Source organism: Amia ocellicauda, chromosome 13, assembly GCF_036373705.1.
Source record: "Amia ocellicauda isolate fAmiCal2 chromosome 13, fAmiCal2.hap1, whole genome shotgun sequence".
NCBI classification, from domain to species: Eukaryota; Metazoa; Chordata; class Actinopteri; order Amiiformes; family Amiidae; genus Amia; species Amia ocellicauda.
In genome coordinates this window covers 28,925,621-29,213,978 of record NC_089862.1, presented here as the reverse complement: position 1 = coordinate 29,213,978, position 288,358 = coordinate 28,925,621, and the positions used below count along the sequence as shown (strand labels likewise).

The following is a 288,358-nucleotide window of genomic DNA, read 5'->3' as shown; positions in this document are numbered from 1 at the left end:
GCAGACACTGAGTGTAAAACAAGACAGACATGAATTAACAGACTAAACCAAACTATAAAGAGGCTGCTGAAGCACCACAGATAAAAGTGGAATTTCTCTGGCGCGGAGCTGATGATGATACAACACACAGCTCCCAGAGACAACTGCGTCCGAGCAGGAATGACAGAGTGGACCTTACAATGCTGATCCGATGAGAGCACCTTGTGATCCTCTTTCTACACACTCTGTTGGTTGCCTGGTAAATAAGTACCACTTCAACTGGAACTGCTTAAGTAAAGACTGTTTCTTAACGCTAGGTTTGGATTAGTGCTGTGCAGAGGCAGCTACACACACACACACACACTGACAAACCAATAACACCCTTCACACACAACTCCCAGATAATACCCTGCCTTCAGGAAAAAAGCACTCACTAGTGCGGCCCTGTGCTCCCCAGTTGACAAACAATTCCAATTTCCACACCCAATAGGCAATCTTTAATTAAAAAGGGAAAGGACTCACAATTAACTTTGTCCTCCCCCTCGAAACAATAATATGAATCGGTAACAAATAAGCAGTTTTGCCATCTATTTCAAATGGCCAATAACAAGAGGGTCTTGTGTTCAGTGCTGCTGAATACACACGTTTTGCACGTCCCGCCCAATAAGGACAGACAAATTTGTTATGGCATGCGTTATTCTCCTCAATTGATCTGATATTGCCTCTTAATCCGAAATGAGAGAGTGACCCTGTAGATTCAAAATGAGGGTTGTGCAGAAATGAAACAGAATTGATTGAGAAAGCGAAAGAGACAGGCAGTGGACTATGGTGGGAAAAAAAGACAACAAACAAACTGATCAAACACTTTAATTAAACTTCTATAAATTACATCTGTATTGACAGGTAAAGTGGGTGTTTTACTTTGACTGTAATACCTACATTTTAATCCTAGATGTATTTGGAGATAGTGTCAAATATATTATAGTTATACATGGTTATTATTTATGGTGCTGGTAAACTGGGAGATCTACTCAACAATACAGATTTACATTCCCCCCCGGTTATTCTCCCTTTTAAAATATTATATTTTTCAGGCCTTTTCTTTAATTACCCCTTGCAAATTATGCTGATTAGCTGAATTACTAAAATATACAATTTGGTGAATTTAACAAGATGATTCCAGCTCCATTTGCAGCATACATATTACATTTTTACACTAATGTTTGGTCCATTTACATTCATTTTTCTAGTGCTGTATTCCTATCACCAGCTTTGTAATTTAGCCAAAAATGGGCACTGAATGCAGTGTTCAATCAGGTATCAGCTGGTTGAGTTTAATTTGCTCAACCTATATGAAATGTGGTCAGGGTTGAATTAAAGGTCTGACTGCACAGTGCATTTTTGTTCCTGGTGATTCAGGTGACGTTTTACCCTCATGCAGTTTTCTACAGCAGTACTTTGTGTCTACTTTGTGGATCTACTTGGCTTTGTGAGGAAGGTAGATCAACTACTTGGAGGAAAGACTGCATTGGAAAGCCCCTTTGGAGACAGCAGCCCAGGCACTAGTAGTGGAACACTGCAGTCCCACAACATACAAATCACATCCAGTGCAGAGTGACTCAATATAGTAGGTTGCCATCGTACAAAATGTCAAAAGTGGAAATTATGATTGTACTACCACTAAACACAAAATATACCTGTCTGGCTGTATAAATGTTTTATACAAGAAGCATGAAGTCTCTGCTGCTCTAACAACTCATTACATCTCCAAGATTTTTTTTCAAGCTACATTTTTAATCTATTAGATGCAAGCTAGCCACGTACACGAAACAATCAAAGCTGCTTTGAACTGGCCACCAGCTACCACACTACACAGAAGTGTCAGAGAAAAAGCGAACTTTTCATGGATCCTACATCTGCACCCTAAAACTGGTCAACCCCACAATGGTTGCTTTTAAATTTTTATGGTTTTCATATTGAACTGTAGTTATTTAATACTATTTAATATCCTGTAAGCATTCAACAATGAGATAAGTGCCAAAGGACAGTAAGCCAATATCTCTAGCTATGTTTGAAACACAACCCATCATGTCTTCTTGCTCACATATAACACTATATTCATAGTTCTTTCCTGCAGGATCTATCTCCGCTCCATAATCCAATTAAAGCTCATTACTGTGGTTCCTTACATAACTGCTTCTTACATTGAGACATCTCTACAGTATGTAACAACCTGGAGGACAGGGGAGGCTGACAAGGATGGAGGCATTACTTATCTAAAATAAACATGCTTTCACTGAACAAGGGATGAAAACAAACAAAAAAAGCACTATCGTTCAAATGACTGTCTGTTACAAACACTTGAGGCTTATATGCCTCCTATAATTAACAGAAGCACTGAAATGGCTTCAAATATCCAATGGTCATTATAATCTGTTCTGTTCTGATCTGGCAAAGAGGAAAGGATTGCCAGAGAAAGTTAATTCAAGTACACGTTTCATGAAATATATGCCTTTATTTTTTTATCCCAATGATAGTTCAACATAATTCATCACAAGCTTCAGGAAAGGCATTCTCTTGATTTAAGCTCCGGACACACACAAAAAAAGGAGGATCTGATAATGCATATTTAGCAAAACTGTCGTGGTTGTTGACAAAGTGTTAAGCTGCAGATGACCTTCTGCAAGGACTTTTGTCAAGAAGAACTACAGTCTGACCGTCAGTAAATGACCTTCATTTCTGCAGGAACCTGGCCACTCAATTACACACCGACGAGAAGCTGTCCACCTAGTTTACTTTTTTATTAAGGGGATATATGTAGAGCCTGTTTGGTCAGAGCCCCCACTCAGATCCAAACTACCATCCCAGTGCCACACCTCCCCACCAGCAAAGCAAAAAACCAACTACGCCAAAAGTGCAATCCCCTGATGCAGGGAGTTTGAACATCCCACCAAGTTCAACGAGGGATTACGTCACCATAATGAGCTCATACACTTTAAGCCCCATAACATATGCAGCTTGGCATCAGCCTCCACTCCGTTCTAGATACAAACTGTTTGTTTTACAAGACATATTGACTAAACACTCAAATGCCATCTTTGAGACTATGCCTCCAGTTTTACATAATAACTGATGTCACCATGACTACTCAGTTAAAGACGGGTCAGACTGTTGATGCACTGTCCATTTTGATGTGTGTGGATCTATCATTATGACAAAGTGGGTCTAGTGGCATTTTCTGTGTTTCTGGCTTTCACACGAAAAATAAATCATGAAAAATAATGCATTTGTGATCCCAGACGCTCCTGTAATGCATCACATTCTCCAGGGACGCAGCTGAAATGTAGCACTAACTTTACCCTGAGGCTGTGGACCAGTCCCTTTGAGAATGGCACTAACAAAACCTCCCTCTAATGTACAGAAGTGAGTATTACATCCAAGCAAGACTCTTGAAATAAGCAGGTTCTAGATGACATACAAACTGTACTTCTAGAGGTACAAATGAACATTTTGCAATAAAGCTGATGTGGAGTTTTATTTTTCAATCAGGTCTCCCCTTCATCATTTACCTCTTTCCTTTCCTCTGGGTTAATAACTCATGTCGCATGACAGGAATGAGCCCATGTCCTTTCCACTCCATCAAAGCCCTTACGGATCTCCTAAGAAGAGTGAATCATGGTATTTGACTTCCTCCAACATCAGAAGTCTATCTTAAATCAATAAAGCGCATCACTTTTATTGCTCAGTACCATGAAAGGCAAATTAATTTGCAGGAGCATGATAAGAGACCACACAAAAAGAGCATAAAAGAATCCTCCCCGCTTACAAAGAAGACCCATCCGCCTGTGGCTGCATAGCCAGCATATTAGAGAATTAAACTTTCATCGTCAGATCTCATTATTTCATCAATCTTTTATTCCAACAGGACTTTAAAATCAAATAGCACATCATGAATTCTGACTATTTCATCATCTGAAGGAGTTCTCATTGTATATCTAACCAATCTATATATATTTCAGACAACCCTCTATAGAAGTTTGTGGAAGAAGTAGTTATTGAAGTAATGGAGTTATTTTGTTTTTCACCCTCTTGGCTGAGTGAACGACAGCCTGGCCATGAGGACGATGCCATCAGACCACCTCCCCATGGTGGGAGGAGCCAAGGAGCCACTGTAAAGGTGGAGAGGGATTTTGTTCAAGGGAGTTTAAGCAAGAGGGAGTGTGGTGGTGGCGCTATGGGAATGAACTACTGATGCAGGGAAAGAGACTTGTCATGTGATATTTATGATAGTGTGTGTACGTGAGGGTGCATCTCAATGGTCCATTTTCCCATTACTGTGGGAGAGTTAGCTGCAACTTTTATCTACTCTGAGGAGTGTTGTCCTGGTCTAAAATATCTGTAGGATGCAGGTCAGGGGTGTGCCACTTTTAGTTTAGCAAAAGCCAATTAGCTGCACCATGAAAAAAAACACGAGCAACCTGGCAAGACGGCCTAAAAGAGACATTCATACAAATCGTCATGCTGTTCACCCATATGCAAAAGTGTCTTTTTCCATAGAAACTGGATTGTGAGGCCACTACAACCACTGTCACGATAAACAATGGAGGCAAGATTATCACCCCCAAATCAATGCAATGAAGCTATTTATTTTGTGCATTGACTTACTGATTTACTTATTTATCATCAAATAAGCCAAATAAACTCTGAAATGTGGATCTTGGCAAACAGAACTCCAGTGAAGATGAAAGGGATAATTCCTGTGCATTAGCTAGAATGGGAACATGACTGCTTATCGTTTCTGACACGCTAAAATATGCATATGAAATGTAGTCTACGATAAAAATAGCAGTCTTTGATCATACAACTGGAATTTTGTTTAAAAAATGGGAGATGAAAGCAACTTTTGACAATTCAAAACTGAAACATACAGACAAGGAACAAAGTGCTAAAAGAAGTATTAAAAGCATATGCATTAATGAACCAAATCCAGCATAATATGGAATGCAATAAGGATAAAGACAAACCGAGGGTAAATGGTGTTCATGAGTGCGAACACATTTGAAAGTGATCAAATTTAAACTTTGCAATTTACAAGCTAATAAGACCCTTAATACCCTCAATCAGCTTTAACATATACACCATTGTATATTATGACACAGTTAATGTTTAGAGGACTGATGTGAGCAAGCAATCTCAAATCAGAGAGACATCTTGTTTAACTAAAACGATGAAGTCTTTCAGAAAAAAAGAACTACAGTTTGCTGATTGGAAACAGGATGTTTTGTCAACTTGCCAGTGAACACTGAATCCTCCCATGAGCCCCTCTGATCCAGTAACTTGCCATCAGACACTTTTTAGACTCAGACTTCTTTATTTCTACCAGTGTGTGACTGTTTTGTTAACCTTAGCAATTTGAAGGACATGCTGTGATCCCACCTGAACTGAGCACTAATGCCACTATCTAACCTGGCACTGCAGAATACAGGAAACAGTCACTGAACACTGGCCCTCAGAAGAGGGAGTCAACAAGGAAAAACTCTGACAGAATGACTCAGACTTCCTCATTTTAACTGACAAACACACAATTGTAACTCACTACCAATTATGAACATCATTAGATCTGCAACAGCTACAGCACATCAGCCTTAAGCCTAGTTTTTGATACAGGAAGATGGAAAATAATAATGTGGTAGGCAATCAGAATCCAGTGTCCTCGTAGGAATATTTTGTACTTTTTTCATCCAACCCTGAATTACTCCATCAGATAGATTCCCACTTTTTAGACAGAAGGGTGGTCAATACTATGCTTAAATTAATATATCTATTTCATATATATATATATATATTTTGTTTACCTGGAACAGATGAAGTATAATTAAGGAGCACAACACTTTCAAATCATCATATATTAAATATATATAGCAAAGGTCTTTGGTGTTTCCTTCTTTATAATGGTCAGAACTTTCAGAACAACCTTTCAGAAAGAAAACAAACTGCAGAAACTGAAGAATGAATATGAACAAATAAATGTGAAGTGTTTCAGCTGCAAAACATCCACATTTATGTTAGGGACATCTACAGCATAAAATCACTTAAGATGATAAAACAATTTGTGCTCCACTGTAACAGAGGAAACTGAAGCACGTGTTGCAGGAAAGAAGGATTTGTGCTTCTGTAACCAAATTTAGAACAAATCACAGCTTTGCTTCTTCAGGGGAATACCATGGTCGGTGCACAATTCACGACAGACCAGCCTAATCTCGTGTAAATTACTGAACATGCAGGAAATTGTTAAAGGGAAATTGCTTTAAAAAATATACTAAACCATTAATTAGTTACAATCAAAACTGGACACCACCCAAAAGGAAATTTCAAAACGGACAATGGAGACAAACTCAATGTTAAAAACCCTGATATGATTCTGTTATGAAGGATGCTCACTTGGTCCCCAAACAGTGTCTAAATGGAAATGCCAGGTGATGTGAAGACTTTATTTTCTTCTTTCCCTCCCGCAGTGTTTGAATAGGCAGTGTTAGATTATTGTGGCCTGGGACTTGTATAGATTAGTGAATGTGTGATAGGAATACATTCTACAAAAGTCTTAAATAATACAGCCCTCCACACCACCTTGTCATGCCCCGGATTGAATTTATTTATTCTTAAAAAAAAGAAAAAAAAAACATTTTATTCTACACAATTAATTATTTAAACATTTAGCTGGACCATAACCACCCTTCTATCTCTAGGCAAAATGTGAGCATTGACATGTCTAGTTTTCCCCATTCTGCACAATGCTGCTGCCATAGTTCAGTGTGCAGGAATAGCCAATGAAGCGTTACTAGTCAAGGTGAAGTCTGGGGAAGGGTTATGTAATGTCAGCAAAGGGTAAATAAATAAATGTAAATATAGACCAATTAAAAAGATACTGGTAAGTGCTTGTGGAAATGAATCGCCAAGCATTAAAATAACCGAATACCTAATTCTACAGTAGTCAAATGCTGCCGAGGAAAACTAATAAAGCCCACTGCATTAGAACTTTGACATTACCTTCTTTGAGATGCAAAACATGAGCTTCTTTTTATTTTAAAATGTTTCCGTGAACACATTTCATGCACAGGATGCACAGGGGATAGGGTACCACTGTTGATAGCATACAGTTTGGTTGTAACACTTCTGAAAAGGGGGCTGTGTGCCTTGAACTTTAAAAGTAATCCAGTCAGGGCATACCGTGGAGAATGAATCCAACAGAGGAATCAGAAAGTAACTATTTTACGGCTCTCCGATCGTTTGTGTTCTGTGGCTTTGTTCTGTGGAAGCTGCCCAGTCGGAGGCATCCTGAACTCCGAATTGTGCACTGCACTGGTCTCCTGGGCGCCGTGTCTTACTGCTGTCTAACTCATTTAGCTTGGCTACATGAACAGCATAAAAGTCTCTGTCTGGAGATATCAAAACAGACACACTTCTTGCTATTTTTAATTCCCTTCTGAAGTGGCTGCTTCTGCCAGGTGATTTGTCACTTATACTTTAAAACACATCTCCGGCTTAGTCTTCCCTTCATAACTTTTCTTTTCATATTAAATTGTGTTTATTGCCTGCTCTCACAATTTATACTCGTATTATTACTCACTGTAGGAATGTGAGCTAGAAGGCAATGAACAGTCTTTCTTATGAAAAAACCTTTTTATTGTTTGCAATAATAAGAGGAAGAGGAAGACGACGAAGAGGAAAACATTTTGTTCTAATTCCAAATTGCTTTAAAAGGGACAAAAGAAACTAGCTATGGCTTATTTACAATGTAGCAATCAGATAAGTCACTGAAAAATTGCCTACTATTGTATTATTTGGAATCAAAATCCTAATTTTAATGGATGATCAACAGGAATTCAAGGATATATTAATTAACGATGTGCCTCAGCTCCCCTCTTTTCATAAAACCATACCATTTGAGTCATTTCCAAAACATTTAAAGGTTTTTGTTTTTTTTTCTTTTGGAAGCAATGTGAAAAGTTAGACATGAGGAAAGAGACCTTCATTGCATTAATTAGCTGAGCTGACTGACAGTTTCAGCAGCTACGAAAGGCAGTTTTTTAAATGCCAAGTCTAGCTCTGGATGCTGGACGCGGCTTCAGGGAGAGAAAGCACAGAACCTCTTCAGGACATCGCTTTAGCCAGTAACTAGATACCCAATTAGGGTTGCCACCTGGCCCCGTAAATCCTGCACAGTTTGAGACAGGAGAGGTGTTTAAAGTCTTTAAGTTGAGCGATAAAGCTTTCGTAAATTGGAAAGTTGCTCAATTACCTTTGAGGGAGAGTCACAGTAGAATACCATTACGAAACGCCAACTGGCCCCAGTTCCTATACTTTTAAGTAAATACTGTAAACCTGCATCTTAACCAATAACAAATTCTGAAGGACACAAACCCAATTAATGGTCTGGTTTGTCAACTTGTCAAGCAGGACTGCTTGTTCTGTTTAGACCAAAACAGATGAACGATTACCAACTTTTGGATTAAAGAGTACCTACCTCATACTACTGCAAACCATTAACAATAATATATGGATACCAAGCCCTCACTGACAGTACTGTTGAATCTCAAATAACAGTATTAAATGCTTGAGCACTTATTCAAAATTAACTTTCAGCAACCTTTTAAAGGGTGGTAGATTCTCGGTGAATCAATGAACATTTTAAAACCTATAAATGTGAAACCGAGTTCAAGACATCAGTGGGTTCTTACATAATTCAACAAAAATAACCAAATGTATTGCTTTACTTCAGTAATAAATAAATACATCATATTTTAATGGACAGGAATCCTCAAATGGTGACTGAGGGGGACTTATGAAAGCACGTACTAAGAGCCAGACTTTGTATGCTGTCTCGGGGGCAGGCAGGAATCAAGTGTCTGGCCCGGTCGTGCAGTGGTCGTGCAGTGGTACTTGACTGGCACGCTCATTAAGATGACCATGTGAAAAAAGCCTGATCTGGCTGGCTGTAAACAGAATCTGCAGACATACGCACTCGTATCAGTGAGGTTAGCCTTTGTCAAATGAACTTCTCATCACTTTGTGTGTATCCACATATTGCCTCATGTCTCTGAGGGAGTCTGAAGGATCTCACTGATGTAATGAGGAGAGGCACTTCCCATGTAGTGGCTGGGCATAAGGGACCCAGCCCGAAGGCTCTTCAGAGTCAATAATTTAGAACACCGCCTCCTCCTCTGTCTCCACAGTCAATATATTAATTTTGGTTTTTGTTTTGTATTGAAATTGTCAATAGCATGAATCAGGCAGGGGTGAGAGCATCTCCTGGAATCATTCGACAATGTAACTCCATCACGCAGATGCATAATATTAAGATCACATTAGCAACACCCCATGATCTGACAATGCCCTAAAAACTGCGACTTTTTTTCTTTTTCTTGCTCTCTCTTAAGATGAAAGCCTTTTTCTGTCCTCGCTTTAAATTTCATACACCGCCACCGCCACAAGCCAAGATGGAACGGCGGCTCCTTCTGAGAAAATGAAAATAAATCAACTGAACCAGTCCGCTGAAATAAACAAATGCTGATAAGTGCAAGAGATCAGAAAAAAAAAAAAAAAGCCAGATTCCCTTGGCGTGCAGATATGTTTCCCCGCTGTGCTTCTGTAAAAAAACATGAAAATCCCTTAACCCTTTTAACAAAAGCAAACAATGTACTAGCCATTACATTTCATTCACAACATCTGAGGATGCCAAAAGGAAAAGGAGGTTTAATGAACACAATCAATTCCTAACATGTGCTGCAACATTTATCATGTTTTTTTGCTGCTGTTTTTTCTTTTCCCCTTTTCTTTCGGCAGTATAACAGCATACTTCCTTTCAATTTATTTCGAATCCAAATTAAAGCAGAACAGCGGAAATTAACTAGAACTGGAATTTTACTCGTAATTATATCTACATAATTGCCTTGGGATAGCAACCTCTAATCTGCAGAACCTATTTAGCATATAAATACATACACACACATAATAAACGTGTGTCGGTCTCAGCATGGAAACAGAGTGTTCTGCATGACAATCGACGGAACACACTTTCGTCATGCCTGGAGAAAACCCCTCCTATGTCAGATTTCACACAGAAGGATGTTCGTTGAGAGATATAAGCACATTTATGAATCGGGAAAAGTCGTCTTCGAATTTCAAATCATTTTATGGCATGAAAAAGAACAGACATTTTGCAAAATATGGAACAGTAGAAACATTGCCAGGTTACAAGAATGAGTGAGTGCTCTTGAAAGAGTATTCCAAGCGCGTGTGTTCGCGCCCCAGCTCTCACCTGCCGTTGTCTCTCCCCACGCCCCACACCCGGATGCTGACGATGGGCTGGGAGTGGAGGATGCTGCGGTCCATAGGGTCCACCAGGTTCAGCATATTGTTTTCCAAGATCAGATACATGTCCTTGCCCTTCAAAGAACGCAAACAAAATGATTAATTAGGAAAGCCCTGCATCATCAGCCCACATCATAAGGTCATCCAGGTCAAGTTTAGGGTGAAAATAGGCCGCTAGAATGCTTAACACTCTCCACACTTTGATAAAGAGCTTGAACTGAGTGGCCAATCACTAATTCAAAACGTGTCACTTGACGGCAGGTTTCTTTTTCCACCTGCCTGTTGAACTTGCCAAAAACAAGGTCACCACCAAGTCATAGCTTTGGAATTTGCCACTGTCATGTGTATGTCAATGTTTTCACGGATTCTGGGCTTTCATTTCTGATCATTTACATTTCCTATCTGGTTTTGTTATTTTCCCAAGAAGAAAAAATGAAATGAAGTTTGTTTGCATTCCTCCTTCATGCATCCTGCCATGTTGTATTAGACACAGCCTTTCAGTTTCTATAAATGCTGGCTGGCACTGGCTGCATTGACATCTCCCATGTGATGCTGTTTCAGGCCATCTGGGTGATGACACTCCAACTCTCCTGTGCTCCCCCCCCGCATCAATGTAAACCTGCATTATCATATAGGTTAAGTACTACAGTTTTACCAAGTAAAAGGTAACATTCAAGGTGTTGTCAAGATAACCTGCTGCCAAATTACAATTGCACCACTGACGTCAGAACGGCTTAAATCAACATATCAAGATAAATTGGGTCAAGGCCCCCACTGTCATTTTTGCAGAGATGAGCGTCTACCCTGAGGACAAATTTATAGCAAGAAGATTGCAGCGGGCATCTAGAAGACTGTATTTAGGAGCACAAGCCGTCACATCTAAGATTGAGTAAAGGGCAAAATGACTACAAGATAATGATACCAGACCTGGCTCAGATTTTCCCATCCTCAACCTAAACGCTGCTTATCTGAGGAGCCCTAACCATGAAATGTGTCAGCCACATCAAATGGTTAGGAAAGCAGCAATCTATTCTTCCGTTTACTTCAATAGTATTACGGCTTCAGTGAACACACTAACAGTTTCGAACAAGTCAAAGACTGGGCTTGATTGGTACTCAAGGCTTGCCCTTTCCTCTGAATGTGTTCTGAAAAGAAAATACCTTCAACTTCACTCATTCAAACAATTATAAAATGACACAGTCAACAGAAACATAATTATTCACATATATTAATATTTTATGCACATGGAAATAGGAATGATCAAATTACACTCTGTCGTCATGAAATGTAGTTCCAAGGGATTACAAACTGTAGGCATACATAAGAGTTGACCAATAACATCCATCCCAAAAAACAAAGACAAAACAAAGATCCTAAAACAAACTACCAACGAACCATGGATGCATACACAGTACTACAGCAACAACAATAAAACCAACAATAACAATGTAACAATATGACAATATGACTAGCAGAGGCAGTGGAGGGAATTCATTTCGGTAAGCTCCAGTGCATACCTGCACATCCTGTGATTTACTACACTGCTGCTCTGTGCAAATGCCACTTCCCAAGATTTGTTCTAAAAAAGCCTGCATACTCCCCGACCAAGCCACTCAGTCAATCTGATCACGCATTAAAAAACATGCAGCCAGTACGGGTCTGTGCTTTCCTTAATCCTTCCTGGAGAGGAAACTGAGGGAGGAAAATCATCTTGTACCAGTAATGACAGAGACCCCACTGGGAATCATTGACAGAACAGCCCAGTCTGAAAAAGGTTATTGAACCTCATAGGCTGGTTGTTTTTTTTTTTTGCCACCCTCTTCTGCCTTTCGTATTCCCTTTTGTCTCGCTAAACTTTCTGTCTCTGACACTGTTCCTCTCACTGCCTGCGGTAACTCGAAGTAGAAGTAATATCTTCCGAAAGTGAAAGTGATTGGACTACAGGATATAACAGTATTAACATCTTCAACAAAGTCAGACAGAGGTGCTTTAAAAACAAAAAGGCATAATATATTTTCAGATTCTTAAAATAGTTGTGGCTTGTCAGAGGCATATAGCTGAACTGGGAATCCAGAAGATTAAAATGAAGAAAATAGCAACTAGGTTATTATTATTATTATTATTATTATTATTATTATTTTGTATTTTTTTTTTTTATCTTGACAATACATATCAGGGATAGCAGGGGTTTTGGTCTGTAAAGAGTGGAATCATTATTCAAATGGATTATTCACGCTGGGGTGCTTGAGAGATAACCTGCACAGAGGGGAAGCAGGTAACCGATTCCACAATCACCTGAGCGTTGTTGATGAGTGTTTGGCTTGAGTGTGTAATTAACAGCCCACCCACTAGGGGGCAGGGTTCAGAATGGATAATGAGAGTAAAGGTCCAGCACCGAGGACTACACGATTCCTCCAGTGTCGACTGGGAGCGAATACCGCTGTCAGACAGTCAGAGATACTGCTGTAATTACAACTGTAACTCGCTGCACCGCTGCGTCCTGTATTGCATCGTTTATCAAAGTTTGGGCAGCAATGCTTTTACCTCCTGGACAAATGCTTTGTATTATTCCGCGAGTGCAGCAAACGGAGCAATATTTAATTGGGTTATTATCCCCACTCGTTGTACACACTGACTAGTTGCATTAATGAGGGCCTGTGCTAATGGGAGGGCATGTGAACACCTAACTGAAGTAATCTGGGGGAGTGAATTATCGAAGCCAGTCTAATTTGATACCGTGCTTTAATAATAGAAAGAGGCTGCTCGTCTGAATGATGGGAGTTCTGGGGATGCAATATGAAAAAGGCTGCCATTTTTTTTTTTTTTTTTAAATAGGTCACCTGTTTTGCCAAAAGGAAGACACGCCGGGGCCTCAAATGTATTCTAAAGGGCCCTGCCAAATATTCTACATTACATTACTGATTTTCATCCAATTGGGCGAGCAATGCTGGAACCTCTCCCTGGTAACCAACAGACCAAGAGCTAAAAAAAAAAACTAAAAAAAAACATACATTTCCTTTTTGTCCATTTTGTTTTCTTTGTTCTTGGCATTTTCCTCTCCTTCATACTTAACAACGCTAAGTTTCACAAGATGCAATGTTTGCTGTCTGAACAGGAAAATTAGGCCAATTAGACTAACAGCCTCATTCATCAAGGTGTTTCTCTAATGCACCAGTCTCATTCTGAGCATCTATCCAAATGCCCATGAACATCAGAACACTAGTAACAAGAAGCAGCGCTCTAGTAAAAGAAGACATAAAATGTACTGCAAATTGGTGGATTTTAATGGGTGTTTATTCTTGCTTTCTATTCTTCCAAAAAATGCCTCATGACCCTTATAAAAGACTATACACAGGATGAAAGGTAGCTGTAGAACACCTGGGAAGTTATTGCATTGAAGCTCAACACAAACAACTATGCAACTTAAAAAAGGATAAAGACATCAAAAAAAAAATCTTATTTAGACTAGCATTCAACTATCTTCTGATCCTCCTCCTTCCTTCAGTCTGCTGAATTTGATGACTTTGACGGTCAACAGTACAGAGGTAGGTTAATTCACTCAGGCATTAAGCTTTTCACCTCCGGAGACCTGCAGGTGTATTAGGTCAGGAACAGAATTACTTCAATTTGAGCTCCACGGAAAATAAGTTAGCAATACGAAACCAGAACACACTGTGTGAGAAAATGTGTTAACCCTGCAGGGAGGTTTGGGTAAGAAGGGAAGAATTAATAGACAAGGAGACTGGCCTAATATTGCATCACTAACACAACTTATCTGCAGTAAATAGGAGTCCCGAGGAAAAAAAACACAATCTTTAATCCATGATAAAAATGTGTATAATCAATATTTCTAGTCAATATTCAGCATGATTCCATTGATTGAACGAATTGGATTTTGTTTCGAACGTGTTACCCAGCAGCAGTGTTTTTTATATGTCAATATTAATATTAAAGTCATATTGTGTTTTATATTAGTGTCAATATAGTCAGGGGTTTCCTTTTGATTGAGATGGTTTGTGAATCCGAGTTAGAATAAAATCGTACAGGTTTTGGATATGTAAACATAAGACATCATCACTCCGTGTCAACTAAAGAAAGAATATCGCCACGGTGTTGGGTCAGAATTGAACATAAGATATTGTTAATAAATACACAGTTAAGAAACAGATGGACCCCTTAAAAATGAATTAGGCAGCAGGATTTGTTTATATTGATCTAGTTATTTCAAGCAACCAAAACAGAATAAAGAGGACAGGGGTAAGAGGACCATGGGGGAATTGTGACCACAGCATGATAACCTTGAAGTTTTGTTTAAGAAGAGAGAGAAGAAAAAAACTACAGGTAGACTTCAAAGTAAAGCTTTACAATTTCACAGAACTACACTACGAAGGAATGAGGCAAAGCTGAAATCCAGCAGATTGGGGTCAAGTAAATATGGAACTAGGAGAAATCGGATGGTTAAATTTAAATATTATGTTGCTAGAGGCATGGAGCAAATTTATCCACATGGCTGACAAATCAAAGTCTAGGGAACACTGGCCTAAATAATTTGACTATTTAACTATTACTTAAGAATGACATTTTATGCTCACTATTCTCTCTCATTTATTTACGGACATCCGTGTGCAGAATTTCTGTGACCATACTCATATCAATGATTTAATTAATCAAATCAAATAGCAAAAGAGGGTTGAGAGCCAAAATCTTGCAACAGAGTGGATGGGAAGGTCAGATGCTGAATTATCGATTTCAATGTAGTTACCGACAATGCAAAACGCTAAATGCAGAAATCAGGAATGTACATTATAAATATGAAATGAGTGACAGTGAATTTCAAGAAATAAATACAATAAATATGGGAGATCAGCTGGGTCTGGAAGAAACTACACAACCGTGCAAGTGAAGCAGACTGTACAGGCTCCTTCAGCAAATGGTGCGGGATGACATTGCAGAACCAGATAAGAGATTAAAAAGAGGGGCAAAGCACTAAATATATCCCAAGTGTCATTACATTCTCAGTAGATATGGTTATATGCTTTGTAGATTTGTCATGGAATGACACGGTGACAGGAGATAACAAGGAGATACACTGAATGACCAGCAGGCCTCACAGTTTCTGGCTCTGGAGTTATCCACAGTATTCATGGCAAACAACTTCTCTAAAAGAGATATAAAATCGGCTGAAGACCTTCCAGGAACCTCATTATTCACAAAAGTCGGAGTGTCGAATTACATTTCTGGAGGGTAGTATGATCTTCCGTCTCTCTTTCACCCCAACTGTCAGTTCCTCAGTTGGGCCAATTATATAAATTACTGGACACAGGACATGTCTCCAGGCCTCAACAAGGCACACTACTTTGAATCATGTGTTAATTCTAAATCATGAGGAAAAAGACATTTATAAATGTCTCACATATCCCACTGGGTAAATAATTGAAGCAATTAAGTCATTAAGAAACTAAGGAGACATTTAGATCCTAAGGTGCTGGAACAAATGGATTTTGATCTCCCCTGCTATAGGAAGTGAAATACATATTATAAAAAAGCTGTTCTACTTCTCTACACTATGTGGTAATTGTTTGGTTATGAAGCAGAAAACCAGAGGGGAAGGAGCAGGTTAGACAACAGTAAAACAGATTGCAGGATTAAAAGAAAATCGGCGGACAGTGGCAGCCCTCACCTCTCCCCAGATCCCCACAGTGTCTCGGATGTCGTTCTTGCAGTAGGACAGCTGTCGGATGCAGTTATTCACGGCCACACTGCTCTTCCCAGGTGCAAGGTCCTCCTCAGCCATCTCTACCCAGCCCAGGGAGCGCACAGCGAAGCACTGGGAACACAGGAAGGGCACACAAGTTCTCTTAGTACAGTAATTCAATGACATGTTTCTTTAATAAGACCTTTCTAGCTTTACCATCCTGTCCCCGAATCGCACTGAGTTGGAGGCTAACGCTTTCCACCAAATCTTATACTTTCAGTCATGGCATATCAGAATGACCCTGCTCATCGTCAGAGAGGCATCAAATCCTTTGTTGGTTTTGTCATGAGTGGGTTACACACAGGTCACCACCAATATCTTTTCGGCAGTGTGGTAATTATAAAAGGGTTACCTTTGGATTTATTTAAATATAAGCAATCCATTTCCAAGCACAATCAAATTAAGCAAACACGATTCCAGTGTGAGGGATGATTCAACAATTTTCGCAGACACACTATCAGACAGATAGTGTGGATCCTCTTTGTTTTGTTACAGTACAACCAGGCTGCCAATAAATATCTTGACGATGGCGGCAGGACAATAAACATTCGTGCAGGCTGGAAAGGCATGTCAGTTAGGAGTATCAGTTTTGCAATGATCTGGACCTTGAGCTTGTGCTCTGTTTCAGCTGGTACAACACCTTCAGGAAAGCGTTCACAGAGCTGTGAGGGTGAAATCGCCCTTCCTGCTGTTGATCTCCTCGTTAAGACGACTACAGTCACAAATAAACTGTTTATGTTTTTATTTTTTTATGGAAACCGTCTCGGAAAATGGTGCCATGCAAGTGGATAGAGCAAAATGTAAGAGTTCTAGTAGCTTTCATATGAACCAGTTTTGGGTTCTGGGCACTGCAGTTCTAACAAATGAAAAGTTTATTTTTTCTTACGAGAGCATTTCTCCATGGAATATAACCACTACAGTCTGACATTTCAATAATTAAGCATTTATTATAAAACCATACTTTTCAGCCTGTGAAGATGCCTTAGCCGTGTGTGTCATCTGATAGAAGTGAACACAGCTCAACTGTAGTTTTGGTCAGCAGAGATCTACGGCTCTTTTCCAACTTCAAAAATCTAGATTAGCGAAATTTGGAATCTGTCCTCTCCACTGTGCATCCCCAATACATACATGAGGTCGTGCATGCAGAGCAGAAAGCTTGCTGGTTCGTTGCACAAGGTTCTCTACAACACTGCACACTCCCCCACGAGGAGACTGCTGTGGGGATTCATATCAGGCAGAAAATATAAGTTCCGGACACTAACTTAATGACCGCTTACAGGAGACTTGTCCTGAATGACCCTCCGCCTGACTCACTCTAATCTACTCACACAGTCCAATGCAAATCAACAGCTGATTGGTATGTTGGAAAGATGTTACAATTCCAAAGGAGATAAGTCCTCTGCGACTCCAGTTTCTTTTTTATACATTGAAGGGTTTTTCCTAGGAGTATTACACAGGCACTTAAAATACATTCACTCCCAGCAGGAAGCTATCAAAAGCAGATGTAAAGACATGTTCAAACAAAATCTCCTTTTCCTATATAATCAGACCAGCAACATCTTTGTCTTGTTATTACAGGAGCTGCAAAATTTTCAGGCACAGTACACACGAAATGACAGTTCTTTGCCAGAGTAGAGGGAACGAACAGGCTGTTCCAAGAAAAGATTACCTCCCTCAATATAATACATTTATAAACCCAGGATGATTTGTAATGTAGCACAAACTAAAAATTAATGATCTCTGCCATATTAAGCTTCCCTTTAGTGGTTACTCCTTTAAGAGCCTCAACAGACGCCAACTTCGCACATTGCTTTCAGGTTGAATAGCTGATTACCTACACTAAGGGTATATATTATAAATTCACTGCATGCACACACACATATAACTAGCTTGTGTATAAGACAAAATTGTTCAAGTAATACTAGTGATGATTCAAGTAAACTGAAAATAAGTTTAAAAAAGTGTGCATGAAATTGTACACTCTACTGGTCCTGTCACTGTTTCTTCACGGTTAACGCCTACTTAACCAGTCGATTATCTGATGGATTCAGTTATGGACGACAAGCCGAAGAATTTGATTTAGTTTCCCAAGAAAGAAACAAATACAAATTAAAGCACAGAAATCCAAGGCTGCCATTTCCTGACCTCATTTTCTTACATCGCATCATGCGCCAAGAGAGTTACATCAGCACACAGAACTTCACCTGCACCTTCGTTACAAATGACGTATCTCATGAAAAATCAACAAAGACCACCCTTCTTCACTGAGAGCCACAGTAACAGGCTGGAATCAAACGTGAGCAGCAGGCAAAACGCTGACGAATAACAGGTCATTCTTTTGCTGAAAGGGTATCGGAAGAAAATCACCCGAAACCAATTTAATTTTTCTTTCTTCTCCTTCCAGAGGAAAAAGCCGTTCTGATTAAATCTAAAGAAAGTGAAAGTGCCCCGGCATATTTTAACACAGAGAGCGTTATCAGGCACCGAGCACAGCCGAGCCCCGGAGTGCAGGCAGTGCTGGCTAAGTCTGCCCCCAAGTGGAGCGTTACCCAAGCAGCACACTGCAGCTCCGGCCCTACTTCTGCAGAAGCCTGGACCCACCATTAAAGACACCGGCCACCTTCTGTTTCAGCATATCAATTTGGTGACTGCAGCTCGGGTCTGCAACAGAAGGGACCAGGAGGCTGGCATTCACTGAATTGAAAGGACAGGAAAGGAGGTCTTGAGAGTTAAACATAGTTAAATGTATTTCTGATACAAACGAAAGCACAATAATTTGGACAGAGGTGTTTGTTTGTTTGTTTGTTTGTTTGTTTGTTTTTCCTCCCAGAGCAGTCTAACAATAAACGATAATGCATAATACATGGACTGAGACCTGTTAAAAGAGAGAGAAGATCGGCGGAGAGATTTCAATGTGGGTCAAAGCAAACCAACGGGCCAGTTTGCCAGGAATATTCAGTCCAGGTTATATAATACATTATAAAGACGAAAAAAAAAGGAAAACAAAACATTATAGGGCTCCCTTTTATCCAAATAACACATACAAAACAATATTATGGTTAGAAATCTAGCATTAACAACGTGTGGATACAGAAGGGTCATTGAACTGTGTGGCTCACCCACTCCGAGTGAGAGCTAGGCCTAAAGCGGGTGTTTACCTCATCACAGTGAGGTTCCCAATTACAGAGGACACTGGCGAGAGGGAGGATTGGTAACTGTGCTGAGGGTGGCTTTATTTGGCCTCAGGACTCCATTTCAATGTATTGTATTGCCTAAGAGTGCTCACTCTATACTAATGACATGTTGGAAGAAATTGCTTGGAAATTTCATAGAGGGCCCCTGGCAGTGAGCGTCTGTGTAAGTGGCCAGCATGGCACTGCGTCGTAATCGGCATCTCCTGCAGAGAATACCTAATGTGTTCCTACCCCAAGGATGAGCTGCGTCCCACAGAGACCCCTCCAACAGCTTCTCAATAACACCCCCACTGCACCAATAAGCAGGCAATAAAGTGCAACCATCCCCACATGAAACTCAGGAGCTGGCATGTGTCAGAAACCTGATGATTTCAGTATCCCAAAGGGGGCCAGGGTGGTATCCTGCCAAGTACATTTTAAATTACACTATATTGGATTTGGGCATGATAGTCTACAGGCACCCAGTCTGGGTCACATTAAGTCAGTCACATTAAATTGTTTCAGTTTAACAGCTAGTTCAATACAGAGATTTGTTGGGGGGGAGCATATCTTAGGCTTGCATCTAAATGAAGGAAGACACTGCTAAAATTTCACAGACGTATCCGTTGCTCTTCTGTTGTATAAATAGCTTGGACAGAAACACCTGGTTATCCACGTGTGGTTGTTCTGGGGGGACATAACACTGGCAAGCCAGAGACAGGGTTAATAGTTTGTGAAGGTAGCCTTGGGGGGCAACAACACACGTATACAATGCATGGCACCCAATCCTGGCACACACTTTGTGTTTGGTAACTTCACTGGAATGCTTCTGAGGGCTTGGTCAAGGACAGGCAACGTGTGATCGGCTAGACAACGGCTGCACTGTATCAGCCTGACTATCTCTGTGCGTTTCTGTCACATATAGTGTGAGCTGGGGCCCTGTCTTTCTTTACGAAAATGTAATCTTGCCTGTCTCTGTTCTGTCCAAACAGGGAAAGTGTCACAAAAAGCTCTGGTGTAATAAATAATGGGGATATGAATGCTTAACCTAATTTAGCAACCCTGAAAAATGTATACCTGTCTGTGTCTGTAATGTACAGGGGGAAGGATTACATTTTTAACCACAGATTGATAAGTCCACTAAATCAATGTATATATTTTGTATTTCTTGAACTGACTACGTACAGGCAAGGGAATACGAATGTGGAAAAACAAACTGTGTGAAGGCATCCAAAAAGCCAAGTAATTCTGACAGCACATTAAATATGCATAAAGTGCATAAACTACTGCACCTACTTTTAATCCATGTTCACAACAGCTGAAGCAGACAAGCTTTCAGCAATACTTCCACTTTCTTTTTCTTTGACGTAAAGGTGTATGGATTGCTAGGAGTTGGTTGGCTGCATGGTGTGTGTGCGGGGGTGGGGGGTGGGAGCTCGGAGCTCACTTGGCCTCAAAGGAGATGGAAAGGTTTGAGAGTGAACTACTTTTCACGGCTCCAAAATTACAGCAGCTTCACAAACATCCCCAAACACACAAGACGTAAAAAAAAGTATTTCTGAAACCCTATATAAGCGCAGCTTATGTCTAAGCAGTGTAGCAGAATAAATACAAAAATACAAAAACAAATCACTTCACTTAAAAATAAATAAATAAATAAAATCCCTCATATTGGCTTAACCATTATTTTAAAGCAGCGGTTCTCAATCCTGGTCCTGAAGGAACATTGACCCTGCTGGTTTTTGTTGCAACTGAACTCTCAATTACTTAAGGAACCAACTTTTGCGCAACCAGTAACACAATTTAAAGATTCAGATGTAATCAAATTAAGGGTTCGATTAGCAGGTCCTCTCTGGCACGTCACTTAACTACATAAATTTCCTGAGAAAGAAAGACCTTTATTCCTGTCTCTAAGACACAAAGCACAACTGTCTGACAGAAAGCGAACTTGTGTTTTGTTGATTGATGTCAGTGTAGATATTTCACATTCACATGCTTACGTGTTGCCTTCAGTGCATTGTGTGCAAATCTTGGATAAGTAAAGTTTACACAACAGTAACTAGTTACACGGAGGGTAATAGGCACTTAATGTTGAATGTCTGTTGTACCAAAGTGCTGGGCTCAGGCCAAACTTAAGTGAGTGAGAAATGTAATTAAAGTTCCACTATTCATGAGATGGGGCTTTTATCTTAAAACATATCTGCTAAGCTGAAAGTAGCCTCACGAAAGAGGTTTTAACTTTTAATGTACCTAAGATGAACGCAGATGATCACCCTAAGGCACAAAAATTTTCTGAAATTTGAAAGCAAACATTTTAAATGTACATTACAGATGTAGCTGGAACATAGGTGTATTGTAGTATTTACTGCTAAGTTGTTATTTGTTCATGCATTTATTCAATTTATTTGTTTAGTTTGTTATTCAGTATCATTCATGTGCCGCAACTGTAACTAAGCTCTACATTTCACATTTTGGTCTTCCTTTTTGTCAAAACACGCACAGACAGCACATTGCTTATTTAATGCTCCCAATGTTGACATGGCAAATCGTGAATAAAAGCATGCAGGATTCTGGGAAATTAACATGCATGTGACGGGAGAATACAATGAAACCGAAAACGATCTGATTGAGACTAACACCCTCTCGTGCTGTATTTTACCAGTGTTTTTTTGTTAATAGTTTTGTTTTTGAGCAACACATCTAAACAAATCTGACAGGAAACAGAACAAAAGAAAGTGCGACAACAATTATTAATAATACATTGTTTTAACCATCAGTTGCTTCAGTTATTTGACTTTCATTTTCTGTTACACAAAATTGTATGTATTCATAACAATTACTTTGTTAATGTTTAAACTGTAAACTATTAATAAACTATTAACAAGCCTGATGAAAATATTAATCAAAATGTGGGATACCAAACGTTGTGGTGGGCCACCATAGTTTACCTTTTTGCAGCCCATTGGACTACTACTCAGATTCGAGATTTGTCCACCCCCGTATATAGATTATATATAAATCAGTACAAAGCTCCATGATCCCTATAAAATAAATACATGATAATGACCCAGTTTTTAACTTCACTCTTCTGCTCTACATGTTAAAATCCTCTTAACATTGTATAATCTCAGATAATCATATCTGAGAACTAGTCCCGACTGAAAAGAATATTGAGAAGACGGTCTGTCAGTGATACTGTCAAAGCAGCACAATGACCTGGGGTAATTCACTGGAAGACAAATCTAAATCTGAAAGATGAGATAAATGAAAACAAATGACTCCCCAACCACGAAAACTCCTGGTGTTTTGCTCCTCTAGTATTGTTCATACAAATTACAGTATCTGCTAAGAAAGGGCAAATTCAAGATAGGAACGTTTTTAATTTTGCAACTTGTATTTTACAGACTGAAACTTTACAGACCATGTATCACTGGTGTCAAATAAAAGCACAGCAAATGGCTTCTGTTATGAATATACAATAATGTTTGGCACTTCCAGCCAATGATAACACACTTGCATATATCAGCAAGCCTTTAATCTATAAAATATTGTACCTAATCTGCTTAGACACAAGACTCAAACATTCACAGGTTTTCCTTTTTTAATGTTTTTAATACATATATATTTATACTTTTATTTGATGATGATGATGATTATAATTATTATAATACATTTCTTTTCAGATGCCCTTATCCAGGGCGACTTCAAAAACATTATATTTATCATTGTGAATTAAAAGTAATTCCAAATACAAAGAGTTCCCAACATTAGAAAATGTGTGTGATTATGTCACTTGGGAAAATAGGCCACTTTCTGCACATATGGCATAAAGAACAATTACGTTTTATTTAGTTTTTAATTGTCTTGATTCTACAAACACTCGGCTTGCGGATGAAACGCGGCTGCTGTCTGCCAACTGCATACATTTTTTATTGGTTCATAAAACATGACACGCTTTGGAAGAGGAATTTAGGTTTCAAATAAAAACCTTGGTAAGCACTTTCCACTACCCTTGTGAATTAAAGATGACAGCGATCGAATAAATAATTAGAACACAAATTACATCTCTGCAGGACTGAATCTAATGTGGTTTGATCTTGTTTTAGAACTTAAAAAGTTGGATGCAGAGTTAATGACTCTACTTGGAGGAAAAGAAGAAAAAATTATGAGCATCATTCACTGGGATATTTAACTCTGTACCACTGTGAAGAATAACATCGAACCAAGCTTCACGAGGAAAACTGACGATGTGGGCGATTCTGCAAATAAATATCGCCTGTAAATCACTTGGTATCTCAGACCAACAGGTATCTGATACCACACGTTTTAAAAATGAAAACAAAATGCTAAATGAAAACAAAGCCACCATTATTTTAGCCCCCTTTTTAAGATGTCCATTGCTGTTCCCTGTGTGACCTTTCTGCCAACACTGCACATTTCTCCAGAAACATAATACCTTGCACGTCTGTTTCATTTTGGTCTAATATCAGTTTAAGATTAAATTCATTCCATAGCTATTATTCATTTTTTAAATACTGCTTCATTTAAAGATGGTAAACCACATACTCACAGCTACTTTGTTCATCCACTGCACTTCCAGTACAAAGGGTTTTGGACTGATTCTCTCATTACAGATGAGAAATCCTCATTTTGGTAAGACAACTGACAACGTATGATTATATCAATGTTCGATTCACACTACATTAATACCAAACCACAATAGACGTATTGAGGAAGGCCCCAGGATGAAGCTAAAGATGATCGGGTTCCTGTATTCTCCCTTTGCAGAGTATGTGGCAAAACTAAGCGCTTTGGTGAAAGCTCAAACAGAAAGGGAACCTAGGAGACACAATTTCGACATAAAAAAGCCAGTCTTGTATAATTACAAATTCTCGTAGCACTTGCTCAGGAGGACTCCGAGATGCTGCTTCTCTATCTCTCTGTAATGGGCACTGCATTATTAATCTGCAGTCAGATCACAGTGGCACATGGCAGTCTGCCAAATCTGCCCCTGCACAACACCGTCTGCCCGCAGTGTTGAGCATAGCGCCACCCTCGGACCTCACCAGGCGAGTAAGGGCACGACCCCGAGTGTGGCACTGATACCACATCCTTCCTCAGAGGACACTTTGAATTCTTGAATTCCCAGGAGGCTCTTTATATAACCTCCACCAAACAAAAAGCACATTTAATGTTAATTACAACAGACAGTGCTTTTGATCCAAATGTTTACCATTGGAGTCAAACTCTCCACTGAAGAACATATTCACAGGAGGTGTGGTGGTACTATGCTTGTACAGATACAACAAAACAAATCCATGCAAATCAACATCTAACATGCTGACCACGATATATTATTAAATAATGACACATTTTGTAAAGGATTGGAAACGTTACCTAGTAAATAATCAGTTTAACTTGAGCAGTAATTTATTGTCCAAAAATACAATGGAGCAATGCGATTTTTCAGACTGTGAAACAAACTAATGCTTCAGTAAAACTCAAGAATTGTACTAATTTCTTTTTTAAATTACTCTTCTGATGAATGATGCTTTTAAAGAACTTGAGTTGTAACGATGTGGTCATTAACATTTGTGTTAACACAGACAGCTGTGTGCATACAGACAACTTACTAATTGTAAAAAGGCAAGTTTGTAATGACAATATTGAATGCTTCATTTCAGCATAGATACTCAGAAGCTTTATCCAAAAGTCAATCACATTTAATAATCATTAGCTAAAAGCATTCTCATGACAAGAGCAATTACAGACAGATATTCATCAGGGGAAAAAAACACAAAGGGATCAGATTGCATGACCAGAAAAAAGTACAGTTATATGTATTTATATGGCAGATCATTAAATCATTTAAATAAATTTCAATAATAAAGATAAAAAAAGTGCTTATTATGAAAAATACCACATGGTACTTTGTATTATGGCACTATAAAAATAAGGTTTAGAAAAAGAAAACAGCGCTCCATTTTTTCCTGTTGTGAAGAATCGGTTGGAGTGTCTGACACCAGACGTGTCTGGAAGGTTGCTGAGAGCCGTGACAATTAATTTATCTGCAGTCCACAGCAACTATGCACGTTGCAAATGCAATTATGTTCTCCTATCAGGAATACCTGCTGCGAGTTTTATTACTTGTAATAGAAATATGTTTTAAAAAAAGTTTGTTTTGGCAGATGTCGTTCCATTTAGGTTTTTGATTAACAAAATCTCAGCTTGTACATTTTTGATTATGCAAGGTTCAAAGATTATGAGGTTCCTAGCAATTCACATACTTTTGTGCTTAAAGGGTTATAGTGTAAAGGCCATTTTGTTTTATTTTGTAAGAGGATGATGAAAGACAGAAAGCAGAATTAGAAAAGTTTGAAAAAGAAGTAGTTTGAGGTTTTTTATTATTATTATTATTATTATTATTATTGTATATAGAAAGCATAGGCCTAGCCCTTTAAAAATCTTTGTTTGCTTCCTTAAAAACTAACACAAACAAAAAAAATATGAAACAATATTGTCTGCTCAGACTGTGTAGGTACCTCAAGCAAACTACATGGTTATTCAATTAAATAGCATTTGATGACCACATGCTACTCACTAAAAACAGTAACTAGAATCATTAGCTTTAAATTGCTTAAATGAATACCAATTGTTCCACTTTCCACTAAAGTTTCCTTTACTTTGGGCTGTACTTGGTGTTACCTAGGAAATCATGTTTGTAATTTTGTAATATCTGAATGTCTAAGCCAGATGCTCTCCTTCAGGAATTACAAGCCTCTACCAGTTGAATAGCAATCATACATATGTCATTATCAAGGTCAATTCACAAAAAAAGTGAAAAAACAACAAAAAAATCTTTAGACTTTTTATACTATCATACTATTTTGTATGTATTGTTTCTTCCACTCTATGGGAGATCTGAGATTGAAAAATTATGCATGTGAAGGAAACTGTGGCCTGCATAGACTCAAAATTGCCTGCATTGAAGAAAGAGGAAATAAGTGCATAGGACAGCGCAGGAAAATATATGCAAGTCTACAGTGAAGAGATAAGAAAATGTTTTATTATGTGAAAATGCCAAAAAAATACATTGTTGTTTTATTGGCTCAACTTGCTTTCTGAAGAAAAAGGAAAATGTACAGTAACATACTGTAGCAATGTGTAGTTGGGGATTCAATGTCCTCCAATAGTAACATAATACTAAATGTTCATCCTTGCTTATATTTTATATTGTATATGTAATAAGTACTTTTCATACACTGATTTCATATAATATATATAGATGTACCTATATTTTTATTAAATACATTTTGATGATTATTATTACTTGGTTGAGTTGTATTTATTTTTATCCAGGGTAACTTACAACAAGCAAACAAAAACACAAAGTTCAGTTGCGTAAACAGTGCAGTAAAGTAGTTCACATGGAAAACAACTCAAAGGACAGACAAACTTTTCCTTCACAACTCCAGGAGGTGGCAGTACTGACTATTGAACCGCAGTGCCCTGTTCTAGAATGTGCTTCTGCGTTGTGCTTCCAATAAAGTCCTGGGAACACTACACGCGCTCTGTTGACAGAGTCATCAGTCATGTGAATGGCCAACATGATTGGGTTATTGGGATACCTTAAGGCAACAGCACAAGAAAGTATTGTTATATATTCTGCAGTTTCAGCTGTTCCTTCTGAAAACCAATCGGGGCAGAACCTCAGCACACAATCTCAAATGGTCACCACTGTCACAATATCCTATTGACAATTCAAGATGCATGTGCTTTATATGTATAAATGTGTTAATTCACACACAAACAAAAACCTGTCATAGATATGAATTTAGATGTACATCTCCACAAGAAAGAGTTTTGCCTTCCCATTTGATGCTTCTTACTTTCAGCTACACAAATAGCTTACATAGATTGTAGCACAATGAGTTATTAAATGGCAACTTAAGACTGAAGGACAGAAGAGAAGGACAAGAGAAATGCTTTGACTGGAGGGCCAATCAGAGAAGTTAGACTGTGTAGCTGTAGAGTCTGGTGCAGTCCAGTAGAGAGCAGTAGAGGAAAAGCTATTGCAGACAGCTCTTATCTGAGAAGCTGTCCAAGAAGGATGTTTTGCAGAGAAAAATGTGGGGGAAGGTTTTAGGATTGAGTTACACAGCAGTGTTGTTTTGTTTATTCAACCATTAATTCTTAACATTAATGTCAGTCTTGTATGTCAATGAAGAAACATGAAACTTTTCCTATTCTATCAATCAAATGAATGCTACATAGTGCTTTCCGTGTAAAGGCATCCCAGAACACAAAATGCACATTCTAGCATTTTTGCGGTGCAGAAATGTAATCCCAAACCAAAATGTTCTCCGAGTCTCCCCAATCTAAGCGTAAGAAGATACTACTTCGGATTTTCACAAACTATGGCTTAAATAGCAACAGTTAACACTGAAGCACTGTCAGAAAAACTGGGTTGCATTTTAATCTTCAAAACCTCTTTTTTTTTTTTTTTCCTCTGATCAAAGTCTGCAAACACCCGTCCTCTGATTGTGGTCTAAAAAATTACTCTTCCATCTCTTTCGATTTGATGACACAGTTTGAACTGATTTGACTTGTGGGGAAAAAACATTAAAAGAGCAAAACATTTGTGTGACATCAGACAGCAGTCTTCAGTGTAACCACCGAGCTTCCACAAGCCATCAGGTACGTTTTGTCTGCAAGACTGCACCGCCAAAAATGGAAACATGGCCAGGCAGGCAGATTTCCAAGATACTGAAAGGGAGAACTTACCTTGGCTTCTGGGTCACTGTTAATGCTGCAGGTATCATCCTCGTCAGACTGTGGTGGGTGTCTAGAAATAAAGGGTCAGAATTAGAAAAAGTGGCCAAATTAGCAACAGAAGTTAAAAAAACAGTCACTGTGAGGCGTCTCACCGTAGTTTCAAAGAGGCATAGCGCAAGGTTGCTCCTTCAAATTCTTTAAGACTGGGGTCTGGGTTCACCGTTGCAGCCTGCAAATCCTAAAATGACAAGGAATCTAAATTAGAAAAGCCTTCTTCCTTCTCGGCACTGAAAACGAGCTACTTAAATAAAAATAAAAGCAGCAGACCGCAGTTAAAGGTGTTGGTGCATTGACATGCATAACAAGGAAACCAACACTTGTTTCAGTGAAGCATATTACGTGAGGCATACATGCCTAGCAAAACGTCTTCAGGTAGATTAGGAAAAAAAAACTAAATAACTTGTCAAAAAAAGTCACTTTATAAATAAGGTATTAGAAAATAAAAATCTCCAGTGCTTGCTCTCAGCCACTATAACAAAAAATATGAATACAAAACGAACAAACAAATGGTAAACCAAAAACACAGTGGCCGAGCAGAATTCAGTGTGGGTCGGATGCAGCCGGTGACATGCACAAGTCATTCCAAATCAGCTCAGACCGTCAGGGCGTATATATTATATACTTGCCTTCCAAATTTCACTATCAATCTTTCCCCCATTCAGCACAGCAAAATCACTCCATGGTTGTTTCTAGACATATAGTTATTCACATGGATGAAGGGAAACACCGATAAAAAGGGGAAAAAGACAAGACACGGCTGTTAGCACATCATTCAGAGATTGGGGTTAGTTTTACAACAGGCCAGTCTCTTTAGACATACTGTCGCTAGCCACGGGGTATTTTGAATGCCAATGATTGGACAAGGGAGGAGGAGGGGACGAAAACGACATCTAATGCCCAAGGGGGGGGAAAAGTGGCAAGCCAATTCACACCCAAGGAAGGAAAAAACTAAATGACAGTGTGCTTGAAATAGCTAGGCAACAAACAAGGTGAGATCACACACCTCCCTTACCTCCACTCTTCAGAACTGTTAGAAAAACTGGGCAAGTTAAAGTAAGTCTGAGGAAACCTGCAGATGCCTACCTTGTTCACTTCCTCCTCCGTGTATTCTGCATGATTTTCGTTTTCTGCCATGATCTGTAATGACGATGAGCGAGGCTACAAAAGGTGAGAAGCTCAGTACACAACATAAATCACCCTAAACACCCCCACCACCACCATCCCCTGATCATCATGCAGTCTTTACAAAAAAGGCCCTTCTGCGTGACATGGAAGATGATATGAGACACCACGAGGAGGCATTCACTCAGTTTCAGCTGATCCAAGTCACTGACATTTAATGAACTGCCATTTAATGGTGGAGTAAGTCACAGGAAGAAATACTTTCATCTTAATCGGTCAAAAGATGGGAAGCAATGACAATGTGGCTTCAGGAGCATAAGAATAGAGTTTCCTTTCAATAAATGGTTAATTTATTCCAGTATCTGTCTACGATGTAAGAAACATCTTTGAGGACAGATTGACATGTTCAAAAACAACTTCACAATTCCCAATGGTACAACGGTCTGTTTGCAATGCCGTTGATAATGCCAGTCATATAATGGAACAGGCATTTAGTTGCATTCATACAATGACACTTCAATGTCAGAATTGCTGGACAGCACCAATAATTTCACAAACATATTATAAGAACATTAATAACTAGATTTAATTTATAACCGGTTTGCTTTGGTTAATGTTTTTTTTTCCTCTCTCAACTCTTTGATGTCGTACCCGATTGCCTTGTTCCTTCTTGTAACATGGTACATTCCTTCCCAAACAAATGGCTTCTATGAAAAGACTGAAAGTTGAATGCTTGTTTTAAAGGCACATTATGCATGCAAAATATTTCACAAAACACCACAGATTAATCTTGGGGATGTGATGCGTGCCATTGGAGAAGCATGCCAAGTATCCCATATGATCACCTTCTTAAAGAATAAGCTGAACATAGAATTTGATTTGATTATTAAGAGCTTTGTGCTGAAAAACTGTTTACCCAGACGATGACTCATAGATTAATTCAAATGGTTTTCCCGATTTTCTTTTTTCTTTCTTTTTAATAAGACATATATATATTATTATAATTTTTTGCTATTCAGCTAAGTGCCAGATCAATCTGTAAACAATTCCTTCAGTACAAAAAAGACAATGAGCTTGGATCTCAGAAAAACATGTACAGAATGGAAGAACGAGAGAGTGGGCAAGGCAGAAAATACCAGACCACCAACAAATCGGTCTGTTTCTGACAGCAGAATTGAAAGTAGCAATATCTAAAGATTTCAATCACCAAAACAACAGTGTAAGATAGAGCCCCCAACAAAGCTGGTGAATTTAGACACAAAAGAGAATATAACTACTACTGACATCCTGAGAAAATATAATTCATTTATACCGATCAGTAAAACCTCACAGGCGATCTGCAGGGCTGAGGGGGGCAACATGTTGACTTTGATACAGCAACCCCGTTAGGAAAACCAAAAAGGGGGCAGACTTCACACCATTTCTTTGACTCGCCCTTTCTAGCGCTCCCCAGTCCCAAACAACAAGTGGATCCCACTTACGAAGTAGCAGCTGTTAACAAATCCACAGGAGGGCATGGAGGTGTCGGAGGAGGACGAGGCTGCGAGCGGCTCCACGGAGCACTCGGACGTGGTGCTGCCGGAGCGGATGGTCGGGGCAAAGAAGAGCTCATTGTGAGGGGCGGCCTGCTGTGGGGCACAGAGAGAGGGCAGCTTGAGGGACAGGCGAGAACAGGGACTCTGCTCCTCAAGGCACTGTTGCTCTCAGTTTGGTTGCTGCTGTTGTTGTTGTTGTTGTTGTTCAGACTATACCCTAAGATACTGTAACTGGACCAATCACTTGCTGAAATAAACGACATATCTGTGGTGTTGTTCGGTTTCTGGAGAACTACTGGCACATTTTAACTTCAAATCTGCAACTGTTTAAGAAACTGAAAAAGGACTTCTGAGGCTCCATGCTTGGTTTAGATATTTTCAGCATCCAACATTTAGGATTCCTCTGGTAATTACACCAAAGCTTTAGGCCAGAAAATCTACTTACTGTCAGATATGCTGTATAAGTATCCTAGGAATAGAGCACCCCTGGTTTCTAGCTGGTGCTCCAGCTGAGCTCTTAATTACTTAATTGACGCTTCAATTTGCTCAACTAGATCTTTTACAATTATTTTCTAGCTGAGAACAATTAGAAAGATGGCGTATAACACCTTATTACTTCATATAATCTGTCAATTAGGTTATTGAGAACTCGTCTGGAATACCACCAACAGAGTCAAACTTGAAAATCCATATGTTAGATAATTAAACAGAGAATTTAAGAAGTCTAAGGCAAATATAACAGCAGTGAATGTCTTACCAGTCCTCGTGAATGACTGCAAAAATTCCTCAGCTATTAAAAGAAACAGGCTAATGCCATGATTAATCTGAGCAGCTTTTGGTTGTGTCAGGGCATTAAGATATATTGTACTTTATTGGGAAACATGCCATTTTGACAGCTTATTCCCACCAAAGGGTTAAAAAGTTCAAAGTGTTACTCGAACTATACTCACAGTATTTTTTTTGCTTCTAAATGTATAACAATGTTCAATATCACACTCAGAAACCACGACACTGAGGTGAGAACAGTCCCTTTCCAAGCAAAAATAGATAAATCATAAATCTTAATATTGACTTCCTGTGAGACATTCATTAATGCACAGAACTCCAGCACACCTATGGCGTATCGCTTCTACACTGACCCTGAAATGACCTTTGATCATAGTGGATCTCAATCCCACAGATTTGCCCATTCAGCAAACCTCTGTACATCTGAGCAGCAAGGAACAGCAGTGGCAAAACCCTGAGCACTCAAGGCCAGGAACGATCTTTGGTCAGATTTTAAATAGTTCAGTTCCTAACTCACAAATTTTGCTGCTCGGAAATTAAGGCCTTAATCATCCACTCTGGACAAACATCGATAGAAGGTTCTGCCATAATCAAATCCATATCGACCTCGTTCATTACACATGTCTTCAACAGATTGTTATTTGGAGAACTGCGGGATTGTAGTTGGATGAGGATGTTTTTTTCCTCATAACTCTGCTGTCAGAAATAAGAGTCATATTTTTGTGCTTTGGAAGTAGTAGGAGGAAGATAAATAGATCTGCATTTCCCTAATGCCTGCAGCAATGTAGTTATGCACTTTACAGCTCTATATTGGTCAATGCAGTTCTCTATTGAGGTGGTTTAGTTACAGTTCTCTATGAAAAACCAAACCAAACCAAACAAAAACATCATGCTGCAAGATACTGTAATGGTTGTTTCAAGCAAAGCTCAGAGTAATGCCTGTTTTGATGTAAATGTCATGACATCATAAATTAGATTTTTCTGCGTTTGATTTTTCTGAGTGTACAGACGCTTACCTCATTCTCTGGTGTCGGCGAGGGGGTGACTGAGCTCAGCGAGCCCTTACATGATTCTGCGACCTCTGCGGACAGGGCGACCGGGCGCTCCCACTGAGTGGTTCCAGTGGGTATGTGCCAGTAATAGATCCCAGCGATGTCATTGATCTTCTTCCAGCCAGGAGGCAGGTCCGGGTCTGTCTGGAATGACTGATCACTCCATATATCTGCACAGGGGACGACAAAGAAGATAATTCAACGTTCAGAGAGGCCTTGGAAATACACTGAAGATTCTTTCAAGAAGGCATCAGAAAGAGTATTGGGGGAATGCTACTGAGGAAGGCAGCATCCTTTTTATGCCCCCAACACACATTTAATGGTTTCATGTTGAAAGTCCTTTAGCTAAAAGGAACATCTCAGAAGTATCCTTGGGAAAAAAAGTGAAATTTCCAGCATCTTAACTGGGAACAGCTCTCATGGTACTCCATAGAACATATAAGTAAAATATAATACTTATACATTCATTATGCACTGGGAACTAAACACTAAATTACTTGGCGGCACAACTGAAAGATTCCCTTTGGAATTGGAATTGCTATTTGATTGTGAGAGGTCTTGTTTTAAACTGTACGAGATGAAATCCAGAGATACAAAAATCACTTGAAAAGCAACTGTGTCTACATGTCTAAAAATAAAGAAAATATCTGCCATAGGAACAGCGGGGAAGAAACTGCCTCAAGGTAGACAAGGAAATTAAAATAATATAACTGCTTTCCCATGCGAACCACTAGGACAATTAGTCGAGTCCCTGAAAGAGAAAGCATAACTTTCACAGATTCAATGTTGAAAACGACTATATAATGAGTTCTGCACATTTAAGGTTGCGTGTCACTTTGTGGAGTAATAGGAGGAATCAATGTATTTTAATATATATCCCTCTATACAAATACAGTTGAAAAGAAATTTCCAACTAAACTCATTTTATAAACTCCAATACGTACTTCAAGGAACAGGAAGTTAGACCATGATATTGGAAAAACAGCTGAAATTGTTACATTCGAAGAAAAAACTAATCTAAATTAGAAGCAAAATACTTATTTGAGCTACTGTATTCTTTGCAAGCCCATGAAGCGTATCCAAGGTCTACCAGACTCTGCTTTAGGACAACAGTATTGACGTCTGGGTTGCTCCTGCATGACCCCCACCTCTCTGGCCAAGGCAAATTAGCTACACTATTACTCTCCTCTGAGCGGCTGTCGCTTCAGGATAGGGATGGAGTGAACATTCTTCTTCTTTTTTTCAATTACAGAATTCCTATAACAGTAATGTCTAGCCCTGCTACAATCTTCAGCCTTCATGTTTTTCTTCTTCTTCTTCTTCTTCTTCAGTGTCAAAGCTATGAAACACCAGTTGAGAGGAAGAGTGAAGCTCCTTAAGATCAAATTTAATGGCCTTTTCATTCCCCTCATGCACTTTGCTCTCTCTCAGGTGTCCTTTTGACCCCCATCCACCATAGCTGTTATATTGAGAAACAATATCATAATTAAAACCTGTCGAAACTCCATTCCTACACTGGCTGAACTAAGATCTATTTAGATATGCCATCTCAGTTCATGTAGGCTATTATAAATGGCCCACTTTATCATAGCCGCTCCAAACATGTAAAAAGTGTATGAGCAATTGACATTGAGGAAGGAAAACCTAAACTCATGCTGCTTATAACAACTAAAAAGAGACTCTACTGAAAGCATTAATTCCATTGTAGCGCAGTGCGATAAAGAGCCGGTAAAGTAACATGTTCTCTTCAACAGAAAACAATCCTTCTTCCGAAGACACTATTTTGGCTCAATGTGCAGGTTAAAGGACAATATGTTCATATGTAGAAAATAGCTGCATCGCTCACTGGTTCAAAATTATAAAGACACATAACCTCACAACCCCAACATCACAAAATCACAAACAGCTGACAAACGCCTGCTTTTTCCCATTGAAATGTAGCTGAGAGCAGTGACAGCACAACTCCTTAAATCATGACCATATGCCATTGTGCCTTGGCAGCGAGATTCAGCATTCTGGTCAGAGAACTCTATATAATGTAGGCCTCTATAATAACAAATAGGTCTGCAGCTAAAAAAACAATGTGTGCAACCCTGTAGGCAAAGAGATGCTTAATATGGCTAACTTGGGTAGGCAATTATTTCACAGTAAGAGGAGGACTGGTATTTCCCTCTACGAGTTTTCTGTTTACATGAACTTGGCGAGATAAACAACTAGAGGCCAAACTATCAGAATTCTTCTGAGGATTTAGCATGACGGTTGCGTGGAAGCAGACACTGTGCCACAGAGATAAAGATGAGCTTCAAGGTCTGCTCCTCAACTCCTGCTTTTGCCGTGTCTTTTGCTATTAAAAGAAAGTTATCAGTAGCTGTGAGAGGACACCCATCTGCTACCTTTTTAACACACCCAAGAAGCTACTCAATGATCATTGCCCTCTATATGTCATGTTAGGCCCAACAAAATGGTAGTATTAGGTAGATAACGGATTGGGTTTAGGCTTAGAATTAGTATTACAAAAGGTTTCCATTGTGAGATTAAGGTGGTAAGTGTGGTCTTCCATCTATTGGGTGAAATTAAATGTGAATTGTTCCCCTAGGCCTTGGCCCAAACCAAAGTCTAACCCTAGTCTGAATTCTACGTACCACCTATAAAGTGGTCAGTGAACAACTAAATAAAAGGATCAAATTAAAACATGAATCAATACATATTTAGATTCCTCCTCTGAATGATTTGTATCCTGGGTTGCTCCCAGCAATATTCTGAGAATTAAAAAAGGGCCCTTACAGGGGAAAAATTCAAGTGTTGCTCAAGCCCTGTTGCCTTCACCACTCTAACTGCTTACCCCTTTACAAATCTCTGCAGTCAGCTTTAAAAGGTGTTTTTGATAGCTGCTCTTGCTGGAAGATTAAGTAAGCATTGCAAGCACAGTCTGCAGGATCAGCCTCTGGGAATTAGTTGGAACTCAAAACTCGAGAGGGATAAAAACAACAGCAATGCACAATGAAGTGCGATGCGGTGACCTGATTTCTAGCTGTACCTTGTTTTGTCTTTTGACCCCAATACTTCCTTCTCTACAGTTTGGCACACAGTTTTGATTTGCCTCTAGAGGACTGTATGATTTAACGAAGCAATGTGAATGAACAGAACAGAATCATTACATTCCATGTTATTTGAAGAGCCATCTTCATCTTTTTCAGCCATCTGTATTCGTGGAAATACAATTAAATAGTCACAAAACATACACTTGTCAGTTATGGTATGTGTTCTTTGAAGAGTTTTACATTGGTAATAAGGCTTTATGCAAGTACTTTCACAATGAAAAGTATGAAGTGTTTTTAAAAAGCTTTTTAAGATGCTTGAGGCTTTGACGGATTTTGAGATTTTCCCTTTAAACAGGGGGTACAGACAGTAATATCTTCGGCAGGAAGCTCTTTTCAAAGTCTGCACTGACTTCCAGTCCAGTCCATAGCACTAATCAGACATAATATGACTTAATATCAGAGGCAACAGAAGAATAGGTACAACTCAGACCTTCTGACCAAAAAGGTTACGAACCAATCGGCTGATGACTTTGCAATTCATTATTTTTCCAAGGCTATTCTACCAAAACAAATCTGAAATGATGAAAACTGAATTCTTCCTGTGTGGACCTAGACTCAGATTCTACCTACCTACCTTCACTGGCTCTTAAAAATACCCTACAAACAAAAGGCTCAACAGAACAACCGATTTGTCTGTGTGGTTTATAAGATGACCTACATTAGAAATACTGCAATCTGGAATCCTTTCCTGTATCGACATGCATTCCAAGTCAGGGACAGTTTCTCTATCGCTGCCTCTCACTCTTGTACTCAGCTGTATTTCAGCTGTTTCATGTCCTTCATTATTACAGTACAGGCTATAATGACTAAACTCTGCTAAATTCATCATGATTGATGCACACTTGAGTTAATCAGATCCATAAAAAAAAACTCTTAACCAAGCAGCAAAGCAAAGGGTCAGTGGGAAGGCTGTTGATGACTGGATTGTGGTAGAGTATTAGTTTCAATTCATAGTAATGAATATTGTGTAATTTAATGCTCCACATCTTAATTTTGGTTACCACCACATGTACATGTATGTAGCACTTCTCTCATGCTCTTTTTCACTCTATCTTCCTGGTGTGGCCACTGCTTGAGAACTAGGAGACACTGATCCACATTGAGGACACAAAACACAAAATCAACTACATGGTTATTTCTAAATGCAAATTTTTGCTTTGTGACCCAGGGAAGGATATACATTAAAAGAAAACCAAAGAGAAGATCCCCATGCCATGACAAAGAGGCCAAAAGAGCAGAGATATCAAAGAGTGCTGATGAAAACATTAGGTTACTTATTTCTTAGGTTCTAACATTGGAAACATCCAAATGGAGATCATAGTTTTAGGTGAAACACAAACACAATATAGATGTTAAGAAGAGAATTCTACAGCCACAATATTCTCCTACATGACATTATGGGAATTTCAACCATTCAACAAATTTGCTGTAAAATGTGCAAGTATGCGTATATCATGTTAAAGCATCACAACAATGCTGAGTTTAAAGAAATTAAAGAGATCAAACAAAATGGCTTTTGAAGGTACAGGACTAAAAGCACAAATGCCCAAATCCAGAATTTCCATCACTGTGAAATGAACTCTGGTTCACTGAAATAATTGCTTGCAAAAGGAATGAGGTCAAAATCTCTCTCTGAGGGTAGTATGATATTTTTAGTCCACACAGCTTCAGTCATAATACAATCCCAGATACATTTCTTACGTTCCATGTCTTCAGAAATCAAGCATTCCCACAATTCAAAACCATCCACTTTTCATACCCTTCTGCCAGGAGGACTTATTTCAATTGGGGATCAACTGGCAACAAAAATAAATGCAGAGAGTAAAATAATCAAGACCGTTGCAAACAATGTGTCAATCAAACCCAGGTTTAAAGATGACAAGGATAAGTCATAATAATGTTTGCCAGTACAAAAAGAGTGAGTGTCTGATATTGGCATTGTGCACATGAACAATGATTCTGTAGAGCCGCCAAGTTCACACCCTGTCCGTGTCCTGTAGCTACTCATCTACACCCTGAGGACTGTGGCGGACACGGGTGACCCTTGCCTCAACTATGGAAGCCACAAGTCTTTTAGGCAACCATTACAGGACTGAACTTGTGCTGCAGAAGGATAACCAAGTTAGTGGGATAAAGTGAGTATAGCTTTAGGCCATGAAATCAGGATTCAGGCACATCTTTGATTTAGGGATAAGAAGAAAGTAATGAGACAAGAACATTACACAAGCAGCAAAGATCCTCAAACACACGGAATGGCCCGAAGCCTCTGACTACACACAGAAGTTAAACAGGCAGATGATTTAGTATCCGTCTGGTTTAAGGGTTTTGTTCCTTAAATCAAGATTATGTCTCCGTATTCACAATCAAATCAGGGGGGCACAACTGCTCATATCCCGCATCGATGCCTCAACCAGTTAAAGCCCCAGAATTACAATAAGTTTCAGCGCAGCATATAAAGGCACCACTTAAGCTGGGAAACGATATTTCACAGCTGTAAAACTGTCATCCTAATGAAATGCCCACAGTGTTCCTTTATTACAACACTACGACAGTCTGCCTGGTGTTGCTACTATGCATACAGAGCAAACTAACAATTTCCCCATTCATCCCGAATAATTTGATACAAACATTATTTACATGGACATTGGTTTAAGACTAAAGCCATACATACCCTCGTAATTCACAATTACAATGGCCAGCATGTAGTCTTTCCCCAGCATCATGGCAAAAATGTATTGTATTGGCATTAAAAAAATAAAAAAAAATACGCAGGAGGCTTTTTTTGTTGTTGTTTTTTCTTTTTTTTTTAAACTGCCGGCAAGCAGGAGAAATAATTACAAGCCAGACTTCCTGTCTGGGTCATGCAGAATCGTTCATCCTAGGGAAGTGTTAAAAGGCAAAGAAATTGGTCATTTGGAACAGTCCTTCTCTAAGTACATACTGTTGTCGTAGCAACCTGAAGATCATCTTTCCTGCAGTATCACTGAGCAAGAAGTCATGTGACCCCAGCCTCAGTGAGAGGCAATCCTGCAGCTTTTACAACCGAAAAGACAACACGCACACGCACACAAACACAACCAGAGACTACATCAACCTTGGATTCCAAGCAGGAGGTGCAGCCTCACACATACATTCTCACAGATGGTACGCTGCTAGCTGAGGACCGGCACGAAGGTGATGCATTCGGTTATACAGCATGGAAAAGACAAGGCGACAGCTCCTACGTGTTAAAGCTACAGTGCACCAAAAGAACTTAACTCACAGTACTGTCCAGTGTGTATTTATATCAAGAGTTCTTTATGCCAAGGGGTTGCAGAAAGCAAAACAGAACAAAATAAACAAAACCGAGCCCCTGAGCATTATATAATCCAGTGTCATAATACTGCTATTAAAGCACATTAAAAAAGTATGAGAAACGGCAGCTGGCATAGATTTCCACAGATGGGGAGCATAGCTAGCACCTAGATATTATTACTTTTTTTGCAATGCTAAAAACATATCTAAACATATAATTGCAAAACATTTCTGTATATCCAAGCAAATTCAATAGTTTAAAATGTTGCTAGATGCTGAATAAGCAAATGACAACACTGTCAATATTTACAGGTTGGGCTGCGTATAAAAGGGACATCCATTACATGTCCAGGCAAAATAAAACCTGATAAAATGATTTTTAGACTGCTGGATGCTGACCTAGGGATTGCAACCTGCATGTGTCATTACGCAATAGAAATTCAACAGAATTGCTGACATTGCCCACGTTGGCTTAATTATGAAAAAAAAAAAAGCAATCAATTAGTATCAGATTGAAAAATGTGTCACTCTTGGATTATATAAGAAACTACGTGCCTCAGCTCGCGCACAACCATTATGCATTTGTTAAATGTCACAGGGACTGAATTAAGGAACAGAGTACTTAACAAAGATGGAAATGTAATAATAAATATGCTAATCGAGGATGGGAAAAATCTTTGAACATCTACAAGTGCTTTATTCAGGACAATGTGATGTGATGTTTTAGGAGAACTGTTTAAGTGTGCAGTGAAACTATTTAAACAGTTTTGGGGAAGATGGAGGGAGGGGACAATCCAAGTACAGAACTCAGTGATTTTGCAAACTCAACAAAAAATTGCTATAGGCCGTCAATTGAAAACTCGGGGGGAACAATTGTGAAAGCTGACTCATCAATTGCTACAGTTTTGTAAGGATGACAAAAAAACAGATCTCCTGTCAAAAGAGCCATTCACAGATAATATATTATCTATAATATATAATATATTAGGAGTACAATAGAGGCTGTTCTGAATGTACAGCTGTTTTTAAAATACTGGCCTAAGCACCCATTAGATCTTGCAGCAATATGCATCACAAACAGCTGCAGTATTCTTCAGGGGAACCGACGTCCTCCACTGCAGTCCTCAGTCTCCAAACAAACTGGACTTACCGGGTGCTGCATAAGGTGGCACCACAAACATGCTACCAAAAGGGTGTTTTTTCAATAGGTTTCATTTTTTACATGCACTAGAGAAAGAAAACAAAACCGGGTCATAAACATAATTTAGCCTATAAAACCCAAATGAGAATACAGCATGGTAAAAGTTCTCTTTTTTTTTTTTTTTTTTTTTAGATGCGACCCCCTGTTGAGAATACCTGGCTATTTTTAATGGTGTCACGCTGTCATCTTGATCGACTCGTCCATTAACCTTGCACAAAACACCAGGAAACTAGCAAGCTGAACAAGTAACAAGCAAACTGAGAATGGAAAACCGCAGGGGCAATATCATTTTTTCTTCAATGGAAAGCAACAGTAACAAGCCTGCAGTTATCTTAACTACCTTGGGACTAAGTTTCTCACAGAACAAAAGCAACTTATTGAAGCAGAACTGTTTAATTTATATCATCACCAGACCTAAAGCAGTTTATGAACAATAGCACTGACCTACTTAGTAGTATTTGTATTTGGCAAGGCCACAAGTTAACAGTTGTTTAAGCACTATATAAAATGTAGGTTATGTTTATTTAATTAGTGCACAGAAACATGATCAACATAGTGTGGAGAGAGGGATGTAATACTATCCCGAGATGCACTATATTTTATGTTAACAACCCAGATGTGTTATGGATCTGGGTCTCTAATTCCATGGCATGAAGTTGTATGAATAGTCAATTACATTCTCATTCATGCTTGGAATTTGTCACAGAACATTTTGAGACAAAGTAAACATATACAGTGCACGCACAAACAGATGTTGCTGAAGCTATTTTAAATTAAATAATCTCTCTCCAGTTTTGGGTATCTACATCAAATGACAACTTTGAATATATGAATAACTAATACATTTAGCTAAGCATTTTGGGATAATGGACATTAAACCAAAAATCCAGTGTTGTACTATAGTGGCCATACTTTTGTTAAAATGCAATAACTAAAACAGGTTAATTAGAACCATAATACCTCCCGAAATAAATGTAAGCACAGCTCTCATCAATATCATATAAACACTATACTATAGAGACTAACCAAATTAAGCATTAAGTGCAGTTTGTATGCAACTTTTCGAGTAGTTTAAATTACTAGTACTGGTTAGATCATAGTGCGGAAGGGCTAATACTTTGTCAACTGTAGTTTAGTCATCGTCCAGCAGGAAATGTGAAATTCTGTATGCATTGTGCCAAACACAGGTCAATTTAAAGCTGACAGCTGCCTTCCGTATCCGACTATTAATACCAACATCCAGAGCCAAGCCATTAAAAGCTCAGAAACACATGACATGAGGTCATACAATCACATTGCAGTTTAAATGGTGAATTCAGAAATGTGTTTAAAAAAAAAAAAAATGTAACTGGTTACAAAATGTATTCTACAACTTCTTGGTACATTGAGCCTCACAACCATAGGATTCCTGTGTAACAGAGGAATTTGTGGATCAACACTGCATTCTCCTTCTGGAATACTAAAGAGGGAAACTACTTTCAGTTTCCCTACCAACCGTGTAACTGCAGATATGCATTCCTTGAAGTAAGTCTTAATAACCCTGTTCTTTGGTCTGCAGCACGAGCTCCTACCTCAGAACGCATAACTTTGATGTGGAAATGAAGCCAGAAGCAAAGAAGATATAGTTTAAAAAAAACAGAAAAGATAAAAAATGATTAAAAACAAAGTTGAAAATCTGAAGAGAGAAAGCATGAGTTACTCTGTGATTGCGAGGCATTTTTTTCTCAAACGGTCTCATCAAAGAACAACCCTTGTCAAAATGTATGTTATTGCAAACATGTTAAACACGAGGTGAGTGTGGAGTAATTTATACCACAGCCATCAAATACCATGTCACCCAGAGATAGAAACTGGTATACATGCAGTGTTCTGGGGGAATGCAAAGTAGTTCTAGAAGTTATCCACTATACAGGTAGATGCGATAATTCAGACACAGGTCAGCACAACAATGTCTGATTTTTCAGAGAACACAGATCTAGGATCTTTTAGCTGCCCTGAGGGATGTATGAATTCCCTTTGCTTCAACCAAGAACATATCTGCTATTTTTGTTGTGTATTCATTGTTTTGTTGATCATTAGTGTTTATTGTTATCCACATTCCTCCCTTCCTCACATATTGGAGTCACTGAGGTTATACACTCACCTAAAGGATTATTAGGAACACCTGTTCAATTTCTCATTAATGCAATTATCTAACCAACCAATCACATGGCAGTTGCTTCAATGCATTTAGGGGTGTGGTCCTGGTCAAGACAATCTCCTGAACTCCAAACTGAATGTCAGAATGGGAAAGAAAGGTGATTTAAGCAATTTTGAGCGTGGCATGGTTGTTGGTGCCAGACAGGCCGGTCTGAGTATTTCACAATCTGCTCAGTTACTGGGATTTTCACGCACAACCATTTCTAGGGTTTACAAAGAATGGTGTGAAAAGGGAAAAACATCCAGTATGCAGCAGTCCTGTGGGCGAAAATGCCTTGTTGATGCTAGAGATCAGAGGAGAATGGGCCGACTGATTCAAGCTGATAGAAGAGCAACTTTGACTGAAATAACCACTCGTTACAACCGAGGTATGCAGCAAAGCATTTGTGAAGCCACAACACGTACAACCTTGAGGCGGATGGGCTACAACAGCAGAAGACCCCACCGGGTACCACTCATCTCTACTACAAATAGGAAAAAGAGGCTACAATTTGCACAAGCTCACCAAAATTGGACAGTTGAAGACTGGAAAAATGTTGCCTGGTCTGATGAGTCTCGATTTCTGTTGAGACATTCAGATGGTAGAGTCAGAATTTGGCGTGAACAGAATGAGAACATGGATCCATCATGCCTTGTTACCACTGTGCAGGCTGGTGGTGGTGGTGTAATGGTGTGGGGGATGTTTTCTTGGCACACTTTAGGCCCCTTAGTGCCAATTGGGCATCGTTTAAATGCCACGGCCTACCTGAGCATTGTTTCTGACCATGTCCATCCCTTTATGACCACCATGTACCCATCCTCTGATGGCTACTTCCAGCAGGATAATGCACCATGTCACAAAGGTCGAATCATTTCAAATTGGTTTCTTGAACATGACAATGAGTTCACTGTACTAAACTGGCCCCCACAGTCACAAGATCTCAACCCAATAGAGCATCTTTGGGATGTGGTGGAACGGGAGCTTCGTGCCCTGGATGTGCATCCCACAAATCTCCATCAACTGCAAGATGCTATCCTATCAATATGGGCCAACATTTCTAAAGAATGCTTTCAGCACCTTGTTGAATCAATGCCACGTAGAATTAAGGCAGTTCTGAAGGCGAAAGGGGGTCAAACACAGTATTAGTATGGTGTTCCTAATAATCCTTTAGGTGAGTGTATTTCTGCCATGACTAGCTGTAAATAAATTGTACATGGAAGCAGTAAAATGTGGAAATACTACCATGTGTACACACACACATTACAGTGTCTGATGCACATGTCTATGCACAATAGTAACCAAAAATGAATTTTACTACATGAGACGGTAAGCCTTTCTACCAATTTAAAAACATTGGTTTATTTACTATCATTCAAAACAATGTGCATCAAAATGACCTTCAAGTGGCTACTCACCAGTGGATTGATCCTGCCAATACAAATCAAGCTCATTTGACCTAGGCAATGCTACTGCAGCTCTGATTTCTCAGGGATGTTTAATGAAATTACAAGATGAAGAAATCACTAATAAGTAATTCCTGGAGAAAAAAAAAAAATCCCTGCCCAGGACTGGCTAACTTATTTATTACAGTGATTCTTCTAATAAGACAAGTTTCCCCACTAGTGTTTATGGCTATTTAATTAGAGAAAGCTTTCAATTGCATACCAGTCTAAATGTGTAGACAACAGCACTTAATCAAAATGACCATTAGTGGACAGAGACCCAGGACCACAGACACAGCATGATGGACTTGTCTGGGTCTCGCTTGCTTATTAACAAAGGCTCATTCGATGTAGAGTACCTTCACAATAATATGCTATGGTGCTTAGACTGACAATATATCAGAAGTCTACAAATTCAGAAATGCAGTCAACAGATTTACAAGGATCCGAAAAATGTATTTTAGTTTAACAAAATTAATTACATTTGAGACAGTTGCGACTGGACCAGAAAAACAATGCTTAACTTGCAAACTAACCCCAGGCTGTCATATTACAGCGTGAGAAGCAAGCTAAAGTAATTCTGGCAACAAAATGTAAGATTTTCTTACTAGCGAGATATTTTAAATTGACTCCAATGAGAAATAATCATTATTGTAGATTGCTGGTTGAGTTCTGTTCATGAGGGAGTTCCCACATCACAGGCAACTGCAAGATAAATGATTCAAGGATGCAAAATTACATGTAGCACATGTAGTCGAGTCACGTGTGATCTATACACTGTCAAACGTCAATCTGCATTCTGTCAGGTCAGGTCAAATCCACAAAATTCCTGACACAGAAGCACTAACAATTTCACCAAGTTCAAAATGAGAAAATAAGCAACGGAGGAGAAGGAAATGTGCTCATGTGCTGCTCTGTTCCAACACTTGTATTAAAAGACAAACTAATGGCAGAAATGAACCCCTGGAATGGAGATAGGAGACAAGCCGATATCAGGAGCACTCATGCACATATGAAGTGCAGCTACAGTGGCCGAAGCTACAAAAATACTCACAATGCAGCTCTTCTCCTGGGCAGTCTAACATCAGATGTCCTGCTACCAGCATCATTCAGCCACAGAGAATCTGCACTCCAGCTACATCCCCGTAGCCCCTCACCATCTCGCCTCCGCTAAGAACGAGCTACAGCAGCAGACGTACTTGCAAGTCTGAGAGGACAGGAGGGCAACTGTGCTCAACGCAGGCATTACCTTAATTACCCGGAGCAGTGAAATTGACTTAGAAAAATATTACTCTGCCCCCACCCCCTTTCCCGCCTGCAGCCTTCCCAGCTGAAATAACGCACGTTGTATAAATAAATGAATGGTTATTCCAATAAGTCTGGCACAAGACAGCCATAAAGAAATTACAGCTCTGAGAATGTGTGCATGTCTGTGTGTGAGGAAGAGGTTTGTATGCACACAATGCACTTTGAGTCAAATTGATTCCAGCACGCACTGACTTTGATATATTTTAAGACAGGGTCCTGGTTACTACAAGAGCCTACAGAAGCGGCGGGTGCAGACAGACCCACACGCAGTTATTAATCAAGTTTTGCAACATACAATACAGTTAGGCTTATTAGCATTTCCACAGGATGAAACATGCTCCAGGAAATTAATACTTATTTGAACTACATTTCTGCCGGACACTGCTTTCACAATGTGCCTGGCTACGTCCCAGGCCCCCGCCATTTCCGTCTCCCCGCCAGTGCATTGTCGTAATCGAAGGAACTGATTTATATGAAGGCTTTCATTAAAGTACCCAGCCGTCCTCAGAGTCAGTTCTCCCACTTGACTGGAGATCAATAATCAACACAGAGGCGAGGCAGCCCAAGTCAGGATGCAGGCTTGGTAGGGTGTGTGTGCATTTCATTACTGCGAGCTATTGGAGAAACAGGGATCTATTTTTGGTGGTTGTTCTTTTAACATGTCTTTTATGAACCACACATACCCTACTGAAATTGCAATGCCAAGAAATGAGATTATATTTGGCCCATAGAGGTGTTGCTAAGGAAGCACCTGTTGAGAGAGACCAGAGCATTTGATCCATACTTCACTCTCCACAGGTACTTCCTGTTACAGCCTGGTGAGTTTAAATGTCAACCTTATTATTTAAGTCTCACATATACATGGATACATTATTTCCTTTTCTTTTCTTCCTTCAACCTGGCTATAGTGAGCACTCAAAGAGCCTCCCATCTCTACAGTCTTCTTTTAGCACAAAATTAAAATTGACATAAGTCAGAGAGGCCAGTTTCTACAAGACACCTCATCTTGATTTAAGCAACCACTCCTCATGCTTTAGGCAAGTATGGCTGAAAGCTTTATAATTAATGCAGAATATTTTGTAAGTTACCCTGGACAAGGGTGTCTGCCAATAAATAAATAAATAAATAAATAAAAAATAATCTGAAGAACAAACAAATACATCCCATTTAGAAACAACTGTCCAAAAGTATTCATTATTCACCATTCACTACTATAACACTAGCAATCATAATAGGATCGTTTACCAAAGCAGGCTTCCCACATACTCGAGTCCCTCTACATCAGCTTCACCTGATTATAATAATGTACAATCTATACCACATGGTGAGATGATTTCCTAGATGGAGAAATCCACTTTCACAGACCTTCAACTAGGTAGATGCAGCTACTTTATCTGATTGAAGGTATTGTATAAACATTCATAGCCAGTTTTCCCATTAGAGGTAAAGTATATGTTTGTCTTTTCAGAACCTCTGTAATCTTCCAAGATAAAACGAGATTAACAAAACTATTCGGTATAGACATGCGTTTTCTCACCGTCTACATGGGAAAGGTAAGGCTGATGTAACACTGGAAATAGAAAGGGATCAATAGACTTCAAACCGGCCACCAAATCATGGCTGTACATTTTTCTTTAAACAATCCACAATGAATTTGTGGATTATGCACTTCTAACTCTAAATACAATGGCTGTAGTTTTTAAATCCTGCCATGAAGCAGCCATTAAACTGTTCTACAGTCTGCATCCACTACTGGAATAAATTCTCTCTTTATTTCACTTGTTTCTATTTAAAACATGACAATCATATGTGACCTTAAAAAATACAAAAGTAATTCCTATGTGATGGGCCAGCAGACCAGTAATGTACTGTAAAGTTAGTAGGTAAGCACACCCACACACAATCACAAATTACTACCAGCAAATTCCTTTAGCTTATTTAAAGTACAGTAACTACTTGAAAATGTCTGGCACTATTTAGGCCTAAGGAAGTCTTAGTTACAAATGTATCGCTGAAACTTAGCTTGTTTTGTTCTCCATGTGCTTACCCACTTGTATTACACAAATCATCTTGGGTGGGTTTTATATTCTACTTTTGTTTTTTGTGGGGTTCTCTTCAGCTGCCTTCTTTGAATACTGTTTGGGTGTCCTTCCTGCGAGCAGAATAAATTGCACAAGAATACCTGTCTGCCATTAAAATAGTAAAGCCAAAACAAAAGGCACATCTCCACAAGCACCGTTCCCAGCTTGCCACCTTCCAGCAATAAAAAAATAAAAGCCCAAAAAATTAAAATCAACTGGAAACTCAAAACACAAAAAACACAAAAAAACACAAAGAACACCAAGGCAACTGTAAGAAAAAGCTACAGTACCGGCTTCCTCTGGAGAGCTGAGGGAGGCACTGTCCTGAGAGAGTGTGGTCCAGCTCGAGTCTTCGTCACTGGGGGCCAGGTTCTGGATCCGGTTGAGTGCGCAGTCCGTTTTGGCCCCCGTTTTGGGCTGATCTTTCTTGGTTTCAGGGCTGGAGGACACCACAGAGCTCTGACTTTCCTCTGGGCTAGCTGGCCCATTCGGCTGCTTCGGGGGCGGTGTGTCGTTTCCATTCAGGAGCAGCCCTGGGGTGGGGGGGTCCTTTGGCTGGTTGGAGTTGTGTTCCCTAAGTAGGGGCTGTCCTTCTGGAGTGGAGCCCTCCAGGTTCCCATAGTAGTTGAGGAAGCTCTTGGTTCTACGGGGCGGGGCTGCCTCCGAGGGGGGCGCCTCCTGGGCTTTGGTCTCCTTGCCCTCCAGTTTCTCGAAGATGATGTTACGGCCGTCGCCGCCAGTGGTGTTCTTGTTCAGGTCCTGCTCCGCTGCTTTGCGGAGCTGGTTCTCACCATTCTTGGCCAGTTTGGGGTTGGCGGAGGAGGATGAGGTGGTGGTGCTCCCAGGCGGAGGCTGGACTGAGGGCTCGCTCAGACCCATGGCGCTCTGGATGCTGGTCAGGGCATATTTCTTCCGACACTTAGGTGGAGTGGTGCCCTTGACCTCTGTGTGCTTGAAGTCGGAGTTGAGGAGCTCGTTGTGAGAGGAGCGCAGGCTAAGCGAGTTCGGGGGGGTGGCGGAACAGTTGCGGTTTACCACGTCTGTTGTACTCCCATTTGATGCCACACACACTGACATGTCCGTAGAGGAGTCAACTAGAAGCAGAAGGAAGAGAAAAAAGTGACCCCTGGTACCTTGGAGAATATTTTCATGACAATATTCTAACAACGTGTTTAAGGGAAGCATTGCTTAGAATATTACAAGCATTCACAGTATTAATAATGTTAATAAAGTTCAAGTTAAAAAATCTTCCCTAATAACATTTTATTTTGTATTTCTGAATTATTACAGGAGTCAATTAAAAGCCATTTTAATTGTCTTCCAATTAGGTTCATGATTTCATAGTAGAGACATTTGTTTCCAGTGGTATGAGCTGTGTGTGTTATGCTGCGCATCATCTCTGAAACTGACAAATGTGAACACACATCTTTTTAGTCTATACTGAAGGTGCAGATTCTTCTAGTTAAGAAAATATTGCCCCAACAGCCATGAGAGGCCAGAGTAAAAGAGGCTTTGTGACCACTGACATGGGCCTCAGCCCGACAAAGCTAAATTGGTTTGGGTAAGTCAGGAAGGAGACCCATAAGCTACTGCAAAGTGACTCCCTAAACTTACAGACAGTGTCTTGTGTAGAGCTGGGCCTAGTCCTGTCGCTGTCCTAAAACTAGGCTGTTTTCAGCTCAATCTCTGAGACAGGCAGCTGAACTGAGAGCTTGTCTCCACTAAATAGGTGAAGATTATTTAATAATAATAATAATAATAATAATAATAAATTTACATATTTAAATGTATTGAAAAAAAAGTCAACAATCTTGCACCCTGCACTTTGCTTGAGTCGAACGTTCACATTTAAAATCGATCGATTCAAGATCACTGGCAGACATAAATTAGATACAAGTTCTCTCCATCTCCTGTCTGCGAGAACCCATGTTCCCTTATGTCTGCTAACCCTGGGCCAATGTCTGAGCTCGGCATTTCTTTCCTTGATCATCATTCCCGGCGCTATACAGGAAATTTAATATGACACCTTTAAACTATTCATGAGAATTGAAATGTCTTCTGAAAAATGCATCTTGACGAGGCATTTGAAAGAATCACATCTGGCAGCAGAGAATAACTTGTTTTAAGAATGACAACATAATGTCAACACTTAAAAGTCATGGTGTCTCCTGGACTGCATTCCAAGTTAGCTCTCATTTACTTCATTAAAGCTTTAATGGAATGAATCAATCTCTGTATTTAAACCTTTTTAATCATTTTCAGAACTCAGAAAATCCAGAAATCTCAAACTACTTTAAAAATGTATAGGCAATGTAAGATCTCCATCTGTTTAAGAGCCTTAGAAGAATCATTATGAAGATGGATCTAATTTGGTAGATAATTAGTTTCAGCAAATAACCAAGAGCTCATTTGGAACAAAAATGAACAAAAAATTTAAAGACGTGTCCCTCATTGCTCAGTGTAAGCAGCCTAAATTAAAAGTATATTTTTATTTCTGATACAAGACTCATTGGCATATCTTGGCATTAATGTATACTGAGTGGACTGTATATAACCTCCCTTCCCAATCAAATCTGATTACTTTTCCTAAACACAACTACACAATGCAATGTTTTTTCATGTCACAAAAATGTATAGACAATGTAATAAATATCCAGCTATTGCCAATAAAAGCTGCATTGAAAGAGTAGGACATTAGTGGTTTGAAACAGATGAAAGGTTGGCTAACCTGGAAGCACTTCAGACATGAATCGAAGGGGGGGTGCTTCAACAATGGAGATATCTGGATATAGGTTATAATTTGATATCTGAAAAAAGGGATGATTTAAAGCAATTAAAAAACAAAACTATACAAAACAAAGGCCCAGAGTTAACAGGGTAAAATTGCACATTTTCTAAATCCCACTGAATGAGACTCCCAATTGAAATGAGATGAAAGAAGAGAAAATCTATTCAAATATATATGACATTTTCAATTATAGCTGTGCATAGGCCTTGATAAATCTGGGTTAAAAGAAACAACAATCATAAAAGCATCAACTGACACAAAGTATACAAACTGAAAGGGGAACATTTCAGGAATATTTAGAAACAAAACAAACAAAAACAAACTTGAAACAAACTAACAGAAACAGTAAAAATAGACATTAAATATCTGTTAACAAACCTATTTTGCATTGAGTATGCATCAGTTTGCATATTGGGCATTTTTAAATACCTGTTTTAATACAAACCAGTCAAAGCCCTTGAAAAGTAATATTTGCATTGAGATACAGTGAGGGAAAAAAGTTTTTTATCCCCTGCTGATTTTGTACGTTTGCCCACTGACAAAGAAATGATCAGTCTATCATTTTAATGGTGGGTGTATTTTAACAGTGATAGACAGAATAACAACAAAAAAATCCAGAAAAACGCATTTCAAAAAAGTTATAAATTGATTTGCATGTTAATGAGGGAAATAAGTATTTGATCCCCTATCAATCAGCAAGATTTCTGGCTCCCAGGTGTCTTTTATACAGGTAACGAGCTGAGACTCTCTTAAAGGGAGTGCTCCTAATCTCAGCTCGTTACCTGTATAAAAGACACCTGTCCACAGAAGCAATCAATCAATCAGATTCCAAACTCTCCACCATGGCCAAGACCAAAGAGCTGTCCAAGGATGTCAGGGACAAGATCGTAGACCTACACAAGGCTGGAATGGGCTACAAGACCATCGCCAAGCAGCTTGGTGAGAAGGTGACAACAGTTGGTGCGACTATTCGCAAATGGAAGAAATAAAAAATAACTGTCAGTCTCCCTCGGTCTGGGGCTCCATGCAAGATCTCACCTCGTGGAGTTTCAAAGATCATGAGAACGGTGAGGAATCAGCCCAGAACTACACGGGAGGATCTTGTTAATGATCTCAAGGCAGCTGGGACCATAGTCACCAAGAAAACAATTGGTAACACACTACGCCGTGAAGGACTGAAATCCTGCAGCGCCCGCAAGGTCCCCCTGCTCAAGAAAGCACATGTACAGGCCCGTCTGAAGTTTTCCAATGAACATCTGAATGATTCAGAGGAGAACTGGGTGAAAGTGTTGTGGTCAGATGAGCTCTTTGGCATCAACTCAACTCGCTGTGTTTGGAGGAGGAGGAATGACCCCAAGAACACCATCCCCACCATCAAACAATGAGGTGAAAACATTATGCTTTGGGGGTGTTTTTCTGCTAAGGGGACAGGACAACTGCACCGCATCAAAGGGACGATGGACGGGGCCATGTACTGTCAAATCTTGGGTGAGAACCTCCTTCCCTCAGCCAGGGCATTGAAAATGGGTCGTGGATGGGTATTCCAGCATGACAATGACCCAAAACACACAGCCAAGGCAACAAAGGAGTGGCTCAAGAAGAAGCACATTAAGGTCCTGGAGTGGCCTAGCCAGTCTCCAGACCTTAATCCCATAGAAAATCTGTGGAGGGAGCTGAAGGTTCAAGTTACCAAACGTCAGCCTCGAAACCTTAATGACTTGGAGAGGATCTGCAAAGAGGAGTGGGACAAAATCCCTCCTGAGATGTGTGTAAACCTGGTGGCCAACTACAAGAAACGTCTGACCTCTGTGATTGCCAACAAGGGTTTTGCTACCAAGTATTAAGTCGAAGGGGTCAAATACTTATTTCCCTCATTAACATGCAAATCAATTTATAACTTTTTTTTAAATGCGTTTTTCTGGATATTTTTGTCGTAATTCTGTCTCTCACTGATAAAATACACCTACCATTAAAATTATAGACTGATCATTTCTTTATCAGTGGGCAAACGTACAAAATCAGCAGGGGATCAAATACTTTTTTCCCTCACTGTATGCTTCAATTAACAAGATTCATAATCATCCTATACTGCCTCTTTGTGGTTTTCTTCTTAATCTGGGGTAATAAAAATTGATTCCTGATTTCATTGCACACTTCTAAATGAAAAAAAAAGCACAGTACTAGCTCTGCAGTAAGAGATTTATCAAGGACAGAAGAACAGAAATAAATCAGTCTTCGGCTCTTAACTCTCAGCACCCTCAGCCAGTGCTGCAGCAACGCACTGCACTCATTGCCCCATACACAACTTTCACAGTTACACAAAACAAACTGGCAAGTTCGGGGATCCTGCCCATATGCCCACATTTTTTTAACAAATTGATTGAAGGTGAAACATGTTTGGATATGACATGTAAATTACAATTCAAAATAAACAGTTTGGCCTTGTGCACAAAACAGACCTGTGAGTCAAGATGGAGTACTATATTGCTCTAGCCTATAGTGATGATGGAACTGTATCTGGCAAACATAACAATCTAAGATAATAAACCCAAGCAAGCTCCCAATAGATGCTGATCTGTGTTTTAAATTTCTAATTAGTTTAATGTAAGCTAAGTTTGGAAACAAAATGTATAACATTTCTGAAGTATATTAATAATTTGCTCAATATATGACATGGTGGTTTTGTCATAAATATACACACTACTGCATAGTGCTCTGTTCTAGCAGCTCAAGCACAAATTTCTCAACAGCTGCAGTTGTCAATTAATCAGACACAGTCAATTTTTATTGTGGATTTGAGTTACTTAACACTGATTTCTGAACTTGGAGTGGTCTCTTAAATTTTTCCAGAGCTGTAGATTAAGTCTCAGACAAAAAGCTAGTAATTATAGATAAATACAGAAGGGGCCTCATTGTTGCAAGGTGTCTTTGGTAAAGGCCACAATTCCACCCCCAATGCTTTACGTATCTAATGGCTCCCCCAGTAAGCATTTCATCGTTGCATTTGTTTGGAAAATACAAATAAAAATGTTTATCAAGTCAGGGATACTAAACATGTTGCTACAGCTAGATTTGAATTTCAGTGATGATAAAAATGATACCATAAGGACAAGTAACATTAGAGGAAAATGTTTTTCAAACTTCCCACTGCCCCCTCTGGAAGTATAAATGTCATTCTTGGCTGTAGTTGTTCGGTCTTGTTAAATAGTGAAGACCGGTAACGTCAGCCCAGAATGGCAGCTAAGTAAAGCAAGACCAGAAAATGACAGACTATGAACAACACAGGGCAATAGCTTTTAGACAGGCCTGCTGATAGGAATGAACAAGGAGTCCTCCATGACACTTTAAAAATGAATACTGCAAAAATCAAACAAAAGCCCATCTGAACCTAAAGATTACAGAACACACGATATCGATGGCTGTCAGCAAAAAAACGAGATTTAAGATGGAGAGATTAAGATACAGCTGATTAAACTATCGACAGCAACGCTTCGTTCTACCATCCATCAGCTATTTCAGCAAAGACAAAAGAACAACTGAGCTACCAATCATAACGAGCTTTCAAAACGTTATGGCCCTTCTTTGTTCCAGCTCTGGGGCTTTCAGATTGGCACGGACCCACATCAAACTATGACAGTTTCTCTCTAATTTTCTTCAAATATCAAAAGTGTTTCATGAATCACTTTGAAACCCTAGCCTGAGTGATAGCCCAGCTCTCCTGCGGTCAATCACCTCCATGCCAACAACAAAACCCTATGAAGTAAAACAGCGGGAACCTGCTTCCAGCTGGGTAACTCTTATTAACAAGAGCAGCGCTGGTGATCTGAATGTAATAAGCCGGGTGTCATGGTTTTCAGAGTACTGTCCTAGTCTAATATGTAACATTAACTAAAAAAAAAAAGGTTACACACCTTGTGCAGATAAACTGATTTAGATAGATGGATATTAGACACAGCCAGACAGATTTCCCCTACTTAATCAATCACATACAAGTAGAACTACTCAGAATAAAAATAACAAGCAGTGGACATCCACATCTAACACTTGGCTGTGGTGCATACACAACAGCCCGTCACTTGTTCAACTGGAAATGGTTCAAACAATGCAAAGCTAGAGATGTAATATCCTTCTCTGGAGAAAATGTAATATTTATTGCCAAGACGACAAAAACAAAACAAAGAACCTAAAATATTTATTTAGTTCTTACTTTGTCTTTATTCATTTGGAAATACAAATTGCTATTCTTTTCATATCCCCATTCAAACATCAAATGTCAACCAAACGTTTTAAAACCACAGGAGAAATGAAAATAATCTTAACATTTGCCATTAGACTGAGAAAGAGGAGAGATGAGGTTAAATTAAAGTCCACTAAGTTCAAAGGGGGCCACGGTACAGTCAGACCATCCCTTTCTGCTCCCCTCTGCAAGCTTTGACTTCAGAATGAGGACTGACACAGCCATCAAGTCCACCTAAGCCAACTAGCACTACATCACACCTCTTTGGTAAATCCAGGTCAGTCAATTTATGAAACTCTCAAACTCAAGGATGCAATATCTACGCTTTATGAACACCAGGTCTTTACAGACAGAGCCACTTTGGGCCACAACAATTGTGCATTTCTGATATATATATAAAAACAAAACCTTTTTCTCCAATAATCCATAAAGAGAATAGAGATGTGGGTGGTGTTGAATCATATTAACATCCTCCGCACACAAACATTCAAAGATGTTTTGTCACAAATAAGTAACTGCAAGACCTGAAAAATCACACATCTCCAAATGCAAAAACTCTAGAAACTATGTGAACTAAACTAAATGTCCAATTTCCTTTCTTCTGCAATGTAAAACCTGTCCAGTTTAATGCAATACTGTAATGCTATTCGGTTACTATTGCATAGGAGTATCTATGCTTGGGCTTTTACATCATTCTGGAAGAGTCGCACCTTTTCTGTATGGTACAAGAGCACATGGTGGGGGGGGGCGGCTGCAGTGGTTGTTCATTTGAAGGCATCAATGGATCAATGTCACTTTCAAAAGAGCACCTTGTAGAACTGATAGCTACAGGGCGTTCAGCCACTGCCGGTCCTCAGTCTATTCTCTCTCCCTTTTGATGTGCCATGGCTGATATTATCTGATATCTCATGACTGATGACTGACATCTTGCAGCAACCTGAGGCTATTGCTTACAATATATAACCATGAAATCAAACTGCAAAAAAAAACAAAAAAAAACGAATAAGTCAGGCATTCTATTATTTATTAATATGTTTTTATATTTTAAAAATAAATAAGTCCAAGTTGTGAGATTCAACATTGTATTGACCAGAGAGCGTGCACACAGCAGGAGAGCTTATTTTAATATAAAATGATGAGAAACAGTATTTCTGAAATCCGTGACATCACATAGGGTATCCCACTGTGTTACCTAGATATTGCAGTAGTTTGCAGAGGGCCAATTCAAGTGTACTTACACTGACATTAGGGGTCACGGGCCTGATCAGACTAGGCAAAGAGGCTTTTTTTGTTTTTTGAAGCTATTGATGATGAACAGTACATTATATGACAGGCAAGATAAATACATGAACAGCTAACAACTTGAGTAACAATCACAAGACCGTTACAGCTTCAAAATGTTATCATCTTCTTTTAAAAGGGATATTTATTTTGAAATGATTCATCAGTGCTGACTGTTTAGATCCGAACAAGACTATCACCAGGCTCTGAATTCAATATAAAAGTACAGGAAACACTGCACTGCTCATCTTTTCACCATCAAGAAAGAAGAATCTGTTACCGTTACACTAATCCATTGATCTGAGCGCTACACAGAGCATACAGGGCCTCTGGGTCTCAAAGTGAAGTCATATGATACCAAAAGTGCTACTGTGGTTTAACAGGAAAAAATATTACAGAGAAATGCAATCTGCTACATGGTTATTTTCTCACAGAGAAATAAAGCAATACAGTTTATATATAAAAAAAAAAAATACAACAGAAAAGTTTAAACTGGCATCTAAAATAAAATAATATAAAGACAGTAAGAGGACAGGTATTCCCAACTCATTCTTTCACTTCAGTTACCTGCAAGCTGGACACTTGTACCTCAGCATAAATAAGCATTGTGCTGCCACCATGACAGGTAAGGGAACCATGGGAAAGTGTTAACAAAACAGCATTAAAGCAAATCCCTGGTTTCCCCACTGGAAGTCCAGACACACAAGGTCAGAGCCTTAATTAACCATATTAAAATGTAGAAATCAATACTGTACATACACGAGTCGTTCGGTGGGTAGTAAGCTCCCGGATAGCGCCTTCCCATACTGGTGTGTCAGCACATTACAGCTGGATGGAAAAGCTGACAAAGGGATCTTCACCAAGGAATACAGCGTCTTTCTGCAAAGAAATAGAATATAAAACAAACAATTAAAAAAATATCTGAAGAGATTGACTATAACCATAGATTTGTAATAAAACTGAAAATCAGCCTTAATTATGTACACCGGTTTATTGAAATGTAATTGAAGATTTGCTTATCTGACCTTAATAATGCCCCCCCATTGACACACATTAAATGAAGACACAAGCTGACAAATTATGGGCTGATGTTAACAAGAAAACTTAATCTCGAACCTATAGTTGAGTGAGGAGAGAAAAATGTATTCTTAAGCATCGCCTTGTTGGGCTTCTTCTACATGAGCAGTTTTTCTTACCATCTTTGACCAAAACCTTTTCTCACTACCTGCACAAGAGCCAAAGGGTAATGCTGGCTATAAAATAACAAAGCACGACATTATGAATGAGGCACTGAGGTTGTCCAGGTCACATTACTGTAACTTGCATTTTAAAGTAGGGCATTTAAAAAAAGCTTAAAATAGAAAGAAAAAAAAGCTTTTCATTCTCGAATATACCAAGATTTTTTTCCACTTTCTCATTCTCCATAGTAATAGTAATAGGAATCCCTAGTTAGTATTCTACAACTGTTTACATAATACACTCACCTAAAGGATTATTAGGAACACCTGTTCAATTTCTCATTAATGCAATTTTCTAATCAACCAATCACATGGCAGTTGCTTCAATGCATTTAGGGGTGTGGTCCTGGTCAAGACAATCTCCTGAACTCCAAACTGAATGTCTGAATGGGAAAGAAAGGTGATTTAAGCAATTTTGAGCGTGGCATGGTTGTTGGTGCCAGACGGGCCGGTCTGAGTATTTCACAATCTGCTCAGTTACTGGGATTTTCACGCACAACCATTTCTAGGGTTTACAAAGAATGGTGTGAAAAGGGAAAAACATCCAGTATGCGGCTGTCCTGTGGGCGAAAATGCCTTGTTGATGCTAGAGGTCAGAGGAGAATGGGCCGACTGATTCAAGCTGATAGAAGAGCAACTTTGACTGAAATAACCACTCGTTACAACCGAGGTATGCAGCAAAGCATTTGTGAAGCCACAACACGTACAACCTTGAGGCGGATGGGCTACAACAGCAGAAGACCCCACCGGGTACCACTCATCTCCACTACAAATAGGAAAAAGAGGCTACAATTTGCACAAGCTCACCAAAATTGGACAGTTGAAGACTGGAAAAATGTTGCCTGGTCTGATGAGTCTCGATTTCTGTTGAGACATTCAGATGGTAGAGTCAGAATTTGGCGTAAACAGAATGAGAACATGGATCCATCATGCCTTGTTACCACTGTGCAGGCTGGTGGTGGTGGTGTAATGGTGTGGGGGATGTTTTCTTGGCACACTTTAGGCCCCTTAGTGCCAACTGAGCATCGTTTAAATGCCACGGCCTACCTGAGCATTGTTTCTGACCATGTCCATCCCTTTATGACCACCATGTACCCATCCTATGATGGCTACTTCCAGCAGGATAATGCACCATGTCACAAAGGTCAAATCATTTCAAATTGGTTTCTTGAACATGACAATGAGTTCACTGTACTAAACTGGCCCCCACAGTCACCAGATCTCAACCCAATAGAGCATCTTTGGGATGTGGTGGAACGGGAGCTTCGTGCCCTGGATGTGCATCCCACAAATCTCCATCAACTGCAAGATGCTATCCTATCAATATGGGCCAACATTTCTAAAGAATGCTTTCAGCACCTTGTTGAATCAATGCCACGTAGAATTAAGGCAGTTCTGAAGGCGAAAAGGGGTCAAACACAGTATTAGTATGGTGTTCCTAATAATCCTTTAGGTGAGTGTATATATTAATCAATATCATTCTATAATATTGTGGGAACTGTTCATTAATTAAAACTGAAATGCTCTGAAATGGGGAGGGACAAACACAACTATCGCTTCAACAAAAAATTACAGTACGGTGAAACTCTTCACAGTAGGAATGCGATCAACTAGTTTCACAGCCCAGGCTCCCCCAACCACAAGTGCTGAACTAATATTATTTCTATATAATTTGCTAAATAAGCTCAGCAACATTCAAGGCATCATTACATATAAAATCTGTATTTATTGTCAGCAGCAACACATTTCAACCATTGCTCCATAAGGGAGGTATATTATACATTTATACTTCAGATGTCCTGCTTTAAATACCACAGCATGAATGGCTTTTCATGAATAAGGTGAAAGAAAATAACTAATTTGAAAGCAGTAAAGTAGTAAAGCAGTAAATAAGGAGTTGCCTTCCATAAAAAAGATTTTAAATTAAATTGCAAGATGTTGGAAGAGCATCTTCCCTAGGTGTGTTTAGGTGGGTCATTCAAAACTTTGTTGGCACTCAGAATAGCAGGTCAGTACCATACATGCAAGTTTTTAATTACTTCCTGTTTACTGAACCCAAAACAGCCACTGCTACTTAGCCCATAAATTGTTTTGGCTGAGCTTGACTTCCTGTCACTGAAAACTGTTGGTACGGAGGAGGATATTTGTGTACAACATGATCTATACATCCACATTGTCCAAAAACATAACAAGATGTTAAAAAAAGCTTTAAATAATAAAATAAGAATTAAATAATAAGAATAAGAAATATGAACAGAAAATTATTGCATACCATACAAACCACTGACATACTGACATGGCTGCCAATGGAGTAAATCCTGTGTAAACTAAATAAAAATGGGTATCGTTTGTTTTTAACAGCTACAAGTATAAACCTTCAATTTGAATTATTTTAAAATTATAGTAAAACTGAATAAGAGTAAAGAGCAGACAACTGTGTTCATAAGTTAATTGGTACTGGTTTCATCCAGAAGTATGTGTGTGTTTAGGTTTGCATGCTAGCATGAAAGAGCATTATACAGCTTTAAATACCCTTAGCTTGTCCCTGTCAACTTCAGCTGAACAGAAGCAAAGCCAGACCAACGGAAATCTTTTCTGGCACGTTTCATCTGCAGTCAAACATCTGCATCTCTGAAATGGGCCTTCCAGATTGACAACAAATTAATTCCTGTTGACCCACATTTCTGGACATCCTGTGTGAAATCAGGAGGTAATTTACAACAATTTACAATTTCCCACTACACCTGTTTGCCACAGGTGTGTTCTAAGACAGCACTGGAAGGACAGCAAGAGATTGTGGGCAAAACTGACAGCTGCTGAAGGTTGTCTTGGGTAGCAGGAGACAGAAGGGGGTATTAACTATGGAACTGTGCTCATGTCATCAGAACAGTCTACACTTGATCAGAACGTCTATCTTCTGAACTCCATGCCACAATCCTTACATTTTCAATGGAATTAAAAGATCAATAAAATTATGAAAACCTGAAAACGAAGTCAGTTTTCAAAGATATATTTTGAATCATAATATGGTGCTGTATCTGTGTATCCCTGTTTATAGAAAGATTCTCAGTGATCATCAAATCTCATGGTTGTGTTTTATAATCTGGAATATACTATAGTTTGTTTTAAGGGTGCAACTTCCTGGAAAATATTAATAAAAACATTTATAGTTTAATATTTCAATACCCAAACATTAATATTTAAGCAGAGACAAAGCAGGTATCATTATACCCTGTGCACAGGAGTAGTGTACCAGTCATAAATACTGAATTTGTATCGTGACTAGTGTTTGAAAGGTTAGTCACTAGTGACTACAAAAAAGAAAGTGAGGAAACCCTGCCAGCAACGCAAGATCACTGTATGAATTGAGTATAAGCAGTAATCATTGAGTATTTTCATAATGTATTGTACAAAAACATGATAATTCTGTATAATGTGTTTTTGTAATAGAATATATTTCATTTTATTTTCATGAACTGCATGAATTATGCAAATTAACATTATGGAACCTTCTTAAGTCTTCAATAATTTGTTCTGAACCTTGGAAGGTGACAATTTACCCATCATTTCAGCCCTATAGCCTTATGTTCACCAGTGTCCAGGGTGATTATCTTCAATTAAAATGCTGATCGTTTGCTTTAACATCCATTGGACTAAGCTATCAATTAATTTTAGTTTTCACTGCAAAATCACCCTTTACATGTTCATTTATATTATGTACTTCATTTCATTAATTATCTCTACTTTTCTACTGCCAAATGACTGGGAACCAGCAAATAATCAATTGGCATCATCAGACTTATTACATCAAAATAGCATCTTTCAACGTTTTGCCTCTGGGATCAAGATCCCCTTATATCCCAGGGCAGCAGTGTGGGGTTTTGGTCAGGGCTCTAGAGCAGAGGGTCACAGGTTCAATCCCTGCTGTTCTACCCCTGAGCAAGATACTTTAACTAGATTGCACCAGTAAAGAACCAGCTGTATAAATGGGTAATTGTATGTAAAAATAATGGGAAATATTGTAACAATTAACCATGGATAAGGTTGACTGCTAAGAAATAATAATAATAATAATAATAATAATAATATTATAGTTGACCCTGGTTCATTTACTATCTTTATCAGTTCTCTTCATATAATAATAATAATAATAATAATAATAATAATAATAATAAATAATAATAATAATAATAATAATAATAATTATAATTATATGAAGGGAACTGATAAAGATGGTAAATGAACCAGGGTCAACTCTTCAGAGTCAAACATGAGTATAAAAATTATATGATTTGTTAGCTGAAATCAACTGAAGAGATCGGGTTGGTTCCCACACATGAACAAGTATTTTGAATACATCTTTGTAAAAATACATTAACAGGACACAGCAGATAATTATTGACACTATATCTACACTATACACTATATTAACATTCTATATCTGAACTGTTAAATTCCATAATTTAACTCACCACTTGCCTGTTGCCTAAAAACAATTATACTTTATAGCTTGTAACAGCTGGCGGGGAGACCGTATAAACGAAAAGACTACAATAAACAAATAGTAACATAAGCAAAACACCACTGGTGAATTAGTGATGAAATTCTGAACTTGTTAAGTGCAGCTTGGGGAATAATTGCACCAGGCATTATTCACTTACATAATGAACTAAATCACAGCTGGGTTAATGGAGAGCTATCAGATTTTTGGAACATGATTCACAAAGGCCTCTGCAATTAAAGGAAACCATGTGTAGAAACACATTTCAAATAACTGGTAAAAACAAGCATTCCAGAGTTTTTAGGGGAATCTACTCCAAGATTAGTATTGAAGGGAGCTCCAACTTCCAGCTGTTTTCCCAGAGATTTCTATAGAACGAACTGATGAGGAAGGTAATATGCGAGAGGTGTGAGTTTGTGCCTCAGACCATGAAGGGATAATACATGTAGCAAGGCTCAGTAAAACCAGTACTGTTGGTGGCAGATGGGCACAGGTTGGGGAATAATTTGTTCACAAAGCTCTGGGTCTCACCAGTTGATGGAACTTGCCACCAAGTTGAGTTTGGAGTCATGACTCCTATTTCACAGCCAACCAGTAATCAATATTCTAATGCATACACATTGTAGACAGTACAGACTGTAACCTCTTGCTGTTATTACTAAATATTGCTAAGCCATTTGAAGACAAGAGTGAGAATGTGAGAATGAAATGAATGAAAACTCCTCACTTAAGCCATTCAAGCTACTCTAACAATGGAGTTGTTTGGGGAAAGATACAGCTCTTGAAGCTGCAAAATAGCTACAAGAAACAGTATATGATTGCTTGTAGATTATTCACGAACGCCTCAAACCATAAAACCATACATTTTATTACAACACCCCACACACACACAAAACACAATATAACAAAATTCTAATCTCACCATAAAGATCAATGTGTTTTTTAAATGCTGAAAAAGTCATAAACATAGATCATACATGGCAATCAAATACTCAAAACGTTCATCTATCTCATCCACAGTAGATTTTCTGTGCACAAGGCTGTATACAGGAAGCCTTCTTTTGAACCAAACAAAAATACATGACTAAGCAGAAGGAAACAATCTTGAAACAATCATTCAATTCCACTCGGATACAGATACAGATAGGGTCAGAGTTCTGAGATTCAGTGGAAACGCCCATGTTGTCCAGTATTGATAATGTATTGAACATGGGCTGATCAATAATATAACCCTTCTAACTGGGGTCTAATAACCACAGCTTGAGACCGTCACATCCTGGATCTGCTTATCTCCATGCAGAAGGGACAATCCTGCACTCCTATTGTATAAGACTCATGGGATATGGCTTCCTTAATTTGTGAAAAGCTCCACATTGATTTCTTGTCTAAGTGAAAATTTAATTCCTGTTAAATATCCGCCATCACAGGCACTGTGGAGGGCACAGCAACATTTCTACAGAGGGTTGAATATGCCTGCATAGGCTCAAGTCAAATAAAACTCAACAGGATTTAGATGGGCTGGGGGGTGGGAAGGGAGGCTGCTGGAGTTACGGTAACAATTAATCACAAAAACAAAAGAAATTTAGATTTATTTTCCCTTCTACATCGATTTAGTTTTTACATGAAGGATAAGGAAACACAGAAAAAATACTAAACGCAGCAAGGGAAAAGTAATGCAAGAAAACTAAATGAGATGCCTAAAATGGAAAAAAGGGACAGTCAAGAATAAAAAATCCCATGCTATTGACATCTGTGTGAAGTTATTTTTTTCTTCCCTCTTGACTTCTTAATCAATGAGGATCTTGACACAATGTGAGGAGCTTCTGTCCACTTTAATCCTGAGCTCACAATTATCCACCTGTAGCCCAGTGAGAGATCAAAGCCATACGAGTACATTTCATTTTACTCAAAACTTTACTCAAGCAACTGTTTTTCGACTGGCACAACGAATACAACTTGGATTCTTGTAAACCCTCACAAATCCCACATAATGGTGAGCAGCATCAGACTACAGATTGCCAGGCCCTGGCTCTGCATCAGCACTCAGGACAAAACCGTAACAACGCACCGGCTGCCAGGAACTGTTCCCCCTTGATATTGCTTCAACAGCTGAAATCCTGAGCCTGCAAATCACAAAGTCACAAAGTTCGAAGCAGGGGAGTCATCAATTTCGGCTGCTTTATCCGATGGAAAATGCCACGACGGCCATCTCGAGCATCCATCTGCAGCATTGTTTTGTTCTCTCTCCTCCCACTCCCTCTATTCCCCACCCCTCCTCCCCTCGCCCAAATCTCAGCATTAGCACAACGAAAATTATCTCCATCATTCCATTCCACTCCTGGTTTTATTGCTTTCTCATGGTAGATGGGAAACATATTAAATTGCTTCTATTATCTTTTGAAATGAAGTCCACCTCCTGTTGTGCAGGCCTCTTGTTATATTAAAAACAAACTCTCTTGGACAAGAGTAGTTGCATTGCCTCATTTGCGGAGGCTTTAGATTTATTGCATTATATTACTTCAGGCTGTAAATGTCCAAAAGCTAGCACGTTAAATGGATTTTAATTCTGGACACATTAAATGTCCTCTTCCCCCATGAAGATATAATATGTGTGAGACATAAATCAAGCCTTCACTATCTTCTACCAACTACCACTATTAAAGGGGGGATAGGGATCCTTAACCAGGTTAAACAAGTACAAAATGTATGCAGATAGAATAATATGAAGGACAATTTGCATTTTTTTTTTTTTCAAATAAGAAAACCTAGATACTGTAGAACTTGCAGTAGATGTCAAATTGATAAACAGCACTGCATTAAAATAAGTTTTGCATGGCTTCTAAATATTACCAATAAATAATACCACTTGCAAGGACCTATTTTTTGTTCTCCTTCAAAAACAGCAATAGATCCTTGTATAAACATACCTCGTCCTTACTCATGCTCAGATAACAGCCAGCAGAAAGGCATACAGACACACAGGTAAGCACACACACTTTCAGTTAAATTCAAACAGCTGGAATGACTAGGCCCATGGAGAGGACTCTCAACTGAAGTGCAACCCAATGCTGCTTTAATTAACACTAACGCCTGTGACCTAAACTAGGCTCCTTTCTCATCAGAATGCTGCATAAAAAAGAAAAGAAGAGTAAAACATAAAAATTAATGTTGCTTCACGGGAAGAGCGCTGTGAGGCAGCTCAGCACAATAGTGGCAGTGTTTTTCTCCGTGCAGAGAAGAGGAGGCTCAGGCAGAGATCGCTATGGAACAGAACGAGAGAACAGTGCAGTCAGCTCACACTCACCTTCCCCTGCTGCAATCCTTCGCAAGCCAAGGAGGCAGGGCACATGTGACATAAATACCTGCGTCATAGCATCCAGGCGAGAGCAGGGGGGTGGGTGGGGGATGGAGGGACATTAAAAATGTATGAGCTCTAAGTCCTACCAGCATCCCGGTCCCAGGGAGACTCCGCCACTGCTGCAACTTCTCACGAACATCACCTCTTTGCCGAGGCTTATCTAGAGTTCTGACACTTTGTTTGTTTATTTCTACCACCTCCCCTAACCCCCCCAAAGCATATGACACTCACTAGAAGTGTGATATTACAGGAAGGGAGGGTTAGCCAGCCTTTGATTTCCCATGTGATACAGGTAAGTTGCATTAAGAGGCAGTTTTTAAGTAGTCTTCATCACTGTTCTCATGGGAAAAAAACAGGAGAGATTGAGAGCTTGAGATCACGTCTTATTGGTTGCTAGTGGCTGAACAAATGACATGTCTGTAGTTGGTACAAAGGGACTCAAGGTACCCCTCTTTGAGAGAGTGTTGGTAAGAGAGAGTACAAATCTAAACGTTTGTATGCACATCAATATCAATTGCAACTCAAAAAGATGATCACCATGCATGTTGCCTTCACTTTCATCCTACCTGATGTAAGAACAGCTTGGATGCATACTAATCTAGCAAGTTCCTTTTAAACAAGACAGCCCCCAAAATCAAAACACTGCTTGTATTTTGCAGTAATTTTCCAAATAGTCCAGAATTTTGTCTTCTGATGGCCAACTGGGAATAATGTAAATAGGGGAAAAAATTATAATAATAAAAATGACGCACAACAATAAACCGACATGGCATAACAGGCACCAAGGAAACTGCCACTGTGAGGATTGGATCTATAATTGGTCTTCTCATTCCCAAAGCTTGCAGGGCTCATATTGTCTAAGGGTTTACCGCTCCATAGCAACCTTGTCTGAGGAGGCCTTGCACAGGTGGGCGCAGGTGGAGCCGGCAAGGCCTGCGCTCACTGCTGCTACACGAAATCCCGTGCAAGTCTAAACTTTAATTAGATATGCCAGATAAAACCGAGACCCTGAGCCTCTGGAGAACGATGTACAGCAGTTTCATTCAGGTCACCAAAGCCTTAATAAGCATTTAATGAAGAATCGAGATTCAAGGCATCTGGGTCAAACTTGCAACATCCATTCTGCCATTCTACGCTAATCACCCTGGCAACACAGAGAACTGACCCAAAACGAAAGGAAGGGGAAATACAGCAGAAAAAAACATTGCCGCTAAAATATAATTATTTCAATTGTTTTATGTGAGGAGTGAATATACATGGTCACAAGTATAAAGCTGTTCATATATCTTTAACTTTTAAATAAAAGATCATGATGTATTCAAGGACATGAAGATATACGTAATCCTGGGATTATTAGAAAGATGTAGAGCCAACAATAACTTCCATCTCTACATTTGATGCTCACAAACATCTGACATCTGAAGTGTTTTTGAGCCTTGTAGCTAATTAAAGCAAAAACTGCAATTAAAATCCATTTCTCAAGAACAATCACACCCAGTGACTACTCACACATATTTAACAATAAAACACAGACTATGTCAAGTACTTACAAAAACGGGGGGAAAAAAGCCTTTTGAAGCCTTTTGGCAGTAAAACACTCACAAACATACTGAACCCAGCTGTCTGCCTATGTGCTTTGAGTTTTGAATCAGTTACCCTAACAAAACTCCAAAAAAGGCAAGTTATAATCACTGTGTTTCAGTGCTATCTTTGCTAGGCTTGATCAACAGCTTTCATTATGATTAATTTTGCTGTAATCGGGCATTCTTGGCACTTTCAAATAACACTATAAAGTGCTTTTTGAAACTAACACAAGGAAAAATAAAACCATAATTGTAAGCTGTGAAAAAGTCAAATAAAGATAACCACTGCATGTGGGTGATTTCTGCCAGCAACCCACTGTACCAGTGTGTTATAATTAAGTAGTTTGTATTGTTGTGGGAGTAGTGTTCATATAGCTGCCAACTACTCTATATTTTAAGGTTTACCTAACATTTTATGTGGTAATTGGCCATGGAGCCCACATTACCACCTAATACCACAGTTTGAACACAAGTAGAGTACAGAAATTAAAATGCTATTGAGAAAAGTAATGACAGACCACTGACTAACTTCATCTACATAAAGGCATACAGCTTCGGAAATTAGCACACTTTTCACTTTTATAACTGCATTGTAGAGTTCTTCATGTATCTTCAGATTGTGGGTCTAGATAGAAAAGTATTTCTTCACTTAGAGTTTACAAGCCTTCAGGTTGGAACACAATGTGAACACAAATCTGTAGCATTGCAGACTGCAGTCTGGAATCCTGTACCATGTATTATAGTGGCAGAAATTTCCCTGGCTAACACTGGCACTGCACATAGCTGCGACTGGGCAGGAAAGAGGTTGGCAGGGTATTCATTCTTCACCTTGGCCCTCCATAGCTGGGAAAGCAATGTCTGTGTTACTGGCCTTATGATGTACGTACAATGCTGCTTGAGCGCTTAATCTCTCCACATCAGGGGGTGACTGTGTACTCATAGATGTGTCATTGGTTTGGGGTGCTGAGTTCAAGGAGCAGGTGTGAACCCACACTCTACTTCTGGAGAGACTGCTATAAAAAATAAAATCCTAATAAGAGCTTTGCAGAGAAAGCGTGACTTGTATTCTCCAAGGACTCTACATGGGCACAGATGCAAGATTAATTAAATCCTACCAAGCAGCTCTGTAACAGGGTAGCTCTGTAATTGGGCATTTGTTTAACATATGCATATTATTTTGAATTAGCTAGATATTGCACATCAGACTGCGATGTATCAATGTCTATATTTCCAATATATTAATGGTGCTCCATTGTACATAATGTTTACTAATCTGAATCAAAATGAGGACTGTAAACTAGGATGGCATTATACATCGGTTTAAGGTCAGATTGTCAACTTATTGTCAACTGTCGCATATTATTGAAATAATATGCAACGTATTTTAATAAATGTATCCACAACACGTTTATATCAGTAGTAAAACTGATCAGTAAGGATCACCTGAAACAAAGACCTTAACAAGAACAATTGTTGAAACGGAATGAGGTGGCGTTTATATAAAGCTCTGGAGGCACATGCCAAGAAGCAAATATATGAGAGGGAGAGAAAGGCTTCCTAAAGCACCTGTTCTCATCCCAGGTCCTAAATTACACAGTACACAGACATACCATACACTTAGTCATAAACAACTATGTTGCTATAAAAATAAATATAAAAGGTGTGTCTACCTTTTCAAGGAAGGAGGACTGTAAAATCTAGCTCCCCACTCCCCAAATCTACACTCTAGTCTCTGTGGAAACATGTTCTCTCTCAGTTAATTTAAACTATGGCTCTGAAGGGGTGATAAAACATTTATAGCATTTTGTGGATTTATTGTATGAAATTATAATGTAAAGAGCTAATGCACAGAAATGTACAGAGAATAAAAGAGAGAAAAAACATTGTTTCTTTGTTTCTTTCAACATTAAAGTTTGGGTGAAATTCAGAACAAAGGTTCCTACAGCTGCCCTGAGGAAGATGAGCGAAGCTTTTTGTATCTGGAACAGTTTACAGTATCGGCTCTGCACACTGTTTCCAGCGTGAATAACGGAGGACCAGTAAGAGATGAGCACACATATAGCCAGATCCTGTTTGGGCTACTGAGCCGTGTTCATGTCTGGCCTCTGCCACAAAGGTCTGGCAAGTGGAATATTTTCTTTTAATGCTTCAATGAAAGTTTGTATGTAAAACGCACAAAGAGGTTATCGATAGTTATCATAGTTTCATGAAAACACAGGGACTGCAAATTCTGCTTTAAGGCTGAAAATCACTTTCTGTGGTTAACACGGTTTAACAAGTCCTTTCCAATTTAAGTGAAAGCTGTCAGTTTTAAACCTGTTAAAGCAGAAAGCTGTTAATAACAAAAATTAGATATTGAAAGGCAAGGGTTTTAAATCCTGTTCCTGGTCTGCCCCCCATGTCTGAACTCTCCATTACCTACACAAGACCTTAACAGAAACAATATTGTGCGTCAAAATACTTTTTAATGGTTTTCACCTAAAAAATAATGATGAAAACTGCCCTTGAACCCAGATAAGGCTTCAGTCAAAAGTAAGTGAAAGGTTGCTTGGAGAAAGTCAAGAAAGTGAAAAATAAAAAGAGGTAAGACGACTCTAAATATGGCTAGCCCTACTGTAGAGACAGAGCTTTTTTCTACAGATTTAATAGACTACAGCATTGTATAGCCTACTTAAACAAACAAACTAACCAACACAAAAGGTTATTGATTTACATGGAACAAAAAACATGTATTCTAGAACTGATGAGCAATTACTGGTCTAAACATTCAGCTTTGCAGAGAATTAAATGCATGTTTTGCAATTAACGTAACACTTTCTCTGTAAATAAAATTAGACACTTTGGGGAACCCACACATTTACTTAATCTACATATACTTATCTTTGTATGCACAGGCATGTTACAGAGTTTACATGGTATAAAATATCTTTCTATTTTCAGATTCATGAGAGGTTACAGACAGCGTGGCCTGTTCACCATCTACTGTGAGCACATGCAAATTCTTCCCCATCCCATTTGCATTCTAATAAATTCCCTTGCTATCAATCCGGAAATGTGGCACTGATTTGCTGCACATAACATCTGCAACTGATACAGAAATACAGCAGAAAATGAAATGAGAGAAACATTCCTATGGACATTTTATCATAAAAAGGGGATTCTCCCACCTCTTAACCAGTGTCACTAGGTAAGCAAACTGACATTAAAAAGGCAATTAAAAATGCATCGTTTCAATTCCAGACTTTCACAGATATGCAGTATATATCGCAGATGGGAAAACAATCTTCAACTAAATTCTTGTCCAAGCTCTGCAACAAGCTTTTCTCCTCTGATTGTACAGGTTTAGAACACACACATTGAAACTAGATATTGAAAGCCTTGAACGAAAGCAACAATTAGTTACTATCAGACCTACCAAAACCATTACGTTAGCTTTGAGAATTTCAATTTAATGTTAGTTTGTACCAATAAAATAAGGTCATAATTTTCAACTTTCTTCTTTATATTCATTGCTGTTCAGTTATATAGTGGTTAGCATATAGCAGCAGTGTAAATCTAGGCAGCTTTGAGAGGGATAAAATGACAAATAGCCTACATATTTTACACCATATCATTTGTTCCCTACAATGTATGAAGGAAAGATGAAAATCAAAAGCAGATAGAAGGGTCAAACTACAATGAAGGTTAATTCCCATGCTGCACTGGGGCAGGAAAAGACTGCATGTTGGTGCCAGCTTTCATTTTCAAGAGTATCTTGGAGAAACCCAACTATCCCCATACGCCTGTGCCACTGCATCTGCCCAGCCATATGGTGCCGGTAAAGCGCCCACATACATTTCTGTTAGTCACACAATGTCACGTGAACAGCTTGCGGATGAGTCTACAATGAGACGCTGCAAGGTTAGTCAAGGTTTTCAAAAGTGATTATCTTTCACAGTCTACCACAGCCTGGATTTCATCTTCAAAACTGAGTGAGGATAGCTTATATTGACAATTATAATGAAAAAAGAGATCTGTTGCAATGATCAGATAAAAGGAAAGACCTGGCCTTAATTCATACTCCGTAATTAAGCTGCACTAGAGCCTGAAGACCCAGTCCGAAAATTGAGCAGACTGCTATGCACTATTAGCATCACTTACTTCCCTGGTTGTTGGGACAACATCTACAGTCACTCATATGCCAATCATTTGGAATTGCCTTGTTTTAAGAAACCCCATCTTCTGGTCGTCAGAAGTCATAGCTGTGCACAGCAACAACTGGTTCCTCCCATTCACAGCAAATTACATGATTAGAAAGCACTGCATGGCACAATCTTACCAAAAACTAAAAAGCAAATCAATTCACATTTTGTTCCAAAGCTTAAGGGGTCATGAATTTTTGACATTGGGCTGAGTTAAAATCAAACTACCACATATTAATTACATCTGTTGGCATGGTTTATTTCTTACTTGCTTCCTTTTTCCTGCTGTCATTTCTACACATTTTATTGGACAGGAAAGACAGTGGAATCAGCAGTGTTAATCAGAAATATTATCTCTGAAAACGAGCAAGTTGGCATGTTAAAAGCATCGTTACAGAGGTGGTAGACATGGTTTTGCTCCTGCATGTCATGGCTATAAGCATTTTCACATCAAACCAAAGTGCTCTCCAGTGGATTCGAGTTTCTCCTTCATCCTATGGCCTTGATCATTGACTTTTTAACACAACAAATGAATACATAGCACCTAACATAACCAAGACCATGTACAACCACAAAGCCTGGTAAGTACAAATGCCCTACATAGACAGACCTCTGCTACAGGTTAAAATGTCAAATGCTGCAATTGTAGAACTTAATCCATATTCCAAGTACCTATCACATTCAGGCAGAAACATACCGGCTGAGTGACTAATACTTCTGGGAAGTCGGTCTGCAAGTGTAGTACGGTACTGCTTTTCTCCAGTGCCTAATTTCAGCTCTAATGCTTCATAAAAGGATTATTGAATTTTTCTCTTGATGTCTAGCAGGCCAATAAAATGAATAAACTGATTAACCTGTGGGATTCTATTCAACACTTTTTTTTGGGTGGAGGAAATAGCAAATGCATGTGCGCTGCAAGCTCCTTCTCAGCCAACACAGAGCTCTGAATGACTGGCTAGCAAGTCATTTCCTGTGCTGATTGGAATGAAAAGTATGTTCAGCACGTAGCACACAGGAAAGAGACTTAGGAGTCTGGGGTCACTCAGACTTACAGACTTTAAGCAAGCAAAAGCCTCCCCAGCATGAGGTCATCCAGTCCATAATAGAAAAATCACCCCACAGCACAGACGGAAGAGACCCCTCAGTCACAGATTTACCAACAGGTACAGAAGGAGGTTCACTCCATAAATTCAAATGCAAAAAAATCACAATTTCTACCGAACTAGACTACACTTTTGCTACCATCGATGTGTTACTGTTGACAGGCTCTTGTACCAGTACTGTCCAGGTAGTGGCATTGTTTTTAATTGTAACTGGTTGGCTCAGAGTCTGTAATATGTTTTATGCCTTGAACTGCACTGTATTTTTGCACTTTGTATTGCGCTTATATTTTGAAAGTTGTCATGGATAAGGGCGTCTGCTAAGAAATAAATAATAATAATTACCTCTAATAGTATTTAATCGGTGACTCCTCAGAGAAGAATGACCATGTTCTGGTGAATGTACAGTATAGTAACTGCCTGTTTTCAGAGCAGGCTGAAGGTAAAGTGCAGACTGGCGAGGTAGTTTTGACATATGGGCTTCCTGAACTCCTGTGATTTAGACTCCACTATACAGTTCAGGAAACTATTGCTTGGCATACATGATCCGGAACTACAGCTATCAATGATGCACAACAATATAGTCATATAAATAGTGCTTGTTATTATAATTGTACATTGTTATTCTGTAAAGCAGTAGACTGAGACCATCACAGTTTATTGCACTATGCATATAGTGTCTTGCAAGCTGGTTTCCTTATTAAGAATACATATTTGTCATTTTGGTACAATTGATTCATCTTTTCAGCTTTTCCACAAATTTGAGGAAGGCATAGCCTTATCATTAAAATAAAAAAAATTAAAAAATAAAAACACCAAGTTCTGTACAATGCGATTTTGGTATTTTAACATAATTTGTATTCATATTTCCCTCCTGAAGCTCTCAGTGTGAAGTGAGCAGTACCCAGCAGGAAGCCATGATGACCCTATGCATCGCTGGCTGCAACTCTGACCATGACGAGGTAATGCAGGAGATTAGGTGGCAAAGCATCAGTGCTTCACAATGCTCAGCCGCTCCTGCTCTCGAATGGCAGACATGGCTCTTCATTGCAGGGTTTATTGTAGCTAGACATGCATGGCAAATTGCTACAAAAATGTACTCTGCTTGCCAAACGCTGAAAACATGCTTTAAAGCAGGGGCCAGCAGGTATCAGTACGAAATCAGTGTCCAGATACATAAGCGGACGTCGGCTGGCCAATAAACCGGATCGAAGAGAAAGCAAAGCCAGAAAGACAACTCTGCCCAACTCTGTCCTTCTCTGCTACCTGTTTCCCCATCATAGCCCACTCTGTGCAAAGCCAGAATGTGGCTGATGATAAAGGAGTCTGACTGTGATCACGCTTAAAGGGAAAGGGTTTGTGACTCTGCTAAGTCCTCTGGCAGGTAACTGTTGTAACAGTACAATGCAAGATCAAACAGAGTGGCATTCCCTGCTGGACACAGGGGGCTTCACTGTTTGGTGCAGAAACCGCATGTTGCTGCCATTATAAGGGGATACCAGAGCTGATCTACTGCTGCCCCATGCAACGTCAGCCTTACAGTCAGCAGAAGCCCTGGGGGGCACAACTCTGTGCCCCCTCACCAAGGTGAACTTATTAATAGGAGCACAATAATAACAATCTGTACAATAATAAGCACGTTAACTCTTATGGAAAATCGAAATCTGCTAAATTAAGACTGACATTTTATAAGCAAGCCCATCACTGAATCTTTATATTTAACATATACTTAATCTTACTAATTTATTAGAACTGTAGCTGTAGATCCCATGAAAGCATATATGATATGATATACTTAGATTTTCTGAAAGCTTTTGATAAGGTTCCACACCAAGGACTGATCCTAAAATTGGAAGCTGTAGGCATTCAGGATAATGTAAGTAGATGGCTTATGAACTGGTAGATGTAAAGGAAATGAAGGGTTTCAATAAGAGGAGTTGCTTCTAACTGGAGTGAGGTTGTTAGTGGAGTTCCACACGGATCAGTATTAGAGCCTGTGCTTTTTCCAGTCTATGTTAATGATCTGGACTCTGGGATAGTTAGCAAACTTGTCAAATTTGCGGATGATACTAAAATAGGTGGTTCGGCAGATACAATCTCGGCAGCACAGGCTATTCAAAGTGACTTAGATAATATTGAATTGTGGGCTGACACCTGGCAGATGAAATTCAATGTGGACAAATGCAAGGTATTACATGCAGGTAACAAAAATATCCACTATAATGACACTATGGGAGGAATAGAACTGTAAGAAGAAACGCATGAGAAAGACCTAGGAGTTTATGTGGACACTTTCTCCATCCAAACAATGTGGGGAAGCAATAAAAAAGGCAAACACAATGTTAGGGTATATTGTCAAAAGTGCAGAGTTGAGAACAAGGGCAGTAATGTTCAGACTGTACAATGCACTAGTCAGAGCTCATCTGGATACTGTGTACAGTTCTGGGCTCCACACTTCAAGAAAGATATCGCTGCTCTAGAGGCAGTTCAGAGGAGAGCAACCAGACTTATTCCAGGTCTGAAGGGAATGTCCTACTGAGAGACTGAGGGAACTGAACATTTTCACCCTGGAACAGAGGAGACTATGTGGGGACTTGATTCAAGTCTTCAAAATCATGAAAGGCATCGACCACATCAAACCAGAGGAGCTTTTCCAGATCAGCAGGGACACACGCACCCGGGGACACAAATGGAAATTGGGTTTAAAGGCATTCAAGACAGAAAACAGGAGACACTTCTTCACACAGAGAGTCGTCACAATCTGGAACAAACTCCCCAGCGATGTGGTTGAAGTGACAATTTGGGAACATTCAAAAATAGACTGGATGTGATCATCAGAACTCTTAGTTATTAATGGACACTAAATAACCACGAGGTGTCGAATGGTCTCGTTTCATTTGTAAACTTTCTTATGTATAAATGTTCATTACAAATTGTGGTTACATTTAGATAGCCTAATGAATGTATGGATCATCATACAGCAGGGTCACATTAAAGCAAAAACAATCCACATTTTTATTAACAATCATCAGGAACTGGTATATTCTAAAGCTTCTAAAAAGTATTTTTAATTGATCAACATCAAGCAAAGCAGCAGTTCAGATTCAGTTTACAAACACATTTACAAATAACACTAACTATAGTCAACAATGTCTATGTCCACAGAAGCCATGAAATCCTCATGTAGCTATACCTCATACCAAACCTAGATTTATGTGGTGGCTGTGGTACAAATAGGCGTATATTGGTTGTGGAATGGGTTTCTGCATTGGAGACCTAGTACAGAACTTCCTGAGAAAGTTATGGCTTACAACGTAGGAGACCATCTAAGCATTGAAACCACTGGACCACATTATTTAACTTCTGAAATATTTTCAGTTATCAGAAGTAAATATGCTTAAAAAGACACGGAAAGTCAGAACTTGGTATTAAGCTTATCCTGGATAAGTAATCCATCATAACTAACATTCCCCACAGAGACACCCATCTGACATGAAAGCAACGAAGGTGAAAACAGATCCTCCCACATCATTTACAGTATGTAACTCGACATCTTTTGGAAAACTACCAGTGAAAGGGGCCTAGTTAAGTCACCCAAGAAGAATAAATACAAGGGTTTGAAAATTGTAAGAAAAACAAAAATAACTTTCTAAAACCATGCATGAGAGATAAAATTACAAGGTATGGGTACATTTTTGTCAGGCATCTCGTCCAGACAGGTATGCATACCAAGAGGAGGGGTTTTTGGTCCAGCATTTGCTCTTTGGGTGTTTTACACCAAAAAAGGAACATTACTCCAGTGATCTACAGTGGAAGATGATAATTATTTCACTTTCTTTCTGTCAAGGATGCCAGAAAAACATCTCCATTTAAAGTGTTGTAAGAGAGAAGTAGCAGTAAACAAATTGCATACATCTACCACTGTATTGTATTACATAATAAAATTCTATTTGCAAATCAATACAGTCTGATAAGAATTTCATGCTAGCAGAATGTGACTTCAGGACAACAGTAGCACACAAATATGGAATTAATTTAAGACAATGGTACAGTATATCATTGTGCAAAGATTCCAAAACAGACTGCTTTGATTTTCACTGGCACTGAAGATGACCAGGCCGAGCCGCCACACAAGGCTTCCCCATAACCAAAGGAAGAGGCCCTGTGGTTTCTGCTGTGGTATGTGGAGAAAGGCAAATTAGAGCTGCAGCCAGAGGACAACCTCTTCTCTCTCTGCTTTCTCTGCAAAATGCAGTAAAAACAGATGGGTAATAAAACACAGCACTGTGGGCAGCACTGTCCATCTGATTCAAGAGAGGAGGTGCGAGAGCTCAGCGCGTGACGGGCAAGCAATTTGCAGTGTTGTGTAATCCTCACAGAGTACAGTGTCAGATCACACGGAATGACAGTACCTTTCCCCCTCCACTAATGTGGCTAAATGCATCAGCAAACTGAGACAGGAAGACAAAAAAAAAAAAAAAAAAATTCTCATGTTTGACATTTCAAGGTCAAATCTCTAGGGAGTGTCTATACATTTGTTTTTAAACAGAGGAATTCAAGTGTAGCAAAAAGCTGAGCCTAACTGTTAGGTTGTAATTTCTGGTAAACACAATGGCCTGTCTGCTGGCTTTATTTTAAAAATCCCAGATTAATTCTCCCAGGATAGCCTGGCAGTGCCATACTGTACCAGGGGACAACAACAAACAAAATAATAAGAATAAAATAGTGATACCTCATCAAAGCACAAAGAGCAAAGCCAAAAAATACATTTGAGATACTTATCTGCAATACATTACAAAATACACTATACAATTAACCTGAGACGAAGGTTAACTATATATCTTTATTTTTCTGATGACAGTAACCCATTCTATCAACAGGTAGGCTAGTTCTTTATTCCAATTTAAAGTCAATGCCACTTCAAACGTATTGCAGGTCAATTAGGAGTTTATTACTCATTATTTCTCACAGTACAATGCATCAAGAACATAGATTGGTGTCAGGCTGATTCAATATGAATTAATTGTGTATTTTATAAATACTTTGAAAATACAAATACAAATTATAACCTTCTCTAAGATGTAGATTCCTAAAGCTCGCACACACACACACACACTGCATGGACCAGCCAACAAAAACACGACCGGCCTAGTTTTACTTCCAAATGAAGTGCTCAACATGTTCAATGAAAGACAGACACTTGTGGTAATTTACTGCAGTAGAAGCAAGTGTGGAGTGTCAGGATGACTGGGCGTTTCTGGCACTTGGTGACCCATGTTCCTGAGAGCGGAGACCAACCAGCACTGACGAACATCCTTCCAGGGAGAGGGGCCACACTCAGCCCAGACTGCATCCATCACCACTCTGATTAGCCTTGGCACAGGAGCCACATATGAAATCGGCTGTTGCAATGATACAAGCTAGTGTGGTCCTGCCCTTTCAAAACATTGATTAAGCCTCTCTGACGATCTCTTCCATAAGCGTCTTTCTCACCTGTGGTTCTGGTATTGTAAAAATGCCTGAAAACACACACAAACAACAATATTGATTGATGTCCTTATTAGTTTATGTATAAAAGAGACCAGAATTGTTATATTTCAGTCAGTTGAGCACAGGGTTTATCTGTTCATATACTGGACACAATGTTATTTTCTCCCTGGCCTTCTCATGGTCATTTAGGAAAATAGAGATTGCTGGTCAAAATGCATAACCCTCTAGGCCATTGGAAAATGTCTGTTTTGTAAAACAATTATGACTGCTTAAATCTAATTTCCTTCCCCATCTATCTGGAAAATGCACTTTTAGAGAGAGTGGAATGATACTCATAACTACTTTCACAAAAGCATACAGCACCAAAAATAAATGTTGCATGTGCATTTACTAACCCCCTCTTAAAGTGAGTTGTCTTCAACTTAAAACTTTTTTTTATATACATACATACATACAAATACATTATAAATATATATATATATACACACACACACACATTATAAATAAATATATATATATATATATATATACATATATATACAAATTCTAAGGACACTGGTGTAAACGACTCCCACTGTAACCCTGCATGGTTCAAATCAGCCACACGCTGTTATATAAGCCTGCATCAAGTAATGAGTATTTCTGGCTTGAGATATTTTGAGCAGATGTTTATTCAGAGGTGTGAAAATAAAATCTTCAATATCCTAGTGTTTCAAGAGTATAGGAATCTGCAGCTAGCAACAGCTGAAATGGATGGTACTTAAGCAAAGGAAGCCTCTTTACTTTTCCAGAAGAAACAGTCAAATTTAAATAAGACTATTTTGCAGCTAGCACAAGCCTTCTGAAAATGTGAACAGAATGAATGAAGGAAAAGGCTACTGCATGCAAAGTGAGCTTGAGTTCTGCAATGATAATGAAATTCATCCCAGCTCAGCCAATAGTACAAAAATCATGGTGTAGGTACCGATGGCATAGTGCGGTTTATCCTGCCGAGGATGAAGATAAGTGCACTCTTCAGATGGGATTATAGAGGGATTGAAATATAATTCCATTTACTTTCAGAAACAGGTTAAGCCATCTTGGCGTTCCTCGACTGCTGCTGTCAAGTGAAGCAAAACAGTAAAGCAGCCCCAGCCAGGGCTGCCAGACTGAAGGGGCAGCTCCGGGAACAGGAAGCAGAGAGAGGGCCTCGTGCAGTTCGGCAGATGAGAGTGATGCAGTGAAGCATGACAAGAATCTGTATCAATGCCTCATCTCAAAGCAGCAGGACTCGTCTCCAAGAGCAAGGATCGTAAAGCAGGCAGGGAAGCCTGAAAACTGTGTAGAAAAGATCCTGAATCTAATTGAAGTATAAATACATATTTTTAAAAAGAATACAAAAACAATTGACTGACCATGTCCTATTAACCAATCAGGGGACAGGGTCAGTCAATGGCAAATTCAAATCTGAATATTACTCAATCTGTGCAACAAGTCTGTTTTCATAACTATGTTTAATCAATTGGTCAAGCTTAATCGTTTTAAAATGATCTGAATGAAAATATATATTTTTTTTGTTTAAGAGCCTTGTAAAAAAACGAGCAACATGCAGCAGTTTCCCTTCCTTTGTTTGAATCCCTTTAAAACAAAAATCATTCCAAGACTCCAGGCTTCCAGATTTCATCAGTGAGAGGAAGTCAGAAGAAACGGTATGAAAACTGGGACTTTCTTTCTGAAATGTTGTGATTATAATAATCAAAGGGGGCTGGGCAGTATGAATATAAACAACCTTGGCACAAAAATTATTTCACAGACATCCAAGTATTCAAAGGCAGTAAGACTGATGCATTTTACAATGAGCTTCAATACAGAGTCAATGTCTAAAAAAAAATGGCTGCCTAAGAACCCTCAAATATCCTTATTTAACACATTATCTTTTCCACTAATAAAAAAAAAAAAAACTGTTCTACAGACACAAAGCAGTTAAACCAGGGCTTGCTTTCATCAAAATAAGATGCACAGCATTATAATTAAATATGCTTAACGGCTGATTTATGTAAACATTGGAGAGAAAAAAAGTGCTTAAATTTGTTGTTCTTTAATGAGTTTGCTACCCTGCTTGGATTTGGACTGGCACCTTGCCCTGAAGAGACAAAAAAAAGCCACTGGCTTTTACAATGAAAAATACTTAGAGGAACTGCTCCAGACAATAATTGAATATAGCATATTTCCAACTTTCCAAAGCACAACTTCTAGAGCTTAAACCGAGCAACAACAAAACGTTTGACTAGATTTCCTTGTGAATATTAATTGTGATAACAAACTGCAAAAAGACATAGGCTACAACATTCATTGACATCCAAATTCTATTAGAAAAACAGTATAGGCTATATAGTGTGTGCGTGGTTCTCTGGCTATGTATCAAAATGTTTCTGAATGCAGAATTAACATTTTATATCACAACAGTGATATCAAGAGCTCAAATCTTCCCAAATACATATGTGGAGAGAAGAACATTCCCGGTGAGATGGTATTAAATTGTACAGAGGCACAATATCCTATCTGCATTAAACCTGCAATTCTGGTTAAGTGTTACAGAGCACAAAACATAATCCATAAAAGAAAATTAACTGTGGTTAGGCCAACATTCTTCTATATTCAAACATCCATATTTTGCAAGATCAAAAGCACACTCTGTGAAGCGAATAAAACTATTTTATAGGAGCCAAGTGCTGACAAAAACACTTTATTTGCTTGTATATAGTCTTATTATTTTTTTTACTTATGTTGTTATGGAGCTTGAGCATGACAACAACACAGCATTTTTCTTTTTATCCAGAAACCTACTCTCATTATCCCAGAGCTGTTTCCAATATGAACAGCTCAATGCTCAGAAAGGCCTTGTCACATCCTGCCTTTGTTGAGGAAACTGTACAGAACAAAAACGTTATTATGTTCTTCTAATGAAATATTATTAAAGTAACTTTGTACGTCTCCTCACAAAGGCTCACTTCTGAACATTTGCTTGCCCTAGACAATGTATTAAGATTGCCTCCTCACCAAAGAATAATGCCTACCTAAAATATATATTTAACCCGTTTTAATTGGTCCTGGATTCTGTATACCAATATGTAGCTGAACTCAGCTCCTTTAAGAAGTAGTTTGATGAGATTCTACAAAATATTAGCTATTAGACAACACAAACAAGACTGGCTTAAGGGTCTTCTCTCATTTGCAATCCTTCCTGTGCCCATACGTTCATATATACAGGACAAACGTACAAGAGCACTAGAAACTCCGTCCTTTAGTACAAAGACATTCATGAAAGAAACACCTGCAGCACAGCAAAGAATGGGTTAACTTTCCACTCAATCCAGAGGAATGGTTTAGGAAATTAATAAACAGCTATCAACCCTCATGTTTATTCATTTATAACAAATTAACGATGTAGATAGAATGTTTTGGTTTCTGTCAATGTAATTATTCAGCACATGTAAAAGAAATGAGAAACAATTTAACAAGAAATCAAGAGGTCTAAAGTAAAATTACTTAGTGGATGCTGGCAATGTGTAGAATTTATCTGGCTTTGATGTTAATTAACTTGATTGACATTTCACGTTCAATCTGAACTGTTCTTCATCTCTCAACATCCGAAAAAATAATAAAGAACAATTATCCTCCAATTCAACCATCTATATTGTTGTATTTATTAAGCATGACTGCATTGTTCACTGGCATTTACTGTTGTTGTTTGTTAAATGTAAGATTGACATATAACTAAGGTGTAAGTATCACCCCTGAATATCAGAAATTCTAAGTTCATTCATCCAAATGGCCATGCAAAGGAAACAAAACAGTATTTTATTTTCTCTGTCAGTGACTGACACAACTGAGACAAAACATAACAGCTACATATGAGATCATAAATATTTAATACCTGGCTATACGTTTTAAAAGTACCGATTAACACTAGCAACTCTTGATGTGAGGTTGTGCATTCTAATAACTGAGATGAAATGTAAATTCTCTCTGCCTTTGTGTGGGTGTGTTGTGTGTGCGCGCACATACATATACATTATAAGGCAAATGTTTACTATTTTTTTCAGATTCTCTACCTCAGTTTTGAATTATTTGAATCACAACATCAAAACAAGGAACATTTCAGCTAGGGTACATACTCCTACATCAGTTTGTGTTTCCCTCTGTTCTTAACAGGCATATTTGTGTAGCTTGTTGATAAGATGTGCTTCCATGCATTAAATATTAAAATGACACATGCATGGTATCTCATGAGGAGAGACTGGTTACAGTTCCTTTAACTCAGAGGTCACCTAATTTCTCCTTATATATAAAAAAATATATAATAAAACACTCCTATTTTTCAAGAAAAATAAACAAAAATAAACGGCAGCACATGCTGATTGCTGACTTTTCAGAAAAATCGTTTTTGTCAACATTCTCAGTCTCTAAAGTGGTATGAAAGCAAACCAGATCAGCCAACAACCTCTAGTGAAAAGAGCTGACGGGCTGAGATTTATCACTCTAAAATCCCGACCGTTCATTAGAGAGGACATATGGGCAATGGTGGCTGCTGGCGGATATAGCAAACTTAGCATTCCAAAAACCTTTACAGTCTCAAATGTTCCCATAGGAAAACTTGTTTAAAAAAAAAAAAAAGTACACTACCGAGAACAGAGTGGCGATACAATGGCAACAGTTCATATTTCAAGCGATACCATATTTGACAATGCATTAGCAGAATGCAGCATTCCGAAAAGCTTACACAGCCAGTTACCCATAAGTCATTTCTGTCCGCATTCATGAATATTTGCCATTAAAAACAGTAAGGAACTGAAAGGCTGGTCCTCTGTAGATTCCGTCAAAGTCACGGCTCCTTCTTGAAGTACTTTTCTTCTGTTCATGCAGTAGGCTAATACTCTCAGTCCAGAATATAATGAATTTCCCTTGTGTTGCTTCTGCTTCTCCACTTAGACAACGTAACAGTTCAACAATGTGAAACAAACAAGCAAAACAATCTGCACGATTTTCCCCATTGAATGCGATAATTCACAAATCATTCACAGTGCGATTCACATTTGACACAGAATATATAGGTAGAAAAGTATTGGTATAATAAAGAGATATAATACAGATTCAAAATGTATTCAATAGTGTGTAGACCTATATTTGGTCCTACAGTCTTTATGATAAATGGAGGACAATGTTTGAAGAATAACTTATAGGGCTTGTACATGTGAAAACAGCCTGACTGCAAGGCATTACTTTGAGTTCATTTAGCCTAAGTGGTAGCTGCCATATCTCCGAGGGTATTTCAACTTTTTGAAAGTACTCACAAGCACTGTAGACATGGTCGGTTTTCACTTAAGACTGCATAATGATTGAATTCTTGAGTCAGTACTAAAAAGAGATCCCTCTTTGAAAGAATATTTAAGGATTAAATGCTGGCAACACGGTAGTCACTGATTGAGCTCAAGGAAAAACAGATCTTCAGAAAAGCATTATTTTGTCAAAGCACTGCACTGGCTGCTTCCCAAACCACTAGGACGAGGGCTGGGGCTGGAATAATACCATCAAGCAAACAAAACAACAGCCAGGGCATATACATGAACAACACATGCATTTTTGAATTTCAGCTTGCACAGAAGAGCACAAAACAGCTGCATCTCCTCAAATAGTGTTTCTTTCGGTTTGACGTTTAAGCCAATCCAGACTTTACAGGGAGTTTAATTACACACCAACAGCTTTACAAACCTGATTAAGTTCACAGTCAAAGCTGGGGCTGATCAGACTGCCAGCAATACATAATATTTTATTTACAGCACAAAACCTAAATAGCAAACCTTGTAAAAAGACTGTCCTTAAAAGTACTATAACCTGGAAAGCTTATCAACTTGGAGAAACACTTATTTTTGTACATGACCAAGCCAGGCAATGTCAAATGAAACCCTCTAAAGCTTCTGTTGCAAAAGTCCAGTGGCTACCTTCTTCATTAGACTAAAATCGTCCTCCCACGTAATGTCAATTTTTATACTAAGAACAGGAATGTGGATGAAAAGTCTTGAACATATTCTCTACTTCTTCACAGTAAGAGTTTCAGCCAAAACAAACACCGCATGGTTGTCCAAACCCTCAAGATTAAAGTAGAAAACTTTAGTAAACAAGACAGTCTAATTAGGACACTGGTTGGAGTTTAGCAATACCCACCGGTACACTGTGAATTAAGCCACAGTTGCCATGCAAAAAAAAGGTAACAAATCACAGAGAACTTACAATAGCATCTGTCCCTTCCAGAGCGAGTTGGGCTGTTGGAATAAGAGGCACCAAGCTCTTGCTTTAGACAGCCAATGTACCAACACTAAACTTGTCTAATCGGTTTGAGAAACCAGCATACTAGAAATAACTTATGGAAATGGGGATAAAGAAAACTGGCAGATTGAGGTGTAAGTGCAACACCAAAAGGATGACCGTATGGAAACTTAAGGAAAAACTATAACACAGTTTCATGCTCACAAATTCTGTTTTGTCAGTTGTTTTCCTAAAGCCACATATTAAGCAGCCATAAAATCTGTTTAAAAATAATCCACACAAGGTAGCCAGTTCAGTGGTTAACTTTGTGGAAAGACTGTTGCCAAGGCACTAGAGCAGAAAGAGATGTAGCTTCCCTGTTTTCATTACATTTTTCCTTTTCGTGTAGCTAAGGTCCAAGACACACAGTGCGAGGTACAGGCCCAGCCCTGGAGAGGGTCCAGCATCAGCACTTTTCTAAATGAGGAGAATATTAATTACACCACAGCTATTTCCTGTACACGTCAGAGCCTCAGAATTAAAGCTCAACAGGCCTGACTCCACATAATATCCGTGGCTGCCTTCGTGCCAGGTCAGGGAAGGTGAAGAGGATACTTGTGTTCTTCTAAAATAATAATTTAGGACCTTTCCAATGGGCTTGTCACAGTCAATTTTAAAACAAGGCATCCTTTAACTTCCTGCAGTGAGATCAAACAGAAAGGCCTGTAAAGAATCCCCCACTGACAATGCAGATTTCATCAAGTCCTGCATAAATCATCATTTGAAATGAACTGTGGTCATAGAGTAAATCAGAGTTAGCCATCTCAGAAGTGCTGATCTCATGTACCAGCCTACGATCTCGCTTTATTTCAAGTGGCCTGAGTCAGACATTTTAAAATCAAAGTCCTTGCAGCGTTAGTCCTGTTACCATATTGATGGAAAAAGCAGTTTTCTCTGTAGTCAACCGCCTCCCTCCCTCCCCTTGTATCTATTCCAATGAGCACGTGTTTAGACTGTTAGGAAGCTGCAAATTAAATTGTAAGTTTCTGTACTAAAATTGCACAGCAAAACATTTATTCTACTATACTAATCTCAAAACAATTTATTTTACTTTGGCAGTTAAATGCAGATTTATTTGCTAAGGTTTAGCCACAGAGAGCTATTGGTGTTATTAATAAACCCAGTACTCTTAGGCAGACAGCAATCTTTGGCTGCTATTCATACGAGGTTATATGCAGTTAACCACTGGAATGCATCAGTTAAGCCCAAAGCAACAGATTGATGTATCATTTGCTTGTGATCAAAAACTAGTCATGTGCATCGATATTTTTTAAATTTAGTTTTTCGTCTCACTGATGGGAAGCTTGCTCCCCTCTCCTCAGGTCCGACTCGCTTTAAGCTCATACGATTTAGCTGGTCTCCCCTCCCCCTGCACCCATTCTTTCAGTTTTACTGATCACATGCACAACATTGCTTCAGTTTGCAGACTATCAAGGATAAACATTTGAGTTGCAGTAGTTAATTACACGCGAGTATCGCACCATTATCCACAGGTCCACATATATGACTGAGTTCTTTCCTTTACCCTTTACTAAATCTCCATTTATTGATATTTCAGCTTAATGGAAAAGGATTAAAAAAATACACAATGAAAAAGTGATTGCCTCATCTTGGTATGAGGAGGTAATTTTAGTCCCAAGATCAACATGTTGCTAAAAGACTGTTATTAATGGTTTATTTTGTATAATGTTTGATTCTAGAGTGTATTATCAACATAATTATTGATTTAATATTACTCTTTATAATTTGGAAAGGACAGTTTGTCATGCACCTTCTTCCCTCTTCTGACTGATTTCAAGTAATCCAGTCGGGTGATTCCCTGTCAGACTACAATAATAACCAAGAATGTGCTTCCAGTTGACTCGTATAGCTTAATAAATGTTTAATTTGATACTTTGTAATAAGTTCCAGAGTACTACTGGAACATGTCACCCCCTCTACATTACACTTGTCTTGCTTGCTTCGACTATGAAAGTACATGGTTTTGTCCTAGTGTTCCTCTCCTTCACACACACAGCTCAGTGCCACTCAAAGTCGTACCCACAGAAAAATGTTTGCCCGTGAGGACTAGTAGTGCTGTGACGTGATCAGATGGTAGGTGTAGGACTGCCAAGACTGCGTTGTCTGTGGTTCTCTTACGTCCCTGCAGAAAGCCTGGGAGGGCTGCTTGAGTGACAGCGTACAGTGGCCTATAGGCAGCTTGACGACTTCTGTTCACAGATCCCATGGTAATGACATAGACCCCTCCCCCTTTGGATAGTATCCTTGTCTCGAAAGATACATTAAAATTCCTTTTGTTGTAACAAAAGCAACAGTCCCAAAATATACAAGGCACTATTTCATAACTTAAAATAAAATAAAACATGTATATAAACATTTATATATACACACACACACACATTTATATATAATTAATTTTACTCAGGGGTATATTCAATCTTTGACCTCTGCCTTTGCTCAATAACTATTCTGTTTGAAGTACAGTAGCTCCTTCAAATCTTACCAATTTAATGCAGAACACATCATTAAGGGTCAAATAGATCCAACTAGCCTGCTGGGACTGCAAATTATTCATCTTACATAATTTCACGCTGCCTATATTTTAGATTTCTTTCTTTTGATACAGCACAGCTTTCACTGATTCACCAACACCTGGCACAGTCGGGGACATTTTTCGCAGGCATACCACATGAATCACAGTATGTGACAAGCTCTGGATACATACAACACAGCCGAATGCACCAGAAACAGCAAAAATGTCTACAAAACGCTACCAAAGCAAACACGCAATTACACCAAAGCTCATTTGATTAGAAATTTGAACTTGTGCCTTATATAAAACCAGTTCACTCTTCCTTCCCCCTTAGCAGTCTGGGAGTATGCTGCACAACTTCAAATGGCCATTAAGAGTACTTCATTCTAAATGTTATGTTCTAAAGGTGCCAAAAACAAGCACCTTATCTGTAAGTCACTGGGTATTCAAAGGAAGTAATTCAGCACTGAACAACTACTGACTGAATGTCGGTGCCCTAGAGAATGTATCAGACTACACCCTCGATCATAGTTTCTGGTCTAATACTGTATCACACAGGGAACATGTATAGCCCATAATACAGTGCTCCCCAATCTTGTCTCATGCAAACAGTGCAGTAATAAAAATACTGAGGAACTACTTCAACCAATTCACAGCAGTCTGCCATCAATCGCTTTAAGCATAAAAAGTTACTTAAATGATATGCTGCAACACAGTACGGGGTGTGATTCATGATGGTCGATATATTAAGTGGAGCTGGATCCCTACTCTTCCACCTTCACGACAGGGCCATCGGCCGTATGCGATAATACCGGCCACACAGTCTGTGCTGAAAGGAGAGCGCACCTGGAATCCATCAAGCAGCCGAATACATGCAGCGCATTGTACCTTAGGGGACGTGCAGGTGGGTGAGCTTAAGAATTATGGAGTGATATTTTATTCCCCCCGACTGGACAACCCACTTGGGACACGACCTCGGAAAGTATGACCACAATTACGGGTACAACCCAAGATGCCAGGTTCATGAATATGATCTAGGATTACCCCAAGAAAAGTGACGCTAGCGATGAAGCCTTCTGGTAGCATCTGTGACCTTGATCCCACAGAGAGACAGTAGCAACCTCCCTGCTGTGGAGGGAATGGATAAGCCACTACAAAGCACCCATGATATACCATATGGTAAGAAAGGGGAAATGCTGCTTATGTGAATGATTATGAGCAAACCTTCATCAGTAGAAATGTGAACCAGTTTCAACTGGTACCTCGGACGATTAAGTATTATGGTACATTTTAGAAAGACTGGTGACCAGTCTTTCTAAAGTGTACCATAATGCTTCATCGTCCACATAGCACTTCTCATTATAGACAAAAGCAGTGTACAGAGTCTTTTCCTTCATCATTCTAGGTTATGTTATGTTTTCAAATTGAATCTTGACTTATCTGTGGTGCAGATCGGAAGACAAGACAATGATTACTGCTGGCTTTCTTGTTCACATGCTACAGCATTTCATTATCAATGACAGACTTTCAATCAGTGTAGTTCCAAGACAAAAATAAAAAACAGGGTCAGTCTTCCATGAAACAAAGGTTAGGTTTTACCTGGTTACCATTGTCCTAAAATCGAATGATTCAAATCCAGGTTTCACATTTTTTGTTTTGGTCTTGAGGAAAAACAGAAACAAATACAAACTTCACATATGGGAGACAGATAACACAAATCTGATTCTTTTCAAAATTACTGCAGGAGAAATCTGATATTTTTCACAAGCACCTTTCCATTTGTGTCCGTCAGATTTGTTTGTTCAACAAAACTAACCTGGATTATTTCTGATGGTAATTTTGTTTCACATTATTATCAATATTCTAGCCAAGTACATTTGTTAAAATTAACAATATAAGTATCGTGTTCCAGACAGCAATATTCCCAGCAATCCGGGGTTTTATTTATTTATTTGTAGCCACAGAGAAATTGGAAAAAAAAATGCTTTAAAGCATCTCACATTTATGAGCTTGAACACAGTAGAATGAGATCATCAAAGTTTCCAGTAATAATTACAAGAGCATGTCAAACTCTGAGGGTCTGAGATCAACAGCTAGTGATGTAATGAAGCCACAATCAAGATGCCTACAACAGGGCAGCAGTTTGGAGCAGTGGTCAGGGGCAGGACTCTGGACTCCTGAGTGGAGGGTCGTGGGTTCAGTCCCAGTTGGAGGACACTGCTGTTGTACCCTTTAGCAAGGTGCTTTACCTAGTTTGCTCCAGTATAAGAACAAACCGCTGTATATGGTATGTAACAAATGTGTTAAACAATGTAATGTGTAACAATTGTAAATCACCAAGTCTGCTAAGAAATCTAATCATTGTCATCTATCAATTACTGTTTGTCTGTCCGCCTGTCAAGCACATACATTCATGTAACACCTCAGTCAGTTCTCCTGAGGTGGCACCACTGAATTCAGAGATTTTCTTGTAGGCCTATTATTTACAGCCTTGTTCCTGCTTGTCATCTTTCTGGGCCATTTGAATGGCCTGATCTAATTCTGCAGAACGGCTGGAACAGAGGTTGAAGACAATGAAGCAAGAAGCTATGAATAGAAACAGACTTTACAGTGAGCAAGACAAAAAATAAATCAGAAAGTAGAGCCGGGGAACAATGTGACTGGTGGGAATGCAATTGGGAGGCCTCAGCACATTCTTGATAGGTGTCACTAATGCCATCATTCTCACATGTCAAAACTGAAAAATAGCACACTAATCAGAGAATTTCAAAGAACCAACAAAAAAATCAACCAAATCGAGATGGAACCTGATAAAGCCATCGGGGAAAAGCATAAAATATCTTTAATTTCCAAACTCAGGGCTTTCTGCAAACATTTCACAGTCACACATCTGTTCATAGTTTACAGTTTAAAGATGGGCTCTTTTCAAATTATCAAGCTGTTGAATATACAATTAGTGTGATTGATTCAATGTAATCAGTTAGTACGCTTGATTTCTGATTTATTGAGACACATAAATACATTATTATTAAACGGGCATGCTGTTAACAGGTGGTGGCAGTTATATTTAGCATCTATATTTACCAAGGCAGCAGTTACCTCACAGAAGCATTATGAACCAATAGCAGTTATGCCATTCAGTAGTGATTTTTTCACAATTTGTTTACAGTGTTTATTTAATTTTAATCATTGAGTTTCAAATGGTGATGGATTTCTGGTTCCAGAGATACAGTTTATTATTTCAAACTAGGTTAAAGGATGCACATTTTTTGCCATATCTTCACAAATTGGCACTAAGTTCACGGTGAGATGAAGGCCCTCTTGACCAAATTAGTGAAGCACATTCAAGAACACTAGTAAATGAATGCGTTGTACATCTTTGCGGTTTCACACGTACTACCTACCTGCACTGTAGGGCTATAGTAGTGCATTAGGTGCACTGAGGATTTTGTGCAGTACATCATTTTGAGGGACAGTACATGATGTGCTGAATATGTAAATGCCTGAGGAGCTGAATCACATATCACAGATAAGAAAAATGAGCATGTGGAAGAGCGAATGCCTCAGCTTATGATCACCAAGATAAACTAATCAGATAACACGATGGGCACCCGTTAGGAATAAGCTGTGAAGGTCAAACTGGAATTATTCGGTTCAACTTGAATAATGGGAAACTTACAGACATGGCGAGACGTTGTTTCATTTTAATATTCTTATGCATGCACACCCATGTGTGTTTCTCTAAGTTCAGAAGTGTGAATAGGAATGGAGGAGATGTGGAAGCCATAACAATCTGTCACCAACAATGATGTGTTCATTAGGATTTCCTTGCAGAATTTGATACTGAAACTATATCCAGCATTAGCTTACTGGAAGTTGAATTGACAAACTTTTAAAAACATGACTCTAGATCTATTCAATCAAGTATAAAAATGATTTCAAAGTGCATTACAATGTATTGCACAATATGGATAAGATGCAGATTGAATTCACCTGAAAACAATATCTACAAATAGGAGTGACTTCAGAAACTCACAGAAAACATTTATGTGTAATGAAAATATTTACAAACCAGTCTGATGAATTGTATGAATCCATACAGGGAACATGTATGGTTTACAGTCAAAACTGAATAGAGTCAATAAAAACACAAAAGTTAGATATCGGGTACTTGAAATACGTTGAACCCATGTTAATTCCACTTTAAAGGGGATGGTTTCTGAATTAAATTCTTGATGGAAATGAGACGTGGAGGAAAGAAACAATATGAAGAAATGCCGACTTGGAACGCTCATCAAATAGCTGCTGGTCATTCAAGCCTGTCTGGTTTCCTTTGCCTCACAAAGGAAGTGACCTCACTCAAAGAAGAAAATTGAGTTTCTTTCCTGTACCGTGTCTGAGCTAGACTATTCAGGGTTCCATTGTCCCCATAAAAGAATAAGACAAGATGTACACATGATGCATGTAATGTGAGCAGGCCTCTTAGTTCCATTGCTGTAGTGAGGGGAAAAAAACTCCCAGCTGTTGTCTAGAGCTTCAGGGCTTGTGTGTGTGTGGAGGGAATGAAAGAAGTAGAAAAAGAAAAAACGAAGGGTAACAATAACAATTCAGCATGTGTCTGGCTCCCTTAATTTTGTATATTCCAGTATCAATTTATAGAACCTCCCATGACTTTGCTGCCTCTGGATTTGTAATATATTTTCTTGTTTACATAAAGAAAAAACAATCTGTATACATCACACTCTGATATGGCAGTGGATTATGTCACTGAATCTACAGGTTTAACTGAGCAGGTGTTATTTCTTCACTAATCTTCAAGTAGATTAATTGGTGAAACAATAATCAGAAATGAAACCAATAACGCAATGTTTTAGTTATCTGTAATAATTTGCAGTAATAAATCAGTATTATTAGCTTAATAAGTAATAGGCCTATATATTTAAAAACTAATTTCTTATTCTATAAATCAGCACACAGTTAAGCTAAATATCACCAATCAGTGGCTTATTATGATTGTTCCCACCTAGTGTCAAATGCTTACAAATGATACCCAAGAATGCCTAAGAGCACTACAACAATTGGGAATTAATTGAATGTGCTTAACCCCTTACAGAAAGCCCGTCAGTTTAACTTATCTTCTAGAAAGTGAGAGCAAAGAAATTGTAAGTAAATGAAAAGCAAGATGTGTTTTAAAAAAGATACAAAGTGATCCATTTCAAATTATTTCTAGGATCTGTTCTTGTTAAAAAGGCTTTGGTGATCTTATTATTCTAGGTTTTTCCCCTTTGGGACAGAAAAGGGGCACAGCTGTAGACATTCCTTCATAATTAGACTAAAGCAATTGCAGATGCTTCAAATTTCTAAAAAACATACCTGAAAAGATTCCAAATACATAAAGAGGCTTTCTTTGCACAATTTATGCATGTTTTGTTGTTGTGGTTGTTTTTAAGGCACATTTGCGAGTGTCATTCCACAACTTCACCGTTTGTATGTGGATTCATATTTATGAGACTGCCCTTCCAAACTCAGGCACAACACAGGAGAGTTAATTTCAGAAACCAGCATGAAGTTTGGCATATACTGAGGAGTACAGAAACAAGTAATAGAAAGGATTGGGGTTGGATTAAGGGCCCTTCACCTTTTCCAAAAATGAAGCTTGGTTAAGTATAGGTACTTTTAAACATAATCCCCAATGAGTTCACAAAAGATTGCAGAATTAGATAGACAGCTCTAGCAGTAAACATTTGAGTACAGATCTGTCACCATTTAAAATTCCAAGCACATCAATGAAAGTAAATAGAGCAATTCTAGAAGACCGCTTTCCACGTGGACAGAGTGCTGTGAACACCCACTTTTGATTATTTCTGACAAGGGCTCATTGCTGGCCACCCTTCACCCTTATGCAAACATGCCTTATGTTTTTGGAGCTCAAACAATGAAAACATAATCTGGCTGCCATTCCATTCTGGAACCGACCATAACAGAAAACAATTTGTTCATTGTTGACCCTTTTCATGACACATTCACTTGAGACTGGACTGCACAGCAGCACACAGAAGAGGCACGGTCAATAAGGGGTTTCATCACCAAAACAAGGACAAGGCTTTGTTCTAATGTGCAATGTGAACAAGCAAGTTGCATAAATTAAAAAACTTGTCAAACTAATGCAACTTCTATGACTAAAACATCCTCCAAAACAAAAACATGTTATTATTTATCAATTTTGCCATTTGTTTCCATGTACTAGAATATAAATTATACTCAAAAACAAGGACTTATTGTTACCATACAATAATCCTAAATATATAATGTTGCTTTCCTTATTGAATATGGGGCACATCTTTTTCATGTTCTTGTTCCATGTCAGAAACCAGTGTAATTGCTCTATCCTGAAGGACCTTAAGGGACTTGCAAATGGCATTTTCAAAGAGGGAATTCTGCGCTACAGCTAATGAGCCAAAATACACCCACAAAAACAGCAGCTTTTGCATTTGCACTTAGTTACACTGTAACAATCTAGGATTTCTAATAAAAAGACATGGGCACTGCATTTGGAGTGCTTAAAAAATGTTTTAAGGTACACAAAATACATTTTTCAGGCAACACCAGCAACAGCTAAATAGCTTTCTTTTGTAAGTATTAGAGAGATGGTGTACTTCCACTTGTAAATATATAATGAATGCTTCAAATTTCATTCCAAGACAAATGTCCTAAAAGCAGGTCATACAGTCTCTCCTTAATGAAATTATCCATAACTTGTGATGTCCATTTTGGCAGCAGAGAGCGAAGGAAATTAATGCAAGTGCAGGAGATGAATGCAGTATCATGAAGTCTAAATATTATCTTTATGACAACACCTATAGAGACTTGTCTGGAGAACATAAAAGCTCTAGAGCTAAACCAAGGACAATACAAAACTAAAGGCTGCCACACACTACACTGATGCAAGTAAACACCAACACAACCCAGTGTCTCAGGCTGAGATGGCAAAGGAGTACCCTACATTTTATTGCCAGACCCCCTTCATACAGCAAGACACTGCGCCCTGCAAGCCAGGTCACTGCTTTATTAAGGCAGCCAGCTAACACATGGCACGGGCACTTTGCTAGTTGGTATGGTTACAGAACACTATAAACAAATGGAGAACAAAAAATTCTGCAGTTACCAGAGAAGACTTTGCATGCGTTTCTTGTGGCACGCTACACATGTTTGTGCAACCAAGGGTCTGAAAACAATATATATTAAAAAAAAAAAAAAAAAAACACTAGCCTGCACAATAAGCAAAAATAATAAAAAGACTGTTAAACCCTCAGACATCAGCTAGGTCAGCTGTGAAACTTTCATAATTAGAATGCAGGCCTGGTCAGAAAATCAGGCAGACTTTCCACACTAGTATAGCTCAGTTTTGTCACCTTCTCACACTGCCTTGAAGGATAGCACTGCACCAACAAGGAGGAAAAACCTAAAACAAAAAAACAAAAGGTAGTTTGTTTAATGCCCACATATATATTTTCCAGGTCTATGCTACTGTAGGAAATTCACACAGAAAAATATGCTGCTTCAGTACCAGCACTGAGCCGTCTTATCTGCCGTGTCAGATTTATCAGATAAATACACTTTTCCACAAAATAGACACATATCTATTACAAAAGCTGATTGTATTTTTGCCATGTAAAAGCAAGTCCAAGAGCCTTCTGTAACATGCACTACTTAATATACCCAGAATCCTCAGAATAATGTAAAAAAAAAAAAAAAAGTCATATAGTCATACAGAAAATAAAACCTCAAGGTTAATGATTTGTATGGTTTCATAATAAAGGATGTGTTTATTTTTATTTTTCACTCCTAAACTATTCACATTTTTTATTAAACAAAGAGTTACTGTTTTTGATGACCAAGGGTGATATCAGTCTAGTCACACAAGGTACATTTATACCTTGACTCATATTACATTAACGAAAACTGTCTTGGACAAGTTGCACGTTGGAGGCAATTGTGAAAGCTTGTCAAATGTCATTACAACCTTGAGCAACCAGTCTGCTCTTTTTGTTGATTAGTATATGGTTAGTATAATTTAGATACTGTGCTTATTATATTAACAGCTCCGGTAGGCGATAATGCTTTTATAATCAGAGCCAACAGAGTATGAGCAACAAGCAACACCAGCACTACACTTCACAGACCTTTTTAGCAGCCCCTATCACCCATCCATCGGATGTGGGTCACAGTCACACTATGCAGTATCTCCCTTAATGTGCACCTTTAAGCTTAACCCATAAAGTCTAGCCACCATCCTATATCATTAAAAGCACAATGTCAGATTGACTGGCCATCATGACACGGTATGGTTCTCAAAATGGGGTTGTCACCTTCAAACAGTCTGTCATTAACTAAGCGGCCTGGAAATCATTGCAAATTAACAAAAAATGGCATAGACCATCTCCTCAGAGAAAAACCCTGAAGGGACATTCTTCTAGAAGACAGAACATGCATCATAGTCAAAAAAACAAAACCCAACTTTTCCATCAGTCCTTGCAATCAAGGCGAAACTCTTCATGATTGTTTTGTTTTCTTTATTTGGGGCAATAAAAAAAAACAAAGTCAAATTACACCATATTAATAAAACTGAAACTGCCATCATTTAGATTGCATGGCCATAAAACGTATGTTTTGTCTGTCTGCCCTTGAGAGGAATGACCCATATTTGATGTAATAGATCATATGGATCATACCGTTTGCTTTTACAGTACTAGTACTCATGTTGTTTATTTTTATTTCCCATATGCCCCTACCCCTTAGTGCTTAGTGCAAAACATTGTCTGCACTTATTAGCTATTACAGTCTAGGATTTAAGACGTGTATTTTGTATTATCTGTATATGTTCCTATGCACTTGTATAATTTTGAACTTTTGTTTTTTGCAATTGTTTTATGTTTTGATCTGCACTTTATTATTGCACTTTTGTAATGCTCTTATATAGTGTATGTCGCCCTGGATAAGGGCTTATGGATAAATAACAGTAATGAACATTACACAAATTAAACATTATCTGCAGTTTATACTATGTATGTTGCCTTTGATAATATACTACTCTGAGAAAACTCATCTTATACATATATTAATTATAAGCAGCCCATGCCTTGTTCTTGTAGATTGGGGAGTAGTATTATTTTAACTGAAATAAAGGTGTTCATCTTAACAGATAACCCTGAGCACATTATTCTCTAAAAAAAAAAAACTACCAGCACACCCACGTAGTCATTGGAAAAACACCCTGCACTGTTGGCTTTTACAGTCACCAATGCACTGTACTCTTCTGCAATAAGGAAAACAATATTAATCTGTGGCTTGCACAGCCTACATCAAGGTGGTTTCTAAACTCAACTGTTTCAAATCAAACACATACATCAAATCATGACTCACTTTTTCCACAATGGAATGAGAGAGCTTAACAATCTTTAAATAAAAGGAGAAAAATGACCCAGTTAATTCAATTAGTGACAGTTTAGTATTAACATCACATTCCTTTCCAAACAGGGCTGTTACTGTTGCAGTTATTGCTAAAGTTTGGATAATATTTAACTAGAAGGGTGGTCTTCATTGGTTGTTGGCACATTCAGCACAGAAAGTTTAAGAGGCATTTCACTGGTTGATTTCTATCCATTGTTTACACATTCTAGTGCAGTACTACACACTGAGCAAAATGTTCATTGCAAGATGGTCACCGATTGCACCTAATTTGCAGTTGCAGTCTGTCCATAATGCACAGACACATTAAGGTAACCCAATATCTTTAGTTCTGAACACAGGATATCAAAAAGGACTTTGATACAAGTCTTCCCATCCTGAATGATACTGGCTCAAATCAACCCCAAAAGTCTACTCAACAATAAAGAGAGAACCACAGGATAAAAATGTCAAAAATTAATGTAAGGACCTTCTTTTCAGAAAGATATGCAGGGTCTGGAGCTGTCTTGGTATGGGGTGCAGGGCACCTCCTTTTTTAGATTACATAATATGCGTCTCTCAAAATGTTAGTGATCTAGGGACATATATGCAGAATAAACAAAGTCCATAGTTTGGTGAAAAAAAAAAATGATTCTTACTTCCCAAGAGTTTTTTCTTCCTACAAAAATGTAAAGGAAGATTTCATCTTTGGAAACACATCTTATTAGATTTTCAAGCTCAAATGTGAAAGGCTGGGAAGGTTTATAAAACTAAAGCTCCTGTTCTATGCGTTTCTTTTTGATCCCAGAACGATCAGTGATGCAATACCCTAGTCAGAGGTGGTCCTCAGTTCACAAAGGATGGAAAATGTGATGTTTGTTTAGTTTTGTTATATACATATAACAGCTTTTAATTAATAATTCTATCGTTTTTTAATTTGCAGACATCAGACCCATTACAAGGATGAAGATGCCATACAATTATTTAAAGCGCAGTAGAGGTGGTCCTTATCTTTGGGATAAAGAGACGCTACAATAGTTACATGTATAAACTAAAACATACTTGATGTCCCTCTTGCTGCGATAATGTATTATTACTGGAGAATAATGCTGTAACAATTAGATAACCATTACAGAAATGGCAACAATGTCTAACAATGATAAGCCATCTCTCTAGATACGACAGCAACTTTCCCAGTTTGGCTGGTGAAGATTGCGTGGGATGATCGTCCTGCAGGATGGAAACCAGCAGCATCCATGGGGCTCACCTGCCCAGCAGACACTCACAATGCTGCTCGACAATCTGGGGACACTGATGGACAGATCTTATGAATATATGTATGTGCCCGAGGAGAATTGCATCATGTCAGTATTTATCCATACCTATTCAAATACCTTGCCTTTTAAGTGTATAAGGTTTCTTTTCTTTTTAGTGCTGTTGTGGTTTGTCTTTCTTGAAATTACCAGCATCTTCTCTGGGCGAAAAAGTACGTTGCATACATTACCTCCAATGCTATGGAGACAACTACCTGCTAAACTTTCTGGTCATACTAATACAAATATCAGTCCTCGTTTCATCCACCTTATTTACTATACAGTTAAAGGGCAGCGCCCCCAATTCGCTGGATTCGCATTACATGATTCAATGCAGACATTGGAGAGCTTGACAGTCTGCACCACATAGGGCATAAGATCCAATGCATCCGAATCGCAGCAACGCATTTTTAATATAATGCAGTAGAAAAAAGAAACGAAATAAGTTCAGACGCAGCAGTGTCAATGCATGACAGAGAAGAGCCGTATCTGCCGCAACCTCCCCCCTCTCTCCTCTCCTCTCCTCTCCTCTCCTCTCCCGACTTTCTGGGAGAATGCAAATGACACCACGCCGCGAACAAATGGAAAATAAGTTACTCACAGCTGCAAGTTGAACAGATGCGTCTCCTGTCACTCCGATTCAGACAAACTGCACATGCACTGCGCAACGGCTGCCCGGTTTTAAGAGGAAATCCTCAGACTCCGCATCACTCGCCTCCGTGCCGGCGTCTCCAGACTGAGCCGCTCCTCCGCTGCCGCCGCCGCCTCGGAGCGCCCCCAGCCCCGCTGCGCAACCCGGAAGCGACCGCAGGAAGCACTTCCGCCGCCGGACTGGGGAAACCGTGTAAACATGCTGCGTGTAAGCATGTGTGCATGTGCGCAATGTAGTCCGCACATTTAGCTGATTCATATATTTCATAGATAAAGCTGTCATAGGGTATTTTTGCGGGTCGCATACCCTGGAAGCTCACAGTGTGCAGTTTAGCACCATAGATATAGAATCACTAGATCGGGTTCTGTGAGGGGCGGAATTCAGGCCAGCGGGCATATTGTCTAGGGATGAAGTACAGTGCCTATAACGCAACAGTTAGAAGCGGATATCCAAAAGTGTGTTATGAATAAATAACACTAAGATATACCTGCAATTATTAAGTAAAAACGTTTAAACAGTTTGTTAAAAAAAATAGAATGCTATCCAATGAAGTGTAGGCTAAAAATAGAAAACAAAACAAAAATATGCATTGTAGTAGGCTACTTGTCATCATCATAACCTATTGTACACTGACAGATAAATAGTTGGACACGTGTAGATAGAAAAAACTATTTTATTTTGTGACACAGATCACAATCCTGGTTTGCCCTGGGCAATATCTAAACACTAAAATTGCTTTTATTAAAATGAGTAACTAAAAGTCCTCAAAATCTTAACCTAATGCCAACACAATATAACAAAACCACAGGAAGCTAACCCTTCCTAAACTGGAAACTGTTATTTCCTATCCAGAACAATACAACACACAGGTACAGTTATAGAGTCTCTATTCACTCCTTCTCACCAGCCATTCTAATGGTCCTCTCTCTGCAGGTGCAGCGCTGGACTCTCCACACCCACACCACCAGAGCTGCAACGTCAGTTCATGGATTTCCATGCCCAGTACAGCTTCCTCATTAACTGAACTTTTCTTCCTCTCTGCAGATGAGCCAACACCCTGAGGCAACCCAGTCCTCACACACTGCTAGGACAGTGGCCAGGAGGAACGCAACAGCTAGACCTGTCCTCTGCAACCAGTGCTCCAGAGGCATCGATCCAGCAGCCCCTCACACTCCAGTCCGTCCGTCTGTCCGTCACCAGATCTGGCAGCACCAATCCTCTTCGATTCCTTGCTGCTTGCCTCCCCACTCTGCTCTGGAGAGCTCATGCTCCAACTCCTTTTAAGCCTGCACTCCAATTCCCTTTCAACCAGGTGTGGGGCTACAAAATTGGGGGTTAGCAACAGACAGTGTCACCAGAAGGCCTTTGTCACTCCTGGTGACATCCTGCTCCTTAATTTAATTTAACCCTACATTATCTTCTACTAGTTTATTAGGATTGTACATATTGTATATTATTTTAGTTACATTGATTAGGTCTGACATTATCATCCATGATCTTATTCATCACTTACTGTAAAATACTGTATGTAGGCCGATAAGTTATAACTGTACTTCAGCATGGATATGGCTGATCAAGTAGTAATTACAAGTGGGAAACTCGGGACAAACATATCGTATCACTGTTGTGTTCCTAGCTGTGGGAGTGATTCCAGTTATGATAGATATAAAGCCCTGTCATTTGACAGATTTCCAGTAGACTAACGAGAGGAAAGCCTGTATTATCAATTTGCAAAGACATTGGAATACTTTTCCAGGTAAGCGGAAAACTGTAGTATTTTTCAATTGGTATTGATTGGACTGCTTGCATTCAGTCAGCTCTTAACTGATTCATAATTTAAAAATAAGATTTACAAAATGTGATGTTAGTGTTTTTTATTCCATGTAAGTCACTTTGAATAAAGCATCTCCTAAGTAACCCAATAATTTTGATTCCACTGGATCTAAAGGCAAAATATATTGAGGGCTGCTCATTTTCAACTGTTATTTTCCATCTATCTGCCAGATTCTTAACCAACATGGCTGTTTCCCCATTAATACATGAGTTACAATGTATAAATTACTTTTATTACGCCTAGTATTACAATTGTTTAACAGGTCAACAATGGCACAAGAGTGGTGTATCAAACACTTCAAGGACAATGTTTGTGTGACGACACTCACAGGACTGAGAAAATTAAAACCAAAAACTGTGCCAACAGAAATTCCATGGACAACAGATACCACAGCCAGGCCTGCTCCAAAAAGAAGGTGACTTATTAATTATGAATGAACAATGTACATTCTGAAGCCAGGCATAATTCACCAATGTGTGTATATATATATACTCTACCATTCAAATGTTTGGGCTTACTTAAAAATTTCCTTCTTTTCCAAAGAAAATCATTTAGTTTTGTCCATTAAAATAACATCAAATTGATCAGAAATACACTGTAGACATTGTTAATGTTGTAAATGACTATTGTAGCTGGAAATGGCTGATTTGTAATGGAATATCTACATAGGCGTACAGAGGCCCATTATCAGCAACCATCAGTCCTGTGTTCTAATGGCACGTTGTGTTTGCTAATCAAGTTTATAATTTTAAAAGGTTAATTGATCATTTGAAAACCCTTTAGCAATTATGTTAGCACAGCTGAAAACTGTTGTGCTGATTAAAGAAGCAATAAAACTGGCCTTCTTTAGACTAGTTGAGTATCTGGAGCACCAGCAATTGTGGGTTCGATTACAGGCTCAAAATGGCCAGAAACAAATAACTCTTCTGAAACTCATCAGTCTATTCTTGTTCTGAGAAATGAAGGCTATTCCATGCGAGAAATTGCCAAGAAACTGAAGATCTCGTACAACGCTGTGTACTACTCAGCACAAACTGGCTCTAACCAGAATAGAAAGAGGAGTGGGAGGCCCCGGTGCACAGCTGAGCAAGAGGACAAATACATTAGACTGTCTAGTTTTAGAAACAGACGCCTCACAGGTCCTCAACTGGCAGCTGCATTAAAAGTTCCTGCAAAACACCAGTCTCAACGTCAACAGTGAAGAGGCGACTCCAGGATGCTGGCCTTCTAGGCAGAGTTGCAAAGAAAAAAACAAATCTCAGACTGGGCAATAAAAAAAAGATTTAAGATGGGCAAAAGAACAGAGACACTGGACAGAGGAAGATTGGAAAAAAGTGTTATGGACAGACGAATCTAAGCCTGAGGTGTTCGGATCACAAAGAAGAACATTTGTGAGACGCAGACCAAATGAAAACATGCTGGAGAAATGCTTGACGCCATCTGTCAAGCTTGGTGGAGGCAATGTGATGGTCTGCGGGTGCTTTGGTGGTGGTAAAGTGGGAGATTTGTTCAGGGTAAAAGACATCTTGAAGAAGGAAGGCTTTCACTCCATTTTGCAACACCATGCCATACCCTGTGGACGGCGCTTGATTGGATTCAATTTCCTCCTATAACAGGACAATGACCAAAAGCACAGCTCCAAACTATGCAAGAACTATTTAGGGAAGAAGCAGTCAGCTGGTATTCTGTCTATAATGGAGTGGCCAGCACAGTCACCGGATCTCAACCCTATTGAGCAGTTGTGGGAGCAGCTTGACTGTATGGTACGTAAGAAGTGCCCATCAAACCAGTCCAAATTGTGGGAGGTGCTTCAGGAAGCATGGGGTGAAATCTCTTCAGATAACCTCAACAAATTGACAACTAGAATGCCAAAGGTCTGCAAGGCTGTAATTGCTGCAAATGGAAGATTCTTTGACGAAAGAAAGGACACAATTATTATTTCAATTAAAAATCATTATGTCTAACCTTGTCAATGACTATATTTCCTATACATTTTGCTATATTTCATATTCAAACTAATTTCATGTAAATTTCCATGGAAAACAAGGACATTTCTAAGTGACCCCAAACTCTTGAAAGAAACCCAAGGGAAACTACTAGTAAGAAAGTCCTGAAATGTTTGTACCTCAATGCCAGGAGTATAATGCCGAAGTCAAAGCGGCAGAGTCCTTGACCTCATTCCGGCGCTTACTCAAGACTCATCTTTACCGACAGTACTGATATTAGTCATTTTATCCCTGCTAGATAGCACTTCACAGTTTTATTATGCTTCTTGTGCTTTTGATTGTTTTCCTCTTTGCTCCCTTTCCCGTAGCCCTTGACTGTGACCCTACATCTTGACAGCACTTAACGTCCAGGATGTAGGACCTCACTTACTGTACTTGTGTAAATTGTTAATTGGAATTTGTAAATTGTATTTTGTATTACTATGTTTTAGTTAACTTGAATTTGTAATGATTGATGACTTGTACTTAACTGTATTTTTGCACTTTGTTTTGTACTTATGTTGTAAGTAGTCCTGAATAAGGGCGTCTGCCAAGAAATAAAAATAATAATAATAAATAATAGTATAAGGAACAAGATATTAGACCTAGAAACCACAGTGCTGGCGTGTGACTCTGATGTTGTAGGAGTGACGGAAACATGGCTTACAGAAAATGATGGGGATGAATACAAGTTGAAAGGATACACACAGTTTAGGAGAGACGGGCAAAATCGAAGAGGGGGTGGAGTTGCATTATATATCAAAAATGACATTGAGGGAGAAGAACTCAAATTAGATCCTAGTAACAAAACAGAATCTTTGTGGGTCAAACTTTTGAATAAAATATCTGGGTGGATTAGTGGTAGGAGTGTGTTACAGACCACCCAACTCAGATATTCAGAAAGATGTTGCATTGTACAGTGTAATCAGGACTGCATGTAGCAAGGATGTGGCTGTTATAAGGGGGGATTTAAATTTCCCAAACATAGACTGGGAAAGCCCAGTGGGGACTACAGAAGCAGAAATAGAAATGGTTGAGATGGTAAATGACTGCTTTCTAACTCAATTTGTCAGGGAACCAACCAGAGAGAATACATGCACCGACTTTTCAAATGACCAAGATAGAGTCAGAGGGACACTAGTTAGAGAACCAATGACAAACTGTGATCACAGTATGGTTAGCTTTGAGGCATTCTTTCAAAAAACAAGGACCAAGTCTAAAATAATGGTCTACAATTTTAGAAAAGCAAACCTTGAAGGTATGAGGCGGCACTTAGAGGAGTTAGACTGGAGCACACTGGATACAGATTCAGTTGAAAATGGATTGTTATATTTAAGAATATACTACTTGAGGCTCAGGAGAAATTTGTACCAAAACTTTGACCAAAATGGTTTAATAAAAGTATACAAAAAATATAAAGAGAAAGAAAATGTTGTATAGCGCATACAAAAGGGATAGAGACAAAACAAAATACCAAGAATATGTTGAACTGCAAAGAGACCTTAAGAGAGGAATCAGGAAAGCAAGGAGGGAAATAGAAAGAAACAGCTCTTGAAGCTAAAACTAATGCTAAGAGCTTTTTGCAATACTACAACAGCAAGAGGTCAATAAAGGAGGAAGTGACAGAATTGAAGTAGCTTGGAAAATGAACAAGTTGTGGCAAATGTTCTAAATGAGTATTTCACAGAGGTTTTTACAAAAGAAAAAGCAGATAACATGCCACAGGTTAATAATCAGTCCAGTCAAATCCTAAGAGAGATCAGGATAAATGAGGAGGAGGTACTAAAGGGACTAGCAGAATTAAAAACAAACAAATCACCTGCGCCAGATGGTACATTTCCAACAGTACTTGGAAATGAGGGGAATTATTTATGGGCCGCTAACTCAAAAATTCCAGATAACACTTAGAAATGGGATGTGCCAACTGACTGGAAGACAGCAAATGTCATACCAATCCGCAAGAAAGGGGACAAAACTGAGCCAGGAAATTACAGACCAATCAGTCTCACCTGCATTACCTTACTTTACTTTACAGAAAATAGAAATAGAAAATAGAGGAGCATCTTAATGAAAACCATATTCTTGGGGATAGTCGACATGGGTTTAGACGAGGCAGATCATGTCTTACTAATCTATTCAAATTCTATGAACATGCAACTGCAGCTGTGGATCACGTGAAAGCATTTGATATGATATGATATGATATGATATGATATACTTAGATTTTCTGAAAGCTTTTGATTAGGTTCCACACCAAAGACTGATCCTCAAATTGGAAGCTGCAGGCATTCAGGGTAATATAAGTAGATGGATTATGAACTGGTTGATGTATAGGAAATAGAGGGTGTCGATTAGAGGAGTCACTTCTAACTGGAGTGAGGTTGTTAGTGGAGTTCCACAGGGATCAGTATTAGGGCCTGTGCTGTTTCTAATCTATATTAATGATCTGGACTCTGGGATAGTTAGCAAACTTGTCACATTTGCAGATGATATTAAAATAGGTGGCTCAACAGATACAATCTCAGCAGCACAGGCTATTCAAAGGCACTTAAATAATATTCAATTGTGGGCTGACACCTGGCAGATGAAATTCAATGTGCAAGGTATTACATGCAGGTGTTTGACTGTGCAAAATAAAACTTCTCAGACCCTGCCAACTATAGGGAGTAATATTGTTTTATGGTATTAAATTGCCCTTAGCTTAACTTCATGATTGAAACTGGTTCAAGGAATAAGATGAGATTTTAAGACATAAAAAAAGTTTAAAGTAAAATCAATCAGGGTGTTCCTGTTTGATTTGTGAACAATGTATCTGTCTGTAATGAGAAGTGAATTTTGTATTGGTTACAGGATGACAGAATATATGAGTTTGATTATCTCTGCATCGGGGCTCTGTAAGTCAAGCTGTTCCAATGAATACAGTACAGGTCTCATGCAGTGTGGGTATGATTTGTACAGTCGCTGAGTGTTGACTTCTGTCTGTCGAATTTGCCTTTTGCATTTTTTTCTTGATATTGGATGCAGACATATACACTCACCTAAAGGATTATTAGGAACACCATACTAATACTGTGTTTGACCCCTTTTCGCCTTCAGAACTGCCTTAATTCTACGTGGCATTGATTCAACAAGGTGCTGAAAGCATTCTTTAGAAATGTTGGCCCATATTGATAGGATAGCATCTTGCAGTTGATGGAGATTTGTGGGATGCACATCCAGGGCACGAAGCTCCCGTTCCACCACATCCCAAAGATGCTCTATTGGGTTGAGATCTGGTGACTGTGGGGGCCAGTTTAGTACAGTGAACTCATTGTCATGTTCAAGAAACCAATTTGAAATGATTCGACCTTTGTGACATGGTGCATTATCCTGCTGGAAGTAGCCATCAGAGGATGGGTACATGGTGGTCATAAAGGGATGGACATGGTCAGAAACAATGCTCAGGTAGGCCGTGGCATTTAAACGATGCCCAATTGGCACTAAGGGGCCTAAAGTGTGCCAAGAAAACATCCCCCACACCATTACACCACCACCACCAGCCTGCACAGTGGTAACAAGGCATGATGGATCCATGTTCTCATTCTGTTTACGCCAAATTCTGACTCTACCAATTCTGAACAGAAATCGAGACTCATCAGACCAAGCAACATTTTTCCAGTCTTCAACTGTCCAATTTTGGTGAGCTTGTGCAAATTGTAGCCTCTTTTTCCTATTTGTAGTGGAGATGAGTGGTACCCGGTGGGGTCTTCTGCTGTTGTAGCCCATCCGCCTCAAGGTTGTACGTGTTGTGGCTTCACAAATGCTTTGCTGCATACCTCGGTTGTAACGAGTGGTTATTTCAGTCAAAGTTGCTCTTCTATCAGCTTGAATCAGTCGGCCCATTCTCCTCTGACCTCTAGCATCAACAAGGCATTTTCGCCCACAGGACTGCCGCATACTGGATGTTTTTCCCTTTTCACACCATTCTTTGTAAACCCTAGAAATGGTTGTGCGTGAAAATCCCAGTAACTGAGCAGATTGTGAAATACTCAGACCGGGCCGTCTGGCACCAACAACCATGCCACGCTCAAAATTGCTTAAATCACCTTTCTTTCCCATTCAGACATTCAGTTTGGAGTTCAGGAGATTGTCTTGACCAGGACCACACCCCTAAATGCATTGAAGCAACTGCCATGTGATTGGTTGGTTAGATAATTGCATTAATGAGAAATTGAACAGGTGTTCCTAATAATCCTTTAAGTGAGTGTATATATAGGCAATGTATTGCATTAGCTGCTGTATCCAAAGCCTACAATGTCTCTGCACTTGCTAAAGTTCAAACTCAGCGTATCTGAACAACCCAATGTGCAATTACCTTGAAAGACCAAAACAGTGGGAAATTGAATTTCTTGAATTTTTTTGCACTTGGTATAGTTGAAAGGAGGCATATCTCAACCCATTGCTTTAAAAAAGCTTCACACTGTTTTGAATTGCATTAGCCGCTGTGTCTATGGCCTACAAGGTCACTGCACTTGGCAAGGTAGAAACTCAGCATACCTGAACATCTCAATGTGAAATTGCCTTTAATCACCTTCACAGTATGGGTAATGGCAGTATTTGTGCCCAAGGCCTACAAGGTCTCTGAACTAGGTGAAGTTGGAACAAAGAATATCTGAATAACCCAATGTGCATTTGCTTTCAAACACCTTCATAGTGTATGGAATTGCCCACAATGTATATGCACTTGGTAAAGTTAACACTCAGGATATCTAAACATCCCAATATGCAATTCGCTTGAAAGAGCTAAACAGTATGGGATATTGAATTAGTCTGTAGGCAGCTTTGTTAGAAAAATCCTTCATGACGTCCTGTTGGTAATGTGCACTGTCCCATCCCCGTTTGGGTAATATTCTCAATTCGAAAGATAACGGAATGAAACATTTGAATGTATTTTAAGAAGTGAAGCATGCCTCTCTTCTTGGTTAAGATTTTTGTTTTAGCATATATCTGTTCTTCTATGTATAAATAAAACTGACCTGGTTCTTTAAACTCTGGAGACAATGACGCCAGTTTTGTGTTCATAGTGTACAAGATGTCCAGAGTTTTAACCCAATGTGAAATGGGTGATACAATTGTCCAGCAGCCCTGGACGGACAACTTATGGTTAGCTGTTCATTTCTTGAGAAACTGTCAGCTTGATTCCTCTGTGTTTCTTTGGATGGGGAGATCAGTTTGATGTTACTGTTTGGGATTTCATGTAGTTTCAGGTAAGCATGACACTGATCAGTGTATGTGAGGCCGTAAGCAGGGGAGATACTCAAAGAAAGTGCTTTAAGTGCTGCCTGGAGCAAAAATGAATTCCTGAATACAAGTTAAAAGACTTGCATTCTTTTCATTTGCACAGCTGTCACCTTCAATGGCTGCCACAGCTGCCATGTTGGGAAACCTTCTAACTTGTCTCCAGTCTTGGAATGAAAGAATTCATATGTGAAAGATGATCTGTTGCACTGTTGCCTCCAAGTCGCAGTATTGGGCATCTGTCTCAGACGTCTGCCTTAATCTGTCCAGGAAAGAGCCTCACTGTTAAAATGAAATGCAAGATGATCCCTTCATCTTCATATACTATTCTGTCTACACAAAGAAGCTAATGCTGAGATAATCCAGCTGCATATTCTCAGTCAGAACACATGGATATGAACACATGAGATGGAGAGATTGAAGAGTGGTTATTAGTATTGCCTTTAAATACAGGCTGTCATTCTTCAACAATGACGGTCTTGTTCAGATACAGTCCACAAGGAGTTGGACGTCTGGTTGCCTCCAGGGGAGATCAGTCTGTTCAGAACCAGTTAAAGGCTCTGCCCAATGTACTTGGCTCATCCTCTGTTATCAGCCTTCTCTCCCGTTTGTCCTTGGTGGGGCCACCTGAGGGTGCTAACTTACAAAATAGTAGCCTAGACCACTGCTATAATGTTCCCTGTCAAGCCTTTTGGCTGTGTTGCCTGCTTCTTTTGAGATGTAATATATATGCACAGTTTATTGTATTTTCTGGCACTGCTCTTTACTAACTTCAGTTGCTTTATATGCCTTGTAACTTATTTTCTCCACTTGGCATCTTTGTCTAGTTTGGAGCAACAGTCACGTTCATGATTGCACGCCCACTTTAGTTTTGAAATAAGGATCCGTGGTTAATCCTCCTTTTAACTCTGAGAAGTAAAAACATGATTTTATCACACAAAACACATTAGCACGAGCAGTTCTCTATCACACAAACCTTTTTCTACATAATACACACGAGCCGAGGGTCAATCAATCTGGCGTACAGACTAGACAGGGACTATCCAAAAGGCAGGTTTAGGTCAAAACACCAGTAGGCAGGATACACCAATGACTAGCGCTTGGTAATGCAGCTAAATGACAGACAGTAATTCACAAGGAGGGAACGGAACAAAGGGTATTCATACTGTGCTGGGTAAATTAGGGCAATAAGGAACAGGTGGAGATAATTAATCAATTAAGACACAAGGGTGGGGATCTGGACACCACTTCTGAAGGGCAAGGGAGACATCTAGTGGCAGAACTCGGAAGGGTTTATGAGGTGAATGTCCCACTCATATTGACTTCCTACATCCAGGGTTGCCAGACTTGGCGGAAAATTCCCCATTTGTGCGGGAAAATCAAAGCCAATGGGGGAACAAATAGGGGGAAAGGTTTCATGGGGGAATGCATGGGGGTACATATTTTTCAGATGGGTGGATTCAGATTGAACTGGGGGATTTCTGTAATATTGTATTCATATTTGTCCTACTTTCTACTAGTGATGCAGTAGTATGCAAATCATTGATGCAGACTCGTTTTAACCAGTCATTTTAGATGTATGTGTGCGTTCACGATGCTATTCTGCGCAGTTTCTGCACATTCTCAGATGACAGTCGGCTAAATTGGTCAAAATCTACGCAGAATAACGAAAGTCTGTGTGAATGTACCCAATATTTCCCGATATGATCCTCATTTCGACCAATCATACACTCTCACAAAACCCTGCAATTCGTTTGCGCCTCATCAGTGACTGTGTAAGCAGAGGCAACTGACTGAATTTAAATAATATTACATTATTACATGTATTGATCAGTCCATAACTACAGTCCCTGAGCTGAGCTGTGGCCGCACTGGCGCTGCATTTTGATGCGGACGAGACTAGAAATTATCTGCAGTGTTTGGATATGAATTACAAATGTCATCAAAGACGGCAAGATTATAGTTAATCATTTTCCATCGGCAACTGCATTTATTGTCACATTTTATCCGTGCAAGCTATACCTAATAATAGTCTGAACCCTGAATTCGTCTGCTGTCCCGGGCAGAGAGCGCGACACACGTGTTTACAGCTGAACTTCACATCCGGGACACACAGGGAAATACGCGGCGCAAAATCAGAGTCGCTTTTCACGAAGGAGCCGATCGGCGATCAGGAGCGTCGCGACTCCGGCCGCGGCCTCGGCGATGGACGGGTTTCGCTGAGGATGAGAGCTGGGCTCGGCCGATCGCCTCCATTGAAATCATGGCGAAAGAAAATCCAGGAGAGCCGATGGGGAAGCACCTCCAGCAGTGGCCTTTGGTGAGTTCATAGATTTGATCTTAATGGGAAACATAGGAAACTTGTTCAGAAAATTTGTATTCATGTATGTGTTTATTTATGCTTCACAGTAATGTCGCAAAGCCCGGTTGTGTGTATTTGCAGACATGGTAGCACTGCAGTCTGACAGACGGACCGGATGGGGGGCTTCTGCGGGAGTGGGGGCTCAGGCGTTGACGTCACTGTTCTGTGGTGACGTCGCTGCTACCTCACAGACCTTAGAATGTTTACATGTGCTTTATCAGACACAACATACAGGCTAAACTCTCATAGCGACCTGTGTGACCAGTTGGTATTGCACCTTTCTGATCAGCTAGATTACCATACATCTTTCCATTTTGTCAAAGCCAGTTTGTCTCTCGACCTTCGCCAGTTCTCCCACGCCCTGTAGTGCTCTACTATGGGAGCATCCTTTTCTTGTGTGTGTGTAAGTACAAATAAACTGTTTTGTTCACGCATCAATGTGTTTAGTTTTAGCCATGTTTTCGGAATGAAGGTAAAGCAGTTGTGTGTTGAGGTGATGCTGCTTGTATATAAAAATAATTTCAGGTAGTACAGGTGGTGTTTATTCTGTAAGGAGCTGTACATATATTTTGCATGTGGAGTACAATTTGTGTAACCCATGTGACAGACACCTTTGGTGGTGATGGTTTGTTTAAAACCTGCTTACCATATTCTTGTCTGTTTTGGATCTTCTCAGCCTTGAGGTGGTGTCATGTGTGGGATACAGTGGATCCACTAAATCACACAGTTGCTCTAAAATACTGAACAAAGGAAATATTTGATGTAATAAATCCATGAGAATCAAATAGATGATCATAATAAAAAGCTTTCTTTCCACTCAGGGATCTAAATCCACAGCGAAGGTGGTGGATTCGGCACACCTCTCGGGAAACCGAGTCTTTGCTGTCCCTTTAGGCAGCATTGCAGAGGCCCGACTCTCCCTGGAAGGCCTTCCACTGGTTTTTAAAACCATGGTGGAGTACTTGGAGAAGCATGGTATGTATGTTCAATGCAAGATCCTATATTCACATTCACAATGGGCAACATGTGTACTTGTGTTCTTTTAGACTAGAATAGATTTCTTAAATGGACACTGATTGTTTTACTGCATACACAATCTGTGCCAAGAGGGCAGCTCGTGACTGTGCATTCATCGGGCCTGTGTGTCCTCCCCAGGCCTTCAAGAGGAAGGGCTTTTCCGAGTCAGTGGCTCGATGGCCAGAGTGAGGCTCATCAAGACCAAGCTCGATTGTGGGGAGCCAGTCGACCTGGACACGGAGGGGGGCGTCTCCGTCGTCGCTTCGGTCTTGAAGCTGTTCCTGAGGGAACTCCCCGTGGCGCTCATTCCCAACCACTCGGGCCTGGTCAACACCTTCAAAGGTATTTTTCAGTCATGTGTCTTATCGATCTGTGTGGAAGCCATTGCAGCGTTCACAATTAGGCTGTGTTTGTATTTTTTTTACAATGCCTTTTTAAATATCTACAGCCGTTGTGAGGTAAAGGAAGTTAAATTGTGTTCTTCACTTTCCTTTCTAGGAAGTACAGACGAGGCAGAGCTGAGCAGCTGCCTGCAGGCTGAGCTGGACAGTCTGCCGGCAGAGCACCTGCGTCTGCTCAGCAGCCTCGTGCAATTCCTGGCCCGAGTGGCGTCTTATTGCGAGAGCAATAAGATGACGGAGCAGAACCTGGGGACAGTCTTCGGCCCCTGCATTTTCCAGTGAGCTTCTTTTGTTATAACGTGTGATGTGTAAGAGGCATCTTTCTCTCTACAGTGGTTCCGCAGCAGCATCAATTGATATGTCTCTCACCCCCCTCGTCAAGAATTTAACCTTTTGAGCCAAAAATAATGAAGCAAGCTTATTATGACAGTGTTTGATACCATTTAATTGCGTGCCTTTGCACCATTAATTGAGAATCTGTGAAGAGGTGTTTAGTCAGGTTAAAGAGAGGAACTGTTTTTATTTGAATAAGCTTGACAGGATGAATACAACTGGCAACAACACACTTACTGTTGTATTTCTGAAATAAAGGGAATAAAGAGTGACAACAACAATAAAACACCTTCAATGCACCTTCTTTTTGCAGCATTCCAGTAGGGCCGATGATGCAGGAGGACCAGTTGGTATGCAATACTATCGTGCAGTACCTCCTGAGGAATTCCTCCCTTCTTGGCATCGATTCTGCAGACACCCCCCCACCTGCCATGCCACCAACAGACACTGCCCCAGAGGTGAGACACACTGAGCAGCAGTTCTCCTGTTGCCCGATCATAACTAGAGCTGGATCAGATGTGACCGTTAGGGGCACATAATGGATATCTGGCCAATTCACTTGATTCAAGCCCTGTTTCTGTGTTTTCTTGACAAATGGAGCAAATGGTTACAGAAGTGCTCACACAGAAGTAACATGATGTCACAGGGAGTACATAACGCCCGGGATATGCAGAAAGGGACTAATCTTGTATTACTAGGTTTCGATGGCATGAAACTGTGTTTAAGCCAATTCAGCTCCCAAATGAAGAAGGATTGTTTTCTCTTATTTTTATTCATTTGTATTAATTAATATGATTAATTGTGTACTATATAGTGCTAGCAGTGCAACTTATTCATACAGGAGAGTTGCTTAACACAATTGCAATAAAAACATTTGTGTACATGAAACAAATGTATCAACACAACAGCAAAAAGAAATACAGAATAGTGTAGCCTGTAAATGTTTTTTTTACCTTTCTGAAATGTTTACATGTGTCCTAGAAATACTTTTTTCTTCACGCATGTATTTATTGATGTAGTGAGGCAAGGCTGCTCTTATTTAGTGCAATCATGAATACCAAATGATAAGATGACACAACACTGTTATTCCTCGTGAGTAAGATGTTTTGCTCTGGTCCTGGCAGGACAGTGTCCCAGTGCCCACCCCTCACTCCGACGTGCCTCTCAGCGTGCCTGAGAGCAGCAACCTGACTGACACCCCCGACCTCAGCACAGCCCCCTGTTTAAGGTACAGCCCCGCTTTTGCTTCATCTGCTTGGCATTCTGCTCGCCTGTAGAAGTCATGTATGAACACGCCTGTAGCGGCCATTGAGGACACAGAGTTGTTTCTATTTTGTCCATGATATCAGTTTTCTTGGATGTAACGCTGGATAGCTAATGTTAGATATGGCAGCGAGTAGTCAGTAGTCAGTCAGTACTCTTTAGTTACTTCACTTGTCATTGTATGTGGTGTTGTGAACGAAAATCAACCATTTTAAAGACAGAGAAAGGATTGACAGGATCTTCAGTGAGATTACATAGAGAATACACTCTGTAGTGAGAGAGCATTTGTTCACTAAATAACGCTGACAATGCAATTCATGTTTTTGTTTGTAATTGTAACATAATAGATACTAAAAATATGCAATATTTTGATATCTTATTGTTTCTTTAGATTAGATTCGGGGCTACAAGCCAGGGCCGCCTGAGGAAGGCTCTGAGACTCTAGTAGGAGAGGAGAGAGAGAGAGAGAGAGTCAGAGAGGGGTCAGAAGAGGAGAGAGAGAGCGAGGGCAGAAGAGAAGAGAGAGACAGAGAGACACATCCAGAGACACAGTCACACCGCAGTGCCAGGGCAGTGAAGGCTGGATCATTAGCCCTGGCTCTGATTTGTGCCTCATCTGTACATTTCTTTTCTCATTTATATTATATATATAATTATGTATATTTATATGATATATAATTATATATGTATTTATATTTCATTTCTCTTATATATATAAGAGAGAGACAGTCAGAGACACAGTCACACCGCAGTGCCAGGGCAGTGAAGGCTGGATCATTAGCCCTGGCTCTGATTTGTGCCTCATCTGTACATTTATTATATACATTAATATTTATTATATATATTAATATTATATCATTATATATATATATATATATATATATATATATATATATATATATAAAATTATATATATTTATATTTAATTTATTTTATTTATATACAAGAGAGAGACAGAGAGACACAGTCACACCACAGTGCCAGGGCAGTGAAGGCTGGATCATTGCCCTGGCTCTGATTTGTGCCTCATCTGTACATTTATTATATACATTTATATTATATATAATTATATATATCAATATTATATATAATTATATTTATATTATATACATATATTTTTATTATATATTATATAATAATTATTATATATTATGTCTTATATATATTATATAATTATATATATATATATTATATAATCATATATTGATTATATAATTATATATTTTCCTATTCCTATTTCTATTTAAACATTATATATATATGTATATTATTTATATACATATATCATTTATTAATATATATGTATTATATATTACATATCATATTTCTATTTCATATATATGTATATTATTATCATGCATATATAATATATTTATAATATATAATTACATATAATAATATTTCAATTTAATATATGTATATTATGTATATGATACATATACATATATTTATAATATATAATTATATTATATATATTATTGATATTAACACACACACACACATTAGAAATATAAGGTTGCCTTTGCCTAATAAACTTGCAAAAATTCCAAATAAGTGAGATGTTTCTTTGTTTTATATTCCAATTCAATGAATGGTGAGGTATGGCTACACATGTGTCAAATCTAAACACAAATATTCAAAAGAAAAACACATTGATTGTCTCAGCTAGCTCTCATCATATTGTATTAATCATTTATATGTTGATTTATAAGAACACCTTGTGTGTTCATTTTCATACAGACACTGTGAAACAAATGTTTCTATATTTTGAATATATATTTTACTGAAATAGCTCTAACTGAGCATTGCTGATTGATTTTCCAATTAAGTTGAAGAGTAGAGGAATGGAAAGCATGGCTCCTTTTGCCCGTGGAAAGTTCAGCAGAAATCTCCTTTCCCAAATAGCTTCAAATGAATAACTATACTGTTCAAAAAAATTAAGGGAACACGTAATCATCACAGTATAACACCAAAATTAAGCTTCAGGGATACTAATCTGTCCAGTTATTAAGCCTAAGCGATTGTGAAACAGTGTCACCTGTTTTGGTGCAAATGAAAGACAGATGCACTGGAGAGGCAACAGCAAGACAACCCCAAAAAGGGAATGGTTTTGGAGGTGGTGGCCACAGACAATTGCTCTCTCCTTATCCTTCCTGACTGATTCTTCTCTAGTTTTGCATTTTGCTCGTGTCCTTGTCACTACTAGTAGCAGGCGGTACCTGCAGCCCATTTATGCTGCACAGGTAGTCCAGCTCCTCCAGGATGCCGTCACAAGAAGGTTTGCTGTGTCTCCCAGTACGGTCTCAAGGAGATACCAAGAGATACCAAGAGATGGGCCGTTACATGAGGAGAGCTGAACAGGGCCGTAGACGGGCATCAACCCAGCAGCAGGACCGGTATCTGCTCCTTTGTGTGAGGAGGAACAGGAGGAGCACTGTCAGAGCCCTACAAAATGACCTCCAGCGGGCTACTGGTGTGCGTGTTTCTGACCATACTGTCAGAAACAGACTCCATGAGGGTGGCATGAGGGCCCGACGTCCTCTAGTGGGACCTGTGCTCACAGCCCAGCACCGTGCAGCTCGATTGGCATTCACCAGAAAACACCAGAATAGGCAGGTCCGCCATTGGCGCCCAGTTCTCTTTACAAATGAGAGCAGGTTCCCACTGAGCACATGTGACAGACGTGAAAGAGTCTGGAGATGCCGTGGTGAACGTTATGCTGCCTGCAACATCATCCAACATGACCAGTTTGGCAGTGGGTCAGTGATGGTCTGGGGAGGCATAGGCAGTTCCTGGATGACGAAGGCATTGATGCCATTGACTGGGCCTCACGTTCCCCAGACCTGAATCCAATTGAGAACCTTTGGGACATTATGAATTGGTGCATCCGACGCCGCCAAGTAGTGCCACAGACTGTCCAGGAGCTCACTGATGCCCTGATCCAGGTCTGGGAGGAGATCCCCCTGGACACCATCCGCTGTCTCATCAGGAGCATGCCCAGACGTTGTCAGGAGTGCATACAGGCACGTGGGGTCCATACACACTACTGAGTCACATTATGAGTTGCCGTGATGAAAGATGGAACAGCCTGTGATTTCAGTTGTTTACTTTGATTTGATTTGATTTGAGTTTGAATCCCGTCCTCAATCGGTTGGTGATTTTGGTTTCCATTGACCGTCATTTTGTTCTTTACACAATGTACAGTAAAGATTTTGATCTTTAATATATTTTGTTAATCTAGATCCGATGTGTGATTTAAGTGTTCCCTTCATTTTTTAGAGCAGTGTAATATAAGTAAGATAAAATACCTGCTTTGTACTTGTTATCATTTCATATTTAGTGTCCCTTGATCCTAATACATTTTCAACATACCCTTGTGTGTAGCTCATTCCTATTTGTTTAGGCTTCCATGCACAAAGTGGCTGGACCACCTATTTTAATGTTCATATTATTATTATTATTATTATTATTATTATTATTATTATTATTATTATTCTGCCATATGTTTCAAATGGCCATACAATTAACTCTACTGAACAGAAACTCACCACACTTGGTATGCTGGTAGATGCCTATATGAAGTTGTCCCTCAAGAAATATGGAGGTCAAACATCATATTGTTTGGTGCCAATATTGGATTAAGTGACAATTATTAGACAATATTCAATAATGTTCTCTGAAACTGCTAATGGGACAGATGTGAAACTTGGTGCATGAAGTTATGTTATGACCTACATTCAGATTTGTTCAAGAGAAGTCAATCAGTCACATGGTTTGGCAGCCATATTGGATTGATGAAAAATATTAAATCACCTTCTCTGAAACCATTGGATGGAGTGAAGTGAGCTTTTGCACACGTGAACGTGGCTAATACCGCTATCAAGTTTGATCAAGGCAACTTGATTAATAATACAAGATGGCCACCATGAGCAATTCAAATTACAATTTTTACCATAAATTTCAAATGACCATTAAATGAAAACTATAGAACTGAAACTCACCACAATTGTTATGGCAGTAGATAGCTATAAGAAATGGATATCATACCTTATATGGTGTGACAATATTGCATTAAGTGACAATTATTGATCCCAGAATATGTCATCCCCCTTTATGGTTTGTATCTTTGTTTAAACTATCATTACCATATTGTAGCTATTCTGAAGGGCTCACTAAAGACCAGGACCATTTAGTGTTTGTGGTAAAGTTGCTGCACTCTGGGGCGGGAGACTGGGGTTTGAGTCGTGCTGTGGCTGGTACATGGAAGTATCATGTAATATGCTGTATCAATATGCCATATTCCTAAATATATAAAAAAAATCATTAGCTGGTAACTACTGTTGTAGTTAACTACTTGATTTGGATGACAACTGGCAATAGGCTAGCTATCAAAGGGATATGACCCTCCACCACAAAATCAGTCACATTACCAAATGAGATTATTACTTCATCAGATTGAGTTGGATTATTGCTTTATATATAATTTGTTAAAATATGTTAATTCCTCACAAAGTTATGACATTTTAAATTCCCACTACTACTACTACATCAGCAGCACCACTGTTAACCGTGCCTGACCTGACCCTCTGAAGTGTTTAGGGACACGCATGCTGAGTTCTGTGTTTTCATCCCCCTTTTCCCTTTTGTAGTCATGAAACCTATATTACTTATTAGATAGCAAAACAAGTAATTTTTCTATATTGCTCAAGCACTTTTTTTATATTTTGTGCAGTGTCTGTTAAAATCAAACAAGTCTGCCTGAAAATTCTAATATGTATACAATGTATCAAATAAACATATAAAAAAAAGGATTAATTTAAAACCTACTTAGCTTGGAAATGGATATCGGCCACACCATTGATCAAATGCTCATTAGCCTATGGAGCAAAAACAATTGCATGTGACAAGAATAAAATGCTTTATCTGAGTTTAATGAGGAAAACACATTCTATTAAAAGGTGAGCAGTTCAACAACAACAACAACAATCCCATAGAAGGCTGTGTATAACACTATGTATAACATCTTTTAAGCTTTGAGGGGTGGGCCTGTCATATTTAATGCAATGTATTGGTCTGATGATTTCCTCTGTTGTGTTGGACCAACCTTGAAAATATATTTCTTTAAATATAATACACATTATATTATTCTGAATATATTATCACAATACTGACTGTATTATTCTGTTATAAACCTTACTTGTTATAAATCTTACTGTGTGTCTGAGTTTGGCGGGCAAGCTTACGTCCACAAGGAATTCAATATGATGTTGTTTGCATCTCTCCAGGGAATTTTCTTTCTCTATGTCACTTCCTATCTTTGTGGCCATGCTATAATTCACTAAATGATTCCAGCACCAATGACTACTGTGAGAAATCTATGAGGGAAGCAGTATTCCATAGAATAATATGTGTACCTCTTGTGAAGCTACTGGAGATGAACTTGAGAGTTATGCAATCGAATAATAACCTTGCAATACGATCCCATTATCAGAACTAGGCACCTATGTCAGTTTTTCACTGCGTGGTTCATAGAACTGAACAACATGGCAATAATGTCAGGATTCAGGAAATGAAAAAATGTACACTCCTATATACCGTTGTCCATCCCAGGCTACTTTTCAAACTCTGTTTACACTGCACTAATACACAACGATTTTACATAATTGAATCTGAACTTCTCCGTGTTTGATAGAACATTAAATAATATATACTGGATTAATTGTTAGATTATTCTGAAAAAAACAAGCCTATTTGCAAAGAAATTCGATCAAAACTGAGTGATCTGGGACCGTCTGAATGAGACTTCCACTTCACCCCCAGCACCAGACTGTGCGTTTATCCCCAGGCTCTGAATGACAGCGGGCAACACGGAAACTGTAAATCGTATGTGTTTGACAATGAAATGCACTGGTAAACAAGAGAATAAGCTTTCAAATGATGTGTGCATTGTAGGAATACAGTGTAACTTCTATGCACAGGAGCTGCGCGTAACACTGCCAAATAATGCTTAAGAGGGTGTAGTAACACAGTATATAACTCCGATGATTTATGCATTGCCACCCAATACTGGAGCCATTTCCTTTCCAACCATTTGTCACTTTATCACACATGTAAAATCCACCCCAGTACACTTTATTCATGCCAGCGCCATCTTAGTTTAAAAATTAGGTTTGGAAAGCAAACAAACATTCTGCCAGACAGTTTGCCAAGACAGACATGGCAATCTGGTCAAAACATTTTGAGTATTTACAGAAATTATGCAGGTGGAAATAGATAAGTGGGCAGATGAAGAATGGACAATTCCAAGGTCATTGGATTGAGGGATACATGCATGATATCGAAGGTAATGGCTGCCGTTAAAGGCCATGTTTGCAAAGTGACTGGACTTACCTTAGAGAAAATATCAGTATGGATGATGTAGTCAAATATTGTACTTCATATGTCATTTCAGGTTAAATTAATTTGCAGTCTACCAAACAGAGTGACAGGCAGCAGTTGTTAGTGCAAGGCAGGCAATAGGCACTGCAGTCACATGATTGGTTTACTCTACACGGCAAGCCATTAGATGGGATTTAAATCAGTGCCACCAGTCATGTCAAAAACCTCCCAACCACAGATGTGGCAAGTGCCATCTAGGAGAGAGAGGTTGTCATCTAAAGTAGTTGACACTGTATAAATAAGTAAAATTAAACCACCAAAGCTGACAGAAGGACTTTGAAGGACTAGCTAGTAGAGTGAGACAAGATGAGACTGTCCAAACAAATAAACATTGTACGAAACATTCAAACTGCGTATTTCGGCTGGCTGGATCACTTCATAGTGTTGTTCACCACCGTTTTCGCTACACATCGTCTCCGTCTTGTGTGTGTTTAGTTATTATTGATAGCTAATCCCGGTTCTGTCCCATCTGGCTGCGCTTTCGGTTTCAGTTTCATTCACAAGAAGAGCCTTTAAAAATAATTGTTGTGTTTATATAGTGCTATATATATTCCGACTGCAGGACTTTTTCCTCCACAGCAGGAGCGCTAGCAGCGGCAATAAAATCCGAGGCCCGGCTGCCCGGCCCAAGCCTCGGTGTGTAGTAAGAGATCTCGCCCGTGTGAGGTGCTTCTCCACCGGCTTGTGCCCGCACTACAGCCCGCAGCTGCAGCTGTAGGAGATCTCACTCTCTCAGTTCGCTGAGAATGAGCTCTGCTTAGCCTCCTTGTCCCTGTGTGCAGGCCTTGGTTTTAGATCCCGCTACGGCAGGTGGTCTATTACCCTCAGCCCCCGGACCCCACGTCACCCGGTGTCCCCGGAAACCTCGGCACACACGGTGTTGTTAAGCCTACGGGCCTACGCGGTGCTTGTATCCAGCACCTGGTGCTCGCAAACACAGCATTCTGTCCAGCAAGCAAGGTTGCATTTGGTTGGTGTTACATTGCCGGGTGGAGACGCACTTACAGTGGACAACACAGCGGTGGTCACCTATATCAACAGGCAAGGAGGTCTCCGATCGCACAGACTGTATTGTCTAGCACACCGTCTGCTTCTGTGGGCGCAGCCACGGTTCCGCTCCATCAGAGCAGTTAATCTCCAACACGGTGGCGGACCTCCTCTCTTGGGGAGGCCCCTCGGTCTCGGAATGGCGCCTCCACCTGTTTGTGATACAGCAACTGTGGAGCCGGTTTGGCAGGGTGGATGTGGGTCTCTTTGCATCAGCAGAGTCCACACACTGCCCACTATGGTTCTCCGTCCAAGACCGCTCAGGAACCCTAGGGATCGACGCGCTAACCCGCTAGCTTGTGGTCCTGGAGAAGGTCAGGAGAGAATGAGCAACAGTTCTGTTGATAGCCCCTCGGTGGCCTCACAGATTCTGGTTCACAGACCTGATCCCCTGGTCCCATGCCATGCTCAAAGTGTATCTGGTTGCCATCTCCGCATGTCATGTCCGGATTGATGGCGAGCCCCCTGGGTCTCATTTCCTGGCTGTGCAATTTTTAAAGGGAGCTCGACGGCTGCGGCATCCTCGCACCCTTTCACTGCCCGCATGGCGTCTTGATGTAGTGCTGGACGCACTTTCCCAAGCCCCATTTGAGCCACTGATCTCAGCTGAGCTGAAGCTGGTGTCACTTAAGACTGTGTTTTTGCTGGCAATCACCTCTGCAAAACGTGTGAGTGAGTTACGCGCCCTGTCCATACACCCATCGTGTGTCCGTTTTGCAGGAGATGGCTCCAGGGTCTCCATTCCATGTCAACAGGACTATTGTGTTGATGGCTTTTCATCCTTCTTCCTTTGCTTCAGAGCAAGAGAGTTGGCTTCACCTGCTCTGCCCTGTGCAGGCCCTCAGGTGCTGTTTGGAACGCACTAAGGACATTCGGTGCTCAGACCAACTGTTTGTGTCTTATGAAGCGCGGACACAGGGCCAAGCGCTTTCAAAGCAGCGCCTCTCACATTGGATTGTGGACACCCTCTTGGGCCCTTTTTGAAGGTGCTCCCTTGGCAGACATTTCTGCGGCTGCAGCTTGGGCCTCGCCACTTACATTTGCCCGGTTCTACAGGTTGGACGTGACAGGACCTTCCATTGGGAACCTGGTATTGACTGCAGTCGAGCTCCAGTAGCCTACGGGCTCTGGCTCCTGCCTTTTCCTCTCCCAGTCTGCCCCTGTTGAGCTCATCCTGAGGCAGCTAGTGAACCGTGTCTTCCCTTCCACTGGACTATGCCTTGCAGTCGAGCACATACGTGAGCTGCTCCTGGATTTACTGACAGCCCTGTCGATGTGTTCCCAGGGTCTGTCATGCAGCCTACAGGCACATTGCCTTACGAGGCCGCCCTGTATATAGTTACAGTGAGGGAAAAAAGTATTTGATCCCCTGCTGATTTTGTACGTTTGCCCACTGACAAAGAAATGATCAGTCTATCATTTTAATGGTAGGTGTATTTTAACAGTGAGAGACAGAATAACAACAAAAAAATCCAGAAAAACACATTTCAAAAAAGTTATAAATTGATTTGCATGTTAATGAGGGAAATAAGTATTTGATCCCCTATCAATCAGCAAGATTTCTGGCTCCCAGGTGTCTTTTATACAGGTAACGAGCTGAGATTAGGGAGCGCTCCTAATCTCAGCTCGTTACCTGTATAAAAGACACCTGTCCACAGAAGCAATCAATCAATCAGATTCCAAACTCTCCACCATGGCCAAGACCAAAGAGCTGTCCAAGGATGTCAGGGACAAGATTGTAGACCTACACAAGGCTGGAATGGGCTACAAGACCATCACCAAGCAGCTTGGTGAGAAGGTGACAACAGTTGGTGCGATTATTCGCAAATGGAAGAAACACAAAATAACTGTCAGTCTCCCTCGGTCTGGGGCTCCATGCAAGTTCTCACCTCGTGGAGTTTCAATGATTATGAGAACGGTGAGGAATCAGCCCAGAACTACACGGGAGGATCTTGTTAATGATCTCAAGGCAGCTGGGACCATAGTCACCAAGAAAACAATTGGTAACACACTATGCCGTGAAGGACTGAAATCCTGCAGTGCCCGCAAGGTCCCCCTGCTCAAGAAAGCACATGTACAGGCCCGTCTGAAGTTTGCCAATGAACATCTGAATGATTCAGAGGAGAACTGGGTGAAAGTGTTGTGGTCAGATGAGACCAAAATCGAGCTCTTTGGCATCATCTCAACTCGCTGTGTTTGGAGGAGGAGGAATGACCCCAAGAACACCATCCCCACCGTCAAACATGGAGGTGGAAACATTATGCTTTGGGGGTGTTTTTCTGCTAAGGGGACAGGACAACTGCACCGCATCAAAGGGACGATGGACGGGGCCATGTATCGTCAAATCTTGGGTGAGAACCTCCTTCCCTCAGCCAGGGCATTGAAAATGGGTCGTGGATGGGTATTCCAGCATGACAATGACCCAAAACACACAGCCAAGGCAACAAAGGAGTGGCTCAAGAAGAAGCACATTAAGGTCCTGGAGTGGCCTAGCCAGTCTCCAGACCTTAATCCCATAGAAAATCTGTGGAGGGAGCTGAAGGTTCGAGTTGCCAAACGTCAGCATCGAAACCTTAATGACTTGGAGAGGATCTGCAAAGAGGAGTGGGACAAAATCCCTCCTGAGATGTGTGCAAACCTGGTGGCCAACTACAAGAAACGTCTGACCTCTTTGATTGCCAGCAAGGGTTTTGCCACCAAGTACTAAGTCGAAGGGGTCAAATACTTATTTCCCTCATTAACATGCAAATCAATTTATAACTTTTTTGAAATGCGTTTTTCTGGATTTTTTTGTTGTTATTCTGTCTCTCACTGTTAAAATACACCTACCATTAAAATTATAGACTGATCATTTCTTTGTCAGTGGGCAAACGTACAAAATCAGCAGGGGATCCAATACTTTTTTCCCCCACTGTATATCTATATCTCTAATCTATAATAGATTAGTAACACATGGGGCCGGATTAAATCAAAACTTTGACCCACCCGCTAATAGCAAACTACAAACCTGTACATCATAGCGGTTACATTTCTGGTTAGAAGAAAGTGGCATCTCACTGAAAACGAATCCGCAACTGAGTACAGTTCTGTAGTTTTCCATGATCTGCCTCGTCTAAACCCATGTTGACTATCTCCAAGAATATGGTTTTCATTAAGAAGCTCTTCTATTTTCTGTCTAATCATTTTCTCCAACATTTTAAAGGTGATGCAGGTGAGACTGATTGGTCTGTAATTTCCTGGCTCAGTTTTGTCCCCTTTCTTGTGGATTGGTATGACATTTGCTGTCTTCCAGTCAGTTGGCACATCCCCTGTTCTAAGTGTCATTTGGAATATTTGAGTTAGCGGCCCATAAATCATTTCCCCCATTTCTTTAAGTACTGTTGGAAATATACCATCTGGCCCAGGAGATTTGTTTGTTTTTAATTCTGCTAGTCCCCTTACTACAACCCCAATTCCAAAAAAGTTGGGACAGTATGGAAAATGCTAATAAAACAAAGAGTGATTTTTAAATGTACTTTGACTTGTATTTAAACAAAAAACGTATAAAGACAAGGTATTTGATGTTTGACCTAATCAGCTGCATAGTTTTTAAAGGTAAACGTTGATTTTGAAATTGTTGCATGGGCAATTTAGGACTAATAGCGATGTGACAAGTTGAAATAAGAAGGTGATGTGAAACAGGTGAGGCAATCGTGTCATAGTACATAAGGAGCCTCCAAAAAAGGCCTAGTCCTTCAAGAGCAAGGATGGGTCGAGGCTCGCCAATCTGCCAACAGATGCAATAGCGAATAATCCAACACTTTGAGAACAACATTCCCTAAAGACAAATCAGTAGGATTTTGGGCATTTCACCTTCTGCAGTGCACAATGTAATTAAAAGATTCAAGGAATCCAGTCAAATCTCGGTGTGTAAGAGCAAGGCCGAAAACCACTTCTGAATGCGGGTGATCTCCGATCCCTCAGACATCACTGTCTTAAAAACCATCATGAGTCTGTAATGGATATCCTGACATGGGCTCGGGAATACTTTGGTAAACCTTTGTCAGTCAACACCATTCGCCGCTGCATCCACAGATGCAAGTTAAGGCTTTACTAAGCAAAGCAGAAGCCATACATCAACACTGTCCAGAAGCGCCGCCGACTTCTCTGGGCTCGGTCTCATCTGAGATGGACAGTAGCACAGTGGAATCATTTTGTGGTCCAACGAGTCAATATTTCAAATAGTTTTTGGACAAAACAGCCGTCGTGTTCTCCGGGCCGAAGAGGAAAAGGACCATCCAAGCTGTTATCAGCGTCAGGTCCAAAAGCCAGCGACTGTCATGGTATGGGGGTGTGTCAGTGCCAATGGCATGCGTAACTTGCACATCTGTGAGGGCACCATTAATGCAGAAAGATATGTACACATTGTGGAGCAACATATGCTGCCATCCAGATGTCGTCTTTTCCAGGGACGTCCCTGCTTTTTCCAGCAGGACAACACCAAACCACATTCTGCCCGGATTACAAGCGCATGGTTGCATAAGCAGAGAGTGCGGATGCTAGCATGGCCTGCCAACAGTCCTGACCTGTCTCCGATTGAGAATGTGTGGCGCATTATGAAGCACAAAATAAGGCCCTGTACAGTTGTGCAGCTGAAGAAATGCATAATGGATGAATGGGGCAAAATTCTGCTTGCTAAACTTAACCAACTGGTGTCTTCAGTGCCCAAATGCTTAATAAGTGTTATTAAAAGAAAAGGTGATGTTACACAGTGGTAACAGTTGACTGTCCCAACTTTTTTGGAGTGTGTTGCAGTCATCAGATTTGAAATGAGTGGATATTTTCAAAAATAAATTAAAGTCACAAAGTAAAACATCAAACAAGTTTTGCCCTTTATCTGTTTCACTTCCTCCTTAATGACTTCCTGCTTGAAAAAAGCTCTTTGCATTAGTTTTAGCTCCAAGAGCTGTTTCTTTCTATTTCGCTCCTTGCTTTCCTGATTCCTCTCTTAAGATCTCTTTGCAGTTCAACACAATCTTTGTATTTTGTTTTGTCTCTATCCCTTTTGTATGCGCTATACAACATTTTCTTTCTCTTGATATTTATTGCATACTTCAATTAAACCATTTTGGCCAATGTTTTTTTGGTTCTCAGGTTTTGGTACAAATTTCTCCTGAGCCTCAAGTAGTATATTCTTAAAATATAACCATCCATTTTCAACTGAATCTGTATCCAGTGTGCTCCAGTCTAACTCTTCTAAGTGCCGCCTCATACCTTTAAGGTTTGCTTTTCTAAAATTGTAGACCATTGTTTTAGACTTGGTCCTTGTCTTTTGAAAGAATGCCTCAAAGCTAACCATACTGTGATCACAGTTTGTCATTGGTTCTCTAACAAGTGTCCCTCTGACTCTATCTTGGTCATTTGAAAATATCAAGTCAATGCATGCACGCTCTCTGGTTGGTTCCCTGACAAATTGAGTTCAAAAACAGTCATTTACCATCTCAACCATTTCCATTTCTGCTTCTGTAGTCCAAACTGGGCTTTGCCAGTCTATGTTTGGGAAATTGAAACCCCCCTTATAACAGCCACATCCTTGCTACATGCAGTCCTGATTACACTGTACAATGCAACATCTTTCTGAATATCTGAGTTGGGTGGTCTGTAACACACTCCTACCACTAATCCTCTGGATCTTTTATTCAGAAGCTTAACCCATAAAGATTGTGTTTTGTTACTAGGATCTAATTTGAGTTCTTCTCCCTCAATGTCATTTTTGATATATAATGCAACCCCACCCCCTCTTCGATTTTGCCCGTCTCTCCTAAACTGTGTGTATCCTTTCAACTTGTATTCATCCCCATCATTTTCTGTAAGCCATGTTTCTGTCGCTCCTATAACATCAGAGTCACACGCCAGCACTGTGGTTTCTAAGTCTAACATCTTGTTCCTTATACTCCTGGCATTGAGGTACAAACATTTCAGGACTTTCCTATTAGTAGTTTCCCTTTGTTTTCTTTCCTTAGTGTACACTACTGTTCAAGAGTTTGGGGTCACTTAGAAATGTATATTCAGTAAGTACTGTAGCGCCCTCTGGTGACAAAACAGTTTTCTTGCAAATTGTTGAGCTTTGGCATATTCAAATATTTTTGAACTGGTTTCGTCCTCATTTCTTTAGCGCCACTCTCAATCTTTGCGCTATACGTCTATTCATTTCACAATATTTAATTAATGGGAAACACACAATTGTAGACACAAGGATACTTTGTGTAGATTTACTATAACATTACAATTATTTATTTATTTTAATTTGAGCAGGGCGTCAGAAAAGACATGCAAGTTAATTTCACATTTTAGTATCCATGTAGGAAAGTATAGAGAAGTTAATAACGGGATACATCTAAATCACTCTTCAGCTGACATTCAGATTATTCCTTGGAATGAATCGTGGGTTTCTCTCAGGAGTGCTGTGGAGAATAATCTCACATTCCTGGAAAATGAAGGATTATCCTGCAGGGCTGCCAGTCCCAATGCATGGTCATATAAGGGTTTAATACAAATAAATAACTTTAACAATTTTGTATGAACAATAAAATAAAATGATGTATTTAAACATTCTGCAAGTAATTCATTTGTTGCAATTACTGTTCAAGAATATTATATGTATATATATATATATATATATATATATATATATATATATATATATATATATATATATGTGTATATATACATATATATATATGTATATGTACGTATATATATGTATATGTATATATATATATATATGTATGTATATATATATATATATATATATATATATATATATATATGTATATATATATGTGTGTATATGTATATATGTATATATATATATATATATATATATATATATATACACTCACCTAAAGGATTATTAGGAACACCATACTAATACTGTGTTTGACCCCCTTTCGCCTTCAGAACTGCCTTAATTCTACGTGGCATTGATTCAACAAGGTGCTGAAAGCATTCTTTAGAAATGTTGGCCCATATTGATAGGATAGCATCTTGCAGTTGATGGAGATTTGTGGGATGCACATCCAGGGCACGAAGCTCCCGTTCCACCACATCCCAAAGATGCTCTATTGGGTTGAGATCTGGTGACTGTGGGGGCCAGTTTAGTACAGTGAACTCATTGTCATGTTCAAGAAACCAATTTGAAATGATTCGACCTTTGTGACATGGTGCATTATCCTGCTGGAAGTAGCCATCAGAGGATGGGTACATGGTGGTCATAAAGGGATGGACATGGTCAGAAACAATGCTCAGGTAGGCCGTGGCATTTAAACGATGCCCAATTGGCACTAAGGGGCCTAAAGTGTGCCAAGAAAACATCCCCCACACCATTACACCACCACCACCAGCCTGCACAGTGGTAACAAGGCATGATGGATCCATGTTCTCATTCTGTTTACGCCAAATTCTGACTCTACCAATTCTGAACAGAAATCGAGACTCATCAGACCAAGCAACATTTTTCCAGTCTTCAACTGTCCAATTTTGGTGAGCTTGTGCAAATTGTAGCCTCTTTTTCCTATTTGTAGTGGAGATGAGTGGTACCCGGTGGGGTCTTCTGCTGTTGTAGCCCATCCGCCTCAAGGTTGTACGTGTTGTGGCTTCACAAATGCTTTGCTGCATACCTCGGTTGTAACGAGTGGTTATTTCAGTCAAAGTTGCTCTTCTATCAGCTTGAATCAGTCGGCCCATTCTCCTCTGACCTCTAGCATCAACAAGGCATTTTCGCCCACAGGACAGCCGCATACTGGATGTTTTTCCCTTTTCACACCATTCTTTGTAAACCCTAGAAATGGTTGTGCGTGAAAATCCCAGTAACTGAGCAGATTGTGAAATACTCAGACCGGCCCGTCTGGCACCAACAACCATGCCACGCTCAAAATTGCTTAAATCACCTTTCTTTCCCATTCAGACATTCAGTTTGGAGTTCAGGAGATTGTCTTGACCAGGACCACACCCCTAAATGCATTGAAGCAACTGCCATGTGATTGGTTGATTAGATAATTGCATTAATGAGAAATTCAACAGGTGTTCCTAATAATCCTTTAGGTGAGTGTATATATGTATATATGTATATGAAAAGTCTCATATTATCTGTTCTACTGCACACTGAATCTCTTATGAATGTGTACAAGGTTATTTCTGGGACATTAAGGTTTCTCTGGATTCTTCAACTGCAGTCCTTCTTCTGCAATGTATCAGGCTATACCAATCAATACTAATGGACATTACTCAGACATTTCTCATGTATATCATAATGTATAATCAATACATTCTGGAATGTAATATCTTTAGCCATTCACAAAAGTCTCTAATTTGCAGAGGAAGGCTAAAACAGAGATAGATAATGAACAAGAATAAAAACTCAAGTATATTTTCATACTCGAGACTCCAATTTACAGAGAATATATATGAATATATATATATATATATATATATATATATATATATATATATAATTATATAATATGATAAAGATGTTTAAAAAAGTGAATGTAGTGTCTTGTAATGGATATTGATTTTTACCCTAGCTGAAAGACACATAAGGTGTTTTCATAATCCTCAGTATACAGTTAAAACTGCTTTTCATCTAACATCACATTTACACAGCTTTATTATATCTCTGTTTTAAATAGTATTTTCGACTTGGCATAGACGACTATTTGTTTCTCAGATTGCAAATGTGCATTTCTTCACTGTGTGGAGGATTCTCCTTCCCAAATATGGCCCAAGATGCAGAGAACCAAACTGCATAGTCATTCACTATTGTTAGTCCCAGTTCATCGCACAGACTGTCTGGGTAAGACATCTGGGGTTTGTTATGGTCTGTGGGGATGCATAAAGTTTTAATTTAAGGCCAGTTATCCAGTCTAATGCAATTTTAGTGTCAGTATCCATGCACTACTATGCTGGTCTCATCTGTCACTATGTTTTCAATGGCAGGCTGTAGCGTAGTTCACTGCTGTACATGTTGTTCCTAAGATCTGATTCATTGTGACATATATGTTAGAATCTCTACCTGTGTTGTAACTAACCAATCAAGTGTCTGGCTAGGAAGGGATGCAAGTTTACATCTGAAGGCCCATGTTAGAATTACCTGATGTTTACAGTTTCCTGTTATGTGAAGAATTTCCCTTTTTTAACATCTTCAATCATTTATATTTGGAAGACTAGGTTCCTCCAGCAAAAGCAATTAAGTTCAGACACTGAAGATTAAAATAGCAGGGCTACCCTGATGAAATGTATCCGACCACAACTGAAGAAGATGAGCTCATTTTCTATTCACTATCTCGTTTGCAGTGTCTGTAATAAGTGCCCTTCAAGGAGAAAGCCACAAGCCACTACTTAGGGGCAAGGGTTGCAAAGTGGTGGGCTCAGGAGGAAGGGGAGCGGAGAGGGGCTAAAGTTTGTCTTCTGACACAGGAGGACCTGAGAGGGCTGGAGCGAGTTTAAGGAGAGATTGGTCTCCAGATAGCTTGGTGCAGTCTGGTCAAGAAAACATTAGGTAAGAGTCAAAATCTTCAACTGGATGCGTGTCTGTATCGGGAGCCAGTGGAGGGAGCGGAGCAGTGGAGTACCTTGTGTGAATGGGGGGAAAGAGAGAATACCAGACGAGCCACAGAGTTCTGGATGAGCTGGAGTGGCGGGTAGTAGTTGCAGGCAGGCCGGCCAGGAGGGAGTTGCAGTAGTCCAGGTGGGAGAGGACCAGTCAGGAATTGGCTGAATAATCATATGTTGCTCAAGAAAAATCAGCAGGTGTGTGATAGCATGGAGATGTGCTGAAAGTAGGATAGAGCAGGATCAAGGGCGACTCCTAGGTTAATAGTGGAAGAAGAGGGGGAGAGAATGGTAGATTACAATGGAAGTGAAATGGAGAGATCAGTAGAAAATGAGAATGTAAGAGGGAAAGAAGAAGATATCAGATTCAGAAAGGTTGAGCTTGAGGTGATACAAGTCTGTCCAGGAGGAAATAGCAGACAGACAGGAAGAGCTGCAAAAGGGGATGTGGGGGTCAGAAGAGGGAAAAGACAGGAAGATCTAGGCATCATCTATATAGAAATGGTAGCAGAATCTATCTAATGTGATGAGGGGCCCCAGAGAGCGGGTGTAGAGAGAGAACAAGACGGGGCCCAGTACAGAGCCTTGGAGCACACCTGTTAGAAGAGGTTACAGTGTGGACGAAGATCTGCACCATGTCACTTGGTATGTGCAGCCATTGAGGTAGGAGGAGTTATTTGCAGAGGATTCAGAGAGTGATTTTAAACAAGCTGCTGTAATCCCACTCCTCAAGAAACCCTACCTCTCATCAGAACTACCACCCTGTTTCCCTACTCCCCTTCTTCTCAATGACCCTCAAGTGAGTTGTTCACCGTCAGCTCTCTGCATTTCTTTCCCATCACTCACTCCTGGATCCTCTGCAATCTGTCTTCCGCACATCTCACTCCACTGAGACGGCTCTCCTGGCAGACACTGACTCCCTCAGGTGTGCTCAGGCGGAATCCCTCTCCTCAGTCCTCATCCTCCTTGATCTCTCTGCAGCATTTGACACTGTCGATCACTCCATCCTCCTCTCCTGCCTCGCTGACCTTGGAATCTCTGGAACTGCTCTCACCTGGTTCTCCTCCTACCTCAACAACCAGACCTACCAAGTGACATGGCAAGGTTCTTCTTCCACACCTCAACTTCTAGGCTCCATCCTTGGCCCCCTCCTGTTCTCTCTGTACAAACACTCTCTGGGCTCCTCATCGCATCCCATGGTTTCTTCTACCATTTCTACACAGATGATGCCCAGATCTTCCTGTCTTTTCCCTCTTCTGACCCTCTCATCCCCTCTCGCATCTCTTCCTATTTGTCAGCCATCTCCGCCTGGATGCACTCACACCACCTCAAGCTCAACCTCTCAAAATCTGATATCCTCTTTCCCCCCTCCTCCTCCTCACCTTCTGCTGATCTCTCCATCTCAATTCCCTTGGAATCTACAAGACTCTCTCTCTCTTCTTCCACTAAGAGCCTAGGAGTCACCCTCGATCCTGCGCTCTCCTACACCCAGCACATCACCACACTGACACGCACCTGCAGATTCTTCCTGAGCAACATACGCCAAATCTGACCCTTCCTCACCAACTACTCGACTCAGCTGCTCGTCCAGACCCTGGTCCTCTCCCACCTGGACTACTGCAACTCCCTCCTGGGCGGCCTGTTTCTATAAATCAGCTCTATGTCTTTCGGGATGAGGCGGAGGAGATACCTACATGTGTATCTGTGACAGTATCAAGTTTCTGCTTGGACCATTCTTTCCTTGAACACATCATTATGATATTACTATATCAAAATACATAAATAAATTGCCTGCTAATGGTTATCTGTATTCACTTTGTATTGATTTTATCATTTTCTACCCAAACAAATATACTTTCCAGGCTGTTTTCACACTACAATATCTAATCCCGGGTTGAGTGGACCTGGAGTGGCACCGGGGTGACTCACCCCTGAATTCAGCCCTGCTTGCATTTTCATTGGCCTTACATTACAATACACGGGCTATGATTCACACAAATGTTTTTCAACCCGAGGTGAGTGCTTTGTCCCACGTTGGAAATCTTAACCCTGGTCTCTAGCAGGGGAGTTCACCCCAGCTTCAAAATTTGGTGTCGGGTTGAAAATGACAATGTGAAAGCACTTCATTTGTGACCCAGGGTCACAGCAGGTTGAACTGTCTAGTGTGAAAGCAGATTATATGGTATGCTACAGGGATTATTGGTAAGGAAATTATAATATAGCCATTCCTCCTTTATCTGTGCTCTGATGTCTGTTTAGTCACAGCTGTCTTCAATATCCTCATAAACTGTTTCCTTGAAAAAGGTGTTTTTCCCTTTGAAATGAATCTTGTAATGAAAATGATAAAGATTACTTCTTATCTCTATACCTATGCATGATATTTGTGTTCATTTGGTATTTTGAATGGATCCATCACAGAATCATAGTGCATTTGCTGCACTTTAATGTGGTATTCAATCATATGACTATCAGAATTCCTGGGGATATAGTGGAAGGCATACAGTGGATACCCGCTTATTTGAGCTTCCCACACAATGATGTCCCCACACAATAACCTGCCCACAAAAGTGTCAAATTTGACAAAAGTGTCACACAAAGCTGCACCTCATCATTAGCCTATATAATATATCCACTTGTTATTTTACCACACCACTGGCAGTTTCTGTGTAATTGACTTGCTGTATGTGTTGTTGTGTTTTTGTTTGCTGTGGATTTCCTAGAGAGAATATATTGTGCCCTGAACAGCAGAGATGAGAAAAACATGATTCGGTCACCACACCACTGTTCCAAGCCATGCAAGTAACTGTCTCCCCTATTTTGCTCCATTAACATCATAGATAGGCTTGAGGAAGTAATATTTTGTAGAGTGATTTATACTGCCATGATCTGCACCCTTTGTGGCATCAATGGGATGCTTACCTCACCACTTAATGGAACAGGATACCCCAGGCATTCATTATTTATTAAAATGCTCAGTTGACCATTGAGGTCATTCTACATGGCCTTTACTGCCAGGAATGGGCTTCACACATGGTACTGAAACCTCAAACCTAGTCAGTGTGTTTCTGAGATTAGTAAATATTGATCACTCTATTTTAAAGATTTGCTGTCAGAACATATACCTTATAAATGTAAATGTAGTCACACTTTTATGTAGTAAATTACAGTGTGTGGCTTAAATGTGTAAAGGTTTTTATCTCTCATGGTAATAAACTGGTACAGGTCAGCTTAGAGCCCAGGTTGGTTACTTGTCTTTATTGATTTATGACATGTAACACTATCTCTCTCTCTCTCTCTCTCTCTCTCTCTCTCTCTCTCTCTCTCTCTCTCTCTCTCAGGATTAGCTTCATAGGATGGCTTCTTTCTACAGGCAGCTGACTCACAGCCGACCTACAGAAATCAATGAGTGCAGCTCACAGCTGCACCTGAACTAAACTCTGCTCCTTCCACCGCCACTGCAGTACCTGCTAGAAAACCTTCCAGAAATGTGGTCACATGCTCTGCTGTGTCTTCATTGCCTGTTGCATTCTGTTCTTGCAGATTCTGTGATGAAATAGTGTAATACTGAATATTACTAGTTTAGAGTCAAGCTAGAGACTGCAGATAAAGTAGATGAAAGGCTTCTATGATATAGGACTGCACTTTTGGTCAGTTCTGACGTATCTGCATTGCTGTTCAAAATGTAGAAAGGGCCTTTTTCCTAATGAAACAGCCCAGCATCACATACAAAAACAACCTTAAGATTAAGAGGGTAAAGCAGTGGAAAAAGTGGTAAAAATATATTGAAAATACATTAAATATAATAAAAATGTATTAATTTACAATAGTATAATATTTTATGACACCTCATTAAAAACTACAGGCACCCAGAATAATGAGAACAGCACAGGCACAGGGGGGCAGTGTGGAGTAATGATTAGGGCTCTGGACTCCTGATCAGTAAGGAGATTATGGGTTCAATCCTAAATTGGCAGTGCTACACTAATGATATAACAGGGATATGATTTATGGGATTGTGATATAGAGAAAGGGAGAGAAGAAGGGGTTATAGACCTATACCATATGGCAACTGAAAACTCTGGGTCCCTGCTTTCTCACGAGCTTGTGCCATATATTTTTTAACAATGCATGCATTTTGGAACACCGCATTACATTTTCATGTGTAAATTAGGCCTATAGTTTTGTAGTGCATTATACAGAACTTGCTTAAATTAAAGTAAAACCTGCAGTGAAGGAGCACTTGCACTCTATCTGCTGCATGGACACACATTCACAATCTAGATCTACAGTACAATCCAGTGTCCGAACTGTGTCAGAGGTTTTGGGGCTCCCCAAGGTGCGAGGGTGCGGTTTGGTTGAATGAAATATCAAGAGACCCCCCAAAGTTTAAAAAAAATCTCTCTCTTATGGGGGATCCCTTAACTCTTCTGGGGGACCACCGCAGCCAACCCTCAATTCGAATACTGGTACAATTGTATTTATGTAGCAAGTTTACTATAGGCCCACTTATAGTTTCATACTTATAAACTTATTTACAGACATGTACACACACATATATTGTAGCTTTCTGCAATGATGAGAAATTGACAGTTTGGTTGGGGTTGATTTTGAATTTATTTATTTATTTTTCCTCCCACACCTTGCACAACTCTGCGCCACACCTTTTAACTTAAGGCCTCAGAGCAGCCAATCGCACGCATGCGCCGTTCGCTAGTGCTGCATTTACGATCCAGACAGGAGACTCGTTTAGATTGACGTCTTTACAACGATTACACAATTAATATACAGCTATTGTACTTACATAACCCCTTATGTAACTATATGTATATATTATATGTTATAAATGTATACATATTATAAATGAATATATAATAATAAAGTTTTATATATATATATATATTATACATTGTATTCTCATATATAATATGTATTTATTATGGCATTTCTTGTCCCCTTATGACACTCTTAAACTGCCTTCCACCACACTTTGTCTTTTCCTTACTGTTCTGGTATTCACCTATTATAAAGGGGTTATGAATGATGTAAAAAAAGCTAAATTGCTCTAAGGGCTTATTCCAATGTATGACCAATACTACTAGTAGTAATATACTATCATCACATAAACATACATGCATCTACTAACCTACTTACCTTTACAGACTAGTATTGCTGATGCATACTACTTCCTGACCTAATTTCTACTGCACTACTTAATATTATTGATATGAAGCTGCATGCACCATAAAAATAATACATATCCAGTAATATATCATGCTAACAGTACTCTCTCACTTGCAGAAAAAATACTTCAATTCTAGTCAGCATTTGTTATTTTTACAATGACTGAGACATCTGTAGGGGCACTTTGTAAATACAAGGGGGAAACCATATGCATTATAAATGGTCCAGTCCGATTAAATAATACATAGGATACACATTTTCTGCATCTTGGCACGTCCGTTATTTTCAGATTTTTTTATTTATTTAAAAATCCCTTAATACAAGCACAAGCAGTGTTAGATCATATGACACAATAAGTAACCTGCAGCCGAGAAAAGCTTGCACAACGTATCATTAACAACGGCTTTCAGGCTTATTTAATAAGGCGCCATTCATGCCACTCATTATATAATAATTGCTTTTAGATGTCTCTCCCTGCGAAAGCTTTCATTTTGCATTACTGTTGCACAGCTGGCTCTTTGCTAGCAACTTCCAGACGAATCAGGCGACCTGGACTGGGCTGTACCATAGTGCACAAGACTTATTATTTTTCTGAGACGACTAAACGACTAAAGAGGTTCGGCATAGTTTTTCATTTACCCACACCCGCGTTAATCGATTGTGGTATCAATGCTGTCGTACATTAATAACTCTTAATTATTACGATTTTGATTCTCCCCCCCCCCCCGTGCTGTGAAAATGGCACACGCCCGCTTGTATAAGAGCAGCCGGGGCGGCTGTCAGCGCCAGTTTATCGAGCCGCTGCGGAGGAGAGTGTCTGTCTGGTGCTGCCGCTGTGACGCGCAAACATAACCGATCAAGATGGAGTGGAAACCTATGGAAATAAACCCCGAGGTGCGTTATTTCGCTCGGACAGTGTGCAGGCCCTGGTGTGCTTCTGTGACTCTCTCGGCTGTCGAGAGCACTGATTTTTGTCTCCCAATTGTCTCCCACAGATGCTGAACAAAGTACGTGGTAGCTGCTGAGTCACTTGTGCACCTGAAATCGCCCGTTCGATGACGTCAGCTGCAGATTAAGATGTGTTGGATGCGTTTTTCATTTGCGTTGGTTTTCTTGTTAACCTGTTTAGCTTTTGTTTGAAGGGCGTTGTCTGCCCGGTTCTCCATGCATGAACGAATTGAGGTGCAGACAGCTGTTGCGCGGCGTGCAGGCATGGCGCAGTTAAGATCTGCACCTTTAAGCACTTCTCGGTGCCGCATGGATGGAGGCTTAAGTGGGCAGTGTGTTAAACCAGGGCAGTGCGGTTGTTAGGGCGGGGGGGATGCGTTACAGATGAGGGCTCTGATTGACGGTTTCTGGCCCTAACCTCCTCCTGCCCCCAGGTGCTGTCCAAGCTGGGTGTCGCTGGCAGCTGGCACTTCGTGGATGTCCTGGGCTTCGAGGAGGACGCGCTGTCCGCCGTGCCCAGCCCGTCCTGCGCGCTGCTGCTGCTGCTCCCGCTCACCCCGCAGGTAGGGCGCTGTCCGCCCCGCCGAGAGCTGCTCCTGCCCTTCGTCTCCAGTGCGTGTGCATCGCAGATTAGGCCTCCCTGCTTAATTTAAACAATGTGCTGAATACATTTTAACATGCAGTGATCTATAGCTGATCACTAGTTCACCCCTGTAAAGGTGGTGTCCATTTTGACTTCATTCACCAGGCTGCCCATCAGACTGGCATTCCTGTTTATGCCATCAGCAGTTGCTTGCTGATTGGACTTGGCTGCTGTAATACCGATCTTGGAGCATCTTTAGAAGTGCAATGGTTATCTTGCAGGCCTCATTGGGTCCTGGCTCTATCAATCACTGACTGTTTCCCCTCTCAATTGTGCAGGGTGCCTTTTCTCTTTACAGACTTCATGATTTATTCTAACAATCGTGCTGTGTGACTTGCCGATGTAAAATCGCATTTCAGGTCTCATGGGCAGGGGATGTCTTTCCAAAATCACTAATGCATTGGCAATGCCTTCCTGACAGCACGAGGCCTTCAGAAAAAAGCAGGTTGCAGATCTGTCTGGAAAGCAAAAGGACAATCCCAATCTCTACTTCCTGAAGCAGACCATTGTCAACTCCTGTGGCACTGTTGGGCTCCTCCACGCAGCTGCTAACAACAAGGACAAACTGCAGTTTGGTAATTGACTGTAGTGTTTTTTTTTTTTTTTTTTTTTATAAATGCTTTTCCCTTCTTACCCCACATGCTGTGAAATAACTTCTTCTCTCATGTACAGAAAAAGACTCGGTACTGGAGAAGTTTCTGGCTGATACCAGTAGCATGTCTGCAGAAGACCGAGCTAAGCAACTTGAGCAGAACAAGGTATTTGGATCCTGTAAATTGTGGAGTTACTCTTCCCCTCCAAAGTGTTATATTGGTCCTGCATTTCCACTTTTACCTTCTAGTTTTAACCTGGTGGGTAGCAGTATAGCAGCCCACCCCCTGTCATTGCTTCTTGGAACCGTTGCATAGATTGTGATAGTGTATAAACTTAAGGGGACCTTAAAACACTTGGTCTTCTGATTTAACACTTTACAGCATCAGAGATTCTGCAGTTAAGAACTGCTGGCTCCTTTCCCAGTTTTAAAGGGAGGATTGTTGGAAGATTCATTGAACACTCCTCCAATCAATATACAGGCTGATTCACAGCTAGAGCTTCCTGCTTTTGAGCCTATACATTATCAAGGATGCAGATGCATTGGATTGAGGATTTATTCCAGCTGATCCTTGTTCCAAATCATTTAATCTAATTTCTATAAATGGCAGACCTAGGTCTGCTTCATCAGGCTCTCCAGGAGCAGGATTCAAGACTCCAGTTTTAGAAATGTCCTTTTGTTTCTTCAAAATCCTTAATGTAAAGCATCTAGTTCACCACTAGATGGTGCCATAACCTAGTGGTTTATCCTGAGTGAGTGCTTAAATTGAAGCAGACGGTATTCTTTGGCCAAGTTTACACTTTATATATTCCTTTTATATATTTTTAGAATTGTTGAGTCCTATTTTATGTGACCTAAATCTGTTTCATCATTACATCATTGTTCTAGGCTAATGTAATATCCAGTAAGTCAAACTCCAACATTATCATTTTTGTCATTTAGCAGACCCTCTTATCCAGGGCGACTTGCATTTGAACCCATTTATACAGCTGGGGCAATCTAAGTGAAGCACCTTGCTCAAGGGTACAACAGCACTGCCCCACCCAGGATTTGAACCCCCAACCTTCCAGCCATGAGTCCAGAGCCCTAACCACTACTCAATAGTGCTAATGCTGACATGCTTTCAAGCCATGTTAATCTAGTGCATTAGGCTATTCATATAAATTATGAAAATAAGTTGCCCATATCGCCATCAGTCATCCCTGCCCCAGTCACTACAGCTCTCCATGAGCTGTCCAGTAGTTGTACTGGATGACAACTGGGTTTGTTGCAAAAAGGGCAAGATTTGGACACCTCCACTGAGCTTTTTGGTATATTTTGCCTCTTTTGAATTTTAGTTGACTTAAAATGTTCCTCTGACATTGGGTCCACAACAGGACCTGGCTTCAGTCTGCCATATCCCTCTAGTTTTTCCAAAATGCTACGGTTCCTGTAGAATCCCTCCAGTTTCGCCTGGACTGTAGGTTCTCCCCAAATCCTCATTCAGTTCACCTCCTCTGCATGACTCCACTGCTGAGCTGTGGACATTGTCCTCCAGTGCACAAAACTGTAACCTGTAGAAAGATTAATGGAGCGACCAATCGCTGTGTGCTTTAAATCCGATCTGAACGTACAATCTGATCACATGGATCAAATGGCAAAATATTCATACATGGTACTAAATGCACTTTAGTCTCCAGACCTTGGTTTATGAGTGGTGGGGTCTGTTACAAACCCCTCAACTGAGGTGGTCTGCATAGTCCTTGCAGTATAGTATGAGCATCCTGTTCATGTTGGAATGCCAGGGTTTAAATTCTGATCTGCAGAAGATTTGGTCTCTTGAGCTGATCCAGTCATCCAGCACAGATTAGGTACTTGACGTTCTGAATTTAGTTTCTATGCTTATTTGTACCTGAAGTGGGCATGGGCAAGCCTGCATGGCCTGGACTGCTCTTGGGCAGTGTAATCTTTTCAGCACCCAAGATATCACTAGATATGAAAGTGTTCAGTGGCTTTGGCTTTTTGTAAAGTTATAACCACAATTTAAGATTAACTTCTCTTTGACCACTTTGATTATAGGACCAAAGATTAAAATCTTGCATTAACCAATTTCTTCCTTGCGTACTGTCCTATAACTTTAATGTTTGCCTTCTCTCCACAATAGGAAATCCACTGTGCCCATGATGAGGTAGCAGCAGAGGGACAGTGCAGGGTATGGTTGATTTATGGCTCTTGTGGTTTCTGTGCTATGATTTCCCCCATCGCAGCTTTCTCTGTGTAGAATGTAGAACCACAATGCAAAGTATACAACCAACCTTTCATTTCTCTATATGAAATGCTGTATGTGGCCTTTCATACTTCAAAATGGCTTCCGAGTCTTTCAATTTAAGACTACTACTATAAGCAAAGGCACAAGTAACTGATAGCTTAAGTGATATGTGAACACTTAAACTTCCTGGCCTTTAAAAGCGCTGTGTTCACTGGGATCAATAGACTCAAAGCTGAAGCTGTAGGTTTGCCATAAGTTGGATTTACTGCCTTTGTCTAACTGGTCATCTGAAATCCCATTTAGATTGAAGAAGATAAAGTGAATTTCCATTTCATTACCTTCACCAATGTGGATGGGCAACTGTATGAACTGGGTAAGCACTGACATGTAAAGGTCATCAGGTTCTTGTATATAGCAAAGTAAGTGGATTTCAGCTTTTGGTATACGCATGCCTGTTAAATTGCTCCCCCCCCCCCCCCCCTCTCTCTCTCTCTCTCTCTCTCTCTCTTTCTATCTACTAGATGGAAGAATTGACTTCCCAGTGACTCATGGAGCTACAAAGGATGATACCTTTATAATGGTATGCTGCAAAGTACTTGGTTTAGTCCCTCTGTGGCCACTTACTTGAATGATGTATAAATGTCTCTTGAACTATATCTCGAGCAGGGTCTGGAGTCGACCATAGTGCTGTTCCTTCAGTCCAGACTGAACTTTGACCTCTGCAGCAGGCCTAATGTAGTATGGATTTAAATCCTGTGGCTTTGCTTTTACTCGTCACAATATTCCCCCTCCCCTTCTAGGCTAATGTCATGAGTGACATGGCTAGCATGTTATGTATTTTTAATTTGTCCATAATGCTGTATTGACATGTAGTTGATCTAGCCATATAAATGGAAGTCTTTCAGCAGACTGTATATACACTTCTAGCTTGGCATTAGGGTATGACTTTATACTGGTCTTTATTAGGGTGGTGTAAGAATATTTAATCCATGCATATAATTTCTCCTTTCTAGGATGCTGCAAAAATCTGCCGACAGTTCATCGAGCGTGAGAAAGGGGAAGTGCGCTTCTCGGCGGTGGCCCTGTGTAAAGCCTCATAAACCCAGCAAATGGAGGATCTGATTTTTCGCCAAAACAGTAGCACATGCATACAGCACATAGAGCCAAGCTTGCAGAAGCTTTGTGTAATGGTGTCTCCTGAAAAGCTTGGAGGTTTTGTTGATCTTGCGACTACTTCTAAAATGTAACGTCTCTCCCTCGCCTCCACTTCCTTTTCCTTCGATTTGGATATTTGTTGAAGACTGACAAAGGCCTTTAAACAAAATAAGTGCCTTTGTTGGCAGCTTTTGAAGTGGTTCAGAATCTGGGTGGAAAAGGCTCCGACTCGGAGGCTCGGTTATAATGTTCCTTTGCCTGATTTAAGGCCTTCGCACTTTGTGACCTGTTCTGTTGTGCACTGCCAGTCCAGGCTTATTTTGCCTTGTGACTTTGTTCTTTGTTTCGTGCTAAACTGTTGAGGAAAACCAATAAAATGTTTGGCTGATCGTTTGAGTCCCATTTATTTAAGGTTAAAGCATTGACTACAAAATGTGGAAGGATTGAGCACCCTGTTTCATGTGAGTTTTTTTTAATTTGTACTTGCTCAAGCTTTTTCTACTTGCATGTCTTATTGGATTTACAGGACCCTCTTCCTAACTTTATTTGGTCTACACTGTATTACACAATTTAAGTGCAGGTTTTTTATTAACTTGAATAACCAATTATAGATTTAAAAGTTGAGATGCATGCAATCAACTTTCTCTTGCCTCTGCTTAGTTAAAATGTAGGTCTATAGACTGCATATAAACATTTACATTGGAATATTAAGTCATACCTAGTTCTCTTGAGGCATAACTTCAGTACCCAGAATCTGCACACCAGTCAAGTGATTTCATATTCAATTTGTTAGCTGGAAATGTAGTTGGCCTAAAAAGGCCCGAGTGACTTTGTAGTATAAAACTTCATACTTACTGGACAGGATTTAGTGATGGTTTGATCTTCAATCTACTCAGCTACTGGTGGTAACTTCATTTGTGTGACTTAATCTAAATAGTGTGCATAATGGCTACAACTTACTTGTCCCCCATGTGTTACACAGATCTGTTCCAATTTACTTTTATGCAGTTCACTAAATGGAACATTCAAATTTTTGCTAAATGTGATTTTAATCTTGAAGATCCTAGGTTTAATACAGAGTCACCAGCAGATGGTGTGATAGCCCATGTAAACCCTCAGTTTCAGAAATGTCCGAGAGGTTTGTAGTTTCAAAGTCTGACGATGAAATGCATGGTGTTGGCTCTTTTGGGTTCAGAGTTGGATCATTTTGATTAATGGTACTGTGGAAGCCAAAACCATAAAATCTACACTTTCTGGCAGAATAATTCTTATTGCCCAATGTTGTACACACCCTAGGAATCTTAAATTAGCTTTAAGTACCCTCTTAATTTCTTGCTTTCAAACTATAGCAAATGCCATGAACACAATTGGGGACAGCCCAGTATCAGGGAATGTTACAATGCTAAGCTTATATAATCTAGGTAAAACAGGAGATGCTTCTCCCATATTTAGATGGTTTAAAATGAACAATGTATTTATAACCGTTATTTCAAAAATTCTAATCAGTGTTGGGCTGAAAGGGCAGAGTTTACATTTGTTTTTATGAACTACACGCATTCAACATTAATCTCTTTGGCTAAAATGATATCAATTGCAAACTAATTACCAATATTGCAAATTAAGAGCTGAAACTACAACATTCAGAGATGTTTATTACTATTAAAGCTTTTTAATGTTTTATTTGGTTACCTTAAATTGGTAGTAAATACAATTTCAAATCCTATTTAAATATTGTAATGTATAAAATAAATCTGTGATCTCCTTGAAGATCAATACATGACTTGTTTTGGGGTTTAAAATCTGAAGATTTACTTGTGAAGATAAAAGTAAAGTTACTAACTTGTTTAGTTACTGGTAATATAATTGAACTGACATTAATTTATGAATTTTAGACTTTGAAGTGATTTGTAAGATTAATAATACATTCACAGTGATACACTTTTTATTTAATTTGACAGTCTGTGAGTTTACATTTGAATTCAAATTTACACTCACAGTGTTGACTGGATGTGAAACTGCAGCTATGCAAATGTCTACTTAGAAACTCCAAAATTGGGCTTTATAATTACAGGATAAGAAATGTATATTTAGCCCAGAACCACTGATGATAAGTTATATTAAGACAGAAAACACTAGCAATGGTTGTATATGAAAATGAAACTTTGAAGATAGCATAAACACATTTACAGACAAGTCTACAAACCTTTGAAATACTTTCATTATTGATAACAAGGATTGTAGATTACATTTGATTAAATAATGTATAAATATACACTCACCTAAAGGATTATTAGGAACACCTGTTCAATTTCTCATTAATGCAATTATCTAACCAACCAATCACATGGCAGTTGCTTCAATGCATTTAGGGGTGTGGTCCTGGTCAAGACAATCTCCTGAACTCCAAACTGAATGTCTGAATGGGAAAGAAAGGTGATTTAAGCAATTTTGAGCGTGGCATGGTTGTTGGTGCCAGACGGGCCGGTCTGAGTATTTCACAATCTGCTCAGTTACTGGGATTTTCACGCACAACCATTTCTAGGGTTTACAAAGAATGGTGTGAAAAGGGAAAAACATCCAGTATGCGGCAGTCCTGTGGGCAAAAATGCCTTGTTGATGCTAGAGGTCAGAGGAGAATGGGCCGACTGATTCAAGCTGATAGAAGAGCAACTTTGACTGAAATAACCACTCGTTACAACCGAGCTATGCAGCAAAGCATTTGTGAAGCCACAACACGTACAACCTTGAGGCGGATGGGCTACAACAGCAGAAGACCCCACCGGGTACCACTCATCTCCACTACAAATAGGAAAAAGAGGCTACAATTTGCACAAGCTCACCAAAATTGGACAGTTGAAGACTGGAAAAATGTTGCCTGGTCTGATGAGTCTCGATTTCTGTTGAGACATTCAGATGGTAGAGTCAGAATTTGGCGTAAACAGAATGAGAACATGGATCCATCATGCCTTGTTACCACTGTGCAGGCTGCTGGTGGTGGTGTAATGGTGTGGGGGATGTTTTCTTGGCACACTTTAGGCCCCTTAGTGCCAATTGGGCATCGTTTAAATGCCACGGCCTACCTGAGCATTGTTTCTGACCATGTCCATCCCTTTATGACCACCATGTACCCATCCTCTGATGGCAACTTCCAGCAGGATAATGCACCAAGTCACAAAGGTCGAATCATTTCAAATTGGTTTCTTGAACATGACAATGAGTTCACTGTACTAAACTGGCCCCCACAGTCACCAGATCTCAACCCAATAGAGCATCTTTGGGATGTGGTGGAACGGGAGCTTCGTGCCTTGGATGTGCATCCCACAAATCTCCATCAACTGCAAGATGCTATCCTATCAATATGGGCCAACATTTCTAAAGAATGTTTTCAGCACCTTTTTGAATCAATGCCACGTAGAATTAAGGCAGTTCTGAAGGCGAAAGGGGGTCAAACACAGTATTAGTATGGTGTTCCTAATAATCCTTTAGGTGAGTGTATGTACTCTATTTTAGAATGATCTTCGTAGAGAAAATTCAGACTACCTAATTCACCACACCTTTAAGAAAACCTGAATGACTCAGTTTTGTGTTAACTGCATTGTTGGGGCTTTGTGGTAGCCCTCAAGGTTGCATCAGGCTTAGACACTTAGCCAAGACCGCATTACAGGGATTTTGCTCTAAAACAGAATAAAAATGTTTTTTTTTTTAGTTTTTGTTTTTTAAGTTATTAAAGCTAACACTCCTGGCACAATTATATGGATATTGCAAGGCTTTTCTCTCTCAGTGCAGTGAAGGGCAAAATGTTTGAAATGATTGTACCAATGCCAAAAATCTCCAGTGATAAAAACAAGACATAAGTAACATTGCTTAAGATTTAATTTATGTTTTAATTCAAGGACACCCATGAATGATACAATTAAAAACATAGAAAGGTTTGCCTGGTACACACGCCTCCATTTCTCTCCTCCAGTCTTAGACCAGTGTGCAGTTTCTGATAAAACCTGTCTGATTGTGAGGAAATTGCAGGGACAATCTCAGACGTACTGTGGTCTCCTGTCTTAAGCAGCTGCCCAAATTACTCCTCAAGATGTCTGTCTGTGTTAATAATAGAATTAAAACACTATGCCATCAGTAATCATGCCTGAGTCAACTGTAGTATAGCGCGTGTTAAGCCATGTATTTTGGTTAGGCAGGTTTTTCCTTGTAGAGGCTAACAAACAAGTAAACCGAATTAGAGACTTTGCCTTCAGTTGTTTGATAGGTTTCAGTGACGACCCTGCAGGACCTATCTTTTCTCCTCTTATGTATTTGGTGGGGTGAAGAATTCTACATTCAAAAGGAACCAAAACGGACCTGATTTAATGTACCATTACAAGAGGAACACAAATAAAAACACAGACAGAAATACCAGCCTGTAAGCATTAGGACTTCACAGTGCCTTAAAAGGTTTGCAGTCTTTAGTAGTATTTGTGTGTAATGTGGTGCTGAGGAGAATGCATTCTAAGGTGCAGTTCTTTGCTTGGGTCTCTATAGCTCCCCTCTTTGAGTCTGACTGCTTTCATTTTTATTTCATTGCCTCTATCTAAAATATGGAAAAGGTGCAACACCTGATCTCTGCTACCTGCATCAAAATAATAAGAAGAGACTGACACTGACGGCCTGCTGTTTGCTGCCAGCTGTGAACAAAGTGAAAAAAGATGCATCTATTCCAGCTTCATTGCCAACCTGGTAAAGTTTAAGACATTCCAACTGACTTAATTTCTGTAGATTTATTTTATAATACTCCATTCATCATTCTAGTTTATATAAACTCAACAGATATTCTGATTTGTCTGATTGAGGTTTAACAGCGTACTTCCCAGGCCAGTTTTATGCAGATGGACCCAAAAACATGGACTCACTGCAGACAACCTGTGTGCCTCCTAAGCCTGCGTGCACAAGAAATACGTGTGGGCTCGTGGACTCAACTTTCTCTTTCTGATATTTATTACTTTTGGATTTCAACATGTTTATTAATGGCCAAGAGACCACCCAAGAGGCGCAGAATCCTGTTTCCCATTTAGGCTCCTAAATTACTGTAACACTTTAAATAGAGAGAATACGATGACTTGCAAAATACACAACTCAGCAACTGAGACGCATGAATTAAAAATACCCAGTCTGCCCAGTTATGTGGTAACTGGTATGAAATTATATCTTAATCCCTATGAAAATGCCAAAGCCCCTTTAAAAAGTCCCCAGTCTCTTTATCTCTAAACTTTAGATTGATCTCCACCATTATCTGTAAATATTTTGCTTGAATACTCTGAGAGACATCCCAAGATTCACGATTCTGAATAAATTAATAGTACAGCAATTAACACAGCATTTCTCAAGTCAACTAAAGTTACTGAATTATAAGGTGTAACTTTACATTGTACACACTTTCAAAACTGTTTAACACTTTTTGCTTCCAGCAGTTTCCAGCAAGACATATGTGACATAATTGGAATGGATAAATCAACAGCAAGGCAGGTAATTCATACTATGTTCACAGGAAATGTTTTTTTAATTAATTAATTTCCATTTTCTTCTGGCACTGCAGGTCAGAATCACAGCAAAAAATATTTCTATGAGGATTTTAAAAAGGTTTATGGCCCCCTGAAAAAATAATAAATGCTACTACTGCTGCTGCTGCTACTACAACTACTACTTTTACATAACTTATTGCTTACAGGTCAATTTCCTTTATTTGTTTTCTATATGGATAAGGGCGTCTGCCAATAAATAAATAATAATAGTAATAATAATATATCACTAAGTTTAGAATGACTGATAAATATGCAAATTAGTCCAGCTAAAGAAGCACATGTCAAGTACTGGAGGTACAATTTTCAGGTTTGACGGACGGTTTTGTTAATTTGCATGTAGACTGTTAATCTAGACTGGATTATATATTTTTTCATTGGTTATGCAAATTGGAATATTCAATTGAACAAAACCTGTTTTGTTATTTTCAGTGAGGAACAGCTGCATATGTCAGTGAATCTTTTATGTATTTTCAAGGTGTTGTGTATTTACTGTAACACTAAGGAGTTAATGGAGCACCCTGTTAAAATATGTATTTACATAATAACTGAATAATATCAAATACAAATATGTGTGCAGTCCCTGGCTTATATTACCTTTTAATCCTAGCAAAAATATTTAATTTTAGGCCATTTTTATTCATGCAATTTAAATTAAAAATCCCAAACTGTCTTAAACTAATTACAATAATCATCATTGTAATCTAATTCACCATTTAAATAGGCACAATTCATTTCATTAGGCCTAGTAATTCCATTCTAGATTTGTTGTGCTTCTTTCCTATTAAGCAGCACTCCCAGCATTTTTCTATGTTCGATTATTATTTCTCATTGAATGTTATACAGAACTCTAACACAATATTCCTATTGGGTTAAGAAATAAGATATTTCCTACTCAAGATAGGTTGGAAATCACCTGTACAAAACTCCAGTGGTGCTATTAGAAACATTGAATATTCAGTGGTGCTTACTGAAGAAGAAGAAAAATGTTATATATAACAGTATATACAGTGCCTATAGGAAGTATTCACCCTCCTTGGAATGTTTCTTATTTTGTTTTGTTACAACCTGGAATTGTAATGCATTTAAATGCGATTCTCTTGCTTTGATTTACTCAAGCTACACAACTCTTTGAAGAGACATGTTTATTGTTTATTGTGAAACAACAGTGAATGAAAAATATAAAAAACTGAAATGTCTTGGTTAGGGAAGTATTCACTCAAACCACATTTGGCAGAAATTACAGCAGTGAGTCTCCACCAAGTTTTCACCTCTGGATTGTGCAATATTCACCCGTTATTCAAGCTCTGTCAAGTTTGTTAGTTAGGGGTTTGTTAGTGGACAGCAATCTTCAAGGCTTCCCACAGATTCTCAATTGGATTCAAGTCTGGGGTTTGACTGGGTCACTCAAGGACATTCACATCCTCGTTTTTAAGCCACTCCAGTGTCGCTTTGGCTGTGTGCTTGGGGTCATTGTCCTGCTGAAATGTGTGAAGTAAGTTGTATAGATCAGAAGAAAATAAATCAAATTTAAATGCATTAAGATTTCAGGTTGTAACAGAACAAAATGTGAAAAAGTCCAAGGGGGGTGAATATTTCCTATAGGCACTGCATATATCATCATCACGATCAGCCTATATCGGTCCACTGCTGGATGAAGGCCTCCCCGCAATGTTTCCACTTGCTTCAATCTATCGCTTCCCATTTCCATGTCACAAAGTTTATTATTCAATCTTCCCATCTTTTATGTGGTTGTCTTCCAGGTCTTTTTTCAACATTGATCTGTTCTTCTTGCTTCTTGTTTTTGGCCCATGGCCATTTTAACACTTTCAACAATGTCACATATTTTTAATTGTTCTTGAATCCATTTAGTTATTTTTCTATCTCTTCTTTCAAGATGTATTGTGTTCCAAATTGGGTTTTCAGAATTGTCATTCTAACAACCAAACTGGGAGATGAGGAGACCAAATATGCTTCTTTTTCATTCACATAAACTTTAAACCTGGAATACAGTAAGAGAAGCTTTATTGGCTCTCAAGGATTGAGACAGGTTCTATTCATAATGACAAACCAGCTCCAGTTTGCTCAGTCCCAGTGGTTATTATATGCCATACACTGTGTCATTCTGGTCACATTTGGAAAGTGGTACTTTCATCCAGTTTTATCCAATACAGTTCATCCTATATTGGTCTTGGACCATTTCACATGGAGTGTTTGTGAGGAAGCCAAAACATTTATTTACACCTAAACCTTAACGTTATCTTCAAACCATTCAAAATAAATGAATACAAAACTTGCTCTGATAAAATAAAATGTTTATGAAATAAGACATCAACAAAAAGCAAATGTTTTTATCAAATACTTGCTCGGGAATTATCTGGTCTCTGAGGAAGGGCATTCAGCTGCAAGAGATTTTAGAAATTTGATTTGATCAATGTCAATCTTGGAATATTAGGATGTATATCACAAACGAATTTGGTAGAACTGATATTTTTGGCTGCATCCCAAGGCTTAAATCAGGGGTTCCCAATGTCTAGTGATGGAGGGTCAATTTCCAGAGGTTGCATGGGGTGGGGGGGCCACACTAGAAAAGGAAGCACCAGTTTTATTTCCTATACATTTCTGTTAGGGAACAGTTTTTAACTTTAATTGTTTTATTATTTGCCCACAAATTACATTGCAATTTGTAACAGAAAATTGCCACAAAGTGTAAAAATATACTAAAGTTTCAGAAAACGGGTGGTTGCAGGTTGGCTTTGGAGGGCCGCACCAAACACCCTTGAGGGCCGCGTTTGGCCCCCGGCCACACTTTGGGAACCCCTGGCTTAGATGATTCGTAGAGCACATTCAGCTACTGGATTTCACTGTTGTTTGATGCCAGTCTTCAAGGCCTGTACTCCATCAAGTATTATGTATTTTTACTGAGTGCAGATAAATAGATAAAAACTATGTTCAGTAAAGCATTTAAAAGTTAGGTTGGGAATGACAGTTGTATAGAGAAACACCAAGTTAAAAGAAGTGACATATTGCATGTCACCTTAACTTTTAAATTATTATTTCATTATAAAAAAATGAGAGTCTCAAATCATCTGAACAATTTTACCCATGACTAGTGAAATAGGCAAATGATGCCCCGAATATTTTTAGTTAGCATTCTATCTACCCTACAGCCTTACTGCAGTGTGGCTGAATTTAGAAATGCGTTCAAAATAATAATAATAATAATAATAATAATAATTAAAAAAAAAAAAACTTCAAGAAAAACAACTTTAACCGAAGCTGGGCTGGTACAAACTGACACTTTCCTACCCACCGTACCAGCTCAAAACATCCAAGGACTGAGAGTGATAGCAGACACAGCATCGGTTGTGCACTGCAATACTGCATTCACCTGCATCGGCCCAAATCATTCCGGCCCTCGCCCGCCTGTCAGGCTGTGGGCGCTGGAGGAGGTGGTGGCTGCGTTTGCATTGGCTGAAGCAAAGCCCCATTTGTCTGTGTATTTTTAGCCATTGGTTGAGCTCGCATTGCAGTGGCGGCGCAGAGCCCGTCTCTCTCCCAGCAGCTGCGGCTCAAGCAGCCGAGTGCGGCGCAGTTGTGCGGCAGCCGAGGGGACCGACAGCGGGCGCGGAGCTTCACATCCAGCGCAAGTTTCCACGCACAACGCGTTGCGGGTTTATTAACGCAAGGATTTCAATTTCAGACACAGCACTTCGGGCTCTCGCAACGGTTTGCAAATGGCCAGTCCCGGGTTAGACCTTGGGAGAAACCAGCAGCAGGACTCCTCTGCGGAGCCAGCCTTTCAAGAGGCTCAGAAATGGATCGAGGTGAGCAGCAATTTTGAACGTCGCAGGCGCCCTATTTATTCTGGTACCCATTGGCGAGACATAAGCAGCTCTGCGATGATCCCCGTCCTGTTTGACACGCATTGCACGCACAGGCTCGCTGCCCTGTGTTTCTCAGTAACCGATACATAATGCACGGTCACCTGTTGTAAAAGTGACACAAAGTTGCCCTGTTGCGTTGCGTCCGAGCTCGGCGGAAACGATGGGGCATCATGCGGACAGGACCGATACTGAACCTGGGGGACAGTAGCGACAGACGCGTTTTTGTTTGAGAGGGAAGTTGAATCTTGTTGCCCAGCATCAGTGATTGCACTTGACTCCCGCAGCAGAGGACAGGGCTCAGGGGAGCTGCTTTTCCATGGCATGGCAGGTTGCATACTGACGTGTGGGCCTGCACTAATTGATTAGTCATTAACTATTCTATCTTTGTTCGTCAACAGATGATGGGTAGCCAGACACCTGTATGTCTCAAGTGCACGCAGTTAATCCCTAAACTACAAAAAAGGGGGGCATGTTTGCATTGCTCTTGATCCACTATTCAGAATTGCAAACTTCATACCCACTCAAATGAAAGAAGTTCATCCCTTATCCCGCCTCATCCCACCCGTTTCAGGGATTGTGCTGTACAGGAGCGGTAACTGATTCCTTGCTAAAGTGAATCTAAACCTAAAGTGAGGTTAAATCCACCGGCAACAATAAGGCAATTGTCGGGCAGGGGGTTATTGTTTGATTGATTGATTGACTGCTGTTTGCGTGGCTCGTCTTTGAAAGGCTGAACGACTTTCCATACACACCCACGCGTGAGAGCGCCCTGCCTTTCTCCCATTGATCAATAATGCACAACAGCACAGCGAAACGCATTGAACGGACACAACTTGCAGATGAAACGATCTTTGTGGGGTGACCCATTTTAATAACACGCATGTGCTGCAGCAGGTATGGGGTGGATGATAATGTGCTGAAACGCGGAGATGTAGTTTGCTGCCCCCATTTGTTTCAGCGCTATTTTCAGCCCCCCAGACGTGTTCTGTAAAGGCATAACCTGCAGGGTTTGTGCTTCTTTTTAGTTGGCTTGTTATGCAATAAGGGTGCAGGATGATGTGTGACTATTGCAATACAAATTTGGAAAGAGTGGCAGTTGGACCTGTAGTCCACCTAACTTGATGCTATGAATGTGCATAGCTTTAGTAGACTACATAGTTTGCTGTGCTTTAAAAAGATGCATGATCTGTAAATAGCTGGAGTGTGTGTTTTTTAAGACTTCCATGCATACCATCCTGCTATAGCCGATTCCTGTCAAGCAAGAGGAGAGGTGAGGCCATTATTCTAGGAACTCATCTTTAGCTAAGTGAACATTAGAGCGAGACGCCACACTGGGTCAGATGCGGGGGCAGGACTGTACCAGCTAAGCCCACACAAAAATGCCTTGTGGTGGAACATCTTGTGATTGCTGACAGGTAAAGTTGATGAGTTTCATCTTAGAAAAGCTCCATGATATTCCTTTGCAGGCGAATTCCTTTCATCAGTTGTCAATGCTCATGGCGATTCCATAAACACATGGAGAGGATGCTGTAATTTAGGATATCTAGTATACTGAATTACTGTCCGAGGCCTGGCAACACATATAGGTCTCCCATAAAGCATTAGTAAAGATAGGATATTTCCCCATACATACATTTAGAAAAGCTGGAAGGCACCAGGAGGAGCTCAAACTCATTGATTGGGAAGAGCTTATGTGTTTATTTTCCTGCCTTTTAACTATATCTGAATATGGTGGTAAGGTTCAGCTGAATCTTACACTGGGATAAAGGCCCAATTAGGGGGTTATTATTTTAAATTATTTTAATAAATATTGTTTTATTTCTGCTAGCCAAAAAGGTTGTTCTGTCTCATCTCAACAGGACCCTATTTGACCATCTTGTTTTAATGAGTCAGGAAGTGCACAGGGATCAAATCTCAGGTCTTAAGTCTCATTAACTCTCTGTGTAAGGCAACGTGTAAATGAATCGGTCAGCGACAGCCGTGTCTCAGATGGAAATCAAACTGTTTGCAATAGCATTGCCAGGAACCTTCAGAGGAGATTGTTCTCATTTGGGGGGATAGCTTGTTCCATGTTTTGGACTCTTACGGCAGGTTTCACAGACTTTGATTAGCACTAGTGTTGCATTACTCTACCTAACATAACATTTAGTAGTCCAAGTGCTAACTAGTGCTAATCTGGGTTTGTGAAACCAGCCCTTAGTTTTCACAACATGATCAGACTTCAGTTCCCATCCCATTATTACTAATGAGCTTTCCATAATATGTTTCAATATCCCACTTTGCTCTATTATTGTTTGTCTGTTCATGCTTATACAATTGTTTTTCGTATACTAATGCTAATCCAGAATTAAATTGAAAAATTAATAGAGCGTATTCCCACCACCCCTTCTCTTACATTGTATTTTTTGCTTCCTTATAATCCACAGGGGAAATTCACACATTAAAACGACACATCACTGAGTTTGAACTTGTCATATTTATTTGTGTACTGTTCAGTTAAAGACCACAATCCCACTCTGGCTACCACTATATTTTTATCTCAAAGACTGATATATAAATAAATGTTCTTCTGTTCCTAAACACAAGCTGTTACTTGTAAAAACAGCCATGTGAATTGGAGTGATTCAAATCTTACCATCAGTGTGCAAATGTAGTAGAACTAGGGTTGAGTTAGTGTAGTTGATTATACGACTACATGAAAACTGGTTAACTTTTTTAATACCAAACTAAAATATTTGTGTAAAGCAAAAAAAACAAACAAACAAACAACAATTGTTGATCTATATACAGGCTAGTATTTACAATTTACATTTATTAGCAGTATAGCTTAATGTGCCGCGTTATTCTTGAGCTAAAAAATACACTTGAGCAAAGTTTAAATGAAAATGGCGACTGGCAATAATTTCAATCCCAACTCAATAAGTAGTGCAACGTGGAAGTATTTTGATCAAGTGTGCTTGGGGTCGTTTTCTTGTAATATGAAATGCGGTCCAATAAGGATCATCTTCCTAGATGGATAAGCATGATTGACTGAAATACTGTCGTTCTTAATAGAATCCATTTTTCAATTTATTGCATGATTCCATTCATGTGAAGACGACCAACAGCTGTTGCCTCGCATTAATCAATTAATAATTTTTCTTGTATACGGCTCAAACATGGAACTGAATGAATGAATCAGGATCAATTCTTGGCTCCTCATCCTACTGCCAAGTCAATCTTATGATCTTGTATATCCCATAATCAATGGCTTATATCATGAATCAGGGAAGGCAAATGGAAATCACTGTCCTCTAGTTTTCACTAGAGTCTGTTTTGATGTTTTCATGTAAAAACATGAGAGAATAGGGGCCTTGATGTGTAGAAGCTTTCAGTACTTTCCAGTCGGTGGAAACAGAATAGTGCCGTGCAGAAACAAAGTAGAAGCTGGTTATCTAAAGTCATTTAAATGGGACATGTTGATTCAGTCACAGTGGAATGTATTGTTTTGTTGTGCATATCCTGTGACTGATGTCATCAAACAAGATGAACAAATATAGAAACTAGCTTTGCACTATGCCAATGGGTGTTGGAAATCACAAGAAGTACCACATTTCTCCAATTCTATTTTTACCATGATATATCCATGTGTTAAAAGTGCAAATGCCTCTTGATGAGTAAAGTGCATTTTGTATCCCACTAACGAGCTGTTAATTTGAGAGTTCTGAAGTTGAAGTAAACTCCAATAAGATTGTTTAGGTAATACTTTATTAGCCATCAACTGAATTGTTTTAAATAAAGGAAGTTTGTATTTTATTATTATTTTATATGCTTTTGGTCTCTAGTCTACTGAACAAGTGACTAATAGGAAGCCAAAAGATGGAAATTATAAACAGAAAATTGGAGTTGAGGGAGGTGGGGGGTGTGTGAAGTAGCAGGCTAATTTGGATGAAGTGAACAGAAAAAATAGAAGCTTGCCACCCATCTGTTAGCTAACCTGGATACAAAGAGTCCTTTATGACGGGCCAGTAGGTGAGCCGGACCCGTCTCTCTCTCTCTTTCACTCGTGCAGGTGCTGCAGATAGTGCTGATCTGAAAAGCCAGGCTAGATTTCACATTCCTGCGCTGCAGTGTGTAAAATGTTTAGATAAGATTTTATCGCTTTAATGAATGGTGTGCAACTCTGTTTACAAGCATATTTGTTTGAACAGTCAACTTGCTTTGTTTTGCTAATGTCCATTTGCTGGTATTGACTTTCGTGGTCACCCTGTTATTAATGCTTACGGTACAATAAAAATAAATTAGACTTTACGTAATTTCCCACATGGAGGGATTTTTTTAATGTGCTATGAATCCAGGAGTGTAGGATTGAATTCTCCCAATTAGTTGAATCATGTTTTTTTGCATTGTGAACGGCAGATTAGAGACTGATTAGGACAGCGACCTCAGCACTATGTTGAGCAGGCTTCCCACTGTTAATGTGATCATGGGACACGCCTGTATAGTTTGTCACTTGAAAGTCATGGCGCAGCAGCCCTCACCCGCCCTGAGTAGTTCTCACTCTGAAGGACTTGGCCTGGGACACCTGCCAAGCATGGTGATGGTGCTCAGGCCAAGGTCTGAGAGAACCATATCTATGTTTGTTTGTGGTTTAGTGGAATAAACCAGAGCAACACCACTGACAAAGCTTGCAATGTGGTGGGCAAAGCCCTTCACAGGTGGTGGAAGGTTCTCAGAAAAGTGCCTATGCCCAGCCAAGGCAATGGCAGGGGTGAAAACAACCCCCACCCCTCAAAAAAACCTAGCTCTTACGTGTGCTTACCTAACTTCTTCAGTTTCCTTTCTAGTAAGCTGGGCAGCTAAGCTGGTGACGGCACAAAACAGACAAACGAACACACAGCAAATCAATATCAATATCCAAATCCAAGTCCGAGCCCATAAGCAAAGGTTCGTTACTGGTCATCTTCCTTAGACACAGCACACACTCCAGGGGCTGCTTCTGCCACTTCAAGCCAAATCTAAATACATTACACTCCTTCCATCAAAGTCTTATCAGGGTTCAGCCAAATGTGCTTTAACTGCTTTGGCACAACAACATATTTTGACCAGCAAATCAAGACCTTTATCGACTTCGAATTTGAATCTGAGCAGTGTGACTTTTAGAGTGCACTTCCACGGAGACTGATGTTACATAGTCAACTCAAAAGCATGACATCTCAAGTGTCCGTGAAATGCTTTTAACACCTCTTCTTCATACAGACCCTGCAGTGTTCGAAGCTGTACATCGCACAGCCGCTTGAGACTTCCTGACCTTGAGCTGTTAAATGGAACATCAGGCACTGATACTGTTGTTTTAACCGTTTCTTAAAACAGGTGTGTGAATGACCCAGTTGGTTAGAGTTGGTTGTCTTATTAGTAAGGTACTACTTCAGTGTTTTGTTCATGGAAATCACAGATGGTTTCCCAGTCTTTTAATGCCTAGAAAGTAAGGCACTAATCTTTCAGCCATGATCTTCTTAATCCAGAAACAATCCTCCTGTTCTTGGTCTCACCACAGTGTTGCCAAAGCACAAAGCTGCTTTTCTGGACGTCCCGATGGGGAAAAGTTATACAATTATATACAAGCAGGGTGTTTAATCTTTGTTTGGAAAAATAAAATCTTTGTTTGGACTAGCACACTCTCTCTCTTTCTCTGCATACACAAACAATGTTTCCTTTAAACAGAAATACCCTGTTATCCCTTCTTCAATGTTATTTGTCTTGACTGCATTTTGCTTTGAATTTTAGACCTTTATGTTTGCTCACATTTGGAAAGTGTTTGATCTGATATGAGCCAAATTGTTTTCTCATTCTTCAGAACAGTCAGTGTAGTTCAAAACTTCTAGGGAGACTGTTTACTCCCATGATTCAAACTAAATAATAACATTTTTCACTTTTATTTAACTTTTAGAGGACCCACAAACATTCCCACTTAAAAGCAGCTCAGGGAGACTGTCAGTTGATTTGCAGTCCAATGTCCAATATTCTTCAGTGAAAGAGATCAGGGATTGCACTGTTGATCTGAAGAAGGCCTTGTGTTTTATGTAGGGGGTTTTAATCAAATTGCAAGCAAGATTAAAGGAGAGGAAACGATATGTACAGGGCTGCTTAGCACTCTGGTTATTAGATGCCTTCACAGGGAGGTTTTTTTTTTATCTTCCATGAAACAGCATAGACCCAGCCATAATCCTGTGTGGGCTGCTGGGATTAAATTGAGTGTCTGGCACAAATGATGAGGCTTCTTCAGTCTGCAGTGCCCCATTCAGTGACAGAAGGGAAGCCCTCTGTGAGACATGTCAAGTGAATTTTGCTTTCTGTAGTAACATTTTGCCTTTAATCCAGAGCAAGCATTTATTATAGTTAAATCTGACCTGTGACCCTCCAGGCAAAACCAATTGGGCCGACTGCCTGCAAGTCCAGGCTAGCGCAGGACAGCTGTCAGTGGAGCTGTTTTTCTCATTGTGGCCGTATGCAAATTCACAAAGGGTGAGTCACAATGCAGATTACTGTTGTGCTGCCCAATTGTGATTTTCTTCTCTTTTTTCATAATCTCAGATTGATTTGTGCATGTGAGTTGTATCTGTCTGAATGCTCCCAATTAAATGGCTCCATTGTTTTGAGGGAACAATGTATAAGAAAGTCTTCATTATACAATTTATTGTATATTATCCATATGAAACATTTCTATTAAACTGAATGTAATTGCTAGAAAAATACTTAAAAGAGTCTGTCTCCTTAGAAAATAAGGCACTGAGCACTTTCTATGACGCTGTTTCCCAATCAGCACAGACTTGGAAGAGTGGAATAGTAAGGGCAATTGTGAAAAGGGCAGAGTTTACAAAACTACAAATCACACCACAAGGATTTTCAATTGCGTCTGTTATTGATCTTTTATTTTTGTATTCCTCCAGGGACCGAATAGGATGTTCTCATAGGATTGCTGTGAAAGGATTACAAATTGAGTTACTCTTTTCATTTTTTTGATCCACAACTGTCATTATTCAATACTTTCCAGATTAAAGTACAATTTAAAGGTGAGTAAAAACTAAGGCATTTGACTGGTGTTGCAATGGATTACAGGGCCTCGACTGGAGATTTGGAGACTTGCTTTGCAAATCAAATTTCTTTCTGGAGGCAGAGCGTTCTGTTTTAGCAACTCAAGAAAACAATTGTGTAACCCACAGGCTTCTTCACCACATCAAAACATTCAAATTCATGTTTCATAGCTAACTATGAAGAACTATTTTCAACAACAGGAGTAGTCATTTTACATACCTCAAACTAATTATGTACATCAATGCTTTCAAAAGAGAGTGGGGTCTAGAGCAGGAACTAAAGTCAGCTGCAGTCCAGGCCTGGCAGAGCATCACCAGGGAAGAAACCCAACATCTGGTGATGTCTATGGGTTCCAGACTTCAGGCAGTCATTGATTGCAAATGATTTGCAACCAAGTATTGAAACTCACAATTTAATTCATTATTATGTTAGTTCGTCCAAATACGTTTGAGCCCCTAAAATAGGGGGGACCACATATAAAAATGGGTGTAATTCCTACACCATTCACGCAATTTGGATGTAACTACCCTCAAATTAAAGATGAGTCTACACTTAAAGAACATCTTGATTATTTCCTTTCAAATCCATTGTGGTGGTGCACAGAGCCAAAATGATGACAATTGTGTCACTGTCCAAATATTTATGGACCTAACTATATATACCACCGAACAACAAACATGCTTGCTTATGTGTATTTTATTAATTATTGTCTTTAATTATCTCAATATTAAATAAACAAATCCTTTATGTTTCTGGCTAACACATTCTTATTCTGGAAAAGGTATCTCAATACCCAACTGCTTTTCAGATATAACATCTAGCAAATTTTCTTGCACAGAGCAAACAGATGCTGAATATTTGTTTATTTCATACAGCCTTTCTCTGTGTAATTGATTCCATTGCTTTTCTCAAAAGCATTTCTCATGTTTGATGCTTTTTTAAACAATTGTTAGATAGCCTACTGGAATTTAAAACTGAACTAGGAGACAATGTTGCACTTAATCCTTGGCAATATCTACACAAATTGACCATGCACAAAGCTGGAATAAAAGCACGTGTCACCTATCCTACAATGTTTATGAAACGGTTGCCATATTTTATTGTATTAATCCTGAACTTAATTCATCTTTAAATATATATTTTTAGACTACAGTGTCTCAGTCCTGCAGATATAGGTTTCTGAAAACCATGTTGCAGATATTAGAGAGAGATCAGGGATGTGGACACTAGTAGGTTCAACAAAAGCAGAAACATTAAACCACTCAGGGTTTTAAGACAAACCCCTGGCCTATTTGTCTTTGGGGATAAATTCTTCGAGCTGTAGTTGTGCTTGGCAATGCCTTTATCCTCTCACGCCTCTGTCCACCCCATCCCCAACACCCTCAGGACCACGAGACAGGAAGAACCTTACTTACTTAGCCTTGTATAATTAGCCTATGAGGATGTGAATGTTAGAGCTTGCAGCTAATAGGGTTTGCTTCTTATACCTGTGATCTCTGAGTTGGGTAATGGATAAATATCTTATTTAAATAGACAGTCTGCATTACTAACATCACCTGCATTTTTACCCTATTCCCTTCAGAAATGCTTACGTTTGATGTCTTGTAACCAGGATTTGATTATTGTATGTTGATATGAGTTCATACATTTGTGCTCTCTTGACCTCATTGTGCAATAAGAGTATTCTTGAGAGGGTAGAGGTGGGGGCAACATTGTGTTTTTTACAGTGTTTTCCGGTACACAGAAATAATTATCGTTCTGATTTACAAGTTGCAGGTTATGTAAAAGGATTTTACTGTGAGGAATGTGAAGAAATGTAATTTGTTGTAGAACAGAATCTGCATACAGTAATTGATTCCTCATCACATCCAGTGTGAAATAACAGGCACAATATTATGTAACGATATCACGCAGTCTTTCGATGACCTGTTAAGCTTTTCAGATTGGAGGCAATCCTATCAAACTGGAAATACAAAATAAGCTTAAATGAGTGAAATGTATATGATTTGCATTGTAATCTGTGGATTTTTCCTGCTACGAATACTGACAGAGATTGATCTTTGGGGAAACATATGTTATATTCCCTAAGGCTCCCTTCCCCAAATGAGTTACTTAAAAGCAGAAATCGGTCAACAATCAACTCCTTTTTAATGTGCTGAAAGCTTGTTGCGAGGAAGTGTCACTCTACATTTATTAATCTCCGCTGCTTTCAGGTACATTACTCTAGCATCCCATTCAAGCAAGCTGGGTTGGACCTCAGCCTCTTTGTCCCAATTTAGAGTTGTCCTCTTATTGTGAGGATTGCACAGTCATCATCAGGTCCCAAGTATTGAACAGAACCTGCCTTGGCTTCCTGTCATTATACGGAAGAGCTGATCCAAATAGCCTCTGTCACTCTGAACTGAGTGTGGTTAAAATTACAATGCCTTCATATCTGAAAGGCCTCTTTCACAGGACGCTGCTGGTCCTGATTATGTGTGGAGTGCCCACGTTTACCAGCATGCTTTGGCAGTGAAGCCTCTTGTCTCCAATGTGCCGTTTCAGCAACAATGCAGCCTGTCACCAACCCAGCAAATGTTGTCTTCCTTCTCAGCTGATGAACTTGTGCCTGTAGGTTCCTGGCAGTGACTGACTAACCTTTTCCTTTAGAGACAGGTACTGCACTTGAAAGTAATTGGGAGTATTTCATTCAAATTTTTGGGTAGTTTGAAGTAACTACAGTGGGCCGACGCTGTTTACACGCTATTTCAGGACAGCCTGTTGAGTACTCCATGCCCCAACGCTTTTATATCCACAACCTTTCTCATTGCTGCCCTTGAAAAGAAAAACAACCCCCCCCAAAAAAAAACGTTTGTGTCCATGCACACATTCTCTTTGTAATGTCCTGCCAGACTGTAGGCCAAACAATCTGAATTGGCAATGGCACTAAAGGGGAATTAGTGTGTCCGGAACTGCAGCTAGTAGTTATCTGTAATATGAGCAATGTTAAAAGGATCTTGTTGGTGCTGGAAATAAATGCCTTTAAACTACTTCTTTGATAAGAAACCTGGAAAGACCACACTGAAAAAAGTCCTTTTCATCATTTCATGCATGTGACCTCTCTGAGCGCTTCAGGTTTCCCTTAGCACCGTGTCCTAAATGCTGCATGGGATTTATGTGTGACAGCAGTCAGGCTATCACACGGCAGTCAGTAAATTGCATAAGCGTATTAGTGTAAGAGAGTGTTGGTAATGAAGCTCGTGAACATTTTCTACCTCTGATGACTCCAGTTGTGACTCAACTGTTGCCGGTGAAATGGGGCAGCTATTTTAAAACCCTGCAGTGCATCTATGCTGCAGTTGACTCCCTCTTTTGATTCTGGAAATGCTCTAAAAGGCTTGTAAAAGACTGCATGACCATCTCCACATTTGTGATGTTTATTACACCATGGAAATGAACCTCCTGTCCTACAATTCTGAAAAATTATTGCTGCTTGTCTATCTGTCACATTTACAGTTTTAGTTGATTTATTACGAACTACAACTTATTTATATTTCATCCATCATGACACCAGGGAGATATAGATAACCTCTCTTTTTTAAGGCAGTTGCATAGATCTATCAGTGGAGCTTTAGGGTTTTATAAAGAGAGGATCAATATAGTTTGAGTTTTAAGATAGACACACACATGCAACTGCTCATTGTGGATATTTACACCAGGAAGTCTTGTGAGAAAGCTGTACAGATCTGGAGTGGTCATCTTAACGGGAGAGCTGTCCTAGTGTTGCTGTGAGGAAAGGAGCTGGCACGTAGTTAACACTGCGGGCGCACGGAAGTGTGCTAAGCTCTCCGTGTCCTTTCTGTGTCTTGGCTGTGGAACAAACCAGCCACAGAACGTTCCAGTTCCTCGGGGTGTGGGTGGGGGGCTGTGTGTACTGACCAGGCATGCGACACATTGCTAAAAGTGGAGGTAGCGGCTGTTCCCTTAGGATTCCTGGCATGCTCAGTAGCCTGGATTGGCACCTCACAGATGGATGGTTCATAACTCCCACTGGCTGTTAGGGATGGTGGGTGGTTAAAAGTACAGGTCACTCAGTGCGTTTTGAGATACAGCTGCTTAGCCACTCAAAGGGGAAATGATCAACTTCTTTTTTTCTTTTATTCCTTTTTTCCTTTTTTCTCCAGCTACTTGATAACAAGATGGTATTGTTGACAGTCAAAACATTTCAAGAATTTTCCTAACTCTGTGGGGGTGTGGAACTCTGTGTGATCCTGGGCCTAAAGGAAAGGAATATTCCATTTATAGCTGGTATCCTGGCTATAAGTATCCAGTTGGCTATAACCTTTATAGAGCAGACCTCCTCCCTGAAATGTTTTTTATCATGTGAAATCTGATTTACCAAGTTTGGAAGTCAGATGGAGTGAACGATTTGAATGAGTTAACTCAGACTGGAAAATATCTGGAAGTGAAAGACAGGTTTCCACAGGTTGTGCCAGTCATAGGAAAATTAATCTGTGTCCTCCTCCACCTGCTCCTGCCAAAATGGATCTTATTCTTTGAACCGGACAATGGAACAATCATATCATTGTTTCATTTTTAAAGATAGCTGTCTGTTTTTTTTTTAAGAACCAGTTCTTCATTTGTTTTCATCACTGTTTCATTGGTTTGTTTACAGCAGCAATTGAATCTCAATCAAACAACACAGTGCTAATAAATGGTTTGATTCTGCTTGGATAGTTTCCATTGGTTTCTGTTTTCAGTGTGTGGTGTAACTCGCAAGATTTAAAAATATGAGCGAAACTGCTACTGCACCAACTCGGAATATAGTAGTTTGTATTTATCAGTATTTGCCATTCTACTATGTATTTTGCTGCTCTTCATGTTTGACATGCTTTTAATTAATTCACATCTATTCATCTCAACAGTCATACTCTCGTATTAAAGGAATGTATGGACACAAAAGCAAACTGATGTATGATCTCAGCAATAGGATTACTGTTACATTGATCAGTAAAGGGTTGTCCTAGAAAGAATATCGACCATGGCCTCAGACCTGAAACATTTCCTCTTGTTTTTTTAAGCCTGTTCTCTGTTCCTCATCTCCAGTCATTCTTTTATATCTGGATCCCGCCATTCAGAGGCAGCACTCACTGTGTTGTCTTCATCCTTTCTCTTGAATGCCATGAACTTTGAACGGAAAGAAAACAGGCCACGTAATAGTATTGCGTATAGCATTGAACCAGAATGCCATGCTGGTGGTCTCTCAGTGGCTGTCCTTTGGGGCGGGCTGCCTGGCAGATTGCCTCATTAGTAGGCATTAAATTCACTGAAGGAGACAATCTTCTATTTGGGCAAACTTGGCCCAACAGAGACACTCTTCGCAAGGGTGTAAGATGGCAAACACCAGATATCCATAGAAACTGAGCAAGTGAATGATTGCCTAATCAATAACTCAAGCCAGAATGGATGAATTTGGCTGTGTGGTCTGCTGACTAGAATAGCCAGTTGCTTTGTTGTTCGTTCAAAGATACAACTGTTGGCAACTGATTCACTGCAGACCTCTCAATAGTTAGCCTTGACAAATTAAAAACATGCATGTATGTTGCCTGTACCCATGCTATTTTTGGATTATTATTTTTTCTCTGTGTACCTTGAAGTAGCTTGCAGTATTTAATCTTAGAAAAGCAACCTTAAATAATAACCTCCACCCAAGGTCAACATAAATTATTTGCAAAGAACATGAGCTTTTTAGACTGTCAACATCCTTCATCATTCAGTTTGCTCAAGCAAAACGGTATTAATACTGTTTCTAATACTAGGTGGAATCTGAACTACATTGGAGAAGGCAGTAGGGACTTGAGGTGAAACAGTTGCTTGCTTTGGAAAACGTTTTTTGATTTTCTGCAGTCCAGACAAGTTACAAATAAAATTGACATTTGTATAGATGTCTTATCTGTAAAATACTCACTTTTAGCACAGGGCTTAGGCTAACTGTTTAACAATACACATTTGGTTACAGTTAGAATACCAGCTATAAGAATTTAATCGGACTAACATTGGGGAAACCCTTCTGCTGGCCCAGTTTTTCTTCAGGCGAGCCTAATGGAGTTCACTATTCGGTCATTCCACGTTTCACTAAAGCAGGCAGTGATTTTTCCTGCAACGGCTGCAAATGCTGCACACCCTCTTGGTACAATACGAGACCTTTAGGACTTCTTTCACACACAGCCTAAAACTGACATGCGTCTCCCATGTGGGAAGTGACATCATCTACAGGCTGCAGTTAATAAATAAAAGTTTTTTTTTTTCTACTGTTGGAATCCATAGGAGATATGTCACATACATTTAGTAACTGCGTTGAGAAACAATCTGCTCTAAATTATGGGCTCATGTAGATTAACTTGTGTTTTTATTTGACTTTGTGCTTTAGTCCTGTTTTGTGAGTGTCCGTTAATAAAAAAAGTCTTGTGGTTCAGTCTGTAGTTTAATGATGGGAATTTATAGTTATTTGTTAAATCAAAGAAGGATCAAAGTCCAGAGACCGCTCTTCTTGATTACAAACTCAACACACAGTTGTCTTTCAAAACTTAGTATTATTTGTCAACAATTTGTTTTTAAAAGACACCTGAATTATGTCCTGTTTTACTTGAGTACTCCTTACCTATTCATTTGTAAAGTAATCTCTGTGCTTTTGTTCTTCTTGTAGTCAAATTATATTTCTTTGTGGATTTGGAACATGTGGCAACAATACATGCTTCAATAAAAGAGGGTTGTATATAAAGTATATAGACAGAAGATTTTTGGATGGAAATGTTCAGAGGAAGATGGATCTGATTATTTTCACCACATAAAACCCCCCACCGTCTACATACATCACTTTTGTACTTTGGTTCATGGATTGTTTAAGCTGACCACAGTTTTCTTTTGTGAAATGTTTGCCTTCGAAATCCTCCTTTCCTCAGAACACATTGGCTTGTGGGTGTTAACATCTTGCAGGTTATTTTATGAGTGTGGTTCCTGGATTCTTCAAGCCCACTGAAGGATTGCCCTCTGTCCTGGGGTGAAATGAAGTTTGCTCTTAATAGATCTCACGTTGCTCCATTCTCTCTGGGGAATGGTTCTTATAAAGCCTGACTCTTTGTTAAACATATGGAGATGATTGTCAGCATTAAAAAAGACAACACTTTGAACAAATAATAAACTGAACAGGAATATTTGGTGGAAAGGTGGTCAGGGTTGAAGGTGCATTTTGGACATTATTATTATAATTATTAATAATAATTATTTATTGGCAGATGCCCTTCTTTAAACAGACATTACAAATTTTAGAAATTCCAAAGTGTATAGTCTATACACAACTGAAGAATTACAAAAGTGCAGTAGTACACTTAATATTAAATACAATGCATATGTCCTAGTTCAAAGAGGTAACAAGTGCATATATGATGCAGTGAAATCCTAGGTATGTGCTATTGAGTCAAGTTATTTGTTTAACTTGAAAGCCTGTGTTTACTTGTGTCAATATGGCCCATCCATCCATCATCTCTCACCATTTATAAATATGTACTGTCTTCTTTGTTGAAAGAGCATTTATTGCTACCTGAGGAATTTTGGACTGTAATAAAAACTGCTTCTGGGATTTTAAATCACCATTTTTAACCCCTTTTAAATGTCCCTTCAGTGCATGAGAAGAACTGGTCAAGTATTATTGTCTATTATCTCTCAGTCCACAGGATTCATTGAATGAAGACCGAAGCCCCGAAACCATGTTCTGTGTATAAAATTAAGCTATTGGCGACAGCATTTGCTAATGAAGGACAAAGACATCTGTTTCATGTTGCTAAAGTTGCCAACTCTCTCTCTCTCTGCATCCTGGAAGATGGAGATTGGCAGGCGTCTCGGCACGGCTGGGTCGCATCTTTTCTGTGGTGTCCTAACACTGAACTTTGTTTTTCATGTTGAGACATTTTAAATAACAGGAAACTGTGTTGGTAGCTATGGTGTTACCCTCATACTGTACCAGATGTTAAGCAGAGATCAACCATAATTAAATGATAGGATTAAATGGCTGTTATTTAATTCTCTCTTACTTAACACTCTTTACGTAGGTCGTTGTCGTGCTCTGGAAAAAAACAAATGTATATAAGGAATTTGGTTATATGCAAATATAAGAGATACTGGTCTAGAATGAGAGCAGACCATTGTAATTATCAGTGGATAAGATTAATTATAAAGCACCATTTCATATCTTGCCTCTCAAGATGCTGTAAAGTATGAAATATCTCACTGATTCTAACACTGCCCATTCCTGGTTTGTGATAATCCCAGTGCAATATATTAAACATCATGACCAGATCTTATCATCTTACCTTATCATTTTGTTGTATTCACAATAATTTAAAATAACAATGACACATTCTCAGTTTTGTTCTACCTACTTATGCCTTTAAATATAGTATCAGAAATGAGCCATGCATTACGCATAAAATGTTAGAGCCATTGGCAAAATGTGTGGTTCATTCATAGTCTTATTACCAATCCTTTGCCTATTCATGTTGATGCATGTAAAATAGAGACCTTTTTTTTGTTTTTTAAAGTAACAGAAACTACTCCAAGGCATTATGAATGTATTCACTTATTGATTTTGTGTATTTGAGGTTTTCCTCAGATACTTTAATCAAATGCCTGCCCTTGTAAAGATCCCCAAAAATATATAAACATGTACAACAAGTTTACAAACTCTTTGGAGTACAGTCTGTAATTCAGAAAACTGTTTGTATTCTTAGACTTTGTAGCCTAAAAAAAATCTTCAATCTTGCTGGACTTGTTTGGAGTTGTAAGTGATTATGGCAGAATTTCTTGCCAGATAGAGGCATTGAAATCTTAACCTTCTTTAACCTAAAAGTGTTTGCATATTCAGCTTTTTTGCGTTGCATCATTCATGCGTGTTGGTAGAGTTGACAAATGTATTGCATCTGTTTTCTAGGTTTCTCCCTGGGGCCTAATCAGATACTGACCTAAATCCCTGTACTGACCACTGGAGTATTCTGCCATCAGTTAAACAACCTTCAGAGACAAAATCCATTGCAATTCAAACACCCACTTAATCATTTTACCAATATGTTACAAGAAAGTGCTATAGACTGTTTTTTTTCTTAATGACACTACTTGCTACCCCTGTCACTGAACTGGGCTGATGCACAATAGGACACAATTCAGTTCCTCTCGGCCTGCATGGTGTTATGGTCACTTACTTGACTGATTTGCTTAAATTGAACAGTTTCCCACTCTTTCCCACATTTTAATTTGTTTGTGGCGTTGAACCTGTATTAACTCTTGTGAAATGTGGCCCTCATGCTCCAGAGCTGTTCACCACTGATTTACAGCTGGCAGAGCGGGTTCAGATCAAGTAGCAAGTGTAATTATTGGGCAGCTTTGTTTTTGGATCGGAAGACAACCTATCATTAAACAGTCTTCTACTGTTAAAGATATTGGTAGATTAATTCAGATTAGGTTCCCCCCAAATGTTAGTGAATTTGATCTTCAGCACTCACTGAAGGCCTGAATGTGAGAGTTCACCATTAGGAGTGAACTATTTAGGCCTTACGACAGGCTTCTAACCCTCCAGCTTTGTTCCTGTATGGAAAACGTCTGCAGATAAATACAGTCTCCCTTCAAGCACTCATTAATGAGATTACCTCATTTTAACAGGAGGATACAGTATCAACACTGGCCTTTTCAGGCTGCGGAGAGGACAATACCAGGATTTCTGCACTAAATTGAGGGGACCTCTTTGTACAATGGCACTTCTATGGTGGAGGCCAACTTTAGAGCACTGGCCAGTAAATGCAAAGCTGGCAGGTAAATGTAGGATTGGATTCAACCCTGGGAAAATGTCACTGATGAATGTCCTTTGTGGGGCTGTAAGGGAACTGGAGAAGCCTTGGCGGTATAGTGTAGCACTCTGTATATTGTGTGCTTTGTGAAGCTGTTGTGTTATTCTGCGGGACCCAGCAGTAGCTTGGCATGTTCCTGGTAAATAATGAGTTTTAACTGCAAAAGAAGTGTTTACTATGCGGTCAGCCACACTTGTGCTAAACTGAAGAATGTACCTTGCGTTAAGCAATGTGACATTTTTTTAACATCTAAACATCTGATAATGTGTTACATTATGGAGCTAAGAATGCAGTGAAGAAGACACAATATCCTTTATAAAATAAGTGTTTGAAACACTCATTAAAAAGTTTCTGCAATCATAACAGATTGGTCTTGCTTTTCACATCAGCGGCTCCATGGTCTTAATTGTAATCTAAATATATTCCATACATTGTTTGGCGGCAGTAAAAGTATATATTTTTTATATGCAAGAACATACTATATTGAGAATTGGCCTTTCATCTCATCCAGTTTCCCTATGTGTGTGCTGCATGCCACATTTGGAAACACTCCAGAGTATCAACCTCACTATGTCGATTGATCTTTTATTCCATTCATTCATAATTCTCTGTGTATAAAATTGTTTTCTAGTCCTTTACCACCTCAGTTTTTGTTTCCAACATTTGCTTATCTTCTCACTCCACATGGGGCTTTTACTCCCCGCTTATATCTGTGTTTCCTTTTTAAATGCAGCAAAGCATGCCAGGCATCTTATTTGAAATGAGAAAGAGGCAGTTTATATTTTTGCTGTGTGGCATTGAACACAGTGGTAGATTGTGTGTGGAAACATTGTTGAGTTTTGGCATGTTTTGAGTACTAAGGCAACCCCTTTTCTTGGAGGGACGTTGGAGATTGGGTCTGTAGTATTTTGCTGAAACGGAGACATCTAGTGTCTCAAGCATTTAATGTTTTTCCCTGGTTATATTAATTTCAATAATTTAGCCTTTTGTAGAATAAATGGGAGAGGCAGCAGACCTCTGTAGAATTATCCTGAGCAACACTTTCTGTTGTTGAATAAATTAAAAAACATAAATGACATCAATTTGCACATTTTAGTCATTACACTTTTGCTAGACATTTATTTTGATATGTATATTATGTCAGGCTTCATTAGGTTTTATATGCCAGATTAGATGTATTGCTTTGCCTCTATAGTTGACGATCCTAAGCTGCTGGATGCTAGCAACGATTTCAGTTTAATGTTGCACATCGACAGTCCTACTTCCTGTCTCTACTGTGCTTTGATGCTAGCACTTCCTTTTGTTGTCTGGGGACACTTCTTTTAAGTGGCAACGAAATACCTAACCTCTTCAAAACTTGGGTATATAAATAATGCCTGACATTTCTGCCACTTGCCTGGGCTGCTAAAGTGGCTGGGCTGTTAAAAATACTGATGACTGTCCAGTACTTAGAATAGAGATGGGGCTGAAGTAGGAGGTGTCTGCTTTTTGAAGGAGATTAAAGAAGACGAGGCACTTTTCAGATTGATGGATTTGATATGCTGAATGCCTGTACTGCATACTTCTCAAGCACATGGAAAATATTTGCACAATATCGTTTTTAAATAATGTGTAATTTATTAAATTCGGCCTCAAAACATGGGCAGTGCTGAGACATCAGTTGGCAGGGAAGGTTTTCTTGATGGTTAATTTGGAGCTAGGATATGAGCCCACAGTGCTGGCAGATTTCTTCTCTTCCTCTAATGACTCAGCTGTTCTTCATCTGCTTAAATTATCAGCATCATGAGGATCTTTAACAAAATATATTTAACAATCCCCTGAAAGCAGTTTGCTACTAATTGTTTAAAAACATAGCCTATTAATCTTTAATCCGCTCAGATTCTGCACTCATTGTTTTCATCCATCTGCATGGTATGATCTACATCCTGTCCGTACTATTGCACACAGCCATGTTCAAGAAACAAGCTCAAAACCATGTGACTTGAAACCCAGGCCAACAGCGTTATGCTCTGTCCTGACCACAAGAGTGTCTTCAGATTGTGCTGAGGTTTCATGGACAGTTTTAAAGCTCCTCAACATGTTTTGAAAACTCTGATGTGGAGTGGGATTTACTGTTGTTGTTTTGCACATGCTAATAACTTTCAAAATGTATTGTGTCTACTATTTTACAATGACAGTTTGATTCAGGGGAAATCATTATTTAACAAACAGTGGTGATAAGGGAATGGGGCATAGTCTATGCATAGTTTTGGCAAAATGCACCTTGTTTATGTCCTTGTATGGTGTGACATTTCAAACCTTCACAGTGTTTTGTTAGATGAGCTGGGCAGAAGTAGTTTGAGTTTTTACCCTCTTTTGGGAGGTCTGTGTGAGACTGTGCCTTGATTTACATTGTTTTTATTATCACTTGGAAAGCCTTGCTTGGTATGGGGTCTGGCTAAAGTGGTTCCTGTGTTTTTCACTTTTTAGCTGGTTTCCAAAATCCTCTCAGTTCTTGGGCCAAAGAGACTGTTTTAGTCTTGCACAGCCCATCAAAGCCATTTTAGCACTGCTTTTCCTCGGGAGCTGTCAGCGCCCACAAAGACGGGTTCAATTACACTGAGTTCCGTCACATTTCTGACCACACTTACTGTTAATGACGGGAAACTGGTGAAGTCCAAATAGCTGAATGGAGAGGGACAGAATGGGACTTGGAATTCCTACATTGTTTACCATCTGCTTATAATTCTTTTTTTCTTATTTTTTTGCATCTAGATGTGATTCCTTTATTTACCAGCTATGTTGTATTTTTTTTTTGCTTAAAAATAGAACATTTATCTTACTAATGCACTATTTTATGATTTACTATGTTTCAGTTTTCCTTGTGTATCTTCTGTTGCCTTTGTTGCCTTTTTTAATATCATTGTAAGCAGTTCTGCATTGTTTCCCAGCTCTGTGAAGGGGAAAATGTCCTGGTGGGCCACCCTTTCTCAGAGTGGGACAGAACAGCCTAATTTGAGATTCTTTTCATTCGGATACTCGAATGAGACGATGTCTGGTTTATTCGTCCATCAGGGAGTGGTAATAAATGAACCGTCTATGTCTGACATACACAGGGCAGGAATCCGCTGTCAGCCTTTCATTTTCTTTCAGAGTTTGTTAAAGGTTGGTTTAAAGGTGAAATTAGGCAGGAAATTAAAGTGAAAGCTTTTAAACAATCTCAAGTAGAGGGTTAACCTAAGGCTAAATTAAGCCTTTTTTTGTAATTATGTGCAGACTTCACTGTTTGGTATTATAGATTTAGTGCCTTGCTGATTTGAAATGACATTTCTTCTGTAAATAAGAAGAGAATTACAGCTTCCAGATATAATTTTACTAAAATCCTTAGATCTAAATCCATTACTGTTGCACACAGACTCTGTCTCCACAATTACAACAGACTACCTGTATCTCGTGAGTTGTAAAGAAGGAAATGTGTTGACTGCAGTGGGATGAATGGTTCGATCAGACTGAAAGAGCCAATTCAGGAACTTCTGAGGAAGCAGTCCATTCGTTTTTTTTTTCTCCTAGACCCTATTTGTTCACTTGCAATATTCAATAACTCACCTCTTTGGTTTCATATTAATAAAAACTGTGAAACGGAAAACCAGTGCTGATGGATATTTTAATGCGCTGAGCAGTCAAAAGAATAGCACCTTGTGGGGACTTGGTTTCCTGTGTGGTTTCATTAACAATGCTGGCCCTGTCATTTCACTCCCTTGCACTGTGTATCCTAGAGGAGGGTATATCCTGCCACCTTTTTTCTTTTTGCTTATGAATTGAGTACCTCCTGCTTCAGCACAGTGAATCACAGGTGGATGTGTTGGCTGCTTGTGGTTTCAATATTTTAATAGCACTCTACCTGCCACATCCGCTGGGAGCTGAATGAGGTTAGCCTCAGACCACCATACAGATGTTTGACTTTATTAAAAAGTCTTCCCACCCCCCCTTTCCTTCCATTTGAAGCCTAACTCTGGACACTGCTTTGTGAAGTGCCAGCAGGGATCACAGTCAGTTTGATTATTCTTTTATTTGACAAAATTAACACCTGTTTTTCAGATGTTGTGCAGTCATTAAAGAGCTATAAGTGAATCTTGAAAATGCAAGTGTTGCAGTTGCGTGTATTCTAAATACTGTAGAATCCTGTACTGCAGAATACTGTAGATTCAGTGACAGTCTGCATCGCCAGGGACTTTCTGTATGCTCATGAATGTGAATGTGACTTCATTACATTGTTAATATTTATTCAGACCATGTCATTAAGGGACAAACAATGGTTACACTGTTTCTTTGTCTTGATTGTACTGCTAGCATGCCATATGCAGTCATTGATGTTATTTTGTTGCTTGTTTTTTTCTGCACAAAGCCTGATTTCATGCCCTGTAATCAGTATTTGACCCTTGTTTACATCGCCTTGCTGAGCCAGCCCTGGTCTTGGAGAATTACATGGGCTTCTAGTCTTTTGTTCCCATTGAGCTGTAACACTGGAATCGATATTTGCCTTTACATACTGGGATCAATTATTTGCTTAATTGGGCAAGATTAATGTGATCTTTAACCCCAGACTGAAGAAACCTGAAGAATTTTGTTCTTTCTAGAACAAGGTTTGTAGAGGACTGAACTAGATGTTGCTGATGCACGAGACTTCTGTAACTCACACTAATCAATATTGTGTTCTCGAGGCTGTAATTTGTGGATGTCTAAAATAAGTGATGCATCTCTCAGTACCTAACAAGCTACCTCAGCATGAGGGAGTCACCTGGAATAACTCTGATTCACTGTTTGCTTTATTTGAAATCTGGTACCCCGAGTAACTATCAATGTTAACATATGATTGCTCCAGCTGGAGAAAGAGCACTCGCTCCCTGTCCCCCGGCAGCAGGGAACTGCTTTATTTGCATTGGAGCGATATCATTTCAAGTTATGTAACTTTGTGCATTTTCATTTAAATGCCAAAGAGAGTGTTGGAGCTATGAAAAGTGAACCTCCAAACTTGAACTAATTGTCTGACTATAATGTGATCCTCAAGAAAAAACAAACAAGACTCTTCTGTAGACTCTAGGATTTGACCAAAATAGAGGGGGGAAATGTTTTTGCTGGCTTTTTTTCAGGTATTCATTCATACCGTACATATTTGGAAGACATGAAAACCAAAGACTAACCAATACAATTTGGGAAATCTTGAAACCATCAGAATCCAGCCATATTTTAGCATTTGATCACACTACAATCAGACATATGTAATTTCAATTACAAAAGCCATCATAAGAAGCCGTGTCTTTTACCAAGCCAGAACCTCTTCCTTCATTGTGACATATGGTAGTGCTTTAATCAACCATTGGAATTAGTCATTGAGCACCACCAAAAGAAAAAGTACCCCCCCCCCCCATAATGTTGTAGAAAATGTATCAAACTTAAGGGTGGATTGTTTGTGGATGTCCAAGACTAGTTTTAATAAGTGGTAAGAGACGTATGAAAGACGGAAAGAAGGTAAAGTTTTGCAAAGCATTGTGGTATAATACACTGGGGGAATGTGAAGCCTACATGTCACTATTTAATACTATTTCATCAGGTTGTCCCGAGATCTTTCAGCCTCAGTGCAAGTGAAATACTATCCTGAAAGGGTTAATGGGGTCTGCCTCTTGATGAAGTTCTTCAGTCAGCTCATACTAGGATGTGGTGGATGTCCCTGTTTGAAGTCGAGGCCCAGCTGTGGGGGATTAATAGTATATTGTCTGCGGCTGCAAGGGGAAGCTTCGATCTTTACCATCAAACACGTTTTTTCGTTTCATACTGTATCGGGAATGGAACGTGCACTTTTGTCGCCCCCTTATTCTTCTAATCTGGTATGTATATTGCCCTGTCTATATGGAGTACAGCTGCTGCCCAGCCTTTTAAGATGCCTTGACACTCTCACAGAGCCGTGCATTGGTCTGAGACATGTGTTGTGTAAAGCTAGGCTCACGGATGTTTTAGTGGTTGCCATTGTATTGTACCAAGTCAGCATATCAGTCCTTTGTCTCTCAAGATCTCTAAGAGTGGGAGATATTAGAAGCAGTGCGATTGCAGCCTGTTCTATCTGTAAATAGACCTGACTTATTTTGCTAAAGAGATTATTGGATTGCATAGTATTCCCATAATTTGCTATCTATAGCAAATGTAAAGTTCTGTGTACTTGAAAACATCACACTGACAGACTAGAGCAATGAATGAGTAATTTAAGTTTAGTGTACTGTATGAACTCTCCAGAAATGGTGCTATACATTTTTTTAAAAAAACTGGTCCTTTCTGACTGTTTAACAAACTCTGAAAATCTGTAATTGTTTAATAAGTATAGTTTATTTAACAATATTTCTTAAACAAAATGAACTGCTGAATGACTACAACTGTATGCAAATTCAGATTTGAATGTAGAAAGCAATACAGAGATCATTCCTGGTAGCAACTGAGATGGTGATCATTCAAAAAGCAAAGTTGGCTCTCTTTGTACCACTTTCTTCTGCAGGTACACAATTCAATACAGAAACAAGCAAAAAAAATGTAAACTTTTTGGTAATTATTGAATTATAACCCTACATGCAATGCTAAGTACATTTTAGACTTCTTGTAGGTAATTAATTAATAAGCCTACTCATCACGTATAATGATCTCATCAGAACTGTTAAACTAAGCTTGGCGGGTTGAGTTCTTGGATGAGAGATGTCTAAGACTGGCGACTGAAGTGATGCTGGTAGACCAGTAGGCGGCCCTAATCCCTCTGGACCAAAACCTCTGAACGACAACTCCAGTTTAGTGATGTCGTGTTCTGTGCTGTAGGAGGTGCCGCCTTTTCCTTAAAGTACTGTGGCTTATCCCTAAAACGTGGTCTGCCTTAAGCTTCCTCTGCCTTAATTGGAGTTCAAGTGGCAGAGTTTTAAAATTCTGTCTTGGCTAATATTGAATATTATTCATCAAATGCACTCTTACAATACTGTGCTCCAGCATGACTGATTATTAAAGCCTTCATGATGGAGCTTGCCATGAAAAGGCCCAATGAAAAATAAAAATGAATTTGCGTGTTACTAATTAAACTGGGTGAATCTCTCTCTCTCTTTCTCTTTTATATGGCTGGTTTCGATGCAGTTACTGTGTGAAGCTTTCAATTAAGGCTAATTGAAAATCTCAAACATTTCCCTATTACATCATTACAATGTTGGCTGTTGTTAACCTTTATCCCTCGACACTAATTAAACAAACCTTGCCCAGTTTCTTTGTTCTTTTAAACTGGTCGGCACTTTACATTGTCGAGTGCTGTATGCTGAAATTGATTTGTAAAGAATAACTCAGTCTCTTTCAATCTAAAAATCCCATTTACATAAGAAGCTGTTAATTGATAGGTTGTCCTCGATAAGTTGTTACATCTAGGAGTTTTCAGTGGCCAATGTCAAGTTCAATGTAGCTCTCCTTTATCAAGGTTTAAAATGATAATGATTCAGTGTAGTTTGTGGTTTCATGTACCATGTTTAGTTGAGCAATTCAAAATATATGTTCTTCAAATAGATGTGATGTTGGCCGACCGAACAGGATCGAACCACAGTGCGTTATACCATTCCTGGTCCTGTGTTGCCAGTAAGTGCCTTGCAATTGCTGGAGGGGTGTGGAGTTTCAGTATAACTTAGTGGCTTCCATTTAGCAATCTAGGGAGTGAAATTCATCCTGTCAGAGCCTAGAACAAAGTAGCTTTATTTACAATTCCATGTGGTATTCTCATGTCAGTTTGTGTTTGTATAGCTATATTGTAAGTGCCAGATAATGGCCGAGAATGGTAACCGTGCTATGAAAATGTTTATCCAGTTTAAACTGCACTGACAAGGCTCTCTATGTTTTCTACATTGGGGGGAGGGGATATAAGAAGGAGAGCTGGAGCTGGGCAAGCAGTGACCACCTGACCCCAAACTACTCCTTCTGGGTTTTGTATCTTGGCAACATGCGCTCATTCATTTCAAAGAAGACCATGTTTACAGTGTTAGGTTTGCAGTTTGAATGGAGCTCATGCAACGAGGACAGGCAGCCTACGTGCTAGGATGCTGTGACCATGCACTGGGTGGCAGAGGGGGGATCGTTCACTTTTAAATAAGCAACAGAAACATTAGTGATGTTTAAAACGGGAAACTCTAGCTTAAGTACTTAAAGGGTTTTATTATTTACAGGAGTCCTTCTGAAAATAACACAAAGCCCTGCAAGGTGAAGATGTACCCTGCTGGATCTTTAATCTTTCTGTTTGATACCATTAGACCATAAGAGAGGGAGCAAAATAAAATGAAAATTACAATTCAGGGAGTAGTTATTTCCAAACTGCACACATATTCCATTTCAAACATACGTCTAAAAATACCACACGAAAAAAAACTGATGAGATGTTGCTATCCAAAAGAAAGCAACAGGGTATTTTTAAATCTGTGTAATAGCATTTAGATTCCCCTGCATGATGCCTAACAGACAGACTAAATGAGTGCTTTGACGTGGCTACACAAAGCCACATAAACCTCCTTTTTAACTAAAAGCCATTCATACGGTCTTGTAGAGAGTGAACGGTGAAGATAAGTTTCTGCAACGTGTATGGCATTAAGACTAACACCTAGTTTGGAGGCAGATATTGTCGGCATGATAAAAATACCACTGGGACCTAAGTGTCCTCTCTGTTCGGTTTGGTAACTGGAGGCAGATTATTCATCCCAGCTGCAATAATGAGTTCTGACCAGGATACAAGTTGAAGCTATAAATCTATACCATAGAGCAGAGGCGAATAGACACTGATGAGAGGGCGCAGGTCCGGGATGTGGTCTGCAATCTATAATGTCGTCTGCAATTCTTACATTGCACTTCATGATCTTTGTATGCTGTTGTATGAACAGTAATAACAATATTGTATGCTGATTATTGAGTTTAAAAAGCCCAATCTATAATGATGAGAGATGCAAGTTGCAAATTAAATAACTAGAGGAAGAGCCATTGCATTTAAATCTGTAGTCACTTGCCAAGTGTCAGTTTCTTTAAGTATTCTCCTCAGCTTACTGGGGTCCTTGCTATTAATACATAATTGTCAATTGCATCATGTTTCATCACTCCAACCTCTTGTACTGCAAGCAAGTGAGTGCAGCTAAACTGTGTGGCGAGGCCCTGAGTTGACCTATTTTTCAGTCTGAATGGCAATTGATGTTGTATTGGATTTGCCTGGTTTTAAAGTCCACTTTGTTGGTAGACAGTCATTTAATGCAGCTTGTGAAATCCCAGCACAGTGTGGTGGCAGTATTGTTCTAGTTTGAACTGTATTGATCATCTGACTCTTCTTTCAAAGTCATTCTCTCTTTAGAGTGATAAGGGATTGTGAAGTATGAATTATTTCAGTACCAAATTAAATGTATGTATGACACTCTCTCTCTTTCTGTGTCTCATGTATGTATGCATGTATTTATTTAGTCATTCATATAATTATTGTTCTGTGTATTGCTGTAAAGTCTTTTGAAATTCAGTGTTGAGCATGAATGAGTTACAGCACAGGACAAACCCCCATAGAATCAGATTAACTTCATGCAGGTTTCAGAGCCATTCACCTGAACTAATTATTTTGGAATAAGTTAACCTCCAGTTTCAAACATTGCAAAATGTAGTAAGGTAGAAATAGTGTTTGTTTTACCTATTGGATTTTTTTTTAAATGACAATCATACATTGGATGGTAGACTAATAAGAATTATGTTCATCACTGGCATGGCACACACATTGATTTGTAGTGTATATTCAATTTTCACAATTTTACTGCTTTGTGGACATTGTGTCATTTGGCAACACAAAGCCATTGTTTCTCAGAGCCATTCCAAGGTGATAAAGTAATGATAAAGCACATACTGTTGAGCTGGATCTGTGGTCTCTTCTGATGTCCACCCTAAACCTTCAGTCTGCTTTCAAAGTTTGATCTGAAAGCCAGACTTCTCATCATTGCAACCCACTTATTCAACAGATAAAGTGTTGAATAGGTGTTATTGAAATTAATTCAGCTTTCTGTGAAGAATAAAGCTATATTTGTCACCCCCTGAATGTGGCACCGCTGTCTAAAATTAATATAAATGTGTGACTCTGATCCTGATTGCTGTCACCAGAGCACCATGCACGTGCTAAATCTCTTTTTAAAGAAACCGTACATGCAGTAGAAAACTAAATTCTGAATTCACTCTATAATTTAAGCAAAGTTTATAGAGAGTGAGGCAGTTTAGCAAATGGATTGTGCTAGGTCTTTTTTAACCTTTTTGCTGACCTGCTAAGACATTGAGGGTAATGGTTGCTGGTGTCATGCTCACCATTAACTGTAACAGCTCTGTGAAAGGAATTGTGGGACTGCAGTTTGGAGCTTTCAGAGTGGATGGTTTCAATAACGGAGTGTGTAGACCTACATCTCTTGTGTTAATGTCAATGGATCACGTAACACAGTTTGAGGTGTTTGGTGTCACTGTGCTGTTACAGTTCCAGACAGCTGTGTGGGAAAATGCTGTGCAGCAAATAGCCTGAGTGCGTCCCGGCGCCACCGGCAGTATGCAGCCCGAGCCCGCTGCCAGGCTGGACTGGGGTCAGCTGACTCACTCTCCTGGGGCTGACTGCAATGCCTCTGTCTGGCACAATGGCCTACCCTAAAATACAGCGTACAGACTGCACCCTTTATACACTCGTAATTTAAAGAAATGTTCAACTTCCATACAATCTCGCAGGTTGAATGAATGTCTCATGACCAATCAACAATTTGAGAATTTTAACAATATATTTTGTTATTTATGTCTTTGTGTGTATATATTTTTTTTAATAACATAATCAATACAAAAAAGACTGTTATATGCACATGTTGATAGTATTTTGAATGAAAAGAACAAAGACAAGTGGCCTATGTGTGCTGCTTTCTCCATTACAAAATGTTATAAAATAGGAAAACAGACAAAATAGTGTATTTTTATATATATATATAAAAATGCATGGTAGACTATGCTGTACTCTTCCACTGAAATCCAAGTTCCCTTTTGGTCTGGACCATTTTGACATTGAACTGGATACATGGATACATGCGACAGCCCATTCAAGCTCGAGTAAAAATAAGCTCGGCAAGAATGTTAAAGGATTAGTGCTGTGTGAGCTGTGCCATTGAGGAGGCTTTAAAGAGTGTGTGTCGTGTCATCTTGGGCTTATTTGCTGAGTGTCTGTATGAGCTTTACAAGCAGGTTTGTGTCAGTGGAAAACATGACATTCAGAAATGCTTCCTATATGACAGGTATGACTATTACTGAATGCAGGTCCCCCAGCTTTTCCATTTTTGAATGGTTGTACATACAAATATACTATTCTTATACACATCAAACATGAAGGTAAATATATTGTTGTTTGTAATAGTGCTTGATTAAAACTTATGGAAAAGCCCTGGGGGGTTTCCATGGCTTTAGGAAAGGAGTGCACGGTGGCAGTGGATGAGGAGACATTGAGGGTTTTTACTATTTACAAGAAACAAACTACAACCTCTACCCCTTTATTAACAAAAATATTCTCAGTGAAATTGCAAACGGTTGAGGGTAATTTTGTAAAGCTCTTTCTACGTAAACACTCAAAACCACATCAGAACACCTGTGTGGTTATTGCAACATACCCATAGGTTATTAAAAATAAGCAAATTCAAATGTTAAGCAAAAATAAGGAAAATAGTGTCCCATGACATCATTGAGTGGCACACCCACAAACAACATGGATAGTTGTGGTAAGACTCAGATGATAAAAAAGTTATAAAAGTTTAATAGAAAGCCAGTTTATTCTCTATTTACCTCAGTCCTTGGCTTTTTTTACATCACCAACTAACCACTACCCTCCACTGTACCGGCAGTGATGACCTCCTGCAGGTAACACGACCAAATATCATTGTTCTTGTCTAAACGGATTTAGATGCATTGACAGTCACAACTGGTCTTGTATGGCTACAGTCCTGAAAGTGTAGTAATGCACCTATAAATCTCAGCAGGAGTAAAGGCTTGCAGCTTGAGTGTGAAGCTCGGTTGGAATGAAAAGTAGGAGACCTTGTTATAATGATACTTTTCTTCATATGCATTTCACAATAGAGAACTTGAATCTCTTTGAAGAACACAAAGTGTTTTTTCAACGGAGAATATAAATTATTTTTCTCTGAGAGCTGAAAAACAAATAGGGCTGTCCCCTCTGGATTGCTGTAGTGAGAGCTCCAGCTTTGCAAAGCCCAGCTATGGTTGCTCTTCTGTTTTATTGAAGGGAGCTGGACTTGGCTTCTCTGACTTAGCATACGATTCCCCCATTGCTATTGCTCAGAGATTACAGGGAGTGGGGGGGGTGATGAGGTCAGACAGCTGGTCTGAAGCTGGCAAGAGGAAAGAGGTTGCAAGGCCAGGAAAATGTTACATAGGCAGCAGTAGTGGAAGAGAACTGCTCCCATGTGTGTAAATTTAAGGAGGGGAACTCGCCTGCACAGGACACAACAGGATATTTTAATATAATCTTTCCTCTGGTGATAGGAAAGGGATTTTATTGTTATGACAGTCTCTATATATGTTTTATGTAGAGTATATCAACATCTTTCCATTGTGTGATTTGTACTTGCTGTTGTTAATTTGTATAATTTCTAGCTGTTCCTCTGCCTGAAATATTAAATTACTGGTACACTGTGTCTTAATATGCTAGCAGTCCACTTTATCACACCTTAAATTAAAATAGCATGTGGCAAACCCGGTGATCTCAATTGAAGACCTTTTTATTGCAAGCATGAACTTGGAGCTATTGAATTGCATTATATTACTGCAATTACTGATAAACCTGAACTACTACACACTTAGTGCAAATTTAACTTAAAGTGAAGAAAAATAAAGATAAATGGTTATTGACTAACTTCCATTGAGATTTATTTGTTTTTAAAGGCTTTGATTTCAGGTCGTGTGATTGTGTTTATTGTCTTTTCATGGAAACACACTCTGTACTGATTTGGCAGTTTTTATATTTTGTTGGAGATTTTATTCCAATTAAATAACATGCCAAGGAGCCAAGCATTTTTATATGTTTCTTCCATACAAGTATTTGAAAATGCACCTGGAGAGAAATGAGAGCAATGCCTAGTTAATAATTATTTGTAATCTTGTGATTGAGTTTCTGTTTTCTCTACTCTGCACACACATGTTTGTGTGTGTTTGTACACAACATATACACGATAATTAAAGGGCTCGCTAGAGAGCATTTCCTCTATACTGACTATTGTAGTGGCTGAAAAGGGTTAGCTTCAGAGTTCTTGGATCAGGAGCCAAACCCTGAGGTTATTTTGATGTGGTTGTCGAGGGAGCTGACAGCTGTCACATTGCCTAATGCAGTTTCATCACGGTAAATATGTACAGATAGACCAGTTAGTTGGGAATTTCTCTCACTCATCCTGGTTGTCAAATACAGTGTCAGAATAACAAAATGTGAATTATTTCATATGATCCAATAACATTACCAATATTGCAATATGATTATTCTTTCAAATGAAGTTGGTGAAGAGAAGTAGATTTCTTGGAAATCTTTGAAATGTCTTTATTTGGATTGACTTGCTATATTACCTTCATATTACCATTTACATGTGATTTGAAAACTGTTATGTTTCCAGCTCTAGCATAGTTTTCACAAGATCTCTTTGTCTGTGTCAAAGGGCTTAAAATCAGCCAGCATGATACCAGCATAGATTGTGTTGTTTCCTGCTGTTTGAGTGGGATGGTTTTTTTTTAACGTAGAGGAAACAGCCTAGAATGTGCATTTGTCTGGGAAAGTGGTATGTGTGTCTCATTAGATACCGATATGGAAGTTAGAAATTAGTACCTGCACACTTACATATTTGCCCCAAAAAACTATTTTATTTAGACAAACACAGATCAATTTTTTCGATCTACTGAATATCTTCATCAGGGTAAAATAATTAATATGCAATGCTTCCATATCATTAGATCACAACTTAATTTTTTAGAGCCGGTGATTGCAGGTGGAGGTATGCAGAAAATTATTGTATTCATTGTCTTTGGATTTTACTAGCTGTCGAAGTAATATCTTTTGCTGACTCGTCCAATGCAGTCTGAACTCGTTTGCATGCCCCAGTACGCTCACAGCATGTCCTCAACACGATGCTGAAATAGAACTGGCTGTGAGCATTGTTAAACTGCTGAACTATAGGAACTGAAAAGCTCAGTGTCCCTCCCTGATACTGGGTCTGCAGCTCTTTTACATCCATCTCATGCACAGAAGTGTACAGCAGCACGTGCAGATGTTTGAGTAGCATCTTTTAACAAGTTCTGAATGATAAATACCTGAAACACCCTTTATTTTTGAAAACATTTTGTTTTTCTGAAATTGTTGAAGGAAGAAGAAAACAAGGTTTCTTATTAGAGTGCCATAAACAGTTCCCATTTGTAAATATTAAGATTGTCAGTCCTGCTCTGATTCCCATCCCATCAAACATATATTTGAGCATGTGTGTCTTCTGGTGTCAAAATCAGAGATTATGAAGAAGCTTTTTCATATTTGACTTATCAGATGTGACTCTACCCTTTATGGAGAAGCCCTCTAGTGGATTTATGCAGTTGTTGGGAAAAGTGCCCCCTTAGAAAGAGAAAACAACTACACCGTGATTCAAACATCTAACATTTTTGTTAAGTTGAGATTCGTGTAAAAATCAATTTAATCTTTGCCAATTTCACAGCTCATTCCCTACCAGCTACCACCCACAATAGCAACTTTTAACAGTGCTGTAGTTGCAGGCAAACCCTGGCAACCTTCCTTAATAACTGTTTTTCTGTTATCCTTCTTTCATGGTCTGGAACCATATATTAAGAATTAAACAGAGTAGCTATTCTGCCCATCACATTGAATTGAATTGACGATTTTAACCTTTTGTTTTTGTAGAAAAACTGTTCGGTAAAAATTGTGTTAAAAATGGTTAGCAGTATCTGATCATACAGTGTATTTAATCATTATACGAATTATTAGAAAGTCACATATGCTGTTATTGCAGGATGCTGGAATAATTACATTGGTGCAGAGCAAAAATAAATACGAAAGTTTAACAAATGAGGCTTTAATTTAAAAATAAATACATAGAAGTACAAACGAACCTTTTTAACTATTCATGAGCTAAAGCAATCTGAATATGTTCCAGTTGGCTTTAATTACATTTTCATCTTTTGCACACGAAAACTCAAAATAAAATTATTTTGAAGTGCCCTGGTTAATTTTATGAAATGTCAAAACAGTGTAAGCACTGTCAGGCATATTTGATTAATTAAAACAAAAGCAAAACATTGTGACACACATTTTATTAAATGCAGGAGATTGCCAAAGGCTGTTGATCATTTCTGTAACAACATTGCATAATTTAAATAACAGATGTTATTGAAACAAAAAAAGAACACTTTGAAGATGAACCAATTGAGCCCAGTGGTTGGCAGATGAAAAATCTATTTATACTAAAATATCACCCACATTTATTTGCAAAACATTCAAACAATTAACCTGTAAATTAACAGCTTGAAGACTCAATCTACAACTCATAATCATTCATGTACACAATACGTATTTGATCTGACTGCATGTGCATGTGTGAAAAAGAGTGCCCATCAAGACCATCCTGATCTGGTATAGCTGTGGCTGTACAACGGGGATGCTATTGGTAAAACATTAGTATTTGCAATTTTCATCTAATTCCAATGCTGGTGAGACGGAATGTTATTTCAGAACTGTCAATAGTGCCTACCTGAACGTATTAGGCCTTCAAGTCCAAACTCAACGCCTGGGTATTTGGCATATTATGTCATGCTATGTTCCAACTGGAAATCATATTGAAATACAGCTACTAGAGGTTATTGTTTGTAAGGGGTGCCTTTATAGAATTAAGGTGAACTAACTACATTAAGAAAGTTATCTTAAATGTAAACTTGAATTCAGACTTAAGTAAAGTGACCATTGTTTTAATCTGACCCGAGTCAATCCTGAGTCTCCTATGGATCTGTCATTCATGTATTCAGTAACTTTCAAAAATGTGTGTTCCAAAACATTGTTTTATTGACCCCAGCAAGGCTATCTTCCTCGAATTTCGGATGACCTCGCATCTCAACATTAGAGGGATGGGTCGATGATCACCACCCTCATGTGACTAAGAGTGAGGCAGCTTCCAAGACTCCTGGCAGGCCGGCATGTTGATGAAGGAGGCCCTTACCCCTTCTCACAGTTTCATACGCAATATTCATTCTTACAAGTGCTGTTTAAAGATGACTGAGGCAAATTAACTGCATTTGTCTGGCTAGCAGTTTCTCCATTGCTGTGGATGTGCACCTTCTGAGAACATTGAAACAGTTAAGGTTTGCAACATGAGGCCGCACTAAGAATTTAATTTTTAATCCTCTCTTTAAATTGTATGAGTCGTTATAATCCTAATAAACTCTCAGATCAGGAATATTTCAGACTATGAGTCAATAAAGCAAAATTGATTAATAATTAACAATTGCATAACAGTGCATACACTTGCCTGTCTGCTTAGATGTTACATAGATAACTGGCATCTGCTGCACTTCTGATTGTTATCACTATTTGATAAATGGTTGATTATGAAGAGAGATTTTTGACCTTGAAGTATTATTTCCAATTTAAACTGGAAATAAATAATGCTATAACATATTCCACTGTGCAAAGTTGGTTATCATAGATGCATTGTTAGATGTTATTTTGTACTTTTGGAACAGGTTCTCGGTTGAACTACATGAAACTGAAGTTAACAGGGAGTTAAAACACTTTGTAGGATGTGGATTGGAAGATGGCTTAAGCCGTACCTGTGTATTCTTTATCAGGATATTCCCATGATGTAATCAAGTGACAGTTACTGTCTGAAATAAAAAGTTATTCTTTTCAAAAGGGCCAACCGTAACATGCAAAAACATGAATTTGTGTAAAAAACTGTTTTCCTGTCTTGCCAAGTGAATCTGTTGAATTAATTTCTTTCATCAAAGTGCTGAGGGTATACAGTCCAACAAAAGGCTTCTGTACACACTGCTTTAGGATAAATATGAGATAATAGCCAAGGGAATTCTACAGTTGTCAATAATTTACCAGTGCTGCTGTACAGTGGTAGGATGGTAATTACACATAATAACAAATCATTTCTTGTGCCTTTCTGTATTATTATTATTGTTTTTCTAGGTGCATGTGATGATCTTGAGTGACTTTGTTTACCAAGTTCTTCAGGTGTCCAATGAAGACGGTTTGTTGTAAAATAATAATCACAATGAACAGATTTTTCCCACATTCCCAGAATCGCTACCACATGAAGATAATTATTATTATATATATATTTTTTGTATGGGTCCAGTGAAGAAGGGATTGATGCACCTTACTGCTTGTCGCATACAAGCCAGAGTTTGTCGAAAATGATTAGTCTTGGGGCCGTTGAGATTGATAGCATTATATTAAAGAGATCTTATTTGACAGGCTGTCCAAGAAACTTTAAATTGGCCTCACTTTGTGGTCTCGCAGCTCCTTTTTTATAGCAACCACATTTCCCTGCATGGTGTGTATAGCTCTCTGATCAAGGCTATCTGTGACACAACAGTTTGACCCGAGCTTTATTATTTGAGCAATGCATCCTGCAGGCCAGAAAGGGAAAGTGTACAAGAGGACTAGGAGTTGCCAAGAGAGCTTAAAAGTGGAAAGTATTTGTAACTAGTGTAGACTTAAAAAAAAAAAAAAAAGAATGGCCAGATGTTTTTGTGATATCGGCTTTGATTTACTGAATTGCATTTTACAGAATCTGTGGATGTCACCAAATTAACAGACCTTAAATGACAGGAAGAAAATACCCACCAAAAAAATGGTCAATCCATCCTATTGCCTGACAGCCACATTCAGTATCCTTCAGACAATTTTCACTTGACAAAAATTGGACATACCTCCAATTACTGCCCCACAGCTGAGCTCCATGTACTCACTGTGTAATCTTGTGAGAAATTTCTATCCACAGCCTAAAATAATCTGACAATTACCACTCATGTACATGGGCACATGTGCATTTTCTACCTTTAATTGCCACTTTGTTGAAGGTCATATATTTGAATACTCTAGCTGTTGACCTCTCTGCAGTGTGACCTCCATTTGCATTTCCTGATGGGACTACATTATTGATGGAAAATGGAGAGGAGAAGGATTTCCAGTTTTATGTGATCGGTAGTGACAGCCATAACGATGTAATGAACACCAAATCAAATAAGTTTAATGTAAAAATGTTGGCCTGTTCTTTACATAGGGTGTGGTGTTTCTTGTGAGGTTGTCTGAGACAGGGCTATGTGATAGAGCGTTACCACCACCCCATTTTACAAGTGTACTCTGACATTTCAATACCACAACTTAACGGATAAAAGATGGAACATCTATTAAAGCAGAAAAATGTGTCATTTATTTGGACACGTCAGTGAGCTTCCTTTGTCTGACTTCCTTGATTTAGTTTAATTTTTAGTTTTATCTGCATGTGAAATGCTTTGAGAAACTTGTTTTAAGGGCACTATATAAAATTAATAATAATAATAATGATTATTATTATGTCTCATGCAAGATTGCAGAGATTATGGAACAAGAAGAATTTTTTCTGTGGTTTCTTTTCCCTTCGCAGCACTCAACCTGAAAACAGAGGCCTGTTTTGAAATAACGCTCCCACAATCCTCTGTTTTGCCATATTGCTCAGCTGACATCCTTTAAAGAGATGTTGCCGAGCTGAGCTATTAGAGGAAAGTAGGCCGAAAACCTCAGCCTCAGCCATCAATTTTAATATCAACTTCGTCCCTGTGCTTGGCTCTCTCGGGGTGGTTGCATTCCAGCTGCTGCAGTATGGAGCCGAAATTTCACCAACTCCCAGCTGCATTAGATTCGGTTATGTTCTGTATCTCTGCAGTCTCCCTGCATTTTAGTGTAGCACAGACCTGACACTGTAACCAACATTGCTTAGGTTTAAAAATTGACTGTGCACTTTTGAAATCCTGCCTATGCTTTGATGGTGCAGTTGCAAGAATGTCTTGCGATTTAAAGCGGTTTGGAGTGATCTAACAGCAGTCAGTTTTCATAACCAGTGCTGGTCAACTTAGTTGAGAATGCCAAAAGAATTTCTTGCACTGACACCAGACAATGGATGTATTTAGAGAACGCAGTGACCTCATGGTCAGATCTGGTTTCAGCTGGTCACCTTGGGTGCTAAAACCTAAGCCTTTAGTTTATTCTTCTTCATCAGCTGTTCTGTCTCCACTTCCTGTCTCCTACATGTGTTTTATTCAGTGTTCAGGCCTGTAGTGTTAACAGACATATTCTGGATTGTGTCCATTTAGAATGTATGATTTCATCTTCCCATGTATATAGTGTGCTTCCGTATACATATATACAGTCGAGTGACAAATTAAAGGAAAAACCTGAATAAATGAGTGGAGGAACATAATGAATGCAGATGCCTCCAAAGGCATCCAATTAAGCAATTAACATCCTATCATGCTCTGGGGCATGAATAAAAATGCTGTGCTGGCCCAGTTTACCTCGATTTTGGATCAAGATGGCAAAAGGAAAGGATCGAAGTAACTTTGAAAGAGGGGTCATTACTGGGGCACGAATGGCAGGAGCTTCAGTCACAAAGATGCTCAACTGGCTAGTGTTCTTAACAAGTGGGCTAGTGCATGTGTGGTGACACCAAGAGAACGGTATGCTGTGGAGGGCATTTTCCTGGCATGGTTTGGGTACATTTGTTCCATTAGAGGGAAGGATCACTGCATATCATTACAAAGTTATTCTGAGTGATCACTTTTATCCTATGCTGAAACATTTCTATCCTGATGGGAGTGGTCTCTTCCAGGATGACAATGCCCCATCCACAGGGCACGAGGGGTCACTGAATGGTTTGATGAGTAGGAAAATGATGTGAATCATATGCTATGCCCTTCACAGTCACCAGATCTCAACCAAATTGAACACCTATGGGAGATTTTGGACTGATGTTAGACAGTGCTCTCCACTACCAGCATCAAAACACCAAATGAGGGAATATCTTTTGGAAGAATTGTGTTCAATCCCTCCAGTAGAGTCCATAGTCTCTAGAATCTGTGCAAGAGCATTGAAGCTGTTTTGGCGACTCGTGGTGCCCAACACCTTACTGAGACACTTTATGTTGGGTTTTCCTTTAATGTGTCACCCATCTGCATATGTCATTTTTAAATTAGTTATTTGCAAGGGTTTAGTAAAGAAAACATTCTGTAGTTTCTACCCTGAAATATTGGTTGAGGCACCAAGAACCTGTCCTTTAGAGATCAATCTTCTTGATCCATAAATTCTGCATCATGATTTTTTTGAAAATGGTAAACTAAATAAGCAGTCAGTAGTTATATTTAGGTAAAGGACTTTTGCTACTCAGTAGATTGCACTTCAAATCAAAGCCCTCTGTCTGTTTGAATATTTACCCACATGGCCATAGCAGCCCTGGCCCCAGTTAGAGAGTGGTTGTGCCGCCACACTCATTCATCCTGGCCTCTTATCGTAACACTGAAACTTGCTAGAATGCACTTTGTAACGTGTCCTTTTGATGTAAAATGTTTATTACACTTCAGCAGTGTTTTTTGCAGAAATGCAGGCGGTTCAGTCCTTTAGAGCTGAGGGTGACATCAGTTCTGTTAGTTTGGGCTCTGGACTTGAACTGAAAAAGCCCCACTTCCTCTGCAAGATCGCCACAGCTACAGAAGTCACAGATTAAACTTTTTGGTTTTCTCTCTCAAAAAATAACAATTGTATAATATGTGCTATTCTCATGGAGAAACATTTGGCTCAAGATATGCATGGGCCAAAGCCAAGCCATCTTGGATGTCATGAAGTTTAGTGTCGCATCAAAAACCACAGTGGTATAAGTTTTTGCAGGGGCCAGAGATGGATTTAATATTTATATCTCCCACTAGGCATACATATGCCAAATTTATCCAACACAGTTAGCATGAAGCGGAGTTTAATTGTAAACACTAAACAGTCAATTTTAGTTTCAGTGCTTTAGAAAAATAAACAGGAAATTCAATTAGAGAATTGAAGTAGGATGAGCATTATTCGGTTTCATTGGCTATGCTGCAAAAACCAGGGTAATTCAACATTGTAACAGGCATTTCTGCAAGCAAATGAACTAATTCTAAAACAAGCATCATAGGCGACTGCAAGACCATCTAAAAATGTAAGCACTGTCATCGGTATATTTGGACAAAGGAATCTGCCACTGGGCAAAATGCATTGCCCTTCCCACTTGGAGTGAGATAAGTCTTGCATGAAAATACTGAACCTTTTTTTTTCCTGCACATGAAAAAGGAGGAGTCTTGCACATGTGGGGGAACCAAACAAAAACAGGATGAGAGACAACATGCCCTTAAAACTGGGTCTATAAATGAGTCACAATCAAAGCTTTGTTCTTAAAAGAACATACTTTTACTTTTTTGTTTTTTTGCTGTGACAGGAACTATTAAAACTCACTGTACAATTACATACTTTTCCATGGAGGTCTAGATTACTGAACTGAACTTAAGTTGATTAAGGAAAAAAAATAGAACAAGTAGGAAGATATTCTCCCTCCCCTGAAAGTGAATTAAATTGAAGAAAACTACTTGGAGATTGGGATTTCCAGTGACTCCTAAGCACATTAGGCATAACAATTTATAAGTTCAGTAAAATTCTACTTTTATGTCCCGGGAATTTAAATGCATTGGTTATGCCTGAACTAAGAAATCCCCCCCCCATCGCTCATGAAACAAACCCTCTTTGAATTGGTGAAAAAGCTCAGCAGTTGCTATCGGAGCTACAGGTTTTCTCCCCCAAAAGACAAGGCCCTGGTTTCAGTCTGAATCCACCTTTTGTTCTCAGAGTGTCAACAGTTTGGTTGACCTACGTTTCCATGAAGCTTTTCAAGGTAGCTGTACACCCACTTAGGATGAGGCGTTGGAGTACAGATAAGCTGTGAGCTCAGCCCTGGACTGTGCCGGTCTGTGAGGATCTGTATCTGCAGCCTCCAAGCTCTGGCTATGCAGGGGTCTGTGGGAATGCAGCACACTTTCTATCTGCAGCATTCGGTCACTGCAAAGGTATCGGTAGGCAGCCACCACAAACACGTTTTGTCACTTGTAAGTATTATGTATTAAGGTGTCCTGATCAGCGTGCTTGGCAAGAGTAAGTGAAAAGGATTAGTAGCTAAATACCTCACTAAGGTGAATTATCTAGATTATGGACTAACTGTGTAAAGTGGATGAGTTCCTGAATGGGCCTGTCAATGTGAGTATTTGTCAGGATTATGCAATCAACAGTTAGGTAAGAGTTGATTTAAATGACTTGAGAAATCAAATGTGAAGTCCGGTGTCTAACCTATCTGCTGGATGTATAGCGTACAGTATGATGAAGGCAAGCAAACGGTGTTAGGGCAGTCGTTTACTCGTGTACATCACACATGAAGTCATGTTTTTACAGTCTCTGTAAGGACAAGAAAATAATGTTTAGTTTGTGAAATTGTGCCTGTGAAAAATGCTTTTGCTCTACTCAGAATTTATAGTCACAGGAGCTAGAAATGTCAGAATAATGACGCATACATCACAAAAGCCATTTCTATTCTGGCAAGAGCATTCTCACTGGAGAGTTAAGGTGGTTTTGCGTATTTCCCATTTAAACTGTTCGTGGGGGGATAACAGGCTCATGGTTCTGCTTTCATTTGACATCACTATTGCAGTCTTTCATTTTAGGCCTATTATAGAATTGTTTTGTCTTGTGGAGCTGCTGATAAAATAAAGTTGAACAGCAATTTGTACACTGCCTGATTAGAAAACACTTTTCAATTATACGTCTTGAACAGTTACTTACAAATGAACAATTATGTACTTTCTGATTCAAAGCACTTCAAAACAATTCCATTTGAAGCACGTGGGAATATCGGATGCTAAATGTTACCTCTTTGTGTTGATGTTGGTTGTATTCATTTGTCAGATAAACCCTGTTATACATGCTTTTCAAACGGGGAGGGGGGAGATTATCTTGCTACAAGATGGTGGTTTTCATTACTAGTAAATTGAGTGGATTCAATCTATATAAAAACAAATAAACTGGTGAATTGGTTGAAAACAGTATTGTACAGGGCATCCGGAAAGTATTCACAGCGCTTCACTTTTTCCACATGTTGTTATTCCAAAATTGATTAAATTCATTTTTTTCCACAAAACTCTACAAACAATAACCCATAATGACAACGTGAAAGAAGTTTGTTTGAAATCTTTGCAAATTTATTAAAAATAAAAAACAAAAAAAGCACATGTACATAAGTATTCACAGCCTTTGCTCAATACTTTGTTGAAGCACCTTTGGCACCAATTACAGCCTCAAGTGTTTTTGAGTATGATGCTACAAGCTTGGCACACCTATTTTTGGGCAGTTTCTCCCATTCTTCTTTGCAGGACCTCTAAAGCTCTATCAGGTTGGATGGGGAGCGTCGGTGCACAGCCATTTTCAGATCTCTCCAGAGATGTTCAATCGGGTTCATGTCTGGGCTCTGGCTGGGCCACTCAAGGACATTCACAGAGTTGTCCTGTAGCCACTCCTTTTTTATCTTGGCTGTGTGCTTAGGGTCATTGTCCTGTTGGAAGATGAACCTTCGCTCCAGTCTGAGGTCCAGAGTGCTCTGGAGCAGGTTTTCATCAAGGATGTCTCTGTACATTGCTGCATTCATCTATCCCTTGATCCTGACTAGTCTCCCAGTTCCTGCCACTGAAAAACATCCCCACAGCATGATGCTGCCACCACCATGCTTCACTGTAGGGATGGTATTGGCCAGGTGATGAGCGGTGCCTGGTTTCCTCCAGACATGAGCTCAATCTTTGTTTCATCAGACCAGAGAATTTTGTTTCTCATGGTCTGAGAGTCCTTCAGGTGCCTTTTGGCAAACTCCAGGTGGGCTGTCATGTGCCTTTTACTGAGGAGTGGCTTCCGTCTGGCCACTCTACCATACAGGCCTGATTGGTGGAGTGCTGCAGAGATGGTTGTTCTTCTGGAAGGTTCTCCTCTCTCCACAGAGACACGCTGGAGCTCTGTCAGAGTGACCATCGGGTTCTTGGTCACCTCCCTGACTAAGGCCCTTCTCCCCCGATTGCTCAGTTTGGCCGGGCAGCCAGCTCTAGGAAGAGTCCTGGTGGTTCCAGACTTCTTCCATTTACGGATGATGGAGGCCACTGTGCTCATTGGGACCTTCAATGCTGCAGACATTTTTCTGTACCCTTCCCCAGATCTGTGCCTCGATACAATGCTGTCTCGGAGGTCTACAGACAATTCCTTGGACTTCATGGCTTGGTTTGTGCTCTGACATGCACTGTTAACTGTGGGACCTTATATAGACAGGTGTGTGCATTTCCAAATCATGTCCAATCAACTGAATTTACCACAGGTGGACTCCAATCAAGTTGTAGAAACATCTCAATGATGATCAGTGGAAACAGGATGCACCTGAGCTCAATTTTGAGTGTCATGGCAAAGGCTGTGAATACTTATGTACATGTGCTTTTTTGTTTTTTATTTTTAATACATTTGCAAAGATTTCAAACAAACTTCTTTCACATTGTCATTATGGGGAATTGTTTGTTGAATGGTGAGGAAAATAATTAATTTAATCCATTTTGGAATAAGGCTGTAACATAATAAAATGTGGAAAAAGTGAAGCGCTGTGAATACTTACCGGATGCACTGTATCTTACATACTCTTATGGCTTTTATAAAGCTTTCTGTTCACTGTTTGGTGAAGTCTTATTAATTTGATTGATATTTTTACCGACAAAACACAACTTACAAAGACATTGTTGGTCCGAATTGGATAGCTTCTTTAAGTGAACCACAGGAATAAAATAAGCAAATAATTAAAGCATGCGTTTCAACTAAATATACTTATTTTAAATTTGAAAGAATTATGTTTCTGTTTCCCTCTCTTCCCCCCCCTTTGGGAGTACTAAATACTGGCTGTCTTGTAGCATCAGTGACAAGGTCTGAAGTCAATTTGTGGTATGAGCCATTCAAGGCAAGCTTGTCTGAAGCCAGGATACCTTGGTTGCATGCCTGATTATTGGTCAGTGTTACATTCTGGTGCTCAGAGCAGCGATGGTTGAAATAAAGCCCTGAGGTATTGTATTTACTCCAAGTATTGGCGCTTAGCCTTCTTGTTCTCATGTAGGCTTGCACTGGTAATGTTCCAGAATCCAAATGGCAAGTAAACATGTCTATTTTTTATGTGGGCATCTTGGCTTCATTTCCACTTTATTTTTTTTATTATTTTTTTATTTTTTTAGCGATTTGGTTTTCCCTGTAAACCGAAAACATTTTCAAAATAAATGAATGAATAAAATAAATAAATGCTTGATTACGAGGAAAAGCTAAACCACAATTAGCTAACGAACAAGCTAGCTAACAGGACTAAGGAGCATGACAGATATGATAAGTAGAATGAAGACTTGTTAAGAATTTCTTTTGAGTTTAATTTACAAAAGTCACCCCCCACCCAATCAAACAAAAACACAAGGACATTTTAATGAAATTTATTATTATTATTTTTTTTTTGCAATAGCATTCTATAGGTTTTCCCTGGCGATACTAAGAAACATACCCTTATGCAGAGATGTAGATTTTTCCAGTAAAATATATTGTTTTTATTATAACCTATGTAATGGTATTTAAATACAAATAAAATGCACATTCTAAGGTGTATGTGTATATAGCGTGCGTTATCCTTTTTGTGATTGGTGTCAAGAAGTACACAGACTGAACTAAACACTGTTCACTTGTGACCTAAATTGGAACAAAGCTGGATTATGGCTTAGGCCTTCTCAATTTGAAGAGCGTGTGCATTAACCCACTGCTCCATTGTACCTCCAGCATGCCTGCAACATGGGTTTGAACTACAGCTGAAATGATATTCATGAAGAGCAATGCAACAATGTGAAGTATGCTGAATGAGTATATATGTATCTATTATCAATTTTTTTAAGGCTTTGTTTAATTGACTTTGGTATGTATCCCTCAGGATATTTAAGCTTTCACAGCTGATTTAATTACTGTGATAGGAAACCTCTTTTTGAGGTCAACATGTACTGAAAGCTAAAAGTAGACTCATTATTGGGGAATCCTGTGGTCAGAGGAATGATTTACAGCGTGCAACAGTTGTTTTATTTTGTCTCAGAAAGCCAGGGTAATGTCAATATGGTTAGCAGTTTAGTGTTTGGTACACTTTGTTTCAGCTTGCTTGATGGGATGGGGTTGCTATTTCATGTTTCCTGTCCTCACTAGATTCGATAGGGAGATTGGTATTATACCGCAAACGATGGGAATTCATCTTCTTTCTTAGTCACACAAGCATTTGATCTCTTGATTTACAGATGAAAGTCATTCAGTCTCCAATTATTTATTTTTTCTTCTCATTTGGCTTTGGATATAAGACAGATGTTGATCTTAAAAACAGAATATTTGAATATTCTTTCCAACTAACACCGGGCTTTGGCATTCAAATCTAGCCTGTACTTTGGCTGGCCTCTTACCACTCAGTTTAGAGGTAGTAAGCTGTTCTTAAAATGGAACATATAATTTATACAATCTTTTAGGTCTTTATGTAAATACAATCTGAATAGGGAGGTACTTGAGGCAGTTCTCAGTCCTTTGGATTGATAAACTTTCTGTTCAAAGAGCTGCCATCTAACATATTGGGATTGCCAGAACAGAGATCGCAATGATGCACATTTCCTTTTAACTGTACAGGTCAGAGAACATGGCATTAGTTCCTCTGCTTCCACCTCAAATGTAGTACTGATTTTCTGCATGCATGAAATTACATAGATAATGATACATTTTTAAGTTTTCTCTTCACACACTGGTCTACATCACTAAATAGCATTGAAGATGATTTGATAGAAGGGCTCCTGAGCACATGTTATGTCACTGTAATCCAGAAACGCAGGCTACGTCACGGCCGACTTCTACCAAGATTCCTCATGGGGCGCACAGTTTCCTGAGCACTTGCAGGATTTGGGTGGGCTCCAAGTTGGCCAGAGCTCTCTGGCTTACCAGATACCTGTAAACACAGTGTTATCAAAGGAGTGTTACAATAGTCGTCCCCGTGATGCTATCGCTCTGCTGTGAACTTGTGGTGTGAAATCAAGTGGACCACAGGGTTGTGAGTGGTATGTGTTGATCTTCATCTTTCCCTCCTTGTTATGAGGGTTGCTGAATTGATTAACAGTTGGAGATTCTATACTGGGAGGATATAAAATAAAAAACAAGTGGCCCATTTAAAATACCAACAAGCAAACAAAAAAACAATAAAACTTGTATGAACATTGCTGCAGCTTCCACAGAAAGTCCATGGGCTGTTGCTTTGATAAAAGGAAATTGAAGGCCAAACAAATTTAAACAATTGAAAAGAGAAACAAAAGCTTTTGAAAGATACAGATTAGGCAGTTAAACACAATTTATTTGTCAATTCCCACATTAAAATAAACTCTTAGTTAACTGATATTTACAAAAAGTAGTAAAGTATATTACCCAGTATATTTGAAAAAATAGAAACACTTCATGTTAAAGTATAATTTGTGTGCCCTGTAGAGCAGGATTTCATCCATTAATTATAAAAAACAGAGCAGAAAAACGTAATAATGAAATAAAGTACATAAGTTTGTACTTATCTGTACTTAGTACTTATCTGCCTTATCTGTACTTATAAAGTAATTCCAAGTTTAACAATAACCTAATTTAAATTTATATTTTTTAAGAAAATAAGGCAAATGACATAATGGAACAGATTTCATTGGGCATTGTCCCAATAATCTGGAAAATGTCACAACTGGACAACAGACTGAATTAGCAGAATAAACATTTTGCCTTTTAAAGGCAGTGTGGCCATTCCCTTCTGATCAGCAGTGGGACACATTCCTGGTGGGGAAAGATCTCAGGAATCCAGTTTAGCAGCCACTTAAGTGTCACTCATTTTTGTTATTTTGTCTGTAGAAAATACTCCCATGGATTAGACTGAAGCTTATTTGCAGTATGATATCCCAGACCCTGCATACAATGTGACTTAATATTGGTTAACTGTTTGAAGGCACCCAAGTAAATTTAGTCAAATAGTGATAGTTTCATGTGGTCCTCTAAATATTCCCCCTAAGGTTGTTCATTCAGGCTAAGGGCCGGATTAAATCAAAACTTTGACCCACACGCTAATAGCAAAATAAAAACCTGTTCATCATAGCGGTTACATTTCTGATTGGCATCTCACTAAAAATGAAGCCGCAACTGAGTACAGTTGTGTAGTTTTCTATTAGAGGGGTGGGTCAAAGTTTTGATTTAATCCCAGCCTAAAACAGGCTGATTTCAATCCCAGCCCCGCTGAAGAGGAATCCTATCCAGCTCAAAATTCAGTTATGTGAACACCAGCCATAGTGCCACCCAGTCAATTACAAGACCCTAACAACAGAGATGGAGTCTTAAGACCTGGTCTTGGCTCAAGGCCAATTTGTTAGGGCTTGGTTTTGGTCTTGGGCTCTACACCTCTGGTCTTGGTTTCAGTTATTGGTCATGGTAGTGATCTTGGCATGTAAATCAAGATCTTATTTATTTAAAGTCTAAATATGATGTACCTGTTTTTGCAAAACCAATTAAGATTTTTAAGTTTTATTGATGTAATGTGTAATTAGAGTGTCCTTGTCTAAATTACTTTTCAGTTTCCTTGGTGTACAAAACAAACAATTTTTAATAAAAGATGATCCAACATCGACTTTAATAATTTGCTCTTTGGTTCTGGTTATCATTAAAAAAATATTAATTTAAATCCAGGGAATCAGTATATTGTTTTAAGACATCTGCCTTACTAATGCACCAACAGCTGAAAACTATTTGTTCTGTTTTTCAGATTTCTGCATTTGTTTAAAAAAACATTAACAAGTAAACCTATCATTGTAGCTCTAATTTCTGTTCAAAAGGTTATTTCGATTTATAAGGCTGGGCACACAAATATTTCCCTGGGAATTACCCTTGGGATGTGTGTCTCTCTGCCAGAGTGCACAAAATGAAGCCATTTAAAGCTTCTTCAAGCCTTTACCTGCATATGCAGCTGAATATCTTCTAAACATATTTGTTACTCGGTTTCATGTGGTACACTTGAGCGAGTGAGACACGTGGTGAAAAAGGAAACTCTCTCTACTCATTTACAAAAAACAATCAAAATGGCAACATAGTTTCTAATGTGAAAACATAAAGTGCTGTTATACTCCCAGTGAGTGGAATAGACAATGTTGTTTTTATTTTATTCTTCCTTTTTTGTCCTGGTGGCACAGGCAGGCAATGGTAAATTGGATAAAAAGGAACATTCCTGGAAAGTTACAGTAGCGTAGTGAATAGACGGCATGCTTTCCATGTAGTCACAGTAGTTGACTGTAGTCACATAGTGTTAATATAAAAACAAACAAACAGCAACAAAACTGCTAGTACAGTCAAAGCCAGTGTTTCTGGTGTGCTTTGTAAGGTAACGGTATTGTTTAGGATACCTGTGCCAAGTCCAGAAATTCTGTCATCTGTTTGCAATCATACAGTAAAACAGTGAAACCTGCACTAGCTAGCAACTTGGATGGCCATTTGGAGCGATTTGATTACAGTAGCTCTAGACAGATTTAATACCAATATAAAATGCATTTTTGCGGAAAAGGTGTATATGTTGGGGGATATTTTTCTGAACCATTAGTTTTGCTGCACTCTTCTCAAAAAGCAAAACTGAGCTCAGGATGTTTCTGAGTTGCGAAGTCTCTTTGAGCTGATTTGAAGACAAGTAGCTTTACGAATTCAACCCCTTGGAACAAACGGTTTAGTTTAATGCTGTTTCATTAGAATAAAGAGGAATATTTTTTCCTTCTTCCCATACACTCCCACAAGCCATACAGGAAATTCTTTGGCATTCACTTTTTTTTTATAATATGAGGTTCAAAAATAGTCTAGGTCAGTGGCAGAATTTGGGAATTGCTTAAACTTGAACTGGAAGAGCCTTCAGTTCTCTCAGAATTTGTTCTTTTTTCTGAAAAGCACTTTTCAAATATATAAAATACATTAATCACTTAAATTTCCATTTGTGTCATTACCCACTATTGTTTTTTTGTTTGTTTGTTTGTTTTTTTAATCTAAGTACAATATTATGTGTACAATTGCCAGTCACCCTACAACCTGTTAATTACATTGTGAACAGCTGTTTTTTGGTATTTGTCCCAATATATTTGGTGATTTTAGCCTACATCTGTGCATGTATAATTGAAATATTTTTTTAAATTATGCTTTTATTAACTAAAGATGTTTGTACTTTACATGATAATTGTTGCAATAAAACAGTATCCTGTAACATTAAAAAACAAAAACAGAAATCGCAAGCATACATGGTGCTTAATGTTGACCTAGTTTGGTTGTTGCTGATAGCTTTCTCTCTTCCTAAGGGATGAAGTGCCGCATGATGGAGATAGATGCAGGGTGGAGGATTATGTCTTTCCCGGTCAATTTAAATCATGGACACAATAGGCATGTCAACGGCTAGCAAGGTCTGGGTGTTTCATATAATTAAGACATTATCTGGTGAGTCAATAGGCTATATTTTAATCCCAGGCAGAGCTGTCTGTGTAGCGTCCCGACCTGCCTGTTCATGCATCCATTGTTCAGCTGACCAGGGATGCAGGTATCAGCAGTGCCAGGTGACATCCACTGTGCTGGGGTACGGAGGAGAAACTCCATATTTCACCAGTATGTAGATGGAAGCCAACTCCTAATAACAGCATAGTTTCCATTTTGTGTTTTGGTTAACTAAACAATTGTATCACATGTGGAAGGAAAAGGGCTGTGTTACACAGACACACACACACACACACACACACATACACACACGCACACACACCATAAAGCCAACAGCCTGGTAAAGTGAGGCTGGGTAGCTGACTCAAAGCGGCACGTGAATCATGCTCTTTCTTTGCTCCCCTGTGACTCCCATCCTGCATTCTAGGGAGTTAATGGGGTTAGCAGGTGTTCCTGGGAAATAAGAAATTTCAAGGCTCGTTAATATCTTTAATCAGATGCATTATGCTACTGAGGGGAGCAAGCAAGTCTGATGACAAGCGATACAGAGCATCAACAAGTTTCACTTTTAATGCCTGCAGACGGTTTGCAGTTTTTGCCTTTGAGGCATTTTAAGCAATCCACAATGAAGTCGAGGGGTGTGTTTTGTGGAACAGTCTCTGTTTCCAGTCTTTCTTTTGGCTATGTGCTGAAGAGTGGAGGACAAATTATTTAAAAGGACTATATATTATGCATGCAGGTAATGGATACAGTTGGCATGGTAGAGACAGCGGGAAGCCCATCCCGATGATCTTATTCAGTGAAACACGGCAATCCTATTGAAGACCTGCTGAAACTCTGCGATTAAACATAGGTAATCATTTATCATCCTTTCCTGAAAACGATACCAAAATTGTATAGGTCATTCCAATAAATCTATACATATGGTGTTCTTAAAAAACAGACCATTGTATGGTAGACAGCACAGTTTCCAGCTGACTAGCTACAATGGATATATTTCATTCTTAAGTTATAATGTTATGTCCTCTTTGAAAAATAACTGGATTTATATTAACTTTTCAATAGTTTATTTATTTATTTTCCTTTTCATCTTGAAGGTCTAGGTTTGACACCATATGTTTAGAAAAATGTTTTTCCTGTAGGTTGACTTTAACGAGGCAAACTTAAAATGTGGGCGGCATTTTCTAGTTGGGAACTGGATCTTAATATGTTTATAAGTCTCCTCCAGTTGCTTAATTAGGTGTTAAACAGAAAAGATGAACATAAACAGTGTGAGTGAAATAGATGGGGCAGCCTGTTTGGTTTTATGGTTTACAAGAGTTTTCCTTTGCTTTTCTTTGTGGGTGATAGTTACTTAAATTAATTCACAAAAATCCAAAGGAGTGGTATAAATTGCCTCTCAATCTCGCAGAAATAGGAACAGACAAGGTCGATGGTCACCCACTTCTTTAATTTCTGTATGTTTGACAATACACAGCACAATTACAGATATTTCCCTCAAGGTGTTGCAATACAAGTTTTTATTGTGTGGGTTCAAGTTTGCTTTAGCGGTACATTACTTGTGTTCATTCCAATAAAAATCCCCCTGCCAGTTGTCTTAACGGTCTGCACTTCCCAGCTGTGCAAATAATGTTTCCAAAGTGTTTTGGGGGAACTTAAGATCATAATTGTCTGAGCTGCCAGAGTTTTCCCTAGAAGTCACTTTTCCTGCTTTCTTTTGTGGCAGTAAAGAAATGTTTTGTTGAAAACCTGCAGCTGCTTTATCTTGAACATTTAAGGCTGCAATGTGGCATTGGAGAGTTTTAGTATCTTGAAGGCTTGCTTATGCCAAGTAGCTATACAAGGATTTTGATTTTGTAATGCCATATAAAATATGCTTTGCGCACTAGTTAGCACTTGAATGTTGTTTCAGAACATATTTTCTTCTCTTTATACGCATGTATACCTTTATTCCCCAGCTACAAAAGACTTTAAAGCCTATTGTAAAAGGGATTTAGAGGGTTTTACAAAGTGCTTTTCAGATAATTGCTTTTACTGGTTACTGTTTTGAATTAGCATAATAGCCCTCTTTTGCAAGCAGGTATGGTCTTTCATTGCCACTGTACATCTTTTAGCATAGGTGTTTATAACAGATATTTTTGGTGGGCAGTACTTCATATCTGTCATGTTGTCGGCTTTCTGGAGCACAACTCCTTGTTCTGAGCAAACTTATCCCAAAGATAAACTGTATGTTTGTTATACTGTCCTTCTTTATCATCCTCAAAAACATAGGTACAACATTTGGTCTGTTTTTCTGGTGAGATAGTATTTTGGAGTTTTTATGTGCAGAACATGTGCCTGTAAGGAAAATAAAAATACATCCTAATGTATCCTAAGTAGTTTAGTAGTATCATGCAGCGTCAACTGATCTCTTGCACCCTCCCCATTCAGGGTGTAGTTTGAAGGTGAACAGAAAAATAATGGATGTAGTGATGCAGAATAATAACAGAGCTGCTTCTCTCCATTTAGGGACAGATTTAACCTTGATTTGATTACCCAGTAAATTGCATCTACAACATACGATATCTTTCCACAAATCATACCTAGATGGAAATAGGTCAAGTGAAGAGTACTAGACATGGACCAAGCCACCCCGTGTGACCAATTCCTTCAATAGTGAAAAGTATCATGTATGGGATGTGGGGAAATTTGCAGGGGTTTAAAGGAATACTAAAAAGCACTGCAGACAAAGTGTTACGATCCTCAGGAATGGTTGTGTAGGGGTGGGAATCAAATAAAAGCTTTTGCCGGGAGGTTCACACTCTGTCAGAAGTGATTTCAGGAAGGGTGATAGTTAAAGCTTTTTGCTAAAGAGAAGGAAATGTTGGCATTTCGTTTTTCAGAAGTGATTGTCAAAATTGGGAGGTGCCCATGTAGCCAAGGGAAGATGCATTTTGGAAATTATATTAATACATTTCCACATAATGTTTCGGGAGATTTAGCTGGAATGTATGTGAATTTAAAAAGTAGATGGAGGTGGTGAAGGCTTATGCTGAAGAAGGAGGTAATAACAGTACATCAAAGGTGATGAAGTGCGGCAGTGCATTGTCACCTAGCAACCAAGGCCTTGCAACCGCCGGGAGGGAGAACAGACTACGAACCTCATCACCAAGAGCTGCTGCTTTATATTATCCAGTTTACTTTTGCTTTTAAGAATAAAGCTACAAAAGCTGGGTTTATTGTTGCTAATTCTAATAATGGACTGATTTACAAGCCATCTGAAACTGTGAGGTGCCTATGAAATCTATTTGATTTATTAATTTATTCACATTTTCCAATATAATTGTTTCTGATATTCTGGTTTTCCTTTTGTCCTCCAATAATACTCAAACTGGCAGTTAATACAGAAAGAACGCTTACATAGCTTAACAACTAAGCCAAAACATTGGGCTCAGAAACAACCAAAATGTTACTGTAAAACTATACTTCTCTTCAGCTTATGTCTTTAATTAAACTATAAACCTTACTCCAACTGTAAATTTTAGTGCCAACTTTAAAACTTAACCAAGCTTAATCACATGGTTAGGCCTCCTTTTCATAAGTAATGTCACATTCAAGCAAGAACATTGTGCATTGGGTTAATATTAGTTTGGGTAATTTTTCACTATTTCAGTTAGAATTTAGTTTTCAAGTGTAGGGTATATCAGGGTTGCATTTTTAGTTTTTTGTCATGTATGATAAACTACTGGCTGGATTAGTTATTTTGACTCTATACTATGGTCATAGAGCAAAAAAGAGATGGTCACACAATGTGGCAATTCAGAACCATATGAAAGTACTAGTGATAGGAGAAATATGAATAATTTAAATTTGGGTATTTAGATTACTTCTCTTAATAAGTCTTCCTCTAAGTTGCTCCCAGCATTATCCCAGAGATGAATCTCTAACTTCGAACTGAATCTTAAATAGGTTAGATGCCAGCTAAGGCCACAACTCAAAAAATCTATTTATTTTAATTTTCAAATTCACCCCATTGATGACTTTTTAGAGGTATTTTACCTTTGTTAAACCCAGTAAAGTAAATGTAAGAAGATGATAATTATTATTGTTATTTTGTTCTTTATTTGAAAAGAGAAAATAATAGTGATTTTAAAACAACATATTCTTTAAAGCACAAGACAGTAATGTAGAATCTTTGGAATCGAAAGCCTTGTGGTATAAAATAGGATTTGGGTTATGCTTGCCAGTGCCAAATAACTGGGAAGATCAAAGTGGGTTATTATCACTTTACAGGAGAAAACAAATCTATGCAGATGAAGGAGCTTTAACGTGTTCCTTATGGAAGCAATGCCTGTGAAAACATGGCAGATTGGGTCTGTCAACGATTGATCAAAACCAGACATCTGTTAAACTGGCAAATCTTTTTGAGCTAAAAAGGGAAATTTGAAACTAAATAATACAACTTTGAAGCTTCACGAGATGTCAGATGAGTTCTCTGTGGACCAGAAGAGAAAACTATTGAATCAAGGCATTGTTATTCATATGTGAAATATCAGGAGCACTCACTGACATTTGCTTACTGACAACAACCACCCCTCACATTTTAACATCAACCATTTACATAATGTGCTTCCCTTTTCTTATCCACCATTCCACACCAACATTTAATTTGCTTCTTTCATTTGTAATCTACAATTTGAATTGTTTTGGTGTTCCAACTTGACACTGCAAAATAAAACCCATCACTTGTGTTTATATCAGATCAAAACGTGCTCCTGTTTAAATATCTGACGAGGGCAGCCGAGCAGTTTTATAGAAGGTAATGCGATGTGAATGCAAGTGCACTTGAAGTTTGTCCTTGTCTCCTACTTAAACATTTTGTATGCATTATGACACCCCGAGCTATTAAACATGGCTGTAGATTTGTATAAAAAGTCTGGGTGTTCTGTTCTTTAATATAACCAAAACACTAGATAAGTCCCTGTAGATTTTATTAAATGTTTTAATATAAGACAGTTAACAAACTAGAGGACACCATTCAACCCATTGTGCTTGTTTGGTGTCCATTAATAACTAAGTGATCCAAGGATCCTATCCAGTCTATTTTTGAATGTTCCCAAATGTTCAGCTTCAGCCACATCGCTGGGGAGTTTGTTCAGATTGTGACGCCTCTCTCTGTGAAGAAGTGTCTCCTGTTTTCCATCTTGAATGTATTGAAGACCAATTTCCATTTGTGTCCCCGGGTCCGTGTGTCCCTGCTGATCTGGAAAAGCTCCTCTGGTTTGATGTGGTTGATGCCTTTCATGATTTTGAAGACTTGGATCAAGTCCCCACATAGTCTCCTCTGTTCCAGGGTGAAAAGGTTCAGTTCCTCAGTCTCTCAGTAGGACATTCCCTTCAGACCTGGAATAAGTCTGGTTGCTCTCCTCTGAACTGCCTCTAGAGCAGCGATATCTTTCTTAAAGTGTGGAGCCCAGAACTGTCCACAGTATCCAGATGAGCTCTGACTAGTGCATTGTACAGTCTGAACATCACTGCCCTTGTTCTCAATTCTACACTTTTGACAATATACATTTGTAATGCCGCGGACTGCCAGAGCAAGCAGGAACAGGACGAAGACAAATGAGAACCCAAGTACAGTTTAATGGAGAAAATAAATGAAACGAGAAATATTAAACAAGGACTGGACTGGACTGGAACAATGCGTACACACTAACCAACTAACAAACAAACAAACAATACCTAACCAAGGACTGGAGAACAAGAGGGCTATAAATACACAGACTAGGGGAACAAGCAAACAAGACAATAAAACATGAACCAATAACAAGATGGAACTAATAACAAGATAACCAAATGAACCAATGAGAAAACAGAACTCAAAACAAGACTAATGAACACAGGGGAACCAAGGAAAACTAAACGCATGTGCACAAGGCAGGAACAGGAAAATGCATGACAGGAACGAGAGAGTCACAAGACAGGAACAAGGAACTAAACTTCAACATACAAAACATAAACAAAGGCACATGAAAATGTGACAACACTAACATTCTGTTTGCCTTTTTTATTGCTTTCTCACATTGTTTGGATGGGGAAAGTGAACGTGAGTCCACATAAACTAGGTCTTTCTCATGTGTTACTTCTTACAGTTCTATTCCTCCCTTATTGTAATTATAGTGGACATTTTTACTACCTACATGTATTACCTTGCACTTGTCCACATTGAATTTCATCTGCCAGGTGTCGGCCCACAACTGAATATTATCCAAGGGTCATTGAATAGCCTGTATTGCCGAGATTGTATCTGCTGAGCCACCTATTTTAGTATCATCTGCAAATGTGATAAGTTTGCTAATTATCCCAAAGTCAAGATCATTAATATAGATTAGAAAAAGCACAGGCCCTAGTACTGATCCCTGTGGAACTCCACTAACAACCTCACTCCAGTTAGAAGCGACTCCTCTAATCGACACCCTCTGCTTCCTTTACATCAACCAGTTCATAATCCATCTACTTACATTACCCTGAATGCCTACAGCTTCCAATTTGAGGATCAGTCTTAGGTGTGGAACCTTATCAAAAGCTTTCAGAAAATCTAAGTATATCATATCATATGCTTTCACGTGATCTACAGCTGCAGTTGCATGTTCAAAAAATTCTAATAAATTAGTAAGACATGATCTGCCTCGTCTAAACCCATGTTGACTATCTCCAAGAATATGGTTTTCATGAAGGTGCTCCTCTATTTTCTGTCTAATAATTTTTTCTGTAAAGTAAAGTAAGGTAATGCAGGTGAGACTGATTGGTCTGTAATTTCCTGGCTCAGTTTTGTCCCCTTTCTTGTGGATTGGTATGACATTTGCTGTCTTCCAGTCAGTTGGCACATCCCATTTCTAAGTGTCATTTGGTTAGCGACCTATAAATAATTCCCCTTATTTCTTTAAGTACTGTTGGAAATATACCATCTGGCCCAGGTGATTTTTTTTTTTTTTTTTTTTAATATCTGCTAGTCCCTTTAGTACCTCCTTCTCATTTATCCTGATCTCTCTTAGGGTTTGACTGGACTGATTGTTAACCTGTGGCATGTTATCTGTTTTTTTTTTTTTGTATATATCTCTGTGAAATACTCATTTAGAGCATTTGCCACATCTTGTTCATTTTCCAAGATACTTCAGTTTTTGCCCTTTATCTGTTTCACTTCCTCCTTTATTGACTTTATTATCTTGCTGTTGTAGTATTGAAAAAAGCTCTTTGCATTAGTTTTAGCTCCAAGAGCTGTTTATTTCTATTGCCCTCTTTGGTTTCCTGATCCCTTGAATATCTCTTTGCAGTTCAGCATATTATTTGTGTTTTGTTTAGTCTCTATCCCTTTTGTATACGCTATACAACATTTTCTTTTGTCTTTCTTTGTATTTTTTTGCATACGTCTATTAAACCATTTTAGCCTATGTTTTTTGGTCCTCAATTTGTTAAGTTGTGATACAAATTTCTTTTGAACTGAATCTGTATCCAGTGTGCTTCAGTCTAACTCTTCTAAGTGCCGCCTCATATCTGTCATAAGAATCTGTCTAAGGCTTTTTACAAAGGCTGTCTCTAATAACTTGTTGTGGTTCAATTGCAGGCTGTCACAGGCAGACGGTTTGGTGACAGAGACTTTCGAGGCGGGTTGGAAAACGGGATCCTGTTGTGCGAGTGAGTTTCAAAACCCTCTGCTTTCTATAAAACCTTAAATGCTACTCCATTGTCTATTGGTATCTGGTCTTTGTAGTGTTTGCAGGAAGAATGACTAAATAGTGCACTAATATTGTATATTATTATTACTATTATTATTATTTAATGAGACCCCAGTAACTCAGTTATGACTCAGTAAGTCTTGACTTTTGACAACACATATCCTGTTGCTACGCTTATAACTTTTCCTCAAATAAATCTAATTCAGACTGTGATTATGCTGGTGGGAAAACTATATTCAATGGTAAGGTCCCAAGTTCCAATATATGTCCAATAAACAGTTGGATCCTAGGTCATCCAATCACATAGCTATTTTCTGGTTCCAAGGTTATTTAATAATGTTTTTGTATCGGTTAATATCTGTTAATATGGAAATTTGAGCTCTAGGAAAATAATATAAGTAACTGTCTCTGTACAGCATCCAGGCCAAGCGAGTGGAAAGTTTCTGCAAGGTTTCCATTGCACTTAGTTCAGTTGGTATCCTTTGCAATATCACAGTAAATTGCACGTACTATAGGGGTGTAGCTCCCAAGAGGGCAATGGTTGCATTGAAGTGTTTTAAGTCATCGTGTATGGAGGACTGCAGCAGTTGAATCTAGTGTAGGTGTATGCCACAAAATGTTACAAACCAGCCCCCCTAATTTCTTTTACAGGGCTTTCATTATTGCCAAATTGGATAAGGGTCTTGGATGCCCTGTATATCCTGTTAGCACTTTTCTAACACAAACATGCTAACTGAACTGAATAGCTAATTTAAGATTTAAGATTGTTAGATAGCCAAAAGGGCATAGGAAGAGCAGGGTCCTGCTAGCAGGAGCCAATAGAGATCTGTGTATGTAAACATGAAAGTACAGCTATTTATTGTGGGATCAAACGGTACATAAGCAAAATATCAGCAGTATGATGCAGGCAACAACATGCATAAACCTTGTCTGGACAGGATCCACACTCCAGTACCAGGACATTCAACTGTAAGAGGGAGTCTTGAGAAGTTGGTGCACTGGGATGTTTTTGCTGGTATCAGTGAAGGATAGACAGCACATGGTCAGTGGGGATCATACACGCATTCTGTTCCCTGGCACAGTTATTGTGGGTTGCATGGGCATTGTTGGATAAGGCGTCATTAGCCCTGAAAATCCTGCCCTCTTTGAACAGGTTCACATTTGCATAGATGGCAAATGACTAAGAAATTAGCATTCATGGTTGTTATTGCAAATCGTAATTCACTGGAGTAAATTGTTCTATCTTTAAGTTCTGGGCAAGTCTAACTGTAAATCTATTTCAAATGTCTACTTTTCTACACTGACTCTGGGAAAATCTGTTTGACTGGGGCAAATTTGACAGTGACGATGGAGCAAGATTGTTTCTACGGTGCGGAAAGGGTGAACTAAGGAAATTAAGGTGGCTAGCCATGTGCTGAGCTGGTTTATTGGTATATTTAAATGAAATGTTTGGATCAAAGGAGTGCTAGCAAACCGATGCCCATAGATGTATCATATGGACTCTCTAATGTCTATCGTTATCAGTAATGTACTTTTGAAAGTGTTTTTTTAATTTATTTAGTTAGTCATGTTATTGTTGAATAACTTTAGACTGCCACCATAATGGTGCCCCTTAATACTTACTTATGTAATTTACATTTTGTGATTAAAAAGTAATCTGCCATTGTTTGGGTATTTTTATACACATTCAATAGATTGGACAACCTACTATAGATGCAGGTGGAAGATAGTAGTAATGAAGTAATGGAGTTTATTTGAGCTTAACCTACATGGCTGAGGGAATTATGGCCTGGGCATGAGGATGACGCCATTGGAAACCCCCCAAGATGGCAAATGGAGACAAGGGGCTGCTGCAAAGGTGGAGACTGCGAGGGCAGAGGGATGATGTTCTTAATTTTTTTTAAGCAAGAGGAAGCATGGTTGTAGCGCTATGTGATGTGAGCTACTGATGCAGAGGAAAGGAAGCTTGATATGTGAATTGGTTATATCTCATTGGTTGTCATGGTGTGTGTGAGATTGCAGGTTGTCCTCCTCCCAGACATCTCCATTAATTTGGAATCACTAATTAATTGTTAATCAGTTGGCTTGGCCAATAGAACCATTGTCCCTAGGAGAGATGAATACACTTCCCCTGAAATGTGCACGGTTAGACTGTCCTCTTCTTTTAACATTGCAAGCCCACTGTTCAGTCAACAATGCTAAAGTGTCACATACAGCTTCTGCTATTAACATTGCAAGCTCAAAGATGACTGTTCCCTGGCAAGCTGAGGGCGGAAGCCTGATGAAACTATGAACCCGATTTAAAACTGGTGGGACTCAACTTTGTGCTGACCCTTGAAAGCTTCCAGTTTCAGTAAGCCAATAACATCAATATATTATAGGGCACACTGGTATCTTGAGTGAAGAGACTCTTTAGTCCCTTATTTTTTTTTTTAATATATTAACAGTTACAGGAAAAACAGCTCAGAATATCTGACATTCATTTTATGAGGATTGCTCAAATGCACACCTGATTTAGAAATATTTTAACATTTGGCTTCAGTGCCTGTGCTGAAAATGTTCTTCATTCCAATTCCAATCTTCTGTAAAGCTTTATTTTTTAAAGAAAACTGACAAACAGCTGCTTTTGTTCGTTGTGGTAGATTAGATCGCTTGATGAAAATTTCTCAAGACTTTCTGGTATATAACAATAAGCTCTTGTTATTGTCTTAAGTGCCTCCAGGTGTGTGCATTCCTTAAAAAATAAATGTGTTATTGGCAATTTCTAGGCAGGACGAAATGACCAAGATAGAGTCAGAGGGACAATAGTTAGAGAACCAATGGAAAACTGTGATCACAATATGGTTAGTTTTGAGGCATTCTTTAAAAAATAAGGACCAAGTCTAAAACAATGGTCTACAATTTTAGAAAAGCAAACATTGAAGGTATGAGGCGGCGACTGGGGCACACTGCATACAGATTTAGTCGAAAATGGATATACTACTTGAGGCTCAGGAGAAATTTGTACCAAAACTTAGCAAATTGAGGACCAAAAATCACTGGCCACAATGTTTAAATAGAAGTGTGCAAGAAAATATCAGGAGAAAGAAAATGTTGTATAGATCATACAAAAGGGATGGAGACAAAACAAAGAAAGAAAGGGATCAGGAAAGCAAAGAGGGAAATAGAAAGAAATATAGCGTTTGGAGATAAAAGTAATGCAAAGAGCTTCTTTCAATACTTACAACAGCAAGAGATCAATAATGGAGGAAATGAAACAGATAAAGGGCAAACATTGAAGTATCTTGGAAAACGAACAAGATGTGGCAAATGTTCTAAATTAGTATTTCACAGAGGTTTTTACAAAAGAAAAAATGAAAAACATGCCACAGGTTAACAATCAGAGAGATCAGGATAAATGAGGAGGAGGTACTAAAGGGACTAGCAGAATTAAAAACAAACAAATCACCTGGACTAGATGGTATATTTCCAACAGTACTTAAAACAAATTAGTGAAATTATTTATATGCTGCTAACTAAAATATTACAAATGACACTTAGAAAGGGGATGTGCCAACTGACTGGAAGACAGCAAATGTCATACCAATCCACAAGAAAGGGGACAAAACTGAGCCAGGAAATTACAGACCAATCAGTCTCACCTGCATTACCTTACTTTACTTTACAGAAAATAGAAATAGAAAATAGAGGAGCATCTTAATGAAAACCATATTCTTGGAGATAGTCAACATGGGTTTAGACGAGGCAGATCATGTCTTACTAATTTATTAGAATTTTTTGAACATGCAACTGCAGCTGTAGTTCACGTGAAAGCATATGATATGATATACTTAGATTTTCTGAAAGCTTTTGATAAGGTTCCACAACAAAAGCTGATCTTAAAATTGGAAGCTGTAGGCATTCAGGGTAATGTAAGTAGATGGATTATGAACTGGTTGATATAAAGGAAACAGAGGGTGTCGATTAGAGGAGTCGCTTCTAACTGGAGTGAGGTTGTTAGTGGAGTTCCACAGGGATCAGTACTAGGGCCTGTGCTTTTTCTAATCTATATTAATGATCTGGACTCTGGGATAGTTAGCAAACTTGTCACATTTGCAGACGATACTAAAATAGGTGGCTCAGCAGATACAATCTCGGCAGCACAGGTTATTCAAAGGTACTTAGATAATATTCAGTTGTGGGCTGACTCCTGGTGGATGAAATTCAATGTGGACAAGTGCAAGGTTTTACATGCAGGTAGTAAAAATGTCCACTGCAATTATACTTTGGGAGGAATAGAACTAGAAGTTCTCTCCCCATCCAAACAATGTGGAGAAGTAATCTGTAGAATGTGTCAAAAGTGTAGAATTGAGAACAAGGGCAGTGATGTTCAGACTGTACAATGCACTAGTTAGACCTCATCTGGATACTGTGGACAGTTCTGGGCTCCACACTTTAAGAAAGATATCGCTGCTCTAGAGGCAGTTCAGAGGAGAGCAACCAGACTTATTCCAGGTCTGAAGGGAATGTCCTACTGAGAGACTGAGAAACTGAACCTTTTCACCTTGGAACAGAGGAGACTACGTGGGGACTTGATTCAAGTCTTCAAAATCATGAAAGGCATCGACCACATCAAACCAGAGGAGCTTTTCCAGATCAGCAGGGACACACGGACCCGGGGACACAAATGGAAATTGGACTTCAAGGCATTCAAAACGGAAAACAGGAGACACTTCTTCACACAGAGAGGCGTCACAATCTGAACAAACTCCCCAGCGATGTGGTTGAAGCTGAAAATTTGGGAACATTCAAAAATAGACAGGATAGGATCCTTGGATCACTTAGTTATTAATGGACACCAAACGAGCATGATGGGTTGAATGGCCTCCTCTCGTTTGTAAACTTTCTTATGTTCTTAAAACAATCTATAGTGTGGTACTTTTAACTGAGTTAGATGTGATTTACCTTTACATCACAGTTTGTCAGGCAGCACATGTATTGAAAATTGTAACATCTTTCTAGAACTGCAGTCTAAAGAGAAACACTATTCACAGCAAACGTGCTTAGAAAACGGTTTTGAAAAAAATGGGTTGCCTCACTTATGAGAGAAATACTATTAAAGATTTTCAACAAAAACAAATCTGAAAGTAGTTGACATAATGTGGTATGTCAAGTTTCCATACAAAACAAAAATCCTGTTTCCATGATTGGCATGAGTGATTGTGTGCCATACTGCAGCACAAATTATAATTACTGCACGGTGGTCTCCTAAACCTAACCAACAACATTCTGAAAGCGTGCAAGTCAAAAAATAATTATTTCTGTATGTTACTGATCTGTTTTGCTTCAGAAAATAAACATCTTTGAAAATCAGCAGGCTTTGTTCATTTTCTGTGCCTGTAGAAGGTGACTAGTTTAGCCATCAGCAAATTAACAACTTTACAGTTTTATGAGGTGTATGTTTTGGTGACAGCAGATAACTATGCATCAGATTTCAAAAAGACCGCTCATTAATCAAATTAGATCTTTTTTCATCCTTAAACTACAGCTTGTAAGCACTCTAGTGGCAGAGGGACAGCTGTGTGCTTGGGTTATTTAAAAGCTTGAACCCTAATCCTTATGCTGCCCTGCAAATATAAAAGTAATTTTCATAAACACACCTTGTAGACCATCACTGTTAAATCTTTATTGTGCTGTAAAACAGAATTTCCACATCAATAAACCTCAGGGGGCAATCGTCCTGAGACTGTCTAGCACTGAAGCCACAATATCCATATAGAAAATCTTCATCAATAATGTGATACATTTATCTTATTCTTCCATCTAGCTGTGATAATATGATTTAAGTCTAATTTCTTCTCCCATAGAAGTCATTATATCGTTGGACTGTACTGAAAAAACTCATCATTGTTATCTGATGTATGATGTCTGTCATCTAATTTTCTATTACCCTTTGATGTCAAATTAGGGAGGCTGTGGTAATATCATGTGCAAACACAACCCAAAAAACATTACTACGGAAAGTTGGCTGCATATTAGTAAGCTGTAAGGAAATTGTCACGCATTAGCTTTCCATTTTGAAAAATCCTTTTCAAAATTTGGATTGCATACAATAAAATTGGTTTGAACTATAAACACTGTGTCAATAAAAGGCTTCTGTTGAAGGTTAGCTGCTTAATATTATTTCTTTCACATCTCCGGCAGATATTCTGTTCCACAGATTCTCTAAGTATGTTTGGTTTAAACGTTTCCAGGGCTTTTATTAATAGAATCATGATTACACAGAGTAATTGTACAGCATAGGGGAACATAATGACTACTGCTTGTACCTTAGAGATGGCTGCTTTTCATTGTTCAGTTGTTTTATAATGCTGAGTTATGATAAATGAAAGAACTGAGAAAATGTGCATCAATTAATCATAATGTTTATGTCTACATGGTGGGGTAAAAAAACACAAAATAATGTAATTTCTGCACTCAAAATCTAACCTCAGTTATTTTCTGAACATCATTAGCAAATTATGATTTGATTACTATCAGAATATCCAACATAGTCTGGGTGTTTTAATGTCTTTAACAGAATAGCATATTTGTGGCATTGCCTACTTTTGAAAAAGAAAGACTAGTGAAGTTTGTGTGTGTGTGTGCGTATGTGTGTGTGTGTATCAGATTTTCTTTTCAAAGTTTAGGATTCAAAACTGTCAGATGGATTTGATTTGACCATTTGTGTCTATGCATTTATTTTCCCTAATTGATTTAAATGAATTGTATGTCTAGCATAACAGATTAATCAACTGAAGGAGTCGTTTAATAATTCTGACAGTTTTCCAAGTTTGCTTTCATACACCCCACAAAATCCAACTGAAGAAGAAGTGGGTTGATCTAATGCATTTGCACATTTCTGTAGCAGGTGTATCCTTGCTTATTGAGTAAGCTGATTCTCACATCTTGAGCAGCCCTGCCAGTTATATTCTCTTATGTCTGTTGCAAAGTAATCAGCAACAGCAGCCCATCTGCCCTCCGCCCTGAAGTTTTTTTTTTTTCGCATTCTTGTCATAGGTCCAAGTCTAGCGAAGTCCTCACACTTCCAAAGCGACATAGACGGAGGAGGGCGTTCCTCTTCATCTGTTTCCTTTGTGTTTCTATCAGATTTCGGCTGCAGTGAAAAGAAATGACACCCCTGATAAATTATGCTGATACAGAGCTTGGTTCCGCTCTCTTGAACATTGTGTCCTAGTGTAAACTCTGTGAATTGCTCATAAACAGACTGGAGATTAATGTGCTAGTGGTAGTGAATTTAGGCAACAACTTTCCTGTTTTTGTTTTTTTTGGGTTGTTTTTGATTCATCTACCAAGTGAAACTTCCATCTGAATACAGTTTGATGCATATGAGAAATGAGTGGAGCTGTGAATTAGCATGTACTGGATCTTCAGGCCTGAGATTTCAGATGTCTGTGAGTGTTGTTTGTCTGTCCTGAATCTTTAGTAGTGGACATGAGAGTGGAGTTATGTGACCTCAGCACAGGCAACTCAATTTGCATTTGGAAAACTGGCAAACTGACAGCTTGAGTTCCTACCAGAGCAACCACACAAAGCGGATACAGAAGCCCATGTTACCACAGTTTTTGCTTATAGGGTAATTAATAGATTAGTCACTTGTATATAGCCTCTAGAACAGGTGTCCTTTCCTTATTGGCAAATGTAAAGTGTTGATTTAATTGTGTATTGGAGACCATTTATGATTCATATGTAATTCACCTTCGAAAGGCATTCAAAATAATGTTTTTTTAAAGGAATATGAATATAAAGTGTTGTTTTTGAACAGGCATGCGATATCCCTGTTACTAGTTAATATCCAAATTAATGAAGAATTTACTTATTTGGTGGAGAGGAGATGCTGTCAAAATTAAAATTAATGTCTCACGGGCAGCTTCTCAGCTCCTCATTAATTGTATTGAATCAGATGAAAACTTCCAAGAGCACCTGATTTAAAGCCCATTGCAGGCATTATTTTGTAGTGAAGCCAATATCTTGGTATACACTGAGTTGCTCTAAAATAGTAGACTAGTGAGGCATTTGGCTTAAACTTATATATGTGCAGCTGATTTATTTATTTTAAGTTTCCCTGTATTTGTCCCTTGTTGACACCACCTGTTTTCTGACTAGACCAGCAATTCTTTTTAAGGTGAGGCGGGTTTTCTTTCCCACAGTTTACACCAAGTTTATCCTGACAGTATTTATACAGACAATCATTTGAATCTCAGATGCCTGACTTTAAAAACATGAGAAAACCGATATTTCAGCAGTCTAGTTGGCCGCATATCCCAAGTAAAGAGAGACAGATTTCCTTTCAGGAAGCCTTTGTGTTCAACAGAACTAATCGCGTCGCTGTGTTTTGAATGGGATGTCAGTTGTAAAATTGAAGGTATCCTGGAAAAACAAGACCACTCGTGGCCATATACTATATCATATTTCAGATTAAAGTTAATTGTTCCCAGTTTTTCTCCTATTCAAAACCATCTACAAATGGCATGAACAGGGATATTACATTGCAAGAGAATATATACACTCATGTGACTTGAACTCCAGTATACAGCTTTGTTTATTTGTTTGGAAAGTATGCGGTTTACACATGGCAGGTACAGGATGTAGTTCCAAGTACTTTGTCCTACTCATGTAATGTGTCATTTGCATCAGTATGAATATATTTACAAGGAGCTAAAGTCAAAGTTTCTCATTTTCTCTGCAGGCTGTTGAGTTCTATAAAGCCGGGACTTGTGAAGAAGATCAATAGACTCCCGACCCCTATAGCAGGACTTGTAAGTATTTCTGATGATTGTTTACTTTCATTAGATAAGTACATTTCAGTAGCTCAAAACAATGGGCCATGCTCTCTCTGCCTGTATTTCACACTTTTTTCCTCTCTCACTTTCACTCCCCTTCTTTCTCCTTCTCTCGCTCTGTCATTCTCTCCCTCTCTCTCTCATGCTTTGTATGCCTCTAGACAATTACAAATGTTCTTGCATTATTTGTTTTACTACCTTTCTCCTATTTATGTTTCATTTTATGATGAGTGTCTCCTTGTCACTTACTGTAATGTTCTGTAAAAATCCAAACATAATATTAAATGCACTGAACTAGTACTGCATTACTCTGAGCAACCACTGTTTGAAGGTTCTGCTCTCTTTCATCGTTTTTAAATTTTGAGAGCTATGGGGGAGGAGAGTGCAAATTCTGAACTTTCCTCAATCAATCCTGTGCTTGTCTGATTTTCATGTTATCCTGCTGAAGAAATAAAAGGCTTCTGTGGTTTACCATGGCTTTTTAGATTGTGGTGAAAATCTATTGGTAAGATTAGCTATGTTCTCACACATTTTGTCTCCAGTTGGTTTTTGGATGGAGCTTCTAGTGCCTTCAAGGCAACATGTGAGTTGGATTTCATGAACTGATTGTTAGTGTGCCATCGATGACGGATTTTTCCCTGTTACTTATTGTAATGGACATTTTGTTGTCTTGCCAAGTCAAATTGTAGATTAAAGAATACAGTTCACAGAAGTAGTTCAACAATTTGAGTTATTAAAAAAAATAAAAATAAATGAAACAAAACAAATATCTTATATCAAAGCAAAGAGTTCAAGGGTCTGTTCCTTTCCGTTCTTCATTCTCATCGATGGACCTCTCTCTCTTTCAGTGAAGTTTAACATTTACCCACAGACAGTGCATTAGCATAGCATTTATCATGAGCATTCAACCTCACAACAGTGTCACTGCGAACTTTACATTGGAGCATTTGGCAGTACATGAATCAACCCTTTTCCAGTCTTTGGTATGCTTTGTAGAGATGTGAGAAAGCATAGATGCTCTTTTAGAGGAGAACTTGAGTAGAGGTGGATCCTATTGCTCATGATGGAGATGTTTTAAGTTGAAAACTGGAGGGTCAATAGTACCACATGAATCGTGGTTCTCTTCCTTCTTCCCCCTAAATCCTATCTGTGCTAATACAGTTTGTCCCTCAAAAGGCTAATAATTAAAATAATGAAATCTGGAAGTGAAGAAACTGAATGAGGCTTCAGTTAGTATAAGTAATAACATGTCAGGGTTTATTAGAATAGCTAGTCTAAAACTGAGAGGATAAGAAAGATTGAATTCTGACGTAACTTCTGATGGTTATGGGAAGAGATCCGAGCTGATGAAAAAACATGGGGACGAACCGATCAATTTCCCATCAAAATGCATTGCATTATCACCAGTGTTGTTTTGTTTATATCAATGATTTTGGATGTTGATGTGAGGCTTGTGTCGGAGTTATTTTTGTATTTTGTCCAAGTACAAGACTTATCAAGGCAAAATTGGGACCAGCATGTCTCCTCGCAAATTGAAATCCCCTGAATCTGATATAAATTTATGTAATTTTCTTTGTCATAATGTCATGATAAACAAGTGCATGTGAGCTATGGGGCCCATTACTGAAACCTGTTTTAAGTTGTTGTAATGAACGCCACTGGAATTTATTTACAGACTGGTTAGGTCATGCATCCTTGGTAACAATATTGTGGAGAAACCAAAGCATGAGTAAACAGAGCAGCAGTGTCTTGGGGTGTCACATAAATATGAGAAATTACCAGATATGAACAGAATGTAAAATCTAAATGTTGAAACGGAAACTATAAATCTGTTTTTGTAGAGTTGTCAATGGACTAATCAAGATGGTACCCCGATGTATTCCAAGTGTAGTTAGAGCTTGTAACCTGCCAAAACAATAGATATAATAACCATCACCTTTACATAATTCCTATTTTATGTGGAAATGCTTCTGAAGTCGCGTTGTACCTAGGGCAAGCAATAATCATTCTCATTGGCACGGCAGCTGGCTTTAGTATCCTGGTTTTGGACAGACAGCATTAGTGGGTATATGAACAAGTATATAAAACAAGTATTTGGAATAAAGATAATATAGATAAATTGGTAAATATATTAAATTTTAGGCTATACAAACCTATAAGCCATAGTGGACAGACCAAAAAACAGACTGATAGCAATAGATAGTCAATAGGAATTTTGCAGACTGTTGACTGTTCTTGGCTACAGCATAGTAAAATAATATTCAGGGCTATATTCATAGAGGTCAATGCAGATGACTGAAGACTGAACTATATTTGATCTTAAAATGTGGATCTGTCATTTCGCACATTTAATTCCAAAGTGTATTACTGTGTTATACATCTTGAATTTATTTAATTTTGTTTGCAAGTACTGACCCAACACTGGCAAACAAATAAATATATATATATATATATATATATATATATATATATAATATATATATATATATATATATATATATATATATATATATATATATACTCACCTAAAGGATTATTGGGAACACCTGTTCAATTTCTCATTAATGCAATTATCTAACCAACCAATCACATGGCAGTTGCTTCAATGCATTTAGGGGTGTGGTCCTGGTCAAGACAATCTCCTGAACTCCTGAATGTCTGAATGGGAAAGAAAGGTGATTTAAGCCATTTTGAGCGTGGCATGGTTGTTGGTGCCAGATGGGCCGGTCTGAGTATTTCACAATCTGCTCAGTTACTGGGATTTTCACGCACAACCATTTCTAGGGTTTACAAAGAATGGTGTGAAAAGGGAAAAACATCCAGTATGCGGCAGTCCTGTGGGCGAAAATGCCTTGTTGATGCTAGAGGTCAGAGGAGAATGGGCCGACTGATTCAAGCTGATAGAAGAGCAACTTTGACTGAAATAACCACTCGTTACAACCGAGGTATGCAGCAAAGCATTTGTGAAGCCACAACACGTACAACCTTGAGGCGGATGGGCTACAACAGCAGAAGACCCCACCGGGTACCACTCATCTCCACTACAAATAGGAAAAAGAGGCTACAATTTGCACAAGCTCACCAAAATTGGACAGTTGAAGACTGGAAAAATGTTGCCTGGTCTGATGAGTCTCGATTTCTGTTGAGACATTCAGATGGTAGAGTCAGAATTTGGCGTAAACAGAATGAGAACATGGATCCATCATGCCTTGTTACCACTGGGCAGGCTGGTGGTGGTGGTGTAATGGTGTGGGGGATGTTTTCTTGGCACACTTTAGGCCCCTTAGTGCCAATTGGGCATCGTTTAAATGCCACGGCCTACCTGAGCATTGTTTCTGACCATGTCCATCCCTTTATGACCACCATGTACCCATCCTCTGATGGCTACTTCCAGCAGGATAATGCACCATGTCACAAAGGTCGAATAATTTCAAATTGGTTTCTTGAACATGGCAATGAGTTCACTGTACTAAACTGGCCCCCACAGTCACCAGATCTCAACCCAATAGAGCATCTTTGGGATGTGGTGGAACGGGAGCTTCGTGCCCTGGATGTGCATCCCACAAATGTCCATCAACTGCAAGATGCTATCCTATCAATAGGATAATAAAGAATGCTTTCAGCACCTTGTTGAATCAATGCCACGTAGAATTAAGGCAGTTCTGAAGGCGAAAGGGGGTCAAACACAGTATTAGTATGGTGTTCCTAATAATCCTTTAGGTGAGTGTGTGTGTGTATATATATATATATATATATATATATATATATATATATATATGTATATGTATATATGTATATGTATATATGTATATGTATATATGTATATGTATATATATATATGTATATGTATATATATATATATATAACTTTAAGTATGAGATGGATATGTATGTTCAAACATAATGGTAAAGAAATGACTTATTTCCGAAGGGTGAATAATTAGACCTTTAATTGAAGCTTGGAAGCACTGAATCAAGATATTGGACAGATCTGATTTAAGGTATTCAAAATACAACACATATGTTTACTACAAAGTCTGCTCACAAACCAGGACGATCAGACATGAGCAGAAATCAAGTACAGCTGGACTCAGGCCTGAGAAAAGGAGGCAGTTTTATTATTATCATATAGCTATTTGGTTGAAACCTGTATCCAAATTGGCTGACAATTAATACAATAAGAAAATACAATTCATGAAACAGTGCATTGCAGGGGTTCACACACTGCATGAAACAATTAGAAATACAATTAATGTAGGGCAGCAGAATAACTATAAACTATCTGTGCAGTAATATCAGATTCCAACACTGACAGCAGTATGGAGGTACAGTACTGTGCAAAAGTTTTAGGCAGGTGTGAAAAAATGCTGTAAAGTAAGAATGCTTTCAAAAATAGACATGTTAATAGTGAGTGAACAGAAGAAAAATCAGAATAAAACAGAATAAATCTGGGGTCAATCAGATGCCTCCCTGATGGTATTGCATGATGGATAAGTATCTGCCTGTACTTCTCAGCATTGAGGAGACCATTCATTCTGACCAAATCCCCAACTCCATTTGCAGAAATGCAGCCCCAAACTTGCAAACCTCCACCATGCTTCACTGTTGCCCACAGACACTCATTAATGTACTGCTCTCCAGCCCTTTGGCGAACAAACTGCCTTCTACTCCAGCCAAATATTTCAAATTTTGACTCATCAGGCCAGAGCACCTGCTGCCATTTTTCTGCACCACAGTTCCTGTGTTTTCATGCATAGTTGAGACTTCTCCGGACAGTAGATGGGTGTACCAGGGTCCCACTGTTTTCTGCCACTTCTGAGCTGATGGCACTGCTGGACATCTTCCGATTGCGAAGGGAAGTAAGCATGATGTGTCTTTCATCTGCTGCAGTTTCCTTGGCCGAACACTGTGTCTACGGTCCTCAACGTTGCCCGTTTCTTTGTGCTTCTTCAAAAGAGCTTGGACAGCACATCTGGAAACCCCCGTCTACCTTGAAATGTCTGCCTGGGAGAGACCTTGCTGATGCAGTAGAACTACCTTGTGTCTTGTTGCTGTGCTCAGTCTTGCCATGGGGTATGACTTTTGACAGTAAACTGTCTTCAGCAACCTCACATTGTTAGCTGAGTTCTTACCCAGATTTATTCCTCCTACACAGCTGTTTCTGTTTCAGTTAATGATTGTGTTTCAACCTACATATTGAATTGATGATCATTAGCACCTGTTTGGTATAATTGTTTAATCACACACCTGACTATATGCCTACAAAACCCCTGACTTTGTGCAAGTGTACCTAGAAGAATTGATGCAGGGTGTGGGTGTAGGGTGAGTAAACTGCCAAACCTTGCTGTGAATGCTCTGTCATTGGCATCCTTCAAGTAGTCTCCATTACGCCATTACCAACCAGATGAGCAAGACTGGCCATTTGCCTCCCTCTCATCTGTAACCTTTCTTTGTTCTTCTATTCTTTTATCCATAACCCTTGTGACCCAGCAGTTCTGTCCTGATTTACTGCCTTCAGTGAACAGACGAAGGACGTTGCTATTGATGCACTTCCTTCTACTGGTACTGTGATGCATATTAAAGCATTCTTTTACATATCCTAGGAACTCTGTAGGGGGTGGAAGCTCGCCTTTCCTTTAGGACTGTATTATTTAATTTAGATTGGTAGCACATATAAAAACACATAGCTTCAACCTCTTTAGGAAGAGTTTTCAGATGCCTTGTGTAATTCATCAATGGAAGGTTTAACCAGGTCAGTTTGGGGTACTGCACTGAGAGTTGCGTTTTAAAGTGAGCTGCAACCAAGGCACCTAGGTTAGGACTGTAGACTGGCCATGCAAAACTGTACAATAGTATTTTCAGACATTCAACAGAATGTCAAAGACCATTGTCATTCAGGGAGATCTGAGGTCCCTGCATCAAACTAGGTAGCTCCTCACTTCTCTTGTCTTGTTATATAGTACGGCATTCATCCTTCAATTTATAGTGATCAAAGGACCTAGTCTTTGCCGGGAAGAAAATACACTGCTACAAGTTAGTATGCTTCCTCTTGTAAATTGGCCCACTGGGATTTTAAACTAATCTCAAAAACTTTACTAGACATTTGCCCCAGCGTCAAACTGTGTGTTGTGGGATTCGTCACTTCAAATAGTGATTTGTCCTCAAATCAATGCTTCCTACAATTCTCTTCTTCCGGCCGTTTTATAATCCGTCCTCACTGGTTCTAAAATGAAATTCCTCAGTTTACAGTTCCCTTGTGCTAGCCTGAACTGCAGCCTGAACTCAACATTTGCATTTTCTCTTTACCATCACTGTTCAGCTGGCCCTGCCAGTCAGTATACAGATTCCTGCCATGTTCGGATGAGTAACTGTGACATAGAGACGGTATGAGTTCAACAGAATACCGATACTAAATGAGGACAACACGAACACAGCATACTCATGCAGAAAGCTGATAGTTATAATATGAGGGTTGAAGGATTATGGTCACACAAGTCAATTCTACTGTGTTGTGGGGCTAATAACTCTAATAGCTGCTTTCAATCTTATGGCATACTGAATCTGTCTGGGTATTTAGCATGTTGAAAAGCTTGCTTTTATTGGCCATGTGTCTTCCATTTGCAGTAACAGCCCTCCAAGTGGTACGGTTGGAATGAAGAGAAGAATTAAATTGATCCATCAGGCTAGACCCGAATCACTTTAAAAAAAATTTTTTAGATTTTAGGTGCCAGTTGTCTGGTTGTCTGGACAAATGGGCCAATAAGGGTTTCTTCTGGATAGCAATGGAAAACAGTTTTGCAGAAAAGGAGTCTAACGTCTTTTGAAGTCGAATCCAAATTTTTAAGAACTATTGATCATAATATAACAGAAATGTGCATGTCCAATTTATGGTTGTGAACCATCCATTTGAACTGTGCAAAACTGCTTGACTCACTTTCCTTAATTCCACGGAAATGTGCCTATTCCTACTGCACAGCAAATGAATATGGCCCGTGTTTTATGAGCAGAAGACTGCCAGAGGTTTAGTTAGTATTGTCTACATTGTTACATAACTTGCTACATTATACAGTAAGGTCTATTGCATGTGTTTTGAGCCATCATCAGCCGTGTCTAGTTCACATATTGACTGCGAGGAAACTGGACCCTCTTGTTTTGCCCTTCCCTTTTCATCAGGAGAGACACAGCTGTAAAAGTGCTAAATGTATATTCAGCAATTGGAAATGAGGAACTAAAGCAGTTGTAAATTCTGTGTAGTCATTAATGTTTTATGAATAAAGCATAAGATAACTTAAGATAACCTACTCCCACATAGATTGCTTTGTTATTATTTGATTGATTGATTTATTAGCTAGACTATTTATGTAGGCCAGGGCATTTGTTCTATTCCTTGATGGTTCTGTTAACAAGGAACAAAGACAGTCATGTACTAAGAATAGCGATTACGTCTTTACCACCCCGGTCTAATGAATTCACCTTGTGTTTTCTTTAAGGGTGTTTGCACGACCTGCATCCTAAGACCATGACATCAATTCCTTGCCCTGGAGACCCCTAGAGAGCTGGACTAACGTTCCCTTCACTGTTAGCAGTAGGAGTTCCGTCAAGTATAATGCAAGGAAATTGCGGAGACAAACGCTTGGTTTTCAGTTTAACGGAACTTCCTCGGCCTGCGAGATTAGAGGCGGTTGAGAGCTCGGGTAGACCAGGGAAGTAACAAAACGTTTATTTAAAGCCCCTCATTGCCAAGGGGTAGGCTAAATATTTTGAAGAAGGACATTTACAGTGCTGATGCTCTCTCTGACGGCTGTCTGAGGTCTTGCCATGGCCAAGCTGTAGTAGGCAGTGGGAAAGTTCACTGGCAGACGGGCCCTTATTAAACTGTTTTCGAAGGAAGTTTGGCTTGGCAGGGATATTACAAAAACATGCTGGAACTTTATCCTGCAATGTTGATCATTGTACCAAGCATCCTTTTAAACCTTTCACTTTTAATTAGAATGGAAAAAGACCATATATCAGAAATGCAGTTTCACTTTTTATTACTCTGAATGTACTGCAGAAAACAAAGGGCCCTTGATTCAATGTCAGCATAATATTTTGACGGCAAAGATTGTGGAATGCAGAAGCACTAGCTGTTTTATTCTGTACCTTTTATGTTTTTTATGTTTAATTGTGCATCTTTGAATGAACCTTTGGTAGCTTTTATAGAGTAAGTCTGGAACTAAAGAAGCATCACTGTGTATTATGCTGCTTGGGACTTTCTGACTGTCTAACTGGTATGTCCAATGCACAAAAATGATTTGCTTGTATTGCTTGTATTAAAATGTCTAATTCGGGGTGAATGTGTTTTGGTTTACAGTATAAATGTGCTTCAGTTTTGCTTTTGAAATCTACCTGCATGTACAAACGTTTAAGGTTATATTTATTTCTGACCGAGATGTGTGTTGTCAACTGCCTTGGCCTCTTCAGTGTTTAAGAATAAATCGTCTGGGAGGGGATGTTCCTTCACTGCTTTTTCAAATTAATCTCCTTGATTCAATTAAGATTAAAGCCCATATATGCCTAATGTGAAGTACGTAACATATTTAAGGCAAGTAGGATTTAAATTCTTAATTTTGTACAAGATATAGCAGGTCAAAACATAACCAAACCGCATAAGGTAAAGCCTCACACACCTCCGTGAATCACTCTTGGCTCTTAATTGAAGCTAGGCCCAAAGCCCAGACGCATGTTTATTTTACTAATTGTTCATAAACTGAAGCTCCTCAGGTAGCTCCACAGCAAATAGGGAAACTGCAGTATAGAGGAATAGACTAATCTGCTGTTTGTCCTCCAATTAAACAGATATACATAAACAGGGTTCCATCAAGTCTCAATACACATTTTCATACCAGTGCTCCGTTCAAATCATACACAGCCCCTGCAGTAATGCATTTAGCTGGCTTTGCACAGGGAGCTGCTGCGAGCTCTGTGCTGGTGCTGCTGTTTGCTGTGTCACACACACACTGGCCATTTTCACACTTTCTGCTACAGTCAGCTGGATGTTAGACAATCTGCCCTAAGAACTGAAGTATGTCATAACATTTTTTTAAACAAAACCAGCTCTGTTCCTAGTTTCCAACTTCTCTCCTACTGAGGGAAGAATATGAACAATTATTTTTGCATAATTAAGCTGTTACTAAGGACACAATCTGTGATTCCAGCCTACCTGAACTGGAAATTTGGGAGCACTTTCCTTGGCACTGTACTGCTCCAGAGGTGAACGTGGGGGCTGTTGCACTTAAAAACCTTAAAAACGCAGTACAATTTGCAATTTTTGGCTGTGTTGGAATCCTCTTTCTTACACTTCCTGCATATATTTTGACGAATCAAAGTCAATATACACCAAAGACAGGAAACAAAATGTCTGTGGGAAATCTGTTACCAAAGTATTTAATAGGAGAATGATGTTAAATTTAAATTGTTTAGTCTGCTTGCATATAGTCTCACTAATGGACCAGGATCTGGAATAACTGAGAATGTAATAGAACAACAGATCATTGATATAACAGACAGAAATCTACATACTTTTTAACCTTCTCAATGTTATTCCGTTTTGTTATTTTTATTTTGTAATAGGGAGAAAATTGGTTTGACAGCACTGCCCCAAACTACAGTTTACATGGAAATAAACCCAGTTAACTTGTGGTTGAGGTACTACTCCTAAACACTGTCTGCTCCTGTAACAGTAGAAGGAAGTTTGAAAAGCAGTCTCTCTATAAGTGGAAGGATTTGAATTCAAACATATTTTTCTCCAGCGCAGAGTTTTGCCATGTTTACCAGAATTCGTTTCTTGACCCTCAATTTATTTATCGAGTGTTTGTTTTGGCATAAGAGCACTTGTATTCTTGTCAGAAAAGGAAAGGAATTTGTTGTTTGGTTTGGGAAGTCAGTGGCTGAACAGGAATGAGAAAGATTTGTTTTTCCTGGCACTATTGTTTTTGCTCTCTCTCTTTTTGCTTTCTTGTGCACACTGGCTTGCTTGTCTCTGAAGCGGAGGCCTGCCCTCTGTAGCTGCTACTACGAGGCCTCTGGCCCGAATCCTGCCTTAGGCCCATGTCCTGCCTGATCCCTGACTGCAGGAACTCCACCCCCCAACTGCGACCACAGAAATCGCCCCACACTGCTGAGAAACGACACCACATAGCGTTTCAACACCTGACCTGTAGCCCTGTGTAGGGAGATGCTCAACTAATGAATGGTTGTGCAACAACAATGAAGGCACTTTTGTGTGAGGCCAGGAAGTCACCATAAGTCACAGACACAAATAATTAAAGGCCTTTTATTTAACCAAACAACAAAACAACCCACAAAAAAAGAGTACAAGCTGAGAAAATGTGCCCAGGAGCTATTAAAAAGCAAAAACATAAGTTACTGTATGGCGTAAACAAAATCGTAATTTTAAGAAATTGTTTATTTTCCAGTCAGACACTGTAGCATAGTAGGAACTGCTCTCTGTCTCTGAACACCAGCAACCCAGAAGTGTGAGGTTAAGCTCCAGAAAGCAATTATATTCCTTTGTTTTGGACAGGTTAGATGGGCCAGTTATATTCCCTCTTATTAGTACCAAGTGAGTAATCTCCATATATTATAGGAACAGAAGGTGTACCACAAAATACTTTTGGATCACATTGAATACTTTATCAAAGGGTTTTCTGATGAGATTAAGTTGATGAAGACTAAATGTTTCTTCATGCCAGTCATGAGCAGAATATAAAATAAATGGATGTGCCCATTATAGACCAGGTTGAATTTATGAAGTGGCCAATAACTGTTGTGATTAATATTTGTGGTCTGAGTCCTAGGCAGGAAGAGAGGCTTAGTCTTATTGGAAACAATACTCATATTCCATAGTGGAAACTTTGTAATTACTAAAATGAATTACATATTTTTGTATTATTATTTAATTGCAGACACTTCAGAGCATTGCCATTTTACACAGTAGAAGTATCAGGGTTTGGAAAGTTAGAAAGCCCCACTAGTATAATTTCGTTTCATTTTAATTTTTCTTTGCCGAGAATTACAGTCGGCACTTTTCTAAATGTTTTAGTGGTTGCCATTCCAAAACCTTATAAAACGAGATTTCTTGTCCTGAAACAGCATGTATTTTGTAATTGTGGTTCTTACTTGTATAATAAGTTTAGTGTGGTAAATTTCAAGCATTTATGCATGAGAGCATATATTTCTTTTATCAAAATTTCTTTAATCAGCTGTAATTCAAAGCAGATTCATTGAATGTACATTTTTAACCAATAAAACATGTAGAATTAGAGACACGAGCTTTGGACCGGATTTAGTTCAGTTTCTCTGTTAAATCAAAAGGGGGGAGAAATTCAGGGGGAGAAAGCTTAGAAAAACCTTGTTCATTGATAATTTGGTTAAATTTGCAATGCAGACTTGATACTGGATAACCTCACAGTGCATGGAGACAAAGGGAGTGCCTTGCATGCGAAACAGGTCTACTGAAGTCTAGTTCTTAATGAATATTTTTTTTCAGGTCTGTGCTTTCCATCTTTAAAGGCCTCTGCCCGACAAAGTCAAATGGCAAGTGACTACTGTCTTACCCCAAGTCACGAACCAGGAAAAGGCTGAATTGCTGCTCAGGTGCTTGGGGGGGAGAGCTGTAATTTCATCATCCAGCGTGGGGATTTGTCCAAATGCTGCTTCACGTCTCGGTAGGGTTTTAAATAACGGCTGCCCAGTCGTGTGTCAAGGCTGTGCCTTCACCTGAACATCTGCGAAGAATCAAACCAAAACCCAACCTGCCCATCTTTTATCAGGGAATGTTGGCGTTATCACTATACATTTACAGCAGTAATGGAATCTCATCTGTATTCTCTTTATGTCCCTCTGCAAATTTTATGATTCATTCCCTCATGCAGTAGTTGGGCTAAAACTGTGATTTAGAGTATTTCATTCTGTCATGGCTGCTGGAACGTGTTATGAGGCTTCAGGGGCTGTTTCGCATGAGTAAGAATGGATTCCTCTGTACATTTTTCATACAAATCTTCCTAAGTGATTTCAGTCCTACATAAATTTCAAATTGTTTGAAGTACAACTGAAACCAAAGCTCTATTAATCCTAATTAAAGTGTAGCATGGTACATTTCTGTTATAATTATACCATGATTACGAACACTAATTAACCTTGCTTTAACTAAGATTGTACTGTGCTTTCACTGTACATTACTACACTGAATTATGACAAAACCTTGATTTAACATAGGCACACTTTAAAATGTAGGACCACCAATCATCTATGCTAAATGTTTTGTTTAGCATTGTCCAGGGTAGTAACACACTTATAACACAGGACATACACACACACAATGTAATAAACAACAAGAGCTAGATAAATAAGGCTAAAAGTACTCGATAAACATGGTTAAAGTGCACAGATCACTAGACAGGGATATCAGAAAGGGTCAGATTTACTAGAGGAATTCTTATGACATTCAGTAACACTACTAGAAGGCATACTGGAATGCGGATTCAGTCTTCATGCATTTTCATTCTTCACATGGTGCCCTGATCCTGTCGGGAGGGTAGGGTTGCCAACACTGGTAGGATGTGGGCCAGGAGGTTTCATTAGATGTTTAATTACTTTAAGTACTGACGCAATGGCAATCTGAAACTCTTTTACAGGGGCTTATGAACTGTTATATTTATTAACCTTGCATTTGCAAGTTATGATGTTCTGATGACTGATTTTCCTTTCCTGAAAGTAAACTTTTTTTTTTTTTTTTTAAACATCCACATCGGCAGTCAGTGCAAATGTCTTTGCATAATATGGAAGCGAACAGCAGAGACCATTTCATTTACAGCTATCTATTGTCCATGTAGAGTGTACATGAAACTATCCCACCACAATGTGTCGGATTGCTTTGTTTATGACCTTTCTTGTGACCTCTGGTCTGTTAAGTAGGTGCAACAGTAATGGATGGCAACTCATATCTCCCTCTATAGAAGATTCAGACCACCATCGTATTGGTTTAAATCCAGACTGTTGTGGTCGAATGCTGTAGTTACTCCCGAGTAATCGTAGCACATGCCCTTTTTCCGTAAGACTTCCAAAGTGCCCTTTTTGCTGAGCACCTGCCCCCTTCGGCGGCTCCCCCTCCACCACCTCCCGTCCGTCTTCCCCCCCCCTCCGGTCTGCACTTCATCAACGTCACCCCCACGGACAGGGTGCCCTTTTTTTGGCTTGAGCCCATGCCCCCCAAAATGTCTGTGCACGCCACTGTGAGTAATAGATATTTAAGTGTGTCACAGTTCGCGTATCTGACTTCAGTGAAAAAGGTGTGCATTTTCCTCCAGTAACTTAATATTTCTTTTCATTTCATTACTGAATATGTTCACCAGCAGTAGAAGCATAAAAGCTGGTATTTGAGGTGTCACCTGGGAATAGGAGGTTGGGAGTATGTGTGATTTGCAAACAGATTGCAAGGGAGGAAACTGGTAAACCCTCAAGAGTGTGAAATTCCTTTGTAATACCTCAGAATATTTTTATACCATTGTCTTCCTACCAGAAAGCAGGTCGAAGCTTTTAAAAATCCTCTTCTTGTGGAGCCACAGCCCCATAACTAGGCTATATCAGGTTCCGAGGCAAAAAACAATAGCGCTTCCTGGTGACCGAGACGAGAGTGCATTCAAATGGTTACTTTCGTTACTTTCTCTATGTGACCCTGGCGGGGCTCCTGTAAGTGACACCGGGAGACTGTAACCCTGTTTGTGTGTTTGCCCCTCCCAGGACAACCTCACGCTGTTCCTCCGAGGCTGTGAAGAGTTGGGACTGAAGGGTACACAGCTGTTCGACCCCGGTGACCTCCAGGACACTTCTGTACGGGCCAACCTCAAGTAAGAACACGCCAGTCTGTGTACCCATGCCCTTATTATTCGTTTTGTCTTTCAAATGTTATGTTTTAGAAGCACAGATCTGTCTTTTTATTTGTTTGTTTTTACACCAATTCTGACATTTCTTAGTCTGTTAGTGGGCTTCTATTTTAAATGTGCTAACATTTGGTTAAGCATTTGTTTTTTTATGTTTTTTTTGTACATTTAAGTGGGGCACATCCAAAAGCTCCCATCACTTCTTATCTCTTCACTTTGTTAAATCAGGAGGTAGATGCTGTGTCTGTATGTTTTATTTTTTAACTAATAAATAAAGGAACTTGAAGTAGTCTGTTTTTCATTAGGAGTATTACACCAGAAAATGCAGTTTTAACAAAACAAATATGGAGCAGAATAACTGAGGTTTACAGTAAAATCATTATTTTTAGTCAGTAACAGACTGGATGATTGGCCTGTGTAGGTGTTGAGGCTGTTTAAAGGCGGTATGAGAATCAGAACAAAATCGGAACAGAATCGCTATCTATATTTATTTTGCTCCCTCCTTCAGACTAATACCTTAATTTAAGATTGGGAAGGGGACTGCTGCAGCTGTTTCACCTGGATGACTGAAAAAGCTTAGCACAGAGCTCTGAGACATGCAAGATGTTTGCCTCTACATTGTCAAATAAAATGATATGACCTGGACATGCAATAAATACCTACAAATCTGAACATGAACCAGATGACTGGCATGCTTCAGATCTTGATGCATGCCCAGCTCTCTGCAGAAAGTGCACCAGGACAGTTAGATTTGCATTGATCTCTTCTCTGCTTATGAGTTTTGTTTGATGTTCTCACCCTATTAGCTACCTGAATGCGTTTTTCAATCTTGAAAATGCACCGAAACTGGCCTCAAGTTCTCCAATTCTCTTTGATTTCCCCAAGGTGAACAAACTGGTTCTGCAGAAATAAGGAAACAAAAGATAGGCTGACTTTGTTGGCTAGTGTGTTGCATGTTTACTGATGACTGATCAGAAGAGGCTTCTATGTGGTTTATAAAATTATGCCATTCTTCAAGATTCCTCAATACATATATGCCCTTGGTATACCTGGTATAGCTTCTGTAGAAGGGCCCTGTATATTTATTGTGACCAAGCTACTTGATCTGGGTGTGTTTGTGTCTGCTTCATCTTGTGCTTGGTGTTTTACATCTGCTCTGAAGTTACCTTTAGAATGACCTTAAATTTAATGTGCAGCATTTTTATCTCATATCTTATAACATTCCTTTTACTTTTGGCAATCTCTGTCAATTGGTGGGGGAGGTGGGTTGGTTAGATCTGTCAGTTAGTAAGCTAGAATTAGATAACTTAGATAAAAGGCTGAAACAAAGATAAAACCAAAAATGAGAACAGCGCAGAAAAATGTATCTCAGCTGTCTGTTAGTGGAGACCCGATCGATCTCCGAGATAAGTGACAGATCCCCAAAAGAAAAATGTGATGTCATACAAGTGATCTAATACCTGTAGGAATGTGGGGTTTGCAGGCCTGGCAGACTTACGTAAGGTATAAGAAACAATCCCCCTCTTTGTTTGTTCGGTTATCCACAATTATGAACAAAAGTATAGGAGCCTATTGTAACACAGAGAAACATAACAGAAACTGTCATCCTGTTTCTCCCTACTGGTTTCATTAAGTGCAAGCAAGAGTCCTGCTAAATATATCCAAACTTTAATCAGAACAGCTGTTAGCATTGGCCTGGCTAATAATATGGCATTTACTACACCCACCACTGTGTATTGTTCTCACAATTGCTATCTAGCTGTATTTCTCTGAGGCTAATCTGCATTGATATAACAATAACCTATATTTGGAAAAGCCTTTTCTTAATCCTCATTAAAATTATACAGTCCTGCTGTCACTCTTTTCAGTTTAGTCTTATTTTCACAAGAGTTATTAGGTATTTTTCCGTTTACACTAGCAGATTGTAGTCTCCCATGTCAAATCCCTTGGTAGTCTTTATTATTCGTATTAATTATTAGTTTCATATATATATATATATATATATATATATATATATATATATATATATATATATATATATATATATAATATAATTAATTTTTAATGAGCTGTATACCTTTATACACATTTATTTTACAAAGTATGCCCTGGTCACAAATGGCCTGGTAATGGTTTGTAAAGGAAAGGACAGCAATCATTGGATATATCTATATTCACAGCCGTATCTGTGTTTATAGGAGTATTTACCGCATTAGTGTGCATATTTATGTTGTATATTTAATCAAATTGTAGAAAATATCGAGAAGGGAGTTTTTATCATTCTGGATCACCGGTTCACTTTTTCAAGATGGTCCGAGCAAATGCCAAAACAAGCAAACAATTTCACATTATCGAAACTGAAGTGTAGCCAGTTAATGAACATCCTGGGTCTGCTCTACTGTGTACACCATGCTTTTCTGTTACAATGTTTTTCTTGTGTGTGGTTCCACTTCATGTTTTTCAGAACTTGTTTTAATACATCTTTATTAAACATTCCTGCGGGATAACACAGGTGAACTGAGGGGCTTTATTATTTTTGCCGTTAACATCTGCCCTCCATTAGCCCCTATTACTACAAGTGGTCCCAAGCTTGAATTATTTAGCCGCTCCAGGGTTCACAAACATTGGAAACAAAAACTATATACAAATATTTTATATTATGTAGTATTTAATATTTAATATGATGCTTTAATCCAAAAAGGGGCCCAAATGTCTTTGAAATTACAGGATCTAAAGCTCTGAAGCAGGTTGAAGTAGTCCATTCTCTTATAATATTCTATTTAATAAAGTGAATTAAGGTAACAAAAAAGCACAAAAGCTACTCTGTTGATTAGATTTGGATTTTTAAGTAAATCTTTCAGGGAAATTAGCACACACACACACACACACATACATACATATATATAATTTGTACATCTGTGCCTTTACTAGTAATGTAATTAACCCCTTGATGCCACCAGTTACAGGTGGGTCATGTAAATGTAATGTTTTACACTATTATAAAATATGTACTTCCTTGTATTTTAAAACGTGGCATTGACTTTTTTGGCCTGCCTCTCTTTGTTACTTTGGTGTGCAGATCCCCTTTAATTGTCTTTTAAATGTTATTTACAAAGCAGGGGTGCTGATTACTTGTATGGATACAAAGTTATTTTTCCAGTCATTTTGCTGCTTGGTCCACTGTTGTTCGGGCTTGCAGGACTTGGGAAACGTGAACCTGTCCGGAGTATTTTTCCACAAAATGTTAAATATTGTCACTTCACTAATGTATTCATTGGACTACCTATTTTTACCTATGTTTATTTCTGCTCCCACTACCTGCCTTTAAAGGTGTAATTAGTGTTGTTAATTCCCATTTCACAGTTAAATCACAGAGAACTGATGGCCAATCACATTTGCTAATACTAATAATAAAAAAGTCACTATTTAAATTACTGTCCGGTGATACAGAGCAATACACCTGATAGTGTAATTAGTAAGTGGTTTGTGTGCCATCACACAGTTCTGTGCTGGAAAAGAAAGTCTCTTTACAAACAACTTGTTGGTTGAGGTGTTTTTGGTTTTAAATACAAAATAAACTTTATAAAGGCTTCTACTGAGATATGGACACCAGATCGTTAAGGAATCATCAAGCTAAAAGTGTAACGGGGTTGTAATTTACAGTAACAAAAGCCAAAGTGAGCATTTCAGAATCTACAAGCGTTCTGTATTTGATTTTGTTTTTCTTAATGAAGAATTATAAATAAATAAATAAATAAATAAATAACACAGAGCATTCTTGGCTGTATCTCTAACCACCTTTGCCCGAAGCTGCTGTTTTTAAATGTCAAAACAACATTATAGACTGTCTGATGGCTACCCTGGTTTTTGTTTTTGTTTTTTTATTTTGTTTTCCTCAGTTGAACTTTTTCAAGGAAGGTTTTAAAACTACACTGCTTATTTATTTCCCCCCCTGCAACTCAGGGAACACTGTGTAGCTGTCTGCTAATTGCTAACACACCGTACCTTTTATTTTCCAGGGGCTCCGACTGCAGCAGAAAACTGAAGAATGTAAGTAATCCTTCTTGTGCCGCTGCCTGTTGCCTCCGTCCGTTATGTAAGATGACTCTGCAGGCTTGAAACCTTGCCTTCTCAAAATGCTCTCTGCAGATCTTGGCGAGGAGCACAGCATACCGTTTGTAAACTCTGGTTAAAACAAGTATATATTAGTTCATTTTTCATTGAGCTTAGGGTTAATTTACAGGGACCAAAATGAATGGTTTCTGTATTACTCGGTTTGCCCTTTGACCTCTATAATCTGTAATATGTGGGCAATTTGTTACTTAAAATGGCATAAACATTAAAGAGATAAAATATACGTTTACTTAACTGGTCTGGTGACATTAGGGTGGTGCTGCCTTCCTCTTTGGTTTGACTTGGACTACTGGATTGCCACATCTGTACATAACAGGCGTCTACCTGGTATGTCAGTGTTTTCCAAGAGGGATTCTTCCTATCTCAGTGGCAATCTGTGCAAATAATGTTCAGTTTGATTCATAATGGATCCTCAGTTCATATTGCCCATGTGACACAGATAAAGAGAAAGACTTGGGGCATCACAGCTACACATGACTCCGCACTAACCTGGCATGATCACCATTGAGTGTGTGTAATAGCTGCCTAGTACTGGTTTGTGAAAGCTTCCCTATAACCACACTGCCAAGGACTTCATAATACTGGAGCTGTTTAGGCTAGACTTACTGATCTCATCTACATGAGCATTTAAACATTTATATTTGAAATATCAACTTTCATCACTTATTTTCCTAAGGTACGGAGATATTATTAGTTGGAATAGAGGACTTGCAAGCAACTGATAGTGCTGTGAAGTAGGTGACTATTGAAACTGATAAGTGGTGTGAAAGATTACAGTGACATGTTTATGACAATTCTTACACCAGGAAAATGTAAGGTTTGTTTTCTACCAGAATAAAAGCATCTTTCAAAAAAAAGTGGCATCAGAAAGCAGGTTGGAAATTCAGAGGTTTAAAAGGCATTTGGTTGTCCAATGCAACCTGGAAATCATTAGTCAAGGAAAAGGTTTACATATGTGGATTTCAAATGCATATAATGACTAAAATACATTCAGATCAGATTAAATAGCTTTTGTAAATACGTAACTGTTGCACTTTCCAAAAAACAATTGAAAAACTATAAATCCTGCAGCCGAAGATGTTTCAGGCTGTCACAGGCTGATGTTTTATGACCGCTTGTCTGGAAGCGCAGTCAGTCAGCGGTGGTTGAAAGCTCCCACTGGACGACTCCGAGTGCTCCCATGTGGACCACAGGATGGAGTCACGTGTCAGCTATGTGCTCAGCCCTCCCGGACTGTGATCCATAGATGCCAGTCTCTCTCAGTGAAGTGAGTGACTTCAGGAGTTTAAGGGCTTCTGTGTATGGGTAAAGCCTCCTAGCAAAGAGACTTTCAGCTGTTTCAAGCGAAATACAATGTTTTCTACCCTATCTTGTGCTCAAGAGGCATTGATAAGAGAAAAAACAAACCACAGGTAAGTTCATACAGAGCTTCTATTTTCATAGTTCAACATGTATTATTTATTCACAGCTTTCCACAAGTGTGAGTAAATATTGTACCACACCTACTGTCTTTCCTGGGAAATCCCAAACCAACTCCTTGCAGCAGAGCCTGGTATTGTTGATGCAATATTGTGGATGCTGGAGTGCTTTCTTGAATTTGTGCAGTTCCACTAGTGAAATAAATGAGAAACGGCAGGTTTTATTCACATGGGTGTCCTTATTCCAAGCACATCCTTGTCTGGCTTGGATGTCCTGTCTTCAAAAACAAAACAAAACACAAAACCAGCACACATACTGTTCTGTTACTTATTTCTAAGGCTACCATGAACCTAAGCATCAAAATGTGTAGTATATAAAGGATGTGCCATTCTACTTCCTGCTGCAATGTATTCGTTTAAGAATAGGATTTTACAACTGTATAGCCGCATGTATTATTCAGTGCAACTCATTAGTCCATATAATCACTTTATTTAAGTATTCTCCAGAAAGCTTTATAATCTGAGTTTAATTGCTGTTTTCTTTCTAAATGAATACATATTATAAAATATATTAAATTATCCTCTAATGCTGATGTGTTTAGAATTATAGGACCCCATAAATATCCTACTCTAAGAAACAAACATAATAATCATGAATTGACCAGACTTTTTGTAATTCAGCTGAATTAGCAATAACAGCCTTATACAGTGTGAAAGTTATTTTCTTCCTGATCTATTAAACAAAGGGATATCTACCATTTAACTTTTACATCAATTGGTTTGCCTGAATCGAGGTGTCTCATTTGAAAAGCCATGTTTCATTTTGATATATTCCTGTAGTTATCCCGGCTCAGAAATTGCAATAATAACACCAGGTATCAGCTGCTATATAACAAAACAAAAAATATTGTCTAGAACATAGCTAAAAATGTGGGTTTGTTTATGTTGCAGAAAAAATGAAATATCCAATTTAGTCTCAAAGTCAGTCACACCCAGAAGCTATTCAAAGTGTTACTGTACATTACAAGGCTTGGAATAGAGTATGGGTCTGGTTTAGGTTTACCACACAGCACAAAGGGGGAAGGGGCAGGGATCTTGGGCAGGGTGTATTTACAGGTGATTTTCCCCATCCTTGTTTCCCTGCAGGTTTTGATCACCATTTACTGGTTGGGGAAAGCAGCCAACAGCTGTGCGTCATATAACGGGCCGACTCTTGATCTCAAGGAGTTTGAGGGACTGCTGTCACAGATGCGTAAGGTATTAGCAGTTTTATCATTTTTGGGTGGGTCGCTGAGGCTTATGCATACAGAGCAGAGTTCAAATTGCAGCAGCAGAGCATCTGATATAATGCACATTGCCTGCTTCTTTTAACCCCTTGCAGTTATACCACAATGGGTTAAAACAGTGTATTTGGGGGGAACATTTTAGATTGATTTACCTAATCTGAAAGTCCAGTTTATTTTATTTTGGTGCTTTGTGGGTTCACTAAATTCTTCCATCTGTAGAAAGTTGAAAAGATATTTTGAGTTTTGAAAAACACTGTACAGCATAGGACCCCCTGCTATAATCAGGGTTTCTGGGTCCAGGTGGGAGAGTACCACCTACTGGTCCACCAGTGCAGCCATGTTTTTTGTCTGTTGAATTGTTGAGGGGAAAATTGAAAAGTATGATTGTTTCACACACATTCCTGCCTGTTGCTCCTCCATTCAGCTTGGTACAATCCTTGTCTTTTCATGTATGTTTCCTGCTAGCAAAAAACAAATGTATGTATTCTTCTGTACAGTCAATGTGCAGAGCAAACCATTTCAGCTGAAGGAACAGATGAGAATTTTTTTTAACAACAGATAGATGCCCAGAAACACAATTGTGTCGAAAAGATAAAACCAACAATCACTGCATTATCTTAATATTAATAGTTAATAATGATAAATATTATAATTCATTTTTCAAGAAATACTATTCAGTTGACCTTGAATGTTTTTGTTGTTGTTTTTCCCTGTTTTGAGTTTTTTACAATCTTTTGTTTAGGTTTTTGTAAACCTTTACCTGACACACATAACTGATGGACACAAAGACATAAAACCATATACAAGTTAGAGTCCATGATTTATTCAGAGCAAAGTATCTTAAATAAAGCACTCTTACAAAAAATGAATACAATAAAAAAGGAAATCATTGTATTGCTTAAAAACCTTTTTTTATACCCAGAACACGTTATTGCATTTTTTTACTTAATCCATACATTATTTGTGTTCTGAAAATCTATAATAATCTGAATATGACAAGAAATGATAAACCTTTTTAAAATAATTGAAGTTTTGTTTGTATTCATTTCTGTCCACTAAACATCCATACTTGCACCCTGACATGTTCACTTGTTGCTGTAGGCATTCTCAATTTATCGTCAGTCATCTTCATTTTACAGAGCTTGTTTTGGTAACTGGGGTACTATAGATGTCCCATAAAGCTGTGAGAATGAGTGTTGAATTCCCAGGGAAGCCCTTAACCTGCAAGCTCGTGTCAGTGCCTGGGGCCCACCCTCCACGCCCAGCCCGTGCAACATGCCTGAATAAATAAGCAGAGTTGTGGAAATGGCCTTTGACATTTGAAGATTAAACAGATTAAAGTAAGGAAATTAGCAAAGTAAACTCAGGTTATTCTGCCTCAGACATTATCCCTTACCTATCACAAAAGGCCAAAGCTGTCGAGCTAACTAATGCACATTGAAGAATGAGGGTGTACATAAACTCCAGTCTGTCATGTCACTGAAACTCCTCTCCACAGCCCTTTCGAGGGACACTTTGTAAGCTTCCTTTTTTTAAGCTCTTAATATCATAATTCAATGTCAGAAATCTGCAACAAGAGATATATTGAGGCCGTGTGGCTGAGATGGCTTGCCGTGACCTTTCCTGGGGGTAGGGTTTCAGCATTTAGCGTGCGTTTCTTTTGCGCTGGAAAGAATTTATAATGGCAGGGCTGTCAAAGGCATCCATTGTTCTGTGTGCTCGAACCATGTGGGTCAGCTACAAGTGCCTCCGTATCCTCCAGAGCCAGGAATTGGCATGGGGAGAGAGGGCTGGCCCGAGTTTCCTCTGAGGAGCAGGAAAAGCCTTCTCGCAAAGTTCTTATTGCTGATTGCTGCGCAAAAAGGGCTTCTGCTTTCATAACAGGACTTTCTGTGGAAGGTGGAGGGAGGCTGTGAGACGCACAGTTTCATTATAAGCTCGGGGGGCTCGCTGACTTCACTTTTGGAGCTGTTGGTGTGGGAGCTTTTATGAGATGGGCTGGGTCTGCAAGCACGGCTGATTGTGCTGAAATGATCCTGAAATAAAGTGTCTCAGCTGTGGATACGTTCTCTCAAGAGCTTGGGGAGGGTTCTCACCCTGTGGACTGCACCGTGAACATTATGAACAGTGAACAGGTATCTGGATATTTCAGAAGGAAGGCAACTATTTTTAGTTTTTGATAGTTTTTTTTTTTTTTTTTGTATGTATGTATGTACTTTTTTGTTATGAATGCATACAATCTCTTTTTGACTCATGATCAAGATCCAGTGTTTTGCATCTGAGATGGGACTTCTGTATTTTTTCCATGCCCATGCATCTTTACCTATATATTTTTTCTGTGCAATTAGGAAGCCGAGGATATAGAGAGCCCGAAGCGTAGCATTCGTGACAGCGGCTACATCGACTGCTGGGACTCGGAGCGCAGCGACTCCCTGTCCCCCCCACGCCACGGCAGAGACGACTCCTTCGACAGCCTGGATTCCTTTGGCTCGCGTTCCCAGCAGACTCCTTCCCCCGATGTGGTGATCAGGGGGAGCAGCGATGGTATGTACCGGAGTCCGCAGCATGAATGCACAGTAGCAACTGCAATCATCACTGTTATTTCAGTCCTAGCTGTTCCAACTAAATAATATAAAGCAATGCAGTACAATATAACTTTTTTCAGAGTTTAACACATATGTTCTATATAAGCAAGCGTCATTTTTTTTTGCTTGTTTTCTTGGTTGCATAATCAAGTGTTGCTAGTGTGACTTTATACAGAGAGTGACGACATGGGAAAAGGAAGTTTAATTTGTTTGTTTTCATCTGTGGTAAAAATATAACCCTCTTGTTTTTTTTCTGGCATCTGCCAATTTAATAATCACAGCAGACTTTAAATAAATAAATTGTATGTTGCTATAAACGGAGTGTAACTATTGTCACATTTTAAGACTGTGATTGTGCAGATTGTAGGGAATGGTGAGCGGGCCCCCACTGTCTGTGCTGGGGGGTGGCATTCAGAGCTGTTTGCTCTGGTATGTTGGGTGTTTTTGGAATCTCCAAGTTTTCCTAAAAATGTTTGTGTATCAGAGCATTCCTTGTTGGAAATATATTGTCGTGACATCACAAGAATTACTATGCTCCTTCTGTCACCCACAGAGACACTGTTCTCACTGTCCCAGATCAGTTTTGGGGTCAGTTGAGAGGCTGAGAGTGAGAAGTGAGGGCTATTTCCATTACAACCACCCCACTGAATGTGTACGTCAGATCCATAATTAAAAACATGAAAACACTGTGAAGTATTTTATAGTGATGGAGGTTGGGTTAAGTATGAGTCTCATTATACAACATCTCATTTCAATTTCACATGTACTTTTATCCTAAGGCTTATCTAAATCTAAAGCCTTAATTTAATGTATATGTGGAAAGATATCAACACCTGTTATCCAGTGTTAGCAAATGAGACTTTGTCAGGGAGACTGGGTGTCAGCATGGCTCCGTCCAGTGCTGGCCAAAGCGCAGTCCAGGTTAGACTGGTGGCTCAGGTTAGACTCGGAAAATATTTACCACCGTGGTAAGTTGAAGCCTGTTTTGTTTTGTGTTTTTTCACTGAAGCAGACAGCAACATGCTTAAGTTTCGCACTGTCGTAGAGCACACTCTAGGGGCTGATTAAAGCAACCTAGGACGCACTTTAAAACATGATGTTTAGGAATACTGGACTGCTTTTAAAGGGGTTTGACCCAGAAAAGCATGTTGGAAAAGACTTAATATATTTGGCTCCGAGTCTTTGTCTGAGTGTAGTTACAGTTGCAGCTGTGCAATGGTGGCGGAGGGGAGACTGTCCCGTCAGGGCCGTGATCTGTCTGGGAGCTCCAGCTGCTGTCAGCAGTTGGCCAAAAGGAGCGGCCCAGCGTAGGAGGGCGCTATTGGGGGAAAGGGCGTAAATCAGGGCTGATTGACCTGAATCCCCTCTGAAGAAACATTTATCTAGTTCTGGGACCAAATGATGAATCTGTTCTGCTCTCTCGCTTTATATTTCTTATACGTTGCACATCTGGAGGCCAGTCTGTTAGCAGTTCTGTGTCACGGGACTACACCAGGTGCAATTATACGGGGGTGGAAAAATTGAGTGCCACTGTTGTTTGGACGGGCGAGACCGGGTGAGGAGTGCTCTTCTGCCGAGGAGTGGGTAGCCTACGCTTGGTGTCAAAGGTCCTGTAAATGCAGATGAGTGGGAGTTCAAGGTCATTTTGCCCAATCTCCTCATACTACCACTTTTCTCGAGGAAAGAACCATTTTAGTGCCCTCACTGATATTACAAAGCAGAGTGATGCACCGTGTTCAGCACCCTTGATAAAGTGTAGACGACACCCTCGGTGACTGGATCTAAAAATATCGATCATCTGCAAATGTGCATGATAGTGTGGCCCACCTCTGTATCGGTCTAAATCAAATTTAGATTATGAAAGCACTCTCTGCAGCCCAGGTGAATCAAGTCCTTAAATTAGACTTATTGTCACGCATGTCAGCATCCATTTTGTGGCAAAATCCTCAATCTTTTGAGACCTCTGCACGGCTTGCCCGCCTAGCCCACCTACAAAAGACATAAAAAAGGTCTGTGCCTAAACTGATCACAAGCATTTTAGTTTTGTGAGATGGAGAAAGTTATTTGTCTTCCGGTCTGCCAGTTAGAGTGCTCAGTAAATTGTGCTTTAACACCCCAGCAAGGAAACTCTCCTGTTGAACTTTTATGATAAGGCTTGTTTTATAATAGTGTGGCATAAACAGTCACTCAGACAATCAGTCACACACAGTCATTTTACAACTCTGAATATAGGAAAGTAGAAAGGAAACATCCTGTGCTCTGCTATGAAATCTGTTGAAACCTCAATTTTTGTGATTTAAAGAAGTTGAATCCGAGATATGTTGTATTGTCAACATTGAAAAACATGAAGTGCACTTGAAGGAACAATTTGAAGGCTATTTTGTGAAAATCAGAGGTCAAACTGAAGTTAATTCTTGTATATTTAAAACTTAAAGGACTGCATTCCAACAAACTAATCTGGGCAGAGAGACAGCGCGATAACATTTTTGTGTTATAACCACAGAAAAGGAAGTCCAGAACTAGGCTTCAATTACTATTTCAGCCAAGAATAAATGACAAGTTTACCGAGACCTGTGTTTCAGAAGCATGTCTTTTCCGAGGTAATTTGGGAGTTTACAGAAACCCCATTTTTATAATATAATAATATGGAATAAAGGAAATAGTTCCAATGAAGTGCAGCATGGAGGCAGTCATTTTGAATTTATTATAGGTTTATATTGTTTGTGTGAATATACAACACATACAGTTCACTGGGAAAACGTACATTACATTTATAAACAACCCCAATGTTGTACCCGTGAACATCTCCATATTGAACGGATGGTTGGGGTAGAGTCGCATAGTCATCATCAGTTATATTCTCTTCTTTAGGCCTCTAGATGAATTCCAGACCTTGCTCAGCTTGAGTCTGTTTATTGGATTTAATTGAAATCACGAGTGTTTTGTAGAAATAATGCTTCCCACTTGTATTCCGGCACAGACACTTACATTTGAGTTTCCGATTTATGAAACTGTTTATAGTGAAGAGGCTACTGACCACCCAGCTGCGCTCTTACATGGCAAGGAATGTCATACCAGACAACTGAGCAAACCATTCCTCCCTGTGTCCACCCGATATACTGGGACCCAAGTGATGTGCAGCCAGGCCCATTTTTTTTAATTATTCTGATAGGGATCAAACCACAAATTCCTTAAACACCAGGTCCAACAGCAGTTTGAAATTATAAGGTAATGGATTGAAATGTAAAGCAGAGACTCTTTGACATTTCACCACAGCGTTTGAGGACCAAAGCCAGTGTTAGTCCTGTTGGTTATTGAAATCCGAGAGGCGCTCGATGGAAAGAAGCTTTTGAGCAGTTAGGGTCGGTTTTATTAAATTAAATTCAGCACAGAGATAATGTGAGAAAACAAACCCAATTAAAAGAAGAACCGTATAAGCCAGTCTTCCCTGTAGAGGTAAAAGATTAGCTGCAAGGTCTGGTTTAACATTTTTATTCTGAACAGTTTTGAGATTACAGGGAGATGTTATCAAGAAACATTGTTGTGTTTTTTTATGCACCCAAGGGAAATGGCTAGAACTCCTATTAACCGCTAAAAATGATTTATAGTTTACTTTCCACAAGATGTTTATAATACGCTTGTTTCTGGGAGCCCCATTTCTGATGAGACTTGTGTTCCGCAGTGCATTAAATCCAAATTAAACCTTCCTTGGCTGTAATACAGCTCAACATACAGCACTCAATTAGCAGGGGGTGGGTTTGAGAATATGTTCATTCTCCTCAGATGTGTCTTTCTGTCAGTAGTCTGCTTTGCTTTTTTGCTTACAAGACCCTACTTAAATAAGGAAGAAAATATGCTTTATCCTGATATCAGAAAGGCTTTGGTATCTCATCCAATGTTGCCTCTGTAGCATTGCCAATTTAAGTCTGTTTTTAATTGCCATAACAATTTTGCACAGCATTCATTTTTGCTCCATTTTTGCTTGGGTGTTTTACATGTTTTCACTGCGTTGATTAAACAAGAGAACAATGTTAAGCTGGAAAGAGTTTTGCAAGCTGGTGAAAAAGCACCCAGCAGCATTCTTTCATTTAAATGAAAAAGATCCTGCAGGAGAACCCTTTATACATTTAACCTCACCATCTGTCTGTGCTGCAGCCTTTCTGTATCATGTTTGCAATTCCAACAAAACATAACAATTCAAAGGATAAGTATTTTGTCAATTTTGATTGTTTGAAGTTATGGATGAACAATTTTCATAACCTTTCTAGTTGTTTGTGCAGTTATTGCGGTTTGCATTGCCATTATTGTTTTCTTATGTTTTGTCTTATGTCTAACCCAAATTCCCAAGCTCAAGACTTGAATAAGGATACTGCATAGAATGCACAACGGCCTTTTCAAGAACAATCTGTGGCTGTAATATAGTGCGGTGGTTAACTTTCACTTGGCCGGGACAAAAAACAATCATAGTAGATGGTGTTACAGGACCTTAAAATTCACTTACTCTTTTTGGAGACTATTTCTCCTTCAGGAGTACTTTGGGATACTTTATCATAAATGCGCTGCTGTCGAATGATCGTTGCATGTGTATTTAGTCTAGATGTTTAAACCCAAAGCAAAGTCTAATTGGCTAGAAGATATAGACAGTATGTTTTTTGTTTGCCTGGGGCAAGAAGTGTGTTAATGTTACAGTTTGGCTCTGCTGATGGTCTGTTACTGTTTTAGTGTCGAGATAAATATACATTCTGTTTTGCATGGGGGAACATATACAATACGTGATTTGTTGAGAATATATGTCCTGAATGTTCTAATGTAGCTAAATGTTTCACATACAAAATAAATAAAGTGGAATGGATGTGTTAAAATGTAATTTATTTATCAGTCACAAACAAAATCAGGGGTAAAAAGTTAAATTTAATATAAAAAATACCCTGACAGATTTGTTTAAAAGATTTGGAATAGTTTGTAAACTTGTCAAGTCCGTAGTTTTGATCAACATGCTCACAGAATATGTTTCAGCAGTTTTTTTTTCTAGTGTGGATCAAGACGGCAGATAACATCCTGTTTGGGTTAAATACAAGTTTATCGTGTTGGGGTCAACTGAGGAAAAGGAAGCTTTTTTGGTCGGGGGGAAACACAGCTGAATTGGAGCTTCGTCTACAAACTCTAATTTATGCTCTATAAATGTTTGGAGTTGTAACTGTTCAAAGGAGCCAGGAAGATTGGTATGTGCCCCAATCAGCAGATGACAAACAACAACATAAACAGAATGGTTGTAAGGAAATAAGTGTGTTGCACTCTTGGTTCTGTTGAAGGTATTCTTAATAATTGTCATCTGATTGGTGCCTTAGTACAAATCATAAGTTGGGTTTACATGTACAGACTTTACAGTTAGTTACTTAATTTCTCTGTGTGGTTCTCTCCTGTCGTCTCTGCTTACGTTACCTATGTTAGCATTGCATTCCGGCAAGAGTGGCTCGTGAAGATTCTTCTCAAAGATAAGAGAGGAAATGACCTGTGGCAGTAGGTCACAGCTTCAATTTATAGGGATGTATTCATGACACATTTACTACCATGATAGGATTACACCAGTTTTGATTTTTTTTCTTCCCTCAGTGACACAGTGAAGTTATTAGCTGTCAAATGAATCTTTCAGAATTCTCAAGAGTCCCAAATGGAAGTGTAATTTTTTTGTTTATTATGAATTGCTATTATTAATTAATTGTTGCTATGTTGACATCTGAGTAGTGGTTAGGACTCTGGAGTGGAGGGTCGTGGGTTCAGTCCCAGGTGGGGGACACTGCTGTTGTACCCTTGAACAAGGAACTGTACCTTGATTGCTCCAGTAAAAACCCAGCTGTATAAATGGGTAATTGTATGTAAAAATAAGGTGATATATTGTAACTATTGTAAGTTTCCCTGGATAAGGACATCTACTAAGAAATGTTATAATAATGTAGAAATTAGAGTTCATTGAGCAGTTCTGGATGTGTTTCTGTTGTCCGTGTTAGCTTGTTGGAGCTTGTTTTGAGCAACTGCAGGCACCTACACTCAGACAAATGAATAGGATTCACTTGGCACTCTCAAGAACCACTCAGTCATTTCCTGAGAGTGTTTTTCCTGGATGTACTGATTATTCGGCAGAGGTTGTAATCATGAAAGTAATTGTCCAAACAGATTCATATTACTGATTTATGTCATAATTACACTGGGCCTAGGTGTTGGATTAAAGCAAGAGTGTCCTTTAAGTCAGTATTACACAGGCATGTGCCATCTGGTGGCATTTTTTCAAATTACATTTAAAAATTGGTACATTAAGACAAAGGCATTAAATGTGGTGTCTTCTGGTTGATATTCATACCCAGCTCTCTGCTGCTTGTTTGGTCTAATAATTAAATGTATAACTGGATGAATTTAACACTTCTCTCCAGATTGTAAAATGTTTTTGGTACAATATGTTGAATAATCAATATATTTTAAGTTAAAAAAAAAGAAAGAAAGTGAGTGGAGTAACTGTAATTAAAGGTGTATCATTGTAGCACTATTGCAAGATTGCAGAAGGTTTCCACATCAGAAGACATACCTCTCTAATATAACCTGACACACCTGTGTGATTATGTCTGGCTGTGACAGGTGTTTCCAGCAGTTGAACAGTGTGCAGTAACAACATTGATCATGAATTAGTCTACAACTGCTGAGTGTGTCTTAACATCTGAGGTTAAGCATTGATATTTAGTTGAATACATGTGCTGTAAATATGACCTTACTCTCTGCACAGGATATTTTATTCATATGGAATCTGGCAGCCAGGTGTAACTGAATGCACATAATCAAATTAAACATGGCGTAAAATTGTTACAAAGCTGAAAAATGAAACCTTTGTGCAGTCAGTGGTAGGAATAAATGTATTTTCTTTTTAGTAGGTGAAAATTCAATCAATGGCATTTGGCCCATACAAGTCAGCAAGACCAAAGGTTTTACATCAGGCCTAAAATAAAACTACTTAGTTTACTCTGTGTTCATTTGCTGATTAAACTTACTCGTGTGGTCTCTTTGCGCTTGTAAAATGTGTTCTACCTCATGTTGTGTCTGGGGAAACATGGAATAAAGCAGTAAACCAGGAAAAAATAAATCCTGTTAAAATTACAAACAACTCCTCACTAATGGAGACCATGGAATTAACAGCTCAAGCAAACTAACTCCCAAGTCCAGCTGTAACAACAACAAAACACACAATAAAAAACATTTAAAACAGGATGTTCCTTTCACCCCTGATACTGTGTTAAGTTGTAAAGTGAAGCCAACTGTTGAAATGTACTTTAGGCCAAAAAGGAGTAAACATATTTTGAAATTATTGCTTCTCTATTTAGATTTTCATATTTGAAGTTCCTTGTGCCTTTTTAGTTGTCAGTGTGAATGGATACAGCCTATATTTGATCCATTTTGAGGGTATTGCAACATTATATAGATAGATAGAAATTAAACTGAATAGCTTTAAATCATATAATTACTTAATGACATCATATACACCCCCACTGTGTGATGTCAGAGAGGGTTATTGTTTTGGAATGCAGAATGAAAGGCAAACCGTACGTATAGATTAGGCTAGATTGACCGTGTGACTCCTGGGTCTAAACCCCCCATGCTTTTGCTTTGCTGCACAGGCCGGGGCAGCGACTCCGAGACGGACACCCCGCACAGGAAGTTGCCGGATGTGAGGAAAGACGACATGCTGGCACGGAGGACGTCCTACAATGAGCCCAGAAACGTGGTGCCTTTCAATCAGTACCTGCCCAACAAGAGCAACCAGAGTGGGTATGTCCCTGCACCCCTGCGCAAGAAGAAGGCAGAAAGAGAGGAGTCCCGCAAGAGCTGGAGCACGGCCACCTCCCCCATTGGCGGTGAGCGCCCATTCAGGTAAAAACACCGACCCCGGGCACATCTGAGATTGGCTGACGTCACCAGGCCAGATTTAGTCCTGTACCGCAGAGTGCCTAACTGTGTGTATGGGGAAAAAGGCAGGCCTGTTTCATGTGTCACAAGTGTCCTACAACAAGCGCAAAGCAGAAAATCATCAAAAGCTTTGGTATTCCCATTTTACAGAGAGAAACAAGGCCTGTTGTTGAAACTGGTCTTTTTCTTTGTGCATTCTGTGAAGTTTCAAATCTATAACCCCCTTTTTTTCTTTGTTGTTTTCTATTCACTTCTTGGAGAGTTACTTATTTGTTCTCCTGTTTGAAAGCAATGTGCGGAGCTGCTTTGAACTTTCCTACAGTTCTCTTTTATTGTATTAAAAAATGATTCAGACTAAAACAAATCCTGTGTGGTCTGGGTTCACAGACCCAAATTAGCGCTAGTCATGGACAGCCCAATGTCATTTTAGGTAGAGTAGTCCTACACTAGTGCTAATCTAGGTCTGTGAAATCAGCCATTAGACTGTGGAGTTCAAATTAAATGAGACTCAAGACTCTAAGAACCAGCAGTGGCACATCAACACAGCTCCTCTGAGGTTACCAAACTTTAGCTCCATTTGCGCAGTTAAAGACCGAAAGTAATTTTATATGGACAGCCATCCACATTGCTTGATAAGTAAAATAGAAATAATGTATTTCCCATTCAGGCTTCAGATGTGCTGCAATGACAACTCCATGGAAGGGGAGCTGATGTTTTGTTTTTTAAAATAACAAAACTCATGTATCCTGTTGAATGTCTGAAAGTCTTTCAGCTGAATCCTATGCATTCCCCAGGGAAAGACTGAAACAAAGGAACATTGTGGTGCTGAAAGGTTTCACATGAAATGAACTAATTGTTTTGAATGACGCTGAAAGATCCTTTTTGGTCCCTGCTTCTAATTATATGTCTCGGTGGCAGGCGGCAATCGCTGGAGAGCCTCTGCTTTGCATCGACTCAGTCCGGCTCAGCAGCGCGGTGCACCTTAGTGTTAACTGTAACTCATCTAGGGATTGATTAAGTGCCTTTCAAAATATGTAATTCATCCTTCATTACTTTGCTGTTATATATTTGCTCATATAATTATACCCACTGCATGTTCTCTAGCCATATGAACACTCCTGTTGTGTTTTTTGAGCTTATTTGTGACTAAATGTACACCAAATCCAATAATGGCCCTGTTTTGCACAACCTGCAGGTATATCCTGTTTCCTTATCTGCATATTAATTTTACTGTGAGGGACTGGGCCTCTCTTTTACACGTCTGGCGAGCTCTGTGTGGAATCAACAAGCTTTTCAAAGCTCATTTTGAAGGCAGCCCATAAGGGTATATAAACATGGCTTTCCTGTTCAGAGTTTGCCGTTGAGTTTATTTATTCTCTGTGATGAAAGCTGGCTTTCAAATCCTTGGATCTCATCTGAAATTGGCCTTCTTTAAAACTGCAGTGCCTTTTTACATTACGAGTATATTGTTTTTGACAGCTGGGAATGATAATAAATTAGGTTTCACTCGATATTATTCAGATCTTTCGTTTTTGTTGTTTTCTCGAATTAGAAATAAGATAGTGAAACATAAAATCGTATATAAGAAGTTTGAAAGCCTGGTACTCTCGCAGCAGTTTACATTGTGGTTCTTTTTCTCTCTGGTATGGTATTTTGAAATGGTAAATGAGCCACTTTTTTCTTGGCTAAATCTTGAAATGAAACTCGCCAAGCCCTTTCTGCATTCTGTAGAAAACTTTAAAAAGTCTTTCCTTCAGACTTGATTTACTGAAGCAGGGTGGTCGTCAACAGAACAGATGTTTTTATTTTCTTTATTTTCCCGACTTAATTAATCACTCAGTCCCCCTAACACCAATAGTGGGGTGGATTAAATAAAAACACTCCTTCACTTTTCCTCCCCTTTCGATTTGTCCTTCATTAATGTGAGACCAACATTCTCGGGAGCCATGTGTGCGTCCACGCCACAATGAAAAACAAAAACAGCTGACTCGTTCTCGCCTGTTACATCCTCATTACACAACAACTAGAAAAGTCATTACAGTGCTCAACTGCCAAGTAAACTGTACTGTGTGACTCACTAGCCACCCTGAAACAATCCTCGAGGAGCACATCGAGGTTCCTGGACCGGAGGAGGAGGAGGACAGCCAAGCTCTCAGTGAGACGCAGGCGGGGCTGGAGGTGCAGGCCAGTCCCAGGCCGGGGGAACTTCAGAGGGGTGCAGTCTGGAGTGAAGAGCACGAGGCGGGGCAGTCCCCACACGGAAGCCCACAACTCAAGTGGCCAGGGAAAAATGAGCAGGAAGTGAGAAAGCTGCAGAAACTGGAGAAGGCTGGTATCAGGGTGTTGCCAGCATCTGCGCGGTACAGCAGGTTAGCACGGACAGCCCTGCATTGTGATAATGCCTGGCAGTGCCCAGTGTGTGCTCCCTGCGTGGTGTGTCGGTCAGCATGCACCCAGAATGTCCCAGAGCAAGGCTGTGTGTTGATGAACCTTAGCCCTGGAGAAACCTTATCAAAGCCGAATTTGTATAAGTGTTTTTCCTTAATTGACTGTCGTGATGTACTGTGGCTTTCTCCAAGTGTGGTCGTGTTTCTGCTTAGCTGCTGCTGGTGGCAGCAGGGTGAAAAGGTGTTGTCACGCCTCCACACCTGTCATTCATTGAACTTGCACCCACTAAATAGTTTTTTAGGAAATAAAAGAGCTCTTCATTTTGCAGAAATCATGGTTCTCATTAACAAGTATTAAAAGCCAATTGTCCTTGCTGAACATCAGTATTAAAAGTCACAATCTAAGCAGTAAGGATGGAACTGTAGTGATATGACATTTCACTTGCGAGTCTTAAATGACAGGAACGAGGTGATATGCACTGCTAAGTGTTTTTGAGCATGAAATATTTAGGTTTGTAGTAGCTTGCTGAAGAAACTGAGGGTATTGGGCAAGTAAGAGGAATTTTCCTTCATTTACGTTGTGTATGCTATGAGTTTGTGATATTTAACTAAATCTGATTGGTTGAACTATTGTCTTTCATCTTAAAGACCAGTCAAAGAGAGAAGTTTGTAACCAACAGTTTCCACTGTTCCTCCAGAGCTACACCTTCCCCAAGAAGCACAGATTATTATTATTTTTATCTCTGCTATTACATCCCTGATTCATGACATAAACCACATGTTCAAGGAGGATTGTAGGTGTGTGGGGTTACAGCCAAAATTATGCCAGTAGTATTGCAAAACAAATCAATTTTCCATTTCCATGATTATCTTTCACAAATGATTTACAAGGAACCTTTTTAACTAGGCTGTAATTGTTGCAAACCTATTCTGTATCATGGAGGTCTGTGCTATTTCAGCTGTTAATCTAAACAATATTCAGCGAGGTTTGAATATAAGAGCTTCCCTTTCTTTAAGCAGCGGAAATGCACTTGTTACGGTCCAACAGCAGCTGGAGCAGATGTGTGCTGTAATGGAGCTCAGGGCTGGCTATGTACAGAAAGTGTGAGCGGTGTATACCGAAGGTCTCTCTGGTTCCTCTGAGATTTCTGTGTCTAGACATATTACAGTTCTTGGCATTATAATCGGTGACTGTAAAATTAAACATTTCTCGATTCTTTATTTTAACAAAAACATATTTATTATGGAGACAGGCTGTATAAATTACACCTAGATGTATTCAGGGATTTGATTTTTGGCTGTTGTCCTTCCCTTTTTTTTTTTATCCATGAATTTGTTTGCAGGAGTGCTCAAATTCATGGTTTATTGCACGCTAGTGACATGTGGTACCCACATTGGTTTGGTGGAAAAGCTTGACTCACAGCTCGTTGTTCTTTTTCTTGGCGTGTTCCTCGCCCCCCATGAATCTCTTTCTTTGTTGTGGGGACTAACGACATGCACGTGCATTTTGGTCCAACCGTTGCTGGGAATAAATTTACCTTTCTTTTCAACCCGACACGTGCCAGCCCAAAGACAGTCACCGAAGAAGCTAAACCCAGTACCCCAGACATAATCCTGAGGCGAGAAAATGAATTCCTCAGGTACCAGCAAGAGGTGGACTGGGACTCGGATGAGGAAGAACAAAAAGTACCTGATGTCGAGAAAGACGACCTGGCCTCCCGGCGGGCTCGAATGAACCAGTTCAAGCCCAAATTTCAGCACAATCAATTCCTGCCTCCCCTGTGTTCGGCGAAGGATAAGGAGAAATGGGAGGCCATCAAAAAAGCCTCGCAGCAAGCCCAACTACACAGGCAACCGCAAAGAAGGGTCAGGTGTGGGAACGGACGAATTCACTTTTGCACTTTTTGGTTTTGTTTTCTATTTGTATTTACATACAGTATTCGTTTACTATAGTTTAGGCATGTTCTGAAATGAAATTATTGAATTTTCATTGGATTTTAAATTTTGAAAAAGTAGGAATCTCAATCCAAGTGCTTTTGCATGATGAGAACACTTCCCTAAAAGGACGGCATACGCAGTCTGTGCCGTTCATGTGTGGAGCTTGTAAAGTGGCTGCACGTGCTTTTCCTGTTACCCCTGTCTTTTCAAGACTGAGCACCTCATAGTGTGGTGTTTTTCCCCCCTTTTTTCTATTTCCCTTTCACTGTTGTTTGTCATTGTCTGCGCGCTCAGTGAGAGTGAGGCTCAGGTCCCAGAGGTCAATCAGATCCTCACCCAGAAAATGAACCGCTTACTCCAGCCGCGGCACAGGGATGAGGAAGAGGAGGAGGAAGAGGGGGAGGAAGCGGGGCGGGGAGGGCTGGCAGTTGTACCCAACATCCAGAGAGATGACCTGGCCAAACGCAAAGCCCAGAGTGGCCTCGTCTCTCAACGAGAGCCACAGGCTTTTGTCAAGGCCTCCATTACCCAGTCTGACCTGGAGAAATGGGAGAGGCTCAAACTCTCCACAGACACCAGGTGCTCCTGTTTATTCTTTTTACCTTTAATCCAAAGCTGAATTCTTAGAGAGATTCTTTAAAGACAAATATACACTCGGCAAGTTTCTCTTAGTAGCTCAAGTAGTCTGTTAAACAAGGGAGCCTTTTTCTGTCAGGGAAGGAAAGGAATTAGATTAAGGAAATAGCTCTGCCAGAGACCCACTTCTGCCAATGGGCTCCATCGTGATGATGATGTACTTTTAATATATTTACGTTCTGTAATTCTTTAGAGATGCAGAATGACACGACATATTTTTTGTCATATATATATATATATATATTTTTTTTTAATCTGCACTGGGAGACAATTTCACACACAGTAACCCTGGAAGGATTTCAGAATTGTTTGTCTTGGATTTACTGTACTATGATTGTATCCACTCTGTCCTGTGTTTTCTATGCTATTGCTTGTCTAGCATCCACAGTAGTGGGTACTTTAGCCATTTTCTGTTGAGTGACTTTTGTAGTAGCTAGAACACGTTTAACCATATCGCTATTTTTGCTTTATACATAATATATTTTACATGGAACTAAAAAATGTCTCCTAAATATGTCTAAGATGTATCCGATTTGTTTGAAACTCCTCTAACATAGTACAATTTTAAATATGCAATATGTATTTTAGTGACTCAATAGCCTGTATATTAATATTGTGAGTACAGCTTCTCTTCGGTTATAAATGAATAGGTGCTCTTATTATGTAGGCGCATGGAGTAATTCAAAACAAATAGAGGATAGGTTGTCTTATCTTTTTTTTTTTTAGTTGTCACCAAGGTTACATTAACAAATTGGATGAAGCGGTGAATAGGGGCCTTATTTTCATGGGCCGTTCAATTCCTGGTCTATAATAAAGACACAGGCCTGGGGAAATGAGAAAACATGACAAAATACAGAAGAAAGACAAAATAGTGATGGTGTTTTTAGCTCCTCAAGAATAAAGGAGTGTGAGCAGATTGTTTATTATTTCATTGTACTTTACAGGTTTTTGGAAGAAAACACTGTCATATGTTGTAAATCATTCTAGTCTGTGGACAGTTAAATGAAACCATCCGACTTCTGCCAATTTATAATTCTCCATTTCCTGATAGTAGCTTGGTTTTATGCAGCTGTCATTTAGAAAAAAGCTACCTTTTATGTTAGGAATAATTTTCATAGAGCCCTTCCTCCACCATGACAAATTATTGGAACCCCTGTTCAATTATATTATTTCTGTAAGTCAACATACCTTTGCTTATTGTGCACAAAATGAAAGCTAAGCAATAATTTTCCTTGTGTATCTGTATTATTTTGTAATTGGTGGTTTCATTCCACACTCAGTGAGAGTGAGGCTCGAGTCCCAGAAGTCAGTCAGATCGTCACCCGGAAAGACAACCCCTTCCTCCAGCCCCAGCATAGAGCCAAGGAGGTGGAAGAGGGGGAGGAAGCGGGGCGGGGAGGGCTGGCAGTCGTGCCCAACGTCCAGAGAGACGACCTGGCTAAACGCAGAACCCAGAGCGGCCCCGTCCCTCACCGAGAACCCCAGGCTTTTGTCAAGGCCTCCATTACCCAGTCTGACCTGGAGAAATGGGAGAGGCTCAAACTCTCCACAGACACCAGGTGCTCCATCTCTCTTGGTACCAAAGAGTTCGCTGATCCACATGCCGTGCAATGCTACAGCTAGCCTGCACACTTCTGCTAACAGTCACACAAATGTACAGTGAAGCAGAGGAACAAATAATATGAACCCTGCTGCACTGAGGGTGAAGAGGATGGATAGAAATACAGCTAAAAAGTTGGGGTTTTAATAGCAGGTTTGCCTGTAGCCAGAAAAAGGAGTTGTCATGGTGATAGTGCTCGAACTGGTCCTAAGAAAACAGGTCACACAGCTGGGAATTTTAGCTCTTCTGACCAGAGTGCAGTTAAGCCATTAGAAAAGTGGTATAAAAGCCCCTTTTGTCTGTTGTTCTTAATGAAGATCAGTTCATCCTCAGTTGCATTAGCCGACATTCCCAGACAAGCATGCGTTTATCTGCATTGTTTTGCCCCGGTCGAGACACGGACAGCTTGCGTGGTAGAGCTTCTCAAGAGAACCTCATGAAGTAACACAAAGTCCATCTGTTGTTTTTCCGCAGTAGAAAATAGTTATAGAATATGTGCAGATTTTTGTTTTAAAGGTGTAGTATGCTGACATGTCCTTCCTTTATGTATCCTTTGTTTTCAAGATAAATTCTGAATATCCTGAGTGGATATTTTAGTTGAACCATAAGGAGAATTTATTCTTAATTTTGAAGCTGTTATTTAGTATAAATATTGTATTGGCTTTGTGCAGGACCCTAAGCTGCCTTTCAAACCTTCTGACATCTGGATGTCCGTAACAACAGTTGTTTGTAGACTAAGAAGAAGCATAACCTTAATGCTAGCAGATAGGATTAAGAGAGCTTTACTTTTGCCACCAGCTGTCAGGAAACCGCTGTTTCCTGAAAAATATAATACACGCTTTCATTTACTTGTCTCCTCTCAATTTATCAAAATCTGTCTGTGTATGTATGTATGTGTGTGCATGCATGTGCATATGCGTGCGTGCGTGCGTGCGTGCGTGTGTGCGTGTGTGCGTGTGCGTGTGTTTTGGTTCCAATAATCCTCCAGCATGGTAATCTAGAGGATACAAGAACATTTCAGTTTTTCTGTTGGGCCACAGCTTCAGCAAAGAGAGGCTGCCTTCCCTCTTTCTTTGCTCTCTTTCTGTTCTCTCTGACCTACTTTCCCTGTGCTCCTTCTCACCCCCCTGGTCCAGTGAGGAATCCACTCCGCCCCTGTGCCAGGCTTGCATTGACAAGGGCCTGCCTGTCATTCATGCGGAGACGGCCGCTCTGGATGACCTGGCCAGCCGGCGGGCCAGAGTCGGCAGAAAGGCTCCCAGCAGCAAGCCGCGCTTTGTGCATTTTGGCCCTGTGACAGAGATAGATCAGAAACGCTGGGAGAGACTCAGCATCGCCAAGGCTGGGGTTGAGGACGAGCCAGCAGGAAACGGAAACGAGTCAGACACCCTGCGCCGCCTCCTGTCGGCTGCTGCTGTTGCAACGCCCACCATCAGCTGCGGCTTTCTGCGCACAGAGCAGGTGGCCAGGTACGCCGGGCTTGGCACGCTCACCCCAGTCTGTTTACACTGTAACCCTTTTGAGGTTGGTGAAGAGCAAGGACAATCTCCTGTTTAAAGTGTTTCTAGTCAGAGGATTTAACCACTTTAATGCTACGCCCAGAAATACCCAAGGAAGTGCCTGTGTGCCACACTTGGAAGCGTGCTCTATTACTTTATTAATTCCCATTTTTGTGCATTGGAAGAGTTTATATCTGATGGTGTGGACTTTATTTTACATAAGTATTTTTTTTTGTGGATGGGTTAATAATTTTCTCGTTATTCTTTACTTGAGTGCCTGTTATACTCAGTAATAAGAAATTCATACTTTTCCTTGACATTTTATTTACTATTTCACATGGAACTTTTAGTTTTGTTCCATAGATTTTATTTATTATTTAAATGTTTGTCTTATTTGGACCTAAACATAAGGTAGATGTTTGCTTGTTTAGAAGAAAAAGTCCATCTGCTTTGTGGAGTGCGTTTTCCTTCCTTCACTCTCACCTTCTTCCTGTCCGTTGTTTAATTTGGTTGTGTGTTGGCGCTGGGCAATAGCAGTGATGAGGTCACACAGTCTCACGGCCCTCATTCTGTCCCACGGAGCCCTGTTGCTGAAGGGGCCGAAAAGAAGGCAGCAGCTGCACGTTCTGGCGATGGAGAGCAGGAAGAAGAGAGGCAACCGATGCCTGAGAAAGACGACATGATGGCACGGAGGACAGGGGGCCCCCAGAAGGGAGCCAGTGGGCAACCTTTTAACAAGTTCCTCCCCCTGCCAGGCTCAGTGCTGGCAAAGAAGGAGGCTGTCCCTGAGTCTCCAAAAGGCAGGAAAGAGCAGAGGTGGGATAACGAATGTGACCTGATGTGAACTGACTCGGCTAAGGCCTAGTACTCGATCCTAACACGGGTGAAGTGGATTTTTGCTTCTGTCTTTTCAGTTTGGTACTACTACTAATTGTTTGAACGTGTGCTTTTGACCCTTTGGACACAGACTGGGTGTTTGTCATGGAACAACAGGAGTTTGGATGTTTCTCTTATTTGACAAGTGTCCCAAGTTTTTGATTACCAGCATGCTAGTGCCTTCATAGCCCAATAATGACATGAAAAGTCAGTATAGTAACTGTAATACGGACAGTTGCGTACAAACATTTAAGTTTATACTTGCATCCAAAAAAAAAAGTTGGTTTGGAAGAGATCAGGTTAATCCCTGATGACTAAAATGCAGATATCTTGTGAGTACGTGCGCTTGTTTGTGGTGTTTTGTCCGGCTTGACTTGAGTGCTTGACCTGCTCAACAATGTGTCTTTTTAATGATTCTTTGTGGCCCTTTTGCTTGAAATACGTTTGGTTTGTGAGGTTGGTCTTTGAAGTGCCAATTAAAATCGAAACGCCCACCACCTCCAATGTGTGTGCGATGTTCCTTTATTCCCAATGACTGTTATGGAACTAACTGAATGCCTTAGGACTCTCGGCATGCAGACTTTCTGTGAATGTAAGAGTAGTGTTTTCAACCACAGTGCTGTGTGGTCAGGAGGACTGGAGGCTCACGAACAAGATGCTGACCCGGTATTGGGGGAGGGGGAAGACACCGACGAGGGACACTCTTTCCGGGCATCTGCTTTCCAAGAGGGCAGCGATGTGGAGGAGGAGGATGAAGAGCGCATCCCTGACCTGGAGAAAGATGACATGCACGCCAGAAGGACTGGGATTTTCCAAAAAGCTGGCAGCCCTGCTTTTAACCTCTTCCTCCCAGTACCGGGCTCTCTCAAACAGAAGCAGACTGCGCTTGAGGCCTCCGACCAGGATTCAGTGAGGAAAAGGTCAGGAGATGCGTCCTCTGGCTTGTGTCGTTGAGTTTGGGAATGTGTTTGAGTCACTGTACTTCTCGATGGTGTTCACCTTGTGCTTTCAAAGCTGCTGCAAAACGTGGGAGAACAAGACCATGACAAATGTCACGTGTTTGTGTTTATGTACGGTGTAAAACCGATGCCGTATAATGCGACTCTCTTCCAGATCTGTTTTGCAATTTTACAATGCAATAGTCAAACTCAACAGTTCTCTGTGGTGCTCAATGGGAAAATCTCTCCATGGGGTATTACCGGTGTTGCTTTCTAAGTGACACAGATATATCTAACACAATCATCACTAACATTGTTTACCCCCTTTATAGGTGATATACCTTGTATTTTTCTTTTTAAAGGTCTTATTGTTGCCACTACAAAGAAACTAGATTGTATTACTCATGTCTGTCTGTTAATCCAATGTTACTTTTGATAAATATTCAAATTTTGAGAAATACACATCAAGGGGTGTGACTACAGATAAAAATAACTAGGACTTTTAACAGGTCCTATTTCCATTGGGGTGGGGCAGGAATAAAACCTTTTAAAACAATTGATGCCAATTTCTCTTCACAGGAAATGTATGTGATGATATTGAATTTGTGTGTCGTTTTTGTTTTTTTACTACTTGTTCCTTTCATGGCATGCTTTTTTCTTCTAATCACTGGTGTAATGGGATCATTTTCTCAGCAGTAGCTCTGGCCTCTCGTGTTCAGCGGAACTATATCAACAGCCGGTGTCTGCTGTCGTGACGGCGGCTGTTGTCACTCCTAAGGAGAGTCCTGAAGTCCCCCGGAAGTTACTTCAGAGGAATAAAGAGGAGCTGGTGAAAGACAGCCCTCCAGATATGGAGAAAGATGACATGAGAACCCGGCGCACTCTCATCTCCCTCAAACAGACCATGTCCGCGCCCACTCACTTCCTGCCAGTCCCTGCATCCCAACAGGCTAGGACGCTGAAGGCCGAAGCAGATGAAGCAAAACCCCGCAGGCGGCCATCTTGGTTAGATGACGATCTCCCGCCAATGTGAGCTTCTTCTGCTATGTAACGAGGCACTGTCAGCCTTTTAAAATGCGTATAACTATGTCTTAGACCACCTGACTGCAGCTGTACTTCCCTGTTCTCCAGCAGTCACGATGCCAAGTGTATATTTTTAAGGAAACGCAGCAAACATTAATTGAAGCGTTGTGATATTTGGATTTCTTGCAATTAAAGATTCTTGTCACCCCCCAATTCACATTACTTCTACCAAATTAATAAGTAATGAAATAAATAAATAGTAATAAAGGCCGACCTTGCTCTCCGTTCAGTCCCTTTTCCCCACTTTTGAAGTTGTGGAAGTTAAAAACCTCTCTTCTTCTGATTCCAGGGCTACTGGTTCAAACCAGTAACCTCTTGGTGACCTTTTGATTTTGAAATCATGTACAGGTGGATTCAGCATCTGTATCTAGATACAGAAGAAAAAAATGTAAAGGAAAAAAACAGAAAAACTAACACCTTACCTACAATGGGACTTACCATTGAATACACAACAGCAACATGAACAGTGATGCTTTTAAATATGTACATGAAATGGTTCTCCGGAACGTGCATGACAGTTCTGTTTATTAAATCATTTTTCTTTACCTTTCCCTTCAAATGCTACCAGAATGGATACTTTTAAAATATATTATTATTCTTGTTACTATTTAATGTATTTTACACAGGACATGCATGGGTTTCTCCTAAACAATCCTGCATGTATAAAGTCTACCCCTTTTGTACCTCTTTTGTATTGAGATAGCAACCCTGAGGTAATAATACACAACATATTTATGATGGCCAACTAAAAACTCCCATTCTTGCATGGGGTTCAAAGTACTGAGGATGTTTGCTTACAGCATTTTTTCTCCTGATGAAGACCCTGAATCATGAATAAACTGCATCAGACTCCTCTTTCAGTCTGTCTCTGCATGAAAACTTAATGTTAAATGGAGTGTTGTTTTACAAAAAATTTGACGCATGTTTTGTAGGTGAAGAGGAAAAACCTGACAACCTAATTTAACTGTGCATGAAACCTTAACTCTAGAGGGTTATCGTTTGTGTCTTGACTCCCACCAGCAACCATTTAAGAATGTGCAAACGTATTGTTTGTGTACCCATTTCTATTTTATTTTTAAACCATGGCTTTCCATTACATTGAATATAAGTCCTCATACTGAGCATATACACATTTCACAGTTAGAACACACACAAACCTTCCCTGGAAATAAATCAGAGCAAGCATGTGATGATTAAGGCTATCATTCACATCATATCTATATTTTCTGATATTGTCTCTCATAATGCAAGTCATGCTCCAGTAGTTACAGGTTCAGTTACAGGTTATGGTTTCTAAATCCAAAAAGGACAACCCTGTGAAATCTCACAAAAAGTCCTCCAGAGTAGTTCTTTAACTAAAGAGCTTTTCATAACATCTTAGTCCTCAGCTGGGATGCACTACTGAAACCGGTATCTTTTGCTTCAAGACTAAATAGAAACTGAGAGAGTCCATCATGATGTCATTCTCCTAGCCTAAAGCAAATGACAGGGTTTAAAAATGTGCACCAGAATTTTGGACTGATTCATAAGTAAGTCACTGCATTTTCTAGAAACACTACACAGCATTTTTGTTTCTCTTTCTTGTTGTTAACTGTTTAAATATTAGTTTGGTTACAACTGAGTTAAGGGTTGCATGTTGTTTTGAACCCTTTTGCAGTTCCAAAGAAATTGTATCTGCTTTGGTGTTATCCTTAATATTTTCTATTTGAAAAGATTATCTTTTTCATACGCCAACCTGATGAGTTGGGAGTGATGAACATCAAAGCTGGATCTTTTATTTTGCCTGTCTGCGCGGGTCTGTGTGTGTGTGTTTGTTCTTCACCATGTTTTGTAAACTCCATCTTTTTCTTTGTGTTTCGTTTTGTAGATTCAGCCACAGAACTAGTGTGTCTGATGACGGAGAGTAAGTCATTCCTTATTTTTCACTGGGGCACATCTGCAAAGAAGCGGAGCTGCATGCGTGTGCTTGTTGCTTCCATCCTCCCGCACTAATCTCATGCCAGCCAATGCATGCGTTTGGGCCTCTGTGCTGACATTTTGCTGTGGTTATTAATGTCAGCTTCCTAATCCAAACCAGAGCATCGCTTGAAGAGTGAAGGGAAGTTTGTCATTATGCAGTAAACTTTTTTTTCCACTGTTTTGTGATTAGAGGGAGACTATTTAGTTGCATGACATTTCAAGTATTTCTGGGGCTAGGATTTAATTTTTAAAAAAATTATCAGGTAGGGTGTTTGTACTTGAAATTTGCCTTTCTTCCCCTGTTATGCCAAAATCTTATATCTAATAATGGGACTTATCTTTAGTTTTTGTAACAAAAACTTGTTTTCTCTTACAGTAAAAATGCATTAAAAAAAAAAGTCACTGCGGAAGGAATAAATATTAATAGATTAAAACCTTTTACTGGAAAGGATTTAGTACATGACAGGTTATGGCTGGGATATTGTAGGATATTTCAAGGAATGGCTGACAACTTGGTCATAAAATTGGATCACCACCTCAGAGATATTTCAAGGTTGTATGGCGTTTGAAGACAAAAAACATCTGAGGATTTCTGTACAGCAAGATACGTTTTTGCAGCATATTTTCAACTTAGTCTAATTCTTCAAGGCCAACATCACATCAACGGCATCACTAGCAATTCACTTTGAGGTCTTAAGGAGTATACCATTTAAAAAAACAACATTCCAATAACCACCTTCTAGATATAATTTCATCTTTTTGCTAGTTAGTTCTTTTTTTATTACAGTACGTGCTGAGGAGTTTTGGGTGAGTGTTTCATTCACTGACCCTGACATCTTTTTGCTTATTAACAGTTTATTAACAAGCAACAACTGTCGACTGACAAACTGTCCGCAGGATTTCCTGGCCAGTGTTTTCTCTGGGGCTGCTAATGCATGCTGTGTTGGCTTTTCTCTCCTTTTTCATGATTTGTCGGAGCTGTTTTTGTTTCAGATGTTTACACAGCCTCCCTGGACAACAGGATTCTAGACTTGTCTTTCCTAAAACATAATATACAATTATGACAGATAAAAGTCTGTTTAGTTATTTCAGTGTATGTCTGGCTTCCTGTGTTTGTGTTCATCACCTGCATACCACTATGAAAGACAACATTGTAGCATTCTAGATGGGCTTTAAGCTCTTTTTCTGTAAGAACATGGTTCATTCTCTAAAATTAATTATTGTTTATAAGAAACAGACATTTTTATTTGCTGTATGTTTTCTTACAACATTTCTGATTATATTGGTGTGGACAGCATTTTTTTTTTTTTTGCAAAATGTAAATGAAACCGGATTTTCTCCTTCTGCACTTGAGCGAATATGGCAAGAATTGAGCCATTATAGAAGCCTTTAGATAGATCCAGAATGAAAAAACAAAACCACATCTCTGTCGTCTATACTCCTTGAACTTAAAGTGGGCTTTGCTTGTTCATACTTCTGACTGTCTGCATTTGGAGCTTAATATCTGTTGCAATATGTTTTCCTGTGGTGATATTGGAATTCCTTATTGATCCTATCATACACAGTGTTTTTAATATTAAAAGTATTGCCAGGCGCTTACTCTCTTCCCTGCTGTATAGCAAGCGCAGCTGCCCTCAGAAAAATATGATTTGGGGGCACTTGTCAACCACTTTGTATTTGCAACCATGTCAAGCAAATGTCAAAGACCAAATTCAGAGCACACTGTGCCAAGGCTAACACTACAGACTTCCAAAATTCCCTCTTTGTTAATTTCCCCCACACACACACACACTTAATGTTTCACACATGATAAACATTACTGTTATAGTCGAATATTAACAAACACAAACAAATAATTTCAAGTATGTAAGACAGATAACAAGTTCAGGAAAGGGTCGATTCTTTAATTATATTTGTATTAACTTAGATGAAAACCAAATGCGAAGAGTTAGCAATGCAATTTTCTTTATTTCACAAAGGCAATAAGTATTACATGTTTTATTATTATTGTTATTATGATCATTAACCCCTTGTGCTTTATAGAAAAAGAGAACAATAGACTCTTGAGATACTTGTCCAGTTGCCATTTTAAAATGGATCTGTCTGTGTCTGGGGGATGCTGGTGTTTTTATTTATGCCAAGCCTAGTTTTGCTACCCAGAGCCAAAATGGCAGAAGCTGTCAGAATTGCATGGTGCCACCTCTCGCATCACAGTGAGAAAGAAGCGCTGCCCGTTGCCCTGGGAGGAAATAACTCCCACGCCGTCTTCTCTCCCTCCTTGTGTTCCAGGAGCGTGAGCATGATTGACATGAGATGTGAGGATGAGGCCATCCTGCAGCCCCACAGCAAGGCGCGCCACGAACATCTGCATAACCTGCACAACAAACTGCGCGAAGAAGAGGACCAGTGGCAGGATGTGAGTACAACACAAAAGAGCAGGCCACACCTCACCAGGGTGCTCAGCACATGCAGCGGAAGAGTGGATAAATCCTGAGGGGGTCGGGGGTTCACACCATATTTCAAGCATTTGTCCATCCCACATATTGATCTGAAAATCACCATTAATTTCATATACATGTTCAAATAAAGTTAAATAAGAGAAATAAAATGATTTTGCTACAGAGCTCTGTTATCAATCGACAGTTTAAAAGAAACAATTTAATTTAGCAATTATAGAAGAAATGTCAAATTCCAAAATGTATTGTTAGTATAAAAAAACTCCACATTAAATCAAATGAAAATAATTTAAACAGAAGACTTAATGTAATTTCCATAATAAAACTGAAAGTCAGATTTATTCCATTAATTTCCTGTGTTTGAAAACATTGTCAAAATAATGCCTTGGGGATAAATACCGTGATTTCTTGTTTTTAAGTAAAATAACCTTTATGATTAGTTTTTCCACATCGGATGCTGCAGTTTAAAAAGAATTTTGTGAGAAGCAAACATTGCATGAGTTACAGCTACAGTGGCTTGCGGAAGTAATCACTCCCCTTTGCATTTTTCCTATTTTGTTGCCTTAAAATTGATTTTTTGGGGGTTTGTATCATTTGATTTACACAACATGCCTACCACTTTGAAGATGCAGAATACTTTTATCGTGAAACAAACAAGAAATAATACAAAAAAAAAAAAAAAAAAACTTGAGCATGCATAACTATTCACCCCCCCCCCCCTCAAAGTCAATACTTTGTAGTGCCACCTTTTGCAGCAATTACAGCTGCAAGTCTCTTGGGGTACGTCTCTATAAGCTTGGCACATCTAGCCACTGGGATTTTTGCCCATTCTTCAAGGCAAAACTGCTCCAGCTCCTTCACGTTGGATGAGTTCCGCTGGTGTACAGCAATCTTTAAGTCAAACCACAGATTCTCAGATGGATTGAGCAGTATGCTTAGGGTCATTGTCCTGCTAGAAGGTGAACCTCTGTCCTAGTCTCAAATCTCTGGAAGACTGAAACAGGTTTCCCTCAAGAATTTCCCTGTATTTAGCGCTATCCTTCATTCCTTCAATTCTGACCAGTTTCCCAGTCCCTGCCGATGAAAAACATCCCCACAGCATGATGCTGCCACCACCATGCTTCACTGTGGGGATGGTGTTCTCGGGGTGATGAGAGGTGTTGGGTTTGCGCCAGACATAGCGTTTTCCTTAATGGTCAAAAAGCTCAATTTTAATCTCATCTGACCAGAGTACCTTCTTCCATATGTTTGGGGAGTCTGCCACAAGCCTTTTGGCGAACAGCAAACGGGTTTGCTTATTTTTTTCTTTAAGCAATTACTTTTCTCTTCCATAAAGCCCAGCTCTGTGGAGTGTACGGCTTAAAGGGGTCCTATGGACAGATACTCCAATCTCCGCTGTGGAGTTTTGCAGCTCCTTCAGGGTTATCTTTGATCTCTTTGTTGCCTCTCTAATTAATGCCCTGCTTGCCTTGTCCGTGAGTTTTGGTGGGCGGCCCTCTCTTGGCAGGTTTGTTGTGGCGCTATATTCTTTCCATTTTTTAATAATGGATTTAATGGTGCTCCGTGGGATGTTCAAAGTTTCAGATATTTTTTTATAACCCAACCCTGATATGTACTTTTCCACAACTTTGTCCCTGACATGTTTGGAGAGCTCCTTGGTCTTCATGGTGCTGCTTGCTTGGTGGTGCCCCTTGCTCAGTGGTGTTGCAGACTCTGGGGCCTTTCAGAACAGGTGTATATATACTGAGATCATGTGACAGATCATGTGACACTTAGATTGCACACGGGTGGACTGTATTTAACTAATTATGTGACTCCTGAAGGTAATTGGTTGCACCAGATCTTATTTAGGGGCTTCATAGCAAAGGGGGTGAATACATATGCACGCACCACTCCATTTTTTATTTTTTAGAATTTTTTAAAACAAGTTTTTTTTTTTCATTTCACTTCACCAATTTGGACTATTTTGTGTATGTCCATTACATGAAATCCAAATAAAAATGCCAAGGGGGGTGAATACTTTTGCAAGGCACTGTAATCTGAACCCTTTACTCCTGCTATACTTTATCCTTTTAAACCAGTTACTGTGTTAAGTACCAGCCATTAAATTGTCAACTGTATTACTCTGTGGTCAGCTCCACCTTTCAACTTTAAACATGCAAATTCATAATTGAATTTATCTGATTAAGGTTGCCAACTGTGGTAATGTGTAGACCAAGAGGTTTTTATCAAAATAACATAATGACTTTAAATACTCAACCATTGGCAGTCTGAAACTTTAAAATTAAACGATTCAATATTTTGTCATTTATCATCTGTACATGTCAATATTTTGCAGAATCTCGGGGTCACAGACAGCACATATGCGATTAGGAATGTAATCAGTCCTTTTGCTGTAGGACTTGTTTTGAGTTCTGTGCACAGTGAACTGCAACAGTAAATAGTGCCAGAGGCTGTTGTGTGAAGTAAGGAGACTGACGACTCTGTGGGATATGCCCACAGGACCTCGCACGCTGGAAAAACCGTAGGAGAAGTGCATCCCAAGACCTGATCAAGAAGGAGGAGGAGAGAAAGATGATGGAGAGGCTGATGACGGGGGAGGGCAGCCTGTCCGAGAGGAGGAAGAGCATCAAGACCTACAGAGAGATTGTGGAAGAGAAGTATGTTGAAATCCAGACACCATAGCTGTGTTTTATGGGCCCTTCGGGCTCATTAAATTACATGTCCGCCAAATATTAAATAAAAAGAGTTAGCTCAATTGAACAGGAAAGGTAAATGGCACCAGCTGTTTAATATGCCAGGCTGTGGTTTTTGCTTCTTAGCCCAGCAGTGGTAGTTAAGTCCAGTGCCACACTGAACTCAGTCTAGTGGGTATATTCTTATATTGTTAAGTTTCTAATTAGCACAGGGACAAACTGACAGCTGTTACCAAATACAGCATCAGACATTGTGGAGCAGGTAGCTACATGACAAGAAACCCTATTCTATATAGCCATATATACATATTTATGCTAGGGAACTGAAGTAAGGCATTTTTAAGGAGAAAAAGGGTGATTAATCCTGCCTACATCTACCCACCTTATTTTTAACTTAAAATGAAGTGAAGCCTCTTGAATTCTCCCAACTTCCTTCGCAGTAGTCAGTAGTTGAAAAACATGGGCAGGAGTAAGAGTGGCCACGGCTGACTGCCAGTTTTGTTGTGTTGTTGTTGCTGTGTCCAGGGAGCGCCGGGAAAGGGAGTTACACGAGGCCTACAGGAACGCCAAGACCCCCGAGGAGGCGGAGGCCGTGCTGCAGCGCTACACCCAGCGCTTCACCATCAGCGAAGCGGTCCTGGAGCGCCTGCAGCTCCCACGGTGCCTGGAGAGGAGCGTGTCTGTGGACCCCAGCGCTCCCACCTCCACCCCCTCCTCCTCCTCCCCCACAAAGGAATCGAATGCCATGAAATACCTGAGGCAGCAGTCTCTCCCAGCCCCCAAGTTCACCGCCACTGTGGAAGCCACTATCGGCGTTGTGCCCCTGCTCCAGGCCGGCTCCCCACACACATCGCCCACGCGCACCGTGTCCTCCAAGGCCGTGCCTTTGCTGACCCCGAAGCCTTACTCCCAGCCAGGCCTGAAATCTGTAAAGGTAGGGCCTGATTTGTATTGCTCCTCTTGAGTGGGATAAAACCAGACCTTGAATAAGAAGTAAATAATAGTTATGAAAAACAGCTACGCTTTGTGATAAAATGTTACCCTGTAGTGATTTATTGCTCTAAACCACAAGGAATGTTTTGATTCAGACGGAGGTCTCCAGTGTTTCATTGCTCACAGTCAGATTGCCATTTTATTTTAGAAGAGCTGTCCAAAAACAGAAATAAAAAATGAGAAAAGGTTTGTTTTGCTTTGGTTTTCATGCCTATTTTCTGTCATATCTTCTTCATTTTCTTGCAAACACTCTGCATTCTTGGGAAGCTCCCACAGAGGAATGCAAATTAAGTCAATTAATTTAATCTGGTGGATTCTGAGTTTGGGAATTAATATTTGTCTCTTTCAGACGGTTTAAGAGACTTTGAAAATTGAGTCTTTTTTAATCATGAACAAAACTGAAAGAACATGGTTGGTTTCCTGCACTTTGTTTTTCCAGGTTAGACAAATTAAATGAAAGAAGCCTACAGTCAGGATCGTGGAGATATTTTATAATTCCTGGGAGAGATTGTTATGCAGCAATTACAGCTTGCACTACTTTCAGCAGCTGCCTTGTGTTATGTCCTGATGCCTGTTATATTATAATATTATTTCCAAATCCACAAAACCCCCTATTTTAAACTAGTGATGAGGCCACACAACAGTTCATTTTCTCTTCAGGGAAGGAATACCTTTTTGTAAAGAAGCAGTTTCAAAGAGAAATCTGTTTATTCTTCACTACCATTCAAGAGGTTCACAAGTAGTTCCTTGGCTGTAAGTGGAGTTCGAGGAATTTAAAGACCCAAATAGCTGACTGAAGATTTTCATTCATTGTCCCCAAATAGGGAGACGATTTTTCCCCTCGTTTTATTAGCAGTGCTCCTTTTGAGTGTGTTGCCATATGTTTCTGGTTCCTGTATATGTTTTTGATCCAAATGTCAGGCCACTGCATATAAGATGGGTAAGTATTTGTATTCAGGCTTTTCTGTAGGATTTGCTTATCGGGAAAAGAGACAAGCCATCCTTGAGATGATCTTGTGTGCCTTCGTTTCCTCATAAGATATTTGTTTAACCCCGCCTCAGTTGGAGCTAAATTCAGTCAACCTTAAGAGGTCATAAATCTCACAGGATGCCATTCCTAAAATTGTGCCAAAGAACATATCCTGAGAGGAAATGACCTGGCAGCGAATCTTCATAGATATATCTCCCAATGGAGCTCTGTTTTGTTTCTCTTCTTGGGCAGGGGACTGCAAATGTAAGTTGCTTTTTGGAGAGGATGCAATAACCTCATATCACTGGATAAAGTAGAAACCAAGATTATCAGTATAAAACTGGCTCACCTGAAACTATCAGACCTCAGATGTTTAGCAAGGCCGGGCCTGGGCCATACTTGGATAGATAACATCTGAGGAAAATCAGGTGGCTGCTGGAGGTGGTATTTGTGGAGCAGTAATCAGTTATTTTCTCACAGAGTTGGAAATTCCCAATCAGTGTCCAAAGATAGGGGAGACAGTACTGCACAAAGTTCTGTTTTGCAGATGAGAGAGCAAATAAGATCCAGAATTACAATAATTGTTGATGATCCTATTGCATTATTCACAAACATAGGGGAGCTAACCCTGGCCTACCAAAATTTCTCCTTTCTATTAATGGGCTAAACAAGCTCTTCTGTACCCTCTCTGTGTAGTGAGCTGCTGGACCAGAATGGCTACCAGGAGCCAAACCAGAGGGTGCACTGTGACTGCAGTGGTATAGAAAGTTAGTCCCCTCTTATCTGTAAAGCACGCTGTGGTCCTTTAGGATGAAATCCAGTACATCAATCCAAAATACTGCTGTTCTTATGAGGTAACAGTGAAGGAACCTGGCAATGAATGAAAATCATACAACCGTTCTGGACTCCAGTAACCAAAGGTCTAAAACTCTGCGCTATGGTTACTGCAGGCGTGACAGTGCTTTTAAAGGTCATGGTGAGGTTTGTGAACACAGCTATGTCAGTGTGTCTGTGTTGTGTCCACTTTGTGTAGACGTATCTACAGTGTTAAGGAATATATATGTCCAGTTGTTTTGTTCACTGTACACTGTCTCTGTCCTGTATGATTCAAGACGTGCCCTGACATGTACCCTTCCTTTTGCCAGGTGGACGGGATGGTGAGGGTGAATGGAAAGACGGGCGAGCTGTTCAGCAGAGCTGAAGATGAGATTGAAGGTACGACAACCAGGAATCTCCTGTCACCCTCGAGATCTCTGGTGTTTGAGAGCACTGCCAGGCTGACCCCCTCGCCAGTGAAGACCCCAGAGAGTCCCAGGAAGGAGACTTCATCGCAGGACCGTGCCAAACAGGACACAGCCCCTGTCAATTCCCACATGCCAACAAAAGCCGACGCCCCCCCTGTGGAGATGTCCGAGCAGGAATCCGTGATCTGCGCTTCCCTCCAGAGTGCACAGAAGCATGATGTCGATACAGCTGAGATGCTAGTGGACACCAGCCCTGCAAGACCAACCTCGCTTCCAACGGTAACAACCACTTTCTCTGCTTTAACAAAAAAACACATATTTAAACTTGTATTTGTAACAGAATGGTCGATCATATTATTTAGTTGTTGTGCAGGCAGTTATATTAAGGTACACCCAGCAGCTGCAGGAATAGGGCCCAAAATGGCTCAACATCACTATTGTAGACATAGTGGTTTATTTTGGAGTGTTGCTGTAAAAAACGCTGTGGTGAACAAACATGTGGAGATGGAAAGAAGAGATGGCATAAACTACTCTTTTCAGTTTTAATTTAATGTTTTATGAAGAAAGGATAAAATGAGGGCTATCACACAGAATTTCTTCTTTAGTCTATCACCAAAACATTCAGACTAGAACCGAGCTGGGCTGTGTCTCTGGGAGGAAAAATAGCAACGTAGCCTCTGAGAGAGTTTTCTTCCCTTTTTGTGCCTCAGGAGCTGCAGAAGGAGAGTGCCGTGTCTGAAGAGGGAGCTTTCACTGCAGTCGCTCCCGGGGAGAACAGACAAGCCGAGACTGCAGGGGAGATGGCACAGAAAGGTCTGGAAGTGCAGATTACTCTCTGATACCAAAGAATGCAGTGACACCTAGAGGCTTCTAAAGCACATTGCAGCCACACCTGAAACCAGCAGTGCAAAGCTACGTTGTACAATTTCTGACAGATGACTGAAACTCCTTATGCATAAGTGTCTTTTGGTATATACAACAATAACAATAATCCCCATCAGGCAGGTGTGCAATGTCTGCAAAAGATTTCAGCTACACAAACTGGGTGTAGTTTTAGCTCTCGTTGCATACAAAAGTTTCCATTAATAAACGATCTGCTGCAATTTTTCTATTTAGCGTCTAGACAGGCTCAGCAGGCTTTATGCAGGAGTGGATATTGTGTGTATGCAAAATCCAGTATATTGAAGTCAGATGAATGTCTGTGCTCTGACTTGGTGGCCAATAAACAGCTTGTCTGAGGCCTGTTCGGTTAAATCCCACGGATGGTGCTAGATTTTGGTGACCAATGGGAAAACCCAAACACTTATAAAAACAGTAGCCAACATGTTTCTGTATGGGATTTAAATCTATTTTACTTCTTAATCGAATTCCTGTGAGTCATCTGTTTTCCATTGTTATGTTAATTTATACTCTGCACATTTTAATGAATCTACCTTGCATCATCTTCTCTGGCTTTAAATACTGTATAGGGAGCATGCGCATGAGTGAAAACCTTTGAATTCCTGGAGCATTTATGTTTCTATGACTTCCACACTAGCCAAAAATGTTTTGACTGTAATATTAGAAGTAGAAAAAATAGAAGGCTATACTATTTTCAGGAATATTTATAATACTATGTCATTTATCATGAACAAATACAAACGTTAATGTGCAAATCTACTTTTTTTCTTCATAAGAAATACAAAAACCATCAATTAAATCACAAAGATGGGGACACAGACTTGTTTTCTTCGACATGAATGTAATAGAAGCTGCTGTTAGCCTGGAATCTCTGAACAATCTCTCTTCTCCTCTCAGAAGGACGCTGTGTCGATGAAAAGCCCAGCTCCTATGTGAACTCTGTGGTGATTGAGCAGCGCTGTGTTTCAAAAGGGAGTTTTCCCACTGAGGGCGAAGAAGAGCGAACTGAGAGACAGACTTACCAGACAACAGTGGTGTTGGGTACAACACAGGTAGGCCTTTGAGCAGCCTGTTCCCTTGTTCACCTCTGTGCCACTGATATTACTTGCAAGCAGATTGAGGTGGCTAGGAGCTGAACATTGCTCAGATGTAAATGTATTAAACTTCCCACTGTCAAAGTTCTGGTTTGAACATAGTCATAACATAACTTTGAACTGTGCATTAACCTAGCAGCTGTCTTGCATTTCTAGCTTGTGACTTGTGGATACAGATTATTGCGTGGTGTCTACAGTCACCAGTGTTGCTGCAGACTTGAAGGGAATACAATGTTACATTAAAATATGGTTGAATTTCTGTGGTCAAATAACTTGCCTACTATAAAATAAACAGTGCTGTTGGATTAACCAGTGCAAGACGAAGTAAATGCATAGACTGATTTTTATTTTACAATCTTAAAATGTAGTCGTATTGCATCACAAAGACAGTCTTGTCTATATAAATTTAAATTAAATGAAATTAAAAACACTGCTTTGCTGCTTTGTTTCATACCAGTGAAGTTAAAACAGTTTTTATTTGTTTTCCATCTTAACAATGGTTAAACTGTTTATTAGAAAAACATAAAAATGGGTTTATCCCCTTGTTAAAAAAGGCTTTAACAGATGTTAAATGTCTGATTTAAAGTTAGCATGAATAGCAATGGCCCATGATTAATGTTCCCTCTAAGACAAGACGGCTTTTATTGCTGAAACATAATAATTATGTCTCAGTAGCACATGATAAATAAACCAATGAACAAATTCCAATCTAAAATGCATTTTGGTCTTATGATGTGATCACTTTTTTTTGGTTATGATACAACTGAAACCGACCAAAAAAAAATCATGTCAGTTCAGATTGATACAGACCGATGAGACTGAGACTGTGCCATTAAATAAATAAACTTTTATAATATACCCCATACAACTTAGATTCAAAAATACAATCAAAAAATCAAGACAATGTACACAGTTGCCTGAAAATACACAAGACATGGATAATAAGGAAAAGGGGGAGGAGTTATGAATACAAAAGTATAAATCTGCCTTTGGTTGAAATAGGCAGGGGAAACTGGAGAAAAGCATATAAAACCTTAGCACTAGGCAAGCAGTACAATATTAAAGTATTCCAACACATTTCATTCAGATACTTCAATCAGAACTTGTAATAAAAACTAACAAACTATACCTTTCCTGTTGAGGTGAGCTCCTTCAAATGAATACACAGTGTCCTTATTTAATAGCCTGATTCATGTCTGTATGCTTCTTTGTGGTCATAGCTATAGCACTACAGGACACCACAAACTAAATTTCCATCTATTGTCCTAATCCACATGAAGGCAGTCTTCATTTGTCTTTTTTGAGGGGTGCATTGACCAGTTAGAAGGAAATGTTAATTCCATGTATTTCTCTTTATCAATAAAGCATGATCTGCCATCCAAGGAGCCGGGCCAGGAGGCAGGCGATGCATTTGTGTCAAGCAGTGTGGTGTCGGGCACGGTAGAGGTCCCCAGCCCCAGCGTCCAGTCTTCCCATGAGTCTGCAGAACAAGGTAATAAACCCCTCTTTGGTGTCATGCTTGGCCCTGATGCTTTCTGTATTCTTTTAAAGATTGCAGTTTGGTTCTTTACATGGTCATCAGGACTCTGCTTCTCCTTGAGACGTGTATATAGTCTTCGCTGGGCCTAAATTGGCTTTGAGATACTGTGGACCAGAAAAGCTGCTTACCCTTGCCAACACCACATAGGCTGACATAATGGGATCCATGGACAATGTCCGACCATCAGAACAACATGGCTTGACTTGGGAAAAGATGATGACTAGGATTGTGTGTTGTTGGTTTGTTCACATCTCAATGACTCTTGCCTTTCAAGCTCATGTTGATATCCTTGACATGCCATAAACAAGACTGGCTACTGCTTTATTCTCGAGCGTTTACACAGGGTATAACTGCATAATGCTGCTTAACACTAAGACTTTTTTGAGTGTTTATTTGCGGACCTTGTGGCTTTCGTAAGACAATTACGAAATCCTATTCAAGTTACTCAAGAATTCCTCGGGAGGATGTTTTCAGGGATTGTGGGAAAATAACCAGTTTCAAACACAATCCAAAGGAAACAGAGAAAGTAAACTGTTCATACTATCTGTGCCATTTGCTGCTGTAGCAAGGAAATGTGGATCTTTCAATTTACAAGAGCAAAACAGTTGAACATGTCTTAAGCTGAAAATAACTCCAGATCAGTGGAACACAGAATATGTGTATACGTCCACAATATCAACCAAGAGTGCACAGGTCTGTTTACTACTGATCAACCCAACAAGCCTTCTCTAACAGGTATTACTGATCATTAATACTAAATTAAGATGGTGTTGCTCACCCTTCCTGGGTTGCCTTTTTTTTTTCTTTGCAAATAAGAGGCCTACTGCTACACTGATCAGCAGCGAAACCTTGAAATGCATCCTCCTCTGGCTGGTGGGGGGGGGCTTTCAGATATAATTTCTCGAGTTGACTTTCTTGTCAATCCCACCACCTTGCCGTCAGTTTTATTTATTTATTTAGTTTGTTTGTTTCATTTATTTACTTATTCTTATGATTTCTGTTTCCCCTTTCTTTCCCCGGCGCTCGCTCTCTGCCCGCTGGTAGAGTTGACTAACAGTCCCAGTGTTCCGCACAGGGTTTGGAACTCCTGGCTGCGTTGGGAGTTCTTCACCCAGTCAGGTAAATGGCGCCATGTTGGCTGTGCTCTGGCTGCACTGCGCTGCACAGGGGGCTCAGAGCGGCTTTCCCAGGGGCCTGCTGGCAGTGTATGCGGTACACCTCCATCCCCTCACTTTCTGTTTCCTTGTCGTGCTTTATTTCGTTCTGTATGGACGGTTTTATGTATTACTTGTCCAAACGTGATGCAGTGTATGAATGCCAGTCGTTTACATTTTTAATACAATTATGATTCTCTCCCCTCTTCACATTATATGCATCTATATAATGTGGTTTATTTGGCCCAGTTTTTGTACTATACGTTTTTTCTGCCATGATCTATATATTGTTTGTCTGTCACTTCAGTTTACCTGTTTACAAAGGACTGCTGGCTTCTGTCTGTGTTGACAGCTTAGTAGAAATTCCTTCATAATAACTGTTTGAAGAAATAAAAATGATCATTTTTTTCCATTAAAAATAAGTAGGGACTTTAAAAGGTGTGTCTGTGTATCAATTCCAAGAAATGCATTTCAGATGCATACATCACTTCAATGATGGCTTTTAAGTCACTGTAGAGGTTCCAGCCAAGTCAAATTAATAGCTGAGCTAGCCCTGCTGTGACACTATGTAGAGATGTGCCAATAAATAACAGAAAGAGTCATCTTCTTTTATTGTTTTTACTTTCACATAGGATCTGTTCCTGTGTACAAAAACATCAATGCAGTATCATTTCCCCAAGGAAAGTCAGATCAAAGAACATAAACTTTCACCAGTAACCACTGCTTGGTTCATAAGAGACCATTAACTCCATTGTAAATGTTCAATGTTGCAGCCTGTGTGTCTGCACTGATCACACAGACTGATACTTTGAGCAGATCAAAAGAGATGACCATTTGTACTGAAATAATAAATAAATAGCCATATGTGCTGTTGTGAAAGTTAGAAGGCTAGTCAAAATATATATATATATATATATATATATATTTTTTTTTTTTATTATTATTATTATTTTTTTCCAAAACACTGTCCATTATGCAGTATTTTCAATCTAAAAACAAAAGTTACCTTATTCCACTGGCCTCATTCAAGATTACTTCATTACTTAAAGAATACAAAAATAGTATTTGTTTGCACGCGATACATTGCATTGTGCAAGCCATTTGAATCTTGATGAGTATTAGCCTTCTTTAAGGGAACAGAAAGCAACGCGTTCGAAAATGGAACAAAGTGATCCTAATTATTGCCAGCAGCTGACATTTCTCCATACACAATGAACTGTGACAAGGAGACCTCTTGTCTGTTTTTGTGGGATGAATTCAATTAGATAGAGCGCCCTGTGTTTTGCAGAATATGGTACACTGTATTAAAAGGATTTCTGCTGTGCCATGTAGCTTTTGGGCATTTTCCGTTAATCCTGTACAGTGCATTTCCGGTCTGAGTCCTATTTTACCTGGCAGTGATTCAATTTCTCCAATATCTTTTAGGATACAAACAACTCTTGCATTCTAGAACAGAACGGTCCAGTCATTGGCAGCTCAATCTGCAGAAAGAGACTAAAAATACTAATCTCATTGAAACACTTCACTGCCAGAGCCATATAAATCTTGTTTTCAGGTGCCCATTAGCAAAGATTAAAATATGGTACTGATCTTTCAACTTTCAGTTTAAAACTTACTTTACTTAGTGGCTGTTGATGGTCTGTGTGGGAAGGGAACAGGGTTTCATCTTTGTTCAGGGTAATCTTTCTGCTGTGGAATTGTGGCCTTCCAGTGATGGTAGTTTTACATCTTGTCCTTCACAGAAAATTATGTCTCTCGCTTTGCATTTTTCTCCATTGTTTCAAGTAAATGTCTATGACAGAATGTAAAATCTTGTAAGCTGAATTCTCATTTTGTGTAATCATTGTTTTTATCAAAAGTGTGCACATTAAACACAATGTGACATTTGTGTGTTTGTTTCTATCACAAATACATACAAATCTGCAGTAAATGGCAATTCCTATGATTGTTTGGGCTTTCTTATACATGTTGCCTGACTGATAGAAAGTTGTCTGAAGTCTTGTTCATTTGGGATCTCTTCTATGGCTCTCAGTGCAACCCCCCATTGCAGCTTTGGAACTACACTTTTTGGGGTTGTGTTTCATGTCGCAATAAAATGCCTGATTGTGCCATGTAAATAGGGAGGTGTATGGAACTGGGCTTTATTCGACAACTAGAATTGAATTGAATACTGGTTCTGAGTTGCTGCTCTGTTTTCAACTGCCCACCTGTGTAGCTTAGAGCTGTAAAGCAATGCTGCAAAATTGTGTAAAGGCCCTGCCACCATGTAAAAATGCTATAAGTATAAATCAGCTTTCTTTTAACATTAGAGTACCATCTTAAAGGCTTCCTCTAGGTGTCAGTATATTACTGGTATGTAACAAACGCAGCTGTTTTGTAGCTCCAGCCCTAGCATTTCAGATTCTTGCTGCTAATTCCCTGCTATTCAAGAACCGCACTCAATAGAAGTGATTGTGATTTTACATTCAGAAAAAAACACGTTTTACTTGAAGATCAAATATTGTTGCACTAATCCAGTTAAAATGTCTGTTGCTTTTTCCCCTGTGACAATTCAGCTTAAGGGTTGAGTTATAAGACCGTATAATACAGATCCAGTGTAACCTGCTTTTTCTCTTGTCTTCGCAGGGGGCCCGGAGGAAGAAATCTCAAATGTAAGTGCTCAGAATCACTGTGCGGTTCTGTTGTTTAACTGTAGTTTGCTGTGATTATTGGTCTTCTTTAATTGAAGAGGATGTGGAAACCTAGCAGGTGTGGTGAACTTTGAGATGATAAAAACTGATATGAAACAATTGGATAATCATTTCATATGGCTCATCATTCTCGATTGTAATGAAGTAGTCTTGTGGAGACCCCGATCGGATCCATCCATTAACGTGTCCTAAAGCAGCACTGAATTAACATTATCATTAGGATACGGCACAAAGAGAAGCGTGGGCCTCAGCAGTGTTGTCTAACAAATGTAAAAAATTCAAGGCAGTCTCAGAATATTACAACTATTTATTATTTATTTTAATTATATATATTTTTCTAATCATTTTTATACACTTTTGTACAAATAATTAAAAGGAAAACTAAAGGAATTAACAAAAACAGCCCATCATTGTTTTCATTATTTCAAATGTGAAATGTATTTGTAAAACATAGCCCTAATGACACTGCCAAGATCAATACCTCTATAAAATCATCTTCCTTTGGTGCAAAGATAACCTTGCCAGACCCTGAGGCTGATTTGAGGAGTAGATACTCATCCCATGAGCTGAGGCAGTTTTGTGAGGCTTGTATGTTTCCTTTCAAAGCAAGGAAAACTGAAATGTACACACAGATATAGATATCGAAACTTTTAAAATTAAAAACATATAAGGAAATGAAGATTCATACAATCTCTCACACATGAACATGTTTAAATGGCAGACAGACCGGTAAATTCCACAAGTACGAACAACCAACCTGGACAGCACAAACCCAGCGATTCAGCACCATATTAATCAAGCATTTTCTGCCATGTAGCGTGTACTGCACCTTGTTCCGAATAACTTTTAAATTGTCTAACATCATCAATTAGAATATCAGAAAATTAGACTGCCAATTTAACAGTAATTGTTTTTTATTCATTATCAAGCACAACAAGAATTGCTAGGAATTACATACGCAAGTCCCTATTGTAACGGCTAAACATGGCATAATGAAGAAACAATTACAGAATCCTGTTCCATCCATTATGATTTCCTTTTATTTATGTAGTTTCTTAACATAGACTGCATTGGTACCATGCAGGTTAATATCTGTCCAACACGTAGCATTAACACCTGATGGACCATCGTTCTATCACATCCCTTTCTCTTGGTGTGGCCTGTCAGATCGCAGCTCCTCCGTTAAATCTGGCTAAACGCACTGACCACTGGTCATGGGATCCCGAGGAGGAGCGCAAGCGGCAGGAAAGATGGCAGCAAGAGCAGGAACGCATGCTTCAGGTATATTAACAGCGCTGGTGTTCACCCCGGCTTCAGCACACCCTGCCGTGTCTCACCGCGCATGTCCAGATTCGCTGTACTAACACTCATCACATTGACTCACTGTGCATTCTTCTGTTTGTTGTTTGTTGTTTTGGTATTGGTGGTATTGGTGGAATCGGTTATGCTGCAGTACGCCCCCATGTTGTATTCTGTTCACATCAAATGGCTATAAGGTTTCGGCTTCATCGTTACTTTTAACTATTGCCAAAGCAGGGTTGGAACAGAAAAAAAGCCTTTTAATACTTTCAAACCAGCACAGTCAGTTTATTTATTTTTCTGATTGATTCAATTAATTATTTTCTGTCACACATGGGGGGAAAAATGACTGTCTCAGCAGTTTCTCCTCAGTTCGTCTGTATAAAGTATAGCTTGGCCAATATCTGACTATTGCTTCGTTGGCAATAGCTTTGTGCTGGCATTTAGAGAGCACTGCTGTGATCCTCTGGGTCTACTGTCAGTCCTCGCTCACTCTATGCACTTAGGAATGCTATAACAAATTCTTACCTTATATAATCATCAGATAAAAAAGAGCTTGTATTTCCTTCAGTTTCAGGAATTGGGTATCCCTCTTCAGAGATGTTGTAATTTAGACACAATTCAGGAGTTATAAATATATTGTACATGCAGAATCACAACTATTTAAATTAAGTTTAATGATGAAATATAATTTGTATTTTATTTACAGATTAGTGTAATGTAATAAAATCTATAATCCACACTGGAGAGGAGCTCTCGCTGTGTCTCACATGTGCTAGTGTGCTAATGTTACGTCAAGTGCCATAGCAAAATCTCCCCCTTTTAAGGGAAGCGCTTTGCTGAAACCAATAGGTGCTCTGCTTTAATCCAAAATATGCACAAAAAAGCAACACGTGATCAATCTGCTGTCACAGCTCACCTGTCTGCTGGGCATATGCATGTTGATGTGATGTTGCATGTGGTCTGTGGGGAGTGTCCGCATGGACAAGCATGGCTTTGGTGTTTGTTGGTGTGGAAATAACGTAGCCTTTAATTTTATAATGTTGGAAACAAATACTGTGTGCCTGCTTTTATGGTTATGTGATGAATGACAGTGCAGTGTGCTCAGCATTATTTTCTGGAATCAGATGCTTGGTTTAAACCTGAATGAAGCAAAAATATAATTGATATGCTGCAAGAAAAAGCCCACCTATGAAATGGAAATAAATCAAAGTGAATCACTTAGTTATTAATGGGTCAAATGACCTCCTCTCATTTGTAAACTTTCTTATGGTCTTCTTATGTTCTAAAGTGCAGGGTTCCATTGTAAGAAATGGCGGGAGTTTTTGTACTCCAAAGAAAACCTAGGTAATGAATGTTAGAATGACAAAGTTTTTTTACTTTGGACTCTTCATATTAATTATTATTTTTGATAATTAAAACCGTTCAGATTGTACTATGTTATGTTTACTGTTTATCTAGTTTCCTACAGTCATTGCATTTTTTTAAATATGGTCATAATACTGCACCTTTCAAGCATACATATGCAAATAAATGTAAGTAAGTCCAAACATGAACAGGTCTTTATAAAAACTATACATTTTCCAGTATATAGGACTGCATGAAGCTGACATTCCTTCATGTTATAAACTTCTCTAGCAAAAGGAAGAAAAAAATATATTTTTATGGTAGCGGCAGCTTCCTTGTTTAGAGCTGGATGTGCTTTTGGGTGTTATGAATGTAATTTAGTGCCTGAACAATTTCTTCCTGGATTGTGTTAAAACCACCGTCATGAGCTCAGATCCGAAACATTGCAATTCTCACTTATGAAAACTGTGGAACAGAAGCTATTGTCAGGACAGAGATTTGAAGGTCTAGGAAATCATGCTATGGAAGTCAAGGAGACTTGGGCAGGTAAGTAAAATGCACATTAACATAGGAACTCTGAGGTAAAATAGAAGTTCAAAATACTCCCATAAACACCCGCTAAAGACCTGGGAAAGATGTTAATGGTGACAAGTTTAGTAAATAATAAATCATGTTACACAAATGAGAAATCAGATTTGAACAGGAAACCTTAATACTAGAGTCTGGATTTGATTCATATCATGTCTTCATTTGGCAGTTGCCTCATTTCCAAGGCGATAATGGATAAATGGTTTTTAGTTTTTTTGATGGCTCTTTCTACCTCTGCAGATGAAGTACCAGAGAGAGCAGGAGAAATTGAAGCAGGAATGGGAGAGAGCCCAGAAAGAGGTGGAAGAGGAGGAGCGCAAGTACCATGAGGAGGTGGCTGATATTTGTTATCCTTTTGAGTAAAAACACTGTTGGGGTGAACACTCAGAAAATATTCTGTTGATGTATGGAAATCTGCTTCCTTCTCATCTACATTAAAAAGGCTTATGAGGCAAATATAACTTATATTATATCGTCAGCATATTGAATATGATTATCAATCATTGTTTGAAGTGTCCATCGTGTCTGCGTGTGCTTGGGTATTTGACTGAGCTCCAGTGAGAGCAGACTGGGTGTCAGAGACGATTGTCGCTCACTAGATGGCGCTGCTCCCTCTCCAGTCTGTGCTCATCACGGACCACAGCGTTGTGGGAGAGAGCTGACGGAGGCTCTCTGGGACTGAGGAAGAGAGAGAAATGCCTTTGTGATCACTCAGCACCTTTTCTCACATTAGAGAAGATTGTTTGCTCAATCTATGTGCACAGAATTAAACAACATAGTTGAAATGCAGGGCAGGACCACAGAGTCCCAGGTTTTATTAGTCAACATTAAACACAAAGTTCTTCAGTTGTGGAAAACATAATCATTTCTGCCTCTTAATTGGGTCATTTCTTCAATGCAGTTCTATTTGGAATGAGAAAATTAACAATGTGCACCACGTCAAAATCCAAAGAGATGCCAAAGACTTAATTCTGTGTGTATATTCAATATGTAAACTCTACAAATATGTATAAATTGCAGGCTGATAAGGATGACTTATTAACCTATTTAACAATTGTGTGTTACTTCACATGAGTAAAGCTCTGGTAATAACGATATGTATATAATTTCCATGCATTTACACATTTATTCTGCCTGTATGGAGACCATATCTGTGTTATGTTGCTGTGTGTGAACCCCAAACACAAACCTGTAAATTCTGTGCTGTATAATTTACACTGAAATGTTGTTCATTGCCTTGAGTTAATGGTGTAAAATACGCTGCTGTAAAAGCAGATAAATACTAGCTGATCCATCATGGCGGGTTTCCTTGTTTCCCGGCACAGGAGCGTAAGATCCTGGAGGAGACCGTGGCCCCGCTGACGCCACGCTCGTCCACGCTGTCCTCCCCCAGCCGCAGTGACCAGCCCCACCTGCCACTGGACCCCGAAGGGACCATAGTGCGCTCACTGGCAGACTGGGAGCACAAGCAGGAGCTCCTGGAGAGACAGGCGGTAAGCACGAAGCAAGCCCACTGGTCAGGGCAGTCACTGTGGGAATGTAGACGGCCTGTTTTATTTTCAGTCCGGTTTCAGTTAGGTGAAACTCAGAAAATAAATGTGCAGACCAGGCTGTATTTCCTGAACATTTGTTCCTGAGAAACCAAGTCTCTGGAAAGGCCTGGCAATTAGGGGATGTGTTAATACACACGATGCAGATAAAGGCTCATGATTTGTATAGAATTCACCTCCTCACTTAGACTCTGATGGAAGTAACCCTTTTGGTGATTCTGGGCAGGCATTGTTTTGCATGTTTTATATTATACAGTGAGCACACAGTGAATATCTTTGAATGCATTATTCTCACTTAGTGTGCTTAATTTACCCTGATCCCTCTTGGCCTGAATCCCTGCTGGGAATGGAGCTGCTCTGCTCCAGTGATTCCCTGTTACTCTAGTAGTTTTTGTATTTTCTTCAACTTCCTGGTTTTCAATTTCTTCAATGTACAGCCATTTCTGTCTTATGAACAGAGAGCAAAAGAAGAAGGTGTTGAGAAGGATGAAAAACTAAGTGACAATGGAAAACAGAATGGCGTCAGGAAAGAACAGAAGATGACTCTGAAGGCAGAAGAGAAAATGACAGAAAGGTGCGTGAGGTCCCACAGTGTGTTTATGGACTCCTGTCTGCCCACAGAAATCTGAACTTCACTATGATAGTGGTTGGATTTGTTATTTTGTGTGAATAATAACCATTCACAGAAAGACAGACAGTACAATATGATACTGATTATCAGGGTATGCACTTATTAACAAATGAGACGCTGAAGAATATGTACCCCATTTGAACATATGCAATGGGTCAGCATTTTACAGTTATGGATAATAAATGACATGAAACTACAGATTATTGATTTCAGTAGTAGGGATCAATAACCAGAATATGCTTTGTTTTTACAAATCAGCACAGTGATGCATTAAACATAATAGAAATATATAGAAGTCAAGACAATGTAAAATGATAGTAGGAATATAGTAGGAGCAGATGGTGGACTACCTGTAGACATTAGTGTAATGCAATTTCCCCATCTGGCTACCCTGACACTATTTATTTAAATTGCTCTTCTCTGCAGCTCTCACTCTCAAAGCATCACCCACACCGAAACAATTGTCCAGAGTCAGCAAAACGGCCAAAGACTTCTTTCAGACCACAGTCCACCAGCAGTGTCAGAGTTGCAGTTCATTCAGGGTAAGCTTTGAGGAATGTTGTTTTGTTTTTCTTTACGAAGCTATTGATTTGAAGTTTAACAATGTGTCTTCTTACCTCTATTTTACAACCTGTAAACTCAGTGATGAGGAGAGGGAGACAAAACAAAGCAGGAACAGGGATGCAGGATGTTTAAATACTACAAGAATTGTACAATAGAAGTTAAATTGGTTAATTACTTTAGTCACAGATGTTTTCTGCTGGTGCTGCTGAGTGATTCTCAAAAGGGACAAAAAAAAAATTGGTTGCAAAGTAAATTCTAAATCTAATTTGGGTCACCTTAATATTCAAATGGTTTATAAAAAAAAATGTTATTTATCCATGTGCACCTTTAAGAATAGAAATTAAATGATTTGGCTACATAAATGGAGTTTTAAACTGAAGTCCAGGAGAAGGAAAATCCCAGTCTAGTGCCTGACTTATACCTTCTCAAGAATAAGTATCCAGCAACAAACTCACTTTCCCAGCATTCATTGCTTTGCATCCTTCTTTCACCTCAGACACCGCCTTTTCAGCAGCTCCTTGGCTCATTCCACCTCGTTGGCTTAGCCAAAATGACCTGTATATACCTTCTACTACATGTGTCTTTTGGGGTTGGCTGAACTCTTAAAAGCAAGCTCACTTTGCACTTTTATTATGTTGTCCCTTTTAAAAATCATGCACAAACCAGCCACACACAAAACACTGTCCAAACTGAATTTGACCTGGCGAAGACTCCTTTTTTATGGAGGACATATGGGATAATGTCTTCCGCCATCTGTTACTACTTTTCAAATCCATTCAACCCTGTCTTCCCACATGCCGAATGAAAATGAACTCAAACTCATTTCTGAGTAGAGGTAACTGCGTTCCGAGTAAATGCTGTTGGTGCCGGAGCTCTTGTCAGACAAACGTTTTGTTTTATCAGATGCGTCATGGAACAACAAGCAGCCATTAACCAAACAGCCAGAGGAAGTGTGGAAAAAGACTGCTTCTCTGGATCGAAACTGGAGCCAGCAGCAGGCTGTGACCGGGGGCATGAAAAGGTTTGCAATATGCATCATCAATAGTTAGTGTCTTGCAATTGCAGGCTAAAAATCGTATGTTTTGTATGAATGTAACTCATTCCAGATTTATTTTTTCCTAACCCTCACTAGGGCTAGAAAGCTATAGGCATATCCAAAAAGATCAAGAATTGAATAAAGTCAAATAAAATGGTTGTATTACATAGGTCTTGCGAGCGTGAGCACTGCATACGTCTTACCTGATGTGCGTCTCAATTGGGTCACGATTTAGTCCGCCATTTTGCAAAGACACTCATCTTAAAAACACAATGCATGATGGGTAAAATCCAGCCATTTCATTGCACATGTCAATGTTGATTTAGTGTGATTTATGTTGGTGTCCCGTCCTGTGATCAGTTTGACAAAGGCGATCCTTCGGTTAATGCTGGTTTGTTGTTTTTAGGTCTGGATCCTATGAAAATGTAGGAATCAGTCCATCAAAATCATCCTCATGCTCATCCAGTCTTCAAACCCAATCACCTAACAGGTATGAAGGTGCATCACGTTTGCACACAATACATTCATATGCCCATGTGGGAGTTTGTATGTGGATTGTTGTTTTCAAGTCTCCCACTACACAGTGATTTACCAAGGCTATGGAGAAACTAAACTACTTTTATTCTGACTCTGCATAGCAGCACCCTAAAAGCACTTTTATTTACAATTGAATATCTAGTTAAGATCTGCATTATCTTCAGATCACATCTGAAGATTTTTACAGTTGCCCTTGTCAGTACTAATAGAGGAGTTTAAAAAAAAATATATATATATATAAATATATATATTAAGCATAAAGCATTTATAAGAATCAAGCCTCCTCTTGGCAGTACTATTCAATCATTCAACGATTTAATGAAAATCAAATCCATTGCTCATAATTTTGCAGAGTTGTACAGGTTAAGGATGCATACTTGTTCATACCTGACTCAATACATTTTATCCTGCAAGAGCACACTGTAAAACACAGAGTCTGGCAGTCTGAATGACAGGTGGTTAAAAGCACTGGAGCTATCATATATTTTTCTCCACTGCGTGTGAATCATTCATTTCCAACCTCTTCATATTTTCTGCCTCATTAGTTTAAGGTTTTGCAATTGGAGGTACAACTTTGTTTTTATTATTATTATTATTATTATTATTATTATTATTATTATTATTATTATTATTGTTTTTTTTTTTTTTTTTTTTTTATCAACATGTTTTATTTTTTCATTTTGTGTTTTATAATGGCTTTCATTTTTTCTCCATTTGCATATCTATGGAGCTGAGAATTACTGAAGTTATTATTTTTTCTTTCACATTTGTGTAATTACATACCAGTAATAAGAGAGAGAGAATTAAATTTCTGGATCTTTCATTCTACACTTCCTACCCAAGAGCCAATCTGTAATCCTCAGAGCTTTTCGTCTCTGAATACACAAAGATACACACACCCACACACGGGCATATACACCCACACACACACACACACACACACACACACACACACACACACAATCACAATCGTACTGATTTATAGGTTAAATGTCCCCAATTGATGACACTGGATGCTGCAGTTATGCAGTCTTATGGCAGGAAGGGGGCAGTAATGCACAACCCCTAAGGTGCTAGTGTGTTCATTCCCTGCAGGTCGGTCAGTGGTAAGAAGCTGTGTTCCAGTTGTGGTCACCCCCTGGGCAAAGGCGCTGCAATGATCATAGAAACGCTCAGCCTCTACTTCCACATCCAGTGCTTCAAGGTAAGTCTCATTGCTTCAAATGGTTCAGCCCAAGTTTGAGACTCATACACTTTTTCTTTTAATTAATATTCTCCAGTCAATAAACTTCGAGCAGCCAGCTAATGTTCCTTAAGATGTGTAACCCAGTTAAAAAAAGTTGAAAATTATATTCCAATGCCTCCAGCAGCCTGAAATGCTCTGTAGTGTACTGTACTGAGGTTTGGGGGGTTTCAGTTTAAATGAAAAACATAGCAGACTCAAAGGTCTTATGTCAGATATGCCCTGGCATTACAGTACTAGCTTCCAGTTCAGTAATTACTTTTCGTACTCTTTTCTATCAGTGTGGCATTTGCAAGGGACAACTGGGAGACACTACCACCGGCACAGACGTCCGGATCCGCAACGGTCTTCTCAACTGTAACGAGTGCTATATCAAATCCCGCAGTGAGTTCCTCGCCTCCTGCTTCAGCACCGCACTGTCTGGCGGCATCTTGCTTTTCCTGTGTAGACTCAAAGAAGTAGGCCGCTTTGGAGGAGTAAGCTTATGCAGTCTGTTTCTGGCCATTTCCCAGATTCCACTGATTTTAGCATTTTTTTACACCACTTTCACAATGAGTGAGCTACACAAAACACAGTGCCTGAGAAGGGGAAGTAGCACAATTCCTTTTCCATGACTGTTTGATACATAGATAGTATGCCCCTTTTACCGGGTGTTCAAAAAGATAATTACATTAACCTAATAGTTTATAACGACAATGAGAAGAAGGTAGCAGTGGTAGTCGTGACTTGTCACATGGCTTATGTCAGGAATGCTCACGCTTGGTCCTGGACAGTCACCGTCCTCAAGCATTATAAGTAACATAAATCCTAGATGGCTAATGGTATCTAAGCCCAATTATGCTAATAGCTGATCCAATTAAAGGGCCTCAGATTGATTACCCCGAACACCTTGCAGATGTCTAGGGTCATGAGTGGGTCTCATTGTTTTTTTTCTCAGCCAGACAGAATTATTAATGTTTAAATCCTCTTCTGTTTTTAGCTGCTGGTCAGCCAACAACATTGTGACATAACTTGGAATCCGTTGTGAACCCAGAAGTGAATGAAGATTCCATTAACTAACATCTGCTTATCCAGACAATGTCCAGGAGCAGGGGACATGTTGCTGAGTCTCCTCTGGAAGAGTCAGTTGGTCTTCTCATTGCAACATCTGGGTTTTCCCTATCACACAAACCACAAAAGGCCTTGAACGGGTCTTCCAGTGAAACTAATATATGTATTTTTGTTTTGTATTGTTTTCCTCTCTATATAAATCCATTCATAAAATAGGTGGCTGTTACATTTCCATGTATCCCAGCATATTCTTTAAGATACACTACATTTTTTTTTTCACCCCAGTTTGAAAAAGAAACTGTTTCTCAAAATTGTACGTACATTTTCTTGTTGTATATAAGTCAATATTGTAACCCACAGATGCAATAATCATGTAACTCAGAAAAAAAATAAGGAAGTAAACCTGTTCTGCTTTAAAAGACTCAATCATTGTCTTGATCATGGTAACCTCAATATATATGGGGGAAAACAAGTGGGAAACTAACATGACTAAAGGAGCAGTGTGAATGGCATTTTTACTTATGGTATATATTTCTGAAGTAGAACAGATGGCTGTATTAGTGGGGAGTTTGGATATTGCAGACAGGAAGGCTCGGTTAGATAGACCTGCAAAGACTTACAAATATTATTCTACTTATTCCTGCACCTTAATGTCAAGCTCTCTGCGTGGTGTTTTTCACTGCCATCCTGCACGTAAAGTGATATGGTTCTCAAGACTTGCTCAACCTTCATGTGTTGTGAATTTAGGTCCATGGTTAAAACAGCTGTCATTTCAATTCAAATTAAGACTGTAGTGTAAAAAAGAAGAACCGACAAAGATCAGCAAGTAATAAAATGGTCTTGTTCAGACATTTAATGTTTTTTCAAAAGTAATATGTTTGTCCGTCCCCATTCTCCCTTAAAGAACATAAGAACTATTTTGAGGTTCACATAGTTAGAAACTTGTAATGCCTTAACTGTCCATCTGTAATGTAACTTAAATTCTTCATTTTAGTTGGCTGAATTAAACATTTTCATTTAGCATGTAATGACAGCATTAACTATGTACAGAGCTTACTGACTTAAGTTGATTTATTTTATTTTTTCACCAGTAATTTATTTTTCTTTTTTTAAGTTCCTGTACCCCACTCAATTATTTTGCTGGTGTAAGTTTGCTTTTGAAGTCAGTTGAATATTTATCCTGCCTGTATATTATAAAGGCAGCTCAGAGATGTCTTGGGTTAATATTTTAAGCACACAGGTATTCGTCCCTAGTTGTTTTCATGTGTCAAATCAACTGAATTAACTTGTTTTGTTTTCTTTGTTCAAGCAATAGATATTACTAAGTTAGCCCTAATTTATTTAAACCATAGAGGTTATGCATGCTAGCTGGTTGCTCTTGCAGAGGTAATGTTGTTATGGTTTCTGTATGTGTTTCCAAAACTCTTGGTTTATTTTTGTTCTGTTTGAAACTCTTACTTGAGATGTCATTGCATTGAACCCGTGCCTTAGACATGCAAGCGGTTGCACACAATGTGGAGTGTTGGGTCTGTAGGTTTAATCCAAAGATGATGTCTTCAGCTCAATTATATGAGCATGAAAGGCTTCTTTGAATAAAAAAAGGAAAAATGAAGCCTTGAGGGAAGTGGGAGTTCTGTATGTGGAATGGACTGGGAAGATTTTGCAGAAGCAAAGTCAACTTTTTTTTTTTAATTATTATTATTATTACCTTGTTTTAAAAACACCACACTTACAAGTCACAGTTGTTTGTTTCTTAGACTAAATTCAACCTTCACTCTCAAAATGCAATGTGAATTTTCAACTGCAGGTGTGTGTGTGTGTGTGTGTGTGTATGTATGTATGTATGTATTCATATGCACATAAACAAGAATACTCCTTTCTGTTGTATGGAAAATGTGTACATCACTGTGTTCGTCCTATAGCCTAGTCAATTATTTGTGTTCATGAAAAGTGTACACCATATTCTCTTTTCTTTCATGAGTGATCTATCTGAAGCATTTTTGCCAGCATTAAACCTCCTCATTCAATAAATATTTAATTCCCCAGAATACAGTTTAGCACTGTGCTGCCTGTAGCTGCCAATTTAGTTCATATCTTGCTGCGGGTGTTTTTTTGGAGACTATTCAGTGAAGAGTTTTTCTAGATTAAACCACGTTTTCCAGTAAAACCATAATGGTGGTTATGTTGCATTTTGTTTCTCATTTTTCATAGCTTGCAGCAAAGGAATGTTCAGTTAATTTAGCTACACGCTCCCACCTTTGTTTTCTTTTCAGGTATGCAGTATTCCTAAACGTCAGTACTGATGTGTGTATTATTATGTTTATTATAGGTAGAATAAAAGTGAGAATTGACTGTTGGGGAAGGGCAGCAATGAAAGCAGTACAAGATGTGCTGGTGTGTGGGGTGGGGTTGCTTTGGAGCGAAACGAGTGATACTTGTGGTTAAGGTCTATATTTATTGTGATATTCCTCTAAAAACAAACAGGAAAATAGATAAAAGAAAAAAAATCAAATGCAATGGCTTTTATAGCAAATGTATGTTTATAAATAAAACGTTTTAAAATGTATCAGTGTTTTTATTATGAGGATTATACTTAGAAACTGGTTAAGACGAAGCAGACAAAGGTTTCACTATTTACCCATAATGCATTATTCTTACTAATACCCATCTTTCTCCTTTTCTTTCTCTCCTTCCTTTATTCCTCCAATACATATAACACTAATCTGCCTAGAGGACCCAACATTGTTTGGATATCAGAAAATTGGTCTTGTCTTTGTAAAAAAGAAAATAAGAAGGATTCCATAGGTATTCTTTTATCAAAGAAAATTCATAGATTCCTAGATTCCCTCACAAATTGCAAATCAAATTTATATAGAATATTTTTTAATGAATTGCCATTTTTACTTGAACTGCAGCAATTGTTTACCAGATGACTAATTTTTACTGCCAGTAACTATTATCATTATTATTATTATTATTATTATTAATAATAATAATAATAATAATAATAATAATAATAATATTAATGTACATGAATTATTATGGTAACTCTATTAATGTCCCTGTATTCTGTATCATCACCCATACAGTTTGTGCATGTATGAATTGTATTCTATCAAGATATGCAAGCTCAACTGTATATAGACTGAGATTAGATAAAGCTCTTGAGTGGACTTGGAGAAATGCTGGTTGATTGTATTGATCATTTAGAAGTATGGTGTGGCAACTTTTAAATGTGTGTTAAAAACAAAATGCTTAAAATAATCTTTTGCCCACATTCATACCACTCATCCAAAAGTAAATGAACCTGGTCAATTTTACTCTGTGCAGTATTGCCTTTGGTTAGCATGGTCCAGCTACTTACAGGAATTATGATTGTAACTGAATTCCTGTCCCTCTTTTCTGTATCGTACCCAGCACAGTTTCTACTGACATTAAACTACAACAAAACCAATCTGAATGTTCTCAAATGTCTTTTATTATAAAATATAATTACATACGTCATATACTGTACACTCACCTAAAGGATTATTAGGAACACCATACTAATACTGTGTTTGACCCCCTTTCGCCTTCAGAACTGCCTTAATTCTAAGTGGCATTGATTCAACAAGGTGCTGAAAGCATTCTTTAGAAATGTTGGCCCATATTGATAGGATAGCATCTTGCAGTTGATGGGAGATTTGTGGGATGCACATCCAGGGCACGAAGCTCCCGTTCCACCACATCCCAAAGATGCTCTATTGGGTTGAGATCTGGTGACTGTGGGGGCCAGTTTAGTACAGTGAACTCATTGTCATGTTCAAGAAACCAATTTGAAATGATTGGACCTTTGTGACATGGTGCATTATCCTGCTGGAAGTAGCCATCAGAGGATGGGTACATGGTGGTCATAAAGGGATGGACATGGTCAGAAACAATGCTCAGGTAGGCCGTGGCATTTAAACGATGCCCAATTGGCACTAAGGGGCCTAAAGTGTGCCAAGAAAACATCCCCCACACCATTACACCACCACCACCAGCCTGCACAGTGGTAACAAGGCATGATGGATCCATGTTCTCATTCTGTTTACGCCAAATTCTGACTCTACCATCTGAATGTCTCAACAGAAATCGAGACTCATCAGACCAGGCAACATTTTTCCAGTCTTCAACTGTCCAATTTTGGTGAGCTTGTGCAAATTGTAGCCTCTTTTTCCTATTTGTAGTGGAGATGAGTGGTACCCGGTGGGGTCTTCTGCTGTTGTAGCCCATCCGCCTCAAGGTTTTACGTGTTGTGGCTTCACAAATGCTTTGCTGCATACCTCGGTTGTAACGAGTGGTTATTTCAGTCAAAGTTGCTCTTCTATCAGCTTGAATCAGTCGGCCCATTCTCCTCTGACCTCTAGCATCAACAAGGCATTTTCGCCCACAGGACTGCCGCATACTGGATGTTTTTCCCTTTTCACACCATTCTTTGTAAACCCTAGAAATGGTTGTGCGTGAAAATCCCAGTAACTGTGCAGATTGTGAAATACTCAGACCGGCCCGTCTGGCACCAACAACCATGCCACGCTCAAAATTGCTTAAATCACCTTTCTTTCCCATTCAGACATTCAGTTTGGAGTTCAGGAGATTGTCTTGACCAGGACCACACCCCTAAATGCATTGAAGCAACTGCCATGTGATTGGTTGGTTAGATAATTGCATGAATGAGAAATTGAACAGGAGTTCCTAATAATCCTTTAGGTGAGTGTATATGTACTGTGTGTATGTATATATATATATATATATATATATATATATATACTTTACCATGGTATAACAATGTAATGCTTAGTGCACTGTGGTAAAACATGGAGAGTATGGTAACAAATAATGTGGTGAAAATATGGTAATAATAAGGTGTTAACTGTTAAAAACAAATAAGGTCAAGTTTAGTGTGATGTGCAATGGTAAAATCACAGTAAGGTTGCTGTGGTGTCATTTGGTAAAAACATAGTAAAGTGTACACTTGTGTACTATGTTACAAACACTGTAAAGTGTAGTGTTGTGCAATTAGAATTCCAGGCAAGTCTTCAGGTCTTATACAAAGCAATTTAGAGGAAACTGTCAGCAGCTATTTATCGTTTTAACATTTTTACAAAGTTGGCTGAGATTCTGGTTCATTTCACAAAGTTAGCCCAGAATTTGGTCCATTAAGCTGGGACATCTCAGAAATTTGTTTAAAAAATCACAGACCAAGACGTGCATTGATGCATAACTAAAACAACCAATTACATTAATGAATAACTTGATACATTAAAGGAACTAGTGTACTCCTCCATTGTTTGATTAACCCTACACCATAGAGGAG

General features: G+C 39.3%; 4 protein-coding genes across 21 annotated transcripts in view; 3 read left to right on the top strand and 1 right to left on the bottom strand.

Annotated features, from left to right (window-relative positions):
* Nucleotides 1-97,402, bottom strand: part of LOC136766734 (amyloid beta precursor protein binding family B member 2) — a 129,336-nt gene extending 31,934 nt beyond the window's left edge. For 2 of the 9 annotated variants that reach the window (XM_066720495.1, XM_066720500.1), the window contains exons 1-11: nt 56,280-56,399; nt 49,943-50,021; nt 47,505-48,308; nt 32,573-32,778; nt 30,717-30,863; nt 29,197-29,271; nt 28,740-28,802; nt 28,206-28,291; nt 28,063-28,123; nt 16,031-16,177; nt 10,298-10,425 (exon numbers count right to left, since the gene is read on the bottom strand). In XM_066720495.1, the coding sequence (XP_066576592.1) occupies nt 10,298-10,425; nt 16,031-16,177; nt 28,063-28,123; nt 28,206-28,291; nt 28,740-28,802; nt 29,197-29,271; nt 30,717-30,863; nt 32,573-32,778; nt 47,505-48,308; nt 49,943-49,961 (1,736 nt within the window). In that variant the 5' untranslated portion in view covers nt 49,962-50,021; nt 56,280-56,399. Of the gene's footprint in view, nt 1-10,297; nt 10,426-16,030; nt 16,178-28,062; nt 28,124-28,205; nt 28,292-28,739; nt 28,803-29,196; nt 29,272-30,716; nt 30,864-32,572; nt 32,779-47,504; nt 48,309-49,942; nt 50,022-56,279; nt 56,400-97,210 lie in introns of those variants that run through there. The other 7 variants (XM_066720492.1, XM_066720494.1, XM_066720493.1 and 4 more) reach the window with 7 other exon arrangements.
* An 11,000-nt stretch (nt 97,403-108,402) lies between these two features.
* Nucleotides 108,403-112,563, top strand: LOC136766286 (protein FAM13A). The gene is made up of 7 exons (XM_066719661.1): nt 108,403-108,677; nt 109,541-109,694; nt 109,875-110,078; nt 110,235-110,415; nt 110,784-110,928; nt 111,595-111,698; nt 112,125-112,563. The coding sequence occupies exons 1-7, from the start codon at nt 108,621-108,623 to the stop codon at nt 112,156-112,158; spliced, it is 879 nt and encodes a 292-aa protein (XP_066575758.1). The 5' UTR covers nt 108,403-108,620; the 3' UTR covers nt 112,159-112,563.
* A 22,207-nt stretch (nt 112,564-134,770) lies between these two features.
* uchl1 (ubiquitin carboxyl-terminal esterase L1 (ubiquitin thiolesterase)) lies at nt 134,771-139,965 on the top strand. Its single transcript, XM_066720490.1, has 9 exons — nt 134,771-134,884; nt 134,986-134,997; nt 135,373-135,501; nt 136,003-136,156; nt 136,254-136,339; nt 138,317-138,364; nt 138,725-138,794; nt 138,943-139,001; nt 139,435-139,965. The coding sequence occupies exons 1-9, from the start codon at nt 134,852-134,854 to the stop codon at nt 139,519-139,521; spliced, it is 678 nt and encodes a 225-aa protein (XP_066576587.1). The 5' UTR covers nt 134,771-134,851; the 3' UTR covers nt 139,522-139,965.
* Nucleotides 139,966-148,642: 8,677 nt separating this feature from the next.
* limch1a (LIM and calponin homology domains 1a) lies at nt 148,643-286,477 on the top strand. Of its 10 annotated transcripts, none has more exons than XM_066720482.1 (36): nt 148,644-148,967; nt 204,298-204,368; nt 213,138-213,207; nt 227,013-227,119; nt 231,172-231,202; nt 233,851-233,961; nt 236,339-236,534; nt 244,237-244,489; nt 246,607-246,894; nt 248,478-248,783; nt 249,145-249,429; nt 250,767-251,045; nt 252,223-252,555; nt 253,123-253,401; nt 254,064-254,381; nt 255,093-255,428; nt 257,350-257,385; nt 259,731-259,857; nt 262,400-262,557; nt 263,119-263,527; nt 265,702-266,079; nt 266,511-266,613; nt 267,598-267,752; nt 269,160-269,286; nt 270,379-270,453; nt 273,114-273,139; nt 274,346-274,459; nt 276,653-276,745; nt 277,738-277,905; nt 278,421-278,536; nt 279,020-279,135; nt 280,061-280,178; nt 280,600-280,683; nt 281,826-281,934; nt 282,255-282,357; nt 282,953-286,477. In XM_066720482.1, the coding sequence occupies exons 1-36, from the start codon at nt 148,878-148,880 to the stop codon at nt 282,976-282,978; spliced, it is 5,994 nt and encodes a 1,997-aa protein (XP_066576579.1). In that variant the 5' UTR covers nt 148,644-148,877; the 3' UTR covers nt 282,979-286,477. The 10 variants fall into 10 exon arrangements, with proteins under 10 accessions (XP_066576582.1, XP_066576583.1, XP_066576579.1 ...); XM_066720483.1 differs by having other exon boundaries at nt 253,120-253,401; nt 254,079-254,381; XM_066720481.1 differs by having other exon boundaries at nt 253,120-253,401; nt 255,096-255,428.
* Nucleotides 286,478-288,358: the final 1,881 nt, after the last annotated feature.

Coding starts and splice junctions, on each gene's coding strand:
- limch1a (XM_066720480.1), top strand. CDS start 148,878: ATGGCCAGTCCCGGGTTAGACCTTGGGAGAAACCAGCAGCAGGACTCC. Junction 231,203..233,850: donor GCAGCAGAAAACTGAAGAAT/GTAAGTAATCCT, acceptor GTTTCCCTGCAG/GTTTTGATCACCATTTACTG. Junction 236,535..244,236: donor GATCAGGGGGAGCAGCGATG/GTATGTACCGGA, acceptor TTTGCTGCACAG/GCCGGGGCAGCGACTCCGAG.
- uchl1 (XM_066720490.1), top strand. CDS start 134,852: ATGGAGTGGAAACCTATGGAAATAAACCCCGAG. Junction 136,340..138,316: donor AGCAACTTGAGCAGAACAAG/GTATTTGGATCC, acceptor TCTCCACAATAG/GAAATCCACTGTGCCCATGA. Junction 138,795..138,942: donor TGGGCAACTGTATGAACTGG/GTAAGCACTGAC, acceptor TCTATCTACTAG/ATGGAAGAATTGACTTCCCA.
- LOC136766286 (XM_066719661.1), top strand. CDS start 108,621: ATGGCGAAAGAAAATCCAGGAGAGCCGATGGGGAAGCACCTCCAGCAG. Junction 110,416..110,783: donor TTCGGCCCCTGCATTTTCCA/GTGAGCTTCTTT, acceptor TTCTTTTTGCAG/CATTCCAGTAGGGCCGATGA. Junction 111,699..112,124: donor AGCACAGCCCCCTGTTTAAG/GTACAGCCCCGC, acceptor TTGTTTCTTTAG/ATTAGATTCGGGGCTACAAG.